Source organism: Dendropsophus ebraccatus, chromosome 1 (genome assembly GCF_027789765.1).
Source record: "Dendropsophus ebraccatus isolate aDenEbr1 chromosome 1, aDenEbr1.pat, whole genome shotgun sequence".
In the NCBI taxonomy this organism is placed as follows: domain Eukaryota; kingdom Metazoa; phylum Chordata; class Amphibia; order Anura; family Hylidae; genus Dendropsophus; species Dendropsophus ebraccatus.
In genome coordinates, this window is record NC_091454.1 from 164,081,886 (window position 1) to 164,346,478 (window position 264,593).

Consider the following 264,593-nt stretch of genomic DNA (forward strand, 5'->3'; position numbering starts at 1 on the left):
TAAAGATCATCGGCCGCTGGGCACATCGCTACGTGCAATAGCAATGCATAGACGAAGGCTGATGAATCTGTAATAAAGAATAAACCTTATACATACCTCTCCACGCTCCCGGTGTTGTTCTAACTTCTGCCCTGGGCAGTGAGAGTGATTGGCTGAGTGCTCTGTCACTTGTGTGTAATTTGTTTTTATTGACACCAAAGCAATAATACAGAAGTACATTTGCAACAAAGAATAAAGCAGTGGTACCATGAAACAGAGCAAGACAGCAAAAAAAGGTGTCGCTCTGTCACTTTAGAGACCGTCTCAGAAGTTCCAGCTGCGGGGAGAGGCAAAGGGTGGAAGCTGGAAGAACACTGGGAGCATGGACAGGTATGTATAAAGTTTATGCTCAGTAAGAGAGCACCAATCTGGCAGATCCATGCTCACTTATCCAGAATATCGGGTTGCGTAATATGGCCCTTAGTATGATGCCTACTTGTTATGAGTTTGTTTACAGTAAGGGCCAGTTTACATGGAGTAAAACTGGCGGAATTCTGCGGTGGAACTCTCCGCCATGAAATTCTGCAAGCCTCCTGGCAGTCTATGGGAGGCTCATGCGTCTCCTCTCTCCCCACCTCTTGACATGTCAATTCTTTCGCGCAGAGAAAGGGGGAGTGCAAACCTCCCATAGACTGCCAGTATGACACAGATGCTGGCAGGATTCCGCGGCGGAACTCCGCCAGTTTTACTCCGTGTGAACTAGCCCTTAGACAACTTACAATTCAATAAAGAACAGTTCTTGGGCTCATTCCTTTAGGAAATGAGCCCTGGAAATACTGTAAGTGTTTACTACAATCTATTAGATGTAAATAACTGTGCTAATGAATTTAATTGCACTACTTATGAAGGATTAGTGAAGCATATAAGGGACAGTGTTCTATGATGAACACTAGGGAACAGTAGGACTCTCCTACTGTTTTCACACAGGGACCCCCTGCAGTCTATATGCAATGACAGACCATCTATCAGCTGTGGCAATCAATTGCTGGGGGTCCAGCTTCTGAAACCTTTAGCTGCATTTGGAATGCAAAAAATGGACGGCTGTTCAAATAAGGCGAGTGGCCGACCAGGTTATACTGGATGGTCTAAATCCTCTATAGATCTCCCTTGTAGCTCATTATTCTGATGGGACAACTCAATCTATCTGTAAAAGAATTATAACCTACTATGTTTCCCTAGCTCACCTTAGGAAAAGAGATCTACTTTTGGGTGGGGTCTACCTTTAGAAAATGACACAATTCTTTCTAATATGTATAATACATACAAATATATATGTAAAATTGTTTTATAGAATATATCTCTACTACTGGTAAAAAGGAGTACAAACTATGGCTCCTTGTGTATCTAAAGGCACTCATTGGATATTTTGGTCTTGTGTCCCATTGGTGGCATATTTATACTAAGGGCACTTTCTAGTTATAATTCTAAAGTGTTTTTCTATAAAGAATGATAAATCTCTTGATATAGCACAGGCTACTAATGTCAGTGTATTTATCAGAATAAGCATTTCCCTTCCCATATTAGAATTAAACAACAATATCCTCTATGATGGGATTTCCTAGATGATACAGCTTTCAGGCCTTGAGCCAGAACTAAACATTTCATCATATAAATACATGTCCAGTCTGTTAGATGGTGTTGTGCCATGCTTGGACATATTTTGTTGTGAATACATGCCAACATGATGCATCAAAAACTATCAAAGGAAAGAATGATTATAAATGTGTTAAGGGACATTTCTGGTCTCTGTATAGTTTATTTGTTATTTATAAACCCTTATTTTACAATCATACAAGTGTTTTTTTCTCAGAAATGGACATGCGCAGTTGCAAATCTACAGCCTGATTTTAATATAATAAAATTAAAAAAAATACAATAACTTAGGATTAGATTAAAAACAGCCATTTCCATAGTGTAACATGTCAACTTCCAGTATAGACTTGATTTGGATAAAAGACATCTAGGTCCATACATATTAAGTGAAATAGTGTACTGTATGTGTAATACATGCAGGAAGATGGACAGGGCATGAGGCTTCTAACAAGCACCAGATGTTCCCTGTGCAGCTGCTAATATCCTTACTGTGTTCAGTGTTTGGACAGGGTCTGCAGATGTTACTAGGTCTTATGTTTTTACACATTGATGCCCACTGTCCCAGCTAAAAAAGGGAAAAGGTGTTACGTTTCTTGCAGGAGACACTTTCTAATCTGGGAATTTGTGACCTTTAGCTCTGACACTATCACCACCTGTTATCAGCAGCAGCCAATGAAGAGGGTTGTGGAGTTCATATAAAGAGCTTTTACAGCCCCTGCAGGGTTCCATACTACTTGGCTTGAGTAGGGATAACACAGGGCTCCTAGTTCTCTTTCATTCAGTGAGTACATTCCCACCCATAGGCAATCCAGGCACCATGCTTCGAGTGAGATGTGTAAGAGGAGGAAGCAGGGGAGCTGAAGCTGTCCACTACATAGGATCCATGGTCTGTATTTCTGTATTTCATGCCTTTCATTCCATGTCTCTTCATATTGCATAACTCTGGCTCAGACATACTAGGAAGAAGTGTCTGGTTACTGCAGCTTATGCACCATTACATCAGATCATGTAACATTTCCATGCAGTTGGATGTATATTTTTAGCTACAGCCCTATTGCCTTGTAATTATTGCATTATCTCTCCTCCCTATAAAAACGCTGTCCTTGAAATTCATTTAGTCTCGGTAAATTGACCATATTATCTTTCATGGTGATAGTGCCAAGGCTGCAGTTTGTTGAATGTCTCCGTTATCAGATTTACAATGTTCTTTCCATATCCACGTTGTCAACTGTATTCAGTTCATTCATCATTTTCATGTATTTGTCAAGTTAGCCTGGGAACTAAAGAGAATAATTCTACTTAACAGATCAGCCTTTATATTAGCATATTGATACATCTTATTTACTCTTATTGGAACAGTCAAGAAGATAAAACACTTTGACATTTTACTCATCCTTTTCTAGTTGTAAAAGCCAACAACTATTTTCCCCAAACTCCACATACAGAACATGTCTGGTCGGCCAAGCCTGTGTGTGTTTTTAATAAGTAGACCACTGCAAAGATAGCAGTCCACTGGTAGCTCAAGATTTACAATTCTTATACTATAAGGTTTTGAGTTTTACATAAATTTTGTTTACACTTTTTATAATTTTTTTGTAGCTTTCTCAAGTACTGCTTATTTGTTACTATGCACTCATACTTATCCCATGATGCACCACTGCAAATACACCATAGCCAGATGCCTTTTTATGCAAAAAAATTTTTAATCTCATAAAATGATGCCATATTGCCAGGAAATGCTATCATTTTATGGTCTAATCTCTGGGACCCCTAATAATCTTGAGAAAGAAGAGGCTGCTGCACTGATTCAGCACTACAGACCCTTTACAGTCTTTTCTGCAGAGTGGATCAAGCTATATACTGTGCAGGGGAACTTCAGCAAAGCCCTATTGAAATCAATGGAGATGGCACTAGTTACTGGTATGGTCAATAACCAGGAACACTTCTGTGCAGGGAAAACAGTAAAGGGTATAAGATGCATTATAAGTTAGCAACTTAACCACCATATTGAAAATCCCATGTTTTCTTAGACAGTGCTTATTGCTTACTCAAATTAGATTCCTATTTTTCTTGAGGCGTTCACCAAGGCTAGTCTTGTTGAAATTAGCTTTAGTTTAGTATGCACTAAACTTTTAGCAATAGATTTGCTGTGTGTGAACATACTACTGCAGACCTGACCAGAAACAGATTTTATTGCACTACAGACTCCATTATGATGAGTGAGAATGGAATTTTCTGCCACAGATGATAGTACAGTAGTCTCCTGACTGTGTGCAAAAGTTTTAGATAAGATTTTTGCAAACTGTACACAGTGTTTGCATAGACTTATAACACACACCTACATGTCAAATGGCTTTAAACGACATTTTTTATGTATGTTTGTGTGTGTGTATGCGTATGTAAATATATTGTAATAAATATATAAACTGCTTATGTACATATTGTTGTTAACCTCAATGGCTTTGATGGATGTTTTGTATGAGCACATGTATACAGCAATTTATTAAATATAAAACCTCTAATATTGATGCTTACCTCATTTTAACCCATCAAAACAGTAAAGCAAATGCTGTTACTATGCAAAATGATTCTGTCAGGCATCCTGAAGGAAATTCTCTGTCCCTAGGAAACTAGGCTGTTCTCAGGCTTCTTCGATTAGATAGTAGCCATATAATCACGTTTACAACAGCTGTGACATAGTTTACTTTGACCACTGGTTCTCTAAGAGTAAAGGGGTCACAGTGCAAATCTCTGGAGTATTTGATAAAGCAAATGACATTTGTACGTGCAGTGTGGCATGGAGGAAGGTCTTAAAATGCACACTACATAGCCATCAATCTCTACTCAGACAACAGGCCCTCTTATGTAGGAGGGTGTTGTGCATACTGTATGTTGTATCAGTTTCATGCATCAATGCATGTAATACCACAAGACACCACAGGGTGACTGCCCACAGGACTCCTACTTCCTGAGGCCTTCAGAAACACACTCATATTTAACTCTATATGTAATAGTTCTTTTATCCACTATCTTCTAATATTGTGTTATTAGATGGGTTATGTTTCTGCACATTCTCCAATCACTGCTGGGCATCAAAAATTGGCAAATTATGGTGCGCAATTCTGAGTCAAATAATAGATGGAGAAAAATTAAGCCGGGTTCACACTGTGTTTTTGCAGTCGGTTTTTTTTCCATCCTTTTTTTTGCAAACGGATGCATTTGTGTGCATCTCTTTTGATCCATTTATCCATTTACTTCCAATATAAAAGAAAACGGATCAAAGCGCATCCTTTTTCTTTTAGCGTACACAGAAAAAAACGCAGATGCGTTTTAATCTAATTTTCTTTTTTAATGGAAGTCAATGGAAAAATGGATCAAAACTGTTGCACATAAATGCATCAGTTTTTCCATCTGTTTTTTTCATCATTTTTTTGCAAAAAACTGACTGCAAAAACACAGTGTGAACCCAGCCTTATTCACACGATCCGTGCCGCAACTGGAGGATCGCAGCACGGATCCCCTAGCTGGAGACACCCTCCCCCCCCCCCGTGCTGCGATCCGCACTAGGACATGTCCTATTTTTTGCGGGTCACGGCATGGATCATGTGAATGGCTACATTCACTTCAATGGTCCCTAAAATTTTTGTTTTACAGGATGTGTGAGTGAGTCCTGATTATTGTAATGGGCATTCCTAGGAATCCTTCTTCACTCGATAATTAGCCTGTGTTAAAAAAACAGTGATCATCTCTTTCTTCAAACAATTGATTCTTTTATACGGTGATATAGATGATTGTTATCAGCCGCCAATACTCCTGTCTAAACAGGGGATGTGCGTCCAATAACAATGCATTCAAATGCTTGCATGAACAATCCAGCTATCATTTGGCTCATCCATACAACTCATTGAGCCTTGTGAAGACTCTGCAAATGATCAATAATCTCACTGGCACTCATTTGCTGCCTATGTGCTGTTATAAATCTGCTGCATTTATAGACCAGTATAGGATTACACTAGTGTAGCATTTCTAGTCTAGGATTACATTGTGTAAAAATTATGCAATTTTGCAAGCAAAAGAATTCTAACATGTTTTATTACTCTGTCATTGTTCTTTCAGCTGAGTAAAAGCCTCGCGGGGTGGGTGCAGCGAACTTTCCAAAGCACCCAAGCAGCAGCGGCAACCCAAAAAGCCTACACTGCTGATGACACTGTAACCCAAGACAGTCCTGTCTGCTCTTACAATGAATGGGACCCATTAGAGGAAGTCATTGTGGGGAGACCAGAAAATGCTAATGTTCCTCCATTCACAGTAGAAGTGAAGGTAAGTGGCACATTCATGGTAAATTAAGGTGCCAGATGTTTAACAATGGTGTTACAACAAATGCAGCTGTTGTAGGAGGATAGACTTATGTCATTAACATGCGTAGATCAAAAGGACAACTATAATAGCAACACAAACATTTGGTAACATCCAGAAAACAGAGGCTCTCTATCATTATAGTTAAAGGGGCCGGTAAATGTTTATGCACTGGGCCCCCTGGCGTCAAGTCACATATATATGTATTAAATGGATAGTTCACCAAAAAATGTTTTCTTTCCAATCAACCGGTGCCAGAAAGGTCAAGAGATTTGTAATTTGCTTCTATTATGGTGCGTTTACACAGACAGATTTATCTGACAGATCTTTGAAGCCAAAACCAGGAACAGACTATAAAGAGGGATCAGGTCATAAAGGAAAGACTGGGATCTATCCTCTTTTCAAATCCATTCCTGGCTTTGGCTTCCAAAATCTGTCAGATAAATCTTTTTGTGTAAACGCACCCTTAAAAACCTCAAGTCTTCCAATACTTATCAGCTGCAGTATATCTTGCAGTAAGTGGTATTCTTTCCAGTCTGGAGAGCAGGAGAGGTTTTCAATAGGGATTTGCTACTGCACTGGACAGTTCCTGTAATGGACAGAGGTGGCAGCAGAGAGCACTGTGTCAGACTGCAGAGAATACATCCCTTCCTGCAGGACACACAGCAGCTAATAAGTACTGGAAGACTTGAGATTTTTTAATAGCAGTAAATTACAAATCTATATAACTTTCTGACACCAGTTGATTTAAAATATTTTTTTTTTGTGAAGTAGCCCTTTAAACGTTTGGAGTTACATACGTGATTTTAGTGTTCAGAAGCAGGCAGACATTACTGTAAAAGGGTTAAAGCATGGTTGTCAGCTCCAGTGACAATTTTGGTCTGGCAAGCCGTAAACTAATGTCAGGAGGCAGCTGTCCATGGCATCTAGTGTTGCATCTGGTCCTTAAAATATTTTTCCCAGAATGTTAAAGAGGCTGCACTTGCTGGATTATATAAGATATCCTGGAAGCTGGTGGACACATAGATTACGGTGGCAGATGTCTACAATGTTTCAGTGTTGCATTGTTTTGTAATGTCAGATATGTAGAAGCTACTTCCATTACTTTATTATATTATACACAGCTGTTTGGAGAACACATCATTAAATGTTTCCTATTTCTTTTTTTGTAGGCAAACACCTATGAGAAGTATTGGCCATTCTATCAGAAGTACGGAGGCAGTAGTTTTCCTCAGGAACATGTGAAGAAAGCCGTTGCCGAAATTGAGGAAATGTGCAATATTTTGCGACATGAAGGCGTTGTCGTAAAGAGGCCTGAAGTGATTGATTGGTCAACTCCATACAAAACACCTGACTTTGAATCAACAGGTATGCCCTAAAAAGATCATGTGTATTTTTCTGAGGCACATGATGCAATAAAACTCCACCAATATTACATCTTCGAAGGTGAGGTTTCTGATCTTTTTTGTGTATACAGTGAAACCTTGGATTACAAGTATAATTCATTCCACATATACAGCTTTTTTCTTTATATGTATTTGCTATGCTTTTGTATGTCTTACTGCACCCAGTAATATCTATTGAAGTGGTGCCCACAGTCTCCTCTTTTTTCCTACAATTTGTTCTGGGAACATGCTTGTCATCCAGATCACTCGTATAAAAGCAAATGTTCCCATAAAATAATAAGTGAAGCGCAGATAATTCCTTTCACAACCCAAATATATATTAGGTAAGGGGTTCTGTATTAATAAAGAACACTGTATCAGTAAAGTAGGGGTTAATCAGGTAACTCTCCCTCCACACACAACTCTCCAGGTGCCTGAAAACCTTCTTGTGCTGGTACTAGTGCTGGCTATCTGGAGCACCTATTAGTGACGGGGTTAATTCAGGGGTAGTGATGTGGACAGGGAGGGGAGGGATGCTAAAGGGGTCTGATCCCCGGCAGAGGTGATCAGGTAGCAGTGGGTTAAAACAAGAGGGCTGTCTGCCCAGTACAGTATCAGGATGGGGACACAGGGGAGCTTGTATTAGGAAATCTTGCTTGTTTACAAAGTTACATTTTTAAAAAATCTATAGCTTGCCCTGCAAAATTCTCTCAAACCAAGTTACTTGTAATCCAAGGTTTCACTAGAACTGGTTTTGGATCTTGATCCAGAACTGCGTGAACTCACATACATTGTTTGGACTGTTGTGCTGCTGCTTATGTAGATTGATAGATAGAGATATGGATGAATAGATAGATAGATAGACGATAGATAGATAGATAGATAGATAGATAGATAGATAGATAGATAGATAGATAGGAGATAGATAGATGATAGATAGATAGATAGATAGATAGATAGATAGATAGATAATAGATAGATAGATAGATAGATAGCAACACGTCCAAACACCAAGAATCTGAAGCAAATGGTGGTTTATTCCATCAGTAAGGTGCAGGATACAACGTTTCAATTCCCTCCCAGAATCATTTTTAAGCTTGAAGATTATTCTGGGAGAGAATTGAAACATTGTTTCTTGCATTTTACTGATGAAATAAACCACCATTCACTTTATACCAGTGTGCTGCAGATTTTTGCTGCTGTCTAGATAGATAGATAGATAGATAGATAGATAGATGCAATAGATAGATAGCTGCAATAGATACATTAGATAGATAGATAGATAGATAGATAGATAGATGCAATAGATAGATAGATAGATAGATAGATATGGATGGATGGATAGATGCGATAGATAGATAGATAGATAGATAGATAGATAGATAGAGATATGTATCAGGAACTCATGCAGCACTCCAAGATAAGGTGAAAACAAATGTGTTTTTATTCCATAAATGCCAAATTCACATGCAATGTTTCTGCTCCTCAGTGGAGCCTTTCTCAAGCACACTGAGGAGCGGAAACGTTGCATGTGAATTTGGCATTTATGGAATAAAAACACGTTGGTTTTCACCTTATCTTGGAGTGCTGCAAGAGTTCCTGATACATATTGAAGTTGGAGGGTCTGTTTCGTCAAGTCCCTGCTTGCTCGCACCACCTGCACCTGTATAGCAGTGCGTTATTAGATATTATTAGATAGATAGATAGATAGATAGATAGATAGATAGACAGACAGAAGATAGACAGACAGACATATAGATAGGATAGGATTCCCCTAAGCTTGGGGTTAACCTCTTTCCCTGGAACATAGGGGACACTGAATGAGTGACCTGTTGTGGACTTTGCTCTCTGTAATGTGCAGCTAGTGGAGAAGAGGTCGGCTTTGTTCAGATAAAGTAACTAATCCTTGTTTAGCATGGGAAAATGACTGCATGCTGATAAGCTTTGTATGAAGTCTGCAACACTGTTAAACTTTAGGAAGGTTTGTCCTGACAACTTTTTTTCTTCATCACGTTTATTAGATAAGCTGGGCTCATACTATTTTTTTTACTGTATTATGCCGGGTCTTATCAGTCCATGTAAGCCTGAGGGCACATTGGTTAGATCTTGTTGAGGTGGCAATGAACAGCGAGGGGCACTTATTGCACCACAAGGAGCCAGATGAAAAGGGCATTCATCAAGCCGTCCTCTCTGGGCTCATGACTACAAGCATTGTTGCTGGAATTCTCATGCCAGCGGCTGTTGTCATGACAGCAAATGGCTTGCAACCATAATCACCAGTTCCACAATCTGCATGGGTTTGCACTAACCATTGAGGGAATTTCTGCTAAATGATGTAACTCTGTTTATGAGATTAACCACCCCTGTGCCACGTGACAGGGCACACACTATAATAAGACGCTTAGGAAAGGTACTGCGCCTCGCATGGAATGCTGAAGAGGAATGTTCTCCTGACAGGGCTTCTCCCAGTATTATATAAATACAGCTTAATGTGTTATTCCCGGTATAGAATTATTTATCAGATCACTAGGATATGCCATAACATTATGAGCTATGGAGTCTGAAATTTGGACCCTCTAGTGCTCTGGAAAATAGGATGGAAAAGGGACACACCACTCATTGGAGCTGGGCAGGGAACTGTAGCACAAATTAGTAGGCCCGAACCCTAGCCTCTTCACTCAAAAGCTGGCCCTGCACATTACATACATACTGGCTACTCTCAGGAGGATCAGGTCACATGGAGCTAATATCTGCCAAATCAAACAGATATTTCCCTGTGTAAGGGCCGCTCACACAGTAATTCTGAATGGGCCTCATAGAGAAAACAATCGATTGCTCATCGCCTGTTTGCAGTTATTCAATATGTCAAAAAATCATTGGTCGCACATCATCCCGTGTAATAGGAGATGCACAGCCAACAGCTGGTTAAAGCAAGGGCTGCCCGAACATCACTAATGATGCCCGTGCAGCCCTGCCCACAAGATTATCAAGCCATGTGATAGGCTTGGTAAGCGAGCACGGATCTAGCAGAATATACCCTTAAGTTATGGCGTGTTCGATCAATATACTATTGCTTATTTTAATAGTAAATGATTAAATATTCTATGAATATTTGTCTCTTTCTATCAATTTTACCCCACGGCAAACACCTCCATATATAATAGCTATGGACCTTATAGACAGAGAATGTGGTGATGTTTTTACTGTGTTTATTTGCAGGTCTATATGCTGCTATGCCTAGAGACATCCTGCTGGTTGTTGGTAATGAGATCATTGAGGCCCCTATGGCGTGGAGATCTCGCTTCTTTGAATATAGGGCCTATCGTCCTCTAATTAAAGATTATTTCCGACGGGGGGCAAAATGGACCACTGCACCTAAACCAACAATGGCTGATGAGCTCTATGACCAGGTACATTTCTATGTCTTTCCTGCACTCTTTTTTCTCAATTTCTAAGATTTTTAGCCACAGAAAAGGGCTAATGTGCTGCATTTTCCAGCTTTTACCCCCCCATTGGTACTTTCTTTCCTATATCGTTGGTGGCAGGACTGCCAACTGGGCTAAAGGAGAGGAGATGCTGGCAGTGTGCAGCTCTCTGCAGTCTCCAGTCACTAGAAGGTGCTCAAGAGGCTGAGGCTCCTTGGGGGGCCCTGACTCCTCTCTGCAGCATAATGGCAGGTGTGTTATGTGTGTACTGAACTATCATATCGTGTGTAGTTTATGTATGTGCTCCATGCGTCTAATATGTCTGTTTGCAGTTGTAATCTGTGTTATGTCATCATTTCATGTGACTGATCTACAGTAACTAACAGACTTGGTTAGTACACAAGAAACATGGTTATGAAGTGCAAGATCTATCTATCTATCTATCTATCTATCTATCTATCTATCTATCTATCTATCTCCTATCTATCTATCTATCTATCTATCTATCTATCTATCTATCTATCTATCTATCCTTTCTAATTTTTTACATAGATACATATCCATAAACACACACACACATCGCCAATTTCCACTTTTTAACTTAAGCGCATAGTGCTATTTTTATACCCCAGACATCCCCAATAAATTTGCTTGGCAAGTTAGTTTAGTGTCTATTAGAAAACAATACAAGGAGATGACATCACTAGCGGCATACATCTTGAGGTGACTCACAACTTCAATAAAAGTTACTTAAATAGCTCAGCACATGCCATATTGTGGCATGGTAATGCTGTTTCTTATTATTCTGGATTTTATTTAGTTCTTACACTCTACATGTGTTGACAAACACAGCAACATGTATTATTCTGCAGTAAACCTGCAAGAGTATTACACATCTATTGTTTAGCTCCTAAGACTCTATATTCATTATAAAGCAGTTCCCACATCAGCACTGTGAAATATTTTTAGGAAATTTCTTTTACATTAAACGTGCATCATTTGTCCACTAGAGAGGGCTGCTGTGCAAACGTGTGCTGTTCCTGATATAACCTGCTATAACCACAATACTTCTGACCTCAGCAGACAGATATATTCACCATGACAGTGTTTGCTGTGTTTTCAGTTGCTCTACATGTAACTTTTTGAGGTTAAGTAGGAGCCCATACACTCTTCAGACCCAGCAGCCTTCAAACAATGTAGCAATTTTACAGAATAATTTGACAGAATCCTCAATACATATGCCAATATAGCAGAGCTGACTTTGTTATTAAACTCATTAGGGTAGCAATAGTTTTACATTGTAAAAACTCTTTGACTTATGATAATAATGCAGGTTTACTGTAGTTATACTAGCTAACACTTAGCATAAAAATGATCTGTACAAAATTACAAACTCGGCTCTACTGCATATATAACAACACAGTGATATTTACAAAGTACAGGGACTTAGGCTGGTGAACATTTATCATGAGCAGCAAACATGACTATTTCAGTACTCACCACAATTATGGTTAACAGTAATATGAGCGACCTCTGTTCTCCCGGTACGATACGACTAATGACACCAGTAGAAGTACCGCTGAGCATGACAAGAAACAAATCATATAGCACATAAAGGCTGTACAGGTATAGATCACTGTGGATCTGACAACTCACTATGTGCATATCTTTATTTCAGGAATACCCTATTCGTACTGTAGAAGACAGACACAAGCTCGCTGCTCAGGGGAAATTTGTTACTACAGAGTTTGAGCCCTGTTTTGATGCTGCTGACTTCATGAGAGCTGGCAGAGATATATTTGCACAGAGAAGCCAGGTAAAGTCCATATACTACCACCCAGCAGCACATGGTCTGCCTCAATGGTGTCCTTGCTGTTGTAGTCATATACATTTGATCGTACAGCAGTGGATTATATTGGTGCTATAAAAAAATTGAAGATACTCCAATGGCAGTTGTAGAATGAGATTTCTATGCCTGCTGTCTAAAGATGCCCATACAGAGTAAAGTCAGCTACACCCACCAACTTCAGTGGGTTTGGCCGACTGTGTAAAATATTTGGTGACCTTATGACTCTCCCATTAAAGATGATGTCGGTGGAGAGAAGTGTCAGGCGTGATGGAAAAATCACTGCCTGACACCCCCCCTCCCCCCTTATTCTTGGAGAGATAAGCCACCACCATAATTGTCTGGCTGCGGCTTACCCCTCCTTGTATAGAACATAGCATAGTTTGGCCATGTCAAGCCTTCATGTGTATGGGAAGGATGGGAGAGCAAACTGTTAAGGCCCTATTCCCCGGGAACAATTATCGTTCATAAACTCGCTCCAATGACCACTCGTTAACAATAATCGCTTCGTGGAATTGGTGTAAACGCGCGAACGACAAAGGCGAAATCGTTATACTGTCGTTCAAAATTGTTTTTCAGCATGTCGAAAAAAAGTCGTTGGTCTTTGAAAGATAATTCGCTAATCGGTTCGTAAAATTAGAAATCTTTCAGTCGTTCGTAAAAAGGTTTAAAAAAAGTAGGTGTGTCGTATGGTCATGATCACCCCGGCGAACGTTTTAAACGACCATGTAACGACCGCAAAATAATCGTTACACTACATATATCGTTCACGTTATGTGTTATCGTTCGCTAAAAAAAATCGTTTAGTGATCGTTAACGAGCGGTCGTTGGAGCGAGTTTATGAACGATAATCGTTCCGTGGAATAGGGGTATTAGCCAGGTATCTTTTTGCCGGCAGGTATTGAAGGTGTATACATTTTTATTACCTGACCCTATTGTTCTGAGAGAGATAAGTCGGCATCAGAGCCAGTGTCGGACTGGCCCACCAGAGGATCCTCCGGTGGGCCCCCAGCTTTAGAACATGTACTAACACTGACTGGCATGTTGTTTCTCACTGGTTCTTCATTGGTGGGCCCCCAGGATCATTTCCTCTGGTGGGCCCCAGATACCCCACTCTGACACTGATCAGAGCTGTCTGGCTGCAGCTGAGCACTCTTCTCTCCATAAAGGAAACAAGGTTTGGCCATGCTGAATGTTCATGTTTATGGTGATTGAAGGTGTATGGCCACTTATAGATCAGTGTATTATCTTACAACAGTGCCACTTTAAATAGTATACAGTAATATAGGCCCCACTGAGTTATTTATGACATGATTTGCTTCTGTCACTGTCTACTCTAAACTGATTTGTTGTCTCTTATTAGGTAACAAACTACCTTGGAATTGAATGGATGCGCAGACATCTGGCACCTGAGTACAAAGTCCATGTCATCTCCTTCAAGGACCCCAATCCTATGCATATTGATGCAACATTCAATATTATTGGACCAGGCCTTGTACTCTCCAACCCAGATCGCCCCTGCCATCAGGTAAATACAAAGAATCCTATCTATCTCTCAGATAATAGCCTACATTTATTAGTATTAAACCTCTAAATGCATAATGTAATACTTTTTAATAGATTGACCTGTTCAAGAAGGCTGGTTGGACTATAGCCACTCCCCCCACTCCACTCATCCCAGATGGTAAGTAGCATTGATTGGCGGATGCCATAGCTAGGCACCAGTGGTAGCCGCTCTTTTATTGGCTGATCACTGGGTCTTTTACATGGGGCAATAAAAAACATGTTTCTTTTATTTCAGTATTATTGCTGAATGAATGAAGTTTAGTATAAAAAGTAATCGTCAGGATCAGACTGTATATATAAGTAGAACAAGAAGAACACAGTGTAGCCAGGGGGTTACAGATTTCTTTAGCTGTATTTATTTAATCCAGCTTGCTTGAAAAAGTTGGTTTATCTGATGAAAATATACTTTTTATGATGGTGGATTAAATGCAAACCACTGTGATCTTCATGTTCCATTTGTAAGGAATAGGTTAGCATAGTCCTGTGTGTGGTCATGTACAGAACATATTATACATATTGGTGTCTTTGATGGAAATCATAAATCTGACTGTTGTTTTTAACATTTTAATATCTGACCTGGCCCCCTCTAGTGGTGTTTGACATGTATGTGATATTAATATATATTTTTATTTTGCTACATAAGTGCCACATCTTGTGCTTTTTCCTTTTTTAGATCATCCTCTTTGGATGTCATCAAAATGGCTCTCCATGAATGTCTTAATGCTGGATGAGAAACGTGTAATGGTGGATGCCAATGAGACTTCCATTCATAAAATGTTTGAGAAGTTGGGTGAGTATTTCATAATATGTCATATCACTCACAGCACCCCTTACCTTATATCTGGTATGGCTACCATTTGAGTCATATGGAGGTGTATATAGGTTGGTTTTTCCCATGCAGCATTTTGTAGGTGTAGGGTTATCTATGGCAAAGAAGGAAGGAATATAAAGTGAGGCTCCAGTTTTGGTAATATTAAAGGGGTATTCTCTTGCCTAAACTTTTATTGAGTCATGGGAAATGCATATATTGGGGATACCAAGCAATTGCCCAATATAACAGCAGGAGCCATCTGAACATAACCTGCATGGCTGTAAAGAACTTCCCCACATCCCTTTCACATGACTCCTAATTTTGAATATATTTTTTAAAATATTTTTTTTTTATATGGGAATCAGGCATATAGGAAAGTATAATGTAGTAAAATGATTTAACAAAAAAAGATACAGTAACCAGATTCTGTAAGGTTCTGTTGGTTTCTTGATTTGATCCTTCCCATTTCTCTTATTCCAGGCATCTCCACTGTTAAAGTGAGTATTCGCCATGCGAATTCATTAGGAGGTGGATTCCACTGCTGGACCTGTGACGTTCGCCGCCGTGGAACCCTGCAGTCCTATTTCAGCTAATACAATAGTTGGAAATGTGCAGAATATTAACTTTTTCAGCACCTCCATCTATAAGTAAAGCTAGTATTACAATGTATAGCCTTTTCAGTGTGACCTGCTTGAAATTGCAAGCTCTTCTGACATGGAAGGGTATAATAAGAAATGTGATTCTTTTTGCCCTCTAAATTATGCTTTTTTAAAGACCAAAAATTGCTGACTTAAAACATTTTTTAGATGTTACATTTGCATTTAAGAATCAGTTATTAAATCTAGTAGTTCAGGACTGCAAGGTGACAAGGGGAACGGGTGCACCAATTTTCTCTGTCTACCTCTGTCTTATCATAAAGGCAGCTGTGAATGTACCATGTCATTTACTACCTTTTTTATCCAGTATTCTCCACTCATAGGCAAGTTATTGTAAGGGTGGGTCCTAACTCCCTCCCATTTTTTTTGGATTTTTTTTTTTTAAACACCATCGGTATTTTGTAGCATTCTGTTCTAAACAAATTGAAAAATATTTTTCTAGTTTTTATAAGAATAAAACATCTTCGCCTTTTTACCCCCAAAGCTTTCCTTTAAATTACCTCTAAATAGTAGCATTGTAGTTCAAGTAACACAATAGGGTGCTGGTGCTATTGCTGTTCATAGTTTTCATCAGAAACAATAGTGACACCTAGAGGTCAAATAAAGCTGCTACAACACTAAGAATAAGTAATACCTACTAAGAACGTACCTTTGGAACTGTTAGTAAACCCCAATGGCCTTAAAAACTATATTTCCAGGATTACAGGTCTATGCCCCTACATTCTGCATGAATATAAGTATATACATACATTTTATGGTTTTTAGACTGTAAAGTGGAAGTTTTATACACATTTCCCTTGTATGTGAATAATATTACATGCTGCATGGTATATCCGTGGATTGTTACTTGCTGTTTAGTGTACCATTGTTTTATCATACTCCAAATGTATTGAGACTGTTTCATCCTTTGCCCTGTTTATCCCAGCCAAGGTAAAAGAGTATATAAATGTTTCCAGAGTAAATGGCAGCAACAATAAATGATTTGCTTTAAATAAATGGTTATGCAGTATTTGATTATGTGTACTTGCTTTGGGTTTTGATGTGCAGTTTCCCTTTTTTAGTGTATTACAACAATTACAATTTTTACATTTTAATTTCTAGTATAATTTAATCAAAACTGAACTTGACCCCTATCCTGCATGTCCTCCTCGAGTAGAGAGATCAAGGGCATATTGATCTGGGGGGGGGGGAAAGCAGAGAGTTACATAAAAAATAAGCCTTGTGTAAATGCTTATTGATACCATAAGGGTTGTGTGGTTAGAAAATCCATCTTTAAATACATTATTACATTGGGAGATCCCCCCTCCTTCCCCCTGAATTAGCTATGCATTCCCTAATATGGCAGGTAAAATGGAGTTGTCAATAGCTGAGGACATCTTTACAAAAACAGTTCACTTTTCACTTGGAATTGTGAATATGAATAGTAGTAGTTGTGATTATAATAGAACTACATTCATAGTTTTGTTTTGTTTCTTGGTTTACATAATGAGAGGCCAATTGATCATGTGGGCTCTGTAGTTTTGCTTAAAGTGACACTGTTACCCCCTTTTTGCATTCTGACTTTTCTATACAGGTGTAAAGCGCAAATTATGCCGTTTTCATACCTTATTTTATATCATACATTATGGTGCTTGATCCAGTTTAAAGTGATCTTTTATTACCTGTGGATTGTGCTACCTGGGCGGGGCTTGGTGGGAACAGCGTCACTTAGCCACGCCCCTCAGTGGCCATTGGAGTGGGCCTACCTTGTGGGGTGGGGCCTAGACCTTTAGGGTGGCCTTTCTAAAAGCCGCTGAGGAAGTGGAGCCTATGCAGTAAGGATGTCGCAGAGGGGCGAGGCTATGTGGCGATGTTGCCAATGTGGGCGGGGCTACCTGGCATTGTGCCCAGGTAGCACAATCTGCAGATGATAAAAGATCACTATTTACTGGAACAAGCACCATGAAGTATGATATAAAATAAGGTATGAAAACTGAAAAATTTACCCTTTACACCTGTGCAGAGAAGTCATAATGCAAAAAGGGGGTGACAGTGTCACTTTAAATTGACTGCCTAGTTACCAGCTTTTATGAGATTGTTAATGACAAGAAAAACACCTACGATGAAGCCTGGTAATTCTAATCAGATTGCAACACAGTCAATCTTGAAAAAATAACAGAGCCCACTTAACTCTTTCCTGCACGAGGACGTAACTATACATCCTCGCGCGGGTGCGGGCATTCAGAGCAGGGCCGCGCGGCAACCCCGCTCTGAACCGCCGCGGTCCCGGTTGCCTCATGTAGCGGCTATTAGCGGGCACGGTCCGCAAGTATGCAAGTATGACATTTCTTAAAATTCCATTGACTTAAAACTAGCAACTGTCCACTATGTTTTTTCTTAATAAAAATAAAAAACAAAAAAACAACATGGCTTTTTTTTTTTTTTTTTGCAAAAAGTTTAGACAGTGTGAAACCAGCCTGATCTTTCACTTCCCTGACATCTGTTGTTACACATTAGACGGTTGGGCGATCCAACAGAAATATGTATAGCTTGCGTTAGTTTCCTCTGTACTGCAAACTCATTCTATAGCTCCTTGTGATCACAATAGCAGCTTTGCAATAGATGTTCCTCTGCTAAATACAGAGTTTAGGTGACAGACAGCCCTATTATGGGGCATAGAGAACGCGCTTTATAATCAGAGTGTGTTCACACGTTAAGGTTTTTCATCAAATTTTTTTAAATAAAAAACCAGGAACAGATCATATATGGAGGACATGTATAAATCCATTCCTGGCTTTGTATTTAATAGTTGCACTTAGAAACCAGAAGGTGTGAACATACCCTATGGAACATTTAGTATGGAAGCATATCATGAAAGAGCTGGTCCAGGCTGCTATATATTCATTTGTTAATGGATTGATAGACTCAATTATTAAAGGTACACTTTGGAATTCTTGTTATAGCAATATTTACTTAAAACCTGAAGATCTATTTTTATCCCTCCTCCTTTGCATTTGTCATTGAATGACCACAACATAATTGCGGGGAACACAGAGCTAATTCTATTGGTACAACAAACTAAAGAGGTCACGTCAAAATAATGACAGCCAAAAAACATAGCAAGCAGAGAGCACAAGTCTATGTGGGAAAATCTAATCGCATTGAATATACAGGGTACAATTCTTGATGACTTTCAGTAATTCAGGACTCCCCTAGCGCAGGACACACAGATTATGTAAGACTTTAGAGTTATTATACTCCCTACCAGTACTGGATTAACAATTCATGAATCTGTAAATGTAGATTGTACTGCACAGTGCTGCGCCTTACATCTTGTATGCACAAACAGTAATATAAGAGAGATAAAAAAGGATTCAAGAAGTAGAAATACCTCACTGGGATTAAATAATAACAATGGTAAGGGAAAAAATTTTTTTTTAAATTAATTATTGAAATTATATAAACTGTAAAATATGTAAAACACACACACACATGCACACAAACATATATATATATATATATATATATATATATATATATATATATATATATATATATTGGTACCTTGGTTTAAGAGTAACTTGGATTGTGAGCTTTTTGCAAGAAGAGCTCGCAGTTTTTAACTTGGTTTAAGAGCATTGCTTTGGTTTAGGAGCTCACTGTGCCCATATACGCCCTGCTCATTCCTTCATGCTCCCTGCAGTCTCTGTCAGCTCTTGTATTTCCCATCCTCTCCATTCCTGCTATAATGGGTCTGCACTCACACTCAGCTATATACACTGCTGCTATATTGTGCCTGCACTTACACTCAGCCATTCACACTGCTGTATAGAAAAGTTTCTGTCACTGTCCTGTGATTCTCACTTTCTGATCAATGCTGAACACACACCCCTTCCTGCTGTTTTTTCATTCTTATGCACACATAGTATACATTATACTTCACATGCTATACTGTACAGTAACTTATAATATGACATTTTCAGCTGTTTGTAAATGATGCATTTGTTTTACATGTTATTCAGAATAAAAAAATCATTATTTTGAGGGTGTGGAACCAATTGTCTGCATGTCAATGATTTGTTATGGAAAAATTTGTTTTGGTTTAAAAGTGATTTGGATTACAAGCACGGTCCCGGAATGAATTATGCTCGTAATCCAAGGCACCACTGTATATATATATATATATATATATATATATATGCAAATGACTGCAGCACTCCAAATTCAGTGGCAGAAATTTAGTAAATATTTATTTTTTTGGACAGAACACATAACATTGTACACCTATCCACAAGGTCCTTTCTCAAGCAAGTGAATTCACCTTAAAGGGAACATGTCACCCTGAGAGAGCGGACCGAACCCAACCTATTCCTGAATAAAGCCCCCCAAACTTACCCCCTTCTGCTGGTCCCGCTCTCAATGCCAGTCCCGTCACTGGGAAATTGCTGCAGCTTCTCTGTGCGCTCATTATGCAAATGAGCAGAGATGAGTCCGATGTCCATAGAAAATCACTGCTCCAGGGGTTTGGCCTGCTCTCCCAGGGTGATAGGTTCCCTATAATGTTGGGGGGGGATTATGTATTTTTATAAAAAATCATAAATATAAGTCCAGCTCTAACTCACCACAAAATAAAACCTCAAATAGCCTAAAATTGTTTCTGTCCTTGAGGAATTAAAAAGGTACTGTGGCCATTTAACATGTTTTATATATTACTGCCCTTGCATAGAACATAATAAAAGCCTATTCTTACCTCACCACCCTCCCCCAATGTCCTCCTGTGACGTCTTTGGGTTCCCCCTTGAACGTTCCTGCTGCTACTTTCTAGATAGACTCGGTAATTAGAATAGGACCCTTATTATGTTTTATGGCCAGAGTACCCCTTTAACCTATGTACAGCTTCAAAAAAAACTCATCTGCTAAGAGCAATATTAATCCTGATAATGAAGGGGTGCAGTTCTGGTTTACCTCTGTGCACCCTTCAAAATTGTTCCTTGCACTAAAGCATTCCTGGTCACCAGCTATACATAGAACTACAGCACAGCTTCTTTGATGAAATAAGAGAGTCATGGCATATCCTAGTTTTATCACTTTATGAGATAGAAAACCCCTTTTAAGCTTGAGGCTATGTTCACACTACGTAAAACTACGGCCGTAGTTCTTGCCGCAGAACTACGGACGTAGTTTTGCGGGGGGGGGGGGGGGCATAGCCTTATTGTCAATTGGATCCAGGCCGGAGCGTACACACATCATATGCGCTCTGGCCGGGATCCTGTGTGGCGCCGGAAAAAACTGACAGGTCAGTTTTCTGCGGCCGGAATTCAGTGAATTCTGGCCGCAGAGAGACCTGTCAGTTCACACAGTGAAGCAAGCGGCTCCGGCCGCTTGCTTCACTGTGTGCTATGGGAAGCTCTGATGCAGGTGCGCGCTGATGCGCCCGCATGAGAGCTCCACGGCCGGAAAGATCCGCCCAGAGACCAGCCGTTTTGTGACCCGGCCGGGGTCACGGAATGGCCGGTCTCATACAGTGTGTGCACATAGCCTGATACTGACTGGATCAGGTGTAATTTTTTGAAGTGTCATGTATCTTTTTCTCACATTATGGGGCTGTATAATTTGGAGGTTACATACAGTAGTGTGTATGAGGCCTGAAAGTGACTTTCCATCCTCTGGCTATGTTTCCACCAGGTAAAAATAAGGGCAAATAATGTGCGTTATTACTAGAGATGAGTGAATTTACCATAATAATACTGTTATCTCTGAAATATGCCCATCAGCCGGATTCCTTTTAACTGACTGCCGCTCTGTGGGGCTCCTCCCCGGGTGCTGGATCCAGTACTGGGAAACTGAACTGTCATGCTATGTGATTATGGGTGACATTAACACATTATTGCCATGTTCCCATGACGATATTTTATTGGGAGATGGCAGCCATCCATTAGTAATGATAGCCACAAATAATGACCATGATGTGGCCACCATTATCAATAGATGGCTGCGTTTCCCATTATATCATGGCCTGCTTCCGTAGTGGGTACAAAGCCTATAGGCGGAAATAATGAGGTGGAATATTTGACTAGGTATGATTTTTTTATATGATAAAAACCTGGCATTTTAACAGGGTTGTGTAGACTTTTCCACTGTAAATTTGAATGACTTGCCGTATCCATGCTGAATTATGGGCGGGTTCACACTACGGAATTCTCGCGGACAATGTCCGCGGAATTCCGTCAGCTGTCCGCTTGCACATCTGGGCGCCTTTCCGCCGGCCCCATAGACACCATTCTATGGGCCGGCGTATTCCACTATACGCTGAAAGAAGTGTCATGTCACTTCTTTCAGCGGATTGCGGAATACGCCGGCCCATAGAATGGTGTCTATGGAGCTGGCGGAAAAGCGTGTGCCCGTGCGGGCGGACAGCTGACGGAATTCCGCGGACATTGTCCGCGATAATTCCGTAGTGTGAACCCGCCCTATTGGAGTGCTTGGATTGTAAAGGCAGAGGTTCTGATCACGGGAATAATTTAGATTACTGATTTTTATGCTATTTTCTTATATATTGGTGTAGGTTCACTTAAAGTGTCACTGTCATTATAACTTTCAAAATCTAAATCAACAGTAGATGTGAAATAAATAAAATTTTCAATATACATTTATTTTTATTTTTTTTAGTTCTCATGCTGTAAAACAAAACTGAACTGAAGGCTGGTTGTAAAACTGAAGGCTGGTTGTCTTGTGCTGGTTGTAAAAAAGAGACTAAACACATGAAGTCCCAGCCAATACATGGCTCAATGTGTCCATCAATCACATGACTGCCTTCTCTTTGAGTGCACAGATGACCTGGGAAACATTGGACATCATGGGGGAGATTTATCAAACATGGTGTAAAGTGAAACTGGCTCCGTTGCCCCTAGCAACCAGATTCCACCTTTCATTCCTCACAAACTCTTTAGAAAATAAAATAGATGGAATCTGATTGGTTGCTAGGGGCAACTGAGCCAGTTTCACTTTACAACATGTTTGATAAATCTCCCCCAAAGACTTTCTAACCACAGGAAGTGCCCTGTTCTCCATGATAACTAAATGCTAACTTGCTTAATATCGCATCTACTATTGATTTAGATTTTGAAAGTTATAACGACAGGGACACTTTAAGATAAATCTACAGATTAAGATAAAGTGGTTTGACCTGACAGTACACCATGCAGTGTGTAGTTCCGTATCTATCTGTTGTTCTGCAGGTACTACTGCTGGGCTGTGTCTCACAGTCATGAATAGAAGAAACGAATAAGAAATAGTTTCCTTTGTTTTGTATTCTGCTTTCATGTTTGTGTTAAGTACAATCTAATGAATTCCTCTGAGGGCAATTTTAGGAAAAGTACAGTCTGTCTTTTGATTCACATTAGTAGGCACTGGAGCATGAATTTGGCTGAATAGGAAATATTTTGCAGTTCACAAGATTACGGATTGTCTTAATGATGTGGATGACGCACTCTACTTCTAGCAAATAGTAAAACTTTTCTTTTGGCATATATCGTACAGGGCACATGCATCGAGTCCTGTAGCTGCAGGGATTACATGATCTTCTGCTAACAAACCTCAACTACCTTCTGTTTTTATGTTCAATGTAGCCTGTATGAACTATTCTGTACAATGTTAAAAGGGGAAATACAATCAAAATATTTCATATGTGAATTCACATGTGAACTCTGACCACTGATTTCCAAAAAAATCTTCTTTGATGCTGCTCAGAGATCTTGTTTTGTCACAGTTTTTCCTTCAGTATTTGAAGCCAAATCTAGAAGTGGATTAAAAAAGAGTAAGAATTATGAAGGGAGAGTTTCTACCTTTCATTCCTGCCATAAAATAATGCGTGCCCTTTGGGGTGGTTTCACACACACAGTTTTGTTTTTGTATTTTTTGTTTGTTTTCTTTTCACTATACCACTAAAAATAAATTACAATACCTCAATATTAAATATATATCCAGCACATTTACCTAAACTCTGATGTAGTCAGTGTGATCGTAATAAAGAATCACTTACTGTAGTCCGCAAGTAGAGGTGCACTTCCATTCATTAGTTGAGCGCGTCCTGGCCGTCAGTGTAGCTTCTACCAGCTTCAACGTTCCCTTAGCTGTACCTGTTTTTTCAGGTACTATATTGAGTTTGTTAAGGAGATAAGGTGCCAAAATATAGGAAATACACCTCTAAAAACCCAATTTAGGAAATGAAACCCCTCAAGAACTCTACCTAGGGGGTAGTGAGCCTCTGAACCTAACATAGTATTTATTAGATTTAAGCCATAAAAATGATATATATATATATATATATATATATATATATATATATATATATATATTGGTACCTTGGTTTAAGAGTAACTTGGATTAGGATTGTTTTGCGAGAATGAGCTCACAGTTTTCCAAAATTGTAACTTGGTGTAAGAGCATTGCTTTGGTTTAAGAGCTCCCTGTACTGTGGGGGAGGGGCATGGTCTGCATAGCGGGGTCTACAGCTCTGTACTCTGACCCAGGAAGTCTCCCTCACCTTCCAAATCATAGCAGATCCAGAGCCTGTTGTACTACACTACTCCATTATGGGGATCTGCAGTTCCATCCTCTATCTACAAACTGCGGCTGTTTTTCAGGTTTATGCAGTTACTATACATTATACTCCACATGCTGATTGCTATACTGCACAGTCACTTATAATATCACATATTCACCTGTTTCAAAATGGTCGTTTAATCTGCTCTACATGTTATTCAGAATAAAATGAATCATTATTTTTGGGGTGTGGAACCAATTGTCTGCATTTCTATGATTTCTTATGGGAAAATTTTGCTTTGGTTTAAGAGTAGATTTGGATTACAAGCGCAGTCCCAAAACGAATTATGCTCGTAATCCAAGGCACAACTGCCTTTCATCACAATGGCCGTCATTGTGCAAATAACGTCCATTATTTAAAAACAACAGACATTATTTGCACAATGGTGGCAATTGTTCAACTGGTTAAACTAGGCTATTTCCTCACTTTCACGGTAGTGGGAAGCCAGGACCTCCACCACTTCTAAGAATGAAGGTCCCACCACACTAGTTTAGCATCAGAGCCCAGTTAAAGTATTCCTGCTATCAGTGCCCACCTGATGTTTTTAGGTCTTAAATAAACTGAATGAAAGTTTTGGTGTGAACTGAGCCTTATTTGTACAGAAAAAGTTTAATTTTCCCCTATATCTTCATTAAGTATGTGGAATCTGCAGTCATTATACAATAACATTCTTCTCTTAACATTTTATCTACCTCATTAAACACACCACTCTGATCTAGAGTAAGATTAGTCCACTAGGATAAGTACTATAACAGGACTAGTCACTGGTGCCATGGCAGGGAAATGTGTGGTTACATAGTAAATGACTTGTCTGATCCAAGGCCAACATGTTGTGCGTATCTAGTGGTGTAACCTGTTTCTCTGGGCAGAATCTGAATATATCTAGATTGGGAACCTGCGTATATGACACTTGCATCATGTACAACAGGACAGAATTGTTGTTATGTATTGAGATTACCCTTTACTTTAATGGGCGCACGTCATTAGGACACAGCTTATGTAAAAGTATTATAGACATCAGCATATATAAGACAATCAAACAAACATCGACAACAGGTTATTCATGCATACAGATGGGTGAAGGTTAAACGTCTGTTGCGTACTGCTAGTTTAGTTTCATTAGGCTATGTTCACACATAGTATTTCCATCAGGCTTTTAGTCAGTATTTTTTCCACCAAAACCAGAAGTGGGTTGAAAACACAAAAGCTGTGCAGATCTTTCCATCATAATTTTGCTCTGTCAGTTCTACTCCTTAGTTTGGCTATGTTCACACAACGTCAAAAAAAGAGAAAAGGCGGCTGCTTTTTCTATTTAAAAAGAAGTCCATTGTTGCCGCAATTTAACTGACTGTATTGCAATGCATTGAAGTCAATGGAATGACGGACATCCCATGGACACAATGTATGAAATCACAGACGTTATTTGTACGGATGTCAAAATGCTCATTATCTTCACCTATTTTTGCAAAATAACGTGATTTATTTCCCATCTTTTCCCACATTGTTTTATTACAGTTGCATTTAGCTTTTCTTTTTTTGTGTGTAAACCTAAATGTAAAAAAACTTCCGAAATGTGTGAAGCCCTTTACTAACATCTGTTTTTAGAAACCATTATAATTACTACAACTACCTCATTATAGTTTGGGCTATGTTCACACACTTTTTTAAATAAAATAACGTTATTTGACACTCAGATCAATGATTTCTATTAATGTCTATGGAAACAATGGTCATTAGTTCGCACAGTGCATAGAATAAAGGCCTGTGTTCACAGTGGCTGTCAAATTAAAGTTCAGGACATTTATTGGCGGACGTTATTTAGCAAACAACCGCTGTTATTTTAAGTTTTTCACACAAGTATCTTTTTTTTTTGTCTGTGCTTTCACCTTTTCAACAAAATGGCCATCATTGCAATAAAGGGCACCAAAGTAAATTTAACAATGTATAAATACAGACCACGCCTTGGAATGTGTGAATCCCCTCTAAGTCATCCTACTTTTTTAATGGATATTTGTGGAAGGAGAATTTGTTCAAACCGTAAATCTGTACTCTGTGATCGGTATTGGGGCAATATCTTTCATACTTCCATATATATATATATATATATATATATATTCCATAAGAAATACACTCGCCTAGCAGTGTTGTATAAACCCCCTTATCTTCTCTTATAGCCACTCCATCAGACAAACCTCTCCTACCCAGTCAAGACCAGTGGCTGCAATATCCACATAACAGAAGAGAAATTGGAGATTTGTGTTCTACCGGTAATCCAAACCTGGAATGGAAAAATAATAATAATAAAATAAATAAATTTATATATATATATATATATATATATATATATATATATAATTTCTCTTAAATTTGTACAAACAAGTATTACATGTTACATGTTGATGTACTTGTTTGAAAACTTTTTAAACTAATATAGAACCTATCACCCCTCCCCCTTCCCTGTATCCATCCCCTCCTTGGTTGAACTTGATGGACATGTGTCTTTTTTCAACCGTATTAACTATGTAACTATGTAATATAACAGATTTGATATTTCTGCCAAGTTTGGATCACTGGCGGAGCAGCACCAAGGCAAATGTTCAATTTCTTTTCTATTCTGTGGATATTGATGTCATGAAGGGCAACTACTTTGCAACAGTGTTGTCTCAGGTTTGGCTGATGTTTCCACAGTAAAGGCTCTTTAAGGGGCTGTTCACCGACTTACATGGCAACTACCCATAGGTGGCACTGGAGAAAACATTTTCCTCTTTCTGATAGACAGCAAGTTTGAAAGGAATTAGGGCAAGAATAGCAAATGCACCTTTTGTCTTTCTGTATATGTACATCCCTTGTTTTAACAAAATCCACTTACTTGCTGAAATACTTCAGTTTGGTTTCCCTAGTCCAGTAGATTAATTATTCCTCACCAGGAAGTTCCCACTTCCACTGCTCGGTATGGGCCAGTTCACACTGAGTAAGTATGGCGCAATTCCACTGCGGAATCCCTCCGTGCTCAGTGTGCTGCTTTGAGTGAATGGGAGAGCGCGCGCCTGTCCGCTGCCACCACTCTCCGCTCAAAGAATTAACATGTTCATTCTTTGAGCGGAGAGGAGAGGGAGCGGACGAGCGCGCCGTGTTTTCTCAGTGTGAACCGGCCCTAAGAGTTGTGCTGTGCCTAGTGCTGTGTGAATGAATGCCATGCTGTGCATACAGTGGCAGACATCTGAATTTTTAACAGAATTGGTGTTAAGGGCATTGAATTAAAGGGATATTCTTATCTCAAATAATATAGTTAAAGAGGTTATTGTTTTTTACATACTTGCACTCATATAGCTAGGGTTTTGCATAGCCGGATAACTCCTCTTAACTTGTAGGGCTCCTCAAGATAAATATTTTTGCAAATACATTTACTTAGCAAACTTACCACCCTCTCCTGATATGCTGCTCTTTTTCTCCTATTGTTGACAGCTTGTTGTCTAGGTTATAGACCACCACTCTGCTGTAAAAACTGCCAGCCATATATAAACCAGCCAGGCCACTGCTTTTAGAGCAGAGTGGTGGTTGGTCACCTAAATAACAAGCCGTCAACAATGTGAGGAAAGGAGCACAGGAGAGGGAGGTAAGTAAATGTATTTGCAAAAATGCATAATTTATCAAGCCCTATGAGATTTACTATGTTAGTTGACATGGGAATACCCCTTTAGCAAAGTAAAGAGCAGATTTGTTCTATTCCTAGATTTGTGGAAATAGAAGCCGCACCACCAAGAAAGACGGTGCCTTTATAAATAAAAATAACAGTGACATTGCTTTTGGGGGGCTGAAAGCCAACATCCAATGTGAATTTAAAAAGAAAATGTTATTTTTTTTTTATCAATACTAGATTTCCATTCAAAGTAAGGCCTTATGCACACTTTCAGTATTTTTTTCAAGTCTGTAGATTCCTCCCGCTATCCTCCCGTACAATCCGCTATAAATTATGGATTGGGCATATGTAGTACATCCATAGTGCATCTCTATTTGCATCAATTATAAATCATCCATATTTATTTACAAAAATACTGAAACACTGATGCCAAACAGGTTACGATCCTTAAAAAATAGCGGATCCCATTGATTTCTACAAGAGGATCTATAAAAAAAATCTACAGTAGGTCCACACTAGGACATGTCTTATTTTTTTTCAGCATTGGTTTGCGCCCTTGTAATCTACTCATCGTGTGAATAGCCCAATAGACAACAAACTCGAATACGGAAATACGGAAGCGTAGATTACGGGAAGTATAAATAAGGCCCAAATCCTATTCCAGCAAGAAGTGCAGCACAACCATAATAACACCAAGACAGACAGGTCACCAGGTTTAGGTGCTATATGCCCTAGCACTCACAAAGAATTCAGTACTTGGATAGACTGATCCTTGTTTCTACTATTTATTAATCCAATAATGAATAATGTTTATTGGTAGGACTGGTGCATAGCAAATGGGCCATAGGCTGTAGCCATATTTTCCAGGTAGTCCTCAGGCTGCATCCACCTTCTCCAGGCAGCAGGATTCAAATACTGATCATTTTGGCTCATGCCAACCATGAACTTTAAGCAAGTCGCTCATCTCTATTGTCCATCTTACAATGGACAAGCCTGGAGGACATCCTACAATGGGTATGTTACAATACTATTCTGCTTATTTGTATTTTGTACTAACAAGGCCAAAAAGACAGTTATGATATAAAGCAGATTTCACCATTAAAGGGGTTATCCTGCACTCTGACATTTTTAACATGTTGCTGCCATATAAGAAAACATAAAAAAACATTAAATGCTCACCTCTCCGTGCTCCTCCGATGTGGTTGCGAGCGTCCCTTGCTGTCTGTAGCTGTCGTTACTTCCGAGATAAGCTCATCTCAAGGAGTGACAGGAGTGAACTCATCTCAAGGATGTGTGATCCAGATGGGGGGAGTGGCTGCCTCTACTTGGTCGTGCACTCCACCCATCCCACCCAGGTGGTGCAATTATTTTTGCAGGTATAAGATGGATCTTGCATGCCCAGAGCATAGGCTTATTGTACACCATGGAGAGGCCATAGTACAGTGTTGGGTCCGCCCTGAGTATGAGGCTACCTTATTGTGGTGGGGTGGTTTACACTGTTTGCAAATGGTAACCAAAAGCCTCATTATTTTTGTGGGAATTTTTTTAGCAGTTGGGAGGGGGGCTGCTTTTAACTATTTTCATGTCTGTAGTGGGTCTACATCTTGCCATTGCGGTGAGCTATTGCATTTTTCTGTGTTTTTGTGTTTATCATCTCAAGGAGTACTCAGCCAATCACTGGCAGCGACGCTGTCCCATCTTAGTCAGGATAACGGCAGCTACAGACAGCAGGGGACATCGGCGACTGCATCAGGACACTGGGGGAGCATGGAGAGGTAAGCATAACATGTTTGTTATGTATTCTTATACCACAGCAACATGTTAAAAATATGTGCGTGTCAGATAACCCCTTTAACATAGACCGGCATTCCTTACTGTAAAAGCAGTAACATTTTGCAATCCTCTGTAACATAATGTTATGATAGCTGAATAATTGTTGTATGTCTGTGCTTAAAAGTTTCTCTTCTGTCTCTTCTGTTCATTGAACATTTTCTTAGAAGCAGAAGACTGCAGTGTTTTTTCAGGCAGCAGCTTCCTTCATGGTGTCCTTCCACATTTTCAGTAGTTCTATTGCTGTTTTTCAGGATTGCCTGTTGTGCCTTTAGAGTCATCATAACAGGATGGTAACAACAAAGGTCTTTAGCAACACTTTTGTAACCTTTTTCTAGACATTTGTGTCTCCATTAGATGTTATTAGCTCTTATGGCAGTCATTAACACAGAGCCTTCTTACTTTTCCTCCCTGCACTGTGGATGTTTACTTAATGTGATCAATAAAAGACATGAGCAATATAGTTTGTGTTTTATTAGTTTAGTTAGATTGTGTTTCTGTATAATTGTTACTTAGATAATCAGGAACATTTGTAATCCATGCAGAAATCCTGATACATGAGACCTTACAAAGAGAACTATAATTTACAAGTAATGTGCAATATGCCACCTAAAGAAGCAGTTCAGTTTTTTTTTTTTTCGCCCCCCTGGGTAGCTGCTGTCATGTATACTTACAGAAGATGATCGGTGTCCCGTTCCCGTCCCGCGGTGCCGTTCAAATCGGGCGCGCTCACTTCCGCCGGCTGCTGCGAGTCCTCTTCTCTGACCAGTGATTATACGCCAGAAGTCACTCGCTTCCATGCATTTGCTATGGAAGCGCGTGACTTCCGGCGTTTAAATTACAAGGGAGAGAAGAGGAGTCACAGCGCCGGCGGACGTGAGCGCGCCCGATTTGAACGGCACAGCGGGACGGGAACTGACCGACGGGAACGGGACACCGATCATCTTCTGTAAGTATACATGACAGCGGCTACCCGGGGGGCCGGAAAAAAACAAAACTGAACTGCTTCTTTAAGGCTATGTTTCCAATATATCTTTTTAGGTAAAATAATGTCCGCTGTTTTTAAAATAACGGACGTTATTTTATAATGGGGGCTTAGAGGGATAGCTTAAAGGGATTTTTCTACTAACAACACTAATAATTTTTCTGAAGAGTGAAGCGCTCGTTTGCTCCTCGTTCCCCGCTTGCTGCCGCCGCTATTTACCGCGGCTGCAGTGAGCGGGTGAGTGCGGGAGGGGCGGCGGGGACCTGCGTGGGGGCTGCCCGGGTGATCGCTGATCGTCCGGGCAGCCCATAGGATATAGCAGTGTCTGCTGCCGACGCTCCTATTCAACCAAGCGACGGCAGCAGATCGCTGCTATATCAGTCGCTTGTTTTTCAACTGCACTCTATTCCACGGGACAATTATCGCCCATAGCGGCCGATATCGGCCGAATACGGACGATAATCGTTCCGTGGAATAGGGCCTTGACTCTATAATCTTTGAAGGTTGCACTTTAGGGACCCCAACCAGTCATGAGAACATTGGTACCATGCTCCCCTGGTTGAATGAAGACACTACTATACTTAGCTATCTTCATCAGACCCATAGAGTTGCGTTAAGTGGTTGCCTTATTCAACCAAATGTATGGACCCCTATTCTTGTGATCAGAAGAGATCTCTGAGGTCTGATCCCAACTGATATTAGACTCTCATGTGCAATGGAGGAGGCAGCCAAAAATCTGGAAATCCAGGCTGGCAAGTAACAGTAATATAAGTAAACATTCGTAGATCAATATCTTTATTACAAATACACATAAAGCAAATACAAACTAATGCTTGCATCTGTTGGTGCATGTATTTTACATAATATATATGCATAAATGATAAATCTTACGGATTTGCCGTATGGATTCATTACAGTTTATTCAACCAGTTCTTTCTTATCAATCAGTATTTGTTATTATAATTGTTCTTTTATTTTATAATGTCACTTAGTATATTATTTGAACAACAAAGCATACTTCTAACACTGTAATTCAAAGCGTTGTACACATGCATTCCCTTAGATCCCTTACCCTAAGGCAACCAAAAAGAACATGACCGAACAGCTGACTAGGCCTGTGTGAAGAATGATCTTGTTTACTGCCCTTTAGATACATACTATAATGTGCACAGGAGACCCATAAGTATGAGTGGTGTGAAGGCAGGGTACTGGTTCTTTTTATGACTTCTGTGTCTTTATATAAAATAAGGCAGCTCTTTTTTTTATTTACTTTTTGTCTTAAAAAGATTTTGGTATATCCTTACCTGGCTACATTCTAGTGACTTCTTTTGAGGCCTCTGAAGTGCCACACCAGACTCTCAGGGGCTTTATGCTGCAGGAGCACACCCCTTCACAGTCGGCACCGACTCTGGAGTGACATCACGGATACCCAATGACGTCCCTGGTTACCAGGCACGTTGCGGGCCCACATCACTGGCCTGGAAGCTTGACATGTAAGTAATGGTTGACTGGCAGGTGTCCCTGCCAGTCAGTGTTGTTTGTAACGTGTTCTGCTGGAGGTTCACAAGGCTGGTCCAATCACTTCTTAGATCGGGTCCCTGACCTCTTATAAAGTACATCATTACCCTGACAACCTCGCTGGCTATCAGACTAGTTCCACTAGTGTGCAAGCATCTCCTATATCCTATATCTGCATTTTTATCTGGCTTTCCTTACCTCGGCTTGTTTCCTTGGCTACTCTTTTGGTTCCTGATTTCGTGTTGCATCATCCATTTGTTTTGACCCTGGCTTGTACGAATTTCCTTGGTATTTGTCTGTCTTGTCTCTGTTTTGTGTTATCACAATAGCCTCAAGTAAGGGACTGTCACAGTGGTTGTCTGCAGCAGCCTAGGGCTGTTTGAGACAAATAGGCAGGGTCAGCTGGGTGGGACCAGGCTAGGGATCACTGTCTGTGTCCTCTTTCCGTTCCTTCCTCTATTGTATTCCACTTACAGTCCTGACACCTACCACTTAGGGCTGTATTACATGGCCAATTAGTAATGGAAACAAGCGCCGATCTGTCTGAGCAGCCCTTGCTTTAAAACAGTAAAATAATAAAGTTTCTATATATCTCTCCACGCTCCTGTTGTTCTCCTCACTTCTAGTCGCTTTCCACAGCCTCTGCTGCAACTTCAGAGTCAGTCTCTGAAGTGACAGACCAATGGCTGGCCGCGGCGGTCCCGTCTCAGCCACTCAGCTCACTGACTGAGCGGCCTATCACTTCAGAGACCCTCTAAAGTTGCATTAGCAGCTGTGGGGAGCAAGCACAAGCGAGGAGAACACCAGGAGCATGGAGAAGTATGTATAAACTTTATTATTTTTTTTGCACATCTTTCTTTGCACAATATTTTTACAACATCTTTCTGTGCTGGTTTAAGAACTTTGTTTCTTGTTACAGATACAGTCTAAAATTTAAGATCCTATGTACCATGGAATGATGTACAATTGTTCCCAATCTTTTTAAGTTTCCTGGTTTAAAAAAGAAGCATGTACAACTTCTTTCTGCTAGCCTCAGAGAGCTGTTTGGATCTGTTTGAAGTCAGCACATGGCCAGGTAAATGTATTATATTGCCAGGCTTCTATTTTTTTCTACATCTGAGAACCAAGGGTGAGTTACTCTAACAATTCAGATGTCTACAAATATATCAATGTGTTTCAGGCACTATTGTGCTACAAAAATCTGCAAGCTATCATAAGAGTGTTGAAAAAATAAAGAAAGGAAAGTTGACTTGGATTCCAAACAATTAATTGAAAGAATAACATGGATAATTTCATTACCAAACAAGGAACAAAACAAAACAAGAAATGTTTTCCAATGTCCTCTAAATAATGCAACCATCTGGGGCTTGTTAGGCTACCTAGAAATGCCATGATGCTGAACGCTCAAGCTAATTCAAGAATAGAAATACACAGTTGTGACAAAGACATTAGACGAGAAGGTACCAGAAGGAAAATCACATATTTACTAGTTTGCACTTATTCATCTTTAAGTATTTATCCAGCGGCAGCAGAATGGATTTAAGAATTAATAAGACATCTCACTAATCTCCTGTCATCATTGTTCCAGTGGTGCTTGCATCCCTGATGATGTCTTCTTCCTGGTCCCGGTCACATGGGAAATGGTGTCAGAACGTTATAAGGCAAAAACAAAAATTAATGTGTCAGCTCACCACCATAGTAATGTTCCTTAGAAGCACAGAGAGGAGCACAGCAGTAAGTGTCTCGGGACGTCCACTGGAAAATAGTTCAATTCAAACATATAGGATCCACAGCTCTATGTAATAAAAAATGTCCAAGCTTTGTTTCGGCATATAAAAATCTTCACAGCAAATTAAAAACTACGCCGCATCATTTTGGGGAACATGGCAATCATTATTAGGGGGGTGATCCCTGAAACAAATCAGAGGACAACGGGTCACTATGTATCTTTTATAAGCATGTGTCTTGTATGTATACAATATTTTACTATGAGTGGTCCAACTGTAAAAGACATATATATTATATAGGCCTTCATATTTATCTTATTACTGCTTAGTACATTGATGTGATCAATACCCATGAGCATTACCACATCTTTCATTGTTGTCACTTTAAGGCTATGTTCACACATTATCAAAACAATGCCTGTTTTAATTGGGCGGCCATCATTTAACAACAAATAACAATCATTATTTTATAACAATGGCTGCTATTAAACAAATAATAGCTGTTATTTGTCGTTACATGAAGGCTGTCCAATAAAAATGGCTGTCAATTCAATGGTGTGTGAACATAGCCTAAAAGTGAATAACGCTGAAATGTCTTTGAGAATTCGACAGCACTGTATACGATGCAGTGAAATCAAAGGTAAAGAAATCTTAGCACTACTAGTTGAGCAATTGTCTTGCCATTTGACGGTGTGGAGACACAAGTCCAATAGTAAGCTTCACAAGAAGGCACTGCAGCACTCACCAAATTTGTAGACTTGAAAAACTTTATTCCATTAAAAGCAAGATATGGGACGCTGACCGGTGATAAAGCTATGACTGTTTCGCGCTCACAATCAGTGCGTTTCTTCTTGGCCCTGGGCTCTGTAAACCCTGTGAGTGTGAAACGGTCGTAGCCCGATCACCTGTCTCAGCGTCCTGTATTTTGCTTTTGATGGAATAAAGTTTTTTTAACTCTACAAGTTCAGTCTGTGCTGCAGTGCCTTTTTGTGAAGCTTTTTGTTTACGAAGCTGCTATGTACTATGTAGCTGCATGTATAACTGACTGTTAGCAGCTTACAGAAGATTATTATCAGCATTATAATAGCAATCCTTTAATCTGTTGCGAAACCAAAAACTGTTTGATTTTAAACAGCTACTGATTTTCAGTTTTTAGTACATTTTGTAGAAAAAGTAATACAACATACTGTAGGAAAATGTTTTATATAACAATTCCACAATGACATAAAATACTGAGTGATTATAGGTTTGTATATGAGTGATGCTAGTTGCACACTAGTGTAATATGGGCTTCACAATGCTGTTTGTTGTTAGACCAGTAGCTGGGTAAGGAATGCTCATGTCTTACACTTGGGTAAAACTAGTCTTAAACTGTACAGTTTGGTTGCATTTATCAATGCATATGCTGTGGCCTTGGGCGCTGGGTACTGGTTTTGAACTAGCCAGTGGGCTCTGGTGTTTTGGAGCTACTTGTCATAGTGGCCAGGAGTGGCAATACCCCCCCCCCCCCCCCCGCCCCCGGGCACAAGGACACTGGGCCTTTGGTAGAACTAATGTGAGGTGCAGGATGCAACGACAGTGATGAAAGAGTCCAAGTTAAACAATGCTTAACTTTACTTGAAAATATCTTCAGTGCAATCCAGCAAAGTAACAGGGCTTTTGGCAATATTCAGTAACAATAACAACAGCAGCTTAAGGTGCAGTAGAGTAAGAAAAATCTGTAGCAGTAGATAGGGGCTGGATAGGAGGTGCTTGCCTAATTAGCTTTGTACTCTGTTGGGATGTGGGTGAAGTTTGTGACTTGAAAACTCCTCATACTCATGTTTAGATAACTCTTTCTTATCTGACAGCCTTCTGCCTCTCAGTATCAGTGACCACCCTGCGAGGTAGTACAAGTCCCAGGTCTTTGTCTCTATGTGAAGCTAACTAGTAGAAGCTCTCCTAAATAGTCGAGTGTAGTCAGTAGAGAGTGGCTTACTTGCATCTGTGCTCTACTGCGGATCAGCCTTTTTCTCTCTCCTTAAGAGGATAACTGTCCTGAAGTAAGAATCCTCTGCATTGGCAAAGGGTTACTCTTGTAACTCCAGTTACCCCAGGGTTGGGTTCAGCAGTGCATGACTGCTGTAGTCTCCCACACTGGGAAATAGGTCTCGTCTCTTCTCTAGCTGCAACTAGACGACACCTACCCCCCTCTGCCCTGCTGGCAGGGACTAGACCTCCCTGAACAGGAAGTCCCTAACTTAGCAGGGAGTAGGGCACAGCAGCTAACTGCACTAACTGTGGCACCTGCAGAGCTAGTTTTACCTGGATGTGTGAAGATAAAGAACCACCAGTAGTGGGACACTACACATACATGGTCGCAGGCTTGCCTTGTCTCCTGTTATTCCAGCGGTGCAGTGTCAAAGAGATGGGGCCTAGAGCTTCCATTCCCTAGGTTTGCAGTGATTCTCTCTATTTCTTCTCCACCTTTCTTCTTTGTTGGCATGCCCCTGAGCTGGTTATGTATCTTCATCAGGCCTAGGGCATGGAAACAAGCCTTACTTCCAAGACTATGGCAGGCAGTGAAATCGGGCCATAGAAGATGCAGTTATGAAAATTGCTTTAAGAAAGACCTGATACATGCAAACAACTGTCTCATCTTACAGCTGCGGTGTATCTTTGCAGATGAACCACTGCATGGTTCCATGGTCCGAAAGGCTGCTGTGGCACTTCAGGCCCAGAGCTGTCTTTTTTTTTTTACAGAATGTTTTTTTTTTTTCATGCGCTTCCTTGATTTTAATAGACTGTGGTCTTCTTTTTGCTATATTTAGTTGGACACATCTGCTGGATCTGCTCTTCCAATTTCAATGAACCACATCTGGAAAAGATAACTGTTTGGCAAACAAAGCCACCAAATTCTATTATATTCTGGTTTATTTAAAATGTCTGTGGCTATGCTGGCCCATCTGACTACAGATGATAATGTTTGTGGAGAAGTAGTCAGAGATCATTAACTGCATACAGGCTGGCATGGGGTAACCTTTCCAGAAACACTAGGGTTTAATAACCCTATATTCTATATTCCTAAAGGTAAAAGTGTTTTTATTATAAATCACCTTGAATCGTTTATTTTTTTTTTTAAATTTGATTTTGTGAACAACTTCCACTATGCCTCCAGGTGGAGCACAGTTTTCACTGCCAAGAAGATTTATTTTCTATTAGGGAACAGCAACAATCGTTATATCGCTGTGTTCCCACAACATATTTTTTGGCCTTTTCATAGACATTTTTTTTCTATGACCGTTGTTTTGGGCCCAAAATGCGGCCATTTTATGCAAAGTGCGGCGGTGAAACTGCCCCAAAAAACTTTGTAGGAACATAGCCTATGCTGTATCTGTAGTCCTTGTTCCTATCCTTGTTTTCTGGGATATTAAAAAAACAGACTGATTCTCAACAAATATGTGAAATACGGTTGTAAGCAAGGACCAATAATTTAGCTGTTGGTGGTCCTCCAACATGAATGTCAAAGGAAATATCCCAGCAACTCAAAGGCTATTTGTATGCTTGCTCCCCTCCAGTTCTCCACTGGCAGGAGGTGCACTGTGTCTTCAGGGTAGGTCTATTTTTTGATGTAGAAAAAATACTCTGACCACATGATGCTGGAGCAACATCAGCAACATCATATGGCCATTGACCACTGCATGCAGGCATGGTTTCACCCATATAAAACTATTGCTATACAGACCAAACACTTAAATTGACACTGTCACCCCCTTTGTGCATTCTGACTTCTGCACACAGGTGTAAAGGGTAAACTTAGTGGTTTTCATACCTTATTTTATATCACACGTGATGGTGCTTGTTAGAGATGAGTGAACCTAGAGCATGCTCGAGTCCATCAGAACCGGAGTTTTCGGCATTTGATTAGCGGTGGCTGCTGAAGTTGGATAAAGCCCTAAGGCTATGTGGAAAACATGGATATAGTCATTGGCTGTATCCATGTTTTCCAGACAACCTTAGAGCTTTATCCAAGTTCAGCAGCCCCAGCTAATCAAATACCGAACGTTCGGGTTCGGATCGACTCGAACCCGAACCCGGTTCGCTCATCACTAGTGCTTGTTCAAGTAAAAAGTCAGCTTTTATCAACTGCAGATTGTGTTTAGTGGGCGGGGCTTCACGTCATTAGTGCCACTTAGCCCCGCCCACAGCACCACCGGTCCAATGGCCGGCGAGGGGGCCGACCCAACGGTTGTGTTGTGGGCGGGGCTTAGTGGCGCTAATGCCACAAGGCCCCGCCCACTTAACACAATCTGCAGTTGATAAAAGATGACTTTTTACTTGAACAAGCACCATGATGTATGATATAAAATAAGGTATGAAAAACGCTAAATATACCCTTTACACCTGTGTAGAGAAGTCAGAATGCACAAAGGGGGTGACAATGTCAGTTTAAGGAAAATAAACAATTAGAACATAAAAACAGATCAGAAAATATTATTATGTATCAGTATAAAGTTCTATTTAGTTCCTGTAATAGACATTGTTGTGTCATAAAGTTGGTATGTGTGTGTCATTGGCTTGTTAGGGTCTAAGCCCTGCAGAGAGCAAACACTGATTGACTAGATGAATACATTGTATCTACAGTTCTCTGGAATATGTTAGTTCTGATAGATAATACAGTAATTTATCTTAGGTAAAAATCTAAGATTCTTAACAAACCTATCGAATAACTTTTAGGGTAAGTATAAGCTTAAAGTATAAAGTATAAGGGTGGTCCTGCCCCTAAAGACCTTTTTTTAATGTTTCTGTCTGAAAAGTTGTTGCTGGTGTCATCTGTCTGCTCTGTTTGTCTTGTCTAGTGGTATGAGTGCCCTACTCCTATGTTCTGATCCCTCCTGTCCCTCTCCGTCCCCTTGTGTATCTGTCTGTGTGCTGCAGTGAAGAGTAGAGGGGGATATAGAGATGAGCGAACCAGGTTCGGGTCCATCCAAACCCGAACGTTCGGCATTTGATTAGTGGCGGCTGCTGAACTTGGATAAAGCTCTAAGGTTGTCTGGAAAACATGGATACAGCCAATGACTATATCCATGTTTTCCACATAGCCTTAGGGCTTTATCCAAGTTCAGCAGCCACCGCTAATCAAATGCCGAACGTTCAGGTTCGGATCGACTCGAGCATGCTCCAGGTTCGCTCATCTCTAGCATCCAGGGTTAGGGTGCGTTCACACCTACAGGATCCGCAGCAGATTTGATGGTGCAGATTTGATGCTGTGTTCAGTTATTTAAATGAAATCTGCTGCGGATCTGCTGCGGATCCGCAGCAGAAAGTAAGCTGCAGTTCCGGTAAGCGTGAACGTACCCTTAGGTTACAAACCCACTTGGCGGGTCTGCAGCGAGTCTCCATGCTGCGTTTTTGCAGCGAGACTCGCTGCAGATCCCGGCCCTATGCTTTTAATGGCAGACAAACACGCAGCAGGGATGTACATCCCTGCTGCGAGTTTGTCTGCAGCCCTCCCCATTAACCCCCCGGCCGCCGGAGCTGATACTTCACCTGATCCCGGCTCCGGCGGTTCCCGATGTCTTCAGCAAGCCGGAGCGGGGACCAGGTGAAGTATATGCTCCAGCCAGCCGCCCGCAGCCCCGGCCGCCCGATCGCCCCCCCGCAGCCCCAGCCGCCCGATCGCCCCCCCCCCCCCCGCAGCACCGATCGCACGCCCCCCGCAGCCCCGGCCGCCCGATCGCCCCCCCGCAGCCCCGGCCGCCCAATCGCCCCCCCCCCCCGCAGCCCCGGCCGCCCGATCGCCCCCCCGCAGCACCGATCGCTTACACGCCCCCCTGCAGCCCCGGCCGCTCGATCGGGGGGGCGTGCGATCGGTGCTGCGGGGGGCAAGCGATCGGTGCTGCGGGGGGGGGGGGGGGGCGATCGGGCGGCCGGGGCTGCGGGGGGGGCGATCGGGCGGCCGGGGCTGCGGGGGGGAGATCGGGGCTGCGGGGGGGCGATCGGGCGCCCGGGGCTGCGGGGGGGCGATCGGGCGGTCGGGGCTGCGGGCGGCTGGCTGGAGCATATACTTCACCTGGTCCCCGCTCCGGCTTGCTGAAGACATCGGGAACCGCCGGAGCCGGGATCAGGTGAAGTATCAGCTCCGGCGGCCGGGGGGTTAATGGGGAGGGCCGCAGACAAACTCGCAGCAGGGATGTACATCCCTGCTGCGTGTTTGTCTGCCATTAAAAGCATAGGGCCGGGATCAGCAGCGAGTCTCGCTGCAAAAACGCAGCATGGAGACTCGCTGCAGATCCGGCAAGTGGGTTTGTAACCTTAGACAGCATCCTTGTGCTGAAGGGCAACAGTGACAGTTGGACCCAACGGACCTGGTGAGACATCTCCATCAAGTGTAGCCTGAGAGCCAGAGTGGGCCAGCAAGAGTGCTGCCGCAGGATGAACTATATACCGTAGCAGTAGCTGAGGTAGAGCAACTATATCCCTTTCCAGTTTTGGTTTACCTACTTCCTATAATCTATTGGTTTGTTCAGCTTCCACTACTAACGAGAAAAGACATTTTGACATACATTTTGTTGTAAAGAATCTGGATTAAAGGGCTGCTGTATTCAGGTTTAGGTCTAGTTGGACTGTACCAGAAGCCATAGGAAGTACTTCCTCTAAAATTGTGCTGAATCTTATTTTCAATATCTCATCCACTTTGCTTTAAACTGTAAATGTATGTGTATCTGCAACCCATGTTTCTCTCCTTAGGGTATGTTCACAGGTGACGGATATGCTGCCTGTCTGCTTTTGATTTTGACTATTAGGCTAGGTTCATGCACAGAAAAAATAAAAACACTATACAACAGTAATTTTGAGTAAAAATTAAACAATGAACATCTGTGTTTTTTGAAGGTCGTAATTAATAAGCATGTTCATAATTTGGATAGTCATAATCAATTATAGAATCAAAATATTCTGTACAGTATGTTTCCGCTGACTTCAATTGGGCGCATTATTAGGCTATGTTCACACAACATAACTTTTGTATTAATCAAGGCTGTTGGTGCCGATTTGTAACAATGGCCGTGATTATTACAAAAGTTACGTTGCACTGCAGTTTGAGGGAATCCTGGCCAGAGTGTATACACATAGGGGGAGATTTATCAAAGGGTGTAAAATTTAGACTGGTGCAAACTACCCACAACAACCAATCACAGCTCAGCTTTAGGCAGTGCTGAAAGGAAAGCTGAGCTGTAATTGGTTGCTGTGGGCAGTTTGCACCAGTCTAAATTTTACACCCTTTGATAAATCTCCCCCATAGTATACACTCTGGCCGGGATCCCTAGTGGCCCCCCAAAAAACTGGCATGTCAGTTTTGTGCAGCCGCTATTCATTGAATAGTGGCCGCACAACACTTACAGCTCACACAATGGAGAGTGCGGCTCTGGTCACACTCTCCATTGTCGGCTATGGTGAATTGGGATGCGGGCACACACGGATGCGCCCCCATTCCAATTCAGCACAAATAAAGATCATTCAGCCGGTACTGCAGCACAGAACGGCCGGTGTTTCACGTAGTGTGGACCCGGCCTTATATTGATATTAAAGTTATAGCCGTACTTTGCTTTTTTTCATTGTGTGTAAATAATCATGTTCATTACTAGTTATCAAATTACCTCAAAATACATTGTGTAAACATAGCCTTAGGCCAGTTTCACACATACCGCATAACACAGCGGATTTTACGCTGCAAGTTCAACAGTGAAATCTGCTGCATTGCTCTGTCCTCTGATTTTCTATGAATCTACATTTAGAATGTAGCCCCTGCCCACTTAACCCACAGCTTACCTTTCCATGCTCCAGCTTGCTTCTCTGGCTCCCATCTCCCTGGTGTCCTGCTCAGCCAATCAGTGTGCTGTCCCACCACAGCCACTGATTGGCTGAGCAGAACTTCAGTGACCCAGGAGTCGGAGAAGCAACCAGGAACGTGGACAGATGTCACTGTGGAACTCACAGTGGGAAATCCGCTACAATATGGTACATGTAAAGCTAGCCTTTAGGTACGTTCACATGCAGTAGATTTGCTGCTGATTTTCTGCAACTGATCTGCAGCAGATCCAAACTTATTTTGAATCCATTCATTTGATTTGGTGCCATTTTCTGCAACCAATCCGCAGCATGTGATCATACCCAACTCCATCAACTTCAACATCATAAGATCCCCTACTAAATGCTTTGTCCGCTACTTCCGCAAACTGACTCATCTCAGCAGTCACAGCCCCTTTGGCCAATCACTGGCTCGCGGCATTGTCCTGCTTCAGTAAGCAATAGGCAATAGCAATAGTCCATCTCAGAAGTAGCAGCCAGAGCTTTCAGCAGGAGGACCCCCTAGACATCACAGGAGGACCCCCTAGACCAGTGATTTTCAACCTTTTTTGAGCCGCGGCACACTTTTTATCCTTAAAAAATCCCGGGGCACACCACCAACCAAAATGGTACAAAATGACACTATAACAGTACATATTATACATATAGTTAATAATATAGATTCTAAATGTATTTATACTAACTCAGTGTGAAACCTGGGTCTGTTTTCTTCTCCCCCCTGTTCTTCTCTCCTGTGCTTCTCTCCACTGCTTCTCTCCTGTGCTTCTCTCCCCCATGCTTCTCTCCTGTGCTTCTCTCCCCCGTGCTTCTCTCCACCATACTTCTCCCCCTGCTTCTCTCCTGTGCTTCTCTCCACCAAACTTCTCTCTCCCCTGCTTCTCCCCCATCCCCAGGTTTCTCTCCCCCATTGTTTTCTCCTGTTTCACAGGGGCACCATAGTTTGGGGAACTTTCCCTGCGGCACACCCGACCATGTGTCGCGGCACACTAGTGTGCCACGGCACACTGGTTGAAAATCACTGCCCTAGACATCACAGGAGGACCCCTGAGGGAGCAGGATAGGTGAGAATAGGCTGTTTATTATTTTCTCTGCAACTCCAGCAATATCTAATAAAAAATATGACTGCCCAGAGTGCCCCTTTAACTTATTACCGTGCAGCAACTATCCCGATCTTCTTTGTTTTCTTTCGGAACCTTTCTAGAAAACCTTTTCTAGAAATATAAATATTATCTAGAAGTTAGAAATAATTATAAATCATCTTATACAGTGTATAGGGTTCAATGTCTGCCGCCAGTATTGATAGTATACTGGATGTATTTCACAGCAAGAAGTCCAGGTTCACAGTCCAACAAGTGAGACACTCCTCCATAAAAGTGACTTGTAAACATTAGACAGCCCTCATCCATATACAAAGTGAGGGGAATGACTGCAGAGATAAGCGAGCACACTGCAGGTAACACGCTGAATAGGAGCTGCTGACTTTATTGCCACAGTGACGTGAGATCTGGTTGCCTGGTGACCTTGCCTCTGGTTTTATGATCTAGACTAGCTATGAGAGAAGAAGGAGTGGCTTCAGAATTGAATTAACACTGGTCTGTCAAGTTTTTTTTTTTTTTCTTCCTCAGAGTCTTGAATTTGTCTTCTTGCTGCTCTGTTGATGTGGAATACCCTGCACTTACCTCCCTCCTCCCCTGCCTCCTGCCACAGGACTTATCAGGGCACTGGTGCTTGGTGGCAGCAGGTTGCTAATAGCTGTAATGTAGAATGGAGCAAGGGATGCCAGCGTCACTGCTTTTCTAGGCATGAGCCTACACAACTGTGACTAAATGCCAGAGGAATAATCCCTGCAGTATTATTAGCTGCAAGCACAACAACATCACTATGGAGTGGAAGAAGATGAAAAGTTTAGGAGGCAGCAGATTCCTTAATGGTCCCAAGCATCAGGTAAGGATCAATATTACTCTCCTATTGTTTCCGTTTGCGTTTAATTTCTGCAGCGAGATGATACACTGGTGCGTAATCTGTTTATAGGTAATGCCATCTGCTTCCTGTACTGTGTCATTTAATATTGATAATAAAAAAGAGGCCAGTTTTTTATCCGCTGCTGTACTGACTATTTATTGTATTACCCATGATTTATATAGCGCCAACATATTCCGCAGTGCTATATAAAGAATGCATTCTATTGCAACAGTCCTTGGCTCCAGAAGGGCTAAGATTCTCATAAGACTATGTCAGGCACCAGTATACTTGTTAGGACCAGCTTCAATAGGAAGCCAGTTACATAGGCAGACTATGATAGAAACCTACTGCCCCAAGGCTGTGTGGGATTAGCCAATAACATTTCACGAGAAGTTATTTAGCCCAGGTGATGAAGAATAATGAACAAGCATAGTAAAACGCATTGTAATAGTTTGTTCCTTTACTATTGATAGCTTATGTGAGTGGGCTGTAGGCTGTACATGCTATGCTGCTTGTGTGGATTGGAGACGGCATGGTAATAATAACAAGGCAGCTGTACGGAATGAAAGGATTTATTTTTAATGCTCAGATCTCCACAGTTAAGATCTTGACAAGAGGATCTGCCAGCACAGTGTGGTAGGTGCTTGGAAACCTTTGGAAGTCAACAGTGATCCTAAAGCTGTAATTTGGGAGGTCATATGAGTGCACTTAGAGGACAGAAAGATGGGATAAGTATGGGTTTCCCAGCAGCAATGTGGAATGGCAGACCATGCTGGCTTTTAAGATGAAGTCCACCTAGAGACCAAAGCTGCGCTAAGTAACACTGTAATTACCGACTCAAACAAATATGTCGAATTTTATCTTGAAAGATGATAACACGTTGCTGAGAAGCAAAATCATTTGTCATCTTTAGTGGTGCGTATAGAAACGTAGTCACAGCTTCTAAGCATCTTAAGAAGATGAGTAGTGTGATTTTCTTCTGGTAGGGAAAGGAATCACATTTCAGAAATGATGCAAATTGTACCTGCGGATCTGTGCAGGTAAAAGCTACAGCGAGTATAGGACCAGGATGGATGAGGTTTTACAAATCTCAGCCGTATGGTACAGAAATTCTTAAATCTGAAGCGCATCAATTTCTATTGCATGTGTTACTGTGGATTTCGTCTCTTTTAATTTGCGGTTGTGGGGGGTGGGGGGGGTGTAGGTTTTGTTCATTCCTAAGAGGAATCCATACTAAAATCCTTAGGTAAGATGCAGATACAGCACAGATTTTGTCAAAGTCTGAAGAGGATTTGCAGCAGAGAAAGTGAACCTACTCTACATATGTAACTGTCAAAATTGACAATAGTCTTCTAAAGTTTTATACAAAATGTTTATATAAAGGATAGTCACCATCACTGTCATTATGTTTCTATCTACACCAGTGCTTTCCAGTGTGACCCCAGCAACAACCAGATACCCATGCCCCTTCCAAACTGTGTATATTTCATTTAGACTTGCAGAGCATCTTGGGTCAAACATATTAATAGTGTCATAATAACACTTGCTCTAACAATAGTGGCAGGCAGTAGGCTTATAGTATATCTAATAGATGTAAGACTTTCTATTGCACCAAAGGTCTGAGCCTTGAGTGAGGCAGAAACTAGTGCATCTCTGCATGCCCTTATGGCACCTCTCAGACTCATGTGTTAGAATTGCCTGGCCCTAGCAACCCTTTAAAATCCATAAAAACTTATATACACACTGTCCCTGGTTGCAAATATGGAATCAGTAATTTTTATTCAATGAAATAAAACAGGGATGGGGAACCTTCAGCCCTTCAGCTGTTGCAAAACTACAATTCCCATCATGCCTGGATAGCCGAAGCTAAAGCTTCGGCTATCCAGGCATGATGGGAATTGTAGTTGTGCAACAGCTGGAGGGCCGAAGGTTCCTCATGCCTGAAATAAAGGAAGACTTCTCTAACAGATCTGCATGTAAAGAACAAAACTAATCATTTGTTATTAGGTCTGTGCTTGGTCATCCCGACAGTTCTAGTCTCTTCCCTCTACTGAACCAATCATATTTGGTGGAATAAAAGAAAGATTCCAATAGAAAACAAGTAAATTCCTTTTATGAGTTTTTTATATTGGCTCACGAGTGTACATGCCAAAGGGGTGAATGTGGTACCCTAAGCTTTTGTTGCAGACTTCTTCCTCATTCGCTGCTGCATATACTCTTTTTTTTTTTTCTTTTCAATATTTTATTGGTTTTCGGCATTGTAACAAAAATTAATATATTGTACAGTATCTCATGCATCACATTATGAGAGGATGTTAGTTACTTAACAACATAAGACAAAAGAAAAATTACATTTCTGTAGTGTAAAAGTCAGACATAAACTGCATATACTCTTTGTTATCAAGCTTTGTTAACCGTGTTATAAGTCAGCTGGTTCTGCTGTGCTGGCACTATTGCAGACTGGGTCTGGTATGCAGGTACTGTTGTAGATCATTTACTATGAGCAATGCTTTACTAATAGTATCGTCTTGCGACATAGCAGAATTTATCATCATCTTGTTATTACTTGGTTCAAATTTCTTTAGAGGAAATCTTGAGAACTGCTGCAGTAGCGACAAAAGTTTAAAGCTATTGAGATTAATGCCATTAGTGTTTTACTAACTACTCTATTTTTGCCAAGTGTGAACATGGCCGAAATCTGTCTGGATGAAGGATGAAACATCTATGCATTTAACCACATGTTAACACTTTGACAAAAAAGGTGCAAGGTGATAGGAGATTTCAATATATTGCAATACAGAAGTATTGCAGTATAATACCATAAAAGAAAAAAGTCATAATTGCTGTTTTCGGTCACTTTACCTCAAATAAATAAATAAATAAAATTACTAAAAACTCATATCTACCCCAAAAAAGTATCAGTAAAAATTACAGCTCACCCTGCACAGAATAAGCTCTCACACAGATCCAGAGATGGAAAAATAATAAAGTTATGGCTTATAGAATATGGAGCTGCAAAGCAATTTTTAAGCTGTACAAAACATATTAAAAATAACTAGAATTGTACTGACAGAAAGAAGTAAATATTTAAAAAACAAACAACAAAATAGGAAGAATTGTATGTTTACTTTTGCACAAGTATTTATTTTTTATTTATTTATTTTTAATTTCTAAATATGGTAAAATTATTGGCGCCATAAAATACAACTTGCAAAAGGACGTTGGTTGACCTCAGGAAGATCAACCAAAACAGTGCAGAGACATCATCACGTGTCTCGATCTCAGTGTACTCTAGAACATTGCCCACTGGGAAATCATATATGCAAAAGAACACTGCAGAGACACCATCACGTGTCTCGACGTCAGTGAACTAGCCAGACCTTCCTCCGGGAAGGAACAACCAAGCCAAGAAATGTCTCCAATCAAGGAAACCACCCAAGCAAGGTATCCATCCACATACAGCTGTTTCGGGGTATTTGTCCCTCATCAGTGTGGAGTAGGATTCTGGCTAGTGGGAGCAATGCCTAGTAAGTGCATGCAAAAGGACGCTGGTTTCCCTTAGGGACATCAACCAAAACACCACCAAAACATCAACCAAAACACCATCACGTGTCTTGACGTCAGTGTATTCTAGAACATTGCCCCCTGGAAAATTAAATATGCAAAAGAATACTGCAGAGACACCATCACATGTCTCAACGTCAATGAACTAGCCAGACCTTCCTCCAGGAAGGAACAACCAAGCCAAGGAAGTAGGGTCTGGCTAGTTCACTGATGTGAACCAGCAATAACTGTGCAATAAATCAAACCTTTTGACAACAAATAAAAGACACCCCGAGTGCGGACACTTTTAGAGGGATCCTGTTTTCATGCCTCATCCGTGTGATATCCAATTGTCCTTCAGGCAGAGACCTCCCTTGTGAAGGGGAGGCCGGTAGCTGGCGTAGTCATTTAAAAGTATGCTTTCTCTGAAACCCTACATTGGCGGTTTGATCAGAGAAAACATCCCAATGTGAGGCACTGGATGCAACTGCACTTTAATGACTTATATGGTCTTCAGAGACTGTGTAGGGCTAGTATCTACTACTGTATGGTGGGATATTGGCCTATATACACCCCCACACACACACACACACACACACACATACACACATATTCATATGTGTATGCTCCTGTCTGTATGTGATATTCTTGAGTCACAGTAAAGTGTTGCAGTATTATGTGGGTCTTGTAAAGTAGTATGATTGATAAAATTGGTCATTATATGGTCCTGATGAATCACCACCACTGCACAGTGAATGGAGCGGGCTGCTTGCGACAAGTTCCCTGTGCATTGCGGCCACTTAACAGCTGATCATCGGAGGTACCTGGTCTCAGCATCCTGCCGATTAGTGATTGATAACCTGTCCTATCATCAATTTGTATTAAACTCATTAATCGCATGCTACTGTATGTAGGTGCGTGTATTTCTCTGTGTGGTGCTTATACTTACTAAATTGAGTTGTTTTTAAAAAATTTTTTTTTTTTAATAATCATTGTATATCATTATATATATATATATATATATATATATATATATATATACTGTATATAAACACATATATATATATATATATATATATATATATATATATAACACAAACTGCATGTAAATTAATGGATAAAAGTCATCTGGGAATAGAACAATCCTGAATACTCCTGCCCAGTAGCCCTTAAACATTCCCTTCCTAGCTACACTGACATCCCACAGGCCATCAAACATTATTATAAGCCAACTCTTGCTGAACAACAATGAAACAGATTTTTAGAAAAACAAACACATTTTGTCTGTGGACTTCATGGGGGGAGGAATTATTAAGAAAAAGAAGAAAGTACTTGTACAGGAAAGGATTGTTTCAGGCTGACGGCAGAAGTGCACTGCTTCATTTCACACTGTGGCCCTCTGTGTGCCTTCCTTTCATGTCTTCTGGTTCATTCCCAGGCAAATGTTCCGCTTTCATCAGGAGGAAGCACTGTCTGAGTACTGCACATGAAAGCATTGTATGAGTAGATAAGGGGTTACTGCATCACTTATGTAAAATTCTTCAAATATTGTGACAACACAGTAAATGCAAAAGAAGTAAAAGTGTGTAGTGTAATCCCAAATCCTAAAGATGGATTGTGTGCTGAAATGCCATTTTCTCACCGGTTTTATTTTCACAGAAAATTACAGCCATTATTGTGTGTGAACATAGCCATAGACTATATTCACACACCATCTTTTTTTTGCCCATTCAAGTCCAAATATCATTTTTTAATGGTGTACGTCATTTGTACATTCACAGCTGTAATGGGGGCCATCATATGGCCATAAAAAGATGGTGTATAAACATAGTCTAAAGCTGATAGAAATATGTTTTTATTTATTAATCATCTCAATTAGTAAAATCCATAAAATACACAATACACTTTACTGGGATGAAGCTTTGGGTAGCAAAACACATGTTGGGCGATCCAAAGGGCCCCAACGGTGCGAGGAGTGAGGCATCAGAGGCTTGGTTTGTTCCTTTAATATATTTTTGGGCTCTGGTCTAACCTTTTTGCTTATTATCAGTACGCGTTTGGCGTTCACACAACGTATGAAACCGGCTGTTCCGTGACCCCGGCCGGGTCACAGAACGGCCAGTCTCTGGCCGGATGAGCTCGTGCGCCAGCATCAGAGCTTACCATAACACACAGTGAACTGACAGGTGTTTCTGCACAGTGTGAACTGACAGGTGTTTCTGCGGCCGGAATTCACTGAATTCCGGCCACAGAAAACTGACCTGTCAGTTTTTTCCCGGCGGCGTATGGGATCCCGGCCGGAGCGTATACGATGGGATCTGGCCGGGATCCCATTGCAAATAAGGCATTGTTCCACACCGCAAAACTACGGCCGTAGTTCTGCGGCGAGAGCTACGGCCGAAGTTTTACGTTGTGTGAACATAACCTTTACCTGTTACCATTACTATATATGTATGGGTTACTGAATTTATTTTTATTTATATAGGGTCTGTATTGCATACCCTATTGTGATTAAAAGATTACCCCATATATGACCATATTACCTTTGTGACTACCGGTAACCTCATTTTGTGTGATATTTATATACATACTGCAATAACATTGATGCTAAGCCCCTGCAATCAAGTGTGTGCCCCTGGCTTTTTTTCTATGCATCTGTGCATGTCCCAGTGAAGTGTATTGTGTATTTTATGGATTTTACTAATTGAGTGGATTGATAAAGACATATTTTCATACAATATTGTTTTGTTAATCATTATGTAGGTTATGTATTTGGGATTTTGTTGATTAGCTATTTCATTATTGGAAAGGGTTTTTGCTAGAATATTGGGTGTGTGTAAAGCTGATAAAAGTGGATGATTTCAATCCTCCCCCCCCCCACAAAAAAAAAAAAAAAAACAACCAACAATCATTTTAGGCGATGGTTAACTGACTATTATCATCTGAAAAGAAGTCAGCCATGTTGGAAATGTTTTGGTGATAGACAAAAGAGCATTCTTTCATTTGGAAATAAACTCAGAATGTTCCAAGAATATTTCCAGAAAGATGGTTTATTCTTTACCAAGTAACATCAATTGTTAATGCAAAAAAAAAAGGTTAGTGGAGTCTCATTAAAGAGTCTCAAAACACAGGACTAGCCAGATAACCCTCTGGGAAGGGCGCAGCCAAGGGATGGCTCCTGTAAGGAAACCACCAAAACCACCATATTAAGTGCCCCCTTTAGTCAATATCCTACTCTAAGTCTAAGGATATGACTAGGGAAATACCCAAGCCAGGTATCCATCCATTGACAGCTGTTTCGGGTTGTTGCCCCTTATCAGTGTGGAGTAGGATTCTTGCTAGGTGGAAGCAATGCCTAGTAGACCACCATGGTAAACTGATCACTGATCTCATTGAGACCTGCTAAAAAATACACTGTAGGCTGCTAGTAAAAGTGCTAAACCCGGTGAAAACCTAGGTGCATTGCCCCCTGGGAAAATTTAACTGCCAATATGGACTAAAATATGTATAGCGGTGTCTGGGAAACAATCTTTCATCAGGTAATAATTTGTTGAAGGGTGGCCGGTAGCTCACACAATGCATTTAATAATGGTCGCTGTATTTTACTTTAGTAGTCTTGGCACTATGAGGCAATGACCACACAACATTTTTTTGGCAGTTTGATGAGTTGTTTTTTTATGGAAATCATTTCATGGCCAAATAATGTTCATTATTTCAAAATTATTTGGCTATGAAGTGACGGCCGTCAAAAAATTGGTCATCAAACGGCTAAAAAAGACATTGTGTGGTCATGGCCTATGGCAGTATTCTGTAATCTAGAAGTATAAGAAGGAGTCATCAGAACATGCAGAAGGGCGCACCAAGGGGTAAATGCACAGTAGCAGGGTGCAAGGTGTTTTATTGTTATTCTCTGACAGACAAGTGGTTTTATGACTGGAACAAAGCTAGGAGCTCAATGTCAGACGCATCATCACTAAAATGAATCTACCACCAATATTCATTACTTAAAGCACAAATATTAAACTGAATTTAGGCTTAGTATAAGTAATGTGAAAAATAGTTTTATAGTTTATAAAAAGGTCTATGTAAATTGAGGTCAGAGCTTCCAAAGACTATGTTCACACAACGTCAATAAAACAGAAAGCCCACTTTTATTACCTTGAGTGGAGGGTTTTCTCCACAACTGTCTTTTGTAAACTTCTATAAATAAAAAATCAAATCAAATATATTTTTTAAAGAAAAGAGAAAAGGCGTCCGCTTCTTCTATTTAAAAGACGTCAGTTATTGCCGCAATTTAATAGATTTCAATCCAGCGCACTGAAGTCTATGGAATGACGGACGTCCAATGCACACAGTGTATTACATAACATACGTTGCCTTTTTCAGATGTCTATTGCAAACAGTGGGCATTATTTTTTTTGTTGTTCACAAACAGTTTTTCTTTTTTCACCATCCTTTCACCATTTTTACTATTACAATCAATGGACTTTTCAATTAAAGACACATCCAAAGGCCAATTAGTAACCCAAACTAGTATAATGTACCAACAGCCATCATTGCACTGACGGGCGGCCAGACAGCGAAATGCCGTCCGTGATTTTAGACTCAAAACAGACATCATTTTAAACGGAGCTGAAAAAACATTGTGTGAACATAGCCTTGGTATAAGTTATGTGAAAAATAGTTTTATAGTTTATAAAAAGGTCTTTGTAAATCAAGGCCAGATCTTCCAAACGCAGCATCCTTTTTGTTTTGCTCTGGCAATCTTTTTATACCGTAATCTCGGATGACTACACCACCAAATTTGACTTGGCTGATTTTGGGTTCACACAATGTTTTTGAGGTGAAAATAAGGCCACTTTTGGTCATTATGGTCATAAATCATTTTTTATGAAGGAAAATTTTTGCCTTAAAACTTGTGTGAAAATAACCTTTAAGTGCACCATCAGTGGTTTTTAAAGATCCACAATAAAAAAATCTGCTGATCAATATATAGTAAAAATACTATATATTCATGTTACTGGAGCTGGAACCAATAACAAAATTCAAGCAATCTAATTGTAAGACTACAGGGTTGTCAGCCTGCATTCTGCTGGTGGATCTGAAGACAGATTGCTGTAGAAGAAGTTTTCGTTGGCACCTTGGGACAGAAGTTGCTGAGAAATTCCCTGCAGCTTCCCATTCTTTTATTGAATTTCTGAAGCTGCTACAAATGTCAACATCTCTAGACCTTTTTGGGTGCAGAACAAGTGATTGGTAGTATTTTGGTATCTTTTATAAAGTATATATTTCAGGCTTATATGTTCGACCACATTCTCTTTAATTATAGGCAGCACAATCTCATCTCACAATACACTCTCCATCTGCACATGATTCATTGTATCTGGCATGTCTTTCCATTTTGTGCCAGCTGATGGTGCGGTGCACAGATTTTACTTTTTGCTGATTACCATCCACTTTCATGTTTCTCTCTTTTGCCAGAATTATTTTTGCCTTGATTAAAACTCATATCTTGTATAGAAAACTGGGGAGTAAACAGAATACGCAATACATCAGGCAGACTGGTAAAGAACTAAATTTCTGCCATATTTCCTTTATTTCCTTTATTCCATATATTCCTTTATATGTTGTATAGAATTTAGAAGATCCCACAGCAATTTTTTTTTTTTTAAACCCCTTGCCTCCGCAGCCTGTTTTGGCCTTAATGCCCAGGGCCTATTTTTCAAATCTGACCTGTCTCTCTTTATGTAGTGATAACTCTGCGGTGCTTTTAACGATCGCGGTTATTATTGTGGTATACTTTGGTTGATACATTCAGTAGTTTAAAAAAAAACAACACAACATTTGTGCAAAAACTTGAAAAATTTACGTTTCTATATATTCAAAATTCTCTTTTCTTAAAGAAAGATAGTTATGTCACATAAACTAATTATTACTGCAACATCTACAACATGTCTACTTTATGGTGACGTCATTTGGTGAATGTCCTTTTACTGTTTAGGATGTTTGAAATTTTGCAGCAATTTTTCAGATTTTCAGGAAAATTTTTAATTCTGATTTTATTACGGACCAGTTCAGTTCTGAAGTGGATTTGTGGGGCCTGTATGTTAGTTACCCCCATAAATCCCTCAACTGTAAAAACTGCACCCCTCAGAGTATTCAAAGTAGCAGTTCATAAGTTTATTAACCCCTTAGGTGGTTTGCAGAAATGTAACCAAGTTGTAGGGGAAATTTTATATTTAGATATTTTTTTTTGGGGGGGGGGCAGATATTCCATTTTAATCCATTTTCCCCTTCTAACACAGCAAATACTAACTGAGAAATAGAACTCAATATTTATTCTGCTTATTCCAATGTTTTAAAAAATCCCCCATATGTGGCTGTAGTGCGTCACCTGACTCAACCACAGACCTTAGACATGACAGAGACCTGGTGAATTTTGGGGCCGTTTTTTATTTCATTTTTTTCTTCCATTATACCATGTCACAGTTTTCCATCGGTACCATTCTGGGGGACACCCTGATTATTTTTTATTTATTTTTTTATGAGGTGGTATGAATAAAAAACACAATTTAGCAGCTGTTTTTCATTATTTTTTTGTACACCCTTTACTATACGTTACATATGACATGTTATTATTATTCGTCAGGTTGGTATGATTACAGTGATATCCATTTTATATAGCTTTTCGCCAATAGAGTTATGTGAGGGCTTTTTTTTGCGGCATAAGTTTTTAGTGGTACACGTTGACTTTTTTTCTATATTTTTAGGGGGCGGGATTAACAAAAAAATGTCATTTTGGTTAGTTTTTTGTTCATTTTTTTACGGCGTTAATCGGGCGGGATAATTAATGTAATGTCTTAAAAGACATGGTCATTACGGACGCGGCAATACCAAATATATGTATCTCATTTATATGGGATCATTTACAAAAGTGTTACTTTTTCAGGTACATATATAATACATTACAGCATATGATCTGTGCTGCAATGTATTATATAGTAGGGGCCTGATCGTTCTAACCATAGCAGCACAGACGCACTGGGCAGCGTCTGGGTTGCCATGGGATCATTCTAACCATAGCAGCCCATATGCACTGGGCAGCGTCTGGGTTGCCATGTGATTGCACGGTTCCGGGGGGTGAGGGGTGAAAGGGGTCGGAGGGAGCGGATCTCCCGGCGGATGCCTCATAGATATTGCGGTCCCATAGACCGCAGCACCTATGGGGTTAACTGCCTGGGGGGAGCGCTGCTCCCCTCCGGGCAGGGGCAGCAGGAGGAGGCTGTGTGAGACAGCCTGCTTCTACTGCCTGATCACCACTAGGGACAGCAGGGGGAGGCAGGGACAACATGACATTCCAGGAACATCATGTGGGAACTACCTGCTTTACATGACGTTCCTGGAACATAATTTTGTGGCAAGGGGTTAAACAATAACTACAAAGTCAGGGTCATTATTAAAGTACAAAATAATTGAGTGATATAGTATAATGCAAACACATTACAAAACAAAGTGCAATGGTAAAGAATATCAACTGCAATATCAATTGACAAAACTGTAATCACCTTAATCATGATGTAACCCAGTATACAGAGCTTCCAGCAGACCAAAAACAGAAGAGAGAAGTTAAAAAAAGGGAAGGGCACACTTGCGAATGACAGTACGTTTAGATATGACTTGGGCACAACGGAGACAAAGGAGGAGAGGATAATTCTTTTCAATGTCTATTGCACAAGGGGAATTCTCCCTAGGGCTGTTGTGAGAATTTAATCCACCTATCCCAGATCTTGTGGAACTAGTCTCAACATTTGTTTGAACACTTTTAGGCTATGTTCACACAACATCTTTTTTTGCCTGTTTCATGGCTGTTCTTAGGGATGATCTTACCCTCAGGTCTTCTCCTGTCTTTTTCAATCAGCGGCTGAGTTTGTGCATCCTCATCTCAGCCAATCAGCGGCTGCAGCAATGTCCCGGCTGTGGACGCTGAATCGCTCTTCTGACATTTGAAGAGCCAGAGCCCGGCACACTTTTAGCTCAGTGTGCCAGGCTCTGGTAAAGACTGGAGACATCTGTGGTGAGTATAAACAGGGCCCCCCCCCCTTTCCCCCCAGCACTGCACCCATAAATATCAACAGTACAAGCGATTTTAAGAAAATCTGCAATAGGTTTTATTTAGCAAAAGAGTTTCCTTTTGTACTGGAAAAGCTGTTTTCCTAGCTCCCCCCTGACTTCCGAAGAAGCAGGATTTCCGTGTCCATTATGTGGCTATGGAGAGGGGTGGGGTTTAGAGGAGTGCAGGGCCGATTCTAGGTTTTCTTCTGCCTGAGGCGAAACCTGAAATAGCGTCCCCCCCCCTCATACCCACACTGACTCATTACCCCCCCCCAGCCTATTGAAAATCATAAGTAAGGTGTGTGCACAAAACATGCAGCTTATAATAATAAGTGCATACTGTATACACAATCCACCATAAATCACTCTGTCCCAGCACTACCTTCCATCCTTGGTGAGGACAAGACAGAAAAAGTATCACAGTTTCCAATTCTTATAGGGCAGTGATAACTTGTAGAGTAGTGACGTGTGAAGCATATAACAATACCTGTAAAGTGTTTGCAGTCGTGACTTACTTTCATTCTACGTCTGTGTCCAGCTATCATTTGCAGTTCATTGGGTCAATCAAATCAGTGGTGTATATCAGACAGTATAATTTATGGCCACTCCATAAAATCTACAAAGCTGCCGCCCTGAGCAATAAACTCATCTTGCCTCATGGCAGAAGCGGCCCTGGAGAAGTGAGTGAGCTTGGAGGAGTCCTGCACAGCACATCACCCTGCAATCTTCTCTCAGCAAGTTCCTAGATAGGCACTGACCTTTCTGACCCCTGAATCGAGCTTTTTAGGTGTCCAGACAGTCTACAAACAGCTGACCTTCATGTCTCTTCTCCCTGCTCACTCATCTCCGTCGGCCCCTCCCCCCTCCATAGGATATAATGGACACAGCAAAACCCGTCTTCACTGGTTTCTCTGTAATGGAGACGGATTTGCCTGATAATAAACAGATTAGAAGTCAGGGGGGAGGCTGGGAAATTGCTTTTTGAGTACAGAAAGAGGCTTTTTTGCCTAATAAAACCTATTACAGAGTTTCTTAAAATTGTCTATACTACTGTTTTCTGCAACAACAAAAAATATGACAGTTACACTTTAACCCCCTCCCTTGCTCGGATGGGTACAGAGTGAAATCAATCTGGCCCCCATGGGGTTAAGTGTGGATGCTATACATCCTCACTTAACCCCTTGTGTGCCGGACTGTAAGCAGCATCTGGCAAGATGCTGCATACTGTAAGGTGCAGAACACCTGTCAAATTGATGGGTGTTCTGGCTGGGGGGTCTTCACCAGAGCCTGGCACACTTAGCTAGAAGTGTGCCGGGCTCTGGCTCTTCAAATGTCAAAACACCGAATGCACAAGCATCAGTGAATTCCATGTTCGGGTAAAAATGGCGACCCAAAAACTGCAAAAGTAAAAAAGTTTAATTTCACCCCCAAAGTCAAACACATCACAAAAAATGCCAAAAAAGCAAATGCTTGGAAAAACACCATGCACCACATTGATGTTTTTTCAGGCATTTTTGGTGAAAAAAATGCCAAACAAAAAGGATGTGTGAGGTCCCCCTCAGGGAGGCATATGATTGGCTTCACAATAATTTTCTGAGGCAGAACTAAATTCAGCATAAAACACAAGGAGTCCTGAAAGTGATGATAAGGCCCCTACAGAGCCCTAATCTCAAGATCCTCAAGTCAGTCTGGGTTTACATGAAGAACCTGAGCACCCAACATCTACAGAATATCTGGGATTAGTTCTTCAAGATGTCTGGAACAACCTCCCTCCTGAGTTCCTTGTGTAAGTTATCTAGAAGAACTGATGCTGTTCTGAAGACAGATATTTAGATTTCTCTTCGGTTTTTTTTTTTTTTAAAAGAACATTTCTACTAAGCGACATTATTTCTACGCCTGTCTAAAACTTTTGCACAGTGTACTGAAAAACGTTCAGTGAAGGAACCAAAATGTTGCAGAACATTTAATGAGTTAAGTACTGCTTTGACTGCTATTATCTTGCTATTATCTATCTATTCGCCTGTTTATTGTTGGACCTGCACAAGCCGCAGCTCCATTGTATTTATATATCAGGACAGATAGACTGCTAATAAAGTTCAGATGACCGAAACATCTTCTAAAAAGCCCATATTACCATATACTTAAATAATAATTTATGTAGGGAGTCTGATGCTCAGTATATGCTAATAAAGACTTGATGCATGTAATCTATCCAGTTGTGAGTGCTGCACAATTATTTCTGTTATTGGACAGCTTCTCTATGTAGAACTCAACCATTATTTAGATCAGTGTGGCAAATATTGTTGCCTCGTTGCATATATATACAATATCGGCGCTCGGCGCTCTCTCATTATGCCTTTGATCCCGGCCGCATACTTGCGCTCCCGTGAATATGCGGCCAGGATATTCCAGGGAATCCCTGTTGAATTCCCTGGAATATCCTGGCCACATATTCCCGTGAGCGCAAGTATACAGCCGGGATCAAAGGCATGATGAGAGAGCAAACTGGTTTCGGACCAAAAGTCCGAGCAGTTCGCTCGTCTCTAATATACAGTGGTGCCTTGGATTATGAGCATAATTTGTTCCGGGACCGTACTTGTAATCCAAATCCACCCTTAAAACAAAGAAAATTTTCCCATAAGAAGTCATTGAAATGTAGACAAATGGTTCCACACCCCAATATTTTTTATAAATTCTGTATAACAGGTAAAACAAATTAAACAAACATTTAGAAACAGGTGAATATGTCATATGATAAGTTACTGCGCAATATAGCAATCAGCATGTGAAGTATAATATATAGTAACGGCATAAACCTGAAAAAACAGCGGCAGTTTGTAGATACAGGATGGAACTGCAGATCTCTATAATGCAGAAGCATAGTACCACAGGATAGAATAGAGAAAAAGAGCTGCTGAGATAGGTCTGTGTGGTCACATGACAGCAATGTGGAGGGGTGTGTGTTCAGCATGGACCAATCAGTAAATGGGAATCACAGAGCTGTGCAGGAGGACAGTGACAGAAACTTTTCTATATAGCAGTGTGTATAGCTGAGTGTGAGTGCAGGTACATTATAGCAGCAGTGTGTATAGCTTAGTGTGAATGCAGGCACATTATAGCAAGAATGGAGAGGATGGGAAACACCTAATGTCCCCTAATGCAGGCCTCAGCCTGAAGTGGATCTGTTATGATTTGGAAGGTGGGGGAGACTTCCTGGGTCAGAGTACAGTGCTGCAGACCCAGTTATGCAGACGATGCCCCTCCCCCACTCCTCTCAATCCAAAGCAATGCTCTTAAAAGTGACAATTTTGTTAAGGTACCACTGTGTATATATATATATATATATATATATATACTAAAAAGCCACATATATATATATTTTGTGCATTACAGATTAAATGCACTACGTTTTTGCAATCCGTTCTTGCAATCCGTTTTTTGCAAAAAACGGATGAAAAAAACAGATGCATTTGTGTGGATTCGTTTTGATCCGTTTTTTCAATTGACTTCCATTGTAAAAAAAATGGATCAGTTTTTTTTAAAGGACACAAAAGTAGGGTCAGCTACGTTTTTGTGTGCGTAAAAAAAAAACCAATCCATTTTGATCCGTTTTTTTTTTATAATGGAAGTCAATGGAAAAAAGGATCAAAACAGATGCACACAAATCCATCTGTTTTTCGCAAAAAACGGATGAAAAAAAAACGGACTGCAAAAACGTAGTGTGAACCCAGCCTAATTAATAATAAGGGAGAGTTTAAAGCAAAGTTGAAGTCTGACCTTTGTCCCCACCTATTACTACAGTAATTAGAAAAACAATTAGTACTTTTGTAGCTCTTCATCTGGCTTATAATTTCTCATGTGTCTAAAATGCTGGATGCCATAAATCAGTTATTCTGCTGGAACATGTAAGAGCATGTTACTATTGTATCCAGTCTAGGAAGGCACTGTGATGTAAAACTCTTTCGTAGTTTGCTGTCAAATTCCTTTGCGTAGTTTGCTCCAAACAGCTGAAGGTCGCCAGGTTTATCATTACAAGGTGTGTGTGACGTCAATGTCTCAGGCTGCCTGCAACCTTTCAGGATTTTGTCAATAGAGAAAGACAATGCCTCAAATATTGTCACTGACTGCGTCATGCGGGCAGATCACAACAAAACCTTAACCATGGTGTTAGGATACAATGAAGTAATCTTCTGCGTAACAACACCACAAATTCGCATTAATCCTCTTTTGTTACTATGAAACAACTGAGAACAAATGCAACTGCCTAATAACACACTCTTCACAAATCGCTAATACTTATTAATATATTAACAATGATCTGCTGTTTACAAAGAGCATAGACTTATTCTGCTCTACAACTCTAATGTATACATAGCAATTTCAGAGTAGGTTACCTGTATTTTTACAAGTGATAATGCTAGGGCAAGGCAGTGAGGATGATACAGGTCCTTCAGTTCTGTGCTTTTATGTGACATTGTACTGTAAAAGTTACTGGAACTATATGAGCTGTATGAAGACATTATAGAGAAGCATCTAACCAGTGTCGGACTGCGGTATCTGGGGCCCACCAGAGGAAATGATCCTGTGGGCCCACCAATGAAGAACCAGTGAGAAACAACATGTCAGTCAGTGTTAGTGCAGATTCTAAAGCTGGGGGCCCACCGGAGGATCCTCCGGTGCTCTGGTGGGCCAGTCCGACACTGCATCTAACAGCAGGTTAGATGCTTCTATATCTTACTATAGCACATAGGGCGCTGAGGGTGAAGATAAGTTTCTTACCTTGATCCTTTGCGCTGTTTAGTTTATTAGATCTGTACATGAGGTGGTTTGGTGCACTGGGGGCAGGACTACCACCTTCAGTGCACAGATCTAACCTGGCTGGCCCGCCCCTTCTAATGAATATTTATCCGGCACTCTGCAGTGATGAGCGCCTGAGTGATGTCACTGCAGAGCATTGCCCCAATATTCATTAGGAGAGGTGGGTTGGCCAGAGGGGAATGGGTGCACTGAGGGTGGTCGCTTCAGCCCCAGTGCACAAAACCACCTAATTTATAGATCAAATAAACCAAAAAGTCCCAGAAAACAGCGCAGAGGATCAAGTCAAGAAACTTAGTTTAATCCTCAGCGCTCCGTGCCCTATAGGGATTTATCAGCAGGTTAGATGCTTCTAACCTGCTGAAAGGTTTCCTTTAAGCTATGGTGTCACAAAGTAAAAATAAGAGCATGATCATTAATAATGGCTCTTATTTGATCTCCTGTCACTGTCTGATCGGGACCCCGCAATGTGACTGCAGGTTTCCCATCGTTCTAAATGACTGACATAGGACTCTAACCTTCCTCCGTGCAGTCAGCTGGGCGATCATTGCATTGTCAGAGGCAAGCTTTATGTAGTGATTGCAGATTACAATGATCAATGCTATGCTATGGCTATCAGGGAAGTCTTATTAAAGGGAACCAATCAGCACAATTGTGCTGATATGGCTCCCAGCTGCATCCTAATGATCTAGGATGCAACTCCCCTAGCATACAAGCAGCATCTATTGGGCTAACTTCATACCCGGAAGAGGGGCAGCAACTAGTTATCTGGGCGGAGAGAGGCCAGGGGAGGGGCGGCAACTACTCATCTGGGCAGAGAGAGGCCAGGAGAGGGGCAGCAACTAGTCATCTGGGCGGAGAGCCACCCGTTACTAGTCACGGTCCTCTGCTTGTCAGCTCACAGTGCGGGGATGATTGACAGGCACCTGTTAGTGATCCCTGTGCCCGTCAATCATCCCTGCAGAGGGAAATCAGATGAAAGCCACATCAGCACAAGTCCAGGGGGACTAAAAGTTAAAGTCCCCCTCCCCTAATAAAAGTCTGAATCACCCCCCCTTTTCCTATTTAATAAATATAAATAAATATACATATTGGGTATCGCTGCGTGCGTAATCGCCCAAACAATTACATTTTCGCATTCCTGATCCTGCATGTTAAATGGCGTAAGTGCAAAAACACGCCAAAGTGCAAAATTACAGATTTTTTGTCAGATCAAATACAGAAAAATTGTAAATAAAAAGTGATTTAAAAAAACTGCATAAACACAAGCAAGGTACAGATAAAAAGAACAGAACATGGTGCAAAAAATGACACCTCAACAGCCTCATAGACCAAAAAATAAAAGCGCTATAAGCATGGTCATGGAGCAATTTGAAGAACTTTTTTTTTTTTTTAAACGGTTTAATTTTTTTAAAAGCCAACGAGTAAAATAAAAGTTATACAAGTTACATATCATTGTAAACATACCGAATTAAGGGAACATAAATGTAATTTTTACTATAGGGCAAATGGTGTCAACACAGAAACCCTTGCCCCCCCCCCACACACACACAAAAAATGCCTTTTTTTTTCCATTTCAATGCACAAAATTTTTTCTCCCAGTTGTGCAGCATATTTTATGGAAAAATTAAGTCGGTCAATGCAGAGTACAATTAATGTCACAAAAAACAAGGGCTCATGTGGGTCTGTAGGTGAAAAAAATGTAAGCGCTATAGATTTTTAAACAGAAGAAGGAGAAAATAAAAAAACAAACATAAAAATTGGCTCTGTTCTTAAAGGGTTAAAGGAACATTTTATTTGTGTATTTAAAATAGTTTTTTTTTAATTTTCACCATTTCTCATAAGAATAAGAACTTACTGCAGCCATTCTGGTTATAGTATTTAGATTATAGGTGCAATGTACATAAGGGGATAACTCCAGAATTATTAGTGGACAATGTACAGTGTATACGTATGTTCTCCTAAATGCCAAAATGTGTAATCCTGCTATTCACAACTATCTTACTAGACAAGTAAATATATTTTTAAATGTGTTGATTCTGTGTAGTAGTAGAGACTGTGGCATTGAATGGTACCATGCAGGGAGATCCAAGATCCTCACGCACCCTTAGGCTATGCTCACACAACGTATTTTTTCGTATTTCTACGGCCGTTGTTGCCGATTGCAACAAAGGCTGTAGTTAATATGAAAAAATACGTTGGCTTGCTGTCTATGGGGACCCGGCCAGAGCATATACACATAATATATGTTCAGAGCGGGACCTCTAGCAGCACTGCAAACAACTGACATGTCAGTTTTTTGTGGCCGCTATTCATTGAATAGCGGCCGCAGAGAGCTCTGTCAGTGCACACTGTTGAGCGAGCAGCTCCAGTCGCAAGCTTCATAGCGTGCTGTAGTGAGTTCTGATGCGGGCGCACCACAGTAATGCGCCAGCATCAGAACTCTGCGGGTCGAAAGATCATTCGGCTGGTGCCAGCATAGGTATAAGTATTCCCCCAACTGAAAAAATGCAAAAGGAATAGGGAATTCTAAAACTAAAGTTTTAGAATTCCCTATTCCTTTTGCATCATTCGGCTGGTACTGCAGTATCGTCCGGGATGATTTTTTCAGAGACCGTCCGCTCCGTGACCCATTTGGGTCACGGAACGGCCAGTCTCTTAAGCCATGTGAACATAGCCTTAAGAGATGAAAGAAGTCTCCATCATATCCAGGTGAGTATGAAATTCCTGGTTTATTTATGGCATACAAATAACATGTAGAACACAGAACATGGAAATACTAGTCCATTTAGTGCCCCAATGGCCTTAAGTTATGGCGCAGTCATGATGACCAAAAGCTAGTAGGGCTTTGGTGTTCACCTGTCCTGTGTCTTAGGGATGGTCCGAACCTGCCTTCGTATGAACCCGGACTCTCGGCAATGATTCCCGCTGTCTTAAACCTCCTTGTAGAGGGTGGATACAGTGGGAGGACCGCCTGGAAAACCGGCATACAGCCACAGCCATAGGCTGTATCCCAGTTTTCCAGGCGGTCTTCCCGCTTTATCCACCCTCTGCACGGAGGTTTAAGACAGCGGGAATCATTGCCGAGAGTCCGGGTTTGTACGAACCCGAACCTCGGCAGGTTCGGACCATCCTTAATTTGTATGTTATGAGTAAAGCTTTCATAGTTACCTGGATTCCCTGGATATTTCCTTTCTCTCTTCTGTGCTTCAACAAAGATCTTAAAAAAATCTGATCAAATAAAAACATGCCAATATTAAATAAATATAATATAAAATGTGTGCCATGGTTTCTGCATATAGTGGACTCCTGTGTATGTGAGGAAGGTGAAAGACATAGGAACAACATTCAATAAGTACTGATTTACAGTACAACCTGCATTTTAAATGGTTTTTCATGCTTAGTAAATCAAGTCAATGGTTTCTTCATTTTTTTATTGTTTCTATAAAGGGGAAAAGATTAGTTTCCTGGACACTTTAGCAAGAACTTCTGTTCTGAACGTATAAATATTTTGTTCAGTTTGAATTGTTTTTGATGCACGCTCCCAAATACTCCTAATCTCCGGATTTGCATAGGGGCAATTAGGAAATGAAATGATAAATTAAATAAGAATGCGGAGAAGAAGAAAAATGTTATTAACAGCAATCAACTCATAAGGTAAACAGCTTCTGGGGCATATCAGTAGGGTCACTGGGCAGAACCTGCTGATAGTGCCGCTTTAAATATACGTATTGTTGGCATGGAAGGCTGTTGTTTAATTGAATAATACATTGTGTGAACGTGGCCCAAAAGTATACAAAAAAAATTAAAAAATTTTTTTACAATATTGCTGAGTGTCCAGATTGGAGGAGAAGTCTACACCCAATGCATTCTCTTCTGGCTCTGCGTCACATGAAGACACAGGGAAACAGAACCACTTTCAATCAACCACTTTATCAAAACTTTTTCCAGGAGGAATAACAGAGGAATGGCACAATACAGGCCATACCACATTATTATATGATAGTGGAAGTATTTACTTAAAAAAGACATGGAAGGATCACTAACCACTCCTGTCTTAACTTTGTATGGTCTTTGGGGGTAATTTATCAAGACCTTTATGGCAGTCTTACCTAAATCTTTGCCCCCATGTCCCAAGCGCCGGATTTATTGAAAAGTGTACGCCTCTCTGCGTATGTCGGGAAGATTATTGTTTAAGCAAACATTTACCACTTTTCCTGATTTATGCCAGGCGCTTGGTTAATAATTCCCCCTCTGAGGGGGACACTTATGAAGACTGACATATGGCAGCCTTAAACAGGTAGTGCGGCATTTTTCTTTTTCTGCTTAATTAACACACATTACAAAGTTATATAACTTTGTATTGTGTGTTAATAAGCTGTGTGGCCTGATTTGCTGAGCTTGCTGGAAGCCATGTGATGCGCTCCAGCCAATGAAAAAGCTGCTGGTGCACCAGCAGCCTTTTCCTCTCCCATTTACTGCGCACCATGCACACCAGCAGTCTTTTCTCTCCCGTTCACTACACCCGGACCCGGAAGTGAGGACAGCTGCCGTATATGGCAGGGACGCGGCCAATGGGGGGGATTCGAATGGCGATTGTCACCGGAGGAATGGTAAGTATATATTCTGTATGTGTCTGTGTTTTATTTTTTTTGGGGGGGGAGGGGGGGCACCGCACTACCCCTTTAAATAAAGTCCTGTTCCCTTTTTTCCGGCTGAGGCCTATGCGTCTTAGTAAAGCTTGCCGGCCATGTGTTGTGCATAGAGATGAGCGAACCGGGTTCAGGTTCGAGTCGATCCAAACCCGAACGTTCGGTATTTGATTAGCGGGGGCTGCTAAACTTGGATAAAGCTCTAAGGTTGTCTGGAAAACATGGATACAGCCAATGACTATATCCATGATTTCCACATAGCCTTAGGGCTTTATCCAACTTCAGCAGCCACCGCTAATCAAATGCCGAAAGTTTGGGTTCGGATGGACTCGAGCATGCTCGAAGTTCACTCATCTCTAGACGTGCAACAAATCGACACCTGCTTCCTGAAGGTGTAGATTTCTATCATGATTTACACCTGTGAATGGGCATAAATCATGATAAATCACGTGCGGGTGGAGGCCAAATCTGACGTACACCAAGAAAAATGGGTAAATCTGTCCCTTTTCCATGGCATATGCCAGAGGTGCATCTTAGTAAATACCCCCCTAAGTGTCTATTCTGCAGTATAGTGTCACTGAACTATTATATAAAAAATAACAAATCCTTCAGAATCATGTACAGACTAGGGATTACTTTTGAGTTTTAGGAAACAGGGAATACTTCACTTGCATCACACAATGATGTGAACCTCATCCTTTTGTAAACTAAATATTACTGCAAATAAACTTTTCTTTGTCTTTTGGACATGATGTTGGATTTCTGTGTTTGGGAATAAGGCATTTGCTCCTGTGTACATAATGTGTTGCATAATCCTGCTTTTCGGGCTGAACCAGTAGAGAGAGGAGTTAGACAATACTATGTCATAACATTTACAAGTTAATGATGCATGACCAATACGTTCAGGTTTCATCATCGTGCTGGCCTATCTTTGATTAATTGGATTAATCATTTCATCTCTGCCTTACGCTCATGATCCTTCTTTCATACATAGGCACTTACTGCAATGTAACTACATTACGTACAACAGAAGGGAGGGGATCCGATTACTCAAGATTAGGTTGATGGTCAGATCCTGGCAATCATTTGCTATAAAAGTCCCTCTGAAAACCACAAATACAGATGTGAGTTGAGTAAAATGACCAAAATGTTTTCTCTCAGTATTACAGATACCAAGTTTGCTGTTATTAAAGAGGTAGTTCAGCAAAATAGTTTTTCTTTCAAACCACCTGGTGCCAGAGATTTGTAATTTACTTCTATTAACAAATCTCAAGTCTTTCAGTACTTATCAGCTGCTGTAAGTCCTGGAGGAAGTGCTGTATTCTTTCCAGTCTAACGCAATGCTCTTTGCTGCCACCTCTGTCCATTTCAGGAACTGTCCAGAGCAGTAAAAAATCCCAATGGAAAATCTCTCCTGCTCTCCAGACTAGAAAGAATACACCACTTCCTGCAGGACATATAGCAGATGATAAGTGAAATACAGAAATACTATGTGTGAACATAGCCTACAGCAGTAAAATAGCTATAAAACGCGTCCATACTTTTAGGCTATGTTCACCTTAAAATAAAGGTAAATTATGTCCGTAGTTTTGAAGTAAACATTCGGCCGTATTTTCAATATAATAAAGCACTCCACTGAAGTCAATGAGAAATTGGACAGCAATGCACACACCGTATAGAATAACATCCGTAATTGACTATGGCCATTCAAATGTGTACACTGACATTTGTTAGATTAAAAATATTGACTTTTTGCTTTTTGTATTTTGCTTTTATTTTGCTGTGTGAATATAGCCTTATAATGATAAGTATCTGCACCTGTACACAAGGCTAGGTGTATAATACTGTAGTGCTATGTCCTCCTTATTACTGTGTGTGAAGACAGCCTTATAATGATAAGTATTAGAGATGAGCGAATCGGTATTCCAAAGATTCTAATACAATCGAGTAGTTTTTGAATACACGGCAAACATTCAAAAGCCCTCCCATCGCACTTGGCGCTTTTTTTAATCCAATCACCATGCAGGGAGGCCATGAGGGACCCTGGGAGTACGTACGCAGCGCGAAAACGGCGTCTACCCTCATTGTATGGCTGAACCACATGACATTGAATATTTAAGACTTGACTTCCGCCTCTCCACCGCAGATGAGCTTTCAACCTAGTCAGGGAGAGTTCTTCGAGCAGGCAGAGATAGGTTTTAGTAGCGTTTTGGTTAGCGCTTAGTCCTTTTAGTAGAGTAGGATAATATCCTAGGTAATGTTAAGAAGTGTAGTTTGAATAAAAACCATCAGATGGTTCAGTTTAAAATCCTACATCGTTTACATTATCATCTGACCTTTTTACGTAAGGTTGGGGTTAGATTGGATGACACATGTCCTCAATGTGGCCAGGCTGGTGCAAATTATATCCACGTTATGGAGGTGCAATGTAATACAGGTCTTCTGGAGGAAGATTGTGGACTGTATGGTTGAGAAAATGGAGATTGTGGTACCATATTGTGCGAAATATATTATACTTGGCTGCTCGGTTGGCTTGGAAAGCCATCAGACCTTTGTACTTAAAGCTTTGCTTTTAGCCAGGACAGTAATTCTGAGGGCTTGGCTGGTCCCCAACCCCCCTGGGTTTGAATGGTGGTTTAACCTCATGGGGAAAATACAAAGGTATGAAAAAATATTAGCTGGGGCAAGGGATAAACCTAGGAAAACATATTTGAAAACCAGGGGGAAAAGGTTTGAGGATTAAGGAGTTGTATGGGTGTTTTTTTTTTTGTTTGTTTTTTTCCTTCTCTCTCGCCAGTCTCAGGGGCGGGGGGTGGATTTATAGTATTTTGGATTAGTAGGTAACTGTACTCCCTGCGAGGAGAACTATTTGTATTGCTTTTTTATTGAAAATAAAATAAAATTCAAAAAAAAAAGAGATGAGTTAATACGATTCGATCGAATATTGCGGCATTCGAAAGATTCTTAAACAATCGTGTAGTTTGTTGAATACATGGCAAACATTCAAAAGCCCTCCCATTACACCTTTTTTAATCCAATCACCATGCAGGGAGACTTTCAACCTAGCCAGGGAGAGTTCTTCGAGCAGGGAGAGATAGGTTTTAGTAGCGTTTTGGTTAGCGTTTTCAGGGCTAAAATCCAGCAAAAAAGTAATCTCTGGAGTCTGCATCCAAAGCACTTCTCAGTGCTAAGAAATAGATGATATAACAGCAGCAGCAGCAGCTGTATTTATTCCAGTACCCTGTGTGTACAAGTGACTTATAGTGTCCCTGGTTTAGCCCACTAAGGGCACGTTAACCTTATACCTATTGTGCCAGTAGCCCAGTAAAAGGCATGTGATACCTATTGTGCCAGTTGCCCAGTAAAAGGCAAGTAATACCTATTGTGCCAGTAGCCCAGTAAAAGGCACGTGATACATATTGTTCCAGTAGCCCATAAAAAGGCACGTCATACATACTGTTCCTGTAACGTTCGTACAGCATTACGCATGATACGCAAGAATAACATGACGCTCTACAGACGCACATTGGAATCATGTATGTAACGCTGCGCAAGAAATACAAACGAAATGTGTGAACATTGCCGTAAAGCGTTCACAAATATTTTTCCTTCGCAATTGCAGAGAGTGGCATTATACTGCGATTTTGGGGTGTTGGGTGCACCCAGGCATACTCCCCCTAATGTCCCAGTGTCATTCCGGAGGTGTTCGCATCGTTTAGGGAGGTTTCATGGAGGACTTGGTGACCTCCAAGTGGTCGAATTTTGATTTCCAAGTGCCAAGAATTTTTTTCCCCATAGACTATAAAGGGATCGAATATTCGTTCGAATAGTCGAATCTCTGTGCCTATTCGATTCAAATTCTCGAAAGTCGAATATTTCCCTACTCACTCATCTCTAATAAGTATCTGCACCTGTACACAAGGCTAGGTGTATAATACTGTATTGCTGTGTCCTGGTTATTACTGTGTCGAAGAGGAGAAACATAAAGCAGATAAATTCCAGAAGACATAAGTGGTATATGTGTATGTTAAATGTAATCATTCCAGTGCTATAAATGGACACGTGTTTGTCCTATCTCACCAGGCATGCCCGGGTTGTGCATTATCAGGCCAAGGCTTTGAAAGGGTTTTGCAGGCTCACAGGCTCAATACAGGCGTATTCCTTGTTTTTTACCATTTTCTCCTCACTGCTTTGAGCCTCATAATTGTTCCTTTTTGCCAGAGTCACCCAAGGTCAAGCTGTACCTTCCAAGAGATGAATTGCAAACAGGCAGAGCAACATCATGTGACCTCACCTTGTCCCTGTTATTTCAATCCTCTTGCTTTCCCTGTTTGGAGCCTAGCAGAGCATGGAAAAGCTTACATAGCAGCTAAGAAGTACAACTCACTTCTGAGAGACCCATGTGGGTGCTTACAGTATTACTAAAAGTGGCCAAAGATTTTACAGACATTCCCTGAAAGGGAAACTTATTGTTGTACTGTTACCAAATGGAATGTGCCAGAAGAAATGGGCAAGTGATGTGTCATAGTTCTATAAGGCTGGTGTCATCCCGAATCTTGTTTTCCTTCTGTATTGGGTGTACAGTACTGTAAATGCACTGAAAAAATTACATACATTGTAACATTTCTAGGAATTCAATGTGTGTTACAAACTGTGGCATATAAAAGTAACCGTTTTTATAACTGTATATATACACATATTTATTAATGTTGCATCCCTGGCATACGCCAGGGATAAGGAGCAGGATTGCCCCTTCTCTCTTGCATATGCCTGTTGTTTGCTCCACTCAACTTTTGGGTTGTGCAGGGGGGTGCAGCAAGGCGGGAAGGAGGCATGGCCTTCTCCTGCGCCTCATTTATCATGAGTTACGCTCTGCTGACAAACATAAATCATGATTCAAATCTACACCTCCTGGAAGCAGTTCGGGCGCAGGGCCAGCCGGGTTTACTAAGAGGTGTGCGCCTGTAAGTGAATCCAGACGGGAAACAGGGGCCAAGGCCTAATTTGAGACCAGCATACTCGTACCTCGGTCTTAAGAAATGTCCCCGACTGTATATAAGATATCCGATGATATGAAGGGTTACTTTTTTTGTGTGTGTCAGTGTATGTGTTTTTTTTTCATCTATACACCATATATTCATGTTTTCAAAATTTTTATTAATAATTTTTATTAAAAAGTATAAGCTCATTTTGCAACATTCATCTTCAGACAATATATGAAACCACATTCCAAGATTACATACAATCCTCAAAATACATAATCCAACCCCCTACCCACCCACCTAACCCTGGACTGAAGAGAGGGACCATATATTCATTTTTAAAAGCCCATATTAGTAGGTTGGTGCACCAAGAATTCAGTTGCCCTAAACTGGCACATGTTGTGACAATTTTATCAAATAAAGAGCCATGTTCACACAACAATTTTCTGTGGCCGTTATTTGATACTCAAAATAATAATGTTTAACATACTTTGGTGGCCGTTATTGCAGTGACGGCTGTTGGTACATCATATATAGAGTCACTGTCGTGAAAATGTTTTTTGCAGAAATCAATAGTCCAGGCGATTTTAAGAAACTTGGTAAATGAGTTTATTAGGCAAATATGCCATTGTCTGCATTGAAAAAGCCTTTTCCCAGGCCTCCCCTCCTCTCCTTTCTGTCATCCACTGCAAAAAATCAGGAAATTGTGACTTGTTGCATCAGACACAACCTGTCTGTTCTATAGAGAGGGGAGCGGAGAGGAGGGAGTTTGCTGGCAGAAGAGAGCAGAGAACAAAGGTTTACACAAACACAGAGCTGGGTGAAGCTGTATTCAGAGGTCAGAGAGGTCAGTGCTGACTGTCAGAGGAGATAGCCTGATATATGCATATCTGTGCTGTCAGTTTTTTTTTAAATTATTTATTTATTTAAAAAAAAACCCGCATAGGGTCCCCCCTATTTTTATAACCAGCCGGGTTAAAAACCAAACGACAGCAGTCTGGTAACACCAGGGTGGGAAGAGCCATTCGTTTAGGCCCTCCCCAGCCTAAATCTTACCAGCCTGCTGCCGCCCCCGGTCCAGGAGCGCCAATTTTGATGCTCCGGGACCACTGGCACCCGGCTCTTCCCAGTACCCCTGGTGGCATTGGGTACTGGGGTAATAATGGGGGGTTAGTGTTAGCCATTTTATACCGGCTAACACTAGGCCCCAACTTAGTAATGGATTCCGTCTATTAGACGGCTTCCACTACTAAGTCTATAAAGTAAAGAAATAAAGAGAAGACACAAGTTAAAAAAAAAATTTATTCAAATAAAAACACCCCCACACCCCTCATTGACCATTTTATTAAAAAAAAAACAAAAAAAAAACGCTGGTCATCGACGTAGTCCACGGAATCCGACGTAATCCCCAGGATACCGATATCTGAAAAACAAAAAGGGAGAAACACACAAAAAACACACAAACAGAAGCACAACACCCATCATTGTGAGCGGTGTTGTGCTCCTTACAGTATGCAGCATCTTTACAGATCGCTGCTTACAGTCTGGCCCCCAAGGGGTTAAGGGAGGATGTATTGCATCCCCCTTAACCCCTTGGGGGCCAGACTGATGTCAGACTACACCCATCCCAGCAAGGAAGGGGTTAAAAGACCCCCCTTCCTTGCTGGGAGGGGTGCAGTGCTGGGGAGGGGGTGGGGAGAGCTCTATACTCACCTCGATGTGTCCTCTTCGCTGGTCCGCAGCACAATGAAGTCACTGTGCTGCGGACCCGCTAATTATATATGCGCTCAGCCGATCAGCCAATCAGCTGAGCGCACATATAATTCTAAATGTTTCTTCTAATAATGCTATTGTGATAACATAATTAGAAGAAACATTTGATGTTTTCATTAAAGTAAAGTGATGATTAGTACAGAAAGCTCTATTGCCGGCAATATGAATTAACGGCTTATGGAGCTTCCTGTACTAATTAATATTTAATGAATAAAACACATTTTCGTTGAAATAAATTCAGTTTCGTTATTCAATAATTTAATTCTAACGAGTCCATCATTGTGCAATTAAATATACTGTCAAAAAATATATATATAAATATACATTTATTTATATATATATTTATTTTAACAGTATATTTAATTGCAAAATGATGGATTCGTTAGAATTAAATTATTGAACAACGAAAGGGACTTTATTACAAAGAAAATGTGTTTTATTAATTTAATATATTAACTATTAGAGGCATCGGCATTCGGCATCATTGCCGGCTATTTTTTAAGTACTCCGTACGGACCGCCTGTCAATCCACGGCCGCGTTTTCAGCCGCAAACAATAGTCTTGTTCATTTTTTACGGGTCTGTTTACGATAGGGCCGTAGATTCATACATAGTGTGCACTGTGCAGCCGTATATCATATACTTTCCAGCGTACGCATGAACCACCAAAAATACTGCCGCACAATTACAGCCGCAAATACAGCCGCACACTTACATAGTCTGAACCTGGCCGAAATGAGGACAAAACTTTCGGCAGACGCCAGGCAGGTATGGTTACAGCCTGTTTCACGCTCTCGCGCTTCTACGGACCACCCACAACAAGCACGTCATCACGCATTAAAAATGACATGCTTGTTGTGGGTGTAACGAAACTTGCCTGGCGTCTTGTTTTGTCCTCACTGTGTCTGTTGCTTTTAATCGTGGAATAAAGATTGGAACACGACGAATGGTAAGTGCGGCTTATTCATTTTCCCTAAACTATATTGGTCTTTTTTGCAAAGCCTGCACCACCAGTCCTTACTCCCAGCGGAGCCTGCAGGCCATACAGTTTTTGTAGTGCCAACCTATCTGACTTTGTGATAATTTTTCATTTAATCTTCAGATTTCTTTACTTTTGAGATGACTCTGGGGGGGTATCTAAATATATTAAGGTATATACAGTAGTGCCTTGGATTACGAGCATAATCCGTTCCAGGACCGTGCTTGTAATCCAATTCCACTCTTAAAGTAAAGCAAATTTTCCCATAAGAAATCAATGAAATGCAGACAATTGGTTCCACACCCCAAAAACAATGATTTTTTTATTCTGAATAACATGTAAAACAAATGAAACAAACAGCAGAATATGTGATATTATAAGTTACTGTACAGTAATGGAGAGGATAGGGAAACACAAGGGCTGACAGAGACTGCAGGGAGCATGAATTAATGAGCAGGGCAGATGTGGGCACATACATGCAGCACTCTCTGTCCGGGGAGAGAGGGCTTACAGCTATGGAGAGATTACCCCCCACAGCGCTGTCCCCTGATGCAAGCCCCAGCCTGAAGTGGATCTACTATGATTTGGAGGGTAAAGGAGACTTCCTGGGTCAGAGTACAGGGCTGTAGACCCCGCTATGCAGACCATGCCACTCCCCTTCTCTCCTCCCACCCAGTACAGGGAGCTCTTAACCCAAAGCAATGTTTTTAAACCAAGTTACAATTTTGAAAAACTCTAAATCCAAGGTACCACTGTATATATGTTACATTAATGTTCTGCATGATATATAGTAAATACAAAACAAAATACATAATCAGGTAATGAAGATAGACTGTAATATGCCAGATTATTAGTACATTTGTACTTTGGTATAATAAAAAGTGTTCTTTGTATATAAAAAAAAAAAGTGTCAGTTCACCATTCACTTGCAGACATAGTTCAGCAGATGCTGTCTATAGATATGGAGCACAGGAACCATATATTCGGACCAATTCCCAATGCACAGCCTAATGTGAAAGTAGAAACCGCAGTTACAGCTCCAAGATGATCTACAATGTCAAGCTTCTATTGAGAAAATAAAAACACAAAGCCAACGAGTTTCAAAGTTAAAAACTTCTTAATCATGGCCATGATTAAGAAGTTTTTAACATTGAAACATGTTGGCTTTGAGTTTTTTAATATGCCTCAATAAAAGCTTGAGGTTTTAATACATCTTGGAGCTGGAAGGTCCGTTTCTATTTTTCACATAATAAAATGCGGCCTGTTTGTAAAGTGTGCGGACAGTGGAAATCACCGACCTTCATTGTACCAGTTATCACACAGCGCAAGGGTTGATAGACTTCAATAAAGTTTAGAATGCATATGTGATGTTTCATGATTAGAGTACAGCCTTGTTTTGTGTGGGTCCGCATCAAGGTATATAAATGTATAGCATTATATGCCAGTATACAGACTCTCATTGTAACCATGTTTGGGGGAGAAGATAATTATAATTGAGCCTTTTCTTTTAAATGTTTACATCTTGCCATTGTGCTTTAACCCTTAGAGGACCGGGCCAATTTCAATTTTTGTGTTTTCGTTTTTTTATCCTTGTGCTTAAAAGGCCATAGCACTTGCACTTTTCACCTGGAAACCCACATGAGCCCTTATTTTTTGCGCCACTAATTGTTCTTTGCAATGACTGCCTGAATTTTTTCATAAAGTACACTGCAAAACCAGAAATAAATTCAAAGTGTGGTGAAATTGAAAAAAAAAACGCATTTCTTTTATTTGTTTTCTTTTTTTTTTCGTTTTTACACCATTCACCCTGGGGTAAAACTGACTTTTTATGCATGTTCCTCAAGTCGTTATGATTACAATGATATGTAACATGTATAACTTTCCTTGTATCTGATGGCCTGTAAAAAATTCAAACCATTGTTAACATATATGTTCCTTAAAATCGCTCCCCTCCCAGGCTTATAGCGCTTTTATCCTTGGGTCTATGGGGCTGTGTCAGGTGTCATTTTTTGCGACATGAAGTGTTCTTTCTATTGGTACCTTGATTGCCCATATGCAACTTTTTGATCACTTTTTATTACAATTTTTCTGAATTTGATGCGAACAAAAATGCGCAATTTTGCACTTTGGGATTTTTTGGCGCTTACGCCATTTACCATGCGAGATAGGGAATGTGATTAATAATAGTTTGGGTGATTACGCACGCGGCAATACCAAACATGTTTATTTTTTTTTATTTTTTTTTTATAACATGTAACATTTATAACATTTATTTGTACTTTTACACTTATACTAGAAGCCCCCCTGGGGGACTTCTAGTATAAGTGCACTGATCTCTCATACAGATCTATGCTGCATAGATATGCAGCATAGATCGATGAGATAGGCACATCGATTGCTTCCGGCTGCTGCAGCCGGAAGCAATCGAGTGCCGAGCCAGGATCAGCGCCATCACGGCGCTGACCCAGTATGGGGTAAGATGTGTGGAGCGATCCTCCCCACTAGACACCAGGGAACAGGCTGCATCAAGTAATCGGATGCAGCTGTCAACTTTGACAGCTGCATCCAATTACTGTATTAGCGGGCACGGAGATCGGACCGTGCCCGTTAATAGCCGCGGTCACGGGCTACGAGCGGCCACGCTCTGAACACATGGAGGCGGCCCTGGACGAACGGGTACATCCAGGGTCGCCTAGGGGTTAAACCATGACTTTGGCCACTGGCATGCATGTATTAAACCATCAAAAGTTTTATTCTGTTCACTTTTTCAGCTATATAATGGAGTACAAATGCTATGCACGAATGTTTGTATAATCATTGTAGTTATGATTCCTGCCCTAAATACATTACTATAAAACATTTTTAGCTTGACAACAGATGAACCTGCACAAATAATGACCTATTATTGGATAGGTAGTCATTATCCTAATAAATACTTATTATTGGAATCACTCCCTTTACCAATAGGAATGTGCCAATAGTAATGTAGGCAACATTCTGGAATCTCAGGGCTTCATCTCCATTCTTTATTTGCCAGGGTTGCTATTTATAGGCACTATGTTGTTTTATAATGCAATCTTGTACTTTTTAAGGATGTAGGCTACACTACCATTTCGGGAACATAGCCGGGGACTGATATTTCTTAGAAGTGAAAACATAGCCGTACTGTTGTATAACACAGCATGAAAACAAGACTGGAATAAAAATATTACAACAAAGATCTCAGAGTGAAAAAACTGAGGTGTTGTATTTCTTTACATTCTCATAAGATGTAGTACGTGTATGTACTGCATCAAATAGCATTGCTTTTTAATGAAATGGAGAAGAACAGATCCAGAGGTCTAGCTTGAAGCATCTGGCCTATGTTGCAAGATCTCTTGGTCCCCCACCTGTTGATCACATGTAGCAACGGAGCAGGGTCTTTATACCCCAGCTAGCAGGAGAAGGCATCTCTCTCAATTGTGACATAAGTTTTGCACTGCATTTTTTGGTCTAAAAAAAAAGCCACAAAAATTATCAGCAGTTTTTCCAGTGTTTTACTGTCCTTCTGGCAGATTTTCTTTCGGCATCTCATTTTATTGTAAAGTACTTTTTTATCTCTGGTTTTTTATCCCATGTAATTTCAGAATTTCTATTGAAGTCTGGGGGAAAAAGGCCCGAAAAAAATGCCAATATGCACATTTTTTTGGCATTTTTCGTGACATTTTTTCTTAAAAAAACAAAACAAAAAAAAAGGCCAAGTCCAAGAAACAGGAGGCCATGTCTTTCTATGAGGCAACAGTGATGGCTCCCCGTCCACTTCTCCCCATTCCACTCATTTCCTCCTGCTCTCCTAGCCTGTCCACTCCGCTCCTTTTCCGCCCTGCCGCCATATGCTTGCTATGCCTGCCAGGAGGTGTGCCGCTCTGCTTCCCGTCCGCCTCCAGTCCCGTCTGCTCCGCCCTGCGACATGCCTACTGCTCTCCCGGCTTGTCTGCTCTGCTCCCTGTCCGTCCCAACACCATTTGCCTGGCGGGAGGTGTGCCGCTCTGCTCCCCGTTCACCCCCGCCGCCATATGCCTGCCGGGAGGTGTGCCGCTCTGTTCCCTGTCCGCCCCGCCGCCATATGCCTGCCGGGGAGGTGTGCCGCTCTGCTCCCCCGTCTGCCTCCACCGCCAAATGCCTGCCGGGAGGTGTGCCGCTCTGCTCCCCCGTCTGCCTCCACCGCCAAATGCCTGCGGGAGGTGTGCCGCTCTGCTCCCCCGTCCGCCTCCGCCGCCGAACATAGAGCCATCATTTCCCTGAAAGGGGTCAGTGATTTGATCAAATCCCTAGGAAAATGATGGAACAGCACGGTCATTTCATCATTTCCCGGGATTTGATCAAATCACTGATTCTATCATTTCACTGCAACATATATATTTTATCTTTATACTTGGTGAGCCTATCTCATAAACATCCACTCTTGTAGCATGAAAATAGAAGCTATAGACAGTTATAAAGATACATATTATGTTTTATTCCTATTTTATAAAATTATTAATTTGATGGCAGCTTCTAACTGTCAGTGGCTAATAAATATGTGATGATTTAGAGAAATGTTTTAATAATTTCTTGAATACGTGCAGCATTGAAAAGCTGCAGGAGTAGTTATACATTTATTCGCCCGGAGTAGTTTATTAACTTGTTGGAATAAAGGACTGCCGTTTGAAATGAATGCTGTATAAACAGTTTAGACATGCCAGTTTTATTACTAACAAAATCATTTAAGCTGTAAGAAACATTTCATAATAACATATTTAACAGACTTTACAATTGTCGTATTGCAGGATATATACAGTATATATATATATATATATATATAAATATATATTTTTTTAATTTATAAATTTTTTTCTTTAACCCCTTAACGACATCGGGCGTACGTATACGCCCCCGCAGGGTGGGCTTTAACGCAAACGGGCGTATACGTACGCCCCCGATGTTTCCCCGAACGCTGCGTGTTCGCACACGAGCGATCGGGGAAGATGGCCTGCTATAAATCTATATTTATAGCAGGCCATCTTAGCTTCACGGCACGGGGGGTGGTTAACACCCCCCGTGCTTACGATCGCCGCTATAGGCTGATCAATTCAGATCAGCCAATAGCGGCGATCGGAACCTTTCCGGGTCATCGGTGACCCGATGACCCGGAAAAAAATGGCGGTCGGTGCTGTCCGAGGACGGCACCGACCGCCATTACTGTAAAAAGTAATGGTGGTCACCGTGCCACCGGCCCGATCGCCGTGAACGTTCACAGCGATCAGGCCGATGGCACGGTGATCAGAGTCCCACAAAATAGTAAATACCTGCCCTGGACCCCTCAGCTAGGTAGCCGAGGGGTCCAGAGCAGGTATTTGTACATTACTCACCTGTCCTGGGCTCCTGATCGGCGTCTTCCGGGTTCGCGGCGTCCTCGTGTTCGTTCGGGTCTTCGGCTTCCTCCGTGACGTCACGTTCGGCTTCTCTCGGCTATTTTCGGCTCCAGCATCGGCTTTTTCCGTATTTTGCGCTCTGCTGCCCTCTAGCGGCTGATATGTGTAATACACTTATCAGCAGCTACAGGGATGTTCAGAATGTAGAAAAAGTTTTTGGTTTTTTTTTCAAATTTTTTTTTTCTATTTTCCGCACCCTATCGCCGCTGAGTGTTGATCAGCATCGCACGAAAGAGCGCTGCTAATCAGCAACTCCTCCTTTTTGGCGTAGGGTGTTTTTTTTCTATATTCTACTGCCACGGTCTGTATATAAGTGCCGCACATAAGTGCGGCATTTATCAGCAACTCCTTTGTTGGCGTAGGTTTTTTTTTTTATACTTACTGTAAAAAAACATGTAAAAAACACTACATTACACCACACTACATTGAATAAAGTTTGACACTACACCACTACATACCCCATATACTAGTCCCCATATAAAGATGGCCCCCAGGGTGTTTTCGGTGTCGGACGCATACGTTATTGCCTCCGACACCGAAACAGCCAGTAAGGATGAATGGGGGGATCCTTCTTTCCTCCATTCATCCTCATCATCCTCATCATCCTCATCATCCAGTGACGTGTCTGGGGGGTAGCGTAGCGTACGCTGCCCCCCAGACACGTCTTTTCCGCCAGTACCGTCCCAATAAGAGATGACGGTATGGAGTGAAATTCTACAAACTGTGTGAGCGTACCTCAGGGTACGCATGTCTCCACCCGTGTCATAGACTCCATGTTATGCATGGGCGGATTCCATCGTCCGTCCAATGAATGAACACGTTGGACGGAGAGCGGAATCCGCCCGTGCATAGAATGGAGTCTATGACACGGACGGAGACGTGCGCCTGCATCAGTCCACCGGCGGGTGCCAACTGCGGAATGCACGAAGGGTTATCTGTCGCGATTCCGCAGTGTGCACGTACTCTTAGAGTGTATGAAGGAAGGGACACCCGAATCCAGCCCCAGATGCCCCCAGATGCCCCCTCCCCCCCAATCCTCTGAGTTAGTGGAAAGGTCGTCCGGGAACTGATCTTCCCACTGCTGGATAAAGATCACCACCTGTACGGGGATAACTTTTATAGCAGCACCCCCTCTTCCAGTCCCTCGCTGCCCTGTAGCTTGCGGCACAATCCGAACATATCAGAAGTAGTAATAGAGCCCTAATGTTTAGCAGCCATGGAGCGGACCCAGCGCTTCTGGATATGAAGGACCCCGTATCGCACCAGGGCAACATTTTCCAGGTGACATCCCCCACACTGGAGAACGGGAGACCCCAGAAGAAGTGCAGAGTGTGGCGTAACAGGGGGATCAGGAAGGACACCATTTTCCAGTGTGACACCTGTCCTGATCACCCCGGCCTCTGCATACTGGATCGCTTCAAGGCGTACCACACGTCATTGGGGTTCTACATTATCTAAATTCTGTCCCTTATTCCTATTTCAGGGGTCACGTTGATCCAGGGATTATTCTGATCGCCATTATGGAGTCGGGAAGGAATTTTTCCCCTGTGATGAGGCTACTGTCGTCAGCCTCACGAGGGGTTTTTGCCTTCCTCTGGATCAACACAGGTTGAGTTTGATGGACACCTGTCATTTTCAACCTTATAAACTAATAATTGGCCCAATACCCCCAAATAAATTAGAATGGTCCCTTTTCCCCAGCTAAATAGGTATGGCCGCCATTCCCATTAGAGGATGCCATGATGCAATTACAGAGCCTCTGTGCGGCCAGGACAGTAGAAACCCCCCACAAGTGACCCCATTCTGGAAACTACACCCCATAAGGAATCTAACAAGGGGGGCAGCGGGGATATGGCCCCCTGGTGACGGCCACATTTTGGACGTGAAAATGAAAAAAATTGTATTTTTTATTTTCTCTGCACATGTTCTACGTAAGTGCCCGTCACCAGTGGGGTCCATATCCTCACTGCACCCCTTGTTAGATTCCTTATGGGGTGTAGTTCCCAGAATGGAGTCACTTGTCAGGGGTTTCTACTGTCCTGGCAGCACAGGAGCTTTGTAATTGCGACATGGCCTCTATCCTCCATTCCAGCCTCTAAATGGCGCTCTGTCCCTTTGGTGACTTGCCCTGTGCCCATATGGCACATCATGCCCACATGTGGGGTATTTTCGTACTCAGGGGAAACTACCCTACACGTTTTGTGTTCATTTTCTTTTTTAACCCCTTGTGGAAATGGAAAAAAATCAAGGCTAGACCAACATTTAGTGTAATTTTTGTAAAATTTTTACTCTAAATCATTAATCTTGTCATGATTTTTTCATTTTCACAAGGGGTTAAAAGATAAAAAAAAACATTTAATGTGTAGCGCAATTTCCCCTGAGTACGGAAATACCCCACATGTGTACATAAAGCGCCATTCGGGTGCAGGGTAAGCCTCCGAACGGACGGAGCGCCATTTGGTTTTTGAAGGCTGGATTTGGATGGAATGGATTTCGAGGGGCCATGTTGCATTCAAAAGGCCCCTGTGTTGCCAAGACAGTTGAAACCCCCCACAAGTGACCCCATTATGAAAACTGCACCCATCAGGGAATGTAACAAGGGGTGTAGTGAGCATATGGACCCCACTGGTGACGGGCACAAATGTGGAACAATGTGGTGTGAAAATGAAATATTACATTTTTTACACTATAATGTTGGTTTAGCCTTGAATTTATCATTTTCACAAGGGGTTAAAAGAGGAAAAAAAAACAAAATGTGTAGAGCAATTTCCCCCGAGTCCGTAAATACCACACATGTGGACATAAAGCACCATGTGGGCGCAGGGCAAGCCTCCCAAGGGAAGGAGCGCCATTTGGATTTTGGAGGTTGGATTTGGCTAGAATGGATGATGAACGCCATGTCGCATTTACAGAGCCCTCGTGCTGCCAAAACACTGGAAACCCCCCACAAGTGACCCCATTCTGCAAACTGCAGCCCTCAGGGAATCTAACAAGGGGTGCAGTGAGGATATGGACCCCTTGATGACGGGCACATTTGTGCCATGAAAGTGAAAAAATGAAATTTTTTACTTTTACGTCACATTGTTCCACATTTGTGCCCGTCACCAGTGGGGTCCATATGCTCACTGCCCCCCTTGTTAGATTCCTTGAGGGGTGTAGTTTCCAGAATGGGTCACTTGTGGGGGGTTTCCAGTGTCTTGGCAGCACGAGGGCTCTGTAAATGCGACATGGCCCTTGAAATCCTTTTCAGTGAAATTCAGCTTCCAAAAGCCAATTGGCGCTCCTTCCCTTTGGAGGCTCGTCCTGCGCCCCCTTGGCACTTTATCGCCACATGTGGGGTATTTCCGTACTCGGGAGAAACTGCGCTACACATTTTTTGTCTTTTTTTGCCTCTTATCCCTTTAAGAAAATGAAAAATTGAAGGCTAGAACAACGTTTTAGTGTAAAAAATAAATTTTTCTTTTTTCACGCCATATTGTTCGGAAAATCTGTGAAGCACCTGTGGGGTCCAGATGCTCACCGCACCCCTTGTTACATTCCTTGAGGGGTGTAGTTTTCTAAATGGTGTCCCTTTAGGGGTGTTTTTTAGGTTTTGGCACCCCAGAGCCTCTGCCAACCTGAAGTGGTACAGTCAAAAATGACCAAATATAACGGAGGCGTTGAAATTCACTAGGCGCTCCCTTATATCTGAGGCTTGTGGTTGCGTCAAATAGCGCAATAGGGTCACATATGGGGTATTTCTATAAACTGCAGAAACGGGACAATAATTATTGGGGTGCATTTCTCTGGTAATAGGTTTATAATTATGAAAAATATTGGATTACAATAAAATCTCTGCACAGAAAATTTAAATTTTCTAATTCCTTACACACTTAGCTTTTATTTCTGTGACTCCCCTAAAGGGTTAAAACACTTTCTGGATATGCTTTTGCAGAGTTTGGGGGGTGCAGTTTCTGAAATGGGGTGTTTTGTGGGGCTTTCTAACATACAGGCCCCTCAAATACACTTTAGCTAACCTGAACAGGTCCCTAAAAATATCTGATTTTGAAATTTTAATGAAAATTTGGAAATTTGCTGCTAATGTTTTAAGCTTTCTATCATCTAAAAAAAATGAAAGATAGTTTAATAAATGCCGCCAACATAAAGTAGACATGTTGCTAATGCTATTTAATATATAATTTATGTGGTATAACCACTTTCTGTATACGCAAAAAAGTTTCAAAGTTGGAAAAATGCATTTTTTCACATTTTTTCACATTATTTGGGTTTTTTTCATAAAGATTTGTTATGAGTATCGACTCCAATTTACCAGAAATGTAAAGTACAATATGTCACGAGAAAACAATCTCAGAATCAGCCGGATAGGTAAAAGCATCCCGAAGTTATTAATGAATAAAGTGACACTGGTCATATTCATAAAATTTGTCTCTGTCATTAAGGCCATTTCAGGCTCTGTCCTTAAAGGGGTTGTCCGGCGATAAAAAATTATTCACAGAATAACACACATTACAAAGTTATACAACTTTGTAATGTATGTTATGTCTGTGAATGGCCCCCTTCCCGTGTTTCCCCCCCCCACGCTAGACCCGGAAGTGTGGTGCATTATACTCACCGCATATCGTGTCATCCACGGTCTCCGATCGTCAGCAGTGACGTCTTCTTCGGGAGGCCAGCGGATCTTCCCGAGTGCCGGCCGCCCTCTGCAGCGTCATCCGAAGCTCAGCCGCGATTGGCTGAGCATAACTGTGCTCAGCCAATCGCGGCTGAGCGGCTGATGACGCGGCCACGTCATCAGCTGCTCAGCCGCGATTGGCTGAGCACAGTTATGCTCAGCCAATCGCGGCTGAGCTTCGGATGACGCTGCAGAGGGCGGCCGGCACTCGGGAAGATCCGCTGGCCTCCCGAAGAAGACGTCACTGCTGACGATCGGAGACCGTGGTCGGCACGTGACAGGTAATGTATAGCGCACCACACTTCCGGGTACACGGGTGGGGGTGGTGGGACACGGGGAAGGGGGCCATTCACAGACATAACATACATTACAAAGTTGTATAACTTTGTAATGTGTGTTATTCTGTGAATAATTTTTTATCGCCGGACAACCCCTTTAAGGGGTTAAACCTGCTTTTTGTTTCACGTTGCAAATATTAGTAAACATTTTCCAAATTGCTAATCCTGACAAATAAAAGCAGAAATAAAATGACTAAGCTGTAGAATCAAATTATCTAAGCAGAGTGATGGCAAACTGTAACAGGAAAGTAATAAAATTCGTTGTGTTCATTCGCTATTGGAATTGGCACAGTGTCTATGTATTATACCTCGAGTTGTTTGTCACTACATTGTAGTTTTGTAAAGTTGTGTTTGGTCTTCCCAACTGAGTGACGACACAGGGCAGATAGAGAACACCATTTTATTTCTTTGCTCATATAATGCACACCACCACAATTCCTGCTGTGACATCTGTTTTTGCTGTATTTTAAGGATGTCCATAGTAATATAAATTATATTAGGAATATTGTTTTATCCAGATATGAGAGAGTAAATAATTTGTGTTTTACACCCCAGGAACCCCACACTCTTACTAAACTTGCTAAAATGTTATATCCCATCCCTGCCCTGTGGCATTTAAAGAAAATATATGAATCAAGTGCATGTCTCTAATATGGCCATGAAAGGTTTAAAAGGAACCTGTCACCTCAGGCAGCCCCCCAAAACCCAACCCACCCCTAGACAGGGCTTTGCATACATACCGTGGGTGGGTTTGGTGGGCTGCCCGGGGTGACAGGTATCCTTTAAAGGGTAACTGTTGTTTAAATGTTACTAAATCAATAAGTATCAATAGTAGAAGCGATATTAACCCCTTCACGTCAGCCATCTGTATATATACGTTCCTATTGCACATGCCCCGTGCAGTAGGAATGTACATATACGTTCCTGACTTGAGGGGGCTTTGTGATGAGAACGGGATCGCTGCAGGGACAGCGATCCCGCTCTCATCTGTGTACAGCACCGGAGATAATGAGGATCAGCTGCGATTCCGCAGCTGACCCCCATTAACCCCTTAGTGTCCGCCGAAACGGCGGTCACTAATGGGCCGGTGCCGCCGCTGTATTTCATCTCCCCCCACCGTGAATCCACGGTGGGGGGAGATGAAATAAGTAAAAATCAGACCCCAGATCAGCCCCCTAGTGCCCCAGTCACTAACCCCCCCTCCCGCGGCGGCCATCGGATCCAAGATGGTCGCCGCGATCACTGTGAACAGACTAATGTCTGTTCACAGTGATCAAAAAAGAAAAATGAATGAAAGCCCCATGCTCTCTGCCACCGGAGGTAGCGGAGAGCATTGGGCAGTCATCGGGACCCCCCCTGTGGGGTCCCGGTACAAGCGATCAGCGGTATATACTATATACCGCTGATCGCTTGTGCCATGTGCCGCCGGCACTTTTTATCCCTGTCACCATGAATGATTGGTGACAGGGGATAAAAAGTGATGTCCCCCCCACCCCCCAAGTCGCCCCCCACCCCCCCTGTCACCCCCGTCCCCGAGTCACCCTCCCCTACCCCATATACTCACCTGCTCCTGGAGCTCCTTCCTCTTCCGTGTCCTGGCTGGTTATGAAGTGCGCATGCGCTCCACAACCAGCCAAGCTCTGAAAATTTTAAGTGACAGAGACCAATTTGGTCTCTGTCACTGAACTATGGATACTGTGATAGAAAATATCACAGTAATCATAGTAATACAGTGAACATGAATGTATAAAGTACAAAAAGTGACAAACATACAAAAAAATAAAACACACACTTTTTATTATAGTAATAATTGCAGTTTACTCCCAAATTACCCCTAACCCCCCCCCAGATTACCCGTAACCACCGCACGTTGCCCATAACCACCCCAGGTTGTCCGTAATCACGTCAGATTGCACGTAACCCCCCAGATTACCCGTAACCACCGCACGTTGCCCATAACCACCGCATGTTGCCCGTAACCACCACACGTTGCCCGTAACCACCGCACGTTGCCAGTGACCCCCTCCAGATTGTCCGTAATCACCCCAGATTGCCTGTAACCACCCCAAATTACATGTAACCACCCCAGATTAGCTATAAGCACTTCACTCTATCCGTAACAATTCTAGATTGTCTGTAACCCCCCCAGGTTGCCCGTAACCACCCCAGGTTGCCAGTAATCATGCCATTTTAAATGTAACCCCCCAGATTGCACGCAACCACCGCAGGTTGCCTCTGACCACCGCACCTTGCCTCTGACCACCGCACGTCGCCTCTGACCACCGCACGTCGCCTCTGACCACCGCACGTCGCCTCTGACCACCGCACGTCGCCTCTGACCACCGCACGTCGCCTTTGACCACCGCACGTCGCCTATGACCACCGCACGTCGCCTATGACCACCGCACCTTGCATCTGACCACCGCACCTTGCCTCTGAACACCGCACCTTGCCTCTAACCACCCCAAATTGCCAGTGACCCCCTCCAGATTGCCCGTAACCACGCCAGATTACAGGTACCCACCTCAGATTACCTATTAGCACTTCAGTTTATCCGTAACCACAGCAGGTTGCCTGTAACCACCCCAGATTGTCCGTAACCACCCCAGATTGTCCATAACCACCCCAGATTGTCCGTAACCACCCCACGTTGCCCGTAACCACAGCAGGTTGCCTGTAACCACCCTAGATTGTCTGTAACCACAGCAGGTTGCCCGTAACCACCCCAGGTTGCCCGTAACCACCCCAGATTGTCCGTAACCACCACAGATTGTCCGTAACCACCCCAGATTGTCCGCAACCACCCCAGATTGTCCGTAACCACCCCAGATTGTCCGCAACCACTCCAGATTGTCCGCAACCACCCCAGATTGTCCGTAACCACAGCAGGTTGCCTGTAACCATACCAGATTGTCTGTAACCACAGCAGGTTGTCCGTATTCACCCCACGTTGCCCGTAACCACCCCAGGTTGCCTCTAACCACCCCAGGTTGCCTCTAACCACACCAGGTTGCCTGTAACCACCCCAGGTTGTCGTAACCACAGCAGGTTGCCTGTGACCACCCCATGTTGACCATATCCACCCCAGATTATCCGTAACCACCCCAGATTACCCGTAACCACCTCAGACTGCCCGTAACCACCCCAGATTACCCGTAACCACCCCAGACTGCCCGTAACCACCTCAGACTGCCCGTAACCACCTCAGACTGCCCGTAATAACCTCAGACTGCCCGTAACCACCTCTAGATTACCCGGAACCACCCCAGACTGTCCGTAACCACCCCACATTACCTGTAATCTAATTTTTTTTATTGTATTTTAGTAACTGCGCTATTCTAATAACTGTTACTAGCTGCGGTTTTGCTCCAGCAAATTGGCGCTCCTTCCCTTCTGAGCCCTGCTGTGTGCCCATACAGTGGTTTATGCCCACATATGGGGTACCGTTGTACTCAGGAGAACCTGCGTTACAGATTTTGGGGTACATTTTTTCTCCTGTTCCTTGTGAAATTTAGAAATTTCAAACTAAACCAACATATTTTTGGAAAAATTCAAGTTTTTCATTTTTACTGGCCAATTTTGAATACTTTCCTCTAATACCTGTGGGGCCAAAATGCTCATCCTACCCCAAGATTAATTCTTTGAGGGGTGTACTTTCCGAAATGGGGTGACTTTTGGGGGGATTCTATTCTGTAGACATTACAGGGGCGCTGCAAACGCACCTGGTGCTCAGAAACTTCTTCAGAAAAATCTGCAGAGAAAATGCTAATTGGCGCTCCTTCCCTTCTGAGCCCAGCTGTGTGCCCATACAGTGGTTTATGCCCACATATGAGGTACCGTTCTACTCAGAAGAACCTGCGTTACAGATTTTGGGGTGAATTTTCTCTCCTGTTCATCGTGAAATTGAGAAATTTCAAACTAAAGGAACATATTATTGGAAAAATTCGAGTTTTTCATTTTTACTGTCTACTTTTGAATACTTTCCTCTAATACCTGTGGGGTCAAAATGCTCACCACACACCAAGATGAATTCTTTGAGGGGTGCACTTTCCAAAATGGGGTGACTTATGGCGAGATTTTACTCCGCTGGCACTACAGGGGCTCTGCAAACACACCTGACGCTCAGAAACTTCTTCAGCAAAATCTGCATTGAAAAAGCTAATTGGCGCTCCTTTCCTTCTGAGCCCTGCTGTGTGCCCATGCAGTGGTTTATGCTCACATATGAGGTACCTTTTTACTCAGGAGAACCTGCGTTACAAATTTTGGGGTACTTTTTTTCTCTTTTTCCTCGTGAAATTGAAAAATTTCAAACTAAACGAACATATTATTGGAAAAAATTAGAGTTTTTCATTTTTACTGTCTAATTTTGAATACTTTCCTCTAACACCTGTGGGGTCAAATTGCTCATCCTACCCAAAGATGAATTCTTTGAGGGGTGTACTTTCCAAAATGGGGTGACTTATGGTTTTTTTTCTCTCTGCTGACACTACAGGGGCTCTGCAAATGCACCTGGTGCTCGGAAACTTCTTCAGCAAAATCTGCAATGGAAAAGCTAATTGGCGCTCCTTCCCTTCTGAGCCCCGCTGTGTGCCCATGCAGTGGTTTACACCCACATATGGGGTACCGTAGTACTCAAGAGAACCAGTGTTTTGGGGTGCTTTTTCTCTCATGTTCCTTTTGAAAATGAGAAACTTTAATCTAAATGTATATATTATTGGAAAATTTTTATTTTTCATTTTTTTACGGCCTAATGGTGAATACTTTCCTTCAGCCCCTGTAGGGTTAAAATGCTCATTATTCCCCTAAATTAATTCTTTAAGGTGTCTAGTTTCCAAAATGGGGTCACTTATGGGGGTTTCCAGTATACAAACCTCCTAAATCAACTTAAAATAAGAACTGGTCCCTATAAAAATCAGTTTTGGAAACTTTCACGAAAATGTGGTAATTTGCTGATAAATTTCTAAGCCCCGTAACACCCTAAAAAAGTAAAATATGTTTATGAAATGAAGCCAGAATAAAGAGGACATATTGGTAATGTGACTTAGTAACTAATTTATGTAATACAACTTTCTTTTTTTAGAAGCAGAGAATTTCAAAGTTCATAAAATGCTAATTTTTTCAATTTTTCATGATATTTTGATGTTTTTCACAAAAAACACACAAAGTAGTGACCAAATTTTGCCACTAATATAAAGTGCCATATGTGACGAAAAAACAATCTCAGAATCGCTAGCATACGTTAAAGCATCACTGAGCTATAAGCGCATAAAGTGAGACAGGTCAGATTTTGAAAAATGAGCCTGGTCTTTTAGGTGCAAATAGGCTTGGTCTTGAAGGGATTAAGAGACTCTGTCATAGGTTTTATTAAGCAAAATAATTTTTTTTTACTCAAAAAGCTGTTTTGCAGCCTCGCCCCTCACTTCAGAAGAAGCGGGTTTGCTGTGGCCATTATGGTCTATGGAGAGGGGGATGGCCGAGGGGGATGATTGAGCACAGAGAGGAGAAAAGGCAGCCCTGCACAGCAATGTGCACTGAGCCTGGTGTGAACTGGGCCTGCTTTTACCTTTTGTCTGACACACCCGCCTTCCTTTCAGCCTCCTGGCAATGCAGAAGTTACACTACTCACTGCTAGCCTTGATTGCTACAGCTGAGCAGTGTTTTTTGACTGGCAGATGCCTCTGCCTGTCTGGGACCTTGAAGATCAGATCGCCGGTCCAATGGGCATCCGGACCGGGCTCTTGGTCCTCATAAATAGACAGCAGAGTCAATTAGTCCTTGCTGGCTATTAGAGTATACTAGTCCCAGCTCCTCTTGTCTCTATCCCAGCATTCCCTGCCCTAGCCTCCCTTGCTGTTGTTCTGCCTTTTACCTGACCTCCTGCCTGACCGCCGACCATCCGTTCTCTTTCTGATTTTGTACCTCGCTGCCCATTGTTGCTCACTTGGCTTGTTTACTTCTCTTTATTGTGTTCGTTTGTCTGTCTGCATTTGTGTTGCACATATGCAAAGTAGGGACTGTCTCCATGGTTGACCGCGGCCGTTTAGGGCCGTCCGTGGCAGATAGGCAGGGACAGTGGGTTGGTCTAGCTTCAGGGCCCACTGTCTTGTGCTGTCTCCTGACTCTCAGTTTTTTGCCTAATAAAACCTATTACCTCAGTGTCAGGGGCGTAGCTAACGTCCCTTGGGCCCTGGTGCAAGAGTTCAACTTGGGCCCCCCCCCCTTCCATGACCAAGCGATGCAATAGATAGATAGATAGGAGATAGATATATCAAGACCAATATTACCAATAATACCCGTATATAGGAAGGAAATATCACCATACATATTACCGCCATACTGTTACAGACCAAATCCTGTATACTGACCAATAATACCAACCAGTATACAAGGGGCAAATATTGCCCCCACAACCACTACCATCACCACAATATTGTTACTGACCAAAACCTGTATACTGAATCCAATAAAATACTGTACCAGATTACAAGTAAGAAATAATCCCACCACATACTGACTAACACTGCCACATACTGACTATTGTCACTGCTGCTAATGAACAACAACCACTGTACACAGATCACCTCATCCAGTCATATAGAGGTACCCAGCTCTACATAGGCTCTATACACCATATACATTACAGTGCAGTTATATCAGGTGACTCACAGGGGACGTCTTCTCTGATTGGAGTTCTTTCCTTTTCATCATCTTCTCCATACGTCCTGGGCCATTATGAGAACTTCTACGAGCCACGAATCCACAGAATCTGCCAGACAGACATATTAGGCTCCTCACTCTGGCACCATCCTCATCTCTCTACACTCTGCACATCTGTCTTGGCCCCTTTACACCCTCATTTAGTAAGTAGACCTGACACTATGTGACCCCCTTACAGTATATGTGCCCCTCTGTGTAGAGATGGCCCCTTGTTCAATCTTTCATAGAGATGGCCCCATGTGCATCTCCTTGTGAGCCCCTCTCAGTGTAGTCCCCCTTATAGATGCCCCCCTCTGTGTAGTGTCCCTTACAGACTGCCCAGCTGTGTATTCCCTCTTATAGATGGCCCCCTTTGTGTAGCCCCCCTTACAGATGCCCCCTTTGTTGTCCCCCTCTGCCCCTCTTTTAGATGCCCCCCTGTGTTGTCCCCCTTATAGATGCCCCCCTTATGTTGCCTCCCATTATAGATGGCCTCCTTATGTTGCCCCCCCATAGATGGCCTCCTGTGGTGACCCCCTGTGTTGTCCCCTCATAGATGCCCCTCTCGTGTTGTCCCCCTTATGTTGCCACTCCTGTGTTTTCCCCTCACACATGCCCCCATATAGATACCCCCCTTTGTAGATGCCCTCCCTGTGCTGTGCCATTATACATGCCCCCCATTTAGATGCCTCTCTTATGTTGCCCCCGATATAGATGCCCCCACTGTATTGTCCCCTTATGCATTCCCCTCTTGTCAAGCAGATTAAAAAATAAATAAAAAAAAAGCTCACCTAACACCTCGTTCCCCCGTCGCAGCTCCCTTCTCTCATGTCTTCTCCTGTGGTCTTCTGTAGTTGCACTGGCCCCCGGCCAATGCTCTGTTCCCTGGGGGTGTCCCCGGGATTGCCCGGCAGCACACGCACCAGGGAACTGTGTAGGCCGAGGCTGTTACTTCCGGCACGGGGAGTGACGCGCTCCCTGACCCGGAAGTAATTGCCCCAGCGTACACCACTCCCGGGTGCGTGTGCTGCCGGGAAATCCCAGGGACACCCCCAGGGAGCGGAGCATAGGCCAGGGGCCTGGGAGAGCAGAGCGGCGGGCCGGCGCAGTGGAGGTAGAGAGGGGGGCCGTGGGCCCCCTCCGTGGCGGGCCCGGTCGAGGCGGCGACTGCCGCAACCATGGCCGCTACGCCACTGCTCAGTGTGTTTTCCTCAGTGTGCACATGCCCTTTAAGTGTAACTGTCATTTAAAAGATTTTTGCAGAAATCAATAGTATAAGTAAATTTAAGAAACTCTGTAAGTCCTCCGTGTGTTTTCCTCAGTGTGCACATACCATTGTTCACACAATGTACAAATAACAGCCGGCTGACATTGCAGTATCAACGGTAGGAACATTATTTTAGCTCTATACTGACCGCTGTCCTGTTTGGATGTGTTCTGTAATAAAATTCCACTGACTTAAACGCTCCCCTGGTAATCAGGCTGCTTGGTGGTGTGGGGCTGCTCCAGACAGCTCTGTCTCCCTCCGTCTCCTCACACTCGCAACTGAGTTAGACTTTGACATAAAAAGAGCAGACCTGATATTTCCCATTTGTGTTTTAAATACCCACAACCCAGTGGGCTATGTGTCAGGCTGGCTGGGTAATCTCCCCACTGGGAGGCACCCCTTAGAAGCAGGTTTCCTTCCCAGGAGGGATATCTGGCTATTCCCGTGTTTTGAGACTCGCAACCGAGGCTCCCTGGACCCCTTTCTTGCATATTCAAAATTTTATAGGGGGCAATGTATCAATGGAGACTCTTGAATGAGTACTCCTTTGGATTTAAAAATTTTTTTTTGCTGATCTCCCTGAGCTCAGTAATTTTTGTGTTTTGTTGTCTCTCCGTGTAATAAAGACAATGATCAGCTGATGAAAATGATCATCGGATGATTGTATCTTTTGGTCGCTGAACGCACATTGCTGTAATAGTAATAGTGATGCACGGCCAACGGTTGATGACTCTGAAATAATATAATAAATTTCATACGTTACCTCTCCTAGCTTCCCAGTGTCTTCCTGGCTTCACTATGCTCACAGAGCCGTTCTCTGAATGTTGCTCAGCCAGTCACTGCCCAGGACAGGACCCCAGAGGCCAGTGATTGGCTGAGCAGCCTGTCACTTCAGAGACCATCTCTAAGGTTCCATCAGAACCTGCGGGCAGAAGCAAAGGGAACACTGCGGAGCGTGGAGCAGTAACGTATGAACTTCACTTTAAAGCAAGGGCTGCACGGACACATACCTCCCAACTTTTGCAAAGAACAAAGAGGGACATGTGCGCCGCAGTCCCCATAGCCACGCCCCCATAGCAACCCTCCATAGCCACTCCCCTACAGTCACCACATGCTGCTGACTGAATAGTGCCCCATATAGTATCCAATCCTAATTATAGTGCCCTATACAGTATCCAATCCCCCCAAAAATGCCCTATATATTATCCAATCCCCCATTATAGTGCCCCACATATAGTGCGCACATAGTATCCAATCCCCCATATAGTGCCACACATAGTATCCAATCCCTTATAGAGTGCTCGACATAGTATCCAATCCCCCATATAGTGCCCCACATAGTAGCCAATCCCCCGTATAGTGCCTTAAATAGGATCCAATGCCCGCATATAGTGCCCCACATAGTATCCAATGCCCCCATATAGTGCCCCACATAGTATCCAATGCCCCAATATAGTGCCCCACATAGTAGCCAATCCCCATATAGTGCCCCAAATAGTATCCAATGCCCCCATAGAGTGCCCCACATAGTAGCCAATGCCCCCATATAGTGCCCCACATAGTAGCCAATCCCCATATAGTGCCGCACATAGTAGCCAATCCCCCCATATAGTGCCCCACATAGTAGCCAATGCCCCCATATAGTGCCCCACATAGGAGCCAATCCCCCCATATAGTGCCCCACATAGTAGCCAATGCCCCCATATAGTGCCCCACATAGTAGCCAATCCCCCCATATAGTGTCCCACATAGTAGCCAATGCCCCCATATAGTGCCCCACATAGTAGCCAATCTCCCATATAGTGCCCACATAGTAGCCAATCCCCCATATAGTAGCCAAAGCCCCCATATAGTGCCCCACATAGTAGCCAATCTTCCCATATAGCGCCCCACATAGTAGCTAATCCCCCATATAGCGCCCCACATAGTAGCCAATCCTCCCATTTGTGTGGTCCGACCAGAAAAACAATAAACCAGTAACTCACCTGTCTGCTGGTCCCAGCAGCTCCTCTCCCGGCAGAGCGCGCACTCCTGTCATCCTCCGGGGCAGGCAGCAGGGTATACAGACACTGACTGTGCCAGAAGTAATTCATGATAGAGGCTGCAGGTCACTTCCGGCACAGTCAGTGTCTGTATACCCCGCTGCCCGCCCCGGAGGATGACGGAGCGGAGAGGAGCTGCTGGGACCAGCGGACAGGTGAGTTACTGGTTTATTGTTTTTTTCGTTGGGGCCACATATAATGCGGGACACTGGGTGCCGTTCTGGGACTGCGGGACAGCACCCCGAAAACGGGACTGTCCCGCGGAATCAGTTGGGAGCTATGCGGACATCTTTAAAGATATTTATACAGCCCTTGCTGCATGATAATCCAGCCGTGTAATAGGCTCAGTAAATCAGCAACGATCTAGCAGGTCGGCCCTGTTTACTATAGTGATTGGGTCGTGTAATTCAGCCCTAAAGTTTGGCTCTGTTCAGCTTTATATATGCTCTTGGCACAATCTAGTTTATCCACACAAATTGGCTCCTAATTTTATTGTATGAAGACACATTGTGATGAATGGATGGTGTGGCTAACAAGGTAATTATTGTAGTATGTTGCTACAGGCTGTTGTTGTGCACTGGAGGAATGTCACTAGTAGAGTGAAACTAGTATACGTAGGTATGTGACATAAGCTGGAGAGAGCTAATGTGTTTACACTGGACACAGGACTGCGTCCAGCAATATTCCGATCTATAGAAAACCTGTGTTACCTTAGTGGAAAAGGCAAGTGATCGTAATAGTATGCCATTTAGATATAATTAAGAAGGTAGTAGGTCAGATATACAGTGTCCTTCAGTACACATTACAATGTAAGAGACATTTAAAACAATATTTCATCAGATTTAATTGATTTATCTTTTTAACATTTTAAGGCTATGTTCACACAATGCACACAATGCATTGAATAACGGATGTTTTTGCCGCGGACGTCAAAATAAACAACATGATCATTATTTTTGGATGTCTGCTGCAATCAGCGGACGTTTTTTATTAGTTGTTCACAGGCAGTTTTTCTTTTGTCACCGTTCTTTCTCTGTTTTTACTATTAAATTTAATGGACTTTTCAATTAAGCCACAACCAAAGGTCAATTAGTAATTCCAAACTAAAATAATTTGCAAACACCAGTCATTGCTCACACTGGGGGAGCGGTGGGCCCACCTCTAGTGCATAGAGCCAGACAATGCTTTTGGGATCCCTGTTTTCGGGATCCCTGTTTTTCTGTTTTCGGGATCCCTGTTTCTCTGTTTTTACTATTAAATTTAATGGACTTTTCAATTAAGCCACAGCCAAAGGTCAATTAGTAATTCCAAACTAAAATAATTTGCAAACACCAGTCATTGCTCACACTGGGGGAGCGGTGGGCCCACCTCTAGTGCATAGAGCAAGACGATGCTTTCGTGATCCCCGCACCGATCAGCTCATGTAAAAGGAAAAAAGGATGTACCTGATGGTGCATTCACTTTACACTTAACAGGGATGTCACAATACAGGGGTAACAAACAGTGGGATGTTACAGTGCAGGACTATGAACAATGTTAAGTCATAGAAGATTAAGATTAATGCCATGTCATGGTATTGTAATAATGCACACAGTGGTGTCACAATAGAATCATAATGACACAGAAGGATAATAAACATTGTGTGTGCCCATGGCTAAAGAAAAAAACACATCATATGACAGTGATGTCACAGCAATGGGATAACACGCTTTGCACTATGATACAAGTAGAATACAGGCAGTGATGGCACACTACAGGGCAGGGCCGATTCTAGGTTTTCTGCTGTCTGACATAGCTCCCCTCCACCAGTGCCCACACTTCCCTATCAGTGACCATATCACCCTATCAACACCCCCAAAGCCTATTGAAAATCATAAATAAGACATGTGTGCAGAAAACCTGCATCTTATAGTAATAAATGGGTGCACAATCCAGTTCCACCATAAATCACCATCATAAATCACTACCTTCCACCATTGGTGAGGACAAGACAGGAAAAGTTTCAAAGCTCCCAAATCCACCAGTGTATAAATAATTCTTCAATCTTTATTGCTTATCCAAAAATAAAAGCCCCTGACATATACAGGAGGCAATGCATTGTGACTACTCATTGTGATTTAATTCATGTTCACACTAATATTACACCTTCTGCTCCATGTAAAGGGGTAGTGATCCCTTGTAGTGTAGTGATGTCTGAAGCATATAACAATACCTGCAGTGTTTGCAGTCCTGACTTCCTTGTATTGTACATCTGTGTCCAGCTATCGTTTGCAGGTCATGGGGACAATGAAGTCAGTGCTGTGTAGCAGACTGTATAATTTATGGCCACTTCATAAAATCTGCCGCCCTTCAGAGATTCTACAAATCTGCCGCCTGAGCGATAAACTAGTTTTGCCTGATGTCAGAAACGGCCCAGCCACAGAAATGTTTAATGCAGTGATGGCAGGGCACAGGCAGGGGCGCCGCAATCATGAGGCGACCTGAGTCGTCTGCCTCAGGCGGTGCCACCAGCTATCTTCATGGGGGCGGCATTCAGTGGCAGATTATAATATGAGCGGTTCGGGCGGCCGCCCACATTATAATCCGCCACTGATTGTACCATGTACCGGAGTCCCCCCGCGCCCGGACAGCATCTGTAATGAGATGCTGTGAGCGGGGGAGACTGTATTCATAAGCGCGGGGCTTATGAATACAGTCTCCCCCGCTCACAGCATCTCATTACAGATACTGCCCGGGCGCGGGGGTCTCCGGTACATGCATTCCACGTCCGTGATCCGTCAGGATCACGGAACGTGGGAATGCAGCCTTAGTCCCCCGGCTGATGTGTGGCTGCCGGAGGTGTCCAATCCTGTCTCTGGCAGCGCGCGCATCAGAGAGATCCCCGTGCACTGGAAGTCACAGCCACAGGCGCACGGGGAGCTCTCTGATGCGCGCGCTGCCGGGGACAGGACGGGACACCCCGGGCAGCCGCACATCAGCCGGGACCAGACCAGAGAGGCTCGACGGGGGAACGGATGGCAGGTGAGTTGTGTGCTGTTTTTTGTTTTATCTGCTGTGCAGGGGGGGGGAGGGGAGAGGGAAGAGGGGGACCATCTATAAGGTAGGGGGGAAGGGGACCATCTATAAGGGAGGGGGGAAAGAGGGGGACGATCTATAAGGTAGGGGGGGAAGAGGGGGACGATCTATAATGGGGGACCATCTATAAGGGAGGGGGAGAGGGAAGAGGGGGACCATCTATAGGGGGGGGAAGGGGACCATCTATAAGGGAGGGGGGAAAGAGGGGGACCATCTATAAGGGGGGCCATCTATAAGGGAGGGGGGAAAGAGGGGGACCATCTATAAGGGAGGGGCGGGAGGGGGACTGTCTATAAGGGGGGGGGAAGAGGGGGACCATCTATAAGGGGGGACCATCTATAAGGGAGGGGGGAAAGAGGGAGACCATCTATAAGGGAGGGGCGGGAGGGGGACTGTCTATAAGGGGGGGGGAAAGAGGGGGACCATCTTTAAGGGGGGGGAAGAGGGGGACCATCTATAAGGGAGGGGGAAAGAGGGGGACCATCTATAAGGGGGCATCTATAAGGGAGGGGGGAGAGGGGGACCATGTATAAGGGGGGGAGGGGGACCATCTATAAGGGAGAGGGGACCATCTATAAGGGAGGGGGAGAGGGGGACCATCTATAAGGGAGAGGGGACCATCTATAAGGGGGGGAAGAGGGGGACCATCTATAAGGGGGGGGGGGGAGGGGGACCATCTATAAGGGGGGGAGAGAGGGAAGAGGGGGACCATCTATAAGGGGGGGGAGAGAGGGAAGAGGGGGACCATCTATAAGGGGGGGGGAAAGAGGGGGACCATCTATAAGGGGGGGGAGGGGGACCATCTATAAGGGAGAGGGGACCATCTATAAGGGAGGGGGAGAGGGGGACCATCTATAAGGGAGAGGGGTCCATCTATAAGGGGGCGTCATTCTATAGTTCGCCTCGGGCAGCAGAGAGGCTAGAATCACCCCTGGGCACAGGGGGTTATAAAACCAGGTTGCAAGGCTTTTTTCTAGATTTAATTAGGACCTTGGACCAGGCTCTGGGGAAGGGAGGGGGGGGGGGGGGTCATCATCCTTGAGTAACTATATCATTTTCCATATCTACATTTTCTATATCTACAGTTCTGAGATCATCCAGTGCTGTTTTCATATGTATCTAAGTGGCCAGCAGGCACGAAGACCCAATGTAAATTTCACATGTAGTTTGCCTCTTGTGGTTTGTTTAAATCAACTGGTGTCAGAAAGTTATTTAGATTTGTAATTTACTATTTAAAAATCTCAAGTCTTCTAGTACTTATCAGCTGGTGTATGTCCTGCAGGAAATGTTGTTTTCTTTTCAGTCTGGCACATTGCTCTCTGCTAACATCTCTGTCCGAGACAGGAACTGTTCAGAGCAGCAGCAAATCCCCATAGAGATGTTAGTAAAGAGCAAAGTGTCAGACTGGAAAGAAAACACTATTTCCTGAAGGACATCCAGCAGCTGATAAGTACTAGAAGACATGAGATTTTTAAAACGAAGTAAATTACAAAGACACTGCACAGAAACAGCATGTATTACCTTGGTGTAAAATGCATTATTAACATATGCAATGTCTGAGTGGGAATAGAGTCCCCACTAACATGCATGTTTAGCATAGCCAATTGCTTGTATTCTTTTACCAGAGCAGGGAACAACAGGTAGCTGCCAAACCCTCGTGATGCCGCTGAGGAAAACAAAAGGGTTGACCAAGTACAATTCGCTATGCAGAATTTATGATTTCACACAGGTTACTGGAAATGTCCCAATAGACATTAGATCATTAACAATATATTTAAGAAAAATTAGGATCTGGTGTTAGACTTAGCCCATATCCAGCTTTTAGGACGGCTTGCTGAATTGATCATATCGTATAAACGATCAACTACTGAATACACTAGATACCTAGAGAATATCCATCCACTTTACAGTTTGCTGACGTTATTGCCCTCAGCAAACAATCAGTGTGGCTTAATTCCAAGTCAAATATAGGTAACTACTGACTTCTTAGGATAAAGCGTAGTGCAGGGCTACATGGCAGGTGGCCTTGATATGTAGCAGTGTTTGTTGAAGTGTACACTCAGAAACCTGACTCCTTTCTATCTGCACATATGCGTATCTCTTCATCATGTTCTATGTGTTCGGCCCATACGAAAATGTGTAAATGTGTATATCATTGGTTTCACAAGTAACACTATACTCATTTTTATTTGTGAAGGAGTTAAGCGGGCACCATTGTGTAAAGAATACTTCTCATTCCTGAAACAGACACAACAGATTCACACTCCTAGCCGCTAGAAAGCTTGTACAACAGTAGCTGATCGGTAAGAAGATTAGGCAGAATAAATGAAATAGTTCTATACCAGGTAAAAAGGAAGCAGTACTTACTGTGAAATACGGCTGGACGTGAAGAATGAGACTTTAAATGCTACAAATAAAAAAATGACTGGTTTCTTTGTTTGACATATACATTACGGAGGATAACATTTCACTTTTTATGTAGCTATAAATAGGCAGGGTGATATGTGTTACACCTATTAGGCTGCTCCTTTCTTTCTTCCTCTTCTCCAGCACAGGATGACAATAGTGACAAGACAATAGCCTACAGGATTTTTATTTTTTTTTAAGAATTATTTTTATCTGTGACATATTTATATGATTGGAAAAAATCTGAAGCCTTAAAACTTTTTTTTTATTTCTAATTAAGTGTATTTCTTAATTAGATTTATTTCTAATTCTAAGTGTATGTAAAACAGTAAGCGTCCAAAAGTTATACACTTTAGCAATATTCTTTTTTACCTATTTATTTATTTATTAATTTATTTAATAAATTTGACATCCTTCATTCAATTCTTGGGCATTGGGTTCCCAACCAGACGCTCTGTAGTCAATTTGTTGCATTTTGTGCTGAGATGTCAGGAACAGTAAGGCTATGTTCACACAACGTTTTTTCAGCTCCGTTTAAAATGACGTCTGTTATTTTGAGTCTAAAATAACAGACGTCATTAAGCAGCCTGGCCTTCTCTTAGTGCAATGACAGCTGTTGGTACATTATTCTAAATTGGTTACTAATTGCCCTTTGGGTGCGGCTTAATTGAAAAGTCCATTGAATTTAATAATAAACACAGAGAAAGAACAGTGACAAAAGAAAAACTGTGTGTGAACAACTAATAAAAAACGTCCACTGTTTGCATAAGATGTCCGAAAATAATGATCATGTTCATTATTTTGACATCCGCGGTAAAAACGTTCGTTATTCAATACACTGTGCGCATTGGACATCTGTCTTGCCATTGACTTCAACGCATTGACATTGCATTCAGTTTAAATATCAAAATCGGCTGCCTTTTATTTATTTTTTTGACGTTGTGTGAACATAGCCTAAGTAAGGCATCAAGGCTATATGGGCTACAGAACTTTCAGCCAGGAATCAATAGCCCCAGAAGTAATGGAAGGCTGGTATTTTATAAAAATGTTTATTATTAAAGGGGTACTCTGCTGCTGTATGTCCCACAGGATGTGGTGTATTCTTTTCAGTCTGACACATTGCTCTCTGCTGCCACCTCTGTTAGTGACAGGAACTGTGCAGAGCAGTAGTAAATCCTCATAGAAAACCTGTCAAGGAAAGAGGTGGCAGAACTGTGTCAGACTGGGAAGAATACACCACTTTCTGCAGGAAATACAGCAGTGGATATGTACTGGAAGTACTGGATTTTGAAATAGAAGTAATTTATAAATCTGTATAAATTTTCTTTAAAGAGTACTCCAGAGAATTTTTTAAGCTAAGCGGTGCCACAAAGTTATACAGATTATTAATTTCAATGTAAAAATGTAAACCTTCCAGTTACATATCAGCTGCTGTATGTCCTGTAGGAAGTTGTGTTCCAGTCAGACATGGTGTTCTCTGCTGCCACTGTTCTCTGTCAGTGTCAAGAAATGTCAAAAGCAGTAGCAGATTCCAATAGCTCTGACCACCGCATATTCTACCATTACACTGTGCTGACATTATTTTGTATAAATTCATCTTATCTGACAATGCTTATAATGGGCATTTTGCTGGCACTCTTTCTATGTCACATTTGTTGTGAGGCACTCCGCTGGAAACTTATATGTTGGAATAAGGCATGTGTATACTATGGCGGCATTGTCTACATAAAGTATGTGGTGGTCTTATTTATTCATAATGAGGGAAAGTCTGTCTAGTTAGCTAATGCATTTATGTTATATGGGGGAAGCACTGAAAATCCCCCTTTTTACTAAATCCTAAACAGACTCCTGTAATTACACGACTGGACATATGATAACTGGAATAGACAAGTGTTTCTCTCCCTTACACCTGAGCTAAGTGAGGGCAGGATTATGTAGCAAATCTTGGATTATAGAATAAAAGCTCTAAAACAATCACTTAAAGGGTTAAAAGTAGAATGGTCAGTACTACCAATACAACATCTCAAGTACGTTAGCCTGTAGTGGTTCTTGATCATTTCTACAAGTAAAGGTCTTACAAGAAGCTCAGTCATGCGACCGAAAGTGGCCGTGATTTAATGACAGGCTCTGGAGGACCAGCCATCGTCCTCACGTGTGGATCAGTCAGCTATTTTTAATTACTTCTCTGCCAGAGACTATAATTAAGTGCCAAAGCAAAAGCAATTGCTCATGGGCGATTTCCTGGCGTGATTGTACTGAGAGGAATCACCCATATAGTGTAGACCTGAGGTGGACACCTGGAACTTGTCCCATCTGAGATAGATACAGCTGCTTGAACAATGTATCCAGCATAGACCGGAGTGCACACAGCTACAAATTACAACAATATAAATAAACAAGGCGGATGCTCTTGTTATACTGACGTCTTTGGGAACTATATAACTATAGCGCTGTTTCAAGGCAAACATGGAAACTCCTCATTCCACAGCTGTAAATTTTCATTTTCCAGTTATATTTGCCAATAATTCACTTGCTGCATTTAATTGTTTTGCCACTGTACATAAACACTGCCTGCATGCTGTCAGATCAGAGGCCTTCATGGTTTAACATTTTCCTATTTCAATTTGTCCAGCAATTTCCTGGCTAAGGCTATGTTCACACTACGTAAAATAACGGCCGTTATTTTGAGGCCAAAACAACGGCCGTAGAATTACTATTGTACGGGTTAGTCGTGAAACTACGGCCGTTGTTTAATTTTGATTCCTAGCATGATTTTAAACGGGATGAAACTGGTCATTTACTTTAAATACTGCGTCCAGCCCGAGAAACCACTCAGAGAATTTTTTTACATCAAAATCAAGTTTAATTCGGCAGATATAAGTTTTACGTTCGCGGCCGCATTGAAATCCACGGCCGTTGTTGCAGTATTACTGGCCGGAAATAATTGACATATTCATTTTTCACGGGACCGTATAAACAACGGCTGTTATCTGATACATAGCCTAAGGGTGCGTTCACACTATGGAATTCCCACATATGACCCGCGGCGGATTTCATCGCTTGTACCCGCACGCGGCGGCGCGCATCTCTGCCCGTGCCATTGACACTATTCTATGCACTGGCAGATTCCGCATTCCACCAAAACAAATGACGTGTCAATTCTTATGGCGGAATGCAGAATCTGCCCCTGCATAGAATAGTGTCTATGGCATAGGTGGAGATGCGCGCTGCCGTGTGCGGGCACGAGCGACGGAATCCGCCGTGGGTCATTTCTGCAGTGTGCACGCACCCTTAAAGGGGCGTTCCTTTAAAGTTGCTCTATGTGGCCTGATATGGAGATGAAACATGGTTGAGTGTATTCCTATTATGTAGATTTTGGTTGCTCTTTCTTTGGTCGTCCCTTCTATTTTTGATTTGTCACAACTACAGTTTCTATTACAGCTACAAACTAAATATTATAGAAGACAAAGACAACCTGAGTGAACCTGCAGTCAATCTTTTGGCTTGGGATACGTGGTGACATATCAAATCTCAATATTTGTACAGCTTGTCTATGACTTGCTATAGTACAACTTTATTACAGTTCAAAGTTGGCTGTTAAAAAATTGCCAAGTCGCAAAGAAGTCACAAACGGGTCTGGGTTGCATGCGGCTTGCATCAAATGGTATGCTATGCTGCATGATGTAATGCACTGTAGTTCACTAACATAGTGTGCATTGACGTGCGATCTTTGTGTCACGTGACAAAAGTTGCCCTGTAGCCCTAGTCTTACCTGGCAGTGTGGTTCCAGCTGCATCACAGCTTTATGAGCATTGTGACCGCAACATAAGAACTAGAATGTCTGATTGCTGTAGGAATAATTATTGGCCATTGGTTATGTGGCCATTTTTCAGGGATTATTTGTGATGGATTTTTTTTCTTTTAATGTTCAGCACTAGAGATGAGCGAACCGGGTTCGGGTTCGAGTCCATCCGAACCCGAACGATCGGCATTTGATTAGCGGTGGCTGCTGAACTTGGATAAAGCTCTAAGGTTGTCTGGAAAACATGGATACAGCCAATGACTATATCCATGTTTTCCACATAGCCTTAGGGCTTTATCCAAGTTCAGCAGCCACCGCTAATCAAATGCCAAAAGTTCAGGTTCGGATGGACTCGAGCATGCTCCAGGTTCGCTCATCTCTATGCAACACTCTGAAGCATTTGGTGGTCCCATAGAGAATGGATGGTGTACTAAGTGCTGCATTACCTGCTGGGTAATTGAGTCCCTGATCTTGTTTGGAAGATGTAGCACTTTTTCCAAGAGTAAATAATATTGATTAGAGATGAGCGAACCGGGTTTGGGTTCGAGTCCATCCGAACCCGAATGATCGCCATTTGATCAGCGGCGGGTAAAGCTCTAAGGTTGTCTGGAAAACATGGATACAGCCAATGACTATATACATGTTTTCCCACATACCCTTAGGGCTTTATCCAACTTCAGCAGCCACCGCTAATCAAATGGCGAAAGTTCGGGTTCGGATGGACTCGAGCATGCTCGAGGTTCACTCATCTCTAATATTGATATTAAAGGAATAGATTCTGATAAAATACCTATCTCTTAGCCTTTTAACACCCTTAGGCTATGTTACATGCAGTACTTTTTTTTTTTTTTTACTAAAGAGCGGACGCTGTTTTCATTGAAAACAGTGGCTGTTTTTTTCAGCCCGGGCGGCATTGCTATGAAATCAATGCAATGCCCCCTGTTACATCCACACGCCGGATAAACAACGCCATTGTTTGGTGCGGCCAGGGGCGGTCTTGGCATTTCTGGGGCCCCAAGCAAAGTCATGTCTGGGGCCCCCCCATGCCCCCCCCTCCTCGACATGCGCTGCCCCCCCCCCCCCCCCCAGTAGTCCTCTTATAACCCTCCTACCACCATACAGAGATTACATATCACCTCAAAACTGCTCTGAACAAAACAGGAAGATATTACCAATGATGCCATAACATAATACTGCCACACCATGACCCCTATCACTACAGACCCTATAACAGAGTGCAGTTACATCCAGTGACTTACAGGAGGCGTCTTCTCTGATCAGCGTCTTTTACTTTTTTTTCTTTCTCTCTCCATCCAGCCTGAGCCACCTTGAAGTCTTCTCCCGGCTGGTAATCTTGCCTCCAGAATCTGTCAGAGAAATATTTTAGGCTCCAACACATACAGTAGTTAGGTCCCCTGTACCCCTATATAGTAGTTACGCCCCTCTGTGCCCCCACAGATTAAAGGTGTCCCTGTGCCCCCACTTAATAATTAGGTATGTTCTGTGCCCCAGTATAGTAGTGAGGCATATAGGCACTTCTGTGCAGTCCCAATGTAATTAAGACCGCTGTGTGCTGCCCCCAGTTATATAGACCCCTTGTGCGCTGCCGACAGTAGTAAATACCACTTGTGTGCTGCCCCATGTAGTATATACCTCTTGTGTGCTGTCCCCAGTGGCATATAGACCCCCCTGTGTGCTCCCGCAGTTATATATAGACCTGTGTGATCCCCCAGTTATACATAGCCCCCCTGTGTGCTCCCCCAGTATACTATATAGACCCCCTGTGTGCTTCTCCCAGTCGTATATACCCGTGTGCTCCCCCCAGTTGTATATACCCCCCGTGTGCTGCCCCCAGTTGTATATACCCCGTGTGCTGCCCCCAGTTTTATATACCCCCTGTGAGCTCCCCCACTTGTATATAGCCTCCCTGTGAGCTCCCCCACTTGTATATAGCCCCCCTGTGTGCTCCCCCTTATATAGCCCCCCTGTGAGCTCCCCCACTTGTATATAGCCCCCTGTGAGCTCCCCCACTTGTATATAGCCCCGTGAGCTCCCCCACTTGTATAGCCCCCTGTGTGCTCCCGTTTATATAGCCCCCCTGTGCGCTCCCCCCCGTTTATATAGCCCCCGTGCACTACCCCACTTATATAGAGCCCCCCCGTTTATATAGCCCCCCACTTTGTGCTCCCCCCGTTTATATAGCCCCCCTGTGCGCTCCTGCGTTTATATAGCCCCCTGTGTGCTCCCCCCGTTTATATAGCCCCCCTGTGCGCTCCCCCGTTTATATAGCCCCCTGTGCGCTCCCCCCGTTTATATAGCCCCCTGTGCGCTCCCCCCGTTTATATAGCCCCCCTGTGCGCTCCCCCCGTTTATATAGCCCCCTGGGCGCTCCCCCCGTTTATATAGCCCCCTGTGCGCTCCCCCCGTTTATATAGCCCCCCTGTGCGCTCCCCCGTTTATATAGCCCCCTGTGCGCTCCCCCCGTTTATATAGCCCCCTGTGCGCTCCCCCCGTTTATATAGCCCCCTGTGCGCTCCCCCCGTTTATATAGCCCCCCTGTGCGCTCCCCCGTTTATATAGCCCCCTGTGCGCTCCCCCCGTTTATATAGCCCCCTGTGCGCTCCCCCCGTTTATATAGGTCCCCTGTGCGCCCCCCCCGTTTATATAGGCCCCCTGTGCGCTCCCCCCCGTTTATATAGCCCCTTGTGCGCTCCCCCCGTTTATATAGCCCCCTGTGCGCTCCCCCCCGTTTATATAGCCCCCCTGTGCGCTCCCTCCGTTTATATAGCCCCCCTGTGCGCTCCCCCCGTTTATATAGCCCCCCTGTGCGCTCCCCCCGTTTATATAGCCCCCCTGTGCGCTCCTCCCGTTTATATAGCCCCCCTGTGCGCTCCCCCCGTTTATATAGCCCCCTGTGCGCTCCCCCCGTTTATATAGCCCCCTGTGCGCTCCCCCCGTTTATATAGCCCCCTGTGCGCTCCCACTGTTTATATAGCCCCCCTGTGCGCTCCCCCGTTTATATAGCCCCCCTGTGCGCTCCTCCCGTTTTATATAGGCCCCCTATATATAACACACACAAAAAAACAAAAAAAAACATTTTTACTCACCTGGGTCCGGTGTCTCCTCTTCTCGTGTCTTCCCTCTTGTGGCCGCGGGAAGTGTTTCCCCTGCGGTCACATAAGGCCGCTCTCCCGTTGTCATGGCACCGGCGCTCCAGTGACGCCTCGAGTGCCGGCACCAGAGACACAGAGCAGCCTCTTGTGACCGCAGGGAAAACACTTCCTGCGGCCACAAGAGTGACTGACAGGGAGGGAGCCAATGGCTCCTGCCCTGTCAGTGCCGCTGCTGCCTGTAACTATGTGCGCTCGTTACGAGCGCACATAGTTAGCCGCAGCGGTCTTGGGCACCAGAGCGGGGCCCCCCTGGATGTCGGGGGCCCCACGCAATTGCGTGGTATGCGTGGTGTCCAAGACCGCTACTGGGTGCGGCCATGCAAAAGAACAATCATTTTAATAACGGCCACTGTTCCACAAACAGCGGCCATTATTAATCTTCTGTGCACACACAGATGCAGTATGTTTATCTGTAATACATGTATGGAAATCAATGCTTAATTGATTTCCATACACACCCCGAATGGGCTGTATGGAAATAAATGTTCCTGTGTCTGACGGCCGCAGGAACATGCAAAGACCTGCCAGTGGTCGGCCAGCAAAACATCAGCCGTTGCTAAGCAGGGTCCTACCTCAGCCACTAACTTGTTGAGCGGGGCTGACACTTCACGACCTTGGTAGTAGCTCAGACCAGGAAGCGGACGGGGGAACGAGAACCAGAGCGGGGGACAGCGGAGCCCTGTGCTGGAGCCAGGGAGGTTATGTGGTTATGTGCAGCCACCTCCGTCCCTGGCAGCAGATTTCTCCTCTTCACCTCAAAATTTAAAATATTTGCATTTTATACCACACCCCCTTTTGTTAAGTGACACCTTCTCATTTAGGTGAGAGACTTGACACAGAAGTTTATAGCGTTTTGGCGCATTTGTTTCCTACATGTGCTAAAATGTCATACTGGGGTCCTGGGTTCTATTCGAACTACAGGCAGGACCTGCATGGCATTTGTTCTGTAAGTTCTCCCTGTATGTGTCTCTGGGTTCCACAGGTTTATCCCACACTCTATAGCACAGGTGTCAAAGCCTCCAGTTGTTCAAAACTATTCCATCATGCATGGACATCTAAAGCTTTGGTTGTCCAGACATGATGGGAATTGTAGTTTTGCAACAGCTGGCGGTTGGAGAGGTGACACCCCTGGTCTAAATCTTTTGGAATTTGCCCCCTGGACCAGGGACTGATATACTGTAGTGACAATAACCAGTTTATGAGAAATAAACCTCAACAATGCCCCTCCTTCCCCAGTATTAAAACGTAACTTTTATTAACCCACAATTGTGATTGTGCTGTAAGGGCAGTGTGTGTCATTTACTTTGAAATATAGTCGCTGTTACTAGCTCTTGTAACCAACCAGTTGAGAGTAGGGGCCATATATAGTATTATAATTGGGCAGGAAGGTCCTTCCAGTGGGGGTAAGACTGTATTTCCACCTGCCCTGTACTGGAACAGCATACAAATCAGGATGAACCTCCAGTTAGTTCCACCATAAGCCTCCTCAGTTGTCTCTATATAACCAATTGGTTATTTGTGGGAGCTGATAATGGATACCAAAGAGGTTGGATGGGGGGTCCTCTGTGCGGTGTACCTTTGCAATGCCACCATCCTTTATATGAGGGAATACTTGTGATGTCCGCCCACTGATGTGGTTGCTCACATCTCCTATGTAACCAGCTAGAGTAGCTGCAGACTGCTCCAGGTATTTATCAGTGACTATAATTAAGAACTTCCAAGCCTGTGTCCGACGTGTTTCACCAGTCTCCTGTCTTTCTCAAAGCAAGCCGAGAGACTGGCGAAACATGTCAGACACAGGCTTGGAAGTTCTTAATTATAGTCACTGATAAATACCTGCAGTCTGCAGCTACTCTAGCTGGTTACATAGGCGACAATAGCAACTATACCAGTGAGCGGACATCACAAGTATTACCTCATGTAAAGGACAGTGGCATTGCAGGTCCCACAACTAAAAACCCATCGTTATATAGAGACAACTAAGGAGACTTATGGTGGCACTAACTGGAGGCACATCCGTATGTGTATGCTGTCCCAGTACAGGGCAGGGGGAAATACAGTCTTACCCCCACTGGAGGGACCTTCCTGCCCAATACTACTATACAGCCACTAATGGCCCCTACCCCCAACTGGTGGGTTACAGGAGCTAGTAACAGGGACTATGTAATTCATACATATTACACTCACAGCAAGAACACAATGGTAAGTTAATAAAAGTTGCGTTGAAAGACGGACATTGTTGTGGTAAAGGCTGGAGCCTATAGTACTTATACAATCTCTGTACAACGCTGCAGCATATGTCAGTGCTGAACAGTGAAAACAAATCATTTAAATACAACACTCCACTATATCTCCATTATGCTGACAGGGTTTCTTTTTTATATAAAATAAACTAATGTTTGTTATCTGCCAGTGAGGTGCTGTCAGCCCTCATTATAAGTCCTGTATGACAGGAGGTAAGGCACAGTCCCTGACACAGGAGGTAAGGCATGACAGCAGTCCCTGACACAGGAGGTAAGGCATGACAGCAGTCCCTGACACCGGAGGTAAGACATGGCAGCAGTCCCTGACACAGGAGGTAAGACATGGCAGCAGTCCCTGACACAGGAGGTAAGACATGACAGGAGGCACAATCCCTGACACAGGAGGTAAGACATGACAGCAGTCCCTGACACAGGAGGTAAGACATGGCAGTAGTCCCTGACACAGGAGGTAAGACATGGCAGCAGTCCCTGACACAGGAGGTAAGACATGGCAGCAGTCCCTGACACAGGAGGTAAGGCATGACAGGAGGCACAATCCCTGACACAGGAGGTAAGGCATGACAGGAGGCACAATCCCTGACACAGGAGGTAAGACATGACAGGAGGCACAATCCCTGACACAGGAGGTAAGGCATGACAGCAGTCCCTGACACAGGAGGTAAGACATGACAGGAGGCACAATCCCTGACACAGGAGGTAAGACATGACAGGAGGCACAATCCCTGACACAGGAGGTAAGACATGACAGGAGGCACAATCCCTGACACAGGAGGTAAGACATGACAGGAGGCACAATCCCTGACACAGGAGGTAAGACATGACAGGAGGCACAATCCCTGACACAGGAGGTAAGGCATGACAGGAGGCACAATCCCTGACACAGGCCACCCCCGCCCCCCGTGCGCTCCTCTGACAGATTCTGCCGCGCTTCGAGGACCAGGAACCATTTAAACTCCCCTCTGCGTTTTGGCCACGCCCACACCGACTATAGGCGGTCGTGATTGGTTCCCACGAAGCTCATTTACATTGACGTCAGTAAAGGCTGGAGGTCATCCGCTTGCGGCGCTGTGATTGGCTGGGGCTGGTGTGAGAGCGGCGGCGGTGAGGACCTGCACGGGAGAGCCAGCCGGGAGGAGGAGGGCAGGAGCAGAGGCAGAGGGGAGAGAAGACTGCAGCACTGCGGGGTGGGATGACAGGCGCGCTGCCTGCACCGGGCACACCACCGCTCATACTATAACAGCGCCATTTTAATAGATTGGGGGCCTCATCCTCCGCCGTACCCGCCGTGCAGGCAGCGGGGTATGTGCGTCCGGCTGCAGGAGCTGCAGGTCTTTCCCTGCGGTCTTCAGGGGGCGGGGAGGGGGGATCTTCCTGTTGCCAAGAAGAGCGGAGTGTGCAAATGTAAATAAGCCTCTTCCTCCTCCTCCTCCTCCTCCGCTGCTGGAAGATGATGATGATGGTGATGAGGAGGAGTCCCAGGGTCCCCACGAAGACTTTGTAGCCGTGGAGGGGACACCGTGCAGGATCCGTGCCTTCTACCCACCCATGCACTCCGGGGGAATCCCTCGTGTCCAGCTTGTAGCCGGTGAGGGCTGAGGCAGCGCGGCGCAGGGCGGGGAGGACACCGCATCCGTTCCCATGCATTGATCCGCGGATGCTACAATGTTGCCATGCTGATGCTGCACAGGAGAGGCGACCATCGCACCGGGGATCTGCAGCCCGCACCGGGAGCCCTCCCATAGCAGGATAGTAGCCGTCCGCTCTTCCTGCCGGTGCCCAGGGACATGCAGCAGCGGAGTGGCATCTGCCCAGGAGACCCCGCAGTGCCAGTGAGTGGCAGCACAGAGTGAAGGCAGCCCCCAGTGGCCGGGCTCAGGAGGCAGCAAAGCATGGGCTGTGCTCCAAGCATTCACATCTCTGACAGCAGGGTGGTGTATCACAGTGGCAAAGAGTCTGACGACTCCAACTCTCCGCATCAGACCAACACTGTACTGTCTCAGCAGAGCAACTCAGTCCCTGGATTATTCATTAAATCCTCCAACACATCCACTTATAAGGTGAGGGATAATTCCTCTAAGAAAGACAGGAGCATGGCGGCAGAGGTACCCAGCAGCAGTCTGAAGGTAACCGCAGGATGGGGACCTAGAGCAGGGATGGGGAGCCTTCGGCCCTCCAGCTGTTGCAAAACTACAATTCCCATCATGCCTGGACAGCCGAAGGCTGTCCAGGCATGATGGGAGTTGTAGTTTTGCAACAGCTGGAGGGCCGAAGGCTCCCTAACCCTGACCTAGACCGTGCCAGGGCCTAGGGCAGGCCTGGCCAGCAGGCTAAGGGTTAACGCTCCTCGCTTCTCTTGTGCAACCCATCGCCTGGTTCTGACAAAGTCATCTATAATCCAATAATATCCCCTTTCCATAAGGCCGTCTCCTGCCACCTTCCTAGGCTGCCGGCTGTGCTTCCTTAGACTCTTTTCTGCTAATAAGTCCCATTCACGGCCAGTGTTTACCAACGGGGTGTTCCTTTGAAAGGCGCAGGGCTACGGTATGACCTGTCAAAAAAAAAAAAAAAGCTTATTTAATATCTTTATCAGGTTCCAGCAGGGCCCGTTGTCTTCTGTCCGTTCTGTTTGTGTCCGTGTTATACGTCACAAGGTAAATCTGGATATTTGTATAGGGCTTTTTTGGCACCGGTCAATAGTAGCTAAATAAAATATTTAAGGTTAGAAAGAAAAGCGGCTTGTTAGGAGCTGTCAGCCTTCTAGATGGATAGGGGAGCAGGGAATTGGGGAACTAGTCTCAGTGCAGTCTCTTTCATGGTGTGCACTAGTACAGGCAGATCTATGTTCTCAGGCCTACATCCGACTGCCATAGGAGAATAGAGGGGATCACCGTGCAACTACTGACAGAATGCCTGTTCTTCACTTCTGTAATTGTAGCTGAGGAAACTAGATGTCTGTCCCTATTCACCTTTAGGATATGAGAATAGATAGGAAAGAACGACAGTATAGGTGATTTCCCTAGTATACATATATGCCATTGTACAGAAGTCCTTGGTTTGTCCTACATATTAGGGTTTCATAAATACGTGGGGTGACATAATGGCCAGCACAGCACCCATGGAGGTTGTAACCACGTCCCTCTTGCCTTGTTATGCTGCTTGTATCTGTACATAGCTTAGTAGATGTCAAATCGTCTGTCTGACTGGCATCCTTATAGTGGCTGTTAATGGCAGCCATACTGGGTGGCATGCAATTTTCTACAAAATTGGACATAACTGGGGAAAAAAAGGGCTAAAAAGCCTGAATTTCTCCTTAGTAATTGGTATGTTGACTCCAGGACGTTTTTAGTAATAGGGTTTCATTAAAAACTTTTATGAACTTTTTCTTCATGTTTGGAACTGATAGTTTCTTCTCCAGACGCTTTCTGCTTTAGTCCGATGTAATACTGCTTTTAGTATTTATTAGCCACAAGTAGGAGTGGGTCCAAATCTTTCCGCTACAATACGTCTCCAGCTTTGGCTTACTAATACTAATAGTTAGGAAGGTCAGTCTTATCGGATCCATACACAGTTACATTAAGCAGAGAAATATCCGGCTATTATACTAGATTATAGGGAGTCATGTGTGAATTACTCAGATATATTTACCAATCCAAACTAAGCGATTAAAACAAAACCTATCCTACATGGTAAATAGGGTGATGTGTGTGTGTGTGTGTGTGTATGTTGTACAGGGAAAGCAAATCCGTGTTCTATGTGAGATGATCAGCAGTCCCATATGGTACAGATCTGAATCTCCCATGTAAGTGTTTGGCGCTGCATAGTTGTTATGCAATAGATTCTATGTGCAGATGACGCCTGGTGATACTATGGCATATTGGGGCATATTCATGTATACTGGTTCACCACCAAGCTGCCAGTGCAGTGCATGTGCATTCTCTATCCATATGGCACAGTTCCTGAACTACAAGGCCTATCCGGTGTAAGGGCGGGTTCACACTACGGAATTCTCGCGGACAATGTCTGCGGAATTCCGTCAGCTGTCCGCCCACACGGGCACGCGCTTTTCCGCCGGCTCCATAGACACCATTCTATGGGCCGGCGTATTCCGCGATCCGCTAAAAGAAGTGACATGACACTTCTTTCAGCGTATAGCGGAATACGCCGGCCCATAGAATGGTGTCTATGGGGCTGGCGGAAAGGCGCCCAGATGTGCGGGTGGACAGCTGACGGAATTCCGCGGACATTGTCCGCGAGAATTCCGTAGTGTGAACCCGCTCTAAGTCAGTACTAGCTTCTCATGGAAAAAGAAGTGATTTTTTTTTTTGTAAATAAATCGGATTGCATTTGTCTTGAAAGTGACAAAATAAAATACAATTTTTAACCATGTTTTTTCTCTAAAATATTGATAAATGTAGTAACTATTTTGAGTTGATTCTAATGACTCTGTCGTGTTAGAATTTGTTTTTTCAGAGACCTCCCCCTGTCAAAGTAAGCTCAGGCCAGGCAGTGAGAAGACGTGCTAAATCCGTTAGTTATTTGGGGCATTTTACATGATTTTTAATAATTATTTTTTGTTACACCAGCCCATATTTGGCTTACTTTTAGACACTTTGCCTACATCGTTCATAAATGTGGCATGCTTTCTGACTCTACAAAGCTCCGCCCCTTCTCTAGGCTAGACTATAAAGTGCCAAAAAATATTTATCAAACATGGTGTAAAGTGAAACAGGCTCAGTTGCCCCTAGCAACCAATCAGATTCCTCACAGACTCTTTTGAAAATGAAAGGTCGAATCTGATTGGTTGCTAGGGGCAACTGAGCCAGTTTCACTTTACACCATGTTTGATAAATCTCCCCCATAGTGTATGGCACCAATTTTTATTTTCTGTTTTTATTTTCTGGTACAATGCTCTTACTAACCCGCCCTGTTTTTGAATTCTCATCACTTGCAGCAGTTACTAAAATACTTGTCTCTTTCCTTTTACATACCACCTTAGAGACGATCTCTGCAAGGTGTTAGTCATGTGACCAAACTTTCTTGTAACTCCTTTTTCCCTCTATATCTTCTTCTCACGGAAATCAAAGGGGAAGCCCAGAAAATGCAAATCTACCACTACATGCCACTACAAAATGAAGAAATATCTAATTGTGAGAGCATTGCTGGGAAAATAACATTGACACATCCTGGGCAGCTTCCCTGGAGTAGTCCATTAACTCTTCGAGCACAGCTCTCTCCCTAACTTGACAATGAGTTACTGCAAAGCATTGAGTAGACTTGCGATGTAGGAATAGGGTTAAAGTCTGAGTGAGTCGCAGTTTATTTTTCATCTTTCTCACTATAAGTCACACAGCATGAATTAGTCCATCCAGGCAGCCTGCAAAACTCTTACTAACTGTTGAATTATGTATTGAAATTGTGATTTTTTTTTTTCTTCCTTGCAAAACATAACACGCACAGCAGATCTGTATTTAGCAGGGAACAGTTACCTTTTCTTCTATAGACCACCTACATACGCAGCACAATCACCAGGGCATAGCTGATTTTGAATTATTTCTGTTTGCTTAGCTAGGAACCACAGTTCTATGCAATATAATTCATAAGCTTCCAAATTAGGTAAATTCCATGTAAAATGTTCCTGTATACCATGTGTACACATGAAGGCCCCTGTTCTCTTTATGAACCAGAGAAAGGGTCTATTTATAAACCCATTCACTTTTTTTTTTAATACTGGCTTAAAAGGTTGCCATTTTATTTGGGCTGAAAACCAGGTTGCACTTAGAAACTCCCATGGATTGTGAAAGTTGAAAAGTTACAGAGAACAATGATTCTGTATTGCATTTAAAGGCTTTTAGTATGGCGTCTGCTTTCCCATGGGATCAAAAATTGTGAATTTATATAATTTCACAGATCAAAATTCTTGAAGTCTCGCAGGCACATACTGCTGTAAGAGTAGGGAAATGTTGTTGATTTTGGTGTGAAAAATGTCGTCTGCATAAAAATATTGAAGTAAATGAAGAATCTGCAATGCGCTTTGCCTGAGCAACACAATTCTATACATGGTGCAGATTTCCAAACACTGTCCACTTTCGCATTCCTTGTGGAAATTATGTAAATAAGACAGGAAATTCAGTGATACCTCGGTTCCCAAACTGCTTGGAACTCAAACTGTATTTTCAAGGAAAGTTTGCTTTGGTTCCCAAACTCTTGCTCGGTTTTCAAACACTTTTCGGACCCCCAGTCTTGAGGTACTCAGTATCTGAACGGTTTTGCGAGCATGGATGATGGGTTATACATGGTGAGTTTAGCACTGGTGAGGCTTCACATACAGTACAGTACTATATAAGACTGCTGGAGTGCTTATACAGTACAGTAGTAGTACAGTCAGTGCACCACCATCTTCCATCCTGTACTGTATAAGACTGCTGGAGTGCATATACAGTACAGTAGTAGTACAGTCAGTGCACCACCATCTCCCATCCTGTACTGTATAAGACTGCTGGAGTGCATATACAGTAGTAGTACAGTCAGTGCACCACTATCTCCCATCCTGTACTGTATAAGACTGCTGGATGGCATATACAGTACAGTAGTAGTACAGTCAGTGCACCACCATCTCCCATCCTGTACTATATAAGACTGCTGGATGGTATATACAGTAGAGTAGTAGTACAGTCAGTGCACGACCATCTCCCATACTATACAGTTACTTTATATAGTAAAGGATGAGTGAGGAGTTAGTGACTACTGTTGGTTTTGTTGAATGTGTCTTGTGTATAATGTCCTGTACAGTATATAGTGCTGTTCTGTACTGTAGTGATGAAACTGGCCACTTTTCCATGTAATATATGGGTACTGTAGGTAATTATTGGTTGGTGCTGGAATCAATTAAACACATTTACATTATTTCCTATGGGAAACACTGATCGGTTCTCAAACTGCCTTCCGGAACCAATTAAGTTTGAGAACCGAGGTACCACAGTACTAAAAGGGTGGACCAAGTGGTCTTTTTCTGCCGACAATCTTCTTTGTTTGTAAATTGTTTTGCATTGCGTGTGAATGAAAGTTTTTCGGCTCTCATCCACTTTGCGGGCACTGTAAACTATGGACTTTGTGCACAGTAATGTATAAGCCACATATGGCCGTATCCTGGCATAGCCCTACTGAAGCATATCTGTACAACATGGTACGGACCTTTATTGTGTTCAGTATTATTCTCAGTATGATTATTTCCTTGTATTGTTAAATAAAACCAGGTTAAGTATTTGTGTAAAGGCTGTGCGCAATGAGATACAGAAGTGTGAGCTGTAATAGCAGGTGCAGCCCGTGGACCCTGTTGTCTTATCTCGTGCTAGCCAATTAAAAGGTGCCTAGAAGCTTTGACCTGTCAAAAGTTATGAGCGATCAGGGTTCCCCCACAATTGTTAGGGTGCATTTACACAGAGAGATTTATCTGACAGATTTCTGAAGCCAAAGCCAGGAATAGATTTGAAAAGAAGATAAATCTCACTCTTTCCTTTAGGACCTATTCCCTGTTTATAGTTTGTTCCTGTTTTTGGCTTCAAAAATCTGTCATATAAATCTGTCTGTGTAAACACACCATTAAAGTGAATGGGTAGCTGCATTCAGCTGAGTGATGTGCCTGTTTGTGTCCGCCCATCACTGCTTCTAGGAGAGCGGTGCAGGTGTATGGATTTACTGAAGGTGCATACACTCTCTATGGACTGTGAATCTTCCATGAAGAGTACAATTATTTAATTTTTGGGGGCAGTTTCATTTCTTGTTTATATTATCAGTCACATGATGCTGCATTTTTCACTTTCACAAAATGTTCTTTCCGTATTACCAAAACTAATAGGGCAGTGGTGAGGCACTGTGTGAATGAAGCAAGATATTAACCAGTTCTGCACTTATCAATTGTGTCTTGTTGGCCTTGATTAATTCCATAAAATGTAAAACAAAATGTATTCTGGGTGTCTGGAATGTTAAATATTCACAAATCTGCTCTGAGGGTGTAGATTCACATGGACCATGTAACAGGTTTGTACATTTAGTTTAGTGTTTCCCTCAAATGATAGGCCGGTCATATGGTGTCCCATAGTGAACAACTGTAATCTGTGTGCTCCTGCAACGCCTCCATAGGGGAAATTAAGCAGCACACCTTTCCCATTGAATTCAATAGGCTGCCTTGAAGAGATGCTCTTTGCAGCTGCCGTGCACTCTTGTCAATGAACTAGGAACCTGAATGGGGACCTTCCCTGTCACCTTGTAATAGACTTTTTTTTATGTGGTAGTAGGGATGGTTTTCTAAACCAAACAATATTCACTTAAATGGTCCATCTTACCTGGCTCTAGATTAGATTTTTTATGCCATTGTTTTCATTTCATTTTACCTAATGCACATACACTTAAAGGGGTATTCCAAAGTTCATAAGCTATTCTTTGTCCAAAGGACATGGCCTACAAAGTGATCCATAAGGGTCTGATCACTGGGACCCCCACAGAAGGGAGCTAGAATGGAGGAAAATGAATGGTGAGCGGTATGTTGCTAGTCCACACCCACAGTCCAGTTATTAGCAGAGACCACTGTTTTTAGAGGAGAGGTGTTCAGTAACAACGAGTAACTAGACGAAGAGCTATTAACAAGGGGTTGGGAAAAGCAGGCATATCTGGAGAAGGTGGAATGTATTTAACTTGAAGAGTCATACAAGTTTAATTATATTAGTTGAGATAGGAATATCCCTTTAATGTCCAATACCCTACCCTTGGTAGCATCAGATTTACTTTCTACTCTGTAATCAATATTACATTAATGGTAGATTCGTAATTTCTTAATTATAAGTTAAAGAATCACTGTCATTAAAAATAACTTTTGACATCTCATCTGAAATGTCAAAAGTTTCATCAGGTCTCACTGCAGAGAACCACTGCGATCAGGTGATATAGCCTGGGAAAAAAGTGCTGCAGCCGTGCCATCCACTCCCCTGATTGGCTAATTCCAGCAGTGTAAGTCTACAAGACCAAGGCTACAGAATCGGGATTGGTGAGCGGTCGGGGAGTCGATAGCATGTTTGCTGCACTCTCTCTCTGGCTATATCTCCTGATATCCCAGCAGATCTTAGTAGTGAGAACCACTGTGATTAATAACTGTTGACATGCCTGATGACATGTCAAGTTATTTTTAATAACAGGTACTCATTGGCTGACCACTTCTTTAGGTCCAGACCTAAAATCATTGTGCATCGATTCATGTAATGGCTAAACAATTAAACAATCTGTTCATTTATTACCTCTCCACGCTCCTGGTCTTCTCCTGCCCCCTGCCTGCTTCCCAGCTCTGCGTGCTGCAGCTTTTGTGAGCTCATAGGCTGCTCAGCCAGTCACGGTCCCGAGCCAAGCAGAGGACAGGAGAAGACCGGGAGCGTGGACAGGTACTGCACAAAAAGTTTAGGGCAAGTTTAGGGCTAATAATATCCGTGCAGCTCTTGCTAAACGATAATCGAGATGGGCCACCATGGGCCATCTATTAGGAGCCTAAGCCACTCATCAAAGATTATTTCCCTTCAGGCCACACCTAAGGTTGTGTATAAACCCCTTCTCCCTGCCTGCTGCTATTTCCAACACTCAGAAAAGCTATGTTCCCAATATGTGAAAATGAAAGCCATCTTTCCGGACGTCTTCATTTTAGCACAAAAAAAGAGCGTCAAATGTTGGTAATGAAGACCGCAAATAATCAAGTTCTTTATTTGCATACATCATTAACAAAGATCTTTTTGACGGCTGTTTGGAAAGACTGACGCAAAATCCGTATTGGGAACATGGCCAAACTTTGATGGATTTATCTTATGCTTCACCTGCAGCTAAATAGTAGACAATCTGTAATTACAATCTTTAGAAAGTTGATTTATTTTGCATTAAACATAAAAAGAAAAATCAGTTCAGTGGTGTCCATAGCCTTTAGGAATTGTCACCAGTTGTGCAATGTTTAGTTTTATGTGTAACATTGCTATAAAACAATAATAGATTAAAAATGTAAAAAAAATCACTGCCAGTGAATATCATGTTGTAAGCTGCATGCTAAGGAAAGTTCCTATTCATGAAAAATGTGCAGTTCTATCTCATACTTCCCGCATCCTGGCTATCTACTTTGAAAGCACTTCCTCCCACCTCTTTTAAAGAGCGTTCTTTATTGCAAGGTCTCTCTGTATTAGAAACCCCATCAATTGGAAGTATCGCTGGGATATATCAGAGAACTACTGGAAATGTTTTGATCCTTCTTGGTTGTTTTAGCTCAAGCGAGCTAATGAGTAATGTATATGTTTGTAGTATCTCAGATTTATATTCCTTTAATGGGACATCCCTATTCTTGTTCTTTTTATCCAAAATGTGCCATGTGAAACAGTTATAGAACCTTAAGAGGTTAACTATGTATTCTGTAATCTGAAAACCTATGGAATTATCTTTTCAGTCTGTTGCTTAAGATGCATATATACAGGAGGGGCTCATGCCCCTACAACTAAAAGCTTTCACAAACATTGACATGAACAATGGGTATTAAAGGGGTGCCCACATCTTAGCTATAGTGTGTGTTTCTGGCTAATATATAGCCGAGTACCGCCAATAGAGGGACAAGTGTTTTTAATTTGGGAAACCCTTTTACATGGGAATACCACTTTAATTTCACATTGGAAAAAAAAAGATGAATTGCTTAAATATATTTAACACTTGGCATAACATGTATGGAAATTTAGGGTCAATGTATCAACATTTTTGAGCTCTTTACTTGGTTAATACTAAGTTTTTGCACACAGTTGTGTGGTTTTTTTGCACACCAGTTAGCACGTTTGCCATTTCTTAGTTTTTGCACCAGGAGGGGTTGTGGTTTCAGACTAGCTACCTTTTTCTAGCTTATTTATCAAGTGTTTTTTTTGTTAAAAAAAATTGAGCAACAGTACTCCACTGCTACCCTAGCATTTTTTTATTTATTTATTTTTTGTTTTAGGTAAAAATTTTGCAAAACATTTGCGCAGGAGTTATCAAGGCACTTGCATCTAATCCTGTCTCCTGATCAAAGCACCAATACTGAGTGCATAGAATATAGGGGAAACAGACTTTAAAGGGTATTTGAGCCCCAGAAAAAAATTAATAAGCAGACAGGGTGATATAAAATAAGAAACAATGTTTACTTGCTATAGTCCATGTCTCTTACCTCCACATCCTTATTCCTGTGACCCATCAATTACTCAAGAAGTAGATACTCAACTAGTCAATGACCGTCACGGGCTGAGGGTCTTTGCAGCTGCTAGTGAATGGCTCAATGGGCAGTTTCTGTGGCATAAATGATTCACAGGAAGTAGCAGTGAGTGGCATGGACCAGATGCTATTGCTTTGGCAGCTGCAATGGATTGGGGCAAGTGAGTATTTCTTATTTTTATATCACCCTGAATAATAGTAGTATAATACCAGTGGTGAAGAAAGCACTTTGTGAAAGTTTGGAAGTAAAAAATAAATTAAAGAACTGTTGTGTAAATTCCCTGCTTCTTGTATAAATCTAAAACTGGAAACAAGCAACAAGAAATTCTGTAGGAGGCATTTCTGCCCAATCTGTTGGCTGTTTGCTTACACCTAGTAGTAGAGTAGTACTAGCACTTTTTCACAGTAAAAGTGACTCATGCAGCCTTTGATACGAGAACTGTCTTCACAGCTGACTGGTGAAATTAGAAAATACAGCACATGAAAAACATGTCATTCTAGTTGAGTGGCTTTATGCGGAAGTTGCAACATAATTGTTTTCCTAAAACCAGAAATGTAAAAGCAGTTCTTATTCGAGTTGAAAAAGCAACTTAGAATTTTTAATTGCAACGTAGTGAATGTATCTTTTTTGCATATCTTCTGCCCCATGTATGGAGGCTGGTGAAGAAATATTCCCTATTGTCCAGAATTTACTCTTTTTTTTTTTTCTCATTCCCATCTGTCAATACTAAGTTTTTAGGGGTCCCCGGAGCAAAAAGGAAAACAGACTCCTCCCCTCTCGCTATGATCTAAGAAAAATACTCTTTGACCTTGTTGATCTTTTTTACCCTTCACCTTTATAAAGCCATTGCTTTATCATCTTTTTAGCACCTTATATAACTGTATGAGGCTCTGTTTTTTTTTTTTTTGTTTTTTTACAGGGTTTTATTTTGGCACTGTTTCAGGGTGCATAAAAAGTATCAATAAATGTTTAATGGGGTAGTCTGGGAAAATAAATCTTCATGGATGGAGGGTATTGTGAAAAAAAAAAAAAAAGAGCTAAACTCCCTTGTGCTGCTCCTGTGCTGCTGAAGGTCTGATGGTCCTTAGTCCTCTTGGCTTCTTCCTGGTTCCTGTGATAGCTGAGGTCTCCATGGCTGCGGCTGTTGTAAAAATAATCAATCTATTCTCACCCACCCTTCTCGGTTCCTGTGATGTTGTACCATACAGAAACTGCCATGCTGAAGGAACTGCCCGATAAGCCAATCAGTGGCCATGGAGGACGGAGGTGTCCTGCCTCAGTCTGCGATTAGCTGAGCATGGCAGTTTCTATATGGTACACCACAGGAACCAGGAAGTTGTGAGTATATCTTGTTTATTTTTATAACAGTCCCCGCTATGGAATTTTTATTTTTCCAACTACTTAATTTTACCATAATGTTACATTATGTATATATGCCATTTACTGTGTGATATAAATAGGATGTTAAGTTTTTGTGTTGCTGCATTGACAAAGATGATGAGATGTTTTGGAGGACAACATATAGTTTGCTACTGTACAGAGGCCTTTATTACTTTATATCTGTTTTAGGGACAATGGAGGATGGATTTTATGTTTTTGGTTTTTTTTGGCACTTACCAAGCAGGATAAAAAAAATAAGGCTGGGTACACATATCTCTCTTGGGGACAACAAAAATGTAAAACAGTAATTGTTTTGTCAGCTGAAAGCATACAAAATAAACATTAGACAGAATATGGATCCCATTGATGTCAGTAGGATCTCTCGGGTATAATATACGTTTGCATCAGTTAATGTCTGTTATGGAACTGACCATCCAGCTCTGTTCTGTTGTGTTGAACTGACTGGCTTCGAATGGAGCCCTGGCAGAAATGTGAGCCTATTCTATATCTACTTTTTAGATGCGATACCTGTTATATGCAGATGTGTGTGGTGCTGACGTATACATGCACTGACAGGACAGGGCCCATCTTGACTTCAGTGGCCCAAATGTCATTTTCTGAACATATTTGTGTTGGTACTTGGACCCAAAAGCTTTATGTGCTCCAGTTTTGAGTCAGAGTTCGAAACCTATACGTTCACTAGCTCATTAGACTCGTGGCATTGGAGTAAATTGGGGCCTGTGCCTGTACATGCTTCATATGCTGGTATTCCTTTTTGACAGATTACTAATGTATACGTGCTATAAAGGGCTCATTCGTTGCGTGAACCCACAGTTACTTTCAATGGCCAGTTGTAACTATTTTGCCTAATGTAAGTGTATGACATTACATTATTTAGAAATATACAAGGGGGTATTTATAGCTTAAGTGTCTAATTTTAAGTCCAATCCTAAAATTTAAAGTGTACTCACCTGCTGTTGATCCCCCTGTTGGTGTGGTTCTGCTGGTGGGGGTTCTCACGATCAGCCACTTCCTTAATCCAACATGCAGGAAATTCCTGCTCAGCCACTCAGTGCCTGTGGTGGGCCACCGCTGCAGCCCCTGATTGACTAAAGGCCCCTTAACATGGGCCGGTGTTTGGCTGAATGAGCATTTGTAGAAAGCTCGTCCTGATATTCAGGGTGTGCAAAAACGGCCAGCGATCAGCCGACAAAGGAGAAAACGCTCACTCTTCAGCTGATCAGTTTTCTGCAGGCCTATTCATCATCGGCCACACATCACCCCATGTAAATTACAGTGATGAAATTAAAGTGATAAAAATACCATGTGTAATCCCAGTATTAAATGTGGTAACATTCAGTACTGGTGCAAGTCTACTTGTTATATGTTTTAACACTTCCAGGAGAGAATGCTTAACCTATATTTGCCAACTGCCGTTTAAAGATCAATTGTCTTAGGCTCTGTTCACATCTAATGGGAAATATAACGCAACATGCAGTGCTGTCAAAATGGTGGACAGCAGACCCCATCATAGACCTTGGGGTCTGTTGAGGCACTGTCCATCATGTGTTGGATCCTTCAGATCTCAGAATTCTGTTTTCTGCTCTTACGCCGGAATAGAAAAATGGAAGGCATGAACATAGTCTTTAAGTGCAAAAAGAAGTCATTAATGTTTTATTTCTGTCACCTTTTTATTTTTAGTAAGGATAGGAGCAATCCTGGACATTTTGTTTCCGCAGATCCCACCAGTTTCCTAGTACAGTCTATGCAAGAAAAAAATAACACAGATTCTCTGGGCAAATTTGAGAGAATGATTTCCTTCACATCCCATTGTTTTTAACTTGGAGCTAGCTATGACCTTTTGACTCCCAATGGGGATGTAGTGGAAAGTTTATGAGGCACTGTTTAACTTGGGAAGACGATGTATTTTTGAAGTTACATATTTGCCATAACTTTCTATCTTTATCTAGCGCAGCCGAGCAGAACTTACAAGAAAGAATTAAACAGAAGGTGCTTCTAGTACTAGTAGTAACAATACCATTCTCAGCTAGAAGCTGGCCATTCATGACTTCTTACTTATGAGAGCTTCTAGTTACTAATACGTGCCAAGTGTTCATCGTGCACACACATGCTGAGATCTGCAATCACTCATCATCTTTAACCCCTTCTTTTGTTTTTGCGCTTTTGTTTTTTCCTCCTCGTGCTTAAAAGGCCATAGCGCTCACATTTTTTCACCTACAGACCCACATGAGCCCTTATTTTTTAATTGTACTTTGTAATGTCTGGCTTAACTTTTGCATAAAGTACGCTGCAAAACCAGAAAAAAATTAAATGTGTGATGAAATTGAAAAAAACAAACAAACGCATTTTTTAAAGATTTGGGGAGTATTTGTATTTACGCTGTTTGCTCTAGGGTAAAACTGACTTTTTATGCATGTTTCTCAAGTTGTTACGATTACAACAATATGTAACTTGTGTAACTTTTACTTTATTTGATGGCTTTTAAAAAATTAAAACCTTTTAAAATAAATTAACGTTCCTTTCAAATCACACTATTACCATGCTTATAGCGCTTTTATTCTTTGGTCTATGGGTCTGTGTGAGGTGTAATTTTTTGCACCATGATGTGTTCTTTCTATTGGTACCTTGATTGCGCATTTGCTAATTTTTTATCGCATTTTTTATAATTTTTCGGGATTTGATGCGACCAAAAATGCACAATTTTGCACTTTGGAATTTTTTTTGCGCTTACGTCGTTTACCGTGAGAGATCAGGAAATAAATAATTTAATAGTTCGGGCAATTATGCACACGGCCATACCAAACATGTTTGTTTGTTTGTTTATTTTTATTTATAAAATGGGGAAAGGGGGGGGGTGATTTAAACTTTTTATTAGGGACGGGGGTCCCCCTGGGGGACTTCTAGTATAGCCACATTGATCTCTCATAGAGATCTAGCAGTTTAGTTATACTGCATAGATCCATGAGATAGGCATTCTTTTGCTTTCAGCTGCTGCAGCTGAAAACAATAGAATGCCAAGCCGGGATCAGCCCCATTACGGCACAGACCCCGGCCGGTATCACATGCGGGATTGCTCCTCCGCGACCACGTCACGAGGGGCCGATTGACACTTGTTTTTGACACTTTGCAGAAGGAAATAAATTTATTTTTCTGTGTTATAAAGCACAGACAGATATTTGAAGGGTACCTTGTGCCTCCCTATCCTCCCGAGGGGTTCTGACAGTTTGATACAGATGACACTTCTCTACTGTATGAATAAACATTCCAGCTTGGCTGTCAGTATGTGTACCACTTCCATCAAGGACCCTGTATGTCCTCTATTCCTAACCTGCGCAGGAACTGTAGCCGAGAAGTGGCGTTAAGTGGGTGAAGCCAATTCCTTTAGTTGAAGAGCCTATGCACTGCCCAGCTGTGGTGTGTATGTAGTTAAAGGATGTAGGTAATAAGTTGCCCAGCATGCATACTGGTGGCCAAGCTGGAATGTTTATTCATAGAGAAGGAAGGAGTGGTGAGGTGTGCCGGAGCACAGCACAGACGCAGAGCCACGACTCCTCTTTGACTCTTCTTTACTAAAAGAAAAGGATGTGCTTAGGGCCCTATTCCACCGGACGATTATCGTTTGCAAAATCGTTAACGATTAACGATCTCAAACGACCGCTATTGTGAAAGACCTGAAAACGTTCACTCATTTCCATGGAACGATAATCGTTACTTATGATCGTAATTGCGATAGTTTTTCTTCGCTATTTATTCGCTATTGAGTTCGTATCCATTGCGAACGACCGAACGATGTCTTATTTAATGCGAATGTTTTGCGAACGAGCAACGATAAAAATAGGTCCAGGTCTTATAAAGCGATCAACGATTTCTCGTTCGGTCGTTAATCGTTAACTGCATTTCAACCGAACGATTATTGTTTAGATTCGAACGATTTAACGATAATCTGAACGATAATCGTCCGGTGGAATAGGGCCCTTAGTCTCCCCCTTGGATAGATATACAAAAGGTACTATGCCTACTAGGGACTGTCATCTGTATCATGCTGTCAGCACCAGGAGTCAGGTCAGCATGCTTACAGATTCACTTTAAAGGGAAACTATCAGCAAGTTAGACAATTCTAACTTCTCTGCTCCCCCTATTACTTATGGGGCGCAGAGGAGGAAGGTATGTGTGTAACCTTCTCCTCTGCTTTATTCTTGTGCTGTTAGCAGTTTACTCCTCAATCCAGAGCACTGCCCCGCCCCCATAGTGCCTATTCGGCCTGCTACTTCTAATGCTAATCAATGGAACAGGTGGGCCGGCTCGGCACTATGGATTTCACTGCTAACAGCACGGGAAAGGCTCAGAGGAGGAAGGTAGAGAGGCATACCTTCCTCCTTGGCACCCCATGCGCAACAGGGAGATATCAGCAAGTAAAACACGTTACAAAGTTATAGTTAAAGTTCTATGTAATGTGTTTTTATTGCCGGTCTGCCCCCCTTAGTTAGTCCAGCCCCCCACAACATCGCTAGATGACTCACAGCTTGCTCAATTCCCATTGGCTGAGCAAGCTGTAAGCCACCTGATCCAATGAATGGAGGGGCGGGAGTTTTGAATGGCCAAACCAGGAAGTGCATAAGAACAATAGACGTCAATCGGCTCTCAATGGCGTGCCTGGATGGTGGAATTTTGAGCCGCGATAGACTGTACAGTAAGGGCAAGTATGGAAATTACTATTGGGGGGCTTTTTTTTATATCAGTTTTTTAAGTGGTGCCCATGAAAGAAGGGAAGCACCGGAATGGGTAGATGTAAGTATGAGGGGCTGAATGGAGATTTACTGTCCCATCTTTTAGGTTTCCCATTTTCTTAGAGTCTCTTGGCCATTCCAGGAGAGTTATCAAGTATGATCTAGAAGTTTCTCAGCATTTTTGACAGGATGTTGTCATGGCATTGTACGCCATAACCAGGAAAGAAGCTGAAGTCAGTTGATTTAGTAGTGGCTGATCATCAGACCTATGGTCAGGTCGGGCCTTGCAGCTGTAATATGGACACAAAAACCTGTCTGTTTTACGCTATGTTGACTGTATTCATGGTAGCTGGCCTTGTACAAATGGGCAGACTGTAGATTATTCACAGGGAATCAGAAAGTAATTTAATTTCCTTGCCTCTGACGGATTGGATTGTCAGGAGGGGCTACTCTGTTAAAATCATGATATTTGAGGCTTCCAACTTACACAGATCCTTCAGACTAGACTTATTTAAGATTTATTACTGTGTAATTTTGAAGATTTCATGGAAAATGCACGCTTGGAAGGGTTGGTGGAAATAATGTAATTTACATTCAATTACACTGGAAGAAGCCTTCCTAAACAGATCTTCAGGAAGTTGAATGTCTGGGACCTGTTAGAATATAGCGCTAAAGGACTGCTCTTACACTATATTGACTTTGTTATTTCTTAACTTTAAAAAATGGTGTCTTAGTATTAAATATAGTTCTTAAAATGGATGTTGAATTAGCAGATGACACAAAATTATGTAAGGTCTTAACCTTAGAACAGGATGTTTATTCTCTCCAGATGCATTAAGATAGAATGGGATCTTGCACAATACACTGGCAGATGTGACTGCGCAGATAGAAATGTAAAATGATGTTACACGGGTAATATTAATAGGTACGCTGTGTCTTCTTGAGAACCATCACTCGCTGGATGTCACAGCTGTCAGGTATATGTTTAGATGGTAGATCTTAAAGAATGGATGTCTGAAAGTGAGCTGTAAAGGTACAAATAGAAATGTTGGGGAAAATGCATTTGTTTAGGGGAAAAATAGGTATATATAGTTTGGGGCAACATGATTGCAGTGTACTTTTATAGCTTTGAATTAGGTTATAGTCTTGTGATACACTGACGTCTTTAAGAATGGTCACATTCCACAGAGCATTGCAAAGTACTCGAATAGCTTAAGAGGTAACATAAGTTATTAGTCATTGGTTTTCTTGTGCCAAAACCGGCATCATTGTAGCTAGATCTCTGCTACACTGTTTTTTATTGTTCATTTAATAGAATAATTGTTTAATGCCACTAGCCCATAACTCATAAGGGTCGGTGTGCAATAATTTTAGAGATGTAAGAGCAGCAAGTTCCATACTATATGGTTCTATTGACCAAATCTGGGGGTGGATCCAGAGTAAGAAGAATTTTTTGCTCCTGATTTTTACCAAAAACTGTGGCTGTGTGAAGAAATAAAAGAAAAGAGGAAATGCAACTTACTTTACCACCCTAGTGAAAAGCTTAAGTCACACATGTGGGTCACATATTCAAGCATTTTTATGCCCTTGGTATAGGCTGCAGGTTTGAATGTTACACTTGAAGATTCATGGATGTAGGGTGGAGGATGGCATGGATCAGGTTAAGGGACTATTTACACTGCAAAAAACAGGTGGAATTTCCAATTGGAATTCCCAATACGGACTCCGCTCAGAATCCCGCCTGCCTCAGTGTTTCATTGTTATGTATAGGGCGTGTCCGTGGCTCTCTCCGCTCAAAGAATTGACATGTCAATTATTTTTTTTATATATTGGTGATCACACAGATGCTAAAATAACAACTACACCAACCTTCCCTGATGCTGCTGGTATTGCAGAACTCCGGCCCTGGTGTGCAGTGCTTTCAGGGTTGGCACAATGTTTTACCTAGTCAGCTAATCAATGACAGAGGTAGGACAGCACTGTGGATGCTGTTTGGCTGAGAATATAATACCATGTGCTGACCCCAGACCTGGAAGCGCCGTGTAGTGGGACCAGAGCTCCAGGATATCGTTGATAGTGGGGGAGCAAGGAAGGTGGGTATAGCTGTTTATTGTTTTTAGCTCCTCTCTGGACATACTTATTAGAAAAACCAGTTAATACCCAGAAAGGGTACGTTAACATGTACAGGATCCGCAGCGGATTTGATGGTGTAGATATCAATGTAACTAAATGACTAAACACTGCATCAAGTCTGCTAGATCAAATCTTTTGCAGATTCTGTACGTGTAAACGCACCCTGAGACTACATATTGCAAAAAGCCTTGGCTTACAAATATCCGAAATGTGTTAGGCCTAACACAGTGGCCTCCACCCAGGGGCCCTCCTGCTGGTGCATGAAAACATCTCCCAGCATGCCCTGACAACCTGCAGCTAACTCTTTCGTTTCCCCAGTATACGGCTGCAGTGATTACCTTCAATTCTTGCCTGTACAATAATTATTTATTATTATATTTTCATCATCACATTACTATGGTTCTGTGGTTGTGAACAGTGCAGCTCCTTTATGGTATACTGTATATATGTTTATGCTGACATCATCAAGATCCAAAGCAGATACTGATATATAGTTTGATATTGACAGTGGCCTTGTATGTCTGTGTTGTAGGACAGAATCGGGTGACCATAACTTTTGACTTTTTCCTGTGCTCGGCAGTCTTACAGGAGATTGTGAAAGTAAAGGTTGGCTATTGTATAGTTTCCATGATCCATATCTTATCATCCATGAAACATTTTCCATCCCTGCAAGTTGTACATGAGGTTTTAATAACATTTAAGGTCTATTGTTATAGCATACTTGTATACACTGCTATCTTTAACAGCTTTGCTAGTAATGCTGACACCAACCCTTCGGCTGTGTGGTTTAGGTCCACTAGTGTATAGGTAGTTTAATGTGATTTAGTGACATTTTCCATTCTTCATGCATTTGGATTAATCTGCTACTAGATGGTAATATTTTACGGAGCAGTGATTAGCATTGAGCCACCTGGTTTGTTAGAAGGCTCACTACCTTATGATCCTAGTACATTTCATATTTTTGTACATTTTGTACTGTACCCACCACTTGTGGCTGGTTCAAATGTCAGTATAAGCTGCATGGGGCTTCCCGACCATCCACTGACAGATGATGTTACTGGAAATAGGGTTCGAGTGTGACAAAAATCACTTCCCGACCCCTTTGTTCTCGGAGAGATAAGCCTCAGCCAGAGCAGTCTGGCTATGACTTAACCCTCCCCATAGAGAACAAAGCTTGGCTGTGCCGAATGCTCCTGTGGATAGGAACTGACATTGGGCTAATAGTTATTGAAGGTGTATGCCGATCTTTTACATACAGATCTGTTAACTGTGCAATTATTGGCTGAATGGCCTGTTTTCTTACTTTAATTTTTTTCATTGAAAAGGCCTAGCAGTCAGATGATGAACAAGAAAATGCTCAGTTGTTAGCTGACCACATCTCTTGTGCAGGCGATTTTGAGTAAACGGTAATGTGTTGCTGACAATAATGGATGTGATCGTGGATGTGGCTATATTTCGGGTGGCTGTTTACTTGAAGTAATTGGAGTGTATGTAGATATAAGGGGGATGTCCTTTTAGTATTGCTACCCAAGTGTTCCCTCTGCTTATCCTTATGCCGGACTCTTTACTTAATATTTTATATTTCACATTTTAAAACGAGATGTCTTATTTATCTAACCACTGTTACTAAAATAGTAATCTTTTTGACCTTTTTTTTTTTTTTTTTTTTTTAATTTTTTAGTTCGAGTCACTTCAGACCGGTGTATGGGTCCTGTGTACACAGTTGGAAAATTTCTGAACTTGTTTAGCCGAATGTATGCCAAATGGACACATTTGGCCGGAAAATTTAGCAGTCCTTGTAGAAACGTACAGTTACATAGTCCCAGCATTTTCATATTTTCAGCCTCACCTCTGAGGTATATTTTGGAGTGCAGATCTCATAGATGGGCGCTCATTTAAAAAAGCCCTTTGCCCACTCTTTCCACATTCTCATTGTGCTTCCACATTGGGTTTTGAAATGCACACCGAATGTGGTATAAACCACACCATCATTCCTTCCGCAGTAGCCGTGTGATGTTGTCTGGATTATCAGCAACAATGTGTGATATATGTGATATTATATGTATATGTGTGTGTAAATTAAATATATATATATATATATATATATATATATATATGTGTGTGTACAGTGTATGTATATATATATAATATATATTGGTACCTTGGTTTAAGAGTAACTTGTTTTAAGAGCGTTTTGGTTTAAGAGTTCACAGTTTTTCAAAATTGTGACTTTGTTTAAGAGCATTGCTTTGGTTTAAGAGCTCCCTGTACTTGGTGGGAGGGCGAGTGGAGGAGGGGCATGGTCTGCATAGCGGGGTCTACAGCTCTGTACTCTGACCCAGGAAGTCTCCCTTACCTTCCAAATCACAGCAGATCCCATTCAGGCTGGGGCTTGCATCAGGGGACAGGACTGTGGAGGTAATCTCTTCATAGCTGTAACCCGTCTCCCCCCTGGACAGAGAGCGCTGCATTTATGTGGCAACATATACCCTGCTCATTCCTTCATGCTCCCTGCAGTTTCTGTCAGTCATTGTGTTTCCCATCCTCTCCATTACTGCACAGTAACTTATAATATCACATATTCTGCTGTTTCTGAATGTTTGTTTCATTAGTTTTACATGATATACAGAATAATAAATCATTATTTTTGGGGTGTGGAACCAATTGTCTGCATTTCTATGATTTCTTATGGGAAAATTTGCTTTGGTTTAAGAGTGGATTTGGATTACAAGTGCGGCCCCGGAACAAATTATGCTCGATCATGGCACCACTGTGTGTGTGTATGTGTGATATATATAATTTTAGATATGAGCAAACCGGGTTCGAGTCGATCCGAACCCGAATGTTCGGCATTTGATTAGCGGTGGCTGCAGAACTTGAATAAAGCTCTAAGGTTGTCTGGAAAACATGGATACAGCCAATGAGTATATCCATGATTTCCACATAGCCTTAGGGCTTTATCCAACTTCAGCAGTTATTTTATTTTAATTTTTTTTGCAGAAATCAGTAGTACAGGTGATTTTTAAGAAACTTTGTAATTGAGTTTATTAGGCAAATATGCCATTATCTGCATTCAAAAAGACTTTCCCCAGTCCTCCCCCCTCCCTCCTCCTCTCCTTCACTGCTCATTATCAGGAAATCTCGACTTTTTTACATCAGTCAAGCCCTGTGTAACCTATGGAGAGGGGAGGGGGGAGGAGGAAGATTAGTCGCCAGCAGAGAACAAAGGATTACACAGTGGGACCTGTGTGAAAGCCGGTATTCAGAGGTGAGAGAGGTCAGTGCCGACATCAGAGTAGATATCCTGGTAATGTAGCTGTAAATTAACTCTTTGTTGTCCTGTTTTGGTACCTCATCTCCCTCAATTCCTCCCCTCTCCGTAAGAGAACCATGAAGACATAAGGGAGAGATTCCATCTGCTTTTTCATGATAAAAATGCATTATAAACCCAATTACAAAGTTTCCTAAAATCGCCTGTACTATTGATTTCTGCAAAAAAAATTTAAACAACAGTAACACTTTACCAGCTGAATGATTGTTCAGGGCCACACACATGATTGGCAGATTTTTGGTTACTGGTTTAAACAACATAAAGAAATTAATGTATGATGTAAAATGGGTTCTGATGGAGCAGACAGGACTACTGTCAGCGTGAGGACAGCTTCTGGCCTAAGCAGCGATAGCTGCACCTTAAATCCATTTTTGGCTTAATTATAATTGTGTAACCTGTAATTACATTGCTGTGTATACTGTAATCAGATTGAACCCACACCCTAGGATGAGTTCCTGTTCATGTCTTCAGATGTGTATGCTAAACATCTTACAGTAGCCGTGTGCATTTAATCCCAAGGGCAGGATACATTAGTTGGCTGCAGGTTAGTAAGCAGATACGTAAGCAAGTTGGTGAGAGGCCAGATTCTATGCACAAAAACGTACACAAATCGGTTGAAAGAACCATGAGCTCTACCAGGCTACCTTATCTTCACTTACTACACAGTGAAATGCAACATGTTATCAGCCAGTTCTTGCTGACAAGAGTCCGAATAGGGTTTTTCAATTCGTCCTGCAGAAAACGGCCTTTTTAACATTTATATATTTTTGTTGTATACTGTATATACTGCCTAATTTTAGCATTGTGCCATGATAGTGTTCTAAAGAACTGAGCTCCTACAGTTTCCATCCCATACAAATGTGATACTCTCCTCGTTTTCATCCAAAGTAAGACATCTTATTTTAGCCATACAGTAAAATATGTTTACCATTACATTGTAATCAGTTTATCTTTATTTTTTTACAATGTATACATTTGTTTTTCTGTGTACAAAAACATAGTAAACTATGCCTTTGTATACGGCAATAGAGATGAGCGAACCTGGAGCATGCTCGAGTCCATCCGAACCCGAACTTTCGGCATTCGATTAGCGGTGGCTGCTGAAGTTGGATAAAGCCCTAAGGCTATGTAGAAAACATAGGATCGGATCGACTCGAACCCGAAACCGGTTCGCTCATCTCTATACGGCAACATTAAAAATAAATGGAAGCAAGTAAAGTTCATTTCATCGGATATCATCAAATTTCTGCTGTTCTTTACCTGTTGAACTTAGTAATCTGGAGAATATTTTAGCGTAATTTGAGCAGATCATTGCTGTTTATTAAATAAAATATTCAATTAGGTTATTTTATTTATATTTAATTTTTTTATATATATATATATATTTATTATTCAACTGGTGTTACAAAGTTATATAGATTAGTAACGTAAGCCAAATAAGCTTTTATCCTTATGTTTTGGACAGTCTGTTTGAAATGTCATCTCCTGAATTCTATTTTGCATTGCATAAAAAAAATTAAATGTCGGTCTCCATTCCCATGTATATAGAGGCCTTGTATTATCATCGAGGAAAAGAAAATTTCCTTGCACTTTAATGACATTTGTAGTTATTTTGGGAAACCCTAAAAGCACATGGAGAGGGTTGCTGTACTTGGAAGGACCCATAGTGGCAGTATTAGTGACTACATTATTAGTAAGGTTAGAGAAGTGTATACTACCATTCAAAAGTTTGGGATCACCCAAACAATTTTGTGTTTTCCATGAAAAGTCACACTTCTTCACCACCATACGTTGTGAAATGAATAGAAAATAGAGTCAAGACATTGACAAGGTTAGAAATAATGATTTGTATTTGAAATAACATTGTTTTTACATCAAACTTTGCTTTCGTCAAAGAATCCTCCTTTTGCAGCAATTACAGCATTGCACACCTTTGTCATTCTAGCTGTTAATCTGTTGAGGTAAGCTGGAGAAATTGCACCCCACGCTTCTAGAAGCAGCTCCCACAAGTTGGATTGGTTGGAGGGGCACTTCTGGCGTACCATACGGTCAAGCTGCTCCCACAACAGCTCAATGGGGTTCAGATCTGGTGACTGCGCTGGCCACTCCATTACCTATGATAGAATACCAGCTGCCTGCTTCTGCTGTAAATAGTTCTTGCACAATTTGGAGGTGTGTTTAGGGTCATTGTCCTGTTGTAGGATGAAATTGGCTCCAATCAAGTGCTGTCCACTGGGTATGGCATGGCGTTGCAAAACTGAGTGATAGCCTTCCTTATTCAGAATCCCTTTTACCCTGTACAAATCTCCCACCTTACCAGCACCAAAGCAACCCCAGACCATCACATTACCTCCATGCTTAACAGATGGCGTCAGGCATTCTTCCAGCATCTTTTCATTTGTTCTGCGTCTCACAAACGTTCTTCTTTGTGATCCAAACACCTCAAACTTGGATTCATCCCTCCACAACACTTTTTCCAGTCTTCCTCTGTCCAATGTCTGTGTTCTTTTGCCCATCTTAATCTTTTTCTTTTATTGGCCAGTCTCAGATATGGCTTTTTCTTTGCCACTCTGCCCTGAAGCCCAAAATCCCGCAGCCGCCTCTTTACTGTAGATGTTGACACTAGTGTTTTGCGGGTACTATTTAATGAAGATGCCAGTTGGGGACCTGTGAGGCGTCTGTTTCTCAAACTAGAGACTCTAATGTGCTTATCTTTTTGCTTAGTTGTGCAACGCGGCCTCCCACTTCTTTTTCTACTCTGGTTAGAGCCTGTTTGTGCTGTCCTCTGAAGGGAGTAGTACACACTGTTGTAGGAAATCTTCAATTTCTTAGCAATTTCTCGCATGGAATAGCCTTCATTTCTAAGAACAAGAATAGACTGTCGAGGTTCAGATGAAAGTTCTCTTTTTCTGGCCATTTTGAGCGTTTAATTGACCCCAGAAATGTGATGCTCTAGAAACACAATCTGCTCAAAGGAAGGTCAGTTTTGTAGCTTCTGTAACGAGCTAGACTGTTTTCAGATGTGTGAACATGATTGCACAAGGGTTTTCTAATCATCAATTAGCCTTCTGAGCCAATGAGCAAACACATTGTACCATTAGAACACTGGAGTGATAGTTGCTGGAAATGGGCCTCTATACACCTATGTAGATATTGCACCAAAAAACAGACATTTGCAGCTAGAATAGTCATTTACCACATTAGCAATGTATAGAGTGTATTTGTTTAAAGTTAGGACTAGTTTAAGGTTATCTTCACAGTGCTTTTCCTTCAAAAATAAGGACATTTCAATGTGACCCCAAACTTTTGAACGGTAGTGTAGATCAGAAGTCCATAATTATAGTTGGGGAGGTAAAGATGGTGTCACACCTTAGGCCACGTGGTTTTTGTTTTGGGACTCTGTTGGAAAGCATTCCTTTAGTCTTTAAAATGCATAATAAGGCTATGTTTGCACTACTGAATGATAGCGAGGGAAGGCGGCTGATCATTATTTGCAGCTGTCAATATTACGAGGCGGATGCCTTTTCTTGCCATGATTCTCTAGTGGGACCATGGTCTAAATGTGAAGAAAAGTCATAGTAACATAGTAAATAAGGTTGAAAGAAGACAAGAGTCCATCAAGTTCAACCTAGGCAAACCGTACTGTGGTAATCCAGGGGAATCACACAACACTTTTTTGACCAGTTTTGCACCAGTTTTTTTGACAGAATTCAGGCACATTAGTATATTTGGGCCTGTATGTTTTGTGTGTCTCTATAGACGTCAAAGTGACATCTGGCAATAGGAAAGTGGCATATTACTAAAAATGCTGCAAAACAAACAAACAAAACCTACCAAACGCTGTGTGTGAATGATCCAGTCTAACACCAACTATATATTGCAGCATTTTTAAAAAGCTGTAAAAAAAAATCCAGCTTTTTACCATGTAACCTGGTAAACACTTTATATAATTTTTTATAATGTTGGTTGCTGTTGATCATAAATGTTTTAAGCTGCCTGGCATACTTTCAGTTGCATGGAGATGATGTCCACCCCTGAAAATAACACGTAGATTGATGGCACTTTCCTCCACTACATTAATTTTACATTCATCACTGGCTACAAGCTTGGGAGGAGTAGCCTGTATGTCCGGCTGTACAGCTGGAGAACCTTTTGCAGCTAATAAAAGGTTATACATTTAGGAGCAAGGGATAGGGTGCAATTTTCTATGCTACGTTTGAATTGGTACCACACTCTATTGACCTGTTTTTGTTTTTTTTATGTTTGCATTGACTACAGTCTGGCTAGTTACCACAGGAGAATAAACCTCTGCACAATGGCTTGGACTATTACCCACCCTGAGGATTATTGCACAGTCTTTTTTTTCCCCCACAAATACTGCAATGAACAGTTCATTTGATTTGTGTTTTAAGTCTGTAAGTAACACTAGTCCAAAGCCTGACCTGAATCACAACTGGCGCACAATCTCTTAAGCCCTCAGTGTTGTGTGATTGAAGTTCTCTAAACTGTTGTCACTCAAATAGTGTGATGTTCTTTTGAAGTTGATTGAAAGGTATACTTATACTGTCTTTCTCCATTGAGTTTTACTAAGTGCAACTGTAACTTGACCAAACCGGGGTTGGGGGTGAACCCTTGACAGGTCTAGACATGAGTTTTGCTCATCTCGAATTAGCTTAATCCTCAGGAGGCAACTGACTTGGTGGTAACAAGAGGCACACTATCCTGGTCTTACAAACTCAACTAGCCTAGTAACTGTGGCCCTCAACAGCTCAATGTCACTAGAGTAAGCACTGACCCTTCCAGCCCCTCTCACATCAAAAGGGATATCCCAGGATAGGGAATAAGAAATTGATCAGTGGTCCGACCCCTTGGTCCAGCACCAGTCACAAGAACAGAAGTTTTTTGAAACCTGGTTGGATTGGTAGCAAGCATGCTTGGGCTGTGTCCTACTCTGTCTATGAGGTTTTCAAACATTTCCAAATTAAGTGTTTGGAAGACTCGTAGAATTTTTAGGAGCAGCAATTGAGCATGCACATTCTGGCTCGGTCACCAGGTGGGAAGACAAACATCCTTTCTCAAGGTTAGTAGGGATCCCAGCAGTCGGACTCCCACAGATTGGCTAGTTATTCCATTTCCATTATTCCAAATCCCATAATGTCACTACAGTGTTCTTTTGAGTCAAGCCTATACCACAACTTGACTGTGATGTGACTGTAATCACAGGAACATGGTGTTGCTCAGGTTGGAACTTCATTGCCATCATGGCCAGCTGCACAGTGCACTAACCTGTAAAAAGAATAAATATATTTACATTAGTGCTTCCCACACAAGAATAAAATTGGAAACCATATGTTGCACTGTTGCACCATGAAAATGGCCGTGTATTGAAGACCTGGGGGCATGAACACCAAACTGCAGAGGTGTAAGATGTGTCATATTTTTCTTGCTGTGAGAAGTTACTGTACCAGATTATGTATACTTTGTATTTCATAGGATTTTATATGACTCCCGTTCATGATATTCTAGTTTGCCCAGGTTCAGAGGTCAGGGAGTTTAGATGGGATTTTGGTAAATATAGCTGTAGGTCATTTAGGTAGAATGCTTTAGGATTGGTCTTTACAATGGCATTGTGTGTTTACTTTTGTCACTATGATTTTCGAATGCTACAGAAAGGTGGAATATAGGTAGTAAATGAACCCCACCTCATAAGCTTGTAATGTTAGTTTGATTATAGACAATAATGACATGGCTGAAATGACTCTAGGTTTAGGCATTTCCAGTTTGAGTACGTCTGGTCCCTTATGTGCTACAGACTGCCCCAATACCTGACAGGTCTGTTAAGCAGCATTCTGACGTGGTTCAATGTGCTTCATGTGACGCCCCTGCCTTAAACCAGCCTGGATCGCTCCTTACACCATATGCAAATCACTGCCAGCTGGTCATGTGGGAGGAAATATGGCCCTTTTCCTCCCAGTCAGAGCTCAAATTTTGCCATTTATTCCATCATTGCTTTTGTAATATAAACTTTTGCACTCTTTACCCTGAAGCATAAATAACCATTATGGGTTAATATTTATATAGTGATACAAAATATGTTGTTGTTTTTTTTTTTTGTTTTTTTTTTACAAATTTTTACATGTGAACAGTATAGGCACATTTCACTACAATCACTACAAGTAATCTTTCCTCTGCCAATATAGCTGTTCTGGGAGTTTTTTCGTCTGTGATGTGTCTGATTTGTTTTTGATAGAACTATTTTGGGGAGCGATAAATTTATCAGCTTTTATATATTTTTTTTGCATGTTTTGTGCCCTCTGTTAAGCTGTATGTTGCCATCCTGTCAAAAAGGGATGCCAACATGTTGCTGTTAGGCCCATAAACGATGTATGTTTAGCGATTGGATATAATGTGGTCACAGTTACGTTCGTTCCATTTCCCATATACTTTGTGTTTTTTTTTTGTTTTTTTTCCCTCCCACATTTTTGGTAATATTTTTTGTAAGCTACTTTTTGAACATTTTGCTTTCTCTAGTGTGAACATGCTGACCTTTTGAATTTATCTTTTTTACATTATCTTATTCTGAAGCTATTTTTGCTCCAAAAACCTTCAGAATAAAATAGAAATAGCTTCTGTTGCGTTCCTAGTCTCTTTACCAGGAGAGAGAGAGAGAGACACACATATGTATCTTCCCTCCTCCAAGCCGAGTCTATGTTGGGAATTCAGGAGCTCGGGGTATGAAGTGGATTTATTATTGTGTCGTATTGCACCAGAATTCATTGTGCCACAATTACTAGGGAATGTGCACCACAATTATAAATAAGAAGGAAAACTGCCAGTGGAGCGAAGAAAGAGTTTCAGGACAATACAGGTTAATTAGTTAAATTGGTGTTATGAAGTGCAGATCCTTATTTTGTATTTGTGCTTTACATTGCTTGCTTGCTTGTGTGTGTGTGTGTGTGTGTGTGTGTGTGTGTGTGTATATATATGTATGTATGTGGATTTTTTTTAATTTAAGTAATTAAAGGGGTTGTTGTTTTGAAGAAAAAAACAACAAAACTTTTGAGGCTATGTTCACATACCCTTAAATGGCAGTGTGTGGAATGTGTGAACATAGCCTAATAATGAACAGACAAAGCAAATAAAAAGTAGGCTGCATTTGGTCTGTTTTATCAAATGCATACACTTTCTGTGCAGGACAAGAAAACATGGTGGACCGTATTCTGGAGTCCTGCACAGGCAGCGTTTACCTTCAAGAAATTGACCAAACGTAGTCAATGTTCACTTCCTGGATAAAATGATGACAACCCAACTCCCAGAGCTGTGCGGGCTGTGGCTGCTGGAGAGGATGATGGCAGGGGACACTGAGGGACACAGAGCACTGGAGGGACACTGAGCATCCCTCTGCCATCATCCTCTCCAGCAGCCACAGTCCGCACAGCTCTGGGAGTCGGGTCGTGACATCACCATTTTATCCAGGAAGTGAAGCCTTGATGCAGTAGTAAGTGCAGAGAAAAAAGCACTTTATAAGCATTTCCTGTAATACGTGTTTATTGGTAATTTGTATAACTTTTGGGGGGGCAATACAATACTGTAATAAAAAGTTTAGCCGGACTTCTCCTTGAAGCCAAGTAGAGAGTGCAAAATCAAAAAATTGTGCGGCTTTGTCAGTACAGTTGCATGAAATTATAAACGATTTCAAAGCTCCCGATATAATGAATCGTGATGCCAGGAGCTTCGAGGCCCAGTCGGCAAACACTGTCTGTGCATGGACACTCTTTTGTGGATATGTGAATGCCCCTAAGAAGTTTATTATATTTCAAAATGTGAATTACACTTCACGGTGACACAGTATCAAGTGGCTCATGGTTTTTCAGTCAATTGTTTTACATGCTTGGCGGCATTGTTACAAATAACGGAGTATTTTGAGTTCAACAAATAATTTTTTCCCAAAATATTTAATTGATCCTTTCAAAGTTTTCAGGGTCTCTTCTTGCTGTCATTGAGAATGAACATTCTTTTCTTGCTTACAAGGAAAAGAAATTCTGTCTTTGTAGATGAGAATGACACAGGTGCACAGGCTTTTACAGTGCATTTACCGGATCTGTGTAACAAGCTGCACCCCTGTGCGTCGATCTTATGATCAGGACAAATCTTCATTCATTGAAAGTATTTAATGACAGCAAGCAGAGTACAGTGGTACCTCGGTACTCAAACAGTATTTTCAAGGAAAGTTTGCTTTGGTTCTCAAACACTTTTTGGTCCCCCAGTCTTGGAAGTACAGTAATACTGTGGTATTCAAACAAAAATTTACCTGGAAGTAACGTTCAGAATTCAAACTTTTCTCAGTATCTGAACGTTTTTGCAAGCGTGAATGGTGGGGTGTACCTGGTGAGTTTAGCACTGGTGAGGATTCTCATACAGTACAGTATAAAATTTCTGGAGCGCATATACAGTACAGTAGTAGTACAGTCAGTGCACCACCATCTCCCATCCTGTACTGTATAAGACTGCTGGAGTACATATACAGTGCAGTAGTAGTACAGGCAGTGCACCACCATCTCCCATCCATTACAGTGCTAGGATGGGGGGGGACTCTATACAGTAAAGGATGAGTGAGGAGTTAGTGACTACTGTACTATAATTGCTGGTTTTGTTGAATGTTTCTTCTCTATAATGTATTGTACAGTATATTGCTGTTCTATAATGTCCTGTAGAGATTAAACTGGCCACTTTTCCATATAATATATGGATACTATAGATAATTATTGGTTGGTGCTGGAACCAATTAAACACATTTACATTATTTCCTAAGGGAAGACACTGCTCGGTTCTCAGGCTGCTCGATTCTCAAACTGCCTTCCGGAACCAATTGTACCACTGTGTATTGAAAGGATGATGAAAAATTGTATAAAAAGTAACAAATTTTCTTAAATAGGAGTTGTGGCCTTTTATAAAAAAAAAAACCTATCAAGATCCATGATGCTCCACGGATTTGGGCACTAATAGTTTTTTTGGTGGGCCCTCTCATGCGCCACCTATTAGTGCCAATTGTTTTTGCAACCAATACGCTAAAGAGCCTAGATAGCTTAGGGGGCATTGAGAACTAAACAGTGGTGACTGCCTCTTGGCTAAGTGACGGCACTGATAGCTAGGGAATGGAAGAGGCAGCTCTATCCCTTCCACTACACATTCTTGACTATAAGGGTACTATTACACAGAACGATAATTGACCGAATCGGCCTGATTCGGCCGATTGTCGCTCTGTGTAATAAATACAACGATCCGCTGATGACAACGATCATCGGTTGATCATTGATATAGGTTGAAACCTATAATTGTCGGGCAGCCAACTGACGATATAAATTACCTATCCTGGCTGCAGGGCTCCTCTTGCGGTCTTCTCCTCGGGTCCAGCTTCAGAGCGGCCTGTCTGAGCTGACAGGCCGCTCCGCCAATCACAGGCTGGGACCGTGGCGGCGGCCAGTAATTGGCTGAGTGGCCAGTCAGCTGAGACAGGCTGCTCTGAAGCTGGAGCGCGCGGGACCCGAGGAGAAGACCGCAAGAGGAGCCCTGCAGCATGCATAGGTAATGTATAAAGTTTAGCAAGGGCTGCAAGGACATCAGTAACTAGTACTATTACACAGAACGATAATTGACCGAATCGGTTTGATTCGGCCGATTGTCGCTCTGTGTAATAAATACAACGATCCGCTGATGACAACGATCATCGGTTGATCATTGATATAGGTTGAAACCTTTAATTGTCGGGCAGCCAACTGACGATATACATTACCTATCCTGGCTGCAGGGCTCCTCTTGCGGTCTTCTCCTCGGGTCCAGCTTCAGAGCGGCCTGTCTGAGCTGACAGGCCGCTCCGCCAATCACAGGCTGGGACCGCGGCGGCGGCCAGTAATTGGCTGAGTGGCCAGTCAGCTGAGACAGGCTGCTCTGAAGCTGGAGCGCGCGGGACCCGAGGAGAAGACCGCAAGAGGAGCCCTGCAGCATGCATAGGTAATGTATAAAGTTTAGCAAGGGCTGCAAGGACATCAGTAACTATGTCCCTGCAGCCCTTGTTAAACGATAATCGGACTGTGTAATAGGCCCAGTAAACAAGCACCGATCTAGCAGGTCGGCGCCTGTTTACAGTTATTATCGGGCCCCCAATCGGCCGTGTAATAACACCCAAAATGTGGGAGATGCAACACCTGGCCAAATTTCTGGCTAGACTGTAGACAATCACTTTATTTTTTTAAATTAATTATGTAAGTTACATTGTTTCCAAAGTGTATTTGATCAGTTGAATGGTTTACATAAAGAAACTGAGAGTTCTATGTTTATATTGGATCTTTTATTCACTTTTTATCATAAAGTGGCTAACATTGTTTGTATCAGGAGGATGAAAACTTTTTAGTATGACAGAAGTTAGCCTATTTTTCTTCTGGATATCTGTATTATAGAAGGTTCATTGGCTAATTGTGTTTTTTGTTTGGTTTTATCTTTTTCACCTGTTATGAATATGAACAATATTTGTATTTGTGGCTGTTTTTAAAGGGGTACTCCGCCAAAAATCTTTTTCTTTCAAATCAACTGGTTTCAGAAAGTTTATATAGATTTGTAATTTGTTTGTTTGTTTTTTGTTTGTTTTTTTAACTCAAGTCTTTCCATACTTATCAGCTGCTGTATATCCTGCAGGAAATGTCGTTTTCAGTCTGACACTGCTCTCTTCTGCCACCTCTGTCCGAGACAGGAACTCTCCAGAGCAGGAGAGGTTTTCTATGGGGATTTGTTACTGCTCTGGACAATTCCTGTCTCGGACAGAGGTGGCAGCAGAGAGCACTGTGTCAGACTGAAAAGACAACACCATTTCTCCTGTAGGACATACAGCAGCTGATAAGTACTGGAAGACTTGAGATTTTTAAATAGAAGTAAATTAGGAATATATATAATGTTCTGAAACCAGTTGATTTGAAAGAAAAAGATTTTCACCGGAGAACCCTTTTAAACTTGTCATGATATAAGTTTACAGGCAGGTTTCACAGGAGGTCATAAGTCCATAATACAGAAATTTCTAAACGGTAAATACTAATAGGCTATCTTTAAACCCATTACAAGGTAATTTGTCACTAGGTTTATGGTGCCTTAAATGAGGGCAGCATAGACTGGTGACAGAAATGCTGAACAGAACGGTGTATTACTTACATTGTTGTGTCATGCCGTTCTTCTGACATGCAGGAGAATGGGCTTTGTGCTGCACCACTCCCTCTGGCTGCTGATTGACAGCTTTCTGCACAGTATATATACATGGTATTAATGGGCAGCTGCTGATCAGTGGTGGGTGGACTCTAGGAGCTAACGCTCATAAATACCCAGGACTACTGATCACACGCACATAATGGAGAGAAGTAGTCCTCATTATTCAGAAGGAAATCTCCAAATCAGCTGCATAGAACAATGTGATACATAATTCTGTTCAGTTTGTCTGTCACTAGTTTATGCTACCCTTAGATAGGACACCATAAACTTACTGACAGAGTCACTTTAAAGACTGTGCCTGTTTTGGACTTAAAGGGGTTATCCAGCACTACAAAAACATGGCCACTTTCCCCCTACTGTTGTCTCCAGTTTGGGTGGGGTTTTGAAACTCAGTTCCATTAAAGTAAATGCAAACTTTTTTTAATCTGACATGTCTCTTTATCTGGTGATAACTTTAGAATGCTTTTTCTTATCCAAGTAGCGGTCAGAGTTCTTTTCTATGACATAAAGTAGTTTTATGTTAGTGCCAAATTTTGGTTGATACATTAAACTGTTTTGTGAAGGTATTTTACACATTATTAAGAAGATTTCAAAATCCTATATTTTTGGGGACGAGTACAAGTTCGGTGGTGGCTTTGACAGGCCTGTGTGTCACCCCCACCCCCATAAATCACCTAATTTTAACAACTCTTAGGTATTCTGATTAAGTAAGTCAGGCAGAATTTAGAAACTACATTTTTTTTGTAATTTGCCAGCTCTTATCAGAAGTGCTATTAAATATTTATTCCCCAAATGATGACCTTTTAGAGAAATCTTATCTGTGGCCCTAGAGTGCTATGTGACACGCAGGCCTCAGACATAAATGAGCACCATGTGGATTCGGGATTGGATTTTATATTCTAGCCATTATATCAAATTGCTGAGGCTTTGGGGTTCCAAAACACTGTTGGGACAAGATCCTGTTTTCCTTGGTACCATTCTGGGCTACATGTGACCGCTCTTCTTGCTTTGTATTTTAGCTATATGCTAGTTTCACACTGCACTTTTCTGTGCATTTTACTGCTTTTGTCTCAGTATGTACACTTTTAACATACAGAAAGACATGGTCAGGCTATTTTCCCACTTCGGGAACATATCGGAGGAAGGCGGCCATCTTGTTAAATTGACGTCCGCTGATAATGACCAGGTTCTTTATTATACAAGACAATTACCTTCCTCTGGTATGTTCCCAAAGTGAGAACACAGCCTCAACCACATTTCTGTGTACATGAAAATAAGAAAACAACCACCCACTGTTCCCACAATGTATAAACCACGGCTGTTGTTTGAAACTGCGGTTGTTTTAAGTGGAAAAAATAATGCAATGGCGGCTGGAAAAACATTATTCTAATACAAATCACTTTTGGGTGTGTCTTGAAATACAATCTCCATAGACTTTAATAGAAAGTATGGTGAAAAGGACCAGGCAAATCAAAGTACTGTCCGTGACCAGCTTTAAATAATTCACACAACAACAGCAGCAAATAAATGACATGAACATTATTTTGATGGCCGTGGCGAACAGCGGTCGTTATTTAATACATAGTATGAGCAACGGCTGTTGTTTGCATTGACTTAAATGCAAATTATTGAATTATGAAAATAATGGCCGTTTTAAATGAAAAAGCCAAGCCAGCTGTTCTTTTCATAAAAAATATGTTGTGGAAACATAGCCTTTCATTGAGAAATAGGTTCTACAACGTGGCATAGATCAGCATGCGCTTTAACCATTCGTTAATAGATCCATTTTTTTTAACAGTAAAAAGTAATTTTTCTTTTCTGCAGATCAGTACAATTACAATGAACCCCATTTTGTATACTTAACACGACATTAAAACCATAAAATCATTTAAATAAAAACCAAAAAACGAAATCATTATGTGCGTTGCCACATTCTGAGAGCCGTAACTTTATTTTTTTACCGATGGAGGTGTTTGAGAGCTTGCTTTTCATGGGATGAGGTTTTTTTTTTTTTTGTACTATGTTGGTACATATGATATTTTCAACATTTCATTAGTTTATTTCATTCTTAGAGAGGCAGGATTCAAAAAATCCTCAATTTTGTGCGGCATCCTCTGCACAGGGAGCAGTATTCATGTCTCTAGCAGAGCACGTGGCGATAGTAATCACCGCTTACATACAGAGGCTGCCGCACACAGCGATAGCTTTCCCCCTATGCCTTGTATATTTTATTAAGAATATACACTACATTAGGAGATCCTGCTTTCTGTCAATAGTGCTGTTTGGCAGTTAAGACAGCCCCACAGCCCTGCAGTTCCCAATACAAACATTGGTGGCAGCAGAGAGGCTTTTACTCACCCTTTACTGCTGCCACTCAATGTAAAAGCATGAATAACTAAAAAAATGATACATTTATTTTACTAAAGTTATATTACAAAAGTAATCACCATAGTAGAAGGAAGAAACACACTCACATGGAATGTGTTCGAGTCTCTACTTACCCTTGCTGATCCTCCTTCAATGGTGCTTAATGGTTAAATAGTAGTAACAGTATATCCAGTATATTCACAAGTAGAAAGGACAACCACGGCATCTTATCTTCAATAAAACAATGCTCTTTTATTTCAACACATAGATAGGGCTTGAGGACATGGACCTGGGCGACCCATGTATTGCGCTGTAAAGCTATGTTCAGACGCTGTATGACATATGGTATCAGATAAGATCATCCCAAACGGTACTGCAGTTCCGTCAGGATGATCTTTAGCGCCGCTGAATTCTGATACATGTCAGTTCTCTACGTTCTCTGTATACACTCTGGCCGGGATTCCTCAGCCTTCAGCACAACGTAAGTTCTGCACTATTCATGGCCGTTGCAACAACGGCCGGGATTAGTAGGGAACTTATGTTGTGTGAACATAGCCTAACTGCGCTTCCTGCATCGCCCAGCTCAGTGTCCTCAAGCTGTATATGTGTGTTTAAAAATAGAGGAGCATCGTTTTATTGAAGATCAAGTGCCGTGGATGTCCTTTCTGCTTGTGAATATAATACAAATTGAAATAACTTTATTAAAGCAGTGTATTATATATGTGTGTGTGTGTGTGTGTGTGTGTGTGTGTGTGTGTATATATATATATATATATATATATATATATATATAATTTTTTTTTCCGGAGTACCTCTTTAACAACTTAAGGAGAGACTAAAATGACGTTAATGACCGCAAAATTATGCGTTTGTTTTTTCCTCTTCACCTTCTAAGATCCATAACTCTTATTTGATCTAAAGGGCCATGTGAGGTCTTGTTTTTCAGAAACAATTATACTTTGTAATGGCCCCTTTCAATCTACCATAAATCAAACAATGGTTCCATGTTTACATAATGCACTTTATTTTGAATACAGCGATATGCATGTTTATATAGCTTTTCAAATGTTTTGTGCAATGATCTCTAGTTTTTATTGGTATCCTATTTGTATATATTGGACGTATTGATCACATTTTATTTTATTTTATTTTTTTATATAAAAATCAGCAATCCTGAAGTTTTTTGCCACTTTTTGTTTATGCCGTTCACCTTGAAGGTACAATATTGTTTTATTTCAATAGATCAATTAAAATTACCGGTGCTACAATTTATGTTTGTTTTATAATTTTTATGTTTTATTTATAAAATGGGAAAGGGGGTTGATTTCAACTTATTTATTGGGTGAGGGGCATATTTTTTAACCTTTTTTTTTTTTACACTTTTTAAGTTCCCCTAGGGAGACTATAACATGCATGCATTTACTAACATTGGTCAATGCTACTGTATGCCATAGCATAGTATTGATCAGTGTTATCTGCAATCATTACACAGAGCCTGCCTGAGGCAGACTGTATGTATTGATCATCAAGCTGACTGCAGGGAGGAAGTTAAAAGACCTTTGTCAGCCACTTAAAACGATTGTGACCCCCACTATCAGGCCATGTTCACACAATGTAGGTTAAGTATTAACCCATAGCTGCACCAGGACGTTACTGAACGTCCTGGTGCCGCTATGGGAGTTCAGAGGGGGGTCGCGCGGCGACCCCCCTCTGAACTGCCGTGATCCCGGGTGCCGCATGTAGCCCGGGATCGCGGCTATTAGCGGGCACGGTCCGATCACATTCCTGATCTCACACGGTAAACGGCGTCAGCGCCCAAAAAATCCCAAAGTGCAAAATTGCACATTTTTGGTCGCATCAAATCCAGAATAATTGTAATAAAAAGCGATCAAAAAGTCGTATATGCGCAATCAAGGTACCGATAGAAAGATCACATCATGGCGCGAAAAATGACACTTGAAAAAACCCCTATAGACCAAAGGATAAAAGCGCTATAAGCCTGGGAATGGAGTGATTTTAAGGAACATATATTTTCTTTAAAAGGTTTTAATTTTTTACAAGCCATTAAATCAAATAAAAGTTATACATGTTACATATCATTATAATCGTAACAACTTAAGGAACGTATATAACAAGTCAGTTTTACCCTAGGGCGAACGACGTAAAAATTACATCTGCCATAGCAAAGTACAATTAGTTGCGCAAAAAATAAGGGCTCTAGGTGGAAAAATGCAGGCGCTATGGCTTTATATACACGAGGGGGAAAAAACGAAAGCGCAAAAATGAAAGCTGGCTGTGTCCCCTAAGGGTTAATCACGGCCGTTTTTGCTGATTTGCAAGGCCGTGATTAATACTTAACTTATATAGTGCTGCAGCTAGAGGGAATCCCGGCTGGAGTGTATAAACATAGTATCACTAGCGGGCGCACAAAAAACTGACATGTCAGTTTTCTGCGGCCGCTATTCAATGAATGATGTTAATTCAATGAAGACATGTCAGTGCACACAATCGAGCCGCACGCTCTATTGTGTGCAGCGGTGAATTCGGATGTGTGTGCCCGCATCCGAATTCACCAGAAATGAAGATCATCAGTAACACCAGCTGTTCTGTGATCTGCCGCAGAATAGAACGGCCGGTGTAACATGTAGTGTGAACATGGCCTGATTAGACAGTGACAGGACCGCAGACATTTAAATGCCACAAGATTGTGGCATTGAAAGGGTTAATGGCAGGCAGCTGCATGATCACAGTAGCTCCTGAGCTTGCTTTATTGAGCCCTGCAGACCATGACGTAAATGTACGCCATATGTCATCTAGGCCAGACTTTCATGGCATACATTTACATCCGTTGTCATAAAGGGAAAAAGCATTCTACACTACATATTTGGCATTGTGAATAAAGGAGTTAAATAGGACTGAATTACATTTTGAAAAATGGATCCATAGTAGAAGAAACTCCGAGCCAAATATCTGGTCAAATATGGATGTATTTGTATTTTTAACGAACAAAATGAATGAAAGTAGCACACTCTGCGTTTTTTCTATACTTGCTTATTTTATATGTCAATCAGTGTGTCGCTGCACAGACAAAATATAATTTGTGTGTAGTCAGCCATATTCTGGCAATTTCCCCCCCCCCCCCCCCCAAAAAAATAAAATAAAAATAATAATAATAATAAAAAAAAAATATATAAATATATATATATATATATATATATATATATATGTATGTGTGTGTGTGTATTAGAGATGGTGTAAGTCTGTGTGTTGTACCTGCAGTGGGTGGGCTCATTCAGCACAGCGTACTATGTAAGGTGGCAGCACGCAGAGCAATTAGCCTGAGTTGTCATATAAACATTAATTTAATGATACAACATCTGCTTAATTACCGAGCAATTTCATCTCGCATTTGTCTTGTCTGATACAAGGGAAGTCATTATGTAAGCAACCTGAGCAGCAGCAGCAGGATGCATTATCACCCTTGTTAGGAAGGCCAGGGAACTGCACAGCGACAGCGAAGCCTACAACAGAAGTCAGGTTATGTGACAATGCTGGGTACAACACTATCTGAACGTTTTCCACTGTGGAAATTTCATGTTGAGCTTTGTTTACATCTTTTTGTGTTGCTCCAAAAATAACAAAGAAGATTGAAATGTCTGAAAAGATCTGAAGATCAAAATCAGAGTCTGATTCTGCAGACATAGTTTGATACCGTTGGCGATATAGCTACTAATTTTAGTGATAAGAAGATTTTTTTTTAATCACCACTACTTCTACATTGGTATAATGGGACAATAAAAAGAATATTTTTTATTTTGGCTTCAGTACTTTAATTTTTTATTGTTTATCAAGTCAACTTAATCGTTTAATAAACTTTTATGGTTGTTAGGTAATGCGGAGTAAGCAATTTTACAAATGCTTTTCCTTAGCAAAATTGCTTACTTTTACAGCAGTGCTCTATTATCTTACCCTATAGTTGACTGCTCTCTGAGCAGTGGCCATGCTGCTAACGTCCTCTCTCGTCGTGACCTCTATGCTGGTATGTATATTATTACAGCTTCTATGTCTCTCTCTCTCTCAGATCACACACGGCTACAGGGCTTGTAGATTATCCCTGGAGGGGTCTGTGATCTCAGTGGAAGACACGAAGAGCTGAATCAGCTCAGCATCGCTGCATCTCAACCTTACACCTACCCCGCCAAACCAGGAAGCGAGAGCAGGACAGAGCAATGCCAAGCTGAATCAGCCAAATAATAATACCCTTACTACTACCATAATATACAAAAGCTATGCCATGTTTATTGGAGATCCCACTGCAGTGTGATTAGTTTGGGAGGCATATAATGCTGACAGTCTCAATTCAAATACCGACATGATACACGTTACTCATTACCTATTTAGCACTGTGCTTCACCTTTTTTTTTCCCCCACCTTTATTATTATTTTTTTTTTTTTTTGGGGTGTTTTACACTTTCAAATACAATTTTAAAGCTTTCTATTCATATTGAGTTGTCTGTTTACAGTGCCACCATGGTTCAGCTGTCTGGTAGGTAGATAGTTGAAGTCTGTTGTACTATTCATACCCCATTAAAGGGTTAATCTAACTGACCTGATAGGATTAGCAGACCCAATTGGAAAACCTCTCAAAACAAATCAGCTCTGGCCAGACAAAGCCAGTGTGACAGAGCTGTAGTATGCAGATTGGACCGTAATGCAAACATAATACTTCACAAACTAAAGAATTAGGTCATGTCCTATCTGATGACTTATTGCGGAGGTAGTGCATCTTCTTTCATTCTAGCAAAGAATATCTCCAACATTTGGAGCACTATGTTATGGCTATTAAGTATCTAGGAAAGGATAGTATGGCGCTACAGAGTATTTCGGTGCCCCGAGACAGTTAAAAGCCCTTATGCATTTCCATACTGTATTGTGACAAAATGGTAAAGCATTTCAGTCATAATTTTCTTGACTTTCCACTAAAATCTGTATAGCAGCATTGGAACAGATAGGCCATTCATTAGCAGTGCAGTTCTTGATGTAAATTCACCTCCTGAAAGGCTTGGCATTCATCCAGACTCAGTGGGTGCATTTCTGAATGACTGGCCCACATGAACTTGATAGTAGTTCAGTAACCATGTCTGTCCAGGTATATTAGAGAACCCATGTGGTTTGAGGTTTCTCAGTCTGTTAATGTTACCACTTGCTTCCTTTTTGGTGCCAGATGCATTATAATGGCGATAATGAACAGTTCTAATTCCAGGAGAGTGGAGATGGAGAACGGGTAAAACGTTAGAAACCCCTTGGGAAAGCAGCAGAGGGCTAAACTAATTAGGACTCTACAATGAAATTCCTACACCACTATTATGTACTGCTAACCACCGCACTATGGACTACTTTGTTTTTACCGTAGTGTAGTCTGCAATGACTGCTATAAATTAAAGGTTTCAATTCACCACTGATGGTTTGCACAATGTAACTTTCGAGTTGCTGTGTTGCCTAATGTGTTGCTTTCAATTATAGTTATTGACTCTTAAATTAACATTTCTTCAGTCCAATCCATGTGATTGTTACTTAAGTCAAGTTGCAAATGTCCGTTTCATCATAATTTATTCCAGTTTCACATGCTCGACTCTGCTGAGCTTTGTTAGTATTCTTTTCATTTATTATCACATTACATTATAACATGGAGTATTATTTTATCTTAGGCTATGTTCACACTAAGTTTAAAATACAGAAAAAGCCTACCCTTTTTCTATTTAAAAAGACGTCCGTTTTTGCCGCAATTTAATTGACTTCATTGCAATGCATTGAAGTCAATGGAATGATGGACTTCCAATGCACACAGTGTATTAAACGGATGTTGTCTGTGCGGACGTCAAAATAATGATCATGACAATTATTTTCTATTGCAAACAGTTGACGTTATTTTTTAGTTCACACACAGTTTTTCTTTTTTCACCAACTTTTTACCATTTCTCCTATGAAACTCAATGGACTTTTCAATTAAAGCAACACCCGAAGGGCAGTCAGTCCACCTAAACTAGAATAATGTACCAACAGCTGTCATTGCACTGACAGGCAGCCTGGCATTGAAAAGATGGATGTCATTTTGAAATCAAAATGACGGACGTTATTTTTCATTTTCAAAAACTGAGACAAAAAAAAAAACACAGTGGGAATATAGCCTTAAAGAGGAACCATCAGCAGGTAAGATGAATCTAATATGATATGTCCCTACTCTTCACAGGAGACGCTGAGGAGGAAGGTACTGTATGTGTCTTTCCTTCCTCCATGGTCCAGTAAATTATACAAAACGTGGTGGGAGCTGTTATAAATACTATTGGGATGCTGCCTATGCTCCAAACACAGAACATACCATCACTAAGAGACAGAGATGGTCCGGTGAAACCGCTAGAGGCACTGCCCGCCTCCATAGCGCCGATCCGCTCCCGGCCAGTCCGCCCCTTTCTAACGATAGTGAATGGAGCGGGCCAGCCAGGGGCAGGTTGGATCGTCACTATAGGGTCGGCAGTGCTCCTAAAGGGGGCCCCATTGCTCCGAACAGTCCCACCAGACTGTGGTGCACACGACTAACTGCACTAGAATGGTGCAGAGGTGGAAGGTAAGAGACACGTCTTCCTCCTCAGCATCTCCTTTGCAATAGGGACATATAAGCAGGTTAGACAAATCAAATAAAAAGGTTTATGATAGTTAATGGTGTTAACTGTCCATAGCAGCCAATTGCAGCTCAGATTTCAGTTCACATAAAATTAAAGCTGAGTTGTGATTGGTTGCAGTGAGCAGTTTAAAGTTTATATTTTACACCCTTTTGATAAATGTGCAGACTGTGCTTAAAAGCCTGATGTAAAGATCGTTGTAATAATCCAGAGTAAGCAGTCTGCATAATAATCTGTGATGATGAGACAATAAGGTTTCAGATCTGTTTGTTTATGTGATAAAGTTTGTATATGACCTGTTTAAAAAAAAACTATTCTTTGCCAGTAGAATTGTAGTGATGGCTTACTGCCAATATGTCACTGTACTGACCTTTACTATGATCAGAATGATTTTCCTTGGGAAGATAGAAGTTCCCAAAATATCTAATATTAGACAGATAGAACTGTTCTTTTCATCAGGAGCTTATCTGCAGATCTATAGACCTGTTAGCTTGATGATGATGACCAGGAAAGACCATGATTTTACAGTGTATACATGTGCTGTCATTGTCTAAGTAAGCTAATTTGAGGTATCAAAGACAGATGCCAGTAGCCGTAACTGTCGGATTAATAGTATAAAGCCCCTTTTACACAGGCCGAATATGGAGCATTGCTAGAAATACTTCTTTGGCTGATAATCGCCCCGTGTAAAAGCATCAGCGATCAGCTGAGGAGTGGGAGAACGCCTCTTTTGAGCTGGCCTGAAATAGTAAACAGGAGACATGTGGCCAGTAGCAATGAATTGAAATATCCACACAAACGATACAGGGATCATTTGTGCGTCCTGGCCGCTCGTTTGCTTGTGTTGTGTAAAGACACTGAAAACAAGCCCTGATCACACTATTCGGTGCTCATTTGCGGATGCAGAGTCTAAGTGACCCTAAGGTTTACCTTATTACTCTAGTAAATGGGAAATAGTAATGCTGCGTTTACACAGTGATAATTCGCCCAATCGATCGTTTAACGATTTTGAAGCAACAATTTGGTTTTTATAACGATCAGCATTTAGACAAATCGTTAGAAAAATCGTTTTTAAGATCGCTTAAGCCCATCTCTTACATAGGGTGAATCTTTGAAAGACTGTTTACAGGAAGCGATCTGCGAATTTTAGCAAACGATGAACGACGATTTGAGAACATGTTGAAAGATCAAAATGAACGATTTGTCGCTCGTCGCTTGATCGTTTGCTGTGTTTACACGGTACGATTATTGCGAAAATTGCGTTAATCGTTCCGTGTAAACGCAGCATAAGGCTGGGTTCACACTACGTATATTTCAGTCAGTATTGTGGTCCTCATATTGCAACCAAAACCAGGAGTGGATTAAAAACACAGAAAGGCTCTGTTCACACAATGTTGAAATTGAGTGGATGGCCGCCATATAACAGTAAATAACGGCCATTATTTCAATATAACAGCCGTTGTTTTAAAATAACAGCAAATATTTGCCATTAAATGGCGGCCATCCACTCAATTTCACCATTGTGTGAACAGATCCTTTGTGTTTTTAATCCACTCCTGGTTTTGGTTGCAATATGAGGACCACAATACTGACTGAAATATACGTAGTATGAACCCAGCCTAAGGCAGCATGTCTAACGCCATATTGATGGTCGATGTGAGCCTGCACCTACACCTAGTACCTATTTTAAATACAAAGCCATGTCTAAATTGAAAAATGTGATTTCCTCTGAAGGCACAATCTTTGCCAAAGTTTGAGATCACCTCTAAAATTAAACTAGTGGCCTGATTTTAGAAAAAAAAAAATTCAAATACCTCATCAGGCAGTTTTTAAATGATAATTGGCTCCAGGACGCCCATCACTTAGAAAGTATTCACACATCATTTGTAGAGATAAGTTCAGCTTGAGCATGTGGTCTGTCCAAACCTCTATTCATAATATATTGCAGTTTTCGTCCTAATTTCTAAAGAGGGTATCTTCCTCTCCAAAAGACATGCTCGTTGTTTTCAATGTGGTGGCACCAATGAATGATTGGACACTAGTGTCCAGGTTCTCTCAAATTATAGCTGGTTGCTGGGGGTTCCAGCAGCTGTCCACACTGTGATCAGTGGATATCACGTACGGCAGAAGACTAAAATACAATAAAACCCTACTGTGGACTGGAGGCGGGCCGACTCATCCTTAGTGGGAAGAAACCCCAGCCCCTCCATGACGTGACTCCATTAGAATCAATGGAACCCTATCATAAAGGGGCTAGGGTTTCCTCCCACTAAGGGTGGGTCGGCCCGCCTCCAGTGCTTCAGCCTGGGCCTGGTGGTACAGTCACTTTAAGCAACACAACAGCAGTAAAAATGGAAAACCATCAACAGTTGATGGGACTAGACTCTACTGGCTACACCTTTAATAATCCTATGAAAGAAAAAAAGACCTTACGTGTAATGATAAACTGAAGTCAACACAAATTAAGTATTAGAATTCAAAGCTTTATTAGTTAAAAATAGCAGCAATAGCAGTAAAAAGTTCAGAAACCACACATGGAAAACAGCACCACAGGTATGGGCAGGCCAGGGTAACCTAATGATACAGGCTGCACCACGCTGTAAACTACTAGGGGATAGTCAAAACCATACACTGATGGTATATGTAACAAGGTATATGGCTCTAAAGCCCAGATAATAACCTAACTAAACCATCTATGGTAAGGTGACTAAGTGCTAAAGTGCATGGAGCAAGGTGCAGAACATACCCATCCACAGTTCACTGCCCGTCCTGGATACCGCCAAACCCCGACGTACGTTTCGTCTCCTTCATCAGGGGGTCTCCTTCATCAGCACCCCCTGATGAAGGAGACGAAACGTACGCCGGGGTTTGGCGGCATCCAGGACGGGCAGTGAACTGTGGCAGCAGTCCCGCACACATCAGTAAGCCCCTGCAGTCAGGAACGTATATATACCGTACATTTCTAATGCACAGGGTATGTGCAGTAGGAACGTATATATACGTATTACTGATGGGAAGGGGTTAATAACCCTGTGACCATGACCCATAAAATGATACTCTGAGCACAACATGAAAACATAAGTACAGAGATCCTTACTGATCCACATTCATGTGTTGTTGTTTTTTTTTTTTGTTTTATAGCTAGCAGTTTGCTAGTACACTCATGTCTTGGTCAATGATCATCATAATTCATCTATAGGACCTCACCGGTTCCCATAGGGAACCAAAGGCTCTCTATTTATTTTAGAGCACCCTTGGTGCCAGGATGCTGTTGATATGATATAATACAAACACAAGTACAATGAACATAAAACGGTAAATGACAAACTGATACAGGGGAAGAGAGGGCTTACAATCTACAATGGATGAGGTGATGGCCACTTACTGTAGTACATTCCTCTCTGTTAAAGTCTATGGGAGAATGGGAAACAGCCGAGCATGGGAAGGTCATGATGCTTGTATTAAAACAGTTAAATGTCCTTGTTGTCTATTTAGTTCTCAGGTCACAGATGACTTTTTAAATATATTTTATGCAAAACACTTTCTAGTCTTTGGGGGTCAACTCAGGCAAAATGGAAAATTTGACAATGCAATGGGAAACTGTGATTTCCTGTATTGTCATATCCTTCACATATTTCTCAGCATTTCAGTCTTTGTATTCTTTGTGTCTTTTTTTCCCCCTCTACCTCCGATCCATGTTGATTAGTTAAGGTGGATGATAAAATACCTGCTTCTGAAATGCTTAGTCATGTGTGAATCATGTTATTACATAGAATATGTAAGCGGTATAATATGCCACATTATGAAGAAATGAGCTGTTCTTTATACTAAAACCAATAATCCAGCAAATCCAGGAATATTACATATACTGTAATCTCTTATAGCACTTTGTTTAGTTAACCAAGTACAACAGCAGTTAGGGGGTGATCTGACTTTTATTGATGTGATACAGGGTGTCTGTATAGAGAGTATTTACTTGTATATAACATATAAGTGAGCCATAAGTGAACTGTGGATGGACCCGATCATGGCAGGCGCCTGTTCTCATCTCCTCTATTCTAGCCCTATGCTGCTTCCTTCGGCTTGATTGATGTTACCTTTGCTCTTTTAGGGTGGGTTCACATTGAGGAATTACTCAGCGGAATTCCGCCAGCTGTATGCACTCACGGACACATGCTTTTCCGCCGACTCCATTCTATGGGCCGGCTGATTCCTCATTCACCCCAAAGAATTGACATGTCTGTTCTTTCGGCGGAATGCGGAATCAGCCGGCCCATAGAATGGTGTCTATGGAGCCGGCGGAAAGACGCGCGTCCGTGAGCGCGTACAGCTGGCGGAATTCCGCTGAACCCACCCTAACTCTTGCTAGCAATGCAGTTTGCAAAGGTGCTGTCAGTCAAGTCAGGGTTGGCCTGGGAAGCGGGAAAGTTTGTGGGCACTTGCCATGTATGGACCTCTCCGGTATTCAACTTGCAACTTAATTTACTTTTATGTCATATATAATCAATTTAACCTGGTATTTTGTGAATAACTCTTATCATTCACGTTTTTCAAGGGGGGGGGGACTTTACTCACTTGCCCTGATACTCCACTTCACCTTTCCCATGAAATCCCATGATTTTAACATGACATAAGCTAATGAATACTATAAGAATAGTGTGTTTTTCTCTTCCAAGTATATAGCGTATATAACATTTGAGACTGACATTTATGTTTGAGGAATAACTATGTTTGTAGTGTACAAAGCAATGTACTGCGCTGTAGAATAGCTAACCTCCATAACCACTAGATCTCTGCAGATTGGTACATGATCCAGGACATATATATTATATATATGTTATATATTAAGATACGTGTACGCTGGCATTTTGTCTACTGTAATACAGCATAGGGACAGCCTGATGTACATAAACCAGCATATGGAAGAGAGCACATCCTTATTTTCTGGATGGAAATAGTCTGTACTCCAGAAGGTTCCTGAAAATTCTACCTTACCACAATAAATATAAGCAGCATCTGCCCATGGAGAGCATATATCAATACTCCTGAGGGGCACAATTGCCTCATACAGTTTTAGTTTTTTAAATAGAGCGGAAATCCAGTGGGTTGGATTTGGCAAACGTTTCCTGCTCAGTGTTAGCAATTACGGCAATTTGATGACAGCTTGCTGCTTGACGTTCATTTAACTAGACATAATGGCAGGACCAGTGCAGCTCTCCGTCCCTCACGCCCAGCTAAGACAGGGTAAGGAAGGGAATGGCAGAAGCCATGTAATTGGTGTGAACTCTTGAGTCACTCATTGTGTGATATATATTTTTTTCCTCTGTGTAAGCATGTATGATTCAGGCCAACTTTTACTACACGCTGCCAAGCCATAATAAAAATGAAGGTCCATGCAGTTAGTAATATGCCTGATGTCTTTTTGTTGCTTAGTAATGTCAGAAATCCTCAGGTTGAAATGGTGTGGATAAGCACATGAGCTGTCCTATGACGTATAGTGCTCACCCTGAGGACTCATTCTCCTGAAGCTCTTTATGTTGTAACCAGGTCACCGAATGGAAGACTCAGCATTTACCACTAAAAAATCTTCTGCTCTGAATAGCAGACTTCATTGCCAGGCTTAACGTACTGAATAGTAAATTTCTGCAACTTGCGTTATAGTCTCTATCTGTATGTTCATTCTCTTATAGCCAAAGATCATTAACTCTGGGAATAAAAAAAAATCTAAGTCATAACTAGAGATGAGCGAACCACAAGCATGCTCGAGTCCACACCTGAGCCTACAGCATTTGATTACCGGTGACTGAAGAAGTTGGATGCAGCCCTAGGGAGTCATAATCAAATGCAAGAGCGTTCAGGTTCAAAACCAGAACCTGAGCCTCTCCTCGAGATCTGCTCATCTTTCATGCCAACACATACTGTCCAGGGGTAAGCTAAAAGGAACAGCAACATACATCAAGAGATTAATGTCACATATATGCCAGACATGGATAACAAACAATGCATAAATTTAGCCTTCAAGGAATTGTCCCAAAATAAAATATAACATTTCTCTTTTAAATCAGGGTTCTGTTTCTAGTTCACCAAATGTTATTGGGTGGACCACACAACAAAGTTAAAGGGGTTATCCAGCACTACAAAACCACGGCACCACTCTTGTCTCTAGTTTGGGAGAGGCTTTGTAACTGTTCCATTGAAGTGAATGGAGCTTAATTGCAAACTATTGTCTATGAACAGAAGACAAGAGTGGTGATGTCTCTGTAAGAAAGTGGACATGTTTTTGTAGTACTGGATAATCCCTTTAATTTGCCACCCACATACAATAGTATGTAACATCTTGGCCCAGATTTATCAGCGTGTAAACTAGAAACTAGTGTCAACTGCTAATAACAACCAATCACAGCTCAGCTTTTCACTTGAAAGCAAATAAAAGCTGTGCTGGGATGGGTTGCTGTGGGCAATTAACACAAATTTTTTTTTTTATACTATTTAATAATTTGGTCACAATTAATGTTATAATAGTGAGTTGCAAAGCTGTAGAACACCTTTAAAGCGACTCTGTACCTACAATCTGACCCCCCAAACCACTTGTACCTTTGGATAGCTGCTTTTAATCCAAGATCTGTCCTGGGGTGCGCTCAGCAGGTGATGCAGTTATTGTCCTAAAAAACAACTTTTAAACTTGCAGCTCCGTGCCCAACGGGAGTATCTGTGCCCTAACTTTGCACCACCCCTCCGTCCCTCCTCCCCACCCTCTTCATCATTAGGAATGCCACTGGAACATTTTCTCCATACTGAACAGGTGCTTAACGATCCAGCCCATGTTCAGTATTCACACAGCTGACGAATAGGAGACAATCTGCCTGGAGCATTCCTAATGATGAGGAGGGCGGGGAGGAGGGACAGAGAGGTTGTGCCAGCCTAATGCATACACAATCTAGGACATGCTCGTTGGGCACTTGGCTGCCAGTTTAATAGTGTTTTTTTAGGAAAATAACTGAATCACCTGGCGAAAGGAGCCCAGGACAGATCTTGGATTAACAGCAGCTATCTGGAGGTACAAGTGGTTTGGGGGGGGGGGGGGTCAGATTGTGGGTACAGAGTCGCTTTAAAGGGGTATGTCACAATATCAAGGGGGACTTTATCCCACAGAAGCTGCCCTGATCCCACAGAAGCTGTTGTTCCTAGAGTTTTCAGTCTCTATTCCAGCATATTTGCCCATCTAAACGGGCATGTGCTGCTGACATTGGAGGTAAATAGTTGCAAGAATCATTATTTTTGCGTCCATTGACTGCCAAATATTTGCTTGTCTAGGGGGCCAATAAGCTTATCGGTGCTCATATTGGGCAGCTGTCTGCCTGTATAAAAGCACCCTTAGTACTTGCACTTAGAAATTTGCTTCCTTCAAGAAAAAAGGTTAAAAAAGGAATATGGAGTTTATAGCCTATTGTTAGAACTCTATGACAAAGCATTTTCCCCTTAAAAGAATTACCTGGAACTGTGAGTTTTGTTCTTCATTACATCACATTTTCCGTGTGTTCCCACAAAGAATTTGGTTTGCTAGCGCCTGTTACAAGGCCTATGTTTATAGTGTGCCTTAAAATAGTATCCGTCTCCTATGATTATAGTCACTCCTCATAGTTTCATGTTTGGAAAATCAGATTCTTACATCTTTACTCTCGAAAACCTGGAGTTTAGTGAGTGCTTTGTATCCTAAACAGGATTAGAACTTAAAAGTCTTGCATGTCAAAGGGAAAAATGGTGAAAGTCATGAAGATGTAAATAAATGACTTAAACACCCACTTCAGAGTCATAAGTCACAGCACATTGTTCTGCATCCTCTTTTTCCTATTACAGGGTTGCAATCTGCATTGATTTATTTCCCCAAAGCTGCTGGGAATTGTCTGGCTGTTTCTATGGTTTAAGGGGAAACATAAACACAACTTCCACTAGCAGTCAATGAAATTGGCCACTCATGGGGATGTCCGACAGGACAGCTATATCATGTTAGCGCTGGTAACTAAATGAATCAGGTCTTATTCACACGTACCTTAAAGGGGTAGTGCGGCGGTAAACAATTATTCACAGAATAACACACATTACAAAGTTATACAACTTTGTAATGTATGTTATGTCTGTGAATGGCCCCCTTCTCCGTGTCCCACCACCCCCACCCATGTACCCAGAAGTGTGGTGCGCTATACATACCTGTCACGTGCCGACTCGTCTCCAATCTTCAGTCTGCGATGTCGTCTTCGGACGGCCGGGCCGAATCCCTCCGAGCGTCCTGAGTGCCGACTGCCCTCTTTAGCGTCATCAGATGCTCAGCCGCGATTGGCTGAGCACAGTTTGGCTCAGCCAATCGCGGCTGAGCAGCCGATGACGCGGCAGAGGGCGGCCGGCACTCAGGACGGACGGAGGGATTCGGCTGAAGACAACATCGCTGACTGAAGATCGGAGACGAGTCGGCACGTGACAGTGAGTATAGCGCACCACACTTCCGGGTACACGGGTGGGGGTTGTGGGACACGGGGAAGGGGGCCATTCACAGACATAACATACATTACAAAGTTGTATAACTTTGTAATGTGTGTTATTCTGTGAATAATTGTTTACCGCCGCACTACCCCTTAATCTACGGATCCGTACTTCTATACTCGAGTTAGTGCACATTGATGTCTATTGGGCTATTCACACAACAGTAGATTACAAGGATGCAGTCCAATCCTGAAAAAAAGGACATGTCCTAATGTGGACCCAGATTTTTTTTTGCGGATTCTCTCATAGAACTTAATGGGGTCCACTATTTTCTATGGATTGTAACCTTTTGGCATCTGCATTTTCATAAAAAATAAGGATGAGTCATTAGTCACATGTTGAAAGGTTGTGTTTCTAAAAAATGGATTGACGGAAATACAGATGAACTATGGATGCACTACAGGTGCCTAATCCGTAATTTTTAGCAGTTTGTACAGGTGGATAGTGGGAGTGATCTACAGACATGAAATGAAATACTAAATGTATGCATAAGGCCTCACTTTATGGAAATATCCAACTGCTTCTGACAAGTTTCCCTGTTAGGGGCAGGGTCAAGACAGGTTATTGATGTTCTTGTGTGTGTATTTGGGTAAGAGGGAAGCACCCCAGATGTAACAAATGAGTACAGTAACATTGGGAAGAGAATAAGAAATGTGGCAATGGTGTTTTTTTATTTTTTTATTCTCAGTTCTCAAGTTAGATTTATTTCAGTATTTGGCAAATCTGAATATTAGTCAGGAATTGCATATAGTTTGTGATAATGCCTCCTTCTTTGTGTGTATTGACTGGCTACATTTAGAAGGGTTTTAGTTTAGCTACAGCTTTTCCTTTTCCTATGGCAGAAGTGTTCACCAGACTGTGAGCATAGTCTTCTGTTGCTTTGATCAGTAACATTCTAAAGGGGTGCGTCTTAAAGGGAAACGGTCAGCTAGAACAGGCTTTCTAAACTAGATACATGGCCAGATAGGTATGTAAGCAGTGAGACTACTCATACATTTATTGTAGTTGTCTGAGGCTGCAATAACCTTAAATAACGCTTCTTATTGCCACTCTGACATGTCATAGAAGTGTGGCCAGGGCACCGAAAAGCACTGATATACCCTGGCCACATCTCTATAACTGTAATAAATAGCCTTTGTTTAGGTTATTGCAGCCTCAGACAACTACAATAAATGTATAGATGGTCTCACGGCTTACATAGGCGTCTTTTCTAGCTGACAGGTTTCCTTTGAAGGGAAACGATCAGCAGGTTTGCACATAGGAACCTGCTGATAGGTACCTATGCTGAAATCTGTTAGGAGCACTGGGGGTGTTCCTCAGCCACTCCTCAGTGCACTGTCCTGCCCGTCCTCCCACCAGCTCCTATGTCCTCCTACTTATACATATATCCATAAGTAGTCTCTCTGTTCTCTGCAGATCTCTTGCAGCAGCCCGTCACTCTATACATGGGGCTGTTACTGTGCATGCGTGAGATCTGGAGTGAAAAAGAGACCACACTGGTGGAAAAAAAAGGAAATCAAATGAAATGTTATGGGTACCTTAACACGTACAGTGTTTTTAGCTGCATATTTTTGTCGTTGCATGTTGTCTTTTGTTAAATATACTTCGAACTATAACAATTTTTTTAAATACATGGCTTTAAAAAAGTTATTATACAACTTCATTAAAGTTAAATAAATGTATATGTATATTTTTTATGTTGACTGGCAGCAGTAAAGGCAACACTGGCTTCTCTGCTGCTACCAAGATACGTGTTGAGAACTGCAGGACTGCCTAAGCTTTGCAGTTCTCTCTCCCCTGTTCTCATAGAGACGTGTCAAAAGTTTTGATAGGTCCAGGTCTGGGTGCTTCAACCCGTACCAATTGGGAGAGAGAACAGGGAGAGGACCATGCTGCAGCACATCCTCTTCCTGCTCCGAGTTAAAAAAAAAAAAAAAAAAAGTCGGGCAAAAGTTTTTTATAACGACAAGTACACTATAAGGTCATGCTAAATATTAGGAGTAGGTTGACCATTACATTTGTTCAGACGAGCCATTCACGATCAGTGACACCAGGCAAAGGGCAGATAATCATTCTGGAAACATCCTTAGAAGCCTCCTTTCTGAAAAAATCGTAAACGGAAGAAGTTTGGATACAAATTTCAAACACAGTCGACTTTTTCTTTCCCCAGAACATGAGACTCTGTCTTTGATTGACTAAAATAACATGGTTGTTGTTGTTTCCCTTGTCGAATGACTTTTTTTGGTTGAAATCCTTCTCGTTAATCGAATGTTTTTTTCACCCCACTGGCTAAATTGTATCTTTGTACCTGTGCTTGGAAATGTAATTGTAAAGGTCCTATAATATATGCAAACTAATGCAAGTGTACAGAAAGAATAGTAATGCTGCCTTATATCTTGTTATATAGCACAAATTAAGTACTAGAAACTAGTACATCATGTACAGTATATCAAAAACATGGTCAGATTAATTGATTTCCCATGAAATTGGCCCCAGCATATAAGTCTGTATGTTCCAGAGAACCATGAATAGAGCAAAGGCTCTATTCTCTGTGCAAAATAGGAGAATATGCTGCAGCTATATACATGATGATAAGTAAGAGTTTAATATTAAATAATCACATTGTTCATTTCAATTTTCTATTTGTAAATTTGTATGCCTTCTTTATACCTTACTTTTTATTAGGTTTTATCGTTTTGTTTGTTTTTTTACTTTCTATATTTTTACACACCCTTACAACTGTAAATACCAGTACTTTTATTTAGCATTTTCCCAAAAAGCAGACGGCATAAGATTCCTGCAGTTTTGTCCCACTTGTCATGTTCTTTGAGGAAGTTATTTACACTATGGATGACTCTTTGCTGACGTGTGCTCACTGAACAATGTCATCAAATTTCCTGTTTTTTAGCCTTTGGAAAGCTGCTCTCCTATTTGCCACTTAGTAGAGAGATACATGAAGCCGGATACATACAACAGGGAGGATGTAAGGTTAATGCGGCATACTAAAGTAAATATGGTTGCTGTTCTGATAATTTATAGTAAAATGTTTCCCCTTATAATAAAAAATTGCCTAAGTAGTCACCATGTGCTCTATAAAAGTTAATATGAAAGGGACCAAGAGGTTCAGACTGCTGCTGGTTGTGTTTTTATTTTTAGTTTATTACTTATTATCTTATTTTATGTGTGGTTTTTAAATCATCCTCCCTGTCCCTAATAGATTTATGTCTTTGTATGCTTACTTGTTTCTACTAAGTCAGCAGATGCTTGTTTCAAGGTCCAGTTTCTGGCTATGTTCACACAACGTATAATTTGTATTAATCATGACCGTTTATGCCTATTTGCAACAACGGCCATAATAAATACTAAAGACCCATTACATAGAAGTCTCATAGAAGACACACTGTATACACTCTGGCCGGGATTCCAACCGGCCCCATGAAAAACTGACATCAGTATTTATTAAAAAGCGGCCGTACAGACCTGTCAGTTCGCACAATGGAGATGTGCCCGCATCCCAATTCAATAGAATTGAAGTTCATCTGCAGTACTGGCTGGGATAAACTGGCTGTTCTGTGTAATGGCTGGGTCACAGAATGGCCAGTGTCTTACGTAGTGTGAACACTGCTTCTCTCTTCATATAAATAATGGTATAGAATTTTAATAAAGAAAAAATATATACTATATATTATATATATATATATTTAAGAAAAAAATAATACTTAATTGCAGACTGATGGCAAGTATGCTTAATATGAGATGCTGCCTGCATCATGACGGACATATTTATTATGATTAGTTGCTGCTACTGTATGGGGTGTAGTACACAGCCACAGCCCCACTGTAATTTTGGACCTCAATGACATCTGGGAGCTCTGCTGTTTAACCCTTTGAATGCCATGATCAATGCTGACTGTGGCAAAACTGAATAGGTAGATAACCCGGGATGTAATCAAGGGCTGTCTCACTATATTTCCCCTTGTATACTTACCGTCCTGTTTTGTAAAGTTTTTGAAGAATTTTGTCAGGAAGGTTGTTTCTAAAATCTTGGAGAACTAACCCTAGAAGGCTGTTCCTATCCTTCTGTCACTTCATGATGAGATCAGGGCTCTGTAGGGGACATACTGTTACGTCCAGGACTTTGTTCTTCTTCTTTGTTCTTAGGCCTTGTCCACATATAATGATGATTTTTTTTCAGACCTTAAAAACCAGGATCAGTGATGTAATTCATGGGGCATTTGTGATGTATTCGTTTTGCATCTGCTTTTATGGATCTGCAATTCCGCCAAAACTGATAGGAGGGTAATACATGGTCACTGGATAGAGCCTGCCTCGGGGTTGCAAGGTAATGCATTAGTGAATACAGGAGCCTCTGTGATGCATTTACAAACCATATAAGTGCAGGTCCTATTTTTTTGTATAATGGATCAACGGCCACACGTGTATCTGATTTACAAACTGATGTGTAGATGAACCCATGTAAAAATCAATGGGTCTTTATTCTGTCTGTAAATCAGGATTCTGATGTTTATGGATGGGAGCAGCCATGCACTGTCCAGTCTCGGCCAGTGATTGGCTGAACGGCCTGTGACTTTAGAGAAAGCTTTAGAAGTCCCTGAGGCAGCTTGGAACATGAAGGCTGGAGGGCATTGGGGAAGGCTGGACAGGTGAGTATATTTCTTTATTATTCTTACGCCAAAACAAGGGCTGCACAATATTTAAGTTGTGTATGGGTTCAGTAAGCGAGCGCCAATCTAGCAGATCCACACTCTTAAGCCCCTATTCCACCAACAGATCTGATGACAGATTATCTGCCAAAGATTTGAAGATTTAAAAAGAGGAGAAATCCAGTCTTTCCTTTATGACCTGATCTCTGTTTATAGTCTGTTTCTGGGTTTGGCTTCAAATCTTTGGCAGATAATCTGTCGTCAGATCTGTTGGTGGAATAGGGCCTTTACATTGTAAAATCTTTGTATCTGTGCCAATTCCACAAAAAAAATTGTTAAGAGACGGCACTCTAAAGTGAAAAAAGCGATGTGATTTATTCACCCATCAAAGTGGCGACGTTTTGATCTACTCAATGAGATCTTTTTCAAGCAATTACAGTTTATATATTAATCCAAACCAGTGTGTGCAGCATTTGACTACCCGTGGATTCCACCCTAGGGAGGCCTAGAAAACATGAATACAGCCTTGGTCGGCCACCAGAAGCTCTCTAGTGTGGGGACACTAGCATCCCCACAAACAGCATCCTAGGTCTCTTAGTGTCCAGGGCTTCATTGATTATGATTTGTAATAAGATAGGAGAGTGGGATTATCCTCATACATATTTGAATTTTCAGGTGTTTTGTGGTATTCAAAGGATAGTTCACCCCCAAAAAATTACTTTTAATTCAACTGGTGCCAAAAATTTCAACAGAGATTTAAACATCATTTAAACATGATTTGCTCTCCAGATTGGAAAGAATACTACTTCCTACAGGACATACAACAGCTGATAAGTACTGGAGTACTTGAGATTTTTTTAACAGTAAATTAAGTAAATTATAAATATCTGGAACTTTCTAGCACCAAAAAAATGTTTGGTAATGTTTCGGGATTGAGTAATACATGGTTACGCTGACAACTTTACAATTTCTGAATCTGTTCAGAGATGTTGAAAACAGTTGTGGGTGTAACACAACATTGACTGATGTCATGATCAAACCTGTTTCCCTAAGTTATTGGAAGACGTGTTGTAAAGGGAAGAATTCAATTCTACTTCTCCCAGTTCTGGTATTGCAACATCTATGGAAAGTAAATATAGATTAGCTAGGCTTCAGAGTGAAAAAAAAAATCCCAGGTAGCCTTCCTAAATAGAAAAAATTAGGAGGCAAATACTGTACATTTTGTAGTCACCAAATTTGAATCCATATATAATGAGAAGGCCTACTGTGTGCAGTGCCGCATCTGTCCCTAACCCTCCTGACTTCTCCTTCTCTGCTTCTTCAGCATCTCTCTTTCTATATTTTTGCATTATGCTGTTCCCCTCTTATTCCTGCCTGACACAGAACAATGCCACTTTTTAAGAAATATTCAACAATTATTATTTTACATGGAATACAAGTAATTTACAGAAATAGACAGGTAAGGAGATCTAAATGTTCCACCTTAAAACAATGAACTTTCTCGTCCATACTTTATATACAGCCTAGGCCACATGGTTCTGTCCATTTTGCTCCATCAGTTTTCTCTAAGGAGGTATTTGCTAAATTTTAGGGTAGTAAAGAGAGGCCGGCACTTCTTCCCAGGTTGCAGTGTTTGTGGAGAAGGGAAAGTCCCATGATACAGGGCAGTGGGAAAGTTCAGGTCCTGGTGTATAGGTAAAATCAGTGTGGTTTATCCATCACAGCAGGATACAGCAGTGATGGCATAAGCTTTCCTCATCTGTCAGGTAGCTAAGGAAGGCTTACACCAAAAATAAACTTTTCTGCCGTGATGAAATAAAGCACACAGCGTTCATCTATTCGCAAAAGTTTAGCTGTTTAGCCAATCATGTTATTCTAACTGGCATGCTTTAGTGGAGGAGCTTGCTCTCACCTTGTATGTGGCAGAGTATACAGCACTGTTTATTTGGATTACTATGGCAGGCATGGTCTATGGGGGGAAGCAGCCAGCACTATTGGATGGGGTGTAGCACTGTTTATAGGGAACACTGGTTGGAACTGTGTATTTGTAGGAGCGCTGGCATTTAACATTGTAGAGGAATGGTCAGTAGTGAAGGGGTACAGTGGGGCTTTCACAAAGTATACCTCCCGAAGCGCAGCACAGACCCTGTGGCATACCCCGGCATGAGGCCACCTTATCCTTGGTGGGGTGGTTTACACTGTTTGTAAATGGTAACCAAGAGCCTCATTATTTTTGTGGGGATTTTTTTTTTTTTTTTAAGCAGTTGGGGGGGGGGGGGGGGGGGGGCTGCTTTTAACTATTTTCATATCTGTAGTGGGTCTGTATCTTGCCATTGCGTTGAGCTGTTGCATTTTTGTGTGGCAGCAAGTTTATTTCCAGCTGTTTACAGCCCCAAAAGGTGTGTTTTTTGTGTATAATTTAAGCAGTTTTGCAGTGGGGCTGGTTTGAAAAATGCAAATAAAAACAGACAAAATGGCAGAGATTGTTACTTTTTTTGGGGTGAAAAAACTGTTGGAAAATACGGCCCAATAATTCAGAGTTCACGTAGCTTGAGGTCAGCTTTAGATGACAAACCTGCTGGAATATATTGCAGTATGGAAGGAGTCTGCGTCTGCTACTGTTGGCATTTCAGTGTATCTGTACAGTGCACGTGGCTGCGCCATTTTTGTATGCTTCGTGAACACCGTTTGCTCCATTAACAATCTTTATACATGAAAGCCTTTTGCCTTATTTAGCAGGCACTGAGCCACAGCATAATAGATAACATGGTTTTGTATGATATTAAACATTACTATTATATCCCCATTTACAGTAGCATTGCACAGCGTTTGTTTGTGATGGAGCTAAGCTCTGCAGGGAGAAGAGGGTCTATGGAGAGTTTGTTCCCATAGTTACTTCATCTTCTGCAACAGAATAAGAGGAAGATATCAGGAGGGGGAGGATTTTTGTTTACTACGAGCAGTCACATAATGTTGTCACATTGATAACAGCAACAAGCTATCCCTGCAGAGCACAAGAACGTGAGAGGGTCAGGGACACTCGTAGTGAGCGCCACTCAATTGCCTCCATTCTCATATTTGTCACATGTGAGCTTTTTTTATTTGCCCGCATATTGTGCCCTAGTACTCAAGTGGGTTATTCTCGTGTAGCTTTAGATTAGAACATGTTAGGACAATGGAAAATGCATCACAAGAAGTCGTGATCTGTATTTATATATGTTCTCCAAATGTTTCAAGTGAATCTATATCCATATACTGTACCCCCCCCCCCCCCCCCCAAAACCACTGGTACTATATATTTGGTGATCAGAAATCCTATCTGGTCGTGACTTCCAAAATGCTCCTGGTGTTGTGGTTTTTGTTAAAATGATCTTCACCAGCAGTGTCAGTGAGGTGTGGCCTATGGCATCCGTGCCCTAAGGCACTCTAGGCCACTCCTCATAGACACATGGTGAAGAATAAAAGATATTTTTCAGAAAAACCACAGCACAAGAAGCGTTTTGGAAGACCCATCTGACTAGGATTTTGTCGTCCCCAAACAGTGTGAGTGGTTTGAGGGGGGGGGGTTATATCAATATAGATTTGCTTTAACATGTATAAAAACAATGTTACATTGTGGATTATTGTAATAAAGAGCTGTGTATATGAATAATTCCATGGCTAGGTATTTGCACTTTATACCCCAATACTCTGGGGGATCAGATGTGTTTATTGGAAAGCCACTTTTGTCTTGAAGCGGCCATTGTAGAGGAAGTATATAGCCTGATTCAGCTTTTGGGATATCTCTTCTTACAATGCATTCTTCTTTCTAGAAATGTATAAGTAAATATGTAGTGGCTGTGGCTTTATTGAGGCCCAGTGGTCTGTCTGGCTTCTGGAGATTGCTCTTGTTAGTGCTATTCCCACACTAAGGTCTTATTATGACATTTCGTGCACAGTCAGTATATATATATATATATAGATGGTATGTAGTGGAACATGGAAATAAGGTCTAAGGTGGGCAGACCTCATCCTCTCTTCTTGGCAGTGGTGGTATTATGTTTTGTATTCTCCGTATTACTGGCAGGATAAAGGGACACAAATAATGATGTTATCAGGATAATGTTTCTGAGGTCTAGAAAGGCTACCTGAAGCTTTTTACAAAGGGACTATTTAGGCTATACATTTATAAGCTGTCATATTTGGAAGGATTTGATAATAGTGATAATCTTTTCATGTGTATGAACGACTAACGAAAATTTGTTTGTGTGACGTTGATCGCATATTTTCAGCTGACCATAAAAAACGATGTTAATCGTTGATAAATCTTTTAGTGTATGTACACATTGTTTGTTCGTTAACTGGGATCAGAAGGAGTATAGAGCATACGAGCAATCATAATAACAATTGTAACTAACGACTATCATTCTGTGTATTATGGAGAACGATTTCAGGTCATTTGCAAAAGTGACAGTTTGTGCTTGTTTATCGTTAATTGGAGGGGAGGGAGATTCGGGACCAAGGAGGAGGTGGCTGAGGGAAACGACGTCCACTCACCTCCCCGGTTCCAGCGGCGGGTCCCGCATCACGACGCTCCGGTCCCTGGACGCTTCCTGGTGTCTGACGTGAGCCCGAGACGATATGTCTCAGGTCCGCTCAGCCAGTCAGTGACATAGGCGGGATCTGTGCCGACTTGAAACGGATCCGCCTCCGTCACTGACTGGCTGAGCGGACCTGAGACGTCACGTGAGTGGACGTTGTTTCCCTCAGCCACCTCCCCCCGGTCCCAGGAAAAAAATGCCCCCCGCTGGAGTACCCTTTTAATACATTTTGATTTTAAGAATGAACAAGTTATAAAAACTATGAAGAGTATGAAGATTGACCCTACAGTTTTAAAGCAATTATGCATGGGATCCATTTAATTGTTTGAAATACATTGAACATAATAATTTTTATTTACATATATATATATAGCGCCAACATATTCCGCATCACTTTACAATTCTGGGGGTACATACATAGACAAAAACAGACATTACAGTGATACTCATGTAATTATCCAAACATGAGGAGTGAGGGCCCTGCTCACAAGAGCTTACAGACCATGAGGAGAGGAGAGTATAAAGCCACAGCAAAAAGGAGCAGTTTACCCTGGTTATGAAGGGAACCTTCCGGTCATGAAAAAGTTAAAGGGGTTAGACCATATCCTGAAATGATAATGAAATGGATAATCTTGTAAAGTGATGTGCTTGTCTTGGCTTGTGACCACTTAAGGTTGACATGGGAGGACTGCCTTCCTTCTTGCTGCTTCCGTTTGCTTGATGATGGTGAACTTTTAGGAGAAGCAGCTTACTCAGCTAAAGTGTCTCCTATTCCCTCCTGATATCAATTCCCTCTTGATGTGATTTCTTAGGCAGATCCCTTAGGAGCAGCACAAAATCATGAATTTAAGATGTTTTACTTTGTAGCAGATAGCATTAAAAATATTTTACGATTTGCTTAAGGCTGGATTTTATTGACACGAAATCCATGGGAAAGGCTAGGTGTGGTGCACACGACCATACTGCCCAGACAGAACAAATAAGTGCTGGTTTTTTCATGGATATATCCCGTCCACCTTTTATTTTTCTCAGTCAGCAGAGACATGTAAGAACCTGAACCCATTTTGTCACTGTTGACTTCATGTCTTTCCTGAGGGTGCTATGTGGTCCTCTGGTTTTCACCCCTTAACCACTATACAGGGAACAAGACTTTGCTGTAGAGGACCATCAGGGTGCTACAGGAGTAGTCCCAGTGACATCTGCCTAAAAGACAGTACTGCAAAGTACCAAGATGAAAGAAGTCCATGTACAGGACTGAATTAGTGCAAAGTCAGTAGTCAGATAGAAGTTCAGAGCAGGTAGCACCAATTCAGTGATCATGAACTGGCTGAGTACAGGACAGCGGACTCTCCGGTAACAAGACAGGGTCAAACACTGTAATGGAACAGCTTAGTAAAACACCTTGGCAAGACACTAGCAAGCTAGGAACCAAATTGCTCAGGCAGGGTGTGGCTGGTGAAGCTGTCTAATATACCTGGTGTTTAGCTAAGGATAGATTTGGGTGTGCACTCTGGCCCTTGTGGGTAATGAGCTCTTAAAGGGGTTATCCAGCGAAAATCTTTTTCTTTCAAATCAACTGTTTTCAAAAAGTTATATAGATTTGTAATTTACTTCTATTAAAAAAAAATCAATTCTTCACATACTTATCAGCTGCTGTATGTCATGCAGGAAATGTTTTATTTTCAGTCTGACACAGTGCTCTCTGCTGCCACCTCTGTCTGAGACAGGAACTGTCCAGAGCAGGAGAGGTTTTCTATGGGGATTCCCATAGAAAGCTTTTCCTACTCTGGAGAGTTCCGGTCTCGACCAGAGATGTCAGCAGAAAGTACTATGTCAGACTGAAAATAAAACATTTCCTGCATGACATACAGCAGCTGATAGGTATGGGAAGAATTGAGATTTTTTAATAGAAGTCAGTTACAAATCTATATAACTTTCTGACACCAGTTGATTTGAAAGAAAAAGATTTTTGCTGGATAACCCCTTTGAGCACTATACAGGCAGACCCTGCAGCTGCTGCAGCAATTGCTTGGCAGCGAACGGAATTGTCCACTGCTTTGCATGGACAAAGGTAACTCAGGGGCTGCTGGGATGGACAGGGCCCCAATTTCCAGCTTTCTTTCCTATTTCGCCACACACATGAACATTCAGAGAGTTTAGTCGCTGCCAGCTCTTCTGGACCATTCAAACTCGGCATTCCCAATTCTTCCCTCCCAACTTAATCCGTCGAGGAGAGATGAGAGACCCCCATATATATTAGATTGGCAGCTAGGAGTCGAAAACAGGGGGTTTGGCTGACCACATGTCTAATTTGTACAGTGGTCAATAGAGTTGTGTTCTTACAGTTCTGTCACTTCCATATGGATCAGTATCTAAGATCTGTAAATGTACGGTAGCTATATGCATGAAATTAATGTCTGCATATTATTGTTTAACCCAAAATTGGAGAATCAACAAAAGCATTGCTCTGTTCCTATATTTCGAGTGCATAGGTTTAACTGCTGGTTAATGATTGTAGTTGCTTTTCACATTTCCAGGAAATACAATCTTGTCTGCCAGAATACTCTTAAACACTGTAAATGATGTCTAAAGAAGACTAGACAAAGCTATCATCAGCTCGAGTTTTTCTGGAGCCAAGGTTGAGTACAGATGATAAATGTTCACTTACTGGACACAGTAACAAACCTTGTGCCAGCAGCTGGTGTAAAGTTGTTTGCTTGTTTTTGTTTTTTATACCCATATTGGTAGATGCATCTATGTATTTGCTGTTTTACTAATATGGATGTTTATACTTTGTTAAAAGGGTACAGTATTTCACTCACACATTACTTTTGATATGTTGCTGCCCATGGTAAGACTAACAATTCATTCCATATTTGTTGTTATCAATTCAGGATCCTTCCCCCAGTTCTGAGCTGCTGCTTTCTGCTGAAGACACAAACATCTGTGTGTGTGATCTGTTCTCTCTGTCTCCCCCTCCTCCCCCCACCCTTCTGGGACAGCTGATGTAAACAAGTCCCTGGCAGGCTTTATCTGCAACGGTGTAGCTTTTTTGTAATGCCAGGAGGATGAATCACAGTTAGTTCATCAGCAGCTTTACCTCAGAATAAGCCTCACAGCATTACAAAGAAGCTACAGTGTTGCAGATAAAGCCTGCCAGGGACTTTATTTTACATCAGCCATCTCAGAAGAGGGGGGGGGGAGGAGACAGAGAGAAAATTTCACACAGATTTTCATGTCTTCAGCAGAAAACAGCAGCTGAGAACTGGGGGAAGGAGACTGAATAGATAAAAAGTACGGAAGAAATTGTTAGTCTCCCCATGGGCAGCAGCATATCAAAAGTTATGTTTAAGTGGAATAGCCCTTTAAGGTTAGAATAAGAATATTGGTCTCACCAACATAATGGACAGACCTCAGCAGCTTGGTAGCAAATGTACTTTAGGGATGTTACTTTTTTGATATTGAAGGGAATCTTGTGATTGACAGCTGTCTCTGTATACAGACTAGCAGAGATGAAAATGAATATGTTAAACGACACACAGATACTTTTATACCAAAACTATATATCTGTCTGCTCAGCATAGGAGATAGCATGAGATAGGCTCATAGTAAAGTTCATCTTCTCAGGCTACCAAATATTAACTCCTGAACCGTCTCATCAGTTCCCATAATGTGGTTCTTTTCTGAGGGCTTATCTACAATTCTTAGTCTATGGACAGTTGTAGTGTTGGGTTTTTTATTTTTTTATTTCAGTGAGCCTATTTTAGCTTCACATACAGAAAATCTTGTGTTTTATAAAGATGGAAATAGATCCTTGAAGAGACTAGACAAGATATCTTCACTTAAGAATGATACAGAAATATTCACAAAAATAGGCAAAAATTTATTATTGTTCAAAGTAGTTGAAATGTGTTGGTGTAATGTGCCTATCAAGCGTATCACGTAATGCTTTATAGGAAGAGTGAAGAATATTGTCATTTTCCCTAAATCTCTGAATTTTTCATATTTGCATTTACCATATGCACAGTCAAATCACAATATTACGACCACCAGCTAATATCTCAAGAAACTACCATGTGTAGCACAGACAGCAGCGAGAGAGCTGGGGGTGGCTCAGTAAGGTCCTGCCCCTATTCCACGAGTCGTTTGGAGGAGCAAACGAGCGCTATTAGCGCTCGTTTGCTCCTCGTTCCCCGCTCGCTGCCGCCGCTATTCAACGCGGCTGCAGCGAGCGGGTGAGTGTGGGAGGGGGCGGCGGGGAGCTGCGGGGGGGCTGCCCGGGGGATCGCTGATCGTCCGGGCAGCCCATAGGATATAGCAGCGTCTGCTGCCGATGCTCCTATTCAACGGAGCGACGGCAGCAGATCGCTGCTATATCAGTCGCTTGTTTTTCAACATGTTGAAAAACAAGCGACTGCAACGATCAGCCGACATGAACGATGTCGGCTGATCGTTGCACTCTATTCCACGGGACGAATATCGTTCGTAGCGGCCGATATCGGCCGAATACGAACGATATTGCTCCTTTAAACGACCCGTGGAATAGGGGCTTAAGTTGTCACAGGTATCTGGAGCCATGTGGAGCATCCCAGAGCTGCTGGAGTGGGCATGGGGGAGAATCCATAGGACGAACATGGGAAATACTAAAAGAGCACATTAGATGGAGCAGGTGGTCCTTCTCTGCTGACACTTTTCTATGTGTCTGTGGTCCCACAGATGCTCAGTTGGGTTCAGGTCTTGTGAATTGGGGGCCTGGCTAGTACATGGAAGCCTTGGTCATGGGCTTGCTCTTCCAACCAATGTCTGTGTGACATGTTGCATTGTGGAAATGGCCCTCCCACCCCTGGGAAACCCCACCCCAATCAACACATATGGGTGTATGTGATCTGCACAGATGGATTCACACCCAGATCAGAAAATGCCATTAAAAGATGTATGCCACCACCAGCAGCAATGGTTGCAGGGTGGCTGCCTGAAATTTCTTATCTTACATGTCAAACTCCATCTGTTCCGTCAGATGAAAAACATGATTAATGGGGGAAGGCGACCCTTAGCCAGTCAGCAGAGGTCCAATTTCAATATATACTGTAGTGAGAATGGAAGACATCCTGCCAGTGCCACCTCATTGGCAGAGCTGCAGTGACCCACATGTAGTAGAGTTCAGTGAACTGCTTTGAACACTCATCTGGAAGCCTCCTGGTTCATTTTGGCTGTGAGCTGCTCCAGTGTAGTGTGTTGGTGCCCTAACGCATCTTTGTAGCCCATGTTCACGTCTCACAACAATGGCATATGGTGCTCCTCATCACTTATTTGCAGTGGTGCCCTTTGTCCACTCACCATACTTCTTGTCTACAGCAGCACATGAACAGTTCACGAACGGTGTAGTTTTAGAATTACCGTCACCCTTGGCCGTAAGCCAATTATTCCTGATTACGATTGATAAAGTCCTGTATTTTACGGACGCTATGGATGGGGAAGCCCTGTAGTAGAGTGTTTCCCCATCCGGCACCATGTATGACTATCATGCCGGTAGCTGGGAAACTGTTAAAGTCTCTGCGGCACTGTAATGACAGGGCCACATGGCTTCCCCATCCGTGATATGCAGAACGTGGGAATAAGCTGTATGACAGCTACCAAGGATATGTGTGCAGACAGTCTATCACACACCTTACATACCCACCAAGTCAGATCACTACACATAACTTCCTACATGAGCTCAGGCCTGCTAGGAAGTGGTCATAGTACTGGAACTCAACTGTTTATGAGCAAGTAAAGGTCCCATTTCATTGCTCACAATGTGACAATAAACAAAAATACTGAGATACATTTCTGTTTTATTACATTAGCAGTTTTATTGCAGTACTTTCGCGGTTCTGCAGGGTTTTCACTAAAATTATGCAGTATTGTAAAATCACAGCAGCAGTACTGCAATAAAACTGCAATGTGTGAACACAGCCTAAGAGTGCGTTCACACGTACAGGATCTGCAGCAGATTTGATGGCGCAGATTTGAAGTTGCAGATTCAATGCAAAGTAACTGCTGCTGCAGATTCAAATCTGTGCCATCAAATCTGCTGCAGATCCTGTACATGTGAACGCTCCCTCAAGGTGTATTCTGTTTATTTACCTTTATTGCTTGAATATGAAATATTTCCTTTACTTCTTATTGGTGGTAATAGAAACAGCCAAGCAAATGTCCCCAGCTATTATGGTTCATTCACACATACAGGATCCGCAGCAGATTTGATGCTGTGTTCGGTTTTTTAGATCAGATCTGCTGAGGATCTGCTGAGGATCCGCAGCAGAAAATCAGCTGTAATACGGTGTGTGTGAACCCTTAGACTTTTATGTTTTATGTTATGTATATGCAGTAAATATCTTATTGGAATACTCTTAATTATAGCTCTGTATATATGACAATAAGAGGGTCTAAACTGCAAGGTACACAATGTAGCCTTTGCCTCAGCTGTTTTCTTTGTGCATACTAATGTGCATTTTTTCTGTCACTTGTTTTTTTTTGTTTATTTTTTGTTTTTTGTAATATATACTGTTGGTTTTAATGGATCTGGAGTATAAAACTAATGTGCATTGTTTTTTTCATAGGCAGCTGTAACAGAGGTGCAGTTTGGTCCGATGAGACTCCACCAAGATCAACTTCAGGTATTGTTATGTGAAGATCGGTAGAGTGTATTTTTAACATCACTGGTATTTTTGTATAAACAAATCAAAAGCTATACTGAGGAACACACCAGAGGAGTATTTTCTTTATTACTGTTTCCCCTCCACAATATTGTATCATGAAAATGCTATATTAGTTTAGTTCTCCTAAACCTATTTTAGACATGTAAAAATAATACTTTGTCTAATAGCAAAATTTTTTTAAAAAAATACATAAAAAAAAACAATGAATAGTCATCTCTTAAATCCTCCACCGCTCTAATGACAATGCTTCAGTGGTCCTTTGCCACAGCACTGATGCCAGTAACAGGGACAGGCTGCACGTACTGCCAGGGACAGGCTGCACGCACTGCCAGGGACAGGCTGCACGCACTGCCAGGGACAGGCTGCACGTACTGCCAGGGACAGGCTGCACGTACTGCCAGGGACAGGCTGCACGTACTGCCAGGGACAGGCTGCACGTACTGCCAGGGACAGGCTGCACGTACTGCCAGGGACAGGCTGCACGTACTGCCAGGGACAGGCTGCACGTACTGCCAGGGACAGGCTGCACGTACTGCCAGGGACAGGCTCCTAAGATCTAAACAGAGCACCACAGGAGCGTGGCACCGGAGCTGTGAGGGATTTACAAGGTGTATTTAATTTAGTTCTGACAGTAATATGATCATTGGATGCCCTCTTGGTATCAAATGTATTATAATAAAATATCTGAAAATACATAATCAAATATGCTGAAGTTATAATATTAATGACATTTTCAAGATAACACACTACTACAACAACAGAAAAAAAATGTTATTGCCTAGCAGGCATTCCACATAGCAGACCTGAGGTCCACTGTCTACTATGGCAACTTGTCTCAGGACTGCAACATCTAAAGGGTTTAAAGGGAACCAATCACCTCAAAAACGCATATATTTTTTAAATGTGCTGTTAGAGCATACAGCACACTTTCCATATATGTTTCTATATACTCCCTGCCTCCCCCGTGTAATCCATGACGTAACTTTATAAAACTGGCGCCCGGTATGCAAATTACCTCAGGTAGTCACCTGGGCGGTGTTCGGCTAGTCAGTCCGGGTCCCCTGGGCGTTCTTCGGCGGTAATCACGTCCCTCTGGGCGTGATTCAAATCACCCAGTAGCTCCGACGTCACTCGGGAGCGCGCCGTGCACAACGTCGGCGTGCCTAGGTTCTTATGCCGCCGTGCATGCGCAGTACAACCGCTCCCATTCAGGCTGTACTGCGCCTGTGCAGAATAGCCTCGAACTCAGTGCGAGCCAGAGTTCGAGGCTATTCTGCACAGGCGCAGTACAGACGTCGGAGCTACTGGGTGATTTGAATCACGCCCAGAGGGGCGTGATTACCGCCGAAGAACGCCCAGGGGACACGGACTGACTGTGACTACCATCTAGCCGAACACCGCCCAGGTGACTACCTGATGTAATTTGCATACCGGGTGCCAGTTTTATAAAGTTACTTTATGGATTACACGGGGGAGGCAGGGAGTATATAGAAACATGTATGGAAAGTGTGCTGTGTGCTCTAACAGCACATTTAAAAAGCTATATATGCATTTTTGAGGTGATTGGTTCCCTTTAAGGTCCAGATTAAAGAAATGCTTCTAGATCAAGATGAGAGTATTAGTTGTGCCAAAAGAGTTAAAATACATAACAAATGTCATGTCATGGCAAAAAAAAAAAAAAAAAAAAAGTGTGTGTGCGTGTGTTTATATATATATATATATATATATATATATATATATATATATATATATATATATATATATCCCTGTTGTGAAATTTCCTATTTAACCCGGGTGCATTCACATGTACAGGATCTTCAGCAGATTTGATGCTGTGTTCAGTTTTGCAGACCAAATCTGCTGCGGATTGGCATCATCAAATCCTTTTCTATACGGTATGTGTGAAGCTACCATAAAGATAGAAATGCCATTTTAAGGCTATGTCACACATTGTATTTTTATCCAAAATCAGGAGTGGAACCAAAAGAGAGGAAAACTTCAATGGAAAGATCTGTACAGTTTCTGTGTTTTCAATCCACTCTTGGTTTTGGTTGACAAAACTCTGACCAAAATAGTGAGTGAAATACTATGTGTGAACATAGCCTATTAGTCATATGTTGATGCCTATGTTCTCTGCTTTGTAACAAGTTAATGTTTTGTTTGTTGTTTTTTTATCACTATGGCAGCATGAATATTATAGCATGCTGTGCAATTTTATCCTGTTAAAAAAGAAAAAGTAACATGATGAACCTATTATGAGTCAATAGGATCTGTTGCCAAATGGATCATACCAGATCCGTCAGGTCTGCCACAGCTCCTTTAAAAACTAAAGTTATGACATGAATGTAAATGGAGCCTTAAAATGTTACTGTCATTTAAAAGAATAAGAGTATGACGTGGCTCCCTTAGAATGAATGGAGCCGCGTCATACAGGGGAGGGAATTCCCTCCCACTGGGGGCGGCCCGGCCCGCCTCCATTGCTTGACCACCGGCTGGTTCCAGTGCATAGAACGGCGCAGTGCACGGGAACAGGGCCTCGGTCCGATAAACGGACTGCAGCACCGGCTTTCCCGTGCCGGCGCCGTTCCATCAGTGGGTTTAGGTTAAAGAGGATGTACCAGGGGGTACATCCTCTTTAAACTAGATGAAGATAATATCTGAAGAAAGGCTACCCGTGACCCACCTATATGTGAAACGGTCACGTGCAATTCACATTCCTTCTGATACTGTTAGGGCCAATTCACATGGAGTAAAACTGACAGAATTCCGTGGTGGAACTCTCCCCGCCTCAGAATCCCGCCAGCCTCCCTGTCATACAGGCAGTCTATGGGAGGGCTTCCACGCCTCCTCTCTCCGCTTGGAAGAATTGACATGTCAGTTCTTCCGCGCGGAGAGAGGAGATGTGAGCCCTCCCATAGACTGTCTGTATGACACGGAGGCTGGCGGGATTCCGCGGCAGAGAGTTCCACCATGGAATTCTGTCAGTTTTACTCTGTGTGAACTGGCTCTTAGATAGCAAAGAGACACATGGTACCTTTCATATATCTGCCACTGATTCCATAACATAATTTCATTCTCTGGTCAAAGTGAGCCCTGCTTCCACATCTTGTAATTTGTCGGCACAGTGCAGGGCTGATATTTGGAGGCAGGGCTGAGAGGTGTAAGCTGTAAATCCGGCAGGGACTGGATAAAAACTGGGAGTAAGAAGGCAGGAGAATAAAGGCCGTCTTCTACGTTATGGATGCACAGACAGGAAAAGCATATGTAAAATGCAAAAATGTAAAAATTATGAATTAAGCGGACCCAGAGTCCGCGCCCCCTCCACACCTGCTCCCTGGCGTACCAGGTGGAAAATGGCCAGATGCAAATATTTATTCGCAAAACGGCCATTTGCGAATACATTTATTTGCATCTGGCCATTGTCCCCCATAGTGTTTCCATCAGTCTTTTGGTCTTTTTTCAACCACAGTCAGAAATGGAACTGACAGGACAAAATTTGAATGAGAAGATCTGCACAGTTTTGTGTTTTCAACGCACCATTGGTTTTGGTTGAAAAACTGACCAAAAGACAGATGGAAATACTATGTGGGATATATAGCCTCATAGAATTTTTTTTTTTTTTTGCCTAGAATCTTTACTACATAGAGATGATACAAAGTACCTACAGCAAAATAGTATGGAACTGTAAGTAGGGAATTTGTATGAAAGAGCACACCCTGAGCTAGCAGTAAGTTACTCTAAAGTTTCACAGCTTTGCAGGAGGCTACACCTACTTTTATGTCCACTTTACATCAAGTTCCACCCACTTGCCAAGTGCAGTGTAAAAATTGACAAATTTTAGGGCAGGACAGTGGACTAGTTTGGCCTGACAAAGTGATATATTTCCTCTTATGTATGCTGTGCATTAGCCCTAAGAGTAAGACATCCAGACATGCCTGTTTAAAAAAAAACACTTGTATTACTCCTAAAATAACAATTGTTGATTATTTTGTTATAGAAACAATCTTATGTTAATCCTCTTGGAAAAGTGTAAATAAATGATGAATTTACTATCACCATTCCGCTTGTCATTGGGATGTGCCTTCTTCCAATGTGATTTTGTCCATTTAGTGCTGCTTGTTTAAGATTGTGTAGTGGCTAGAGATGAGGGAACCTTGGGCACTCTCGGGTTTGTTTGAACCCAAACTCTCGGGATTTGATTACCGATAGTTGAAAGAGTTAGATGCGGTCCTATAGCTGCCTGGAAAACATGAATACAGCCATAGCCTGTATTCATGTTTTCCAAGATTCCCTTAAAGTGACTCTGTACCCACAATCTGCCCCCCCCCCCCCCAACCGCTTGTACCTTCTTATAGCTTAGATCTGTCCTGGGGTCCGTTCGGCAGGTGATGCAGTTATTGTCTTAAAAAACAACAACTTGTAATCTTGCAGCCCTGTGTCAAATTGGTGTGGCCTAGACTGTCTATGCCCTAGGCTTGCACCACCTATCCATCCCTCCTCCCCGCCCTCTTTACCATTAGGAATGCCCCTGGGCAGAACTTCATATATTCCTCACTTGTCTGAACACTGCACAGGTGCCTTAATGATCCAACACATGTGCAGTGTTCAGACTGGTGATGATTAGGAGAATACCTGCCTGGCGCATTCCTAATGTTGAAGAGGGTAAGGAGGAGGGACAGAGGGGCGGTGCAGGCCTAATGCACAGACACTCTAGGCCATGCCAATTTGACACAGGGCTGCAAGCTTAAAAGTTGTTTTTTAGGACAATAACTGCATCACCTGCCGAAAGGACCCCAGGACACATCTTGGATTAAAAGCAGCTATCTGATGGTTTAAGTGGTTTGGGGTGGGCAGATTGTGGGTACAGAGTCGCTTTAAGCTGCATCCAACTTCTTCAGCCACTGGTAATGAGTTTGGGTTCGGATAAACCCAAGCGTGTTTAAGGTTCCCTCAACTCTAGTAGTGATACACCATGTTGACAAGGGTAATGATAACACAGGCCAGCAGGTGTACATCATGATAAATCAGGTGCTGGAGACCACACCTTCTTGTCGCCTTGCCGCACCCCCCTTTCAGCCTATCATGCGAGCAGAACACACTCCAAAATGTGCAAAAATGTGTGCCTTTTTCCTGGCATACACGAGACATAATCTTGATAAATTCACCCTCTGTGTGTTTTGGTTGTTTTGTGTCCATAAAACTGTATCAGAACAGTGAACCCGAATCCTCAAATTATTACGCGTGGGCAGACGAACCTAAGCGTGCTTGAGGCTCGCTCATCTGTATGCCACATATATTGGCGCTAAATCTAGCGCCGGCAGTTTTTGGGCTACAGCTTTTGCTACCACTGGAAAAAAGAATCCCTACACAACTGGCCTTTGATCCGGTATATGAATACCGGTGGCTGAAAGAGTTGGATGCAGCCCTTAGGGAGTCCGGGAAAACATAGATACAGACAGCCACCGGTATTTAAATGCCAAGCGATCAAACTCGTCTTCTCTAGTCCCTCCAAGCTAAAATTGATAATACTCAATTTAAAAGCCTGGCTACCTCCTTCAAACATAACTTCCTTTACTAACGCCATCTCCCCAGTATTTTGCTCTAAGAAAGGGAAGGAAACAGTTCATCAGGCTGGCTCAGAGAATTACAATATCTGTTACTGTAATATATGGTTTTAATAACGCACAGTGGATTCGGGAAATCATTATCTGTGGTTTTGTGTCAAAACATCATAAGGCGTATAAAAAAAATAATTGTTTTGCTTTGAAATCAATTATTCAGCAGCTGAAAATATTAGTTCCATTTAACACTAGTAAAACATTTTAAGGCGCCCTTTCTTCTTTCTTGTTTCTATTCTGCTAATTAGGTACTTTTAGTATTTGCCAAAGAAGATAGCCAGAGTAATGGATTCTGTTGTGCATGTGAAAAAGCGGGCTTTAAGTCTAACATTGCCAAGACACCAGAATCTGCTTTGGAAAGCTTTTTAGATAAACATCATGAAATTATTATTATCGATCATCGACAGTCGCGATGTTTCGATGCAGAAGCTCTATGCAGGTAAGCATTGCTTTTTTTCAATACTACTCATATTCAGGACAAAGTGACCGGAAATTCTGTAACTGATACATTCATTGTAAAGTGTGTGTGTGTTGGGGGGGGGGGGGATTTCACAGTTAGATAGATAGATAGATAGAAAAACATGTTATAAGTTCTTATTCCAAAATTCCACTTCTTTAGTGTGAGTAAAGGTTATCATCTTGGACCTACTACTACTAGTACCTGCTAATTTTAGTTTGTGTATGTGGTTGGCAAGCATGTAACTACCTGCAGATACAGGCAGGGCCGTATTAACAGCTGCTGCTGCCCTAGGCACTAAACTTGAGGATGCCCCACCACAGGATTGGTAGGTAATAGTTCCAGGTAGGGCTGGGCGATATGGCCAAAAAATAAAATCTCGATTTTTTTAAAAATTTTGGACGATTCTCGATTTAAATCTCGATTTTTTTGTTTTTGCTAAATAAATAGGACATTTTTCTCCCTGCAGCATCAGATACGATTTTATTGACGTTTGAGACAACTATATTGTTTCCCAGTGTAACAGTGCTCCTCCTGTGCCCCCATGTAGTAGACAAACACATTGTGTGCCCCATATAAGTAGTTTTCCCAAATATGTGCCCTATGTACTCTGTGCCCCCATATAGTATAGGCGATCTTCTTTGTGCCTTCATCTAGGTAGGGAGTAGTAGTGAGGGTATAGTGGATAAGGGGTGTAATAGTACAGGTAAAGATGAGGAGTGTGGTAGTAGTACAGGTATAGATGATGGGTGTAGTAGTACTACTGAGGGGGTATGGGGTGGACTGGGGGTCACTGAGTGGGTATGGGGCAGGCTGGGGGTCACTGAGGGGTATGAGGCAGGCTGGGGGTCACTGAGGGGTATGAAGCAGGCTAAGGGTCACTGAGGGGTATGGGGCAGGCTGGGGGTCACTGAGGGGTATGAGGCAGGCTGGGGGTCACTGAGGGGTATGAGGCAGGCTGGGGGTCACTGAGGGGTATGGGGCAGGCTGGGGGTCACTGAGGGGTATGGGGCAGGCTGGGGGTCACTGAGGGGTATGAGGCAGGCTGGGGGTCACTGAGGGGTATGGGGCAGGCTGGGGGTCACTGAGGGGTATGGGGCAGCTGAGGGGACACTGAGGGGTATGGGGCAGGCTGGGGGTCACTGAGGGGTATGAGGCAGGCTGGGGGTCACTGAGGGGTATGAGGCAGGCTGGGGGTCACTGAGGGGTATGAGGCAGGCTGGGGGTCACTGAGGGGTATGAGGCAGGCTGGGGGTCACTGAGGGGTATGGGGCAGGCTGGGGGTCACTGAGGGGTATGGGGCAGCTGAGGGGACACTGAGGGGTATGGGGCAGGCTGGGGGTCACTGAGGGGTATGAGGCAGGCTGGGGGTCACTGAGGGGTATGGGGCAGGCTGGGGGTCACTGAGGGGTATGGGGCAGGCTGGGGGTCACTGAGGGGTATGGGGCAGGCTGGGGGTCACTGAGGGGTATGGGGCAGGCTGGGGGTCACTGAGGGATATGAAGCCGGCTGGGGGTCACTCAGGGGTATGGGGCAGCTGAGGGGACACTGAGGGGGTATGGGGCAGCTGAGGGGGTATGGGGCAGCTGAGGGGACACTGAGGGGGTATGGGGCAGCTGAGGGGACACTGAGGGGGTATGGGGCAGCTGAGGGGACACTGAGGGGGTATGGGGCAGCTGAGGGGACACTGAGGGGGTATGGGGCAGCTGAGGGGGACTAGGCAGGCGTGGTAAAGTGTCAGGACTGCGCGGGGAGGTGCAGGGCCGGCAGTCAGGAGAGATGTGGTACCGGCGGATCCAGCCTCTTCACAGAGCCGCGGCTGACCTCTCCCGCCCCTTACACGTTAGTGCCGCGCTGAGCTGCGTCCCGCTCTCTTCCTGTCACACGTGCAGGTCCTGTTCTGTGGAGGAGGCGGCAGGGATCGCAGCAGAAGGAGAGAACGTCGCTGCGGGTCCTGGAGCTGTACAGCGGGCAGCGACGTTCTCTCCTTCTGCTGCGATCCCTGCCGCCTCCTCCACAGAACAGGACCTGCACGTGTGACAGGAAGAGAGCGGGACGCAGCTCAGCGCGGCACTAACGTGTAAGGGGCGGGAGAGGTCAGCCGCGGCTCTGTGAAGAGGCTGGAGCCGCCGATACCACATCTCTCCTGACCGCCGGCCCTGCACCTCACCGCGCCGTCCTGCAACTCTCTCCGGACCCGACACTTTACCGCGCCGCCCGCAATGATTTTTTGTGAAAATCGAATTTACGATTTTCACAAAAAATCAAATCGATTCTAACTGTCTGGGCGATTAATCGAATTAATTCGATTAATCGCCCAGCCCTAGTTCCAGGTGTCACATTTTATACCGCAACACCAGTCTCCCTCACTCTACTCTGCAATCGCGCCTGTGCCCCCCCCCCCCCCCCCCAAAAAAAAAAAAAAAAAAAAAACACGTCGGAGAGGGAAGTGAAAGACTACAAAAAAAAAGTTGTTTTCTTCCCCCTGCTTCCTGGTGCTGCCCCCCTGCAAAGTGCTGCCCTAGGCACCAAACCACGGGTGCCTTGTGGTAAATACGGCCCTGGATACAGGCACTGTATTTCAGCTTATGCAATTTAGGTTAAAGGGAACCTGTCACCCCCCCGTGCCGGGGTGACAGGCTCCCGACTCCCCGTTAGAGCCCCCTATACTCACATGATCCCGCCGGGTCCCGCTTCTGGAGATGGTCGGGTCACGGAGATCTCAGCCGCTGCAGCCCGGCGCGCGCGCTCCTCAGATGAGTCCAACGCTCATAGAGAATGACGGAGCGCTGGACTCTCCTGTCATTCTCTATGAGTGTTGGACTCATCTGAGGAGCGCGAGCGCCGGGCTTGGGGTGCCGATATCTCAGTGATCCGACCATCTCCAGAAGCGGGACCCGGCGGGATCACGTGAGTATAGGGGGCTCTAACGGGGGGTCGGGAGCCTGTCACCCCGTCACCGGGGGTGACAGGTCCTCTTTAAGTATGTATTTGTCACGTTTTCTCCTAGCGCATTGTCATGTTATGATGTTACAGTAGGAGACGCTGGGTTAACAGGGATTTCTGGGCTTCTTTATCTATAATCATACCAGTTTTGTTGTCTTCAAGGTTTCCATAAAACAATTATGCCCCAGAAGGTGGTATTACCCCAGACAGTGATTTGCAGCCTGTAAAAGTGTTATATGGCTTTAGTGTCTAATAGATCTAAGACTATAACTGTGTTGATGTAATGAATAGAAATATGGATGGATAGAAATATTGTCACCATGACCAACATGTCACCTGTGACTTATCGGTATTATTGATGCAGCGAGAGACTGGGCCTTAATATTGGAATTAGACCTGTTGTAGCTATGGACATATAAAAATCAGAGCAAAAATATTTGGAATTTACTTTTATTAAAACATCTCATGTCTTCCAGTACTTATCAGCTGCTGTATGTCCTACAGGAGGCAGTGAATTCTTTCCAGTCTGGAGAGCAGGAGAGGTATTCTATGGGGATTTGCTACTGCTCTGCACAGTTCTGACATGGACAGAGGTGGCAGCAGAGTGCACTGTGTCAGGCTGAAAAGAATACACCGCTTCCTGCTGGATATACAGCAGCTAAGCACTAGAAGACTGGAGATTTTGTTGGAGTACCCCTTTAAAGCGGAACTCCAGGCAAAGTAAAAAAAAAAAACAGGGAGGGCAAGGGGTGGTGGAAACATAGTAATGAACTTACCCATCCCAATGCCCCCGCAGCATCAACCTCACAGTCAACCGCCACTCTCCTGGATCTCCCAATCTTGTGATGTCACGGCCCCACTCAGAAATGCCTGCTCAGCCAACCAGTTACTGAGGCGGGACACCTCTGCAGTCACTAACTGGCTGAGTGGGTACCTCCTGTGATGTCGTATTGATACAGGAACCCAGGGCAGCGGAGGCTGACAGTGAGTAGTGGCGCTGCTGGGGCATGGGGGAGGGGGGATGAGAGTAATACTTTATTATTATATTGCCACGACCCCCTGCCATCCCTGTTGTTTTTCTTTTTTTTTCACATTCACCCAAAACACTTCTTTGAAGGTAACCTGTCATCACATTCCAGCTGCCTGAACCACCAGTCATCAGGGTAGTCCTGGGTTGCTTCTGCTAGCCCTACAGCCATAATTGATTGATCTACTCAAACAGGGAAAGATCTATAAATCAAGGCAGGTGGGGCGTGGAGAAGCCGCCAGGGACCACTCCGATGACTTGTGGTTCAAGCAGCATCAGAGTGATGGTAGGTTCCTTTTAATGCATGTTTTGAGTGCAACTGTGTAATATAGAATCTAGTGCTTTCCACAATTGTTTCTAAAATCATACAGAATTTGACAAAGGATAAAACAACCCCAGAAGAAGCTACAGTATGTGCAAAATGTACATTGGGTTTGGGGGGAGCTGTCCTCCCCTGGTCTACACTTTGGTGGATTTGTCCTTTTGCTGCTTCTTTATAATTTTTTGGATTCTCCTCTTCCTGAGGACATCTGTGACAGCTTCACCCTCTGTGTCGGTATGTGACCAAATTCTTACAATTCTTATGTGATTTGACTTATTTTTTAAAAAAAAATTTTTAACTATACTTCAATAAATAGCAATTTTTATATTTCCTATATGTCTTTATGTTTTTGGTTCCAAAAGATAACAGTAGCAGCCATGTAGATTTTTTTATGGGTGCTTTGTTGGGGCACTGTGTAAATTCTCAGAATAATCCTGAGGATTGTATTGAGGGCAGTACGGAGCCATTTTCCCAGTATTGGCTATGACACCACTGAAAAGGCTGTGCTTGCCCATAATTGTATCATCTGTGAAAAGCCACAAATACAAAGAAATTAGTGTGACGATGTACAACGTAATGGGAGAAGTCATTTAAGGGAATCTAATGCAGTTACTGAAGAGTATTATTGGAAATGTTTGTTTCCATTTTCCTAAAAGTGATAAATCCTTAGTTTTCCCGTTAATAACAGATTCTGCCGGTGAGTTATTTAAATACACAGCTGTCAGTTCTCAGTGCTGTGCTGAGTAATACACTGATAAAGGTGGTTCCTCTCCTGGGCACAGTAATACACATGCACATTATTCTGTACTGTGGGCATGACTATCCTCGCTAGATGCAGGAAACCTTCTCATATCCTCTGTTCTGACCTGGCTGATGAGTTTACACATTGGAATGATGGTCTGTATGTCATATTAGGTTTATTACCTTTAGTCATTGTATTAATTGATAGTCAACTATATATATATATATATATATATATATATATATATATATATATATATATTTATTTGATGCCCGTTAACTTTACAAGCCCCTTCCATTTCTCTGAGTATGAGGCTTACACCCACAAATGAACAGTGTCTAGAGATTTGTTATTTACTTCTATAAAAAAAAATCTCAAGTCTTTCAGCACTTATCAACTGCTGTATGTCCTGTAGTAAGTGGTATTCTTTTCCAGACTAGAGAGCAGGAGAGGTTTTCTATGGGGATTTACTACTGATGTGGACAGTTCCTGACATAGACAGAGGTGGCAGCAGAGAGTACTGTGTCAGACTGCAAAGAATACACCACTTCCTGCATGACATACAGCAGTTGATAAGTACAGGGAGATTTAAGATTTTTAATAGAAGTAAATCACAAATCTCTGATACTTTCTGGCACCAGTTATTTGAACAGTTTTTCTTATGAACTACTCTTTTAAAGGGTACCTATAATTTTAAGAAACTTTTGACATCTGAACCTTTTGTTCTCAGAGAGATAAGTTGCATCCAGAGCAGTCTGGCTGCGGCTTCCCCTCCCCATTGAGAACATAGGACCACTTGACCGCGCCAAACATTCCTGTGTATGGGGAGGTAGGTGGAAGAGAAAACTGACGGCTGAAGAGTCGTTCTGCTGAAGTTGTATGGCCACCTTAAAACACTCAAGTTCTCTCTGCGTCATCAGTAACATTTATGTCAGGAAGAGAAATCTACTTCTACCTTGCATGTACGCCATCAGCGGGACGGCAGGAACAGACCGTGACAAGTTTATATTTATGAACGCAGCAAATTGAAATTCTCAGCTATAATAGCTCCTCAAGACTGTGTCGCTGACTATTTCTTTTCTTTGCTTATATTTAAGGTCCATCAGAGCTACCAAACATTCAGAAAACGCTGTCATTATTGCTGTAGTTAGAAGGTAAGTATTTGTATTATTTACATTATATTTTCCTCTCTATAATGTTCTTAAAGGACAACTCCGGCCAAAACTATTTTTTAATATGTTATTACTTACGGAAAGTTAGACAAATTTCTAATGTACATTAATTATGGGAAATGCACATATAGGGCTATTTCCCTTAATTTAGTAGATCAGGGAGACTTCAGATTCTCTAAAAAGAGATGACGTCACAAACTGGGGGTGTAATGAGTACCATTGACTACTATATATAGTGCGCCCCTGTTGGACACTCCATTGCAATTACAATGGATGTGTATGTACATGTAATACAATATACAGTGTTTTTGATTGAATACATTTATGGAATATTTTGGGGAGCAAGTGTCCTTGCTCCCCAAAGTATTCCATAAATGTAATCAATCAGTACATAACAGTAAGCACGCCGAACCGCCGCCCGCCCGCCGCTACCGAACCGCTGCTCTGGACTACACTCAACTACTACTCTCATCAGAGAGAGTAGTAGCTGGGTTCTATCGCTGCTGCCGCTGCTGCTGATGGGCGCAGGGGGAGCCCCTCCTTCTCCGGCCAAACTTTACTCTATGTGATCGCTGAATCCCCGCCGGCGCCGCTCTCCGATCACGCATGCCGGCCGGGGACACCAGGAAGCGGCGCCGGCGGGGATTCAGCGATCACATAGAGTAAAGTTTGGCTGGAGGAGGAGGAGGGGGGAGCGGAGGGGGATGATAGCTGCAGAGTGATGAGCGGCTCCCCCTGCGCCCATCAGCGGCGGTGGCGGCGATAGAACCCAGCTACTACTCTCTCTGATGAGAGTAGTAGTTGAGTGTAGTCCAGAGCGGCGGTTTGGCGGGCGTTCGGTAGCGGGGGGCGTTCGGTAGCGGCGGGCGTTCGGTGGCGGCAGCAGCGTGCTTACTGTTATGTACTGATTGATTACATTTATGGAATACTTTGGGGAGCAAGGACACTTGCTCCCCAAAGTATTCCATAAATGTATTCAATCAAAAACACTGTATACTGTATTACATGTACATACACATCCATTGTAATTTCAATGGAGTGTCCAACAGGGGCGCACTATATATAGAAGTCAATGGTACTCCTTGACTTCTATATATAGTGCGCCCCTGCAGGCAATCCATTGTAATTACACCCCCGGTTCGTGACGTCATCTCTTTTTAGAGAATCTGAAGTCTCCCTGATCTACTAAATTAAGGGAAATAGCCATATATGTGCATTTCCCATAATTAATGTACATTAGAAATTTGTCTAACTTTCTGTAAGTAATAACATATTAAATAGTTTTGGCCGGACTTCTCCTTTAAAGTTTTTTCTAATGTCAAAACACAAACTTTTTAGGGCCTTTACACAGGCCGATCATTAACTTACCCAATAATCGTCCCGTGTAAAAGGGCCAGCGATTAGCTGACGTTTGTGTAGCTTTAAAAATTATTGTTATCGGCCACTTATCTCTCTATCTAAACAGGAGATGTTTGGCAGATAAGCTGCATTTAAATGGCCACATGATCGATACAACAATCTTTTGTTTCAGCATTTGTAAAGGCACTGCAAATGAGCACCAATGAAGAGGGTTTTTTTTAAACAAAGAAAGGGTTAATTTATTGAATTTACTACTAACATTAAAACAGTTTTCAGAATCACTTGGATAGGTTTAAACTATGTCAGTATCTTTATGGTGTCCTATCTCAGGGTAGCATAAACTAGTGACGGAGAAGCTAAACAGAATGATGTATGACACTATTCTGTGCAGCTGATTCAGAGATATCCTCCTTAATAACATGGACAATAAGTAGTCTTCTCCATTATGTGCATGTGCCCAGTAGTCCTGGATATTCATGAGCACCAGCATGCTCTGCTCACCAGCCACTGGGGAACTTAGGCAATTTTCAAAAAGAAAGAAGACACAGAAAAGTTTTATACAGGCATCGAATGTGCAGAATCTAAGCTTGTGGATGGTGCTGAGAAATGCACATAAAGTAAAGCAGATGATAGTATCAATTAAGAAAGTTATTAGCACATAAAAAGAGACTGGTCAGATTTTAAAAATAGAGCAGGCGCAGGTAAGGGGGGACACAGAGGGAGAGGCAGGGTCACATGCTCCTCCATGCTTGCCCATCTTATGGACAAGATCAGTATTTAGCATACAGAGCACGACCACACAGCCTAACTGTGTCAGACTGAAAAGAATACTCCACTTCCTGCAGGACTTACAGCAGCTGATAAGTAATAGAGATTAGAAGTAAATTACAAATATCTGGCACTTTCTGGCACCAGTTGAAATTTTTTTATGCTGAACTACCCCTTTAATTTTACACTAGATAATATAATGTTTGATAGCTGAACATTCTGGTCTCATGAACCATACCTCAAATGTCTAAAGAAAACTTTGGAATGAATTGCATATGTTTTCCAGAGTAAGTAGAGTATAACATTATAGAATAATCACTCAGTGTTTACCACCATAGATAAAGTAAAAGCTTACTGATGCAGTCATCAAGGTGCTCTGTATGTGACTAGTAGTCCAGGTCCATAGAAAGATCCTTTAAGTTGCTCTCCCATATTGCCCGTTCCTGTGACGAAGAAGAGCTTTATTGCCTTGGCCAGTTGACAGTTCTTTGCTACTTGAGTTGCTTCAGGCTCTTAGACTACAGTAATTCTTCAATAATTTTCCATCATGACTTCCATCTTTTTTTTTTTTTTTTTGGCAACTCACTCGGCATAGGCAAAAAAAATCCTGGTTTGTAATAGTTCAGTACACATTGAGTTCTCATAAGATTATCATGAGATGTGGTTGTTTTTGTTGTTTTTTATATAGAAATACACTCCCTATGTGCAGAAAATATCCTACGAATCCTAAAGTAGTTGAAACAGCCTGAAGGTTTTATTTTCCTATTTTTATAAAGTGCAATCTTTATTAGGTAATATATTAAAGGGAACCTGTCACCCCCCCCCTCCCCCCCCCCGTGCCGGGGTGACAGGCTCCCGACCCCCCGTTAGAGCCCCCTATACTCACCTAGTCCCGCCGGGTCCCGCTTCTGGAGGTGGTCGGGTGATGAAGATCTCAGCCGCGGCAGCCCGGCGTGCGCGCTGAGAGATGAGTCCAACACCCATAGAGAATGACAGGAGAGTCCAGCGCTCCGTCATTCTCTATGGGTGTTGGACTCATCTCTCAGCGCGCGCGCCGGGCTGCAGCGGCTGAGATCTCCATCACCCGACCACCTCCAGAAGCGGGACCCGGCGGGATTAGGTGAGTATAGGGGGCTCTAATGGGGGGTCAGGAGTCTGTTACCCCGGCACGGGGGGGTGACAGGTTCCCTTTAAAGCTACATAAACAATAACAAATGCTTCAGCACATGGAGATCCAATAGCCAGCCTCTTATGGCCCTCCTAAAAGTATTATAATACTAATGCAACAACGCAAACCCTTCTGTACTCAGTACTGAACGTGCCAAAAAATATAATCAGCTTAGCAAAGTACATATTATTTTGCAGCATGAAGACTTGGCGAGCCCTGGACACAAGCTTCACCTATGGTTTATTTAGGAGAATGTGTGCACCCTTACTGGGGATCTCATCCTCATAACAACTATATATGTGTCAAAGAGTCCATTCAAATTAATGGGTACAATACTGTCTGACATTATTGTAGACAGTATTATACAGATGTGTCAAAGGGGCGTTAAAGTGGTTGTCCAACCAAAATGAACCTGTCCCCTATCCACAGGGTCTCCCCTTCGCGGATCTCCATATTGGGCCTCCTTCTTTATTATGAATACATCTGCGGGTACGGCACATGTCCCGTGGCTCTTTTCATTCCTATGGAGCTGCTGAAGAGAGACGAGTACAAAGCTCTGCTGTCCAGTGGCTGCATTGGAATTAATAGAGCCATGGGTCACGTGCCGTACCCGCAGCTGTATTCATAATAAAGAAGGCGGAGGCCCAATATGGAGATCGATAGGGAGTATGGAGATTGTCCCCCTGCAATCTCTTACTTGTCTCCTATCCTGTGGATAGGGGACAAGTTAATTTTAGGTGAACAACCTCTTTAAGGTTCTCTCTCCTTTTGTGGCAGTCTGTCACTCCATAAGCTCATATTTATTATACTGTGCTTGCTTTTTTATTGTTTTCTATGTAGACCCCTGTATATTTCTTATGTACAATACCCTGGAATTTTTTGGTAGTATAAAATAAATAATTTTTGCTCCATATAAGCGGTCCTTTACTTTTTATTTTCTGTACAAATATCTTCTGCTTCCGACTTCATCACTGAGCACCCATGAGCCAGGCCCCAGAGAGCATAAATATTACAGCCCAGTTGGAACTAGCCTGAGATACTATTGTTTACATGTTAAATGACATGTATTCAGCTCACAAGATTAATGGTGTTGGAACAGTGGCTATGTGGTAGATAATGCTTATTCTGCTAACGCTTTTCCTTTTTATTTTCCATGTCCTGCCATTGAAGACAAAGTGATCGAGATGAAACATCGATAATGCCTCTAATATCTGCTGGATTTACCAGGGTATGTGCAATAAGAATATTGGGCCGGAGAAGTTAGTCACTTTGGAAGGTTGAAAAGTTCATTGCTGTTTTGCCTTCAGCTTCCAAGTGCTGTCTATATTAAAGCAGTGGTTGACCTTTTGTGAACCTATACTTGTATATTATACTGATGCATTATAAGCAATCCTTAATATTCTTTTTTTACCTAAACACTCCATTTACAAAATGTAGTGTTGCAGTAACAGGAAAGTCATACTCTGGTCCTAGTAGAGTATAGGCAGATTTACAGATGCTAAGGGCTTGTATGATTCCCCCCTCAGACTTTTGTATTCTAATGAGGATTTTTTGGCTTATGTCGTACAGCACAGGTTACTGTTAGGCTGGGTTCACACTACGTTTTTGCAATCCGTTTTTTTCATCTCTTTTTTGCAAAAAACGGATGCATTTGTGTGCATCCGTTGTGATTAGTTTTTCCATTGACTTCCATTGAAAAAAAACGGATCCGTTTTTTTTAACGGACACAAAAGTAGGGTCAGCTACGTTTTTGTGTACGTTAAAAAAAAACGGATCCATTTTGATCCATTTTTTTTATAATGGAAGTCAATGGGAAAAAGGATGCACACAAATGCATACGTTTTTTTTCATCCGTTTTTTGCAAAAATGGGAAAAAATGTATTGTAAAAACGTATTGTGAACCCAGCCTTAGACAATATTGAAGAGGCTATTGTAAATGCTTTGTGTACACCTATTTTAGTTTACATGGCATGTGCAGGTTGTCTGTCATTTGGATTCTTATTTCCTTATTGATGTGGTTCCCCTGTTGCACACTTCATTTCTCATGATGTCTCTGGCTTTGCTGGACAGAAGGAGCAGATCTCCATCACTAGATTTGCTCTGCTCTGAGGCCTATCCAAATTTAGTGATAGATCAGTAACAGAATTTCTGTTCCCTGACTCCCTGTGCATCTCACAGAACACATTTGAGAATCTGCACATGGAAGAGGCAGGCAGTGTAAGTCAGGGTAGGTGTGTAAGTGCAGACTTGTAGGAACTCCCCTACTATATCACTGCACTCCTGGACTCTTAGATAAGGAAGAAATATCTTAAGCAGCACTCTGTGTTTCGGAGAGGATATGCAGGGGACATGCATGCATATCAAAACTTAACTTGATTCAAACTGAGAGTTATAAATTTATTGAAGGGGGAAGGCATAGAAGTAAAACAAACAGGACAACAAACAATAAAGCAGCAAAGACAAGGGAATAGGGAGGTTCTGTTAGAGATCCCTTGGTTGGTATTGGTAAAGTCTGTAGGAGTGGAGGGAAAGAGGAAGGGGAGAAAAAACAGATTAAGTTATCCATATTCTCTTCTTATCCGGTATGTTTACCATGGAGGCCACACAGCATCACAAACCTACAATTTGTTATTGAGTAATGCGGTAAGATGAAAAGTAATAAAAAAAAAAGGTCAGCTCACCATATGAATCTTTCCCACTGTGGGGCATGCTGTTTTTAACCTGCTTGATTTTTAAATGCCTCGGAAATAAAGAATTTTGATATCTTTACAATCCCATTGCTGGAGCTGTGATTATTTTATATAATGCAGTAAGATGTTCCATCAATCAGACTTCTTGAACCCTGGTGTAGAGCTCCCCTTGATAAGTGGGGGTGGGGGGCCTATGGCCCTCTGGCCCTCTGCGTCCACTTTCTGGTGATTAGGCCTCCGGCTGCAGTCAAGATATGTAATTTTTTTCCATCTTTATTAAATTTCCATATCATAAAAAAATAGGGGCACAACCATTAATCCCCATAAATAATTAAAAAGTAAGATGCTTATCAGCTTCATCACAACAAAAAGGGTATAACATTCGACAATAAATTACCCTTTGCATCATTTATCTCCCTCTCCGGGAAGTTGCCTTCTTGCCAGTTGGGGGGGGGGGGGGGAGGGGACAAATTCAAGAGTGCCGTCTGCTATTTCACATTGCCGACAAGTATTCAGAATGGATGGCTGAAGGCAATGTAACAGTGCCGGGGTATGATACCAAATAGGCATTTTTTTAAATTAGATTTCTTTTTATTTGGTACAGATAGACATTTTAACATCCCTATCCCATATGATACTCCATTTCTCTATGGAAAGCTGCGCTCCCAGAAATGTTTCCCATTTATCGGAAATTAATCTTTTTGTACTGACTCCAGCCCAACACGGCTGTTCAAAAGCAGTGGGAGTGGATACGGAGGTGAAGGCAAATAATGAAAGCATAAAGGGTCTGATTTTCATATAATGGAAGTAGGACCTCAGGGGAAGGTCATGGACACTACATACCTTATCAAATGTTAAAAGTGTACAGAACCTACCCACTGCTGTGTCAGCAAATCTGTATAAACCTCTGTTTAACCACTGTTGTATCATGTTTTTAGTAAGACATCTCACAAGAGAGTGCTGGGATACTAAGGGACAGCCTGCAATACACATGCACCATATGGACCGAGTAAAAGCAATGGGGCCCAATGAGATTACAGTTAAAGTGGTTTGTAAAGTAAGCAATAAACGGGCATTAATATGAATTGGGGCTATCTAAAGCTTCTCAATTTTATTCCACTTTTCATAGGCCCTCAATGTTGAACAGGCCAGAATACAGTGCAGGGGGGCCATATAATAGTATTTGATTATGTCTGGTAATGCATGAGCTCTGCAGGATTTGGGTGCCATAAGAACATGCTTGGAGAGTTGGTACCACCTATGAGCCCATACAAAGTAGGCGACAATCTTTGTATCTCTAGGAATAACTGGGGAAAATTGGCCGAGTACAGTGTAGAATAGGCCCCCATTATTAGTATGTCTAAGTGTTTCAAAGATGTCTTCTGACAATGGTAAGAAAAGTTACTATGCAGCAATTGCAAGTCAGAGGTCTCTGTATTTAGGGCCAAGGCTTCTGTCTTCGAAGCAGTGACCCTATAACCCAATAATTTCCCAGATTCCTAATGCAAAGCATGCTGGTTTGGTAGGGAAATCTGATATTGAGTTACCATTCATAAAACATCATCCACAAATAACATGAGCATAAACTCCTTCCCTCTAACCAGTACTCTGTGACTGTTTGGGTAAAGGCAAATGATAGCAGCCAGAGGCACAAACAATAGAGAGGACAATGAAACACCCCTGCTGGGTGCCATTACACATTGGGAATGAAGGAGAAGAAGCTTCTGGGAATTTGACCACTGCAGAGAGGCAGGAATAAAGGCTTTAAATGGCATATTAAACCGGGCCTGTAGTACCAGACTCTATTATAGTCTATGGTACTAGTCTGTAATCAGTTGGCTGGCAAGGGAGCGTTGAGCACTGTTACAAGCTTCACCCGGCTGTAACTCAGTACTGATACCCAGGGCAATCTACATTTTTGACATGTCTGGCCAACTTGTCAAAAGTTTATATAAATTACAGTAACACAGTCGTTTTTTGGCCATTGATGGATGGAAAGATATGTGTTTTGTTGCTTAGGTTTTTTTTATCTGTATTTCATGCAAAAACTGCTTTGAAAATGATGTTTTTTTAAGGCTGGAAATATTACAAAAAAAATAATGTGAACATGGTCTAAGTTCAAATGACCACATATTAGGGGAAACTTATCAAGGACTTTGTGCCTATTTTTCGCCCATCTTTTTTCTGTTCTATTCTAAGTTCTATTTATGAACCAGTATCAAAATCCAGGATTTGCACCCAATTTATCATTTGCAACTGTGAGTTTGTTTGCAACTTTTTTTGTGATCTTTTTACTTAGACGCATTTACTATGACAGTGCGACTTTTCCATAAATCACATACAATCCAACCAACCCACAGTAGAATAGTCGCACACATTAGACTACTTAGGAAATGTCTCCTATTGTCTTGAGACAATGTAATATTTTTTAGTACACAGTAGGAGCTGCATAATCCCATAGTTGCTTTATATTTTAGTAACAACAGAGCACGTGGGCTTGGGTGCTTCACTCTCTACAAGCATCTAACAGGATTTTATTACACACTGGTACACAGTTGTGTTTGGAGTGTGTGCATTTATGTATTGCACCACAATAATGACTTACTGCTCAATAACTAAACAATTAATCTGGGTAACGTGTGCAAAAAAGGACACACCTTGTACCTTTCATATATCTGTGTGTGTCTCCAATCTGTGAACAATTTCTTTATTCTCTTCTGCAAAGTGTCAAAGAGGCTTTCCCAAGGTCCTTAATAGGGATGGTCCGAAACTGCCGAGTTTCGGGTTCGTATGAACCCGAACTCTCGGCATCAGATTCCCGCTGTCTGCCCGCTCCGGTCAGCAGGTGGATACAGCGGGAGGACCGCCTGGAAAACTGGGATACTGCCTATGGCTATGGCTGTATCTCAGTTTTCCAGGCGGTCCTCCCGCTGTATCCACCCTCTCCACGGAGCGGCCAGACAGCGGGTATCATTTCCGAGAGTTCGGGTTCGTACAAACCCGAGCCGAACTCGGTTCGGATCATCCCTAGTCCTTAAAGGGGTGCTCCACCGTGGGGGCACTTTTTCGGGGGACCGGGGAGGAGGTGGCTGAAATAAAAGGCGTCCACTTACCTCCCCGGTTCCAGCGGCGGGTCCTGCATCACTGCGCTCCGGTTCCCGGCCGCTTCCGGGTTTCTGACGCGGGCCCGAGACGTGACGTCTCAGGTCTGCTCGGCCACTCAGTGAAGGAGGCGGGATCCGTTTGAAGTCCGCTCGGATCCCGCCTCCTTCACTGAGTGGCTGAGCGGCCCTGAGACGTAGCGTCTCGGGAGGCATCAGACACCCGGAAGTGGCCGGGAACCGGGCACCGGAGCGCAGTGATGCGGGACCCGCCGCTGGAACCGGGGAGGTAAGTGGACGTCTTTTATTTCAGCCACCTCCTCCCCGGTCCCCCAAAAAAGTGCCCCCACGCTGGAGCACCCCTTTAAGTACAGCAAGCTGGAATACCTCCTTGCTCCCTCTCCCATCCCAGTTTATGGGAGGGGGAGGGAGGAGACATTACAGCCTACATCACTTCAGGAGCTTAGGAATGCCTTTTTAAGACTTTCCTGCAGTAGAATAAAGGTATTTTTCTGAATTTTCCTACAGTATGGAAGCTCAGCTGGATATATGAAAGGTACCATATGTCTCCATGATCTAACAACTATCTAACAGTGTCAGCAGTGTGAAATGTGAATTTAAGCCGACAGATTCACTTTAAATGATAGATTTTTCCAATCTAATAAAACATCTTGAAATGTACAGGACAAACAGTATTTCTTTGTAGCACTGAGCATCATGTTTTACACCATCACTATGTTCTGGCATGTGGATAGCTTCCCTGGGCTTGCCTATTGGCTTTACCCATAAGGTAGCCGTCAGCACAGAGCACAGGTGTCAGGTCCATTGTAATTACAGCTCTTTTCATTTGTTCCCACTGTTGTAGAGTAGGTGAGACAGATGTGTTTACATAGTGCCAGGTTTTATGTGTTAAATTTCACAGGGCCTGCAACATCCATAGTGTGAGCATATTGAGTTCACTTGTGAAATCTGAAAGTGCGGTGACAGTTGTAGAGCCCACTCTTCCTGGAACTCTCACATGAGAAGTATTTTCTAAGGATACACTATATTTGCCTTGATTTGCTAAAATCCAGATTAATAATTCAGCCTTGTACTCGCTACTTACTTTGCATTGTTCTTTGCATGCAGTATACTTTTCTTATTACTAAAGAAGCAGTTATAGGGGCATGACCAATGTCAAAGGTTATGCTCTATTCACAGGATAGGTGGATAACAAGCTGATTGGTGGCGGTCCAAATAAATGGAGGGAGCATGTGTGTCCAGTGCTTCATTCATTCTCTATGGGCTTTCTTAACATTGCCAAGCTCATCCCCCACCAATCAGCTTGTTCTTACCTATTCCTTGGAGAGGGGACAACATTCCATGTTGGAAATACCTCTTTAATTAAAAGTTGGGAGCAAGATCATCTGTTGTGGTAACTCCCATAGAAAAGCATTGCTCACATGCGTGGCCTTTTTTCAGCAGCTCACATGCACCTGATTGCAGCCGCTTGCGGCCAGAGGTCAGGTGACTTGTGTTCTCCATATACAGGAGGTGCAGGCCCCAGAGGAGCATATGCTGTAAATGAGTCAGATTGGAATGAAAAATGCATTAGCGAAAGGAATAATGTCACAGAGGGATTGTGGATAAAAGTATGTGACATAAGAAAGAGATGGCTGACCCTATGCACCTTTCTAAGGCAAGAGCTTTGCCTTTTTGTAGCACTACCAGTTAGGAAATCTGTCACAATGAACATGCAGTATAACTTGCCAATATCATCTTATGGAGCAGGAAGAGGAGAGCAGTGTGCTATTTAGTTTTAGTAGAACTTAAAGTGTCACTGTCGTGTATATATATATATAATATTTTTTTTGCAGAAATCAATAGTACAGGCAGTTTTAAGTAACTTTGTAATTGGGTTTATTAGGCAAATATGCCATTATCTGCATTCAAAAAGACTTTCCCCAGGTCCCCCCCCCCTCACTGCTCATTATCAGGAAATCTCAACTGTTTTACATCAGTTGAGCCCCGTGTAACCTATGGAGAGGGGAGGAGGGAGATTAGTCGCCAGCAGAGAACAAAGGATTACACAGTGGGACCTGTGTGAAAGCGGTATTCAAAGGTCAGAGAGGTGAGTACTGACTTCAGAGGAGATACCCGTGATGTAGCTGTAAATGAACTCTCTGTTGTCCTGTTTTGGTGCCTCATCTCCCTCAACCCCTCCCCTCTCCATAAGAGAATCATGAAGACAAGGGTGAGAGCTTCAAACTGCTTTTTCATGATAAAAATGCATTTTTTGCCTAATAAAACCAATTGCAAAGTTTCTTAAAATCTCCTGTACTATTGATTTCTGCAAAAAAAAAATTAAAACAACAGTGAGACCTTTAAAGCTCTACTGAGTGACCAGTGACCAGTGATCAGTTGTTGGCAGTTTTTTCCGACAAGAAGTAGTGATACTTTTTTCCTTCCCTAGACTGCTAAATGCTAGAAAATGCTGAAATGCCTGGAAAAAAAACTGCAGGCCGTTTTTACGTGGTGTTTCTATTAAGCCAATTAAACCTTTACAAAATTTGTGTCTGAAGGAAGCCTAATACAGTCACAGTAACTCATGTATGATTCTTTCTCTTGCAGAGATACGTGGAGAATCCCAATGTCATGGCCTGTTACAATGAGCTTATTCAGTTAGAGTATGGAGAAGTGCGTGCACAATTTAAATTAAGGTAAGAATATTAAGTTCTAAACAATAATTAAAGGGGTTATCCAGTGCTACAAAAACATGGCCACTTTATTTCAGAGGCAACACAACTCTTGACTCCAGTTCAGGTGCGGTTTGCAATTAAGCTCCATTCACTTCAATGAAACTGAGCAGCAAAACCCCGCCCAAGCCGGAGACAAGAGTAGGGCTGTCTCTGGAAGAAAGTGGCCATGTTTTTGTAGCGCTGGGTAACCCCTTTAAGGAATTATTCTTATTTATTTAGCTCCAGGTTATTTCGCAACATTTTACATGGCTCATCACTTAAATCTTTCATAAATCGGAACAAAGGCAAACTCTACCAAAATGCTGAGGATTTTTTTCTCGACATGCCCTCAAAAATGTTCTATGTTTTAATGCAGCTATTTTGCACAACATAATGCTTTTATTTTGTATAGCGCACTTTACGTAGTTTCTCAGTTTTGGTCCCTGTCCCCATTAGGGATCAGAATCTAAATTCACCCATCTGTATGTTTTGGGCGTGGGAGGAAACCAGAGTACCTGGAGGAAATCCACGGAAACACAAGGCGCACATACAAACTCCTTGCAGAGGTTGTTCTTGGTGGGATTTGAAGCCAGGACCCCTGCAATGCACATGCTAACCACTGAGCCACCGTGCTACCTTACTTTGCGCTCTTTTGGTACCAGAATGCAATAAGGGCAGGGCAGGTAATAGAACAGTATCAAGGAATTCCTGCTAATTCATTTTCCTTTTGTTATTATCTCAACAATAATATTCAAGCATCAACACTAAGGCTAAATACTATGAGGCTGGATAAGGCTCAAACCATGTAGTAGGCATGTCGGTCTGCCATGCTTAAGGTGGCCCACACGTAGCAAAGTTTGGGGTTAGCTGTAAGGATTCCTGGATTTCTGGTGGGTACAGAATTCATGTGATTTGTTATGTGATATAATATAGTATACATATGATTTTAACCTCTTTCTGGGTGAATTTGACCTTGTGCATTTTTGTAATGGACTGCATACAGTTAGGATTGTAAAACCTTATCTTCCTGAGGATGGTAGCTGTCACTCCATGGGTTAAATCTGAAAGCATTACTACACAAGTGTCCATGCAGCCCTAGCCTAAGATGTTGTTCTGTAATGACTGAGGTCCATACAACCGACAGAACTCTCAACCTATCCTTTTACCTCTAGCATACTCATACTATGTGTAGCTAGTTCATGTCTGTTTCAGAAGTGAAGTTGATGAACGTTATGATTCATGGCTGTTTTTGAACTATTAAAAATGTGAAAAATGTAACTTTATGAATGCACATCTTGTTTTAATTTGTTACAAGAAATGTAAAAGAATTTTATTTTCAGGGCTTGTAATTCACTATTTACTACGCTAGAGAAGAGTCAAGAAGCCATTGAAATCACCAACGAGGATCACAAAATACAGGTAGGGTTAAATCCAGAGTCCTGGTTATAACATTTCAATGAATAGAATGAACAAAGACATTACTTTTAGTGTTTTATACCTATAGATCTGTGTTAGTAGTACATGAATTAAAGGAAAATTCCGGGAAGAGAGATTTTTTTTCAAAAGATGAAAAAAATAACATGCATTTACATGCCCGGCTCCAGCGCTGGTGCCGCATCCCTCCACCGTTTCGTTTCCCCGTCTCCTTCCTGGTTTGAGAGGGGACCTGAGACGTGACGTTCCAGGCACACTCAGCCAGTCAGCGGTAGAGGTGGGACCCCGCTACAGGTGCTGACTGGCTGGCTGTCATAAGTCCCGTCTCAAACCAGGAAGTGACAGGAGCGGTGGTATGCAGGCGCCGACACTGGAGCTGAGGAGGTAAGTGCATCTTAGTTTTTTCATCCTCCCCAAACACTTTTGAAGAAAATCCCCCTGCTCGGAATTCTCCTGCTGGTTCATTACAGTGCCATGAATATTCAAAGACTTTCCCCGCTGCCAGCAGGATATTGATAGATGATGTCATGGTTTCCATGGACAGCACATCTGTGAAACACAGAACGTGTGTATAAGGCCTTAGGTTGGTGGTGGAACAACTGCTGAATGACCAGTCAACTAGTAAGCAAACGTTGTACAGACAATCCTACACAATTTACTGTACGTTGTATTGAAAGTTAAGGTAAGACATATCCACCAGAAATAGGTATTGGCCAAATGTTCAGCTGACAGTTCTCTCTTCCAATACCTCTGAACACAGAGGGTTCGGCAAGCATTGACGTGTTGGAGAAAAGAGGAGTAAGCTGCTGCCGATACAATAGAATAAGACAGGTGAAATCCAACATGCCTGATCCTACTGTCCCCTCACATTGTCTCTAGAGGGAGAGTCGGGATGCCTCCATGCACATTAGACAGCTGAAATTGGCATTTTCGATTGACTTTTTTCTAATGTGTATAGGGGCTATTACTTTGTTCCAACTGGCCATACACAATGAGTGACCTTGACGAAGGACAGTCTTTTTGGCTACGTTCTGACGGCATTCTTTCTTGAACATAAATAATAAAATTTCCAAATGCTCTGTCATAGGTTGGATAAAATCATTGTTCGTTGTTAAATGAGATCTTTGATTTATGTAAATTCTCATTAATAGTTGTTACTGATTTGTATTTTGCAGTATGTGAATCCAGCTTTTGAAAGTATGATGGGTTATCAAAAGGATGAACTATATGGAAAAGAATTAATTGAAGTGCCTATTAATGAAAAAAAATCAGATTTCTTAGATTCTGTTAATTCTTGCATTAAAACGGGAAAGGTAAGATCTAGTTGCCAATATAAGTATTATTTATGTACTAAAAAAATCCGTCATCCCTCAGGGGGAATGTAATAACTAGTAGGAACTTACCCCTCCCTGTGCCGCGGTACCCCTGCCGGAAAGCATCCCGCCACAGTCAGTGACTGAAAGATACTAGATACAAAAAAAAAACATACTTGCCAACCTGAGTCAGCTGGAGCTCCCACTGTATTGTCATCTGGTCTCACCCAGCTCCCGTTACTTCCTACTGCTGAGTTAGAGTCTAAGGGCCCTATTCCACCGGACGATTATCGTTTGCATAATCGTTAGCGATTAACGATCTCAAACGACCGCTATTGCAAATGACCTGAAAACGTTCACTCATTTCCATGGAACGATAATCGTTACTTATGATCGTAATTGCGATCGTTTTTCTTCGCTATTTATTCGCTATTGCATTTGTATCTATTGTGAACGACCGAACAATGTCTATATCCAATGCGAACGATTTGCAAACGAGCAACAATAAAAATAGCTCCAGTCTTATAAAGCGATCAACGATTTCTCGTTCGGTCGTTAATCATTAACTGCATTTCAACTGAACAATTATCGTTTAGATTCAAACGATTTAACGATAATCTGAATGATAATCGTCCGGTGGAATAGGGCCCTAAGAAACACTGGCTCAGACCACTCAGCCAATTACTGACTGAAGCAGCACCCTAACTCACACACTGATTATAAGTGAATGTACCAGCAGGTACAGATTTTTAAACCGGCGCGGGGGTGCCGTTGCCGCTGTCCCTTTTTTGAACAGCGGCCCAGTTCCTGCGCACGGCGCCAGTCTTTTCCTGGCCTCCGCCCCTGCCTGAAGCACTGGAGGCTGGTCTGCCCGCCCCCAGTGTGACGTTCTGCCTTCCCTTTTTTGACGTGGCTTCATTAGAATCTATAGAGCTGCATTACATAGGGCAGGGGTTACATCACACTAGGGCCAGTAACCGGGAATAGACCGTCGCCATGCGTGGGAACTGGGCCACGGTTCATAAAAAGGACCTCGGCATCTGCTCCCCACGCTGACGCCGGTCTATTGATGTAAGAATCTTAAAGCAATCTACCTACTGGTACATTCGCTTTAAGGCCCCATTCACACGTCCGTGTCAGTTTTTACTGTCAGGAAATCCTGATCAGGAGACCTCAAATGTCATCAGGAAAGTATCAGGATTTCCTGACAGTAATCCGTTTTTACCATCAGGAAACCATCAGGAAAAACCTTCAGGATTTCCTGATGAGATAATATGGTCTAGTATGCCAACATAAATCACAGGTACCCGTGTACCTGGATGGCCACAGGCTGCAGAACTCCCATCATGGCCTGTCAGCAAGGCATGATGGGAGTTGTACGTCTGCAACCTGGATGGCCACAGACTGCAGAACTACAACTCCCATCATGGCCTGCCAGCAAGGCATGATGGGAGTTGTACGTCTGCAACCTGGATGGCCACAGACTGCAGAACTACAACTCCCATCATGGCCTGTCAGCAAGGCATGATGGGAGTTGTACGTCTGCAACCTGGATGGCCACAGACTGCAGAACTACAACTCCCATCATGGCCTGTCAGCAAGGCATTATGGGAGTTGTACGTCTGCAACCTGGATGGCCACAGACTGCAGAACTACAACTCCCATCATGGCCTGCCAGCAGAGCCATGATGGGAGTTGTACTTCTGCAACCTGAATGGCCACAGGCTGCAGAAGTACAACTCCCATCATGACTTGTCAGCAAGATATGGTGGGAGTTGTAGTTCTGCAACCTGGATGGCCACAGGCTGCAGAACTACAACTCCCATCATGGCCTGCCAGCAGAGCATGGTGGGAGTAGTAGTCCTAAGGGGTAATCTCACCTGTCCTGGATCCTGCTCTGTCGGGGCCGCGAGGTTGGGGTCCGGGTCAGAGTGCAGTGCTGAGGTCCGGGCGGCGGCGGCGGTCGGAGGTGCGGAGCATCCGGCGGGCGGCCTGGTAGTGAGTTCCCGGGGGGGGGGGGAGAGGGTCAGATGACAGAGAGCCGAAGTTCCGGTGGTGAGCGGCGGCGGGGGGGATCTGCACCGCACTCTGGCCGGCCAGCCCTGTAGTGCCAGGCAGAGTGTGCGGTGCGTTGCGGTGCGGGGGGGATGGGGGTGTGCGGGTGATCGGACGGCGGCCGGGGCTGGCTCTCTACCAGTCCGGAATCGCGGGCACTTTCCTGATATACATCAGGAAAATGCCCGTGATTCCGGCGCTCCCATAGACTTCTATGGGGGCGTCCGTGCCAGATTTCCGGACGAAAATAGGACAGGATCTAAAAAATCCGGTCCTATTTTCCGGAACGGACACCCTTCCGGAAAAATCCGGAAGGGTGTCCGTGTCTTATGTTCGCCTATGAGTCCGGAAATCCGTCCGGATTTCCTGATAGGAAATCCGGACAGATTTTCCGGACGTGTGAAGGGGGCCTAAAGTAGCAGAAGCTGTTGGGGACCAGATGACACCACGGCGGAAACTGTGTATATATGTATATGGATAAATAATTTTTTTATGATTATTAGCTGAATAACCTCTTAAATATACATATGTATTTGTAATGATCTCCTTAATAAAATGTATTTGTCCTGTGGTTCCTCCTTATAGGAATGGGAAGGTGTTTACTATGCCAAAAACAAAAACGGTGATAATATCCAGCAAAATGTGAAGATAATTCCTGTTTTTGGACATCGAGGGTGAGGAATGGAGTTTTATGCTGCTGGGGAGAAGGGGCAGGTAGTAACAGTGCTAAGAAATCTTAAAGCATAGGTGGAGAAACCTCCCATTTCACTTTTAATTTGATATGTCTAATACTTATACTTAAGGAACCGAAATAAGTATGTTTTTGAACCCCTAACAAACATAGTATTCTCCTTCACTCATATGCAACAGAAAACACAGCATTTTTATGCAAGGTTCACATTGCCTTTTTTGTAATTTTTACATTTAAAGGGGTATTCCACTCAAACATAACTTTTCATATGTTTCTGTCCATTGTAAGACTAACAGTTCATTACGTGCTTGTTATTATCTATTCATTCTTCTGCTGAAGACACAAGAAAAGTGACTGTTAGCTGTTCTCTCAGTCTCCCCCTCCCTTCCGAGTTGGCTGATGTAAAAAAGTCCCTATCTACAACTTTGTAGCAACTCTGTAATTCTGGGAGAGATAATAACAGTGAGTTCATCAGCATCTTGACCCCAGATTAACCCTCCCAGCATTACAAAGAAGCCACAAAGTTGCAGATAAAGCTTGCCAGGGACTTCTTTACACCAGCTGTCTTGAAAGGGAGGAAGGAGGAGGGGGAACCAAGAGAATAGCTCACACTTAGTTTTTTGTGTCTTCAGCATAACGCAACAGCTCAGAACTGAGGGAAGGAGACTGAATAGATAATAACAAGTATGGAAGGAATTGTTAGTCTCACCATGGGCAGCAACATATAAAAAGTTATGTATGAGTGGCATCCCCCTTTAATTGTTGTAGTCATATTTGCAGAAGTGACCACAGGAAATATGGTTATATTGACATTTTAATTATTCTTTTTTAGAAAGTCATTTTTTCAGCATGTTCCATCTATAACAGTGTTACAATAATTGGTGACTTCCATAGATATTTAGTAAAGCTTTTTTAGACAGTTACTCTGGAACTACTGTCACACCACAGCTATGTCCCAGCGCCTGTGAATAACACTTGTGCTGCCATGTCACCCTTTAATGTAGGTCATTGTCTTACTTGCAGCCGTATACTAGTTTGGTTGGATCATAGTGAGTGATAGGAGTACTAGACTGTGTAGGTTTATATTCTTACAGCTATTGTGTCTAATTTAAAGGCTGACTTTTTTTTTTCTACAGTAAGATCAGACACTATGTGTCTATTAGCCGGCCATGTAATGACAACAATAAGGTAAGCTAGAGTCTTTTTTTTATTGCAGAGGTACATTTTCTTCATTTCTGTCTGGGATTTTAAGAACTGATTGTTGACGTTTGTTTTCAGGTAGAAAAACAGTGTGAGCGAGTCCAGGCTGAGTCTCAAACAGGTTTGTTTTTCTGGTAATAGGATTAAAATGTTTTCTACCATCATACTGCTCTTACATGTGAGTGGAATGCACAGCAGCATTGCTCCTTTCCTGTGTATGATCATCCGCTCAACAGATTTATGGCCTAACCCAGGATTGTCCTATTATTTTCATTTTAGTTTGTGATAATTCTGCAAATATAAATAATATAAATAAAAAAAAGTGTAATAAGTCAAAAAAATCACTGAAATCCAGAGCTCGGCATTACGAACACAGTGCTAGGCCTTCAACACCTTCTGCACAATGTACTTGTAATGTGTTTAGGGGCATTTACAGTTGTGTAACCTGGTCATACATAACCAGTGACCTCAGATGACAGACTGACAATCTTTCTGGGTGCAAACAATGTAGTCTAATTAGTTATGGTGTCTGTCTCAAGTTCATTTTAGTATTTCTTCAATAACAGAAGCATGAGTGAGAGTCAAACAAACATTTGTTTCTCTTCCCACAGATATCCAGAGCTGCAGACACAAGGACAGGCGGAAAGGTTCCTTAGATGTCAGGTCAACCACCTCCCGAGGAAGTGATGGTATGCAGTTTTCTAACTAACTGAGAATAAAGAAACTTTAACTCACTTTATTCATAAAAATCACATTTGCTTTTACTTAAATGATTATACCAGTTAAAGGAGTTCTCCTGGACTTTTATATTGATGGCTTTTCCTCAGGATAGGTCATCAATATCAGATCTGTGGATGCCGACACATAAGTAAATAGGAGCTGAGATGCAGCAGTGCAGCACAGTCACTATACAATGTCTGCTTCCAGCCCTGTTCTCTATATATCCAGGTGCCACTGTGCTAGAGAAAACAGCCGATCAGTGGGGGGGTGCAGCGGCTCTGGTAAGACAGCACATCAGTGGGGGGTGCAGCATCTCTGGTAGACAGCTGATTGGTGGGGGTGCAGCGGCTGTGGTAGACAGCACATCAGTGGGGGGTGCAGCGGCTGTGGTAGACAGCACATCAGTGGGGGGTGCAGCGGCTGTGGCAGACAGCCGATCAGTGGGGGGTGCAGCGGCTGTGGCAGACAGCCGATCAGTGGGGGGTGCAGCGGCTGTGGCAGACAGCCGATCAGTGGGGGGTGCAGCGGCTGTGGCAGACAGCCGATCAGTGGGGGGTGCAGCGGCTGTGGCAGACAGCCGATCAGTGGGGGGTGCAGCGGCTGTGGCAGACAGCAGATCAGTGGGTGGTGCAGCGGCTGTGGCAGACAGCAGATCAGTGGGGGGTGCAGCGGCTGTGGCAGACAGCAGATCAGTGGGGGGTGCAGCGGCTGTGGCAGACAGCAGATCAGTGGGGGGTGCAGCGGCTGTGGCAGACAGCCGATCAGTGGGGGGTGCAGCGGCTGTGGCAGACAGCCGATCAGTGGGGGGTGCAGCGGCTGTGGCAGACAGCAGATCAGTGGGGGGTGCAGCGGCTGTGGCAGACAGCTGATCAGTGGGGGGTGCAGCGGCTGTGGCAGACAGCAGATCAGTGATGGTGTAGAGCCCAACTTGTGTGGTGGGGAGAGAAGCACTTAGCTGAGCACTTCTCCCTGCTTGTTCTATCAATTAAACTTATCAAATCTTGTAAAATGTCGAACTTTTTTTTTGGGGGGGGGGGGGGGGGTTCTAACCCTGCAATGCGTCAGCGTGTTTTTATCTTTTATTATTATTTTTTTTCTTTGTTTGTTTTCTTTTTTGTGATGACACAATAAAGCTACCATAATTTTATTGAAGCCGTGGATGGAATTTTTCGTTTCATGAAACTATTATGGACTGATTAGTGAACCATATTTATCTATAAAGAGATCCATACAAGTTTCTATTATTTTGATGACATGAATAGCTTTGCACGTTAACTATATGTCTTTCATGTCTTGATACTTTACATAGGGTACCATAAGAATTCCCCATATAACATAAGGAGTGCTATTAGGTACATAGACATGGCAGTAACCTTTTTAATGGAATTCGTACAGAACACAGTTTAGTTCCCTTCCATAGAGAAGAAAAGGAATTTGTGGTGATGGAATGAGGTGCATGGGAAGTGGCCTACAATGGGGTGTTATTTCCAGGATGTTATTATGCTCCCACCAGTATTTCTGTACTTTAATGTATATTTGTTGGGTGTGCAGGGTTGTTCATTTCCTGAAGTAACTCTCAGATAACAGTCAACCTTCCTTTTTATATTGCAGGTAGTTCACAAAGGCGGCATTCTTCCATGGCCAGAATACATTCAATGACTATTGAAGCCCCCATTACAAAGGTACAGTATTACCAAATCATTCATTTATTACCAATTACATTGTGATCTAAACCAAGACAAGGAGAAGTATTATACTTCAGAAAACAACACTGTCCTGACATATAACTAAGCTGAGGATTTAGCCGCGCCATACTGTGTGCTACAGAGTAAATTTGTGTATATAATTTATTTCAGAATTGAAAATTGAAAGGTTTTGCATATAATCTGCAAATTTGTCAGAGAATCCTGTGAACAATTTAGTAGCATGAGAAAACATGTGGCAGCCTGGGTGGAATTGCTGCAGGGACTCTAGTATGATCTGGGTCAACAAGGAATATGCATCCATTTTTTATGCAGAATCTTATGAAAGGAGTAGGTTAACTCCTCTATCTACCACGTATAAGAAATTAAAAAAAATACCAGTTATATGTTTTATAACATAAATAAATCAGCATAAACTTCAAAATATGATAAAAAAAAACCATTGCAAAGAGTTTTCTTTGAAATATTTTGTTATACGTTATCTTGATTTTAAAAAATAATAATTTTGCACTCTCCTGCGGTACATGGACAGAGCATCTTCTTAAGAAATGTCCATGCTATGCCCCCTGGTGGTTATAAAGTTACGTTAGCACTGTTCTGTGGCTACAATACAGTTTACAACAAAAGTGTCTGTTGTGATGCAGAACAAGACAGATTTAAAGGAAATTACATATCCGTAATTTTACAGAAAGAGAATTACCATATACAAAAACCTTAAATAATCTAGTGTAGAGGTTCTGTCTTCCGATCACCCATCTGAATCAGTACATCAACCTACACACACGTATTGGAGAAATGCCTAAGCAGAAATGACTATCAATATTTAATATTCAAGATTTGCAGGGAAGCAGTGTGGTTTGTATTCTGCAGCGCCACCCTGCTAAATCTTTCAGATACATGGTGTATAATAGGAAATTTCTGTGTACGTACCACCCTACATAATGTGATTAGTGGTCAGAATTATATTGACGCCCCTTTTAAGTGGCAGGTTTTATCTTTTTAACTGCAGACTTTGATAACAAGTCCTTGTAGTCACATGTCATTCAGTCTCCAATCATACTATTCGTTTATTATTTTCTTCATTCATATTATGGTGTGACATCTATAGATGGATTTTTTTGTGAACAAAGTGAGAAAATACAAATCCCATCAGATTTTGCTCTTGGTTAGAGTCAAGCCTTATTGTTCACACAGTGCTTTTAAAATAAAAAAATGTATAATTTCTTTTGCTCTTTCTTGTCATTTTTCTGGTGTTTTTAAATTATCTTACAGTTGTTTTATACAAATTAGATCTTTAATTGAACTTTTCATTAGTTTTTAAGCGTGTACATGAAATATTGCTTTCAAACCCAGTAGTGTGCATTTTGTGTCGCAGGTGTTAATTATTATTTTTTTTAACAGCAATTTTACCAATTAAAATACGCTCCATTAAACTGTGTGTGAACATAGCCTCAGACTGGCATATCATACTCCAGTCTTGATAAATCTTCTCCATGTGTTTTCAGTTGCAAAACTTCTTTCTGGTTTCTAAGCTGCCCTAGTAGCAATATTAGTGCATTAACTTTTATGGATTGTTTTATGAAGACATATGGTGGTCTTCAAAAAAAGATGTAAAAAGAACTGCACAGCCTTGATCTCCACTTGACTGCCTTATCCCACTAGTTCCATTGTGGCATTGGGCTTTCATAGCCTAGTGGAAACTCTTTATCAGGGAGAAAAGCAAACAAGCGATCAATGCTATATTGGTAAGCTTGTATTTATTGTCACATATGGATGTGATATTTGGATAACCACATACTTTAAGCCATGTATTTCAGTCTATATCATTAGACCATCAAATAATCAGAACCATTCCTGACCATGCAAATTTACTGAGCCCATGTTACCTACAGTATTCTTGTTTTTGTCTGAGATCTTTTCGACTGTAAAAGATTTTGTCATATCTGGTTAAATATATTGCGTGTAAGAAGTACATCTTCACTAGTGTGCCAACTAAAACATTACACAAGATAAAAGCATAGGCTCATAGCACAGATGCCAGAGGCGCTGCATATGAGCCTGACCTTCCTCTGAATTATTCCATTAATTTCAGCATTCTACATCTAGCATCCAGATAACAACATGTCCATGGATCTGTGCTCAAACTTGTGACCCCCTTTGGGCCTCTTTAACAATGTGTCCTTATAAAATGTGATTTAGTAAAATTTCTTAGTAAGCTTAAATAAAATATTCCATCTGATCTTAGCATTTACATAGCAGAAATTATACTCGTACTCTAAATACCACTTAACCCTTAGACAATATGTCAAACGTTCATGGAAGGTGTGAGACTTAAAGGTACACGGTACAAAGAGCATAAAAAACTGAATTTATGAACACATGTTAGCTGGGAAACAAAGTAGTTTGCCACCAAGTGTTTACTGTTTGGCATTGATGAGCAGAAGTTAACTTGTATATTGCATGGATCACAACTGTAACACTCAATATAGCTGCTCCAATGTGAGCCCTCCAAAGCTTACTGAAAGCAAAAGGCAAGTCCGTATGTTTCAATATATCCTTAAAGCAGTACTCTAACCGGTTCAGCGTGCAATAGATTCTGCTGCTCTTCAGAGCTTTGGGTATCCATGGGGTAACCCTAACCATGCCAGGTTAGTACTGTGCACATGCGCCTTTCAGTAGGGCTCATGTACAGAACTGACTGGTATTTTCGTATCAATGGATACCCAAGCTTGTGAAGGCAGTATGGACTGCATGTAGAGATGAGCGATTCGGGTTCGGGTTCGAGTAGATCCAAACCCGAACGTTCGGTATTTGATTAGCTTGGGCTGCTGAACTTGGATAAAGCTCTAAGGTTGTCTGGAAAACATGGATACAGCCAATGACTATATCCATGATTTCCACATAGCCTTAGGGCTTTATCCAACTTCAGCAGCCACCGCTAATCAAATGCCGAAAGTTCGGGTTCGGATCGACTCGAGCATGCTCGCGGTTCGCTCATCTCTAACTGCATGCCAATCAGGTCAGCATACATTGTGACAAGTACACTTTAATAAAAAATTTCACCGGACTTTTCCTTTAAAGTATTGTGTTGCCCCCCAAAAGTTATACAAATAATTAATATACATGTATTATAGGAAATGCACTTACTACTGCCTGAAGTCCTCACTCTGTCACGACCCAGCTCCCAGAGCTGTGCGGGATGTGGCTGCTGGAGAGGATGATGGCAGAGGGATGCTCAGTGTTCTGTCCCTCAATGTCGGCTCTGTCATCCTCCTGGTCTCTCCGCCTTTGCTGTAGCCTCTCTGGGAGTCGGGTCGTGACATCATCATTTTATCCAGGAAGTGAAGCCTTGATGCAGTAGTAAGTGTAGGGAAAAAGTAAGCATTTCCCGTAATAAGTGTATATTGGGGATTTGTACTACTTTTTGGGGGCAATACAATACTTTAATAAAAATTGTTGGTAGACTTTAAGCAAACTCAACATGGTATTTACCAAGGTTTCATTTGTAAGCTTTCATAGTATGGATCTGAGCTTTCAGAAAGGTGAGTATGCCTGAGATGGAAAATAATGTGCAGTGGTGTTATCTGAGCTGACATCAGAACACAGGAGCTAAGCGTCCCTTGGAAAAATATGTGTTTATGGATCATTCTTTATTTGAAATTATAGGGCAAAACATATAGTATTGTCTGTATATTTTCCTAATACCCTTGTGCCATACACTTAAACTCACCCTCCTTCCTCATCCTAATTTTCCTAAAAGAAGTGGCGTTTAGAATGCACTTCCTGTACCTTGGATACGTTAATTCTTTCTCTTACACACTCTTTAGTGATGTGGCAAGCTAAAACATTGAGTTTCGCTTTTATAAGGCATCCAGTCTTGTGGCAGCTGGCTGAAGCCTTAATAGACCTCCTTTTATATTCAATATATCAGGTGATCCGCACATTCAGCAGAAACCTAATTGTGTTTTTCGAAAGTTTAACATTCTAAATAATTTTTTAATTGGCAGACTTGGACAATATGTCTTTGCCATAATGTTAATTCAGAGATGACGGAAAATGTTAATGAGGAAAACATATGAAGTAACTTTTTGAGTAAGCCTTATTGGAGTCCTCTCCCATTATTTCAGCTTCTTCTTTCAGATATTCCAGCCAATATCATTTACATAATTTGCCAACATAATCTTATTGACTACAAAACTTGTTTTCTTAAAGTCCATTCTGGCTTATAAAGAGGGTTCCCAAATAGGAGACAGCCTCCATTAAATCCATAATCCCCATTGTGGGACCACAACTTTATGCATTAAAGTTCTCTGTTCGTCCTTGAACAACATGTGAACATATTATAGTCATGTTATGTACTTTACACCAAGGTTTTTGTTTAAAGTGTCACTGTCATTATCAACAGTAGATGTGATATAAAGGAAGTTTGCAATTTACATTCATTATTTTTGTTGTTATCATGCTGTAAAACAAAGCTGAACTTATCAGAAATCCAGGTCCCGTCTCCAGAAGGCAGGATTTCTGACTTGTGCTGGTTGAAAAACCAGACTTAACACAGAAATTCCGGCCAGTACAGAGAGGTACAGCTCAGGGTGTTCATCAATCACATGACTGCCTTCTCTGTGAGTTTTCAGATGGCCTGGGATACACAGGATTTAATGTTTTCTGTTTCCTGTTTTTTGAGAAAAAAAAGAATCAGAAAACAGGAAGTGCCGTGTTTTCCATGATAATGGAAAAAAAAAAATAATGTAAATTGTGAACTTGCTTTCTATCACATCTACTGTTGATTTTAGATTTTGAAAGTTATAACGACAGTTTGCATTCGCTAAATGTATGTTTTATTTTACCTAGGTAATAAACATCATCAATGCTGCACAAGAAAACAGCCCTATGCCAGTAGCAGAAGCTCTGGACCGAGTTCTGGAGATCTTAAGAACTACAGAGTTGTATTCTCCGCAGCTCGGAACCAAAGATGAGGATCCTCACACCTATGATTTGGTTGGAGGTTTGATGACTGTAAGTGAACAGTTCTCTCACGTGTATGAGAGATAATAGTGCATGCATTATTATTATAAGCGCTGTTAATATCATTACCATATGTAGGGTAAATGATGGTATATTTCATTAATCCAGATCAAGAAAATCTGTTCTGTCAGGTTAGCCCCCATTGACATAATGTTTTGGGGCTGTATTACCGGTCTACATCAGAACACCTTCAATAAGGGGTTCCAGCATTATGATTATTTGCTGTGCGATAGAAAAGTTTTAGTGATTTATTCTAAACTATGCCTGCCTTACCACCAAACAGCGCACATGATGATAGATGAGCTATCGCTTCACTTAAAACCGTTTCCAATTCCGACCTGTGTAGTGAAAGTGATTCTAGTGCACATGCACTGTATGGAAGGAAGGGCCACTTTAGAAGAGCAGCGTATGCTCAACCAAGATGAGTACAACTAATGATGTAGGATGAATCCCAGGGCAACTAGATAAAAGAAAAAGATCCAGCTCACCATTTCTGTACTGTGTCACTTAGACAGGGCTTGATATAGGCTCCACACTGTATGAGGAACAAAACATCAGAGCTGGCTTTGTGATTTCTTTTATTCAGGAAACCATAGTGTACTGTACACATAGATCAGTGCCCCGACATGTTTCTGGCAAAACTTGTGCCCTTTTTCTTATTCTGAACACTCTTGGACCATGTGGATTTTCGGGGTTTAAAATGTTCATCCACCTTGTTTGAGCACTTATTTGATTTGAACAGTGAAGGGCAGTGCACCAGGATTGTGGGGATACCCCATAACTACTACCACTCTACCAGTGACTATGTTTGCACTGTATTATAAATGTATAGGTTTAGTTTGCAGGACTATAGTAGACAGGGCCTTTTGACTTCCTCAAATAAATTTGGGAAACAGATCCCTTTTAGGGCCCTATTCCACCGGACGATTATGGTTCAGATTATCGTTAAATCGTTCGAATCTAAACGATAATCGTTCGGTTGAAATGCAGTTAACGATTAACGACCAAACGAGAAATCGTTGATCGCTTTATAAGACCTGGATCTATTTTTATCGTTGCTCGTTCGCAAATCGTTCGCATTGAATAAGACGTTGTTCGGTCATTCGCAGTAGATAGCCTTAGGGCTGCATCCAACTTCTGCATGCTCAAGGTTTACCCATCTCTAGTTTGAGCTTCTAAAGTTTATAGGTATGTCCCAGATCTGCTGGGGTATGCTAAAATACCTTTTTGAATGTAGTCTTACATATACCAGCAGTGCTGTCCCAATATGTGATGTGAATGGTGCTTTACGTATGCAGTTTCTATTGCTTAATCATTCTCACATTTTAATAAATGTATATTCACATCCTGTTATAAATATGTGCATCCTGTAAGTGTGTTCAGCGATGGGTTAACAGATTGGCAGTCTTGTTATTTACATGTCACTGCCAGCATTCAGGAAGTGTGCGGAGAAAGTCCTGACATGGAGACAGCTGTGTCTTTCCCACATCCTCTCTGTGCGGCTGCCCATGTTAGAGGTTATTCTTATGATATGCACAGGGTAGAAATGTCTGAGAAAGCATACCTATTACCAGGAGAAAAAAAAACATGTAAGAATATAGCAGTCATTGAAGGCCTTGGGCCTTGAATTATATCTCTTTGTGTTTGTAATGCTATTGTTAACTCATATATGACATTATGTGATTGTATTAAGGTAAATGCCACCCTGGAGTTTGTGTCTTTCTTAGAGGGCATTGCAGATATTAGAATGCCGAAATGTAATGTTATTAGACTCATTCACTTTAAAGGGGTAGTGCGGCGCTAAACAATTATTCACTAAATAACACACATTACAAAGTTATACAACTTTGTAATGTATGTTATGTTAGTGAATGGCCCCCTTCCCCGTGTTCCCCCCACCCACGCCACCCCTAGAAGTGTAGTGCTCTATACTCACCTGATTTGTGTCGACCCCCGTCCGCCATCTTGGGACAATGATGTAATCTTCGGGAGGCCGGCCGAACTGCTCCGACCGTCCCTCGTGCTGGCCCCCCTCTGCCGTATCATCAGCTGCTCAGCCGCGATTGGCTGAGTATAACTGTGCTCAGCCAATCGTGGCTGAGCAGCTGATGACACCGCAGAGGGGGGGCTGGAATGAAGGAGGGCTGGAGCGGCCAGCCTCCCAAAGATGACATCCTTGTCCCAAGATGACGGACGGGGGTTGAGCACTACACTTCCGGGTCTAGTGTGGGTGGGGGGGAACACGGGGAAGGGGGCCATTCACTAACATAACATACATTACAAAGTTGTATAACTTTGTAATGTGTGTTATTTAGTGAATAATTGTTTAGCGCCGCACTACCCCTTTAACTGCAGGAACATTCAAGAAATAACCTGTAATGCTTCAAGCATATTCAGGTTCTTACCAGGTGTCTCCTGACCAGTCTGCAGATTCCCAGTTAGTAGTTGGTCTGTGCATTCTTGTCTGTTAATGGGATTGCAGGTGATCACAAGGAATTTGTATGATGGGAATTGTAGTTTTGCAACAGCTGGGGGGCTGAATGTTCCCCATCCCTGGTTTAGAATATAGGTGTCAAACTCAGGCCCTCCAGCTGTTACAAGACTACAATTCTCATCAAAGCTTTGGCTGTCCAGGCATGATGTGAATTGTAGTTTTATAACAGTTGGAGGGCCTGAGTTTGACACCCATGGTTTAGAAGCTGCTAGAAAGCAGGGCAACTAGGGGCCCATCTATACTTAGATATCTGAATGATGGAAAGAAAGGGAGGGAAAATGAATGTAGATCAATGGGAGATCAAGGAAAGGGGGAAAGATACCACCTTGTGCCCAGATTCCTGGTGTGCTGTGTTGCCTCATGGTTCCTTGTTATAACCCTGCACATAAGAGTGCCAGAAATTAGCCAGTATTGAATACAAGGCTTTATAAGTGTATAATCTTATTTTCCTGTTTTATCACTGGATAATGGAATATATTAAGCAACAAAATAACGAGAAGGCGGCCACTCACCATACAAGTGCTGGATTTATTGTCTCATCACCATAATAGGTTACAGGCAGTCATGCTTTGTGCGTCCCACTAAGGCTACGATCGTTTCGCGTTTGCACGCTTCCACTGGCCTCGTAGTACGTAGTGACGTGGGCACGTCTGGGTTATATGCCCTGCGTGCCTCACAAGTATAAACATGGCGAGATATTTAAAGTGACAGTAACAAATAAAGTATATATACATAAAAACCTTATCACCAAACTCATATAAACACACTCAGATCATTACGATCGTTCAATCCAAGGGGGCCCAAGGCGCCAGTTTTTGATATCCACATTGCTTCCCATTGCAGAAATAATTTTTGACGGCCGCCGCCTCTCTTCGGGGTGTGGACAATCTAGACCTGCAAACCGTAATACACTAGGGTCACTATTGTGCTTCTGGATGACATGCTCTATTAATTTGGGTGAACCTACACCTGTTCTTACAGATTTGTAATGTTCTCTAAACCTCACATACAGATGCCTAATGGTTTTCCCCACATAGAAAAAAACGCAAGGACACATCACTGTATACACAACATATTTGCTTCTACATGTAATCATTTGATTCACGCAGTGTTTATACCCACCTAAATGGAGGACCCTTGCGCTCACGTTAAACTGGCAGAAACGACAGTGTCTACACTTAAGTTTGTGTTTATATGAGTTTGGTGATAAGGTTTTTATGTATATATACTTTATTTGTTACTGTCACTTTAAATATCTCGCCATGTTTATACTTGTGAGGCACGCAGGGCATATAACCCAGACGTGCCCACGTCATTACGTACTACGAGGCCAGTGGAAGCGTGCAAACGCGAAACGATCATAGCCTTAGTGGGACGCACAAAGCATGACTGCCTGTAACCTATTATGGTGATGAGACAATAAATCCAGCACTTGTATGGTGAGTGGCCGCCTTCTCGTTATTTTGTTGCTTGCATTGGACTGTTTACGGGCAGAGCACCACCTTTAGTGCCTCACTAAAAGTATCACATCCTAGCCCGCCCGGGCCAAACCGTACTCACCCAGCACCCGCTATACATAGACGGAGAGGCAGTGCCTAGCTAAACTTCTTCTACACGATGTATGGAATATATTAATGGTATTGCATGCAGTGGCGTAGCTACCATATAGGCAGGGTAGGCAGTTGCTATGGGGCCCATGCAGGAGGGGGTCCCCGGGAGAGAAAGTAAGAGAGTGTGTCCTTCTGCTTAACCCCTTATGTACTGCAGTGTGTAAGTGACCCAATGTTTACTTACATGCTGCAACACAAAAAAGGGTTAACAAGCAGAAGACAAAGATCTCCTCTGATAACCTCTGTCAGGGGTCAGGGGTTATTAGTGCACAAGCAGTAAAGCAGATATCTTTGTCTTCTGAACTTTGGGTCACTTACACAGTGCAGTGCATAAGGGGTTAAGCAGAGGGTAGTCTGCTCCTGCACCTATGTATTTAACCATAAGGGCTCCTAATGGGCCCTTTTAGGTAAAAACAGTGGACTGTCATAGCAAGCAAACATTGGCTCTCTGCTCTGCCAGTCACTCTTGTGGCTGCAGCCAGGATTCTGCCTCTGGCCACAAGACATTTTATTTTTTCACCACATCACAGAGCATATACTGTATATATATTTATATGTGCAGTGCTTTGTGTTGTGTGTAGGAGAGGAGGGCCCCTTAAAATTTTTTGCTATGGGGCCCCGTGAATCCTAGCTACGCCCCTAATTGCATGCTGTATTTTTTCAGTGCAGTGTTATTGTGCTGCCAGGTCCTTGATGTAACTGCTGCACATATACTGTATCTGCACTGTTCTATACTCTTTCCATCTTTATAAACTAAGACTTTTATGCAGTTGTTTATAAGAATGATTGCTATCTAAGTTTAAAGATGTAATTCTGATGTTTTTTTTGTTTTTTTTAAGGATGGTTTAAGAAGACTTTCAGGGAACGAGTATATCTTAACAGCAAGTAAGTTCAGATCACTTTAGTGTCTTTACTTTTGTATTGTGTCATGGTGCTCCAGTATATGATTTCATATCAATTTCTCCTTATTTAAACAGAAGTCCATCCGTCTTCTGGGCATTTAATCTCATCTCTCTCCCTTACTGACATCCCACCTCGGATAGCTCAGGCAATGGAGAATGAAGAGGAATGGGAGTTTGATATCTTTGAATTGGAGGCTGCCACTCATAAAAGGTACTGTTGCTGCTTCTATGGTATCACTAAAGTCACTCTATAAAATGTTCTCAAGGCTTGTGAATACAGCAACCTGATATTGGATGGTGATAGAAAAGCATATATAATTTACCTGTAATGGTGGAGAGCCTCACAGAAGACTTCCCACAATACACCATGAAGATACTATAATGTGTTTTTTTGTTTTTTAATATATCACCAGTATATGGCATCAGGATGGTCAAAAAAGAACCTAATGTTAAAGGGCATGTGACATCAGAAAATGACTTATTGTTTCAATCAATTTTTTTATATTAAACATAGCTTTTTTTTTTTTTTTTTTTTTTAACAATTTTTGGTGACTTTTATTTATTTATTTTTCATTTTACTCTCAATATTTTAATATAATCCTGAAACCTTGCAGTTTTTATTCTGATGACTAAGCCTAAAACTAAGCTGGGACTTTCTGGTTTGTCTGTGATAAGTGGGGGACTGCTGGAAAGTGATCTGTATGGTATTACAGTAAGGGACGTATTACATGGCCTGATTGGTAATGTAAACAATCTGCTCATTTACTGAGTCTATTACACGGCTCGATAAACGTGCAGCTAGGGCTGCATGGACATTGTTAGAGATGTTTGTGCAGCCCTTGTTTTAAAAGTGTAAAATAATAAAAGTTATATACATTACATTACCTCTCCACGCTCCCTGGTGTCTTCCTGGCTTCTCCTTGCTCCCCACAGCTGTTGGTGCAACTTCCAGGGGGCGGCTTCAGGGAAAAGCAGGAAGACAGCGGGAAGCATGGAGAGGTAATGTGTATACTTGTGGCGATGCGTAGTTGGTCAGGACCAAAAGACACAATCTGCCGATCGTTGACATCAACTGATGGTTGTCTTTATTACACAAGTAAATCGCTCTGTGTAATAGGGTCCTAAAATGTCACAACAGTGTATAGATAAACAATGTTAATTTACCTAATATTGTTTGATAAACATAGCAATAAATACACTGGATTGTTACTTTGCTTAAAATATTATTTCAAGATCAAGAACATGTAAGTGCATTAAAAATCCTTATTTCTTTAGTAAGTCTGTCATGAGTTGTTACAGTTACTTCTTTGGACATTTTTAGAACATGTTTTGGCCTAACCAGCAAAATACTTGGAATAGGGGGGCAGCAGCTGACAGAACAGTGTGTTATTTTTTGTTGATGTAAAGGGTGTGTTGAAAATGCTAAAATGTCGACAAAGGGACAACTAAGGTCATCAGTAAATTTCATTCATTGTACTATATAGTCTTTTTTTTTCCAAACAAGTTTTTATTACGGAAAAGATTAAATAAAAAGAATAGTGATGAGCGAATAGTGAAATATTCGAATATTCGATATTCGTGCGAATATCTCCCTGATATTCAACTATTAGATTGAATATTTGATCCCATTAAAGTCTATGGGAACAAGTATTCGATTATTGAAAAACATCTATTCGACCACTTGGAGGTCACCAAGTCCACAATGAAACCTCAGGAAATGATGCCAACACCACTGGAATGCAACTGGGACAGCAGGGGAAGCATCTAACACCCCAAAATCGCAGTGAGCCCCCCCCCCAAAAAATTGCATGTAGGTGAAAACAGGTGAATTACCTGGTTATTAAAGGGTGTATGAATATTTTATAGGTAAAGCTGGACGGCTGTATTATGTAGCACATAGCACTTTTTTAAACAGAGTGCCTTATAGTAGCACAGCAGCCTGCTTGTACCATCCTGTGTATTTATGTATGATATAGCAGCACTTAGCACTGGAGGAACACACGTACTACTTTTTTTTTTTTTTTTTTTTTTTTTTTAGATCTAGCACGTATCAGCAGCACAAAGCACTTGGTGAGCAGAGTGCCTTATAGTAGCACAGCAGCCTGCTTTTGTATTTATGTATGACATAGAAGCACGTAGCACTGGATGAACACACATGCTACTTTTTTTTTTTTTTTTTTTTTAAGATCTAGCAGTCTAGCACATATTAGCAGCACAAAGCACTTGGTGAGCAGAGTGCTTGCTTTACCCTTTATATTTATGTATGACGTAGCAGCACGTAGCACTGGATGAACACACATACTACTCTTTTTTTTAGATCTAGCACTCTAGCAAATATCAGGAGCACAAAGCACTTGGTGTACAGAGTGCCTTACAGTACACCAATACAGTAGGGATTTGAATGCTTATCGAATATTCGGCGTACTATTCAATAATATTCTATACTAATATTCGATAAAATTCGATACTATCGAATACCTTACTTTTTGATCGAATATCTATTCGATCGAACAGTATTCGCTCATCACTAAAAAAGAACATCATAGACTGAACAAGAATGGGGACACTCAGGCCCAGATATATCTTATAGAGAAATTATGCTATATTTTTGCCTATTTTTTTTACATTTTGTGCTGAAGAAAACTCAATTAACAAGAAACTTAAAAAGCAGAGACCAAGAATAATATGTGAACATGAACACTAGTGTTAAGAAATTCAATGAGAGAAGAAAATGTGTTTGTACTATATTGTACTATATAACCTAATAGCCGTCCGGCATTGGCAGCCCAAGATTGTTATAGAATTTTTTTATTGACACTTTTATTCTTCCAGGTATGTCACCAGCACATGTAAAAAAAAATCTGTGGTGGAGCATACTGGCCTTGTGCTGTAGTTGTTTGTTGAAGCTTTTCATGCTGCAGCCTTTCGGTTACTATTGTTTGTTTTAGTTGCTGATCTTCTTTTGAAAGCTGATGGAAATAGGAAAATAAGGGCTAATGAAAGTTTATTGTTAGAATATATTATAGTAGAACTTTAAAGACTTCAGGTTGGCTTTCCACACATTTAAAGTGGTCAACTACAGCAGTATCTTACATTTATAGGCATTTGTGTACAATAATATTCTATATATAATAATATGGATGTTTTCTTTTGTTCCTGAATATGACTTCATGTGTCATATGTGTCTCCTGCTCACACCTAGGTCAGAGGCTTCATATTTTGATGGGAAATATTATGTTGCCTGTGGTTCTACTTCCTCCATTTATCAGCTTACTCGTCTGTGCTACTTCACGCACAGACATCCAGCATGGAGCTGCAAGAGGGTCTGCCTGGACTATCTAATGACGGTCCATAGAAGATAGCGACGGTCTGCTCCCACCGCTCCTATTACACGGAGCGACAGGCAGCAGACCGTCATTACCAAGATATTGATTTGGTTTATGCTTTAAAATAACGATAAGCCGACATTGTGCATTTCGGCTGATTGATGCCTTTAAATATTAACTATTACATTAAATGATTATTGGCCAGGTACGGCCGATAATCGTCTGGTGGAAAAGAACCCTAAGTGGAACCCCCTGACTATACCCACTGTAAGTCACCCCAACTGGGGTGGGGTGATGCACTAATCCTGCAGAGCATTGTGGGTTCTCTTATGAACAGAACCTAATTCCATCAATAATCTTTTTCTGTATGTGTCACCTTTAAAATTTTGTTGAAATGTTATACTTTGTCCTTTCCTTTGTTTTCAACATATGTTGCTATTTTTTGTTATATGTTTTTCTTTTTTCATATGTCATAACTTTAGTAGAGTTCTATTTTCTCCACTCCTTCTGAAAGAATCATTTTGCTCTTTTCACGCAGGCCTTTAGTTTACCTTGGCCTTAAAATGTTTGCTCGGTTTGGGGTTTGTTCATTCCTAAACTGCTCAGAAGCTACTTTGAGGTCCTGGCTGCACGTCATTGAGTCAAACTACCATTCAGGCAATGCATATCATAATTCAACACATTCCGCCGATGTCTTACATGCCACTGCTTACTTCCTGTGCAAAGAGAGGGTAAAGGTAAGGAAGATTCTGACCTGTGCTGTGGGAAAACATGCACATCTAGGCTATGTTCACACACTGTCAAAATAAGGACTGTTTTTATTAGTCAGCTGTCATTTAACGACAAATAAAGGCTTTAGCGATTAATATCATGGCTACTGTTAAAAAAACAACAACAAAAACATCTGTTATTTGCTGGTAAATGACGGTGTGTGAACATAGCCCTATAGGGTATTGCAGATAAAAACATACTGAACATGATCTATTACTAGCATACAATGGAGGAGCACAATTGTCTATATGTTTAATGGAAAGTAGGTATATTGCTGACACAAGAAATGCAGACAGCCATCCTTACAAGATGACATTTTTATAGGTCTAATGAACACGCAAAGTTATCTTACTTTGTAAAAACATTACTTTATTTTGATTTTGCACCAATAACAAGTTTATATCTTGAGCTGGAGTCATCATCCTTTTGCCTATTAGAAACAGTTAACAAGTTTGTTTGCAGAGGGACAGCTAGATAGAATCCTGCAGAATTGTGAATGCAGCTCTGGATTACAATTAAGACTGTGATTTAAGAACAGTACAGGATTTGTAATAGCATATATTTACAAAGTTACTCACCTGAATGCTTGCATGGATGGATTATTTATATATATATATATATATATATATATATATATATATATATATATATAGTGATATACAGCATAAAAGAATGAGGCAGAGGCTATGGAAACCCTAGTTAACTTTTAGTACTCAGGGGTACATTATTCCTTTAAATCAGGGATAGGGAACCTATAGCCCTTCCCCCATTGCAAAACTACAGTTCTTATCATGCCTGGACAGCCAAAGCATTGGCTTTGACCAACCAGGTGTGATGGGACAGTTCTCCTTTCTTAGAGTATTATTAGACAGGCTGATGGCAGCCCGATCAATAATGTAAACGAGCACTGATCTGGTAGATCAGCACTCGTTTACTGGGCCTATCACATGGCCCGATAATTGTTTAGCAAGGGCTGCAAGGACATCGTTAGCAATGTCCTGCAGCCCTTGCCCAAACAGTTAATACATTGCCTGTCCACGCTCTCGATCTTCTCCTGCACTCTGCATGCTTCCCGATCCCGCGGCTGCAGATTCAGAGCGGATTGTCTCAGCTGACAAGCTGAGCTCACCAGCACACATACACTCACCAGCACACATACAGAGTGCAGGAGACCGAGAGCGTGGACAGGTAATGTATTAACTGTTTGTTTAGCCGTCGGCCATACATTTCTGTTAGACGTAAACATGTGTGGTCAGCGCCAATGATTTTAGGAATGGACCTTAAAAAAAAACAAAAAACGATCAGCTGATGATTGATTCGGCCAATTAGAGTTCTGTATAATAGGGCCTTTTACTTTTTTTTTTTTTAAGTTTCGTGTCGATTACTGGTATGAGGCACCAGTTGAAGTGTGTTATTACAATGACATCCATGCTAGGTGTCTATATACATTTCAGTTGTTTTTCATGAATCTAGTAGATACAATAGTTTACCTTTTAGTGTTTATGTGCCCTAGTAAATGAATTCTGAAAGTGTCTCTTTTCTATAAGCCATCCTATTGATACTGTGACATGTGTGTTTAGCAAAGCCTAGACCAGATCGATGAGGTTGCTGCTCTCATTGCTGCCACTGTTCATGATGTGGATCACCCTGGGAGAACAAACTCATTCCTGTGCAATGCCGGAAGTGAATTGGCCATTCTATACAACGATACGGCAGTGTTGGAGAGCCATCATGCAGCGCTGGCCTTCCAGCTGACGACAAGAGATGACAAGTGCAATATATTCAAGAACATGGAAAGGTAAAATAGGAAGAAAAAAAAAGTTTTTGACACCTTTTTAGTATGTTATTTATGTATTCTGCACATTTATCTGTTTTATGTTGTGTTCTTTGAACAGAAATGAATACCGCACTTTGCGGCAAGCGATTATCGACATGGTTTTAGCCACAGAAATGACGAAGCACTTTGAACATGTCAACAAGTTTGTCAACAGCATCAATAAGCCATTAGCTGCACTAGAGGAGAATGGGGTGAGCAGGACTGCCAAATGTCGCTTTCTATAAAATATTTGGAAGTTACAAGAAGTAAAATAATTGTAAAGGCTGCTATGGAGCATACATCATCAGCAGTATAATAGCACAGTGAAAACATTACTTTGATGTTTTCTGGGTTAACAAATGTAGGCTGCACATCCATTGTGGATAAACGTTATCCTATATCACTCTTTCTGAGTTCTAAGCATGGGAAGCTGGTAGTGCTGCAAATGACGCATTCGAAAACCCTGGTATTCAGACGTACTGGTTTATTTTTACAATTTATAACAGAGAATTTGTGTGTTATATTGAGCTCTTTCCTAGGAAAGCTACTTTCATGAGTCTTAGCAAATTCTCACAAACATTGGTAGGTTGACTTATCAATGCTTACACCATCTTTGAGCATAATAGCAATTTTGTTATACCATAAAAGCATAAAGCATGCAAGCCTTGGTTAATCCCCTCCCTTGAAGTTTATAATGCATTATTATGCTCTATCAATGTTATATCTGATTGTTGTCATGTCTACTCGCAATTTCCACCAGTGACCATGCAGTAATGTCTTCAGCTTAGCAATGGGGAGTTGACTTCTCAATAAGTCTCCATGTAATTGTTACGTATGATAATACTACCGAGATTGGACAAACTAACTAGGAGATCCCTATAGATGTTCCTTAGCGTACTGTATATTGCTGTTGATAAGCTGTATTACTTGTGCTGTTTTTGTTTTTTGGCTACAATCCAACAAAGTGCTCTTCTGTCCCTCATGTTAAGCTTTGATTTTCGACTGCAACGACTTCTGTCTGACAGTGTTTTGCTGGTCTTTGAGATGTGATCAAGGAAACGAGACCTCACCATACACGTCAATGTGGGTCACAGATGGGCCTACCAAGCACTCACCTCTAAAACAAATAAATAGATTTTTAGAATAGCACAAGTAATAAAGTGTCAACAGATACATAAAAAAATCAACAGATATAAAAGCTATGTGAGTGGAAAAAAAAGCATTACCAGTGGTGGCGGGTGTATCAGGGAGGGTTCTTCTGGATTATGTAAAAATAGCGGTATATTCCAACTCTTATAGTTACTCTGTTTTGTTTGTTAATGCAGTCTCTTTCCCTTGTATGTAGGGAAGCATCAGTGATGATGAGTCTGTCAAAAACATATTGACATCTCCAGAAAATCGAATACTTATAAAGAGGATGCTCATCAAGTGTGCAGATATCTCCAATCCATGCCGAGCACTAGAGCAATGCATTGAGTGGGCTGGGAGGATATCAGAAGAGTATTTCGCACAGGTGAGATAATATCTTGTCATCTTGTACAATCACAATGCAAGCTGTTTGTGTAAAAGTGACCACCTTTTGAGTGGTTTCACACTGCTATATACATATATATATTTATTTATTTTAATTGAAGCTGGGTATAGTAACCATGGAGCATTGTCGAGTTCTAATGCTAATATTCAGCCAATAGTATAAATTCTACAATGACAACATTAAAGGTAAACTAACAGCAAGTTAGAATCATCGAACCTACCGATATGTCCTAATAGGCCACAGGGAGCTGCGGATGAAGATAATTTTTCTTACCCTAATCCTCAGTGCTGTTTTTTTGGAGATTTGTACTTTATTCAATATGCAAATTAGGCGGTTTGCTGCACCGAGGGCAGCTAGCATTGATAATCGCCAATATAGGGGTGAGTCGGCTGAGAAGGATCAGTGTACCAAACTGCCTAATTTGCATAGTCAAATAAAGTACAATTTGCCCCAAATCGTTGCAATGGATTATGGTAAGAGAATTACCTTTTATCCTCAACATCTTGCGTGCTATGGAAATGTAACAGCAGGATAGAGACTTTCATTAAAGTCTCCATTGATTCCATTGATTCCAATCATTGAGTCGTGATGATCACCATTAACAATGCCTAGTAAATCAGATTTACAGCTCTAAGCGCCGTTCTTTTAGATGTACTTTTCTTTTCCCACCAAACATTGTCCCTTAAAGTAACCTAGTTTACACAGCAAGAAACATTAGCAAATCCATGTCAGCTCTGTTTGCTTATGTAAATTGGGTTAGTGCCTTAAATTTCTTACAATTTTGTTGAATTGCTGTTTTATTTTCTAGACAGATGAAGAGAAGCGGCAAGGTTTGCCTGTGGTAATGCCTGTGTTTGACAGGAATACGTGTAGTATTCCGAAATCGCAGATCTCATTTGTGGATTATTTCATCACTGACATGTTTGATGCATGGGATGGTAAGATTTGACTTGTTAAATGTTTATCTCTTTGGGGGTTTTTAGGGGGTTTTTGTATATAGCATTTTAAATACATCGTTAGGCCATGTTCACATGGCGTAAGAGACCAGGTCACGGAGCGGCCGGTCTGTGAAAAGATCATCCTGGCCGGAACTGCAGTACCGGACGGATGATCTTTCGGCCTGCAGAGTTCTGATGTACACTTTTTGAAAAAACACTTTAATTCACTTTAAAACCTGCAATCATTAGATTGTATGTACTGATCTATGCTATGCCGTAGCATAGCACAGATCAGTGTTATTAGCGATCTATGTATAGAGTCTGCCTGAGAGCAGACTCTATGCATAGATGGCCGCTCTCACTGCAGCGGTCCCGCACACATCAAACCCCTTTTACAGTCAGGAACATATATACATGATTCTGCTGCACAGATTATGTGCAGCAGGAACATATATGTACGTATTGCTGACGTGAAGGGGTTAAAATGATGAGGAAACTTAAAGTACATTAGAAACCTGCATAACTTTTATACTATGATAGAATAGTATATAATACTTATACAATAAGGGAGCTTTCGATTTACAGTAGAAGCACTAATGGCCCTATAATATTAGGCAATTATCCACTAGACAGGTCTTTATTGCCCTGTGTAATAGGGCTAGTGATTACCTGACAAACCTATACCATAAATCTCCAACAAGTGAAAGATTTAACATTAGTCTTAAAATAAATAAATCATAGGCCACTTTCACACATTGCATTTCCGTCAGTCTTTTTTCAACCAAAACCAGGAGTGCAACTCACAGGGCAAAATTATAATGGAAAGATCTGCCTAGTTTCTGTGTTTTCAACCCACTCCCAGTTTCGGTTAAAAAAAAAGACTGACGGAAATACTATGTGTGAGCATAGCGATATTGTGTTTGTTTAATGTTTATACCAAAAACACTGACCATTGATTTTTGTTGCAGCTTTTGCTGACTTGCCGAACTTAATGCAACATTTGGATAATAATTTCAAATATTGGAAATCACTAGATGAAAGACAGCTAAAAACTCTACGACCGCCCCCCGAATAGCAGATTCTGGCGTCCATTACCACCTCTCAGCCAATGAAGCCCTCCCTTCTAAGGGACCCAGATAGTTTTGGTTCATCGTTGCCAGAACCTGATTTTTCATCCTACAGGATGTTCATGTAACAAGGATTGTCAGGTCAAAAGATACCTCCAGTACCCTGCAGTAAACTTTGATATAAAAGAAATATATTTAAAGAAAAAAAAAAGCCTTTTGCATTAACTTATCTCACAAGTTAAATTACACTGGATTGCTGCAATATTTGTACTGACGGGTTCTTCACAAAATATCAGTTAATTTTCTTCATATCTGTATGAAAACCTTGAAGATTCCTCGGATGAAAAGTTTTCTTCAAGAGATTTGCTCAGAAAAAAAAACAAACAGACTCAAACCTGCAAGTGAAGGAAAATCATCTTTGGTGTCTCGCGGCTTTTAAGAGAACACTCTGCTTTTTTTTTAAAGCACTTATAGTTGTAACAATCAACACATTAAATGCACTCTTTATGAAGGAGTTTTTGATCTCTGAAAAATAGATCTACTCTATTTTTTAATATCACGGAAGGGGCAATCATTCACCTCTGCACACTACTGATAGGGAGCTTTCTCAAGGCTGTTTAGTAGCAAATTGTATAAAAGACACAAAACTTGATCATTAGCATCTATGATTAAAATATGTTTTATTTATTTTATTAGATGTTCAATATTTTCTATGAATTTATAAAAAAGACAAAAAGCCAAAGCCAACTCTAGATGCATTACAGATTCTCACGATTCATAGTCACTTCTAATCCATCAATATTACCGAATCCCATATTTGTATTGCACTGTACGACTCACGTGGGTAGTGAAACTATTGTTTAAATTTTGATTTATGATGATTTTTTTCCTCCTTTTCCTGAATAATGATAATGCTTTGGATTTAGTGCCACAGGAGGGACATTTTAGCTTTTTAATTTGGTGACGGCCCTTTTTCACTATCAGTTGATTTTACCCTGCGATGCCAGTGGGCGCCAGGAGTTGCTATGCAATGTGTTGGCAGGTCCACTGGCTTTTAAGGGGTGAGGACAGTGAAAGCTCTCCTCTGCCCCCACATTTTGCAGTTTGGTTCCCTATCAGGAGTCTGCCTTATTTTCTACAATATTTCTACAATGCATTCCACAGCAAAGATGGAAGGGAGAAGTAAAATATATTTAAACATTTTATAGCTTCTCTATTTTCTTTTGCAAGGGTATTGCTTTACTCCAGTTTGGAAAGGTATGTACCTTCACGGATTAAATAAGACATTCACAATAAGCACCAGTTACAATAAAGTGTATATTTTATGAATTGTCAACTGTAGTTTTTTTTACTTCCCAGTTTCTTTGGAATAATGTCACCATTGCATCATTTATCATTTGTGTTTCCTAAGATATTTTAGCTTGAGAACCACTTTCAAACATAATAGATGGAGTGGATTTACAATGTAAGCATATTTTATCTAGAAGCTATTAGGGTACATAAATCAGGCAGAATTTACGGGATCTCACCTGCCTCAGTGTGCCATAGCTGGCGCCGCTCTCTACCTGGACCAGTGGTGGTCCAGGTGCGGGAACTCCTGTTTATCTCCCCCTATTCACCCTTACCACAAGACCACAGGTAGGAGTTGCTTAGGTGGAACGACAGTCGACCATGCACCCTGCTGGTCCATTTGAAGTCTATGGCAATGACAGAGACATCCGAGCATAAGGTGAAGACTTGCACCTGCAAATTAAAGTATAACTTTAAAGCATTACTGTTCCTTCTAAAAAAAAACCTCTTTTATCATGTTACACAAATGTGTCAAAAGTCCTGATCATTAGGGGTCTTTTTGTTGAGACCCCTACTTATCTTTAGACATAGCAAGGAGAACCACTCTCTGACTCAGTGTTCTGCAAGACTCAATGCAGGAGATGGGCTTTTATATAAGTCTATGGAGCCCACCCCCTGCAATAAGTCAGATCAAGTGGTGTACCAGGAGTGAAGCGTACAGCTAAGCAGGGTTGCTTACAGTTGATTACCTGAATTGGTATGGCCCGGGGCATGCATACATGTAATCTCAGACTCAGAACACATGCACATACTAATCATGGACAGAGAACATGAATACAGCCTGTGCGTGTATCCATGTTTTCCAAGACTTCCTACGGTGGCATCCAACTTCTGCAGTCACAGGGATTCAAACACTGAGAGTTTGGGTCTTAATAACATTGCCGAAACTGAAGATTTTGACAGGTTCGCTCAACACTACCCCTGTGCTGTTTTTGTCTCTGTGTTTGATCAAACATCTCTCCTTTCAGAAGTTTCTTATAACCAAGCAGCCCAGCTTATAAAGAATTCAACAGAAAAGGAATGTACCATGTGCTGGTAATGGTGTGTGATGGGTATACTGCTATAGAAGCACTGCTCACAGGGGAACATGGCGCAATAATACAATGCAATACAGAGTTGCTGCTGTACAGACTTTGTGCCACTGCTTTATACAGGCCATGTATATCCACTCATCCACATTTACACTGTGTCCTACAGGAGTATAGAGGGCTGTAAATTCGAGGCTCCCCTCTTACACACTGCTCATATACGCCACAATTGAAAATTACTAGAAAGAATAATGGCATTGTACAAATGTATTCTAGGTATATTGCTGCATGACACTTTTATCAGAATCCGTCCTTACTCTAGTTTCTATGACAACCATGTCATTGACGCTTAGGTATGGCTCTTTTATAGGAATTTAAAAATGCCATTTCTTTTAAGGAAATGGAGAAATAACACATCTGTAACTGATGGTGAGAAAAGCCTAGGATTGTATTATGAATGGAGACTGCAGAAAAGAATCCCCTCAGATATTCTTCCTTTCATGTAATAACTAAGGACTGTAGGTGGATCGAGGAGCAGTGCACTCAATAACAGCTCTCCCATGCATCTCAGACACTGTCGGTTAGTGTCAGGTGTACATTTACTGTATTATTTTTTTATAGCAGGAGAATCCAGTATGTGGCCACCCTCATCCATACACGCTTTTTGTCAGCTTTCATTCCTATTTGTAGCATTTTATTTATTGCACATGTAGATGGAGCATACACTGCAGTGTACAGAAGCCATATAGCTCCCTACTATAGGGTCATACACCAAGGGGTAAACCAAGCCATTCTGCTGCCCAAGGAGAACTATGAAAAGGCGCCCCATATACAGTGTGTATATATATATATATATATGTGTGTGTGTGTGTGTGTGTGTTCACATAGGGTGGTATTTGAAACAGTGACACATAACCAGTGACTTACAGATGATGTCTTCTCTGATAAGATTCGTTCAACTTTATTTTTTTTCCATCCATCCTGAGCCATGACTCTTCTTTTTAGAATCTGCCAGAAAAACGTTTTAGATTCCATGCTCCAGCACTTATAGTAAGTAGGTCCCCTCTGTGCTCCTTTATAATAGTTAGACCCCTCTATGCTTCTATTTAGTAGTTAGGCCTGTCTGTGCAGGTAGGCCACCAGTGGATAGAATCCCTCATGTAGCAACCCTAACCTCCCCCACCCCCTTATTAGTATCCCCTTGGTAGATGGGTAGTTAGGCTCCCCATAAATAAATTGCTGGTAGTCTGCAACCCCCAACCCCCCATTGTGTTATAAAAAAAAAAAAAAAGACAAACAAATGAAACTCACCTGGCTTGCAGTCCTCCAGGGTATATGCATCCTCTTCCTGCTCTGCCAGCGCACATTATGCGCTAGAAAAGGAAGCGCCCTCTTGTGGCCGAATGCAGAATGCTGCCTGCAGCCACAAGAGTTATTGGCATCGGGTAGGTTCACAGTGAGGAATCCTGGTGGTGGGGCGGATTCCGCCATCTGCTCAAGGACCTGACATGTCAATTCTTTGGGCGGATGGCGGAATTCACCCAACCATAGATGGGCGTCTATGGCACGGGTGGAGGGGCGAGTGACAGAATCCACGGTGGGTTATCCGCCCGGATTCCTCAGTGTGAACGCACCCTAAAAGTGCTCACTGTTAAAGAGCCAGATGGGTGGTGGTCAGGTGGGCTCCAGTTTACTGAGGATGTAAACAAAAACATCCCATGATGAAAGTTTAATTTTCCCCTTTTTCCCATTTTACATATAAAAAAATCTAAGCATAAAAAAAAACACATTTGGTATCGATGCGTATGGAATTTTTTAAACAATTTAGATATTTTGTTATCAATCCCGCATGGTGAATATCATAAACAAATACTGTGAGGAAGAAAATGAATGAAACTGCTGTGTCTTGTCCTAAAGGGGTTAAAAAAATAAATGAATGTTGTTTAGTAGCAGACACGTGTAATAACTTCCCCACACAAAAGAACGCCTGAAAAAGCACCAAAACAACCCTGTGGGAAATCTGAATAATGCAAAGCAATCAATTCCAGTAATAATTTACAAAGTAACAGAAAGATAAATCAAGTAACAGTATTAGAGCTAATTGTCGTTTTTAGAGACAAGCAAAGTTACAACGTTAGGGTATGTGCACACTGAGTAATTTTGATGGAAACGCCGTTGCAGAATTCTCAGCTCGCGCCCACTTGCGGACTGCAGCGGATGTGCGCGTCTCCCAAAGCTTCTACCAATGACTGCATCCAGCTTTTCTATGCACCCCGAGCAGAGATCAAAGGCAGCCAGCTGACAAGCCGACGGCCGAAGGTAGCGAACAGCTTCACAAGCTTTTTCTTGACAATTGATTGATTTTAAACCTAATTTTAATATATTTGTTTAGATTAGACAAAATTAGAAAAAAAATTCTGTAACTACTTTTCCCACATCCGGTTTTGAAAATAAATCAGCCACGTTTTTCTAATACTGGACAGCCCCTCTAAATACACAGGAAGTAGACGTCAACAATGCATTTTCCCCACATCAACAAATGAGAGTGTGGGTAGATGAAGTAGGCCAGCAGTCAATCCTTGACAGGCCTGTCCTTGTACCCTTTTATATAGGAGGATAGTATCAGTAGAGTCCACACTGCTTATACAGACTTACTTTCTTGCTCCTCCATATACAAGTGGTGGTAGAAGGGATTGAACCTTGAACCTCTACACACCAGTCAGCAGCACTACCAGTGAACTGTCTGTCCTAACAGCACCTGACGTAACATATTAGGAGATCTTCCATGTGGAGGAAAAAAAATACAAATACTTGTATCCATCTTCTTTTTATATAAAACTATATTACAGGTCCATAATAGCTGCACATTTATGTAACAATTTGGCTAGCACAAATAAGTGGTACACTTTGTAGGTTTCTTCAGTGAGTTTTTAGCAGTGTTTATAGAGTATATTTTACAAGTGTTTTTGTTGCAGTTTTTTATTTGATGACATTTAAAACGCATTCTTTGTCTATGGGAAGAAAAACACTGGAAAAAATGCCAGAGTATGCTACATTGTAAAAAAGACCACAAACTTAATGCATGTAAACTTGAGTAATTTTATACATCTTTTTAAGGGTAGCTTCACACGTACCGTATCGCAGCTGATTTTCTGCTGCAGATCCGCAGCGAATTTTACAGTGCAGATTTAATGGTGTGTTCATTCAAATCAGCTGCAATACGGTACGTGTGAAGCTACCCTAAAGCGTTCACAGCTTTTGCATATTGTTGAGGCTATGTTCACACATTGTGTGAACATAGCCTGAAAGGCATACATAAAAAAGGTATCTATAAAACAAGATGGATTATCTATTGCTGTTGTATGAAAAACAAGACCAATTTAGATCATATTCGTTAACAGGACAGATGGGGAAGTCATTGTACCCGCCGTGCTCACTGCTTATGCGCCACACGTGTCCTGGATTTTGTCAGCTCTACTGCTCATTGGCTGTCTGGTGCCGCAGCCTGATTGGCTAGTATTGCATCAGACAGCCAATGAGCAAAAATGTAACTTTAAGTTTTTGAGCCCTTGTCCCCATTGTGCTTATGTTATGACTGCAAGAGGACCAGGTATTACAAGTAAAATATTTAGAGCAGTGATCTTTTCTCCTGGTCACTTACTGTAGATACCTTGTGTAATGCACAGGTTTATAGTCTTGGTAAAGATCAAGTTGACAAAGATCCACAAACTCCTGTATTTTATTAGAGTATTTTACAGCAACGTAGGCACCTCAGCCAGGCGAAGAGTACCTCCCATGAAATGTGTATCTTCTCGAAAACATATATGTGCACTATTTTACAGGGTGTCAGACAGTTCATTTGAGGACATTGCATTTTCTCAGGGCAAATTCAGAGATGGAGGTATTGGAATTCCATTACGTATCTTCAGACATCCTCGTTTTTCTAATGCAAAACATGGGTGGACTAGATGGCGGAACTGGCATTCAAATGTGTACAAGTGCTGGAGAATGTCCATGTTGTAAAATGATAATCTTTCACTATCATAGTCAAGTAGGATTCCGATTCTTAGTAGGGGGATGGATACCCGAATATCTGGAGACACACCACAGTGCAAAAACTCATATCTGTGTCTGTGGGAAAATATTAAAAAGTAATTCACAAAACTGTCTGTAAATATGTTAATTTAAATTCTATATAAAACAATACATTGGGAAATTACTTAAAGCGGCACTATCAGCAGGTTCTGCACAATGAACTTGCTGATATGCCCCAGAAGCTTTTTATCTTACAACTGCAGGGCTGTTAATCATTCTTCTCTTCTCCTGGGCATTCTGAAGATATTCCCTAATTGCTCCTATGCTAATCTGGGATTTAGGAGCATTTGGGGTGCCGTCTGTCAGCCCAGAGCACCAGCTTGGCCCGCCCCGCCCCCTCCCTTACTGCCCACTATGAATATTTGAGTATACATAGTGGGCGGCCCAGAGCAACCCCCTCGGCACGCCCAGTCCACCTTCTTTCGTGCTGCCCAGCTCGCCCCCTCCCGTGCCGCTAACTATGCATATAAGAATATGCATAGTGGGCAGCACGGGAGGGAGCAGGTTGGGCGGGCCGACGGGCGACACCCCAAATGTTCCTAAGCCCCAGATTAGCATAAGGGCAATTAGGGAATATCTACAGAATGCGGAGGAGAAGAATTATTAACAGCCCTGCAGTTATAAGGTAAACAGCTTCTGGGGCATATCAGCAGGTTCATTGGGCAGAACCTGCTGATAGTGCCACTTTAAATGTATTTTTTAACAGTTATTCATCCTTTCAACAGCTGGAATCCCTGCTTCTGTACACTCAGCTTCAAGGCATATATGCCATAAGGGGCATTCACATGTTCCGTATATACAGATGATTTGCCCCCTTACTGCTTAGTTCACATTCTTGTGGCCTGTAAGAGCACCATCCACTCTGAGCACAATGCTGTATGGTCCTTACATTCGCTGTCCTAGGCCTCTCCATCTGGCCCACTGAGTTTTGAGGCATAGAGTGCAGAGTGCATGGCCAATGAATATCTTACACCTAGAACACTCACTGCATACATATAATGCAGCATCTGACTGCAGATTTATGTTTTTCTGTGGAACTATACTGTATTGTATAATCTCACAGTTTATAATGCACTGTGGGCTGTTATCACTGAGCACTAAAGTCTGGCATATTCAAGAGCTGCGGGCTCCCTCTGCCGCCCTACTGCTAATTGACCGCTTTATCACTATCCACTGTTCTAGGGTGAGTCCGTTCATTAATATCTGTAATAGAGGAAAAACCTTTATGGCATTATGGTGTTATAAGTAACAGCAGGGGGTCTAATCAGAATTTTTGACAATGCGAGATGAATGTTAATGAAGATGACTGTACAGTAAGTAAAAAGGATCAGCGCAGTATGTTCTCTACCAGCAGGAAATACAGTCTATTTTTATGGTTTAATCAGATTTTATTGGCATACATAGAAACCATCAGGACAGCTCAATATGTTCAATAAGAGATACATATGAGCCTTATTATGATCATGTCCAGCAATGATAGAAAAACATAGAAACGTGATGTAAGGTGACAGTACACCTTAAAGTGTCACTGTCGTTTAAAAATTTTTTTTTTTTTTTTTGCAGAAATCAATAGCACAGGCGATTTTAAGAAACTTTGTAATTGGGTTTATTAGCATAAAAATGCATTTTTATCATGAAAAAGCAGTTTGAAGCTCTCCCCCCTGTCTTCATGGTTCTCTTGTGGAGAGGGCAGGGGTGGAGGGAGATGAGGCACCAAAACAGGACAACAAACAGTTAATTTACAGCTACATCACCGGGCTATCTCCTCCCCCCTCCCCTCTCCATAGGTTACACAGGGCCCGACTGATGTAAAAGAGTCGAGATTTCCTGATAATGAGCAATGAATGAGAGAGAGGGGGGGGGGACCTGGGGAAAGTCTTTTTGAATGCAGAAAATGGCATATTTGCTTAATAAACCCAATTACAAAGTTTCTTAAAATCGTCTGTACTATTGATTTGTCGGGAACTGCAGGGCTATTATCCCTGCAGTTCCTGATCCTCTGCTCTGTTCTAGTGTTCTACAGAGCAGGGTTTGTTCCCTCTTGTAATGTGTATTCTTATATACAATACACGGTGAGGTGCGGAGCTTCCCGACACGGTCACAACTTCCGGCAGCCTCTGCACAGTTAGCACTCACTGGTGCTTAGGTCATTTATTAGCCAAGTTGGCAATCAGTTCTGCAATGATTATTATTATTACTACTATTTTTTAATCTCCTGATCCCAGAGTGCTTGACATATAATAAGAGGTTAACATGTTTTCCATGTGATACCTTCCACAGGGAGAAATAATGAAGAATGAAGTAGCTTGTGCCAAAAAAAAACAAAACAAAACAAATTTGCAAATTTTGCTTTGCACTCAACAAAGGGGTATGGCTTATAGCAGGGTGTGGCGGAAACAGGCAAAAAATATGCTAAATTTAGTGAAAGATGTGTGTTTTAGTGGATGATAACATTCACTTCACCCTTTTATCTGTAGAACCACTTTTACTAATGTTCCCACATTGTGTTTCAAAAGGCAAAATAAGTCAACCCTAGCTGTCTCCCCATTGTATTTGTTACTTTATATGTGGGCACCATGTTGGTAGCTCAAGCAATGTGGAGAAGGACAGTTATTTGCTGTTTGTATAAGGCTTACTAGTTTCTGTATAGATTCATCTTACCTTGTGGGTGTTCGGACATGTCGGAGACACCAGGAGCTGTTGTTGGCTCCAAGGACGGCACTCCTGTTTATGTCTTCATAGGCTACTCCAACCCTATACTCTGCATGTTCATTAACCTCTACCTCCCAGTAATGCTTCCCCTTGAATGGGATGAGATTTGCCATGACAGCAATGCACCTAAAAATAGAAACAGTTATTATTAAATTGGACACTGTTGCAAATAACCTTTGATAAAGACATAGTAAATATTTACTCAGTCCAAGTCTTCAAACCAGAACCTATTGCTAGAACAAGCAGGGAAAAAGTAGGTGTCTAGCAAGGTTCTCTTGGCTCTATGTCACATGACCGAGACAGTCTCGTAGTCCAAATCTATGTGGCCATCTCACTCCCAAAGACACAGAGCAGGGATAGAGGCACTTTAAAGGGTTTGAACACCTTAGAACATAGGTTTAAATTGAATGCTGTCTTTAGAGGGGATAAAATGAAAACAGGTTGTTAGGCATATAAAGAAGTTGTTACGCATATAAATGGAAATGACCCAAGAAAAAGCCATTAGATCCCAAGGCTGCAATATTCATGGGTATCTAAGAATGTAGACCATGGAAGCCACAGCTTTGCTACAGTGCTGGGGTTGCCATGCACCTCAGTCCACGGCATGTCCATGTAGTAAATCCCCATGACCTCCCTTAGCCATTCAGTAATAGTGGGAACCTCAGTGCTCTTCCAAAACCTAGGGATCGCTGTGCCCGCTACAGTTAATCCAAAACGCACCACATTATCAATCCTGGAAGGATTGATAATATAGTCATTGCTCATTTGCACGGCTGTGATAGCTTTACAAAGATCAATAACCTTGACCCAGAATGTTCAGATCATGACCAATCAGGAGAACAAACTGAGAGAAGTCTGTGCTGCCATGCTTTCCTCTCCCTGCTCTGTGTCTGTCTGACCTGGTTGGCCCCATGGAACTACATTGTGCAGCAGTCCAGGTCATTGAACAGGGAGCCAAGAGAGAACGCGCTGTGCACAAATTTCTTCTGTTTTGTTCTCCTGATCAATTGTGGTCTGAACACACAGACCCCAAATGATGAAAACTTTTGACATGTCTCTGTAGTTTTCTAATAACAGGTACACTTTAAGTAAACAAAGAGCCTATCACTTATTTGCAGATTTTTAGCTAAATAGGTCTTTCCTATAAGATGTTTGGATAGGTTGAATATATGAGGAGGTAACAACCAACACCTGTAGAGGCACTGCACCTACAACAAAACAAATAACACACCAGGATGTGGTACAAACAGCAGAGTTAAAATTGCAAGACCATTAAAGCAATATACATAGTGTACCAACAGGAGGTCAAACTACCAGCTCCAAACAGGGAAGGATCTGGGGGCAAAGGAGGCAAGGAGAAGAAAAAAAGAGGAGGGGGGAAAGAGCCCAGTAACTGAGCTAGGAGAGTTTTGTACAGCGGTGTCTGTTGTGAATTGGTCCCAGTAGTACCATGTGCAAAGGAATCGGGAAGAACATTCATATAGCTGGGCTGTGAGGTCTTCCATGCCCATATATATCTCACATGAGGAAGTTGGGGTTAAAGGTAGCTACAAATCTGTAAATGTGGAGGCTGGGTGCTACTCCTCCATCCAGAAAGGAATCAGTTTTGGACAGCTCCAAAAAGTATGTAGAAGTAAGCCCTCATAACCACAGTTCCTCTAAGGCAAAGGTGAGGCATCAGGAAAGATCCTATAAATATGGTTAGGGACATGGTACCATCTGGAGAGCACCTTATACCCTGCCTCTTGGAGATGAGAAGAGATTGATGAGAAGTGAGTGAATGTGAAACGGAAAACCTGCACTGTTGATAGGAAGACAAGTAGGGAAGGCTAGGTTGTGGGGAGACCAAGATGGCGTAGAGAAGGGAGAGTGAATGATGGAGGGGGCCAGAGCCTAGACAGAGAGAAACACAGTGAGAGCACGAGCAAAGAGAATATATGCCAATATTTTATTAATACACTCTGATTTAGTGTTTTGGGTTTTTTTTAGAAATCTTTGCTGACTACAATACCCGGGGAAATGCAGAAGTGACGATAACTTGTAATAAAGAACTGTACATTTCTCTCACACTCTACACAATACCTTGAGAATTTGTTGCAGTGATAAGGTAAATCCTCTAGACTTTCCTCCTCTTCACAAGAAATGGTAAATCCATTATCAGAAATAGACAAGAGCGGATGAGCGGTTTCTTCATTAAGATTAAAAAATGAACCTAGGCAGATAGTGGAGATGAGGCTCAGTGTATTCCATATTAAACAAGTAATTAGAAGAGTCCTTACATCTCACTGAAATAGTCTGGACTACTCAACAGGGAAAGGAAAGACAAAGAATACACACAAATAGGCCACTACTGAAATCTGTCAGTAGTGAAACAAGTATTGAGATAAGTTCCAAGTAAGAGTCAAGAATCATTTTTACACATGTCTGACACTTGACCCCTGACTAAGACATAGTCAGACATCAAAATCAAGTATAATTTTCAGACAAGTGTGACAACTAACCTGACAACTGACTACCGTGCCGGGGTGACAGGCTCCCGACCCCCGCTAGAGCCCGCCTATACTTACCTGATTGCGCCGAGTCCCGCTTCTTGATCCGGTCCGGTGACAGGGATTTTAGCGCCCGAAGCCTGGCGGGCGCTTCTGAGATGAGTCCGACGCTCATAGAGAATGAATGGAGCATCGGACTCATCTCAGAAGCACGCACCGGACCAGATCAAGAAGCGGGACTGGGGGCCATCAGGTAAGTATAGGGGGCTCTAGCGGGGGGTTGGGAGCCTGTCACCCCGACACGGGGGGGGGGGGGGTGACAGGTCCTCTTTAAAGGGGTAGTGCGGCGCTAAACAATTATTCACAAAATAACACACATTACAAGTTATACAACTTTGTAATGTATGTTATGTATGTAAATGGCCCCCTTCCCCGTGTTTCCCCCCCACCCACGCCACCCCCGGAAGTGTGATGCACTATACTCACCTGATTCGTGTTGACCCCCGTCCGCCATCTTGGGACAATGACTGCTCCATCCATCCCTCATGCCGACCCCCTCTGCCGCGTCACCAGCTGCTCAGCCCCGATTGGCTGAGCATAACTGTGCTCAGCCAATCGCGGCTGAGCACAGTTATGACGCGGCAGAGGGGGGCCAGCACGAGGGACGGATGGAGCGGTTCGGACGGCCGCCCGAAGATGACATCATTGTCACAAGATGGCGGACGGGGGTCGAAAAGTGGAATCTGATTGGTTGCTAGGGGCAACTGAGCCAGTTTCACTTTACACCATGTTTGATAAATCCCCCCCGTTTTTTGTTTTTTTTTCAGTTTTACTAATAGCTGTCCTATTGCTGACCTGGAGAAGAAGCACTAACTTTTTGACTAAATGTGTGGAGCCCTGAAGCTTCCCTGCATAAAAAATAAGAGTCTGTGCAGGGCTGTTTTTACCACCATGAGAGACTGGGGAGCACACAGGGTGCTGGTTGCAGTGAATGACTTTAAAACTAAGTGATGAGCAACATTTCCTACCTCCAACCAGTAGCATCCAGCTGTGGAGCAGCAGGACCAGCCACACACATCCCATCCCTGGCAGCGTCATCCTCCCAGCTGACTTCTGACAATAGCTCAGTGCATACTGACACCACATAACTAGACAGTATAAGCTGCAAACAATAAAAAGCATACTAGAGCTCAGTGCATACTGACATCACTGCTCTGTCTGCAGCTGTGGGGATGACGCTGCCAGGGATGGGATGTATGTGGCTGGACCTGCTGCTCCACAGCTGGATGCTGCTGGTCGGAGGTAGAAAATGTCGCTCATCACTTTAAAATTAAGTCACAGTCATTAAGGCCCTGCACAGACCCTTATTTTTCATGCAGGGAAGCTTCAGGGCTCCACACACTCAGTCAGCAACTTTAGTGCTGTCAGTGGTCAGTTGTCAGAAGTCAGTTGTTAGTATTCAGTAGTCAGTTGTCAGTAGTCAGAAGTCAGGTACCAGAAGTTAGTTGTCACACGTGTGAAAATGATTCTTGACTTTTACTTCTGACTGTCCTAATATGGACACTGTACCATTCACATGTAATCTGCAATGTTCTGCACATAAGTTAGGTAGTCATTGAGTAAGCAAGTATGCTTCAATAATACACAAGTCAGTGATTCCATTGCTTGTTCGTCTATACTTTCTTATCATAAAAAAGCGTATCATTGTACAACAATGCATTCAAGACAAAATTATCATTATACACACGGCTGAACGGTTTTGCATGGCAGCAATCTCTTTAATTGCAAGAGTATTAAAGGGGAACTATCAGCAGGTTAGATCCTATTATTTGAGGGGATTAATGTAGAACTAAGAACAGGACAATGACTGATGGCTCAAAACGCCCAATGAAACCATGATGGAACATTAAAATATAGAGAAAAGCTTATATACATTGTGACTCCTAGACCGATAGGTATGAAATAGATGTTTGTTTGTTTTTCACACACCAGGGTAACCTGTTGTTCGTATTCCATTTACACAATAAGTGACGTGCTTATCGGGAATAGTAATAGTAAAATCCACAACATTTATAGTGTTGTTATGCTACCTGTAGTGTGAAAGGAAACAGATTTGCTGCTCTCACTGGGGCCACCCACATTCACAGCTCTGACGCTGATGTGATAAGTCTCATTAGGCTTCAGCTGGATTAGAGATTCACAGATGGGGATCCCAACAATAGACCTGTGAAGGAAAATGTGAACACACATTCAATTAAGAGCACAAGAATTATTTCTACTATAAACCTCTTCTGGATTCTTAAAGGAATTCAAGTGAAAATATATATTGATAGTCTATCCATCAAGATGGGCCATCACTATCTGATCAGCAAAGTACTGACACCTATCATCCCTTTTTGGCAGAGCCACAGCACCCACATTACACAGTGAATGGCACCAGAAGCAGAACACTGTACATTATGTAGTGGCCATGCTGGGTTACTGTATCTCAGCTGCTATTAAAGTAAATGGGAGCTAGTTGTAGTAGTGTGGTACAGCCACACTCAATAAAAGGAGCCTCCTGCTTCTGACTCTGCTTACGTGCAGGTGCCACAGGAATATTTGCTAATTTATTCGGATGTTAAAGCTAAAATATTGCATTGACATAAGTATTCAGATCCTTTACTCAGTACTAGCTGAAGCCCTCTGGCAGTGATTCCAGCCTCCAGTCTTCTTGGGTATGATACCACAAGGTTTATACACCTGGATCTGGGGATTTCCTACCATTCTTCTCTGCAGATCCTCTCCAGCCCTGTCAGCTTGGATGGGGACCACCAGTGGACCGCCATTATCAGGTCTCTCCAGAGATGTTTTATTGGGTTCAAGTCAGGGCTCTGGCTGGACGATTGGACATTCAAAGAGCTGTCCCTAAGATATTCCTGTTCGCTTAGGGTTACTGTTATGCTGAAAGGGGAACCTTTGCCAAGTTTGAGGTCCAGAGCATTGTGGGTTAGTTATTGGTTTCATGAGATCAGAAAATCTTGTGTCTCACAGTCTTAAAGAGTCATTGTCGTTAAATTTTTTTTTTTTGCAGAAATCAATAGTCCAGGCGATTTTAGGAAACTTTTTAATTGGGAAATCAATAGTCCAGGCGATTTTAGGAAACTTTTTAATTGGGTTTATTAGGCAAATATGCCATTATCTGCATTTAAAAAGCCTTTCCCCAGGTCCCCGCCTCCTCTCCTTTCTGTCATCCACTGCTCAGAATCAGGAAATCTCGACTGTTTTACATCAGTCGGATCCTGTCAGAGCTATGGAGAGGGGAGGGGGGAGAAGGAGGGGGATTAGACAGCAGCAGAGAGCAGAACAAAAGAGTACACCACAGGGAGCCGCTGAAAGCCTCCATTCAGAGGTCAGAGAGGTCAGTGCTGATGTCATAGGAGAGAGCCTGGTGATGTAGCTGTAAATTAACTCTTTGTTGTCCTGTTTTGGTGCCTCATCTCTCCCCTCTCCATAAAGAACAATGAAGAAAGGGGGAAGAGCTTCAAACTGCTTTTTCATGATAAAAATGCATTTTTCGGCTAATAAACCCAATTACAAAGTTTCTTAAAATCGCCTGTACTACTGAATTTTACAAAAAATTTTTTAATGACAGTGACACTTTAAGGCCCTATTCCACGGACCGATTATCGGCCGTATTCGTCCGATAATTGTCCCGTGGAATAGAAGGCAACGACAGCATGCGTTTGGTCCTCACAGTCGGCCTGTGGAATAGGGCCTTAAAGAGTTCTTTATCTGCTTCTTTTTTTTTGCAAACTCCAGGCTTTAATGTGCCCATTTCTGAAGAAAGCCTTCTCTCTAGCCACTCTACCATAAAGGCCAAAATGGTGGAGACTGCAGTGATGGTTGACTTTCTGAAAGTCTCCCATCTGCACACAGGACCCATTGGGTTTTTGGTCAATTTTCATACCAAGGCCCTTTTCCACATAGTTCTCTACTTAATTTGGTAGGGAAGCCAGGTGTAGGAGAAGTCCTGGTTATTCTTAAAGTGACACTGTCACCCCCTTTGTTCATTTTGACATCTCTACACAGGTGTAAAGGGTAAATTTAGTGTTTTTCATATCTTATTTCATATCATATGTCATGGTGCTTGTTCAAGTAAAAAGTGTCCTTTTATCATCTGCAGATTGTATTAAGTGGGCGTGGCCTCGCGACACTAGCGCCACATAACCCCGCCCACAACGGCACAATTGGCCCCGCCCCCTCGCCGGCCATTGGAACAGGCTGGCCGAAAGGTCTAGACTCCACCCCCTTTACGTTGGACAACCAATGGGCGTCAAGGGGGCGTGGCCAACCGTGCCTTGTGGGCGGGGTTATGTGGCGTTAGAGCCGCGAGGCCACGCCCACTTAATACAATCTGCAGATGATAAAAGGACACTTTTTACTTGAACAAGCACCATGACATATGATATGAAATAAGATATGAAAAACACTAAATTTACCCTTTACACCTGTGTAGAGATGTCAGAATGCACTAAGGGGGTGACAGTGTCACTTTAACTTCTATTTGAGAATTATGGAGGTCACAGTGCTCTTGGGAACTGTAAGTGAAGCAGAAAATGTTTTCTCAGAACTAGAGATATAGCATCTCTCTGCTCCCTGTAGGAGATGGGTTCAATAGCAAGCCTGTATATAGTTATCTCCATAACGTCATCTTTATTATTGTATGTAAGTGGGAAGGAATACTTTTCAGAAATTTTAAAGATCCTTGACAGCCTTTAGGGACACTGTGGAACTCAAGGGATGTCTCTCAGCAAGACAAGGCCACAGGCAGTTAGCACTATATGAATATATAGGTAATGTGATTTGGGTGTCGAGTGTATATCATACTTACTCAGTGAGCAAATTATTTTGTGCCTCCGTTTTCCCTTTGAATATTTCCACTGTGTACGATTCAACAGGGTTAATGTTCCCAGATTCCCAACAGACAAAAATTGCATTCTCACAGCTCAGACATTGCCTGGATTTAATGATAGGAGGGGCAGGGGCTACAAACATAGAAAATATGTTATTCACTCACTGGAAATGCATCCTCACTCTGTATTATGAGTATTTTTCACCTCCAAAAAGCCATACAGTGGTACCTTGGTTTAAGAGTAACTTGGTTTAAGAGCATTTTGGTTAAAGAGCTCACAGTTCACAGTTTTTTAAAATTGTGACTTGGTTTAAGAGAATTGCTTTGGTTTAAGAGCTCCCTGTACTGGGTGGGAGCGCAAGTGGAGGAGGGGCATGGTCTGCATAGCGGGGTCTACAGCACTGTACTCTGACCCAGGAAGTCTACCTTACTTTCCAAATCATGGCAGATCTACTTCAGGCTGGGGCTTGCATCAGGGGACAGGACTGTGGAGGTAATCTCTTCATAGCTGTAACCCCTCTCACCCCGGACAGAGAGTGCTGCATGTATGTGCCCACATATACCCTGCTCACTCCTTCATGCTGCCTGCAGTCTCTGTCAGCCCTTGTGTTTCCCATCCTCTCCATTACTGTACAGTAATTTATAATATCATATTCTGCTGTTTCTTAATGTTTGTTTCATCTCTTTTACATGTTATTCAGAATAATAAATAATTATTTTTGGGGTATGGAACCAATTGTCTGCATTTCTATGATTTCTTATGGGAAAATTTGCTTTGTTTTAAGAGTGGACTTGGATTACAAGCACGGTCCTGGAACGGATTATACTCGTAATCCAAGGCACCACTGTATATCTATTTAGTGAAAAATAAGTCCAGGACCCATGGCTGCCTTACCAGGAGGCAGAGGTTCTAGTGGAATGTTATTATCGTGGGGTGGGTGACTACACAAGGACCAGGAGTATAAAAATCTGGTACTTTTTGCCTATGTGTAGGTAATACTGAATGGGTGATAAATCTTGACGCAATTAAGGTTTGTCTTCAGCAGAAGGGAAGCAAAGCCAGCCAAGTCTTCTTTGTAACGGCACTCAACCCAATCTCAACGTTGTGAATAACAATGGAATAAAAGTCTTCTACTGTATTTGTGAGTTGTAATTTATGTAATATTTATTTTCATTTTCTGGTTGAACTTGCTCAAATACTTGCTAAACTTCATATCTGTCATGCCCCATAACCCATCCAAGCTGCTTTGTAGAGTTGTTAATAAATTATATCCATGCCTGTGTTTCAAAAGAGTCTTGGTGCTGTTATCTGCAGAAAAATGTAGTTTTAATCCATTGGCAGCAGGGTCAAAGAGGCAGGGCCTAGGGCTGCAATGGCTCTCTGTGCTTCCTCCCCATGTCTGGACATTTCAGGAACAGCCCTGGGCTGGATTAAGCCCCCTCCACGCCATCTGATTCTAGCAAATGTGCAAGAACTGGACGTCATGAAGAGGGCATTGTCTCTTTGACCATCTTGCAAATAGATTGTGGCCTTGTTCACACAACGTATTTTTTCATTAAACAACGGCCACTGTTGCAGATTGCAACAACAGCTGTTGTTTAATGACACTGCAGCATTACATTAGATTGCATGGTATCATGGCCGTAGTGTATACACACTGTATACACTACAATCGTGGTTCTCTGCGGCCACACAAATTTGACAGGTCTATTTTGTGCAGCCACTATGCAACCAGGAGTGGATTGAAAACACAGAAAGGATCTGTTCACACAATGTTGAAATTGAATGGATGGCCGTCATTTAATGGCAAATATTTGCTGTTATTTTAAAACAACGGCTGTTATATTGAAATAATGGCCGTTATTTACTGTTATATGGCGGCCATCCACTCAATTTCAACATTGTGTGAACAGAGCCTTTCTGTGTTTTCAATCCACTCCTGGTTGAGGTTGAAAAATACTGACCAAACACTGACTGAAATACATACTGTGTGTGAACCCAGCCCTATAGAGTACATTAGCGTAACATAACTTCACTTGAAAAGCAAGTGTCTTAAATGAAGTACAATTAGAATCAGCATGTCAACCACTAATCCTAATAAATCCCCCCTTAAGAGACTATATATTTTCCAAAATGTAAAAAAAAATCATAACTACTAAAGGTTTGTGTGAAAATACCACTTTACCATTAAATAGAGAAAACAAAAAGTAATGAGCACTGGTGCTGTATAATATACTGAGAGCAAGAAAACTATTCTTAGGGTAAAATGCAGACATTTCACTACAGTACCGTGTTTGTGTTATATTTTCCAGCCCAATACTGATTTACACTTTCAGTAATGAGTATTACTATCCAGTTACATGGATGCTTATGATAAGACTATGTACTCACCTGTCACATACACAGCACTTTCACTCGCAGGGCTCTCACCAGTAGCGTTTATTGCAATCACCCAGAATTCATACTGAGTGTTTGGCAGCAGGTTAGTTACTGTGGCGTATGTTTCCTTGGCTCTTATCATGAATTCTGTGAGACAATATTGCAGTATAATCATTACTACATAAAATAGTTTGGGCTTTTTTACCTTGTCTTGAGATCTTGGGTTGACTGAATACTTGAATAACATTAGTTGGATTGTAGATACAGAGACACAACCACTAAGGACAATATGTATTGTCATAAGAATCCAATAAGAAAAAAGGAGTTGGGGCTGGGGCGGGCCTGTCCTGGGAAGGGCACCAGGAGGGTCCGCGTTAGGTGGCTGGGGTGGGCCTGGCCTGGGAAGGGCGCTGGGTGGGTCCTGGGCTGGGAAGGGAGCCGGTGTGTGGGGGGGTCCGTGTTAGGAGGCTGAGGTGGACCTGGGCTGGGAGGGTCACAAGGGTGGTCCGTGTTATATATACATAGACTTGTATGGGCACCACTTAACAATGTCACTCAATGAGCTGCTTAAAGCTGGCAAGCTATTTTTCAGACATGTACTGCAGATTCATAGTTTGTTGACAACAATAGTACCTTTTTAGAGAGACTCTGTCCCAAGATCTATACTGGGGAAAGCATACAGTAACTTAGTAACAGAGACGCTAAACAGAATGATGTATTACTTATATTGTTGGATGCAGCCATTTGTTAGTTATCCTGATAAACAGTGATAAAAGTCCTCTCCATAATGAATGTGCACTCAGTAGTCCTGGGCACTCACTCCCTCTGGCCAAAGGCCACTGGTTTACAGCTGTCTGTCTATAGCAGGCATGTCCAAACTTTTTTCGAAGAGTGCCAAATTTGATGAAGTGAACAAGTGCGAGGGCCGACCATTTTACATGCTACATGCTATATGCTTTATAACACAGGCAGATAATAGCAAGCTGGATACCTGGGGGGCCGTAAAAGTTCGGAACGCGGGCCGCAAATGGCCCTCCGGCCGGACTTTGGACATGCCTGGTCTATAGTGTGTGTAGGTAGAAAACTGTCAGTCAGTATCCAATGGGCAGAATGAGTGGCGTGGCACTCCTGATATGCCTTTAGTAATCACTTCTTCCAGAAACCAGCTATATTGCATCTCACTGTGTGCATGTCTTTTTGTAAGTATTATACCAGTGTAAGTATTTATGTGTGTTAGGTACATAACCGTATTGATGTTTGTGTGTAAGGCCCAGTAATTGCTTATTATATCCCTTTATATATGTTTTAATAGGATCTTATCTTACCTTCCTGATTCTCTCCTGGAGTGCCGTCAGACACTGGTTTATAATAGAGGTGATAGCGTTCCACTGTGTCATCAGAAAACAGACTCCAGCATACACGGAGAGATGTCGTTGTGGCAGAGTTGGGTGCCTGGGGATTGATAACTGGAGCTGAGGGAACTACAATAAAATGGATTGTTGCATATTTGAATACCTATATGACCCTTAACGCTGTATTACAATGATGTTACAGTATATGACCTTTACATGTCTGAAAATAACAACTGGGCAATAGATCAGATAGTATATCACAGTGTTCCAGTGTTACTTTTAGAAATCAGCCCAGTTCAATATTGTGAATATCCAATGCATCCACACGCACAGCGCTCTATGTATCTTTAGGGCAGGTATTATTAAAATCCCATTGTTCTATAATCCTGTATATCTTTAGTAACATAAGTGTTTGACTATACAAAGAGGGACTGAGCATACCACTAGTTAAGTACCTGGGAGAGTATTGATGGAATCCAAAAGCTGTTCCACATCTGAAAAATCTAAATTTATGTTTTGAAACTCTGCATTTGTTGAAATATTTAAGTTGATGTCAGTATTGAAGTATTGGTTCAATCTGTAAAAAAAAATTAAATAATTAATTGTAGTCAAATAGCATTGTAGTACACATTGTATGTATACACAATAGTACACAGGTCTTGCAGGGAATTTAAAGCATGGCTACTTTCTCCCAGAAACAGTGCCACTCTTCTCCTCCATTTATGTGTGGTATTGCAGCTCAATTCCATTGAAATGGTTTACAATCTCATTGGTGTACGCAGGAGTCGTCTACCATTATAAAGTAATATCTGTGTGATATATTGTTTACTTTTGTATACATTGTAAGCTGTGTTGTTTTACTTAAAAGTAACAAAGTTTAAATAAAAATTATACTTGGGGAAAAAAACAAAGGTTTGTTCTTGGTAGATTCTCATTAGTCTCTATCTGTATATACCTTTAAGCACAGACCTGTCAATCAAGCTGAATTTGGCAGGGAGAAGCTGATGGTGACTAGGTTAAGGGCACAGGGAATGATTTCATGCTGAAGTTATCCCATACACAGCCAGAGAACAGGTGTGGGGCCTGATTTTAGCTATGTTCAGAAACAATATACGAAAAAATTATTTTAGTGAGTAGTAAATGCTTGGAACAAGCATCCAGTAAATGTGGTTGGTAAATTCACAGTATAATTTATACTGAAGTTGGCCAAACCCACCTCTAGCAGTGAACATCGGTATGAAGTGTATAGGGGCCTCTTGAGAGTGCACCAACAGATGATGGAGATGTGGTTCGGGTGTGGTGCAATTTTATTGCCCGACACCTTTGTTCTTACTTTGTTCTCAGAGAGATACGCCCCCTCCAGAGGCTGAACATTCATGTGTATGGGAAGGAAGAGGGAGATAACTGTTTTTGAAGATAAATAATCAACTTAGGCATGCTTGGGAGAGACAAAGGGAGGTGTCTTCTTTTGTCATCCATGACATGATTAGGGGCTGGCAATGGGTTGCCACAAGCTACTGAAGGTCTGCTATTGTAGTATTCTTGGTAATATTTTTTTCAATTCCATCCTACTATTAATTTTATCTTTTTTAAGGTACAAGATGGTACATTAAACTGTGTCATTAAAACTTGCTGTAGCACCAAGGTATTTAAAGTGACACTGTCACCTCCTTTTTGCATTCTGACTTCTCTACACAGGTGTAAAGGGTAAGCGGTTTTCATACCTTATTTTATATCATATGTCATGCTGCTTGTTCAACTAAAAAGTCATCTTTTATCAACTGCAGATTGTGTTAAGTGCGCGGGGCTTCACGGCATTAGCGCCAATTAGCCCCCCCCACAGCTCCACCATTGGAACAGGCTGGCCTAAAGGTCTAGGCCCCACCCTCTCTTGGTCGGCCCACCAATGGGTCTCGAGGGGGCGTGACCAATGGTGGCTCTGTGGGCATGGCTAAGTGGCGCTAATGCCATGAAGCCCCACCTACTTAACACAATCTGCAGTTGATAAAAGATCACTTTTTACTTAAACAAGCACCATGATGTATGATATAAAATAAGGTATGAAAACTGCTAAATGTACCCATTACACATGTGTAGAGAAGTCAGAATGCAAAAAGGGGGTGACACTGTCACTTTAAGCCATAAACATGAAAACCTATGAAAGAGTTCCATAATTTTATGCAAATTGTAGAAATCAATTTTTTTTTTTTACCTGTTGGTTGTATCAAGTGCGGTCTGCAAAAAAAAATAGTAATAAACAAATAAATAGAAAAATAATGAAATAATAGAAAGTTAGCAAACACAATGATGTGGAGTGGAATCATGTGCAAACATTAACATACATGCCAATAGCTACAACTATATTCTGAATGAGTAGAAATGAGCACCTATCACTATTTATAATGGAACACAGTTACATAGTTTCATTACCGTAACAAAACAATGCCCCTACTCTATATGTATCCCCACTCTATATGGTAGTTAGCTGCCATACTGCATGTGCCACCGTTGTTAGGCTCCTCTACTGTAAGTTCCCCTCTATAGTTCTTCCCCCATACTGTATACATCTCCCCTCTGCAAGTAGTCCTCATACTGTATAGCTCCCCCCTTCTGTAGTTGGTCCACGTACCATCCATTCCTCCATATTGAATGTACAGTACCGTGGATCTTTTTACCACTTCTGCCTCCCCTGTGGCTTGTCTTGATCAGGTGGGGGCAGAGCATAACAAGTCTGGCACTGATTGGCTGATGTTTAGCCACCGATTGTCAGGGATAAGGTCAGCTGACTGTAACTAGGGATTATTTTGGAATGGGGCTTATATTTATAAGCCTACTCCACAAAGCCTAGAAAATGAAGCAAGTCCTTATTTTAGGGATAGGTCTTATTTACAGAGAAAGACAGTATGTTGGTGGTAATAAGAATGACATGGGAGTATTCATTATATACCTAATGCATATAGAAAAGTATAAAAATGTTTCCATGTCAGAATTGGGCATGGTAACACAGTTCTACATACTAATATATATTAATAAAAATGTAGCAGGAAAGTGAACTACTCTGGCCACATTTGGAGGCCTGTTGTTACACTGTGCAGATGCAAGCTATTAGAAATATAGACACAAAATTGACCTTCAGGATTCCAGGTGTCACCTATCATTGGAAAACTATCATTTTGGCAACTATGCAACTCACCAAGTGTCAGTCTATTCTGTACAAATGAACAGTATTGAGTATATGTCATCCATGACTATATACCAACAATTTACCTTCACAAAATCCACTTTGTCATTCTGCTTGAACAGCTGCTGTATTGTCTCCATTAAATCCTTGGAAGTGTCAAGACTTTTCCCACAGTCCACTAACTGCTCAAATAAGGACTCCAGTTTAAGTCTCTTCTCTTCCCCAAGAACTTGCATTTTTTCCTCAAGCTTGGATGCAATAGTATCCATCACTTCTGTGTAACGCAGCTCCAGATTTTGCTCCTGCCTCCCAGAGATCTCCTGGATATAATAAAGGATTTATTGTGATACAAATGGCCTAGTATACCATTTCCAAACAAAAACCCTCACCTCTATTGTGGTATACATCTCCTCAAGGTGTCCTGCAAAATTCTCCATCTGTGTCATCTGTTCTTCTAGTTTGCACATGTTTTTATGTATTTCTTCCTGAGGATTGGGCAGAGAGAATTTGTTAATCGTTCATGCCCATGTATACTGTAGCCACTGCAACGTAACTCATCAGCTGCCAGGCTTTAAACAAGCTAATACAGTATCAGCCCATGCTCTGGCCTGCTTCTACGGCTCCTGAGTCACTGACAACCTGCTCAACCAACTAGTGTCTGCAATGAGAATGTGAGAATGCCATAACAGTACCGAGGATAGCAGCGGATTTCGCTGCAAAACTTGCAGCGATGCTACATGTGAAACTAGCCTAAAGTCTGGCCAAAATGAAAAGTCCACTGCAGGCAGGGGTGCGGGAACATAATAAAGGAGCTCTAGTTACCTGTCCCTGTGCCTCTGCAGTGGTATGTGACCAGCTCACTGACGGCTGCTGGGTACCTAGATATCCCGCTCCTGAAATGTCATCACCCGGCTCAGGAATGCCCGCTCCGCCAGTCAGTGATTGGGGCGGGATACCTCTGCAGTCTCTGAAAAGCTGAGCAGGCCCTCCCTGCCAGGTCTTGACAACACCGTAACCTTAAAGAAACTGGAGCCTGGCGGTGACCACTGAGCCTTTGATGTGGCACTGCAGGAGTATGATGATGGGTAAGTAGAGCTTTTTTACCATATTCCTACACTGCCTGCAGTGGATGTTTCATTTTGGCTGGAGTTCCTCTTTAAAACATAAAATGTGGCTATTAGAGATATACAGTTTTATACAATGTTTCTTTTTACATAAAGAATGGCATATAGAAGCATTTATATGTTTGCATTAAAGTATTAGCAGAATTTTATGAAGACAAATGAGTGTGCCAAAGTATGTTTTTCTCTTTGCTGTTCTGAGGAATTTTCTGTATGCCGGATAGGAAACTTCATACACAATATTGGCCATAGATTTTACTGCCCATACAAATGTCTGAAGCTCTGGGTAACCATACATGACACAAACATGGAGCTTCCTAGCGGACACCTTACTGCTATACTGAGATATTATCTGAACCTAGTCTCTTGGCTTCAAATAATTACATCCAAGTACAGATATGTACATAACAGGGGGGTTTCTGGGATACTAAAAAATACCAGACTACTACTAAGATAAATTACCACAAATCCTTTGCCGTTTTAGTTCCTTTATCTCCCTGGTGGCTTGCTGCGGTCATATCACATACTGTAAATTGTTCATGTGACTCTGTAGCCAATCATTGGTTTAGTGTGAAAAATGTAGGTGACATCATCGCAGTAGGCCATAGTGGTGTTGGAGAGGTGGTGTAGTTTAGTGTGATTAAAGTTTTTTCTTAAAATTTTTTAGGCCAATTCCAGCATGTAGTCAATCTTTTAAAATCTTTGTAAATGGGCTCTATTAAAGTTCTTGCTGTAGGTCTCCTCATATGAACTCACAGCTATGATAGCTATGGCCACGGTCAGGGGCGTAGCTAGGATTCACAGGGCCACATAGCAAAAATTTTTATTATTACTGCTGGTGCACTGATAACCCCTGACCTCTGCATGGAGCTCTGCACATTTTTCCTACTTGATTGCCACCTGGAGAAGAGAGGTCAGAGGTTATCAGTGCAGTGAAGCAGAGATCTCTGTCTTCTGCTTGTTAACCCTTTTTTTTGTGTTGCAGCATGTAAGTAAACATTGTGTCACATACACACTGCAGTACATAAGGGGTTAAGCAGAAGGACACATGCATTTACCTTCTCCCTCGGGCCCCCCTCCTGCACGGGCCCCATAGCAACTGCCTACCCTGCCTCTATGGTAGCTACGCCACTGACCACAGTATATATTTACTAATAGTACTTCATCTACTCTTACCTTGATGTCTTCTACAGCCGCACTTATTTCTTTGACCTCATGATCTTTGTGTATACCAAACAACTTCTCAAAGGCTCTAATAGGTGTTTTGCATACAAGGCAGAAAATGTCTGGCGCCTCTTCTCTTTCTTCATTGACCTGATTACTTGAATCGATGGGTGACACCTCTGTGCCATCTGCTGTGTTACCCTGTAAACGTGTGTCTGCACAGCTGTCAACTAGAAGTTGTTCTTGGGTCTCTTGTTTGACATCTGTATGTTCAGAATTGCTATCTGACGTTGCATTTACTTTTTGTTGGTGCATTAATTTGCCCTTTTTACTTTGACTACTTCTATGTGGAGAAGCCCCAACTTCCTCTACAGCATTGTCTTTTTGAGCCTGTTTGTCTGTATGAGGAACATCAGCCATGACCTTAGGATGTTCACCTTCTTGGTTCTCTTCTGTATTTTGCTTTGGAGCTGGAATGGCTGGCACAAGATGAGGAACACTTGGCTTTGTTGGCATTGGATATAAAGGTTCAGTTAAGAACGTATATTCTCCAGAATCTTTATCCTCAGACAACCCATACAGTTTTGCCAATTCATCAACTTCTTGTTGTAGATCCAGCTGTGTCATGCCTGCACCAGCAGCATGCACATCTTTGTCTTCTGCACTCTGTTCTTGTACTTTCTTCTCTTTTCCGATTTCAGGAAAGGTTTCTAATCTGTCATGCGAACCATACAGATCGGTGTGATAAAACATCAGGCCCTTCTGATCTGACTCATTTTCTTCTTCTTTAGGTTTAGGTGGTTCCGCTTGATCTACAGATGAATCAGCATCATTTGATCTGACGGCTTCAATTTCTATTACTTTGTCTGGCTCCATTACTGGCGTATTAATATCTGCATGATGTTATAATATGGTCAATGAAAAGTGGCAGGAGAAAGAATTGTTATTCAGTCAGTTCAGCATGGAGAAATACAGCTCACACCGGGTGATTAAGTTGCTGAGGCAACATCCCATCTCCAGCGAGTTCTGGGCACAAGCCCTGTTAATTAGAATAGGGCTCATGCACAAAACGCAATGGACATAGAACATTGCCTTGTCAACCAGATCCCCTGGCATGAGCTGGATCGTTCCACGCCAAACTGTGGGAAGCACATAGGAGCACATAGTGACAGGTACCCTTTAAATGTTTAATAGGACAACTAAAGAGTGCCAGTAGTCCTTCAGGAGTTGTCATCCACCTTTCCAAGACTCCTGAATTAAAAACTACTTGTATAGCAGGTATGCTTCACCCAAACCCATACAGTTGTACAGTAATCTGCCATTCCCTACTCTAGAGAAGGTGCGTAAGAGCCCATGTTGATATACACTAGTTTTAATCAATGTTGTTACTATGATTTAGTATACAGTGATCCCTCAAGATACAATATTTTCAACATACAATGGTGCATCGTAACTTAAGACCAGACTCAACATACAATGCTACAGACAGTCAGGATCTGCAGCACATGTAAATAACTAGATGATCAACCAATGAAACTGGCCATTTTACTGGTAAAACCCCAGTATTAGTGAAGTGCCCGCACTGGTTGGCTGTCTAGTAGTGATTCTCCAGAGTATAGTGTGATACTACATGTCCTGTGCTGCTCTTTACCTTGGCCAGTTTTCCATCGAATTTTGGTTTTAACATACAATGGTTTCAACATACAACCAATTAATATCGTATGTTGAGGGATTACTGTATATTTATAGTATTATTAAAGCTCTGATTTCACCTGTATACATATGTATTAATAACTGCTTCCATCACACATGCTGAATGTGTTCATAGAGCTTAATACAGCCAATCAATATAAAAAAACGTGTATAACTTGTATACCTTTCTCTAAATGTACAGAAAATCACAGACTGCTGTCATGTCCTTTAAAGGTGGACATTACATATATAAAGAATACATATTTTTAACATAGGTGACTATGAATGATGTATGTTGCAATGGGTGACATTTATCAAGGGCATTACGCCTATTTTTTACTGACTAAGTGTCGGCTGTGTCCATTTTTTGGTCTGAGTGATACTTATGAACCAGTATTTGACGTACGAATAATTATTGCACACCATTTTCTATTATCTGCCTGTTTTGTGTATTCACCTAAATATTTGCATGATCCGGAATTCGCATCTTATTTTTCATGTGTGCAAAAATTAAAAATTGACACCTACTAGCGCAGGCCTACATTTGGTCCAGACCAGGTGAATGCATGTCACTTGTTTCTTACACAAAAATGCTGTATGCATTTTTTTTATTAGTACGTGCGCATTTTTTGATAATTCACTAAGCACAAGGGGACATACAAATGGCTACAAGTATAATAAAAAGTATAGATCATCCATTTAAACATTGCAAAAACTGAAAAAGATCTTCAGCATACAGTAACTATAGCTGTGGCTCTGTAGCTTTAAGGGAACCTAAACACAACCACCCATTTAGGCTAGCTACAATACAAGGGCTGCACCATCGACAGGACATGGCTTCTGATAGAGATTTATTAATTCAAATATCTATCAGAAGCCATGAATTAGATATGTAATTCTCTAATCTATAACCCCTACCACTGCATTAAAGAATGACAGCTATGCAGAAGAGAAGGCTTAACAATGGACATACACATAGTTATTATGAGATCACATAGGCCAGATTAAGCAGCTTTCTACTTTATATGCTTTTTCTACAATGTATAAGAAAAATACCAGCCCATAACGCTATAAGACCAATATCTGCCAAGGTATTAAGATTTAAAAGAATATTAGAGAATAGTAGATGCCATTTTTATGTGATTTTGGAATTTTACACTAAAGAGGGCATGCCCGTGTAACATGAAAGAGACATCAGAAGCTCAGCATGAAGCTACTTACTGGCTTATAGGTATAAAATAGCCATGCACACAATTACCTGAGAATTTGTGTTCCTATCCCTGTGTGAGGAGACTCTGGGAGCTGCTTATGGCAGAGAAGCATGAAAGCCCTTGGGTAATTTTAGACAGTGTGCCCAGGAATACTGATATCCCAGCAGTAATGGAGGGTGACAAATATAGATCCCCTGCAGCTGTCCTCTACTCTTTGGATGTCAAAAAGGAAAAGCTTTAGAAGTGTGGCTGAGAATATGTCACACTCCTTAGTACCGGAGACTGCATAATGTATAAGAACTAATAAAGAGATACTGTAATCATTAGACATATAGATCAGAATGTGTCTATTCATATTAATTGTGTGTGAATTAGCTCTTCTCCGGAAGGAAGAAAACTAACATTAGCCAAAGTAAACTGTTCTCTGAAAAGATGATGCACCCATCTGTATACAGATACTCTACCTAGAAGCTCTTGAACCTTGTCATTGCAGAGTAGGGTACTGGTTGGCCCTCATTGAAGGGATCACTGGTGTGGAGACTTATTCTCCTGCAATGGTCCATGGGAAAAAATTTGCTCTTCTCCAGATCATAGAAAACAACTGCATATCACAAAAAGCATATACAAAGGATGAGACACCCATCTTTAGATAGCTGTCCCTGCAAGTGTCATAGAGCTGACATGGCAGTATGTCAGTGTCAGGTGTACAGAAATGGTCCTGTCTGACAGAGACAAGTTGGTAAAGTTTCTATTTTATTACTGTGATAAATGGACATTTTACTTTTATGCAAGCCGATATATAATTTCTATTTTGCCACAGCAGCTGTAGTGTAGAAAGCGCACAACCGAGTAATATTTATATGTAAATTAGTGTATTGCAAGCTAGGGCTGTTAAACAACTACGACTCCTATCATTCCCTAGTATGTTTGTCAATATGGAAGTAGTAGTTATGGTAAGCTTTACATTACTGGTTATGGTACATTCCTAGGGACAGGGGTGCTGGTTTATTGTTTTAGATGGTAATTTGCCTCATGGAGGCAGACGTAGATCATGAAGGATGAAGGAAAGCTGTAGCATGTTTGCTGCAGTCAGGGGCGTAGCTAGGATTCATGGGGCCCCATAGCAAAAAACAGTACGGGGCCCCATGAATCCTATACGCCCCCCCCCTGCCAAACACAGACAATGACACACATATACACACACAGAGGCACCATTAACATATATACAGATACGCCACTGACATACACACATATATACGCTGTAATGTGATTACACTAGTGCTGATGTATACACCATGAGTGAACTGTACACAGGGAAATCATCTCAGTGTAGTAAAAAATACTCAACCAGAAATAAAAGAAAATGCAGCAGATATTAATGGTGGGTTCTTTTATTAGAACCCAGCATTAATAGAAGCTGCTGCAGAACATCTTTGGGAGCAAACCTGTCAATCACTTGAGACACAACTGACATACACAAACACACATATATACACCAGTGCTACAGACATTGCTGACATACACACACATATAGCCACAGATACATACAAATACTGACATATAAATATTTACACAGATACATATATACACACACACACTGACATATACATATACCCACAGATACATATGTACACTCACTGACACACATACACAGCACTTACAGCTCCCAGGCTTCCTCCCTCCTCCTCCTGTAGTCCGGGCTGACCATAAGGTCCTTCATCCCTCTTCTGTGCCGTGCAGGACCTGGCAGGTCCTGCTCCTCTGTTCAGCCCGCTCACCCGGCACTACAGTGAGGGGGCTGAACAGTGCAGTGGCGGGTCCCTTTTCCTCTCTGGTCCCCTGGGGGTACAGTGGTCGGATGTCAGTGTCAGTACCTACCATGAAGGCAGGGCAGGCTTCCTCGGGCCCCCTTCCTGCAGGGGCCCCATAGCAGTCGCCTTCCCTGCCTTCATGGTAGCTACGCCACTGGCTGCAGTTACTACCTTTCTCCTCGAGCTTTCCTTACTACACTACTCTATTGCCTTTACCTGGCAGGCTGCTAGGGCTGATGACATCACTTCCCTTACATGCCCACAGCGTTTAGATTAGGAGAACTGCAGATAAGGTGAGAAGAGGAATGGGATTAATTACTAACATAGGAAATAATTTCAAAAATATAAAAGGGTCTAGGTAGGATCACAGACACTGCCATATATATAAGACAATTGATGGCAGGTAGACTTTAACCCCTTAAGGTCAATGCCAATTTTTGTTTTTGCGCTTTTGCTTTTTCCACTTTATGTTTAACCCTTTAAGGACAGAGCAAATTTCGATTTTTGCGTTTTCGTTTTTTCCTCCTTGTGCATAAAAGGCCATAGCACTTGCATTTTTCCAACTAGAGACCCACATGAGCCCTTATTTTTTGCGTCACTAATTGTACTTTGCAATGACAGGCTGAATTTTTGCATAAAGTACACTGCGAAACCAGAAAAAAATTCAAAGTGTGGTGAAATTGAAAAAAAAAAACGCATTTTGTTTATTTGGGGGAAATGTGTTTTTACGCCATTCGCCCTGGGGTAAAACTGACTTGTTATATATGTTCCTCAAGTCGTTACGATTAAAACGATATGTAACATGTATAACTTATATTGTATCGGATGGCCTCTAAAAAATTTAAACCATTGTCAACAAATATACAACACTTAAAACCGCTCCATTCCCAGGCTTATAGCGCTTTTATCCTTTGGTCTATGGGGCTGTGTCAGGTGCCATTTTTTGCGCCATGACATGTTCTTTCTATCGGTACCTTGATTGCGCATATACGACTTTTTGATCGCTTTTTATTACAATTTTTCTGGATTTGATGCGACCAAAAATGCGCAATTTTGCACTTTGGGATTTTTTGGCGCTGACGCCATTTACCGTGCGAGATCAGGAATGTGATTAATTTATAGTTCGGGCGATTACGCACGCGGCGATAGCAAACATGTTTATTTATTTATTTATTTATTTACTTTTATTTATAACCTGGGAAAAGGGGGGTGATTCAGACTTTTATTAGGGAAGGGGGCTTTTTACTATTAATGACATTTTTTTTTAAACTTTTACACTTATACTAGAAGCCCCCTTGGGGGACTTCTAGTATAAGTGCTTTGATCTCTCATAGAGATCTCTGCAGCATAGATATGCTGCAGAGATCCATGAGATAGACACTCGTTTACTTCCGGCTGCTGCAGCCGGAAGTAAACGAGTGCCGAGCCGGGGACGGCGCCATCTTGGAGCGGTCCCCGGCCGGCTTCATTTACGGAGATCGCTCCTCCGGGATAACATCCCGGAGGAGCGATCTCCCCACTAGACACCAGGGATGACGCTGCGTCCGGTAATCGGATGCAGCTGTCAACTTTGACAGCTGCATCCGATTACTGTATTAGCGGGCACGGCGATCGGACCGTGCCCGCTAATACCTACGGTCCCGGGCTACACGCGGCACCCGGGACCGCCGCGGTTCAGAGCGGGGCCGCCGCGCGGCCCCGCTCTGAACTCCCTTACCGGCATCAGGGCGTAAATTTACGCCCCATGTCGTTAAGGGGTTAAAAGGCCATAGCACTTGTACTTTGCAATGGCAGAATTTTTGCATAAAGTACACTGTGAAACCAGAAAAAAATTAATGTGTGGTGAAATTAAAATAAAAAACGCATTTGTTTTTTTTTTATCTGATGATCTGTAAAAAATTCAAACCATTGTTAACAAATATATGTTCCTTACTATGTTCTTTCTATCGGTACCTTGATTGCGACTTTTTGATCGCTTTTTATAACATTTATTTCTGGATTTCATGCGACCAAAAGTGCGCAATTTTGCACTTTGGAATTTTTTTGCGCTGACGCCGTTTACTGTGCAAGATCAATAATGTGATAATTTAATAGTTCCGGTGATTACGCGCGCGCCGATACCAAACATTATATTTATAAAATTGGAAAAGTGGGGTGATTTGGACTTTTTTTAGGGGAGGGGATTTTTTTATAAATAAAAACACTTTTTTACTTTTATTTTTATTGTAACTTGAAGTCACCCTGGGGGACTTGTATATACACAGCATTGATCTCTCATAGAGATCAATGCTGTGTATATACAGAGCAAAGATCAGTCACATCGGTGGTAGATTGCTATGGCCTGCTGCAGGCCACAGCAATCTTTTGCCGAGATGGGATTAGTGTCATTGCGACGCTGAGTGCCGGCACGGCCAGAAGACCGGATCTCCCCCCCGCGATCCAACCCACTAGACACCAGGGACGTGCAGTACAAAGCACTTCAATGCAGCTGTCAGGTTTGACAGCTGCATTGAAGTGCTTAATTAGCTGGCGCGGCAACGGGACCCGCGACGGCTAATAGAGGCACTGCCCAGCTGCAGATTGCAGCCGGGAGCAGTGCCTTTCAGTGCGGGGTCCTGGCGGGACCCCTATCTGAACTCCCCCTTCCCCACCATGACGTACCAGGTACGTCATGGGACGCTAAGGGGTAACTGTCCCTCTGCCATAGAGTCCTAAGACTCCATCTTCTTCCAGTTTGGCTGTTAGTTATTTATAAAGTTCAAAATGAAATAAACAGTGAATATATAAACTGCCTGCCAGAATATACAAGGCAACTAGCGATATCCCTATAAAGAAAACAGCAAAGGCATGTACTGGTCTCCTGCGCTACCTTAGAACAAATCCAATGAACACTCAAAAAGAAAGACCACACTGCATTTTTTTTTTTTTAGCAACTAATAAAGATTTAGTTTAAAGTGGTATTCCAAACAAAACCATCTGTGGTATCCAGAGCATATACAGTGGTACCTCGGTTCTCAAACTTACAGTAATTGGTTCCGGAAGGCAGTTTGAGAACCAAGCAGTTTGAAAACCGAGCAGTGTCTTCCCATAGGAAATAATGTAATTGTGATTAATTGGTTCCAGCAGCCACCAATAATTACCTACAATACAATTACACTGATAAGTGCTCAGTATAATCACTACAGTACAGGACAGAACAGCACTATACTGTACAGGACATTAAACATAAGAAATGTTCAACAGAACCAGCAATTATAGTACAGTAGTCACCAACTCCTCACCCATCCTTTACTGTATAGCGTCCCCCCCCATCCAAGCACTGTAATGTATGGGAGATGGTGGTGCACTGCCTGTACTACTACTGCACTGTATATGCACTCCAGCAGTCTTATACAGTACAGGATGGGAGATGGTGGTGCACTGCCTGTACTACTACTGCACTGTATATACACTCCAGCAGTCTTATACAGCACTGTACTGTATGTGAAGCCTCACCACTGCTTAACTCGCCAGGAACAACCCACCATCCATGCTCGCAAAAACGTTCGAAAACCGAGCAAAGTTCGAATTCCAAACACTACTTCTGGGTAAATTTTCGTTCGAATACCAAGTGGTTCGAGTTCCAAAGCGTTCGAAAACCGAGGTATTACTGTACTATAAATGTCAGATAGGTGGTTGTCCTGACTTCAAGTGATAGCAGGAATTCTATGATGCTCTGCAGTAAGGTAGCCGGCAGCATCTGTTAATCTATATCATAAAAATCAAAGTCTGTCTGTCCTTCTGTCTGTCTGTCTGTCTGTCCTCTATAGACTTCCAAACGCCTGAACCGTTTGACCCCAAATTTGGCACACAGATACATTGGGTGCCCGGGAAGGTTATTGCGAAGGTCCCGTCCCCGCCAGATGTACAGGAGGGGAGGGGGAGGGGAAAGAGAGGCGCCCCATAGAGATGAATTGGAAAATCTCCTCACTGCAAACACAGGTGATATAATTAGCTGCAGCAGACACGGCAGCTGGAGCCTTAGCAACCAATAGGATTACTGCTTTCATTTTCACAGGGAGCAATGGTTGCTAGGGAAGCTGCCTCACAACATCCACAGTAATAACTGGTAGACCCCCTACTCCATCTATACAGTACATGTATATACAGGACCCCCTACTCCATCTATACAGTACATGTATATACAGGACCCCTACTCCATCTATACAGGACATGTATATACAGGACCCCCTACTCCATCTATACAGTACATATATATACAGGACCCCCTACTCCATCTATACAGTACATGTATATACAAGGCCCCCTACTCCATCTATACAGTACATATATACAGGACCCCCTACTCCATCTATACAGTACATGTATACAGGACCCCCTACTCCATCTATACAGTACATGTATATACAGGGCACTACAGGTATACAGGACCCCCTACTCCATCTATACAGTACATGTATATACAGGGCCCCCTACTCCATCTATACAGTACATGTATATACAGGGCACAACAGGTATACCAAACTGTGACTGGATAACACTGCTACACCAGACCTGACCAATACCGCCATACTGTGCTGGATAACACTGTCATACCAGACCTGACCAATACCGCCATACTGTGACTGGATAACACTGCCTGACCTGACCAATACCGCCATACTGTGACTAGATAACACCTCCATACTAGACCTGACCAATACCGCCATACTGTGACTGGGTAACACCGCCACACCAGACCTGACCAATACCGCCATACTGTGACTGGATAACACTGCCATGCCAGACCTGACCAATACCGCCATACTGTGACTGGATAACACTACCATACCAGACCTGACCAATACCGCCATACTGTGACTGGATAACACTGTCATACCAGACCTTACCAATACCGCCATACTGTGACTGGATAACACTGTCATATAAGACCTGACCAATACCGCCATACTGTGAATGGATAACACCGCCACACCAGACCTGACCAATACCGCTATACTGTGCTGGATAACATTGTCATACCAGACCTGACCAATACCGCCATACTGTGACTGGATAACACTGCCATACCAGACCTGACCAATACCGCCATACTGTGCTGGATAACACTGTCATACCAGACCTGATCAATACCGCCATACTGTGACTGGATAACACCGCTATACCAGACCTGACCAATACCACCATACCGTGACTGGATAACACCGCCACACCAGACCTGACCAATACCGCCATACTGTGACTGGATAACACCCCCATACCAGACATGACCAATACCGACACACTGTGACTGAATAACACTGCCATACGGGTAAATACAACCCTGCAGGTATACAGGACACTACAGGTATACAGGACCCCAAAACTATACACTACAAGTGCACGGGACCTCCACAAAACTATATACTACAGGTATACAGGACCCCAAACTTTACACTACAGGTACACAGGACCCCAAAACTATATACTTCAGGTATACAGGACCTCCACCAACTATATACTACAGGTATACAGGACCCCAAACTATACACTACAGGTATACAGGACCCCAAAACTATACACTACAGGTATACAGGAACTCCACCAACTATATACTACAGGTATATAGGACCCCAAACTATACACTACAGGTATACAGGACCTCAAAACCATACACTACAGGTATACAGGACCTACACCAACTCTATAATACAGGTATACAGCACCTTCACCAACTCTATACTACAAGGATACAGGACCCCAAATATACCACAGGTATACAGGAACTCCACCAGCTATATACTACAGGTATATAGGACCCCAAACTATACACTACAGGTATACAGGACCTCCACCAACTCTATACTATAGTTATACAGGACCCTCAAACTATTTACTACAGGTATACAGGACCCCCAAACTATATACTACAGGTATACAAGACCTCCACCAATTATACACTACAGGTATCCAGGACCCTCAAACTATAAACTACAGGTATACAAGAC

General features: G+C 42.0%; 3 protein-coding genes across 6 annotated transcripts; 2 read left to right on the forward strand and 1 right to left on the reverse strand.

Moving 5' to 3' along the window:
* The first annotated feature begins 2,381 nt into the window (after nt 1-2,381).
* Nucleotides 2,382-16,670, forward strand: GATM (glycine amidinotransferase). The gene is made up of 9 exons (XM_069956609.1): nt 2,382-2,518; nt 5,749-5,952; nt 7,161-7,356; nt 10,593-10,783; nt 12,477-12,614; nt 14,008-14,172; nt 14,265-14,328; nt 14,884-15,000; nt 15,502-16,670. Exons 1-9 carry the CDS (start codon nt 2,450-2,452, stop codon nt 15,612-15,614), a joined length of 1,257 nt encoding a protein of 418 aa, XP_069812710.1. The 5' UTR covers nt 2,382-2,449; the 3' UTR covers nt 15,615-16,670.
* Nucleotides 16,671-40,306: 23,636 nt separating this feature from the next.
* Nucleotides 40,307-229,451, forward strand: PDE8A (phosphodiesterase 8A). Of its 4 annotated transcripts, XM_069983555.1 has the most exons (23): nt 40,307-40,404; nt 43,435-43,753; nt 175,342-175,398; nt 181,307-181,497; nt 187,650-187,706; nt 192,190-192,247; nt 199,421-199,509; nt 200,868-200,946; nt 202,137-202,274; nt 204,915-205,003; nt 206,157-206,208; nt 206,299-206,341; nt 206,832-206,909; nt 208,552-208,622; nt 213,495-213,659; nt 218,612-218,657; nt 218,750-218,885; nt 222,539-222,737; nt 224,352-224,569; nt 224,667-224,799; nt 225,933-226,100; nt 226,930-227,059; nt 228,028-229,451. In XM_069983555.1, exons 2-23 carry the CDS (start codon nt 43,691-43,693, stop codon nt 228,132-228,134), a joined length of 2,367 nt encoding a protein of 788 aa, XP_069839656.1. In that variant the 5' UTR covers nt 40,307-40,404; nt 43,435-43,690; the 3' UTR covers nt 228,135-229,451. The 4 variants fall into 4 exon arrangements, with proteins under 4 accessions (XP_069839656.1, XP_069839638.1, XP_069839647.1 ...); XM_069983537.1 differs by lacking the exons at nt 40,307-40,404; nt 43,435-43,753 and adding an exon at nt 108,939-109,937; XM_069983546.1 differs by lacking the exons at nt 40,307-40,404; nt 43,435-43,753 and adding an exon at nt 108,939-109,871.
* Nucleotides 229,452-233,765: 4,314 nt separating this feature from the next.
* Nucleotides 233,766-256,927, reverse strand: FSD2 (fibronectin type III and SPRY domain containing 2). Its single transcript, XM_069956610.1, has 13 exons — nt 256,843-256,927; nt 253,905-254,785; nt 251,997-252,092; nt 251,694-251,927; nt 250,639-250,661; nt 248,882-249,003; nt 248,400-248,555; nt 247,087-247,221; nt 244,674-244,827; nt 241,891-242,024; nt 239,394-239,523; nt 237,261-237,437; nt 233,766-234,635 (listed from the first exon to the last, which is right to left on the reverse strand). Exons 2-13 carry the CDS (start codon nt 254,766-254,768, stop codon nt 234,383-234,385), a joined length of 2,478 nt encoding a protein of 825 aa, XP_069812711.1. The 5' UTR covers nt 254,769-254,785; nt 256,843-256,927; the 3' UTR covers nt 233,766-234,382.
* Between the last annotated feature and the right edge of the window lie 7,666 nt (nt 256,928-264,593).

Bases quoted from the DNA above. Each gene is read 5' to 3' on its own strand.
- GATM (XM_069956609.1), top strand. From the start codon at position 2,450: ATGCTTCGAGTGAGATGTGTAAGAGGAGGAAGCAGGGGAGCTGAAGCT. The intron at 7,357-10,592 runs GTATGCCCTAAA...GTTTATTTGCAG, and splicing joins ACCTGACTTTGAATCAACAG to GTCTATATGCTGCTATGCCT. The intron at 15,001-15,501 runs GTGAGTATTTCA...CTCTTATTCCAG, and splicing joins TAAAATGTTTGAGAAGTTGG to GCATCTCCACTGTTAAAGTG.
- PDE8A (XM_069983537.1), top strand. From the start codon at position 109,704: ATGGGCTGTGCTCCAAGCATTCACATCTCTGACAGCAGGGTGGTGTAT. The intron at 224,570-224,666 runs GTAAAATAGGAA...TTCTTTGAACAG, and splicing joins ATATTCAAGAACATGGAAAG to AAATGAATACCGCACTTTGC. The intron at 226,101-226,929 runs GTGAGATAATAT...TTTATTTTCTAG, and splicing joins CAGAAGAGTATTTCGCACAG to ACAGATGAAGAGAAGCGGCA.
- FSD2 (XM_069956610.1), bottom strand. From the start codon at position 254,768: ATGGAGCCAGACAAAGTAATAGAAATTGAAGCCGTCAGATCAAATGAT. The intron at 251,928-251,996 runs GTGAGGGTTTTT...TATTATATCCAG, and splicing joins AGATGTATACCACAATAGAG to GAGATCTCTGGGAGGCAGGA. The intron at 234,636-237,260 runs GTAAGATGAATC...ATTTTCCCACAG, and splicing joins CATGTCCGAACACCCACAAG to ACACAGATATGAGTTTTTGC.